Source organism: Salmo salar, chromosome 17, assembly GCF_965601325.2.
Source record: "Salmo salar chromosome 17, fSalSal1, whole genome shotgun sequence".
NCBI classification, from domain to species: domain Eukaryota; kingdom Metazoa; phylum Chordata; class Actinopteri; order Salmoniformes; family Salmonidae; genus Salmo; species Salmo salar.
In genome coordinates, this window is record NC_138307.1 from 29351100 (window position 1) to 29639457 (window position 288358).

Consider the following 288358-nt stretch of genomic DNA (forward strand, 5'->3'; position numbering starts at 1 on the left):
TATTGTGTTAGTAAACACCACAGCATTTTAGGAAGCCATTGTTCAAAATGTGTTCATACACACAGTCACAATGGGAGGGGGTGTGGCATCCACAGGGAAGGATCAATAAGTTGATCTCAGACTTCTATTTAGGACTGGGATTCTATTCAGAGTTTCCAGATTGACAGTGAGAACAAACCCAGCCTGCCTCTTTCCATCCACACTGAGTCCAAACCTACAGTCTAGTGATGGGCATTCCGGCTCTTTTGGCTCCCAAACAGCTCTTTTAAAAAAGTATGTTTTGTATTTTTTCAAGCCAAACAGTTTGCGATAGTTTTACTGTGATTGGTGTTAAAACAATTCTAATTAAATGATTTAATGAAATTATACTCTACCTTAACCACAATGTATTTAAAAATGCATTGGTTTGTTATCCTGTGTGGCTCAGTTGGTAGAGCATGGTGTTTGCAACACCAGGATTGTGGGTTCGATTCCCACGGGGGACCAGTACGGAGAAAAAATAAATAAATTATGCATTCACTACTGTAAGTCGCTCTGGATAAGAGCGTCTGCTAAATGACTAAAATGTAAATGTTATTAAAAAGAATGCTATTAAACATTTGCATTTAAAGTATAACATTTTAATGTATTTAAACAAAGTGCATATAAATCTAATCAAAACAGCATAATACAATATTGCACCATATCAAAGAAAAATAACAATTTGCAAAACTGCAGCATTCCACTTAAAACTGGTCCCTCTTTTCTGCCATGGTATAACTTGCAGCACACATTTTGCTTTTATGAGAGATTTGCATTCAGAAATGCAAGCTGCCTCACTTTCAAGGGGCTGATGCAGTTTCTTCTCTCAGTAATTATTTGTCCTGTTTTCAAGAAGACCCTCTCAGAGGTAACGGATGTGGCCACTATGCAGTCTCTCCCTGTCATGACTTTAGTAAGCCATGGGTAGACATTTACATTTTAGACATTTAGCATACACTCTTATCCAGAGTGACTTACAGTAGTGAATGCATACATTTCATACATTCTTTTTCCCGTACTGCTCCCCTGTGGGAATCGAACCCACAACCCTGGTGTTGCAAACACCATGCTCTACCAACTGAGCCACAAGGGACCTACAGAGGCCTTGTTCTTCCACCAGCTCAGAGGATCTGCAGATCTTTCAGAACGAATGTGTGTGTGCTTGAGCATTTAGGCCTATATTATTGTTTTTATTTTTTTCATTCTTTGAATTAGTTAATTCTATTCATTTAAATCTTTTGATTATTCATATCTTAATTTTTTAAATATTTTTATAAATAGATTTTGCTCTTCTGATATGTGAGCCGGCTCCCAGAGTTCACCTACAAGAGCCGGTTCTTAGAGCCGACTCGTTCACGAACAACCCATCACTACTACAGTCACTGGTTCCTGATTGTGACTGGAGCCCAGCATCTCTACTTCCTGTGGCTATGGTAATGATTATAACTTTTCCTCATGAGCATAGCAGGTATCCATGGTAGTGTTTGTTATGTTGTCAGCATAGCAGGTATCCATGGTAGTGTTTATGTTATGTCGTCAGCATAGCAGGTATCCATGGTAGTGTTTATGTTATGTCGTCAGCATAGCAGGTATCCATGGTAGTGTTTATGTTATGTTGTCAGCATAGCAGGTATCCATGGTAGTGTTTATGTTATGTCGTCAGCATAGCAGGTATCCATGGTAGTGTTTATGTTATGTCGTCAGCATAGCAGGTATCCATGGTAGTGTTTATGTTATGTCGTCAGCATAGCAGGTATCCATGGTAGTGTTTATGTTATGTCGTCAGCATAGCAGGTATCCATGGTAGTGTTTATGTTATGTCGTCAGCATAGCAGGTATCCATGGTAGTGTTTATGTTATGTCGTCAGCATAGCAGGTATCCATGGTAGTGTTTATGTTATGTAGTCAGCATAGCAGGTATCCATGGTAGTGTTTATGTTATGTCGTCAGCATAGCAGGTATCCATGGTAGTGTTTATGTTATGTCGTCAGCATAGCAGGTATCCATGGTAGTGTTTATGTTATGTCGTCAGCATAGCAGGTATCCATGGTAGTGTTTATGTTATGTCGTCAGCATAGCAGGTATCCATGGTAGTGTTTATGTTATGTCGTCAGCATAGCAGGTATCCATGGTAGTGTTTATGTTATGTCGTCAGCATAGCAGGTATCCATGGTAGTGTTTATGTTATGTCGTCAGCATAGCAGGTATCCATGGTAGTGTTTATGTTATGTTGTCAGCATAGCAGGTATCCATGGTAGTGTTTATGTTATGTCGTCAGCATAGCAGGTATCCATGGTAGTGTTTATGTTATGTCGTCAGCATAGCAGGTATCCATGGTAGTGTTTATGTTATGTCGTCAGCATAGCAGGTATCCATGGTAGTGTTTATGTTATGTTGTCAGCATAGCAGGTATCCATGGTAGTGTTTATGTTATGTTGTCAGCATAGCAGGTATCCATGGTAGTGTTTATGTTATGTCGTCAGCATAGCAGGTATCCATGGTAGTGTTTATGTTATGTTGTCAGCATAGCAGGTATCCATGGTAGTGTTTATGTTATGTCGTCAGCATAGCAGGTATCCATGGTAGTGTTTATGTTATGTCGTCAGCATAGCAGGTATCCATGGTAGTGTTTATGTTATGTCGTCAGCATAGCAGGTATCCATGGTAGTGTTTATGTTATGTCGTCAGCATAGCAGGTATCCATGGTAGTGTTTATGTTATGTCGTCAGCATAGCAGGTATTCATGGTAGTGTTTATGTTATGTTGTCAGCATAGCAGGTACCCATGGTAGTGTTTATGTTATGTTGTCAGCATAGCAGGTATCCATGGTAGTGTTTATGTTATGTTGTCAGCATAGCAGGTATCCATGGTAGTGTTTATGTTATGTTGTCAGCATAGCAGGTATCCATGGTAGTGTTTATGTTATGTTGTCAGCATAGCAGGTATCCATGGTAGTGTTTATGTTATGTTGTCAGCATAGCAGGTATCCATGGTAGTGTTTATGTTATGTTGTCAGCATAGCAGGTATACATGGTAGTGTTTATGTTATGTTGTCAGTATAGCAGGTATCCATGGTAGTGTTTATGTTATGTTGTCAGCATAGCAGGTATCCATGGTAGTGTTTATGTTATGTCGTCAGCATAGCAGGTATACATGGTAGTGTTTATGTTATGTTGTCAGCATAGCAGGTATCCATGGTAGTGTTGATGTTATGTTGTCAGCATAGCAGGTATCCATGGTAGTGTTTATGTTATGTTGTCAGCATAGCAGGTATCCATGGTAGTGTTTATGTTATGTCGTCAGCATAGCATCTATCCATGGTAGTGTTTATGTTATGTTGTCAGCATAGCAGGTATCCATGGTAGTGTTTATGTTATGTTGTCAGCATAGCAGGTATCCATGGTAGTGTTTATGTTATGTTGTCAGCATAGCAGGTATCCATGGTAGTGTTTATGTTATGTCGTCAGCATAGCAGGTATCCATGGTAGTGTTTATGTTATGTCGTCAGCATAGCAGGTATCCATGGTAGTGTTTATGTTATGTTGTCAGTATAGCAGGTATCCATGGTAGTGTTTATGTTATGTCGTCAGCATAGCAGGTATCCATGGTAGTGTTTATGTTATGTCGTCAGCATAGCAGGTATCCATGGTAGTGTTTATGTTATGTTGTCAGCATAGCAGGTATCCATGGTAGTGTTTATGTTATGTTGTCAGCATAGCAGGTATCCATGGTAGTGTTTATGTTATGTTGTCAGCATAGCAGGTATCCATGGTAGTGTTTATGTTATGTTGTCAGCATAGCAGGTATCCATGGTAGTGTTTATGTTATGTTGTCAGCATAGCAGGTATCCATGGTAGTGTTTATGTTATGTTGTCAGCATAGCAGGTATCCATGGTAGTGTTTATGTTATGTCGTCAGCATAGCAGGTATCCATGGTAGTGTTTATGTTATGTCGTCAGCATAGCAGGTATCCATGGTAGTGTTTATGTTATGTCGTCAGCATAGCAGGTATCCATGGTAGTGTTTATGTTATGTCGTCAGCATAGCAGGTATCCATGGTAGTGTTTATGTTATGTCGTCAGCATAGCAGGTATCCATGGTAGTGTTTATGTTATGTTGTCAGCATAGCAGGTATCCATGGTAGTGTTTATGTTATGTTGTCAGCATAGCAGGTATCCATGGTAGTGTTTATGTTATGTCGTCAGCATAGCAGGTATCCATGGTAGTGTTTATGTTATGTCGTCAGCATAGCAGGTATCCATGGTAGTGTTTATGTTATGTCGTCAGCATAGCAGGTATCCATGGTAGTGTTTATGTTATGTCGTCAGCAAAGCAGGTATACATGGTAGTGTTTATGTTATGTCGTCAGCATAGCAGGTATCCATGGTAGTGTTTATGTTATGTTGTCAGCATAGCAGGTATCCATGGTAGTGTTTATGTTATGTTGTCAGCATAGCAGGTATCCATGGTAGTGTTTATGTTATGTTGTCAGCATAGCAGGTATCCATGGTAGTGTTTATGTTATGTTGTCAGCATAGCAGGTATCCATGGTAGTGTTGATGTTATGTTGTCAGCATAGCAGGTATCCATGGTAGTGTTTATGTTATGTTGTCAGCATAGCAGGTATCCATGGTAGTGTTTATGTTATGTTGTCAGCATAGCAGGTATCCATGGTAGTGTTTATGTTATGTTGTCAGCATAGCAGGTATCCATGGTAGTGTTTATGTTATGTTGTCAGCATAGCAGGTATCCATGGTAGTGTTTATGTTATGTTGTCAGCATAGCAGGTATCCATGGTAGTGTTTATGTTATGTCGTCAGCATAGCAGGTATACATGGTAGTGTTTATGTTATGTCGTCAGCATAGCAGGTATCCATGGTAGTGTTGATGTTATGTTGTCAGCATAGCAGGTATCCATGGTAGTGTTTATGTTATGTTGTCAGCATAGCAGGTATCCATGGTAGTGTTTATGTTATGTCGTCAGCATAGCATCTATCCATGGTAGTGTTTATGTTATGTTGTCAGCATAGCAGGTATCCATGGTAGTGTTTATGTTATGTTGTCAGCATAGCAGGTATCCATGGTAGTGTTTATGTTATGTCGTCAGCATAGCAGGTATCCATGGTAGTGTTTATGTTATGTCGTCAGCATAGCAGGTATCCATGGTAGTGTTTATGTTATGTCGTCAGCAAAGCAGGTATACATGGTAGTGTTTATGTTATGTCGTCAGCATAGCAGGTATCCATGGTAGTGTTTATGTTATGTCGTCAGCATAGCAGGTATCCATGGTAGTGTTTATGTTATGTCGTCAGCATAGCAGGTATCCATGGTAGTGTTTATGTTATGTCGTCAGCATAGCAGGTATCCATGGTAGTGTTTATGTTATGTCGTCAGCAAAGCAGGTATACATGGTAGTGTTTATGTTATGTCGTCAGCATAGCAGGTATCCATGGTAGTGTTTATGTTATGTTGTCAGCATAGCAGGTATCCATGGTAGTGTTTATGTTATGTTGTCAGCATTGCAGGTATCCATGGTAGTGTTTATGTTATGTTGTCAGCATAGCAGGTATCCATGGTAGTGTTTATGTTATGTTGTCAGCATAGCAGGTATCCATGGTAGTGTTTGTGTTATGTCGTCAGCATGCAGGTATCCATGGTAGTGTTTATGTTATGTCGTCAGCATAGCAGGTATCCATGGTAGTGTTTATGTTATGTTGTCAGCATAGCAGGTATCCATGGTTGTGTTTATGTTATGTTGTCAGCATAGCAGGTATCCATGGTAGTGTTTATGTTATGTTGTCAGCATAGCAGGTATCCATGGTAGTGTTTATGTTATGTTGTCAGCATAGCAGGTATCCATGGTAGTGTTTATGTTATGTCGTCAGCATAGCAGGTATCCATGGTAGTGTTTATGTTATGTCGTCAGCATAGCAGGTATCCATGGTAGTGTTTATGTTATGTCGTCAGCATAGCAGGTATACATGGTAGTGTTTATGTTATGTCGTCAGCATAGCAGGTATCCATGGTAGTGTTTATGTTATGTCGTCAGCATAGCAGGTATCCATGGTAGTGTTTGTGTGTTTATGCCTCAATTCGTCGGGGCATGGACTCTACAAGGTGTCGAAAGCGTTCCACAGGGATGCTGACCCATGTTGACTCCTATGCTTCTTAGTTGTGTCAAGTTGGCTGGATGTCCCTGGTACCTACTACATTACCCCGTTCAAAGGCACTTCGCGAGATGGTTAGAGTTGTCAACAAAGCGGCTTGACAGAAACATGACTCCACGTTTTTGAACCACGGGTGTGGTGAGAAGTCGATCTGTTGGAATAAGGTGATAAGAGCGTTTATTTCAGAGAGCGTTCCGTAAGCCACGCCCCAGTGGGCAGAGCTAGGCACATTGGACTGGGACACGTTTTAATATAATAAAGCCTCTCATTTTACAATGGATCAGCCTTGGTTCTGTGTAGCCTAGTTATGCTAATACATTTGAGACCAGTGCATTGAAGTTAATTTCGTCTTTGACTTAATCAGTGAAATATCTTTGAGTAGTAAGCAGGGAAACAACGAGTCCCAGACAGTTCAATAGAACATACCAGAGGAGGGCATCGTTTACTAGGCTACATCACTTATTAGGATCATCTAATACCACCAGTGTTTGGAATACATTGAGTTCGTTGACCAAACAGACCGTGGAAAGCCTTTTCACACTGAGATTTATTTGTCAAAGGTCCACAGTGGGTCTATGTAAACTATGTGATTTAAATTGTAGACTGATTTTATAGCAGTGAATGTAATCTATTAATGTACTGTTCTAGTATTTCTAAGTAGCAACCATATCAGCCAGGGAAACGAAATGTTCTCACTTGATGATAGAACATTCACATTTTTCAGTGAAGTTGAAATCCTTCCTATTCAATGGGTAAGGTCCTTTGCACCATAAAGACATTGCTGTGGTGCCCACCAGGCCATCTGGTGAGGCACCCAGACCCTGTGACCTAAAACCCTGACTCCTGCACATCCATCCCTGTAGCCATTTCAATGCCTTGATGCCCTCCTCTTCGTTATCAGACAACACCCCATCCAACGACTGATCAGAGGACTGTTTTAGCAGTGACGGAGTAACGCCCTTGGTCCTAACCACTGCTCCATAATTGCTGTCCGTCAACCTCCCTCCTCATGGTGTGCCTGTTGGTGCGCTGTCCAACTGTTGCCTGCCGTTTAGCTTCCTACTGCTCCACCGACAGCGCCATGCCAGCCAGGATGCCTGCATGCCCCAGGTGCCCTTGTTTTAACAATGTCCGGTACAGACAGGGATGACGTGGAGGGTAGCGATTGTTCTGGCTCAGGTTCAAGAAGACATTTCCTTCCACTGAACCTGCCCCAGAGACTGTTCCTTACCCACTGATGATCCTCCTCTGTGGGCTCTCGGGACAGAGGGTTGTAGTCTTCGGCCGGGTACAGGTCCTCCACTGACTGCACCTGGTTGGGCACGGCTGACATCCGTACGGATGATATTGTGAACCACCAAAATAGGCTGCATGGCTCCACTGATGAGCTCCACGGAGGCATTCACATGTGGTAGAGAGAATCCCCTGGTCACCTATAGAGACCTGCCAAGAGGAAGGATGTTAAGTGACACATGCCTTTCAATGAATGACTTGGAACACCTTGAAATGTATTCGTTGTAAGAAATGTGCCATATAAATAGTTTGATTTGATTGATGACATTACCGCTGCAGAATATTTAATAAACTGTAATTTTCAGGACAAGTGGTTTTTCCATGACCTTTTAATTGATAACTTGGGATTTTATCACTTGGCATCAATCATACAGTGGGAAGGATCCTATAGGTTGTCATGACGTGGCCCTTTTTGGGTATAGCTAGTGCCCCCCCCCCCCCCCCCCCCCCTCTCTCTCCAACACCCAGGTTCTGTTATCTCAGGTCGTAAATACCTGGAGGAGACTCTCCCCCTGGCCATGCAGAAAGAGACACCTAGAGAGAACAAAGGATTTCACATGGCGAACTCCTAAATTCCCAAAATGAGGATTTGATACAAAATGTCCACTTGTGAGAAGGTGGGAAACGTCCGTGGACACTTAAGGGACGAGTATGACGAGTGTGTTTCATTTGATGACCTCAGAGAGGACAGGAAACACACATGACTATATCTCTGAATATGTACATTTCTCAATTATGGGGTTTGCATCTAATTCTTGTATTAAATGAATGAGTAAAGATGAAACGATTTGTGAAATGATGTAAGGTGATGTTAAACCTTTAATGAAAGAGAATTGTATACCCTTTAAAGTGTAACTAAGTCATTGGAACACAGACATGATCTGGCGTCATGGAACAGCCCTTTTCAACTGTTACGAATAAAACCCTCTCCTGAGGAAATCCTCTTCAGACCACAAAAACCTCAGTATAAGCTAAGGCTATAATGGTTGTTGAATTCCTAACCATACCACATGGAGCATTGGCTACACGGGTGGAAATGGTTCAACTCTGAGACTATCGATCCCAACAGAATAAGATCAAATCTTAGATACTAATTACTAGTCTGCAGCTAGAAATTATGACAAACTGGGATGCGAAGACCGACAACCGCCGAAACATCTATTTTATGAAAACATTTCTGAATAGTATTCTGAAGTATCCATTTTAACCACGAAAGACTTGATCTTCAGGGAGGCAGAAAAGAGAGACTGATGAACTGACTCTCCAACAGACAGACGGACGATGCCAGCAGAGATCACGACGACACACTGGGCGTAAATATATATTGATTGCAATTATTCCCGAATGAGTGAGTGTTCATGTGCAATATAAATATCAACTGTGTAGTGACTCCTTTTGTCTTTCCCGCCCTCTTCAGTCCACACCCACTTCCCTTTGTCCACCAAGTCGTCATATTGGCTTAGCCCACTAGGGAACCTCCCCTATCATTTCCTCCATATCTACTGTATTGTTTAGTTAGTTAGTAAATAAATTATTAAGACAATTGATGTATGGATGATTCATAGTAAAGGCCGGGTTCGTGCAGATAACCAACAATTTACGACATTTGGAATGAGACCTAATGTGAGGTAAAGAATAATTCATTAATTAGAAGACTAATTGATTAGATATTAAAATATCTGAAGAGGTATATTAGGAAAATTATAACTTTGTAATCTGAAGATTTTCCTTGGTGCCCCGACTTTGTACTTAATTACATTTACATGATTAGTTTAATCTCGTTTTAATAATTACAGAGAATTGATTTGATAAAATAACAGTCTTGACTTTAATGATGCCAAAGACACGACTAGATGTCACGTCCTGACCATAGAAAGCTTTTATTTTCTATGGTAGAGTAGGTCAGGGTGTGACTGGGGGGTTGTTCTAGTTTATATTTTCTATGTGGGGTTCTAGGTTCATTTTTCTATGTTGCTGATTTGTATGATTCCCAATTAGAGGCAGCTGGTTATCGTTGTTTCTAATTGGGGATCATACTTAAGTAAAAAAAAATCCACCTGTGGGTTATGGGATATTGTTTATGTTTTGAGTTAGTGCAGTAGCATCTCTGTAGTCACGGTTCGTTTATTCATTTATTGTTTGTTTTGTATTTTGGCTAAGTTTCACTTTCTAATAAAAGATGTGGAATGCTACTCCAGCTGCGCCTTGGTCCGACCATCATTACAACGACACTAGATAAAGACTGTGAATGCATGTACCACTCTGAATAAATAAATACAGTGCCTTTTGAAGATTTGTGTCTGGTCATTAAACTACAAAACAGGCTGGATGTCAAAACAAAATCAATTCTGAATGTCAATAGATTTAGATTCATTCTCATCAATGGCAACATTCTAGAACTGAGTTATCACTCATCGAAGTCCGGTATCCGGAGTAATCTGGTTAATGATTATATAGTTATGTGGCTCAGTCCTTGTAGAATGTTGACAGTTGTATAGAACATATTGTGTTGCAAAGATGCTCAAACTTCACTTAAAGCTACACTCACCAGACACAAGATAATCTTTATCCCTCATGCTGGGCCTGACCAAACCGGTAAATTGTTGCTTACTATAGCTGCACGTCTCTACATGGCCAGACTTCTAGTGATTTTCTCCTCTTCCAAAGCTCTTATGCTAATCCTGGAAAAATGCCATAAGGTCTGAAATAGACACCAACGTTGACATACTATACAAACAATTACCTAGCCTAAGTAAAACAATGATGTTTGATCTACTGCTCTGCTAACTAGATAGCTAACGTGTAGCCAGTGAGCAGCTAAAACAGAGAAAGGGGAAGTACATTCATGGATGGGCCCAGGATTGTGTATAGGTGCAGGATTAGATGGTGCAATTTAAGATTTTCCCATTCTCCTTTTCACAGTTTTTTTTTTGTGACCTAAATTTGAAACCGTCCTCCAACCTGCGATAGGCAGCAATACGCAATACGCAGTGTCTTGTCTGCAATACGCAATACGCAGTGTCTAGTCTGCCCAATATTTACACAGAGAAGATGTCTCCAAATATGTTTATGTAAACCAAGATAGACCACATGTTGTTTCCAATGGGAACAAATTAGTCATAGCAGAGCCAAGCACGCGCTAGTGATATCCTATTGGCGTGTTTAGGAAACCTCTACTCGGTGAAGCGCTTGTGTGCAATAACTCAATTTGCCTTTGGATTCCTAAGCAAACTTTGTCCACTCTGTTCATAACCGATTTTAGTTTGAGGAACAGAAAACTGTATTGAGATAAAATGTTTAATTGATGAGAAAATTTGCCGAATATCGGCCAAAATCCACCTCGTTCCATCTTCTCCCACTGTCTAGCCAGTGGGTTTTCCTCTCACTGCCATATTTATACATCCAATTAAATATCTGTCGCATTGTTCTGTCTGTGATGTCGCATTTGCTCTGTTGCAGTGGTGGAACAGGAAGTTCCGGCAAGGCGCTTGAGCTGGGTGGTGAAGACGATATATTTTATGTCCGTTTCACATTTATTAATACAGGTATGTAATAGTACGTTTAAACTTTGTTATATAGAAATAACATGTCATAACGTGCTGGGTAACACATCCTTTAAGGTATTATCACGTTTGGTAAAGGTTTTACGTGTTATTTCTGTGTCAAGCCGAGTGAGCGTAACTATTTTATGTCACATAGTTAGAGACTTTGGGTTTGGCAGAGTGAATGAACATCATTTAGTAAAGCTAATTTCATTTAAAAAATCTAATTATTTGCGATTATTGAGTTCGTTAATGGTTTTGTGTAAAATTCACGAGATGGTAAAATGGCGGTCCCCTTCTATCTACGTCAACTGCATTCAGTGCAGGCAGCGAGGGTCCACTTTTCTTTTCTTTATTTTTTTTTTACATGTGTAACAATATTCAGACATTCAGGTGTTTCCATCTTTATCTATGATTGTTACTATGTTGTGAAAATGGGAAATACAATTTTTTTTTTTTGTGAGGTGAAATAATACATTGAAGACATGGTTATTCAGGAACATAGTAAATAGTGCTGCGTAAACTGCATGCATGATCAGAAGGATAGCTAAATATTTACCAGGAAAGATTCTTAAGCAAACAACCCAAGCATTAATTGGGAGTCAGGTGAACTACTGTTCTGTGAAAATTATTAAAACATTTTTTTTTACTTAGGTCAAGTCTGAGGTGGCATCAATAGTGAGGACAAACCCAGCCTGCCTCTCTCCTTCCACACTGAGTAGAAACCTTCAGTCACTGGGTCCTGATTGTGACAGTGGAGCCCAGTTTGCACTGCAGGACCCAGAGATGGCATCAGTGAAGCTGGAAGACTGCAGTCAAACACTGGAGCTGAATGTCAACATTAAAGATGAAGAGGAGAAGATTGGGAAATCTGTTTATCATGGTAAGAGCAGATTCTATCTTCAGGTTGATTCTATAATTCTGACCCACACATCCCTGAAGATCTCCAGACTGTTGTTCGTTTCAACTTCATACTGTGCGTTGAAAGTTGCTATAGAAGTGTTTCAATGAGAATGTAGATGTTATTTCATGCTAATGAGATCTGCATGGTTTGACACCAGTATTGTCAGCATGTGTTTTATTCACTGGGCTATCTGGAATTATCAGAGTGTAGACTGAAGATGTGAAGTAGACAAACTGCCAGTGTTCTGAAGTTCTATGAAATTACTCCGTGTAGTTGCCAGGGTTGCTGTCAATTCCATTTGAATTCCAGTCAATTCAGGAAATACACTCATTCAAATTTCAATTCTCTACAATGCTTTTCGATCAGGAGAAGTTGGGGTAACACTTTACTGTAGGTGTCCTTAGTCATGTATTTATAAAGCCTTTTATAACCCCTATATAACAACAGTAATGAGTAACGGCATAAAATCTTATGAAACTAGTTTATAATGGGTGTTTATAGATGACTGTTTATCCTGTTGTCATATGCGCTAATGTCTGTTAATAACAACTGCTATTACACAGTCTGCATGACAACTTATGTCCTATTCTATTACATGCTACATAAGTGTCTTTATACCAGATGTTATAATGGGGTGTTTTATCATTTACCAATCTCTTTGTCACATTATAAAATGGGTTGTTTGGATCCCGGATGCTGATTGGTTGATAGCAAGGAGTTATCACCACAATCCATGCATAATGCCTGTTAACAGTTTCATTAGATTTATCACTGTAACGCCCTGGCCATAGAGAGGGGTTTTTTGTTCTTTATTTTGGTTAGGCCAGGGTGTTACATTGGGTGGGCGTTCTATGTTCCTTTTTCTATGTTTTGGTATTTCTTTGTTTTGGGCCATGTGTGTGGCTCCCAATCAGGCACAGTTGAAGCTCGTTGCTGCTGATTGGGAGTCACACATAAGGAGCATGTTTTTCCTTTGGGTTTTGTGGGTAATTGTTTCTGTTTGAGTATTTTCCTAACAGGACTGTTTGCTGTCGTTTTTGTTCATTTTGTAGTGTTCTCTTGTTTATTTGAATTAAAATTCTAATGATGAACACATCCTCTGCTGCACCTTGGTTCCCTCTTCCAGACAGCCATTACAATCACATCTGCTGTCCCACTGCCCGACCAGTCAATTTATAAACCTAATCTGCCCTGGAAAAAAGCGTCGCTGGACAATATTTCCCCATGCTACTAGCCTATCTGACCTGTGCAACATGTTGTATCTCCACTGTGCCATGCATATGAACGTGACAAGACTGACAGCTTCTCTGATCCAGGCCAGTTCATTTATCAGGATCATTCTAATGATATATCCAAAGAATTGGTAATAGAAACAAAGGTAGTAGCTAAAACAAATGATAATGCACATAGTTTGCTGTCATTTCAGCTGCTTGATGGGATTGTGTGTTAGCTTTAGTTTACTAGCTAGCAAGCAAAGGAGAATATTAGCCTAGCTATCCCATAACTACACTACATGACCAAAAGTATGTGGACACCTGTTCGGCGAACCTCTCATTCCAAAATCATAGGCAATAATATGGAGTTGGTCTCCCCCTTTGCTGCTATCACAGCCTCCACTGTATTGGGAAGGCGTGGTAGAAATTATATAGGAAGAGCGAGACTGTAGATTCTTCTAACAGCTTTATTATAACATTTGCAAAAATGAAGCAATCAACCATCACCAAGAATAGTTCAGAGTTGAAAGCTTAACAAACATAGTCGGGTCTCTGCTTTTTATGGAGAAGTACATCCTTTCTGTATATGTGGCAGTGAGCAGAGAGTGTGTAAAAGGTCATTAGTTGTCTGTGCAGATTGAAGATAGCACGAGGTTGATAGCCCGAGGGCTCAACCGTCTAACTGCATTCCCAACAGCAAACACTATTATGTGCTCATTTCTGAAGTTTCCTTACATGTGACTTCCTGTAGATAGTAAACCCACGGGATGTCACATGCTGCGGTCGCACCCAAACGGACCGTAGCTATACGCCCAGTCTTATGGCTGAGTCCCACAAAGACAAGTTTGTATCAGGTTAGAAATAACACTATCATATAACAAGAGACTATTCTTTAAGCAGTAAAACACGGGATAGAATGACTAATTATGTAATTTTCCACAACAGAGGCTTTCCACTAGATGTTGGAACATTGCTGAGGGGACTTGCTTCCATTCAGCCATGAGCATTAGGGAGGTTGGGCACTGATGTTGGGCGATTAGGCCTTGCTTGCAGTCTGTGTTCCAATCCATCCCTAAGGTGTTCGATGGGGTTGAGGTCAGGGCTCTGCAGGCCAGTCAAGTTCTTCCACATCGATCTCGACAAACCATTTCTTTATGGACCCCTGCACGGGGGCATTGTCATACTGAAACAGGAAAGGGCCTTCCCCAAACTGTTGCCAAAAAGTTGGAAGCACAGAATCGTCTAGAATGTCATTGTATGCTGTAGTGTTAAGATTTCCCTTCACTGGAGCTACGAGGCTTAGGCTGAACCATGAAAAACAGCCCCATACCATTATTCCTCCTCCACCAAGCTTTACAGTTGGCACTACGCATTGGGGCATTTAGCATTCTTCTGGCTCCCATTCTAAAATGGACACAGGAAAATCTCAAACCAATATAAATACAATTTTAAAACCTGTTCCAAAAAGACCTAAAGGACATCCAATCAGAGTGAGGGAAGCAGCACAAAAGCAAGGAAGAGAGAGTTGGAGGCACAGAGCGAGACGTTTGTGAGCGTAGGGGTTGGTAATGTTATCTAGTTGCACCGTGATTGGCTCAGTGTTCTGTCGCTCATGGGACACTACGTCACCGCAACATCTACAGGGAGAGCTGGAACATTTTAAGTCCCTTGGGTGCTGCCATAGTTACATTAGAAGTGCCCATCCAAGAAGGCTCATGGTCATTGGCCACAGATAAATTGGTGTCAAATCATGTTGTATGTAAAGTAGCATAGATTGGACTGATCATGTCAACATCATAATTTCAAAATCTTAGCTAGCAGTCATCATCATGAATCAAGTCAACAATCTACTGGCAAATCCTCTTCTATCCTTGTCATATGAAGAGAAATTATAGATAAAATGTCTCGGTGCTCATTGGACATAAACATTACATAACAAGCCGGAAATTTCAAATTCAACAAGGAGTGGTTTGGAAGCAAGTGTGTACAGGGACAATACTGTAAGAACGGCCCATGTTCGGAATTATGTCGCTGTCCATTTAAAAAATGCTGCACAAATAGGCGGTGTATAGGCTACATCTGTCTCAGCTCACTCATGTCTTAATGGAAATGACGGCTTGCCTCGTACCGCTTATCGTCATTTATGTCATAGTTTGTACATCAGTATTGTTATATTACTTATAAAGGTCTCTCATTAGTATCTTATTCATCATTTTAGGCAGTGTTAGAATGATGCATTTCATTGTTTTTCTTACTTTGTGCGTTTATAATTATCTCTGGTGCTTTTCTCTACGAGGAGGGTGGTAAGTTATAGACCCAATAACATTATATTATAGTATCCCCTCCTCGTAACCATGGTTGCCAGTGACAGTCTCTTGTTCAACAGACAGTTCAGTAATAGACTCATGTTATTCCAGTTCATATTGCGCGGGTTGTTTATAAGTGAATAAAGATTTAGTTTAAGTATAACTCTGACTTGTGTGATAAGTTTCTCTCCTCATTTGATAAATAAATGAACCACTACATATGCTCAATAAACATTCATAATGTGGTTTAACTGTGTGACAAGCATCCATTTATTTGTTCACATTTATTCATCCTTTATAGAGCATGAAAAACGGTTATAGATGATTTGTGACCTATTTATGTAGTGCAATGAAGCCTATATGAATGCTTTACGAAGCCTTCATAAGATGCACTTGAAATGAAGCGGGACCATAATATGTACTTTCTACTCCCATACATTTTCCCTGACAAAATGGTGCCATCTGGTTTGCTTAATATAAGGAATTTGATGTATAACATTAACTTTTACTTAATAACGTTCCCCACCACTGTACTTGAAGGTGCAATATGCTCTGCCATTTCCTGGTTGCTAAAATTCTAATAGTTTTCCTAATCTCAGTTTGTGACAAAACAAGCAGTCATTGTGTAGAGAATCATTGTACCATCTAAAGCGTTGTGAAATATATTTTGAAGCTGGTGTACAACCCGAAAGTAAAAGACTCAAAAACGAAACTTAAGAACTCGAAGCATAGAAGTCAAATCAAATTGTATTGGTCACATACACATGGTTAGTGGATGTTATTGCGAGTGTAGTGAAATGCTTGCGCTTCTAGTTTCGACAGTGCAGTAATATCTAACAATTCCACCACAACTACCTAATACACACACATCTAAGTAAAAGGGATGGAATAAGAATATAGGCATACAAATATATGGTTGAGCAATGACCGAGCGGCATAGGCGAGATGCAATAGATGGTATAAAATACAGGATATACATATGGGATGAGTAATGCAAGATATGTAAACATTACTAAAGTGACTAGTGATCCATTTATTAAAGTGGCCAATGATTTCAAGTCTGTAAGTAGTGATTGCTGTTTAACAGTGATGGCCTTGAGATATAAGCTGTTTTTCAGTCTCTCTGTCCCAGCTTTGATGCACCTGTACTGACCTCATCATCTGGATGGTAGCGGGTTGAACAGGCAGTGGCTTAGGTGGTTGTTGTCCTTGATGATCTTTTTGGACTTCCTGTGACATCGGGTGCTGTAGGTGTGCAGGAGGGCAGGTAGTTTGCTCCCGGTGATGCATTGTGCAGACCGCACCACCCTCTGGCGAGCCCTGCGGTTGCAGGTGGCGCAGTTGCCGTACCAGGCGGTGATACAACCTGACACGATGCTCTCGATTGTGCATCTGTAAAAGTTTGTGAGGGTTTTAGGTGACAAGCCACATTTCTTCAGCCTCCTGAGGTTGTAGAGGCGCTGTTGTGCCTTCTTCACCACACTGTCTGTGTGGAGGGACCATTTCAGTTTGTCCATGATGTGTACGCCGAGGAACTTACAACTTTCCACCTTCTCCACTGCTGTCCCGTTGATGTGTATAGGGGGGTGCTCCTTCTGCTGTTTCCTGAAGTCCACAATCATCTCCTTTGTTTTGTTGACATTGAGTGAGAGGTTGTTTTCCTGACACCACACTCCGAGTGCCCTCACCTCCTCCCTATAGGCTGTGTCTCGTCATTGTTGGTGATTAAGCCTACTATTGTTGTGTCGTCTGCAAACTTGATGATTGATTTGGAGGCGTGCATGGCCTCGCAGTCATGGGTGAACAGGGAGTAAAGGAGGGGGCTGAGCACGCATCCATGTCCCCAGTGTTGAGAATCAGCGAAGTGTAGAAGTTGTTTCCTACCTTCACCACATGGGGGTGGCCCTTCAGGAAGTCCAGGACCCAATTGCACAAGGCGAGGTTGAGACCCAGGGCTCAAGCTTAATGATGAGCTTGGAGGGTACTATGGTGTTGAATGCTGAGCTGTAGTCAATGAACAGCATTCTTACATAGGTATTCCTCTTGTCCAGATGGGATAGGGCAGTGTGCAGTGTGATGGCGATTGCATCATCTGTGGACCTGTTGGGGCGGTATGCAAATTGAGTGGGTCTAGGGTGACAGGTAAGATGGAGGTGATATGATCCTTGACTAGTCTCTCAAAGCACTTCATGATGACAGAAGTGAGTGCTATGGGGCGATAGTCATTTTGTTCAGTTACCTTTGCCTTCTTGGGAACAGGAACAATGGTGGCCATCTTGAAGCATGTGGGGACAGCAGACTGGGATAGGGAGAGATTGAATATGTCTGTAAACACACCAGCCAGCTGGTCTGCGCATGCTCTGAGGACGCTGCTAGGGATGTCGTCTGGGCCAGCAGCATTGCGAGGGTTAACGCGTTTAAACGTCTTACTCATGTCGGCCACGGAGAAGAAGAGCCTGCAGTCCTTGGTAGCGGCCGCGTCCGTGGCACTGTATTATACTCAAAGCGGACAAAGAAGATGTTTAGTTTGTCTGGAAGCGTGACGTCGGCACTTCCTTGTAAACTCACTCACCGAATCAGCGTATAAATTAATATTAATCTCTGAGGCTACCTGCAACATGTCCCAGTCTGCGTGATCAAACCAATTTTGAAGTGTGGATTCCGATTGTTCGGACCAGCAATGAATCCTGTTTGAGCGCACATAGAACAGATCTACCGCTTCTTAGACTTGCTTTCAATGAGAAGATCTATAAGATTTTGGTTAAGATTTTGTATGAAAGATACTTATAATTCACAGCAGACAGTACTGTGTCAACAGTTTTCATTGTGTAGAGACCAGTGTCTGGCCCTACTGGCGCCATCTCTCCCTGGTACCGTATAGAACAGAAACATTAACTCATGCTCTGGAATGCTCTTTAGGTTTTATCACCCAAAAGACATCGTAAATCTCCTGTCAGTGTTATCTCCCAGAGGTCTACTTTCAGTTTCGAGAGAGCGAGACTATAAGCCCAGTAGTATGTCTTTCAAAGTAATGCTGCTGACAGTCACCAGTGAAAGGTAGCTTTGGATCCAGGATACAGTTCCTCTGTAACCTACAATGGATCCAGTATACAGTTCCTGTGTAACCTACAATGGATCCAGTATACTGTTCCTCTGTAACCTACAATGGATCCAGTATACAGTTCCTCTGTAACCTACAATGGATCCAGTATACAGTTCCTCTGTAACCTACAATGGATCCAGTATACAGTTCCTCTATAACCTACAATGGATCCAGTATACTGTTCCTCTGTAACCTACAATGGATCCAGTATACAGTTCCTCTATAACCTACAATGGATCCGGTATACAGTGAGTTGTAGAGGAAGACATGGTGAGCCAACCAGATACATGACACCAGACAGACCTGTTAAATAAGTGACTAACCTAGAAAGATCCAGGTACAGTCACTGATACCCAGGGGGCCGAGCGGTACCTCCATGGCACACTTTGTTCCTTTTGGAGAGGTTCCTGTCATCATAATGCTTCATCCAATACTAACACAATTTCCTGTGTTCTCACCCAAGCTCTAAGCCAATCACATTCACTTCCCTCACCACACGTGCATTGACCGGGAACGTTACAGTTAAACACTAATCTAATTTGCCGATGGCTCAGAAATGGCCCTCTGCTATAAACTCTTTTCTAAACTCATGATGTTGGTAACATAACCTGTGTATTGTTGATTTGATGTCCCATCAATAGGAAGGCAAGGTAATGACATAACCATATTGTTACCTACTGTTCACTGCAGGTAGATTGTATGTTGTAATATTCAATGAAATAAAAAATGTAGAATGTATTGGTGAATTATATTAACTTGTTATGGATGGTGGCAGTATTGAGTCGCTTGGATGACTGACGTGCCCAGAGTAAATTGCCTGCTACTCAATCCCAGAAACGAATATATGCATATTATTAGTAGATGTGGATAGAAAACACTCTGAAGTTTCTAAAACTGTTTGAATGATGTCTGTGAGTATAACATAACTCATATGGCTGGCAAAAACCTGAGAAAAAATCCAACCAGGAAGTGACTTGTAGTTTTTCTATCTAATCCCTGTTTAAACTACAGTGTCTGTGGGGACATTTTGCACTTCCTAAGGCTTCCATTGGCTGTCAACAGCCTTTAGAAACTTGTTTCATCCGTCTACTGTTACTGGGCAGAGAATAGGAGCTCAGTCAATCAGTGGACTGCCTGGGAGCAGTGAGTTGTTTACTGCGCAGGCACGCTTGGCGTGCCGCTCCTTCTTTTTCTTCTGTAATGAATACGCTATTGTCCGGTTGGAATATTATCAACGTTTTATGTTAAAAAGACCCTAAGGATTGATTGTAAACATCGTTTGATATGTTTCTACGAACGGTAATGGAACTATTTGACTTTTTGTCTGTAGTTTTACGCTCACGCGTTATGCCTTTGGATAGTGATCTGAACGCGCGAACAAAACGGAGGTATTTGGACATAAATATGGAGTATTTCTAACAAAAAGAACATTTCTTGTGGGAGTCCTGGGAGTGAATTCCGACGAAGATCAGCAAAGGTAAGGGAAGATTTATAATACTAATTCTGAGTTTAGTTGACTCCAGAACTTGGCGGGTAACTGTATAGCTTGCTTTGATGGCTGAGCTCTTTACTCAGAATATAGAAAAATGTGCTTTCGCCGTAAAGCTATTTTAAAATCTGACACAGTGGTTGTATTAAGGAGTAGTATATCTATAATTCTTTCAATAACTGTTGTAAAGTTTATCAACGTTTATGATGAGTATTTTTGTAAATTGATGTGCTCATTCACCGGAAGTTTCGGTGGGAATACATTTTCTGAACATCACGCACCAATGTAAAATGGGGTTTTTGGATATAAATATGAACTTTATCGAGCAAAACATACATGTATTGGGTAACATGAAGTCCTATGAGTGCCATCTGATGAAGATCATCAAAGGTTAGTGATTCATTTTAGCTGTATTTCTGGTTTTTGTGACGCCTCTCCTTGCTTGGAAAATGGCTGTGTGGTTTTTCTTGTTTAGGTGCTGTCCTAACATAATCTAATGTTATGCTTTCACCGTAAAGCCCTTTTGAAATCGGACAATGAGGTTGGATTAACGAGAAGTGTATCTTTAAAATGGGATATAATAGTTGTATGTTTGAGAAATTTGAACTATGAGATTTTTGTTGTTTTGAATTTCCTGCCCTGCTATTTCACTGGCTGTTGAGTAGTGTGTCCCTCAGGTGGGACGCTAGCGTCCCACATATAGCGTCCCACCCTAGTCAACAGCCAGTGGAATCGTGTGGCGCGAAATACAAATACCTCAAAAATGCTATAACTTAAATTTCTCAAACATATGACTATTTTACACCATTTTAAAGACAAGACTCTCGTTAATCTAACCACATTGTCCGATTTCAAAAAGGCTTTACAGCGAAAGCAAAACATTAGATTATGTCAGGAGAGTACCCTGCCAAAAATAATCACACAGCCATTTTCAAAGCAAGCATATATGTCACAAAAACCAAAACCACAGCTAAATGCAGCACTAACCTTTGATGATCTTCATCAGATGACACTCCTAGGACATTATGTTATACAATACATGCATGTTTTGTTCAATCAAGTTCATATTTATATCAAAAACCAGCTTTTTACATTAGCATGTGATGTTCAGAACTAGCATACCCACCGCAAACTTCCGGTGAATTTACTAAATTACTCACGATTAATGTTCACAAAATACATAACAATTATTTTAAGAATTATAGATACAGAACTCCTTTATGCAATCAGGGTGTCGGATTTTAAAATAGCTTTTCGGCGAAAGCACATTTTGCAATATTCTGAGTACATAGCCCGGCCATCACGGCTAGCTATTTTGACACCCACCAAGTTTGGCCCTCACCAAACTTAGAATTACTATTAGAAAAATTGGATTACCTTTGCTGTTCTTCGTCAGAATGCACTCCCAGGACTTCTACTTCAACAACAAATGTTGTTTTGGTTCCAAATAATACATTGTTATATCCAAATACCTCCGTTTTGTTCGTGCGTTCAGGTCACTATCCGAAGGGTGCGCATTTCGTGACAAAGAATTTCAAAATATTCCATTACCGTACTTCGAAGCATGTCAAACGCTGTTTAAAATCCATTTTTATGCTATTTTTCTCGTAAAATAGCGATAATATTCCAACCGGGCGACGTTGTGTTCATTCAAAGGCTGAAAGAAAAAAATGGAGAATTCTCATGAACGCGCATCTCCAGTGTCACTGTTCCCAGGCTGACCACTCACAAATTCTCCTGCTGTTCTTCGCCCAGAGACAGCAGACACCCCATTACACTTTCTGGCGCCTTCTGAGAGCCAATGGAAGCCTTAGAAAATGTCATTTTACAGCAGAGATGCTGTATTTTCGATAGAGATGCAACTGAAGGACAACAAATTGTCAGACAGGGCACTTCCTGTATGGAATCTTCTCAGGTTCTGGCCTGCCATATGAGTTCTGTTATACTCACAGACACCATTCAAACAGTTTTAGAAACTTTAGAGTGTTTTCTATCCAAATCTACTAATTATATGCATATTCTCGTTTCTGGGAAAGCGTAGTAACCAGTTTAAATCGGGTACGTTTTTTATCCGGCCGTGCAAATACTGCCCCCTAGCCCCAACAGGTTAACCTTGCTCAGAACATGAAAACATATGAAAGCTGGTGGTTCAATATTCTCAGTTCTTTAATATTCCCCGTTAAGAAGTTTTAGGTTGTAGTTATAGGAATTATGACGCGTCGACTATTTCTCTCTATACCATTTGTATTTCATATACCTTTGACTATTGGATGTTCTAATAGGCACTTTAGTATTGCCAGCTTAATCTCAGGACTTGATAGGCTTGAAGTCATAAACAGCGTGTGAATCAAGCATTGCTGAGCTGCTGGCAAACGCAGTAAAGTTTGAATGAATGCTTACGAGCGTGTTGCCGCCTACCCCCGCTCAGTCAGATTGCTCTATCAAATATCAAATCATAGACTTAATTATAATATAATAAACACAGAAATTAGAGCCTTTGGTCATTAATATGGTCAAATCCGGAAACTATCATTTCGAAAACAAAACGTTTATTCTTTCAGTGAAATACAGAACCGTTCCGTATTTTATCAAACGGGTGGCAACCCTAAGTATAAATATTTCTGTTACATTGCACAACCTTCAATGTTATGTCATAATTATGTATAATTCTGGCTAATTAGTTCGCAACGAGCCAGGCGGCCCAAACTGTTGCATATACCCTGACTCTGCGTGCAATGAACCCAAGAGAAGCGACACAATTTCCATTGTTAATATTGCCTGCTAACATGAATTTATTTTAACTAAATATTCAGGTTTAAAAACATTGACTTCTGTGTATTGATTTTAAGAAAGGCATTGATGTTTATGGTTAGGTACATTCGTGCAACGATTGTGCTTTTTTTGCGAATGCGCTTTTGTTAAATCATCCCCCTTTTGGCGAAGTAGGCTGTGATTCGATAAGTTAACAGGCATCACATTGATTATATGCAACGCAGGACAAGCTAGCTAACCTGGTAATATCATCAACCATGTGTAGTTAACTAGATTGATTGTTTTTTATAAGATAAGTTTAATGCTAGCGAGCAACTTACCTTTGACCCTTGCTGCACTCGTGTAACAGGTGGTCTGCCTGCCACGCAGTTTCCTCATGGAATGCAATGTAATCGGCGCCCAAAAATGCCGATTACGATTGTTATGAAAACTTGAAATCGGCCCTAATTAATCGGCCATGCCGATTTAATCGTTCGGCCTCTAATTTAAAGTGTGCACTTGTCTAATGTGAATGAATGTTTTGTTATCAATGTTTAGCTACCTGATCTATTGTAATGAGATACTTGAACAAGAAAAAATATAATAGCTTTTTTGAGAAAAAAAGAAAGTGACAAAACTGTCAAGTCAATAACTTTTGTGTCCGTTTCTCTTTATTACTTCAGGCCGACTCAGGTCAAGTCTGAGGCCGGTAACATCAACAGTGAGGACAATCCCAGCCTGCCTCTCTCCTTCCACACTGAGTCCCAACCTACAGTCACTGGGTCCTGATTGTGACAGTGGAGCCCAGTTTGCACTGCAGGATCCAGAGATTGCATCAGTGAAGCTCGAAGACTGCAGTCAAACACTGGAGCTGAATGTCAACATTAAAGATGAAGAAGAGGAGGAGGAGATTGGGAAATCTCTTTCTCATGGTAAGAGCAGGTTCTATCTAACTAAGTTTGTTGTTCGTTCCAACTTCCCACTGTGTATGAAAAGTTGCAGTATAACTGTTTCATGGTGAACTTTTTAAAGAATTATAGATACAGAACTCCTCTATGCACTCGATATGTCCGATTTTAAAATAGCTTTTCGGTGAAAGCACATTTTGCAATATTCTCAGTAGATAGCCCGGCATCACAGGGCAGTCACTGGGTCCTGATTGTGACAGTGGAGCCCAGTTTGCACTGCAGGATCCAGAGATTGCATCAGTGAAGCTGGAAGACTGCAGTCAAACACTGGAGCTGAATGTCAACATTAAAGATGAAGAAGAGGAGGAGGAGATTGGGAAATCTCTTTCTCATATTCCATTACCGTACTTCGAAGCATGTCAACCGCTGTTTAAAATCAATTTTTATGCCATTTTTCTCGTAAAAAAGCGATAATATTCCGACCTGGGAATCGTTTTTTATTACAAAGAGAGTGAAAGTAAAAGCATGCTATCCCCTCATGCACGAGCCTCAGTCTAATGGCCCTCTGATAGAGCACTTGCCAAACGCGCTAATGTGTTTCAGCCTGGGGATGGAATTACATCGTTCAGCTTTTTCCCGCCTTCTGAGAGCCCATGGGAGCCGTAGGAAGTGTCACGTCATGCCAGAGATCCCCTGTATTTGTTAGAGATGATCAAGGAGGGCAAGAAATGGTCAGACAGGCCACTTCCTGTAAGGAATCTTCTCAGGTTTTGGCCTGCCAAATGAGTTCTGTTATACTCACAGACACCATTCAAACAGTTTTAGAAACTTTAGGGTGTTTTCTATCCAAAGCCAATTATATGCATATTCTAGTTACTGGGCAGGAGTAGTAACCAGATTAAATCGGGTACGTTTTTTGTCCGGCCGTGCAAATACTGCCCCCTAGCCCCAGCAGGTTAACTCTATTCCGTTTGATTTTATATCCCCCAAAAACCTCCAAGTCCTTGCCGATGACAAGCATACCCATAACATGATGCAGTTACCACCATGTGAAGAGTGGTACTCCGTGATGTGTTGTGTTGGATTGGCCTCTTCTCCGGGAACTGAGTTGGGAAGGACGCCTGTATCTTTGGAGTGACTGGCTGTATTGATACACCATCGAAAGTGAAATGAATACCTTCACCATGCTCAAAGGGATATTCAATGTCTTTTATTAAAACATTTACCCATCTACCAATAAGTACCCTTCTTTGTGAGGCATTAGAAAACCTCCCTGGTCTTTGTGGTTGAATCTATGTTTGAAATATACTGGTTGACTGATGAACCTTACAGATAATTGCATGTGTGGGTTACAGAGCTGAGGAAGTGTGGTGGAATATTCTATTCAATTGAGAGACTTGGTCATTTCTTCAAACAATTATCTTATTTAATATTGATTAATTATTGCAGTAATGAAACCAGTCAGCCAAACAGTCTTGACTGTTGATCTGAGCAGCCTAACTGATAATGATAAATCCGAGACCTTATATAGGACATAAAAACGCTAAGTCAGGCTGGTTCCAACTCCCATAAGCCACCTTGGTGATTTACACAGGATGGTGTTTTACCCCCAACCCAGCTTAGTTTCCCAGATGCCAGGAAGATGAGACAATGAGGCATTGTTCTAAACTCTTCCAGGCTATCTCTATCTTGGGTCATACACACCACATATTGTCTATGGAATGGCAGCTTTAGGTAATTATCACCAAGTCATTGTCAGCCCAAGCTATCTAGCAAAAACCCATTTCCTTGACCCTACGCCCAGACTAACTGCAGGAAGCTAGACTGGAAACCATCTCTTTAACAGTTGCCAGCCCAAGCTTCAAAAAGACTCCTCTCAGTTAAGGGAGAGAGAGAGTCCTAAGAACCTTACTCAGACCATTCCATTCTCACCACATCTCTCTCTGACATCATCACTCTGCGCCATTAGGATTTATTTCATAAAACAACCATTTGGTGCTTAAATGTAACATAATCTTGTAATCCTGCTACCACAGTAGTCATTCAAAATTCATTTTAAACACTATTATTGCAAACAGAGTGAGTCCATGCTACTTATGTGACTTGTTATGCAACATTTTATTGTTGCCGTAACAAAGGGGTTTAATACTTATTAACTCAAGATTGCCGCTTTTCATTTTAAATTAATTTGTAAACATTTAAAAAAACTTAATTCCACTGACATTATGGGGTATTCCACTGACGTTGTGGGGTATTACACTGACGTTATGGGGTATTCCGCTGACGTTGTGGGGTATTCCACTGACGTTGTGGGGTATTCCGCTGACGTTATGAGGTATTCCACTGACATTGTGGGGTATTCCACTGACGTTATGGGGTATTCCACTGACGTTATGGGGTATTCCATTGACGTTATGGGGTATTACACTGGCGTTATGGGGTATTACACTGGCGTTATGGGGTATTACACTGACGTTATGAGATATTCCACTGACGTTGTGGGGTATTACACTGGCGTTGTGGGGTATCCCACTGACGTTATGGGGTATTACACTGACGTTATGAGGTATTCCACTGACGTTGTGTGGTATTACACTGACGTTATGAGGTATTACACTGGCGTTGTGGGGTATTCCACTGACGTTATGAGGTATTCCACTGACGTTATGGGGTATTCCACTGACAATATGGGGTATTCCACTGGCGTTGTGGGGTATTCCACTGACGTTATGGAGTATTACACTGACGTTATGAGGTATTCCACTGACGTTGTGGGGTATTCCACTGACGTTATGAGGTATTACACTGGCGTTGTGGGGTATTACACTGACGTTATGAGGTATTACACTGACGTTATGAGGTATTACACTGACGTTATGAGGTATTACACTGACGTTATGAGGTATTCCACTGACGTTGTGGGGTATTACACTGACGTTATGAGGTATTACACTGACGTTATGAGGTATTACACTGACGTTATGGTGTATTCCACTGACGTTGTGGGGTATTACACTGACGTTATGAGGTATTACACTGACGTTATGAGGTATTACACTGACGTTATGAGGTATTACACTGACGTTATGGGGTATTCCACTGACGTTGTGGGGTATTCCACTGACGTTGTGGGGTATTCCGCTGACGTTATGAGGTATTCCACTGACGTTATGGGGTATTACACTGACGTTATGGGGTATTCCACTGACGTTATGGGGTATTACACTGACGTTATGGGGTATTACACTGGCGTTGTGGGGTATTACACTGACGTTATGAGGTATTACACTGACGTTATGAGGTATTACACTGACGTTATGAGGTATTACACTGACGTTATGAGGTATTCCACTGACGTTGTGGGGTATTACACTGACGTTATGAGGTATTACACTGACGTTATGAGGTATTACACTGACGTTATGGTGTATTCCACTGACGTTGTGGGGTATTACACTGACGTTATGAGGTATTACACTGACGTTATGAGGTATTCCACTGACGTTATGGGGTATTACACTGACGTTATGGGGTATTCCACTGACGTTGTGGGGTATTACACTGACGTTGTGGGGTATTCCGCTGACGTTGTGGGGTATTCCACTGACGTTATGAGGTATTACACTGGCGTTGTGGGGTATTCCACTGACGTTGTGGGGTATTCCACTGACGTTGTGGGGTATTCCACTGACGTTGTGGGGTATTCCACTGACGTTATGGGGTATTCCACTGACGTTGTGGGGTATTCCACTGACGTTGTGGGGTATTCCACTGACGTTATGGGGTATTACACTGACGTTATGAGGTATTACACTGACGTTATGAGGTATTACACTGACGTTATGAGGTATTACACTGACGTTATGGGGTATTCCACTGACGTTGTGGGGTATTCCACTGACATTATGGGGTATTCCACTGACGTTATGGGGTATTCCACTGACATTATGAGATATTACACTGACGTTGTGGGGTATTCCACTGACGTTGTGGGGTATTCCACTGACGTTATGGGGTATTACACTGACGTTGTGGGGTATTCCACTGACGTTGTGGGGTATTCCACTGACGTTGTGGGGTATTCCACTGACGTTATGAGGTATTACACTGACGTTATGAGGTATTACACTGACGTTATGAGGTATTACACTGACGTTATGAGGTATTACACTGACGTTATGGGGTATTCCACTGACGTTGTGGGGTATTCCACTGACATTATGGGGTATTCCACTGACGTTGTGGGGTATTCCACTGACATTATGAGATATTACACTGACATTATGAGATATTACACTGACGTTGTGGGGTATTCCACTGACGTTGTGGGGTATTCCACTGACGTTGTGGGGTATTTCACTGACGTTATGAGGTATTACACTGACGTTATGAGGTATTACACTGACGTTATGAGGTATTACACTGACGTTATGAGGTATTACACTGACGTTGTGGGGTATTACACTGGCGTTGTGGGGTATTACACTGACGTTATGAGGTATTCCACTGACGTTATGGGGTATTACACTGACGTTATGGGGTATTCCACTGACGTTATGGGGTATTACACTGACGTTGTGGGGTATTACACTGACGTTGTGGGGTATTCCGCTGACGTTGTGGGGTATTCCACTGACGTTATGAGGTATTACACTGGCGTTGTGGGGTATTCCACTGACGTTGTGGGGTATTCCACTGACGTTGTGGGGTATTCCACTGACGTTGTGGGGTATTCCACTGACGTTATGGGGTATTCCACTGACGTTGTGGGGTATTCCACTGACGTTGTGGGGTATTCCACTGACGTTGTGGGGTATTCCACTGACGTTATGGGGTATTCCACTGGCGTTGTGGGGTATTCCACTGACGTTATGGGGTATTACACTGACGTTGTGGGGTATTCCACTGACGTTGTGGGGTATTCCACTGACGTTGTGGGGTATTCCACTGACGTTATGAGGTATTACACTGACGTTATGAGGTATTACACTGACGTTATGAGGTATTACACTGACGTTATGAGGTATTACACTGACGTTATGGGGTATTCCACTGACGTTGTGGGGTATTCCACTGACATTATGGGGTATTCCACTGACGTTATGGGGTATTCCACTGACATTATGAGATATTACACTGACGTTGTGGGGTATTCCACTGACGTTGTGGGGTATTCCACTGACGTTGTGGGGTATTTCACTGACGTTATGAGGTATTACACTGACGTTATGAGGTATTACACTGACGTTATGAGGTATTACACTGACGTTATGAGGTATTACACTGGCGTTGTGGGGTATTACACTGACGTTGTGGGGTATTACACTGGCGTTGTGGGGTATTACACTGATGTTATGGGGTATTCCACTGACGTTATGGGGAATTCCACTGACGTTGTGGGGTATTACACTGGCGTTGTGGGGTATTACACTGGCGTTGTGGGGTATTACACTGATGTTATGGGGTATTCCACTGACGTTATGGGGAATTCCACTGACGTTGTGGGGTATTTCACTGACGTTGTGGGGTATTCCACTGACGTTGTGTGGTCAGTGGAATACCATATATAACACTTTCTGGCCAACTGGTGGTTTAGTTCCATCTGTCCTCCAGGTGATCTGTCCTCCAACTGGTGGTTTAGTTCCATCTGTCCTCCAGGTGATCTGTCCTCCAACTGGTGGTTTAGTTCCATCTGTCCTCCAGGTGATCTGTCCTCCAACTGGTGGTTTAGTTCCATCTGTCCTCCAGGTGATCTGTCCTCCAACTGGTGGTTTAGTTCCATCTGTCCTCCAGGTGATCTGTCCTCCAACTGGTGGTTTAGTTCCATCTGTCCTCCAGGTGATCTGTCCTCCAACTGGTGGTTTAGTTCCATCTGTCCTCCAGGTGATCTGTCCTCCAACTGGTGGTTTAGTTCCATCTGTCCTCCAGGTGATCTGTCCTCCAACTGGTGGTTTAGTACCATCTGTCCTCCAGGTTATCTGTCCTCCAACTGGTGGTTTAGTTCCATCTGTCCTCCAGGTGATCTGTCCTCCAACTGGTGGTTTAGTACCATCTGTCCTCCAGGTTATCTGTCCTCCAACTGGTGGTTTAGTTCCATCTGTCCTCCAGGTGATCTGTCCTCCAACTGGTGGTTTAGTTCCATCTGTCCTCCAGGTGATCTGTCCTCCAACTGGTGGTTTAGTTCCATCTGTCCTCCAGGTGATCTGTCCTCCAACTGGTGGTTTAGTACCATCTGTCCTCCAGGTGATCTGTCCTCCAACTGGTGGTTTAGTTCCATCTGTCCTCCAGGTGATCTGTCCTCCAACTGGTGGTTTAGTTCCATCTGTCCTCCAGGTGATCTGTCCTCCAACTGGTGGTTTAGTTCCATCTGTCCTCCAGGTGATCTGTCCTTCAACTGGTGGTTTAGTTCCATCTGTCCTCCAGGTGATCTGTCCTCCAACTGGTGGTTTAGTTCCATCTGTCCTCCAGGTGATCTGTCGTCCAACTGGTGGTTTAGTTCCATCTGTCCTCCAGGTGATCTGTCCTTCAACTGGTGGTTTAGTTCCATCTGTCCTCCAGGTGATCTGTCCTCCAACTGGTGGTTTAGTTCCATCTGTCCTCCAGGTGATCTGTCCTCCAACTGGTGGTTTAGTTCCATCTGTCCTCCAGGTGATCTGTCCTCCAACTGGTGGTTTAGTTCCATCTGTCCTCCAGGTGATCTGTCCTCCAACTGGTGGTTTAGTTCCATCTGTCCTCCAGGTGATCTGTCCTTCAACTGGTGGTTTAGTTCCATCTGACCTCCAGGTTATCTGTCGTCCAACTGGTGGTTTAGTTCCATCTGTCCTCCAGGTGATCTGTCCTCCAACTGGTGGTTTAGTTCCATCTGTCCTCCAGGTGATCTGTCCTCCAACTGGTGGTTTAGTTCCGTCTGTCCTCCAGGTGATCTGTCCTCCAACTGGTGGTTTAGTTCCATCTGTCCTCCAGGTGATCTGTCCTCCAACTGGTGGTTTAGTTCCATCTGTCCTCCAGGTGATCTGTCCTCCAACTGGTGGTTTAGTTCCATCTGTCCTCCAGGTGATCTGTCCTCTAACTGGTGGTTTAGTACCATCTGTCCTCCAGGTGATCTGTCCTCCAACTGGTGGTTTAGTTCCATCTGTCCTCCAGGTGATCTGTCCTCCAACTGGTGGTTTAGTTCCATCTGTCCTCCAGGTGATCTGTCCTCCAACTGGTGGTTTAGTCCCATCTGTCCTCCAGGTGATCTGTCCTCCAACTGGTGGTTTAGTTCCATCTGTCCTCCAGGTGATCTGTCCTCCAACTGTTGGTTTAGAATCTAAAGATGTGGTATTCATATTCAGATGCTACATAGTAGTAGTAGAATTCATGTTGATACAACAATGTCCAATATCTAGTCATGTATCATGGATGTGTGTGGTATTGTGTGTAGGCCAATGACATGAATCCTCAAATGTAATCATTTTCAAATTCAGGTTGAAACAACAAAATGTAGAAAAAATCAAGGGATGTGAATACTTTCTGAAGGCACTGTATATGAAGTCATATGTATATCTCACTGACTGGTTCTTCTGATGTTGTTCACACAGGAGACCATGTTGAGACATTCTCTACATCCAGAGAGCAACAGCAGGAAGATCACAGAGCTAAGAGGTCTCACCACTGCCCACATTGTGAAGAGATTTTCCCATTTCTATCAAAGCTAAAAATACATCTAAAAATACACACAGGAGAGAATCGGTATTCCTGTACTGACTGTGGGAAGAGATTCACAACATCACAATCTCTGACAGTTCATCAGAGAGTGCACACTGGAGAGAAGCCCTACTCCTGCTCTGAGTGTGGGAAGAGGTTCTCTCAACAGATCCACTTACAAATACACCAACATGTACATACAGGAGTGAAGCCTTACTCCTGCTCTGAGTGTGGGAAGAGGTTCTCTCAACAGTTCCACTTACAAATACACCAACATGTACATACAGGAGTGAAGCCTTACTCCTGCTCTGACTGTGGGAAGACTTTCTCCCGATTGGATTCCTTAAAAACACATGAACGTATACATACTGGAAATAATCCATATTCCTGTACTGACTGTGGGAAGACTTTCTCCCGATTGGATACCTTTAAAATACATGAACGTATACATACAGGAGAGAATCCATATTCTTGTACTGACTGCGGGAAGAGCTTCACAACGTCAGGGACTCTGACAATTCATCAGAGAGTACACACTGGAGAGAAGCCTTTTTCCTGCTCTGGCTGTGAGAAGAGGTTCTCTCAACATATCCACTTACAAAAACACAAACGCCTACATACAGGAGAGAAGCCTTACTGCTGCTCTGACTGTGGGAAGAGTTTCTCTCAACAGAACCACTTCAAATCTCACCAGCGAATACATACAGGAGAGAAGCCTTACTCCTGCTCTGAATGTGGGAAGAGTTTCATCAGATTGGAAATATTAAAATGCCACCAGCGAATACATACAGGAGAGAAGCCTTACTGCTGCTCTGACTGTGGGAAGAGTTTCTCACAACTGGGCAACTTAAAAACACACCAACTTATACATAAAGGAGAGAAGCCTTACTCCTGTTCTGACTGTGGGAAGTGCTTCACAACATCAACTGATGTAAAAGTTCATAAAAGAGCACACACGGGAGAGAAGCCTTACTACTGCTCTGACTGTGGGAAGAGTTTTGCCAGATTGTATACCTTAAAAACACATCAATGTATACATAAAGGAGAGAAGCCTCATCAGTTCTCTCAGACCAATTAAGATTAAAGTCATTACATCACTTAATTCTCAAGAAAGCGTAGCACACTATTGTAATCCTATTGTTTCTCATTGTGAGAGAACTGTGCAGAGGAAAGGGAGCGTTATAGAATGTTAGCCTCCTTTTTACTTTACTGATCAGTGTGCACCTGGTCAGTTTTGGTGTGTTTTGTTAGCTCCTACTTTAAATATTTTGAGAGGACTTTGGATTTGCCTTTAGGGTTGAATATCCTCTGTGAGGCTGGTTGACTGGGTGGTACTGCTTCCCTCTGCAGTTTTCTGTGGGAATGAGTTAGTAGACACAACATGTATCAGATAGAGATGATGTGATGATCAGTTTTCTGTGGGAATGAGTTAGTACACAACATGTATCAGATAAAGATGATGTGATGATCAGTTTTCTGTGGGAATGAGTTAGTAGACACAACATGTATCAGATAGAGATGATGTGATGATCAGTTCTCTGTGGGAATGAGTTAGTAGACACAACATGTATCAGATAGAGATGGTGTGATGATCAGTTTTCTGTGGGAATGAGTTAGTAGACACAACATGTATCAGATAGAGATGATGTGATGATCAGTTTTCTGTGGGAATGAGTTAGTAGACACAACATGTATCAGATAGAGATGATGTGATGATCAGTTTTCTGTGGGAATGAGTTAGTAGACACAACATGTATCAGATAGAGATGATGTGATGATCAGTTTTCTGTGGGAATGAGTTGGACTCAAGGAAAGAAATAATAAATATCCAAAAAACCCTAAGCTAGTCTTACTTGCTTCAATAACCGCTTGCTAACTAACTAATAAAATACAGTGGGTGGTCCGCCCAGTTCTAACTAGGGCTCTTAGACATTGTTATCCTACGGGTAGTGTATGCCCATGGGTGACTTGTCTTGGTATCCCCTTTTCCCACCAACAAACAAACAATCATACACCACAACAATACATACTCACATAATAACGGACAAATGTGGCATGTAGGTGCAAAAACAAAAGAGAGAGAACTCCAGAGACAACTGATTGGGTTTCTTTTAAACCAAGGGAAAGGGGATGTGATTGGGTAAGAGAAAAGGAGAATAAGAGCACCTCCTCCCAGCTGCCCACAGCTCTGAGGCTAGGAAACACTGTTACCACCGATAAATCCACTATAATTGCATTTAAATCCACTATAATAAGCATTTCTCTACGGCTGGACATGCTTTCCACCTGGCTACCCCTACCCCCGTCAACTGCCCGGCACCCTCCACAGCAACACACCAAAGCCCCCACTATTTCTCCTTCACCCAAATCCAGATAGCTGATGTTCTGAAAGAGCTGCAAAATCTGGACCCATACAAATCAGCCGGGCTAGACAATCTGGACCCTCTCTTTCTAAAATTATCTGCCGAAATTGTTGCAACCCCTATTACTGGCCTGTTCAACCTCTCGTATCGTCTGAGATTCCCAAAGATTGGAAAGCTGCCGCGCTCATCCCCCTCTTCAAAGGGGGAGACACTCTTGACCCAAACTGCTACAGACCTATATCTATCCTACCCTGTCTTTCTAAGGTCTTCGAAAGCCAAGTTAACAAACAGATTACCGACCATTTCGAATCCCACCGTACCTTCTCCGCTATGCAATCTGGTTTCAGAGCTGGTCATGGGTGCACCGCAGCCACGCTCAAGGTCCTAAACGATATCATAACCGTCATCGATAAGACACATTACTGTGCAGCTGTATTCATCGACCTGGCCAAGGCTTTCGACTCTGTCAATCACCACATTCTTATTGGCAGACTCAACAGCCTTGGTTTCTCAAATGATTGCCTCGCCTGGTTCACCAACTACTTCGCTGACAGAGTTCAGTGTGTGAAATCGGAGGGCCTGTTGTCCGGACCTCTGGCAGTCTCTATGGGTGTGCCACAGGGTTCAATTCTCGGGCCGACTCTCTTCTCTGTAAACATCAATGATGTTGCTCTTGCTGCTGGTGATTCTCTGATCCACCTCTACGCAGACGACACCATTCTGTATACTTCTGGCCCCTCTTTGGACACTGGGTTAACTAACTTCCAGACGAGCTTCAATGCCATACAACTCTCCTTCCGTGGCCTCCAACTGCTCTTAAACGCAGGTAAAACTAAATGCATGCTATTCAATCGATCACTGCCCGCACCTGCTCGCCCGTCCAGCATCACTACTCTGGACGGCTCTGACTTAGAATACATGGACAACTACAAATACCTGGGTGTCTGGTTAGACTGTAAACTCTCCTTCCAGACTCACATTAAGCATCTCCAATCCAAAATGAAATCTAGAATCAGCTTCCTATATCACAACAAAGCATCCTTCACTCATGCTGCCAAACACACCCTCGTAAAACTGACCATCCTACCGATCCTCGACTTCGGTGATGTCATGTATAAAATAGTCTCCAACACTCTACTCAACAAACTGGATGCAGTCTATCACAATGCCATCCGTTTTGTCACCAAAGCCCCATACACTACCCACCATTGCGACCTGTATGCTCTCGTTGCTTGGCCCTCGCTTCATACTCATCGCCAAACCCACTGGCTACAGGTTATCTACAAGTCTCTGCTAGGTAAAGCCCCGCCTTATCTCAGCTCACTGGTCACCATAGCAGCACCCATTCGTAGCATGCGCTCCAGCAGGTATATCTCACTGGTCACCCCCAAAGCCAATTCCTCCTTTGGCCGCCTTTCCTTCCAGTTCTCTGCTGCCAATGACTGGAACGAACTGCAAAAATCTCTGAAGCTGGAGACTCATATCTCCCTCACTAGCTTTAAGCACCAGCTGTCAGAGCAGCTCACAGATCACTGCACATAGCCCATCTGTAAACAGCCCTTCTATCTACCTACCTCATCCCCATAGTGTATTTATTTATTTATCTTGCTCCTTTGAACCCCAGTATCCCTACTTGCACATTCATCTTCTGCACATCTACCATTCCAGTGTTTAATTGCTATATTGTAATTACTTCACCACCATGGCCTATTTATTGCTTTAACTTACCTCATTTGCACTCACTGTATATAGACCTTTTCTTTTCTTTTGTCCAACTGTATTATTGACTGTATGTTTTTTTTCCCATGTGTAACTCTGTGTTGTTGTATGTGTCGAATTGCTCCGCTTTATCTTGGCCAGGTCGCAGTTGCAAATGAGAACTTGTTCTCAACTAGCCTACCTGGTTAAATAAAGGTGAAATAAATAAAGAAAAAAAAAAGAAGCAGGTGTGTCTTCTGATTGGCGACTGATGAGTGACACCTGTGACTAGGGCAGAAGGAAAGAAAACAAATACACACACAGGATACCTATATCCGTAACAAGCACCGATACGTTTTATCTATAATTTAACTTCGTTTGACAAGGATTGAAAAGGATTTGCCAGTAGATTGTTGACTTGATTCATGAGGATAACTGCTAGCTTGCTAGCTAAGATTTTGAAAATATGATGTTGACATGATCAGTCCAATCAAAGCTATGGTAGATCTAATGTGATTTGACGTTATTTTATCTGTGGCCAATGACCTTGAACCTTCTTGGATGGGCACATCTAATGTAAGTCTGGCAGCACCCAAGGGGCTAGAATTTTTTTGCTCTACCCGTGGATTTTGCGGTACTTATTGTCCACATGAATGACAGAACATTGAGCCAATCACGGCGCAACTAGAGAACATTACCAACCCCTACGCTCTGTATTTTCCGCTGGCTGCCCCACCACCACAGAAAGCACTGAACTAGGCTGAAACACCTACATTTTGAAGCAGCAAAAAAGAGACAATGTTTGTATGCGGATTTATTAACTCAATATTTTTTTTACATTGCTTGCAAACTGATATGTGACACGTATTAATGCCAAAATAACATGTATTTATTCTTTGTTAAACAGGTGGGGCTCAAAACAGGCTCTGCCCTGAATGACACGTGGCCACTGCCTAAATCTATTATCACTGCGCTTTCAACCATATAAAAGCAAAACAAAGTTCAAATGGGAAAACAATGTTAGATATTTTGTTTATTTATCCAACAACAACGTGTTATCACTGTGCTTCAGTTGAGTTTGCATTAACAGTACATGAAAAAGTGGTAAACGCTGTTCAATAAGGTTCTGACAGATTATTACAACAATTGTGAAGATCTCACAGACCTGAAACCTGCTGTCCTGAACATGCACACTTTCTCTGACTACATAAGAACATTATAGTTCCAGTAACCCCAAAATATGTCCATGGATGTTTTATTTGTTTAAAGGTTGAATAAATACTATTACATTAGTTTGTAAGATAACCTTCACTTCTGACTATATACTTTATCACAAAAGTAATATTGAATTGCGTTTAATAATAACATATGAGGGAGATGTATCTACTGCTTGGATAGTTCCATATGTGCCACTGGCTTAGTCCTATTCTTTAACTTGGATTATTGGTTGAGATGGAGACGTGAATCCAACATGTCAACTATTGAGATCAGTCAATCAATGTTCCCTATAATTGTTTTGGGCATTGAGCAAATTTCAGGTCTGCTGAGCAAAAACATTAATGTTGTCAAAATTCTGTGCAACTTCCTGTAACCGCTTTAAGTTACAGTTCTAACAGTGGCCAAGTAGGCTACTGTGGCTATTTAATCATAATGTAGGCCTACCAGAGTGGCATACCATAAAAAGCAATGGAGAAGAATGCATCCCATAATGTTTTAACATGGAAATAGCTGTTCTATCATTCAGCCTGCAGTAGCAGCAAATGTGTGGTGTTCAATGTAGGCCTACATTCCATGAGACTTAAAAAAAAACATGCAGGTCTTGACATTAACCTGTTTATCCACTTGTTCTTTAGACAAGGTGACTAAACATGTTGTTTTATGCAAGAAATCACTTTAGAAAACAAAATGCATTATTATTCCCATATCAGTATCATAGAGAATGTGACTAATTATGTTACTCTCTGCCTATTGGCTACTTGGCTTCTTCAAGACCTTCTCAAAATACAACAGTGCCCCTTTAAGAGATAAAAAAAAAAAGCTTTTTACCTTTCTGGCTTTTCAAAGATGGCTAGAAATGCAGACATTTTGTGCTCTTGTAGGAAGCAACCACTCCCCCATTGTTGACTAGAAATGAGCTATAACTGGGATAATAACTCACTAACTACCAAAGAATATGAACAAAGGTGCACAGGTGGCTACATGCAGCTCTCGCTTTGATCTCAAAACAAGCACATCTACTTGTGACCACTCGTACTGTAAACACAGTCCAGTTCAAAGTGAATGGCCGATCCATATATGACAATGGGCTATTTGCATTTAGGCCTACAGCAGCTCTGATTGGTTATGGCGCAATGGTCTGTGTAGAGTAATGACCTGAATCTTGTCTGTCAATGCTATAGAATCCTACTCCAATGCGCTCTGTCTACAAGAACATTTCTTGCATAGTTTAGCATACTAAAATTCTTTGCATAGTTTGTTTTGATTGGGTATGTTACATTGAAAGTGGCTAATATTGTGTTGATTCGCGCACAATTCCCACAGTAGAGTGAAACGTTGATTGTGTTTAACTTAAGGGGGAAAACTCTAGAAAGTTGAGGGAAATTCAATCTTGTGCTTCTCTGCGCTGGCTGATATTTCTTCTGCGGGGCAGCCTGAGGGGAGCAGAGTTCCCAAGCAGGCGCGCAGTTTAGAGGGAACATTGTGCCTCAATAATTAATCTCAAGATAGAACGTTGGTAATAGTCAGTGACAAATATAAATGCTAAGCAGGTCTAGGATAAAGGGAATGCACAGTGAAAACTGCATTTATATTGTATTTATTTTGAACTAAGGCAGATGTAGTCAATATTACTGTCTGTTGAGCTGTATCTAAACAGCCAATCATGTGTTTTGCTTCGCCTCAGGGGAGGTGACATCAGCTCACCTACTCATTTTAATATGTCCACCCAGAGACCAGAAGGATAGCTGTAGATACATCAACTCTCCACTAGGAGGTGCTGGCCAGCCTATTATCAAATCAAATGTTATTAGTCACATGCGCCGAATACAACAGTGAAATGCTTACTTACGAGCCCCTAACCAACTGCAGTATAAGAAAAAATACGGATAAGAATAAGAAATAAGAGTAATTAAAGTAATTAAAGTAATTAAAGAACAGCAGTAAAATAACAATAGCGAGACTATATACAGGGGGTACCGGTACAGAGTCAATGTGCGGGGGCACCAGTTAGTTGAGGTAATATGTACATATAGGTAGAGTTATTTCAGTGACTATGCATAGATGATAACGACAGAGAGTAGCAGTGGTGTAAAATGCAAATAGTGGGTAGCCATTTGATTAGCTGTTCAGGAGTCTTATGGCTTGGGGGTAGAAGCTGTTTAGAAGCCTCTTGGACCTAGACTTGGCGCTCCGGTACCACTTGCCGTGTGGTAGCAGTGAGAACAGTCTATGACTAGGGAGGCTGGAGATAGTGGATAGAAGGTTGAAGATCTAACGTTGTTTCAAAGATACAAATTCCACATATATTCAACCTATTTATATATGGTTTAACTATTTAGAAAATTGGTTAACATGATGACATAATCCTGTAGTTGTAACCTCAAAACAACCATTTTTGCAAATCCAATGTACAGTATTCTACACATACATTCCACGTCACAATACGTTGACAAATTATGTTGAAACAACGTTGATTCAACCAGTTTGTGCCCAGATGGCACCTTGTCAGTTGTGCTGTGTTTTGTTAGGTTCTACTGAAAGATATTAACTTGGATTTGCCCTTAGGGTTGAATACCCTCTGGCTTCTGACAATTAAACAATTTGTGGTGAGAACCAATATAGATAATGATATTGATTTAGTTTGATATAGATATGAGCAAGACATATTGTGATATTGGTTTATCCTTGCTGTTAACCTACACTTTTATGTATAGTAGAACAGCCTATGTGACTGTTGCTGCAGGCTCAAAACCTTCTCAATTTAGCATAGTTAACTGATGGACCATGGGCTATCAATTGATTCCTATTGTATTCAAACTGTTTAGGTATGTTAGACACCCAGAACAATCACACTTGTCCCAATGAGCATTCAGCATCAGTTTTCTGGACTTCACAAAGCCATGGAAGTGAAGTGTAGACAGTTGCATTGTAATTCATTGAAATAGATATGTTCTCAGTGGAGGCTGAGAGGAGGATGGCTCATAATAATGGCTAGGACGGAGCGAATGGAACGGCATCAAACACCTGGAAACCATGGAAACCATGTGTTTGTATTTGATACCATTCCAACCATTATCACCAGCTTGGCCTCCCCAATTTAGGTGCCACCAACCTCCTGAGTTTGAAAAAATCATATCAGTTTGAAAAAATCCTACTGTTATTGATATATATTTTCCATATTCTTGCCTGTCAGACTACATTAAAACAATGTAGTCTGACAGTGGACTGTGTGGTACTGCTTCCCTCTGCAGTTTTCTGTGGGAATGAGTTAGTAGACACAACATGTATCAGATAGAGATGGTGTGATGATCAGTTTTCTGTGGGAATGAGTTAGTAGACACAACATGTATCAGATAGAGATGGTGTGATGATCAGTTTTCTGTGGGAATGAGTTAGTAGATACAACATGTATCAGATCGAGATGGTGTGATGATCAGTTTTCATCAGTAGTTTGGGATCATTCTTTACTACTAAATGACTATTTATTTAATGATAAACAGCTATGAAACAAATTCATGTATTTATTAAATATTATTTTCAAAACTAGATCTGTTAGTCATTGATAGTCATTGACTAGTCATTGATGATAAATGTGTTTGGAAAACCACATTCAAGCCAACTAAATTGATCTGCCAATGAAAAATAAAGTTTGTATGTGAATTTATGCTGGTCAAACTCTTCTCTTTTGTATAATGAATTACAAAAAATAGTTTCAAGTGACATATTTAGGGTTTTTCTGAAGCTGAACAAGACAGGAAGTTGAAATGAACATCACAAAGCTAAATCTGACCTATTCTCTAACATGTTTTTTCAGCATAATCAGCTGTGAGACCTGCTAGAGTACTGGAACTTTATTGATCTACTGAATCATTGTAGTTTTGGGGGGGTATCTTTACAGTAAATATAATGCTTTTGTTTAATTAATGGAATTCAAAATAATATATATTTGTATTTATCTACTCAATACATGTCACGACACCAGTACACATTGGGGCAAGCCAATTTGCTAGTCACCAATATTCTCGAAATCAAATCAGTATGGCCTGGAGATAGAAGCGGTTTCATTCTCTCTGTCCCAGCTTTAATGCACCCGTACTGTCTCCACCTGATGGTAGCAGGGTGAACAGGCCGTGTTCTTAGCCTTCCACAGACACCATCTACAATGCATATGTAATATGTTGAAAACCTTACACTAAAACAGACACCGCTTTAGTTTTCTTGAACCAAAGTTTATTTGTCTAGCTAGCTAATCAATCAATCTCACTTTTATATTTGACATGCTTCAGCAGTAGTTAGTCCATCAGTCCAATAATGTCGCTGTTACACTGTGGTAGTGGGCGACAGGAAGTTCCGGGTAGCCTGCCACCATTCTTCGGAATAAAGAAAACGCCAGAACTGTGCTGACCGTTAATCGTTATTACTACAGGTATGTAATAGCACGTTTAAACGGACTAATATCGAAAGAACGTCATAACGTGTTAGATAACACATCCGTCAAGGTATGATCACGTTTGGGAAAGGTTTTGTCTTGTTTTTCTGTGAAGAACGTGATAAAACATATTTTTCAAGCACACACGTTTTCATTTGTGAGGCTTTCCATACTCGTATATAGCTCAGTGGGTTTCGCCTGGGGATTTCAGTACAAAACGTTTTGGAAAGTTGCAGATAGAAATGCCCTGAATATAACTGATTTGAATCCTTAGGATCAGAGGCATGTTTGTTCTATATAATACATTTATATCTGATCCTGGCCAACGTCTCCGTCCTCCTGCTGGACTCAGTCCTGGTACTCGCTTGTCCCTACCTATGTGAAGATGGCTACAATAACGATTAGCCACAATAGTGGAATTTGCGGTTCGACCTCAAAATAAAAGTCCCAAATCAAAGTGATACAAACGGATAGAAAATAGTGGAATCATTCTATATTTGGACTAGAAACGCTAAACATGGTTGGAATGTTACTTAATTTAAAATGAATTACAATAATTGATTAAATTGAAAATAAGGAGGAAAAAAACGTTTGAAATCCCACTGTGGATGTTATCGACCACATAATTGCATTGGGGACATTTTTCTATGAACTTATGAAACGGGTTGGATTGTTGCACCCATATAACGGTGACACCCACACAATACAATTACCAAGAGTTAACACAAATATTAGCGTCTTAGCTCTTATTGCAGGACTTTGACTGAAAAATCACCTTCCCAGTCAGTCTATTGCAGGGTTACTCCAGTACTATTTGAGAAGGTCCAGTCACACACATTTCCTAGGTGGCAAAGGTCCAAATGGATTTAGTCAGTTATTGGCATAGTAACAACCCCCTAACTTGAAATTATTCAAACTGTTCACTACCCTCTTGTTGGCGGAGAGAACATTTAGCAGTTTTAATGCTAATATCCCACAATTCTACACATTACGATGGGGCTGAGATTTGTTCTCTGTTTTAAAGCTCATTTCCTACAGTTCTACACGTTTCCATGTGTTATGTGTGTTTATATGATACCAGGGGTCAAAGCCCAACCAAAAAAGTATTATTATATATATATTTTGGACCCGTGGTCCGTATTGACCCGCTCTGGGTCCAGACCGCGGGCCGCCAGTTGAGTATGGAGGGTCTTTTGTTTGTGTTGGACATTCATATTGCACTCTACAGCCTTACCTATGGATTGTTCAGCCTACTCAGTGACACCCACAGAACACAACTATGTAGAGTTTACACAAATATTAGCATTTCCGCTCTATTGCAGGACTCTGAAACCACTGTTGTCCAGGAGTATGCTCTTTTTTTCTCATTGTATTTTTTTTATCAAAATAGTTTACTTCTTTCACATCCGGATGAAAAGTGTGCCCAAAGTTAACTGCCTGCTACTCAGGCCCAGAAGCTAGGATATGCATATTATTAGTAGATTTGAATAGAAAACACTCTGAAGTTTCTAAAACTGTTTGAATGATCTCTGTGAGTATAACAGAACTTATTTGTCAGGCGAAACCCCGAGGACAAACCATCCAGAATTTTTTTTGAGGTCACTCTTTTCAATGGGTTTTCAATGGGAATCTAGATTTCTAAGGCACTTGCTTGCATTTCCTATCGCTTCCACTGGATGTCAACAGTCTTGGTTGATGTTTTTCCTTTGAGAAATGAAGAAGTAAGGCATTTCAGAATGAGGGTCGAGTGAAGTGTACTGTTTGTTAGAGGTGCGTGACCTGAAAGCACGCTCCACTTTTCGTCCTGTATTGAACACAGTTTATCCCGTCTTAAATTTGATTGATTATTTACGTGAAAAAATACCTAAAGTTGTATTAGGAAAGTTGTTTGAAATGTCTGGATCAAGTTTACAGGTAACTTATTAGATACTTTGTAGTCATGTTGCACGATTTGGAACCGGTGTATTTTCAGAATCAAACGCGCCAAATAAATTGACATTTTGGGGATATAACGACAGAATGAATCGAACAAAAGGACCATTTGTGATGTTTAATGGACATATTGGAGTGCCAACAGAAGAAGATCTTCAAAGGTAAGGCATGAATTATATGTTATTTCTGACTTTTGTGTTGTGCCTGGCGGGTTGAATTATGATTTTCATGTGTATGTTTGATGGGGTGCTGTCCTCAGATAATAGCATGGTTTGCTTTCGCCATAAAGCCTTTTTGAAATCTGACACTGTGGCTCGATTAACAAGAAGTTAATCTTTAAACCGGTGTATAACACTTGTATGATTTATGAATTATTATTATGAGTATTTCTGTTTTTGAATTTGGCGCGCTGCTATTTCACTGGGTGTTGTCAAATCAATCCCGTTAATGGGATTGGCGCGTGAAGGGATCACTAAGTTAACCTGCTTTTTTGTTATTGCAATAAACACTGATCTGGTTTTCAAGTCCGTAAATGAAAATGCCGATTTTTGTTACAAATTGACTAACTTATTGTGGCAGGTATTAGGCTATAGAATGTTAACACAGGTCTCGTCAATCTCTCAAGCCCACGTGCTAGTGATTAACTAGCTAATCTTTATATTTCAAGTTTAGCCAACAAGGATCTATCTGCTAGCTAACAAGGTAGAACAGTTAAATTGTTATGAACACACCCTGTTTGAAAAACATGTTAGCCTGTCCACTTTGTTCTGATGTTAAAATCAAGTGGCCTACCTTATTTCTCAAAATGAGAACGAGTTGCCAATACTTTATATAATTGTGTTTTTTATGCTTATTACACATTTATAAAACACAGACTGGACATCTGGTATGATGGTCTTTGACTAAAATACTGCTAGCGTACCAATGCCGCATGAGACAAACTGAGCATTCATTTTCTAGAATCAATGTTCGATACTCTCGTTTTAGTAGTGTAGCTCTGCTCTCAATCTGAGTAGTTGAGACATAACAAGGGTATTGTTAGAAAAAGTAACTTCTCTATTACAGTAAAATAATGTCTCAATGTGTTTTGGTATCCATTTGAACGATTCTTTTGGACCAAACCACAAATGCAAATAGCTAGTTGAAACCGCTTGCCAGAGGGGCAGCGCACAATTGGCCCAGCGTCGTCCGGGTTTGGCCGTCATTGTAAATAATAATTTGTTCTTAACTGACTTGCCGAGTTACATTTTTTATTTTTTATTTTTTATTTATTTTATTTCACCTTTATTTAACCAGGTAGGCAAGTTGAGAACAAGTTCTCATTTACAATTGCGACCTGGCCAAGATAAAGCAAGCAGTTTGACACATACAACAACACAGAGTTACACATGGAGTAAAACAAACATACAGTCAATAATATAGTAGAAAAATAAGTCTATATACAAAGTGAGCAAATGAGGTGAGATAAGGGAGGTAAAGGCAAAAAAGGCCATGGTGGCAAAGTAAATACAATATAGCAAGTAAAACACTGGAATGGTAGATTTGCAGTGGAAGAAAGTGCAAAGTAGAAATAGAAATAATGGGGTGCAAAGGAGCAAAATAAAATAAATACTGTAGGGGAAGGGGTAGTTGTTTGGGCTAAATTATAGATGGGCTATGTACAGGTGCAGTAATCTGTGAGCTGCTCTGACAGCTGGTGCTTGAAGCTAGTGAGGGAGATAAGTGTTTCCAGTTTCAGAGATTTTTGTAGTTCGTTCCAGTCATTGGCAGCAGAGAACTGGAAGGAGAGGTGGCCGAATGAGGAATTGGCTTTGAGGGTGACCAGAGAGATATACCTGCTGGAGCGCGTCCTACAGGTGGGTGCTGCTATGGTGACCAGCGAGCTGAGATAAGGGGGAACTTTACCTAGCAGGGTCTTGTAGATGACCTGGAGCCAGTGGGTTTGGCGACGAGTATGAAGCGAGGGCCAGCCAACGAGAGCGTACAGGTCGCAGTGGTGGGTAGTATATGGGGCTTTGGTGACAAAACGGATGGCACTGTGATGGACTGCATCCAATTTATTGAGTAGGGTATCGGAGGCTATTTTGTAAATGACATCGCCGAAGTCGAGGATCAGTAGGATGGTCAGTTTTACGAGGGTGTGTTGCGAAATAGGAAGCCAATTCTAGATTTAACTTTGGATTGGAGATGTTTGATGTGAGTCTGGAAGGAAAGTTTACAGTCTAACCAGACACCTAGGTATTTGTAGTTGTCCACATAGTCAGAACCGTCCAGAGTAGTGATGCTGGACGGGCGGGCAGGTGCAGGCAGCGATCGGTTGAAGACCATGCATTTAGTTTTACTTGTATTTAAGAGCAGTTGGAGGCCACGGAAGGAGAGTTGTATGGCATCGAAGCTCGTCTGGAGGGTTGTTAACACAGTGTCCAAAGAAGGGCCAGAAGTATACAGAATGGTGTTGTCTGTGTAGAGGTGGATCAGAGATTCACCAACAGCAAGAGCGACATCATTGATGTATACAACGAAAAGAGTCGGCCCAAGAATTGAACCCTGTGGCACCCCCATAGAGACTGCCAGAGGCCCGGACAACAGGCCCTCCGATTTGACACACTGAACTCTATCAGAGAAGTAGTTGGTGTACCAGGCGAGGCAATCATTTGAGAAACCAAGGCTGTTGAGTCTGGGGGTGAGGATGTGGTGATTGACAGAGTCGAAAGCCTTGGCCAGGTCAATGAATACGGCTGCGCAGTATTGTTTCTTATCGATGGTGGTTATGATATCGTTTAGGACCTTGAGCGTGGCTGAGGTGCACCCATGACCAGCTCTGAAACCAGATTGCATAGCGGAGAAGGTACGGTGGGATTCGAAATGGTCGGTAATTTGTGTGTTGACTTCGCTTTTGAAGACTTTAGAGAGGCAGGGTAGGATAGATATAGGTCTGTAGCAGTTTGGGTCAAGAGTGTCCCCCCTTTGAAAAGGGGGATGACCGCAGCTGCTTTCCAATCTTTGGGAATCTCAGACGACACTATCGAGAGGTTGAACAGGCTAGTAATAGGGTTGCAACAATTTCGGCAGATAATTTTAGAAAGAAAGGGTCCAGATTGTCTAGCCCGGGTGATTTGTAGGGGTCTAGATTTTGCAGCTCTTTCAGAACATCAGCTGACTGGATTTGGGAGAAGGAGAAATGGGGAGGGCTTGGGCGAGTTGCTGTGGGGGGTGCAGTGCTGTTGACCGTGGTAGGGGTAGCCAGGTGGAAAGCATGGCCAGCCGTAGAAGCATGCTTAAAATAAAGGTTAAATTAAAAAAAATAGGAAGATGTGGTCTCGCAACTTTCCTGGCGTGAACGGTAGGGGCTTGGTGTGTTTGGATATCCTAGAGGAAGAGGTGAAGCGAGAGAATTCACTCTCACAAAAGATTTGTACAAAATAAGGCCAATGCTTTTCTATGGGCTTGTTTTGGACCTAAGCTTGTCCCCTGCCTTCCCGCCTTTGGGACACCGACTCCCATTGTTAGGGTGAAGACGTGCATCTCGTCATTATATACAGTTCTCTGGTGTAAATGGGAAGGTGCACACGGCACAGAGGAGCGACGGAGACAAGACCAAAAAAACACTCATAGAAATGAAAAATAACAAAACCTTGCGATACAGGCATATGGAATATAGTGCAAAAACATACATTCATATTCATTCGATATGTTTACTCCAGTACTGCAGGTGGCGGTAACTCAGTAGCGTCAACGGACTTCAGATCAGGCAGTGTGGGTGCATGAGAGACAAGGTTGCTCTACTGTTTTGAAGCTGAATGTAATGATTATCAGTTTTCTACATGTGTACTAATATTCAGAGACATTCAGTTATCTTTGTCTACAAATATTACTATGGTGTGAACGGAAATCCTTTTGGTTTTTGATTTAAATAATACAGAGAAGAAAAGGTTATTCAGGAAAATAGTACATAGTGCTGCCTAAAACATACTGCAACCTTGTACTAAATAGTTTTTGAGTCATTTATGTAAATGTAGGAAATCTACTAGAGGTTAAGTGCACTTACGTTGTGTAATTTAAAGTGTGCACTTTGTGTCTAATGTGAATGAATGTTTTGTTGTCAATGCTTAACTACCTGATCTATTGAAATGAGATAATTGAACAAGAAAAAATATAATATATTTTTAGAGAATAAGAAAGTGCCAGAACTGTCAAGACAGTAACTTGTGTCTGTTTGTCTTTATTACTACAGGACGACTAGAATTAAGTCTGAGGCCGGTAACATCAACAGTGAGGACAAACCCAGCCTGCCTCTCTCCTTCCACACTGGGTCCAAACCTACAGTCACTGGGTCCTGATTGTGACAGTGGAGCCCAGTTTGCACTGCAGGATCCAGAGATGGCATCAGTGAAGCTGGAAGACTGCAGTCAAACACTGGAGCTGAATGTCAACATTAAAGATGAAGAAGAAGAGGAGAAGATTGGGAAATCTGTTAATCATGGTGAAAGCAGGTTCTATCTTACTAAGTTATGACCCAGTCTGTTGCTATTGTAAATTCTGTAATTCTGACATCACATCCCTGAAGAACACCAGACTGTACAACAAAGCTTGTGTTGTTCATTCCAACACCAGTATTGCCAGCATTTGTTTTATTCACTAGGTTATCTGGAGTGATCAGAGAGTAGACTAAAGAAGTGAACTAGATAAACTGCCAGTGTTTTAAAGTTCTATGAAATTAGTCTGTAGTTACTAACCCTTGTGATAGTGAGTGGAGGATGATATGGCTCATCATTTTCACTCCTTTTTGCAATCAGCTGTCGTCCACTTTTAGAATGGTTGTATTCCCCTTTTGCTTTGTACAGTATACTTACAGTGCCTTCGGCAATTATTCATACCCCTTGACTTATTCAACATTTTGTTGTGTTACAGCCTAAATTCAAAATGGATGAAATTGATATTTAATATACCCAATACCCCATAATGACATACATAATGTATTTAGAAATGTTTGCAAATTTATACAAATTGAAGTGCAGAAATATCTAATTTACATAAGTATTCACACCCCCAAGTCAATACATTGTAGAAACACCTTTGGCAGCGATTACAGCTGTGAGTCTTTCTGGTTAAATCTCTAAGAACTTTGCACACCTGGATGGTACAATGTTGTACAAATTATTTAAGATCTGTCAAGTTGGTTGTTGATCATTGCTAGACAGCGGTTTTCATGTCTTGCCATAGATTTTCAAGCCGATTTAAGTCAAAATGGTAACTAGGCCACTCAGGAACATTCAATATTGTCTTGGTAAGCAACTTCAGTGTATATTTGGCCTTGTTTTTTAGGTTATTGCCCTTCTGAAATGTGAATTTGTTTCCCAGTGTCTGTTGGAAAGCAGACAACCAGGTTTTCCTCTAGGATTTTGCCGGTGCTTAGCTCTATTCCGTTTCTTTTTATCCCCCCCAAAAATGTTAAAGTCCTTGCCGATGACAAGCATACCCATAACATGATGCAGCTACCACCATGTATAGAGTGGGACTCTTGATGTGTAGGATTTGCCCCAAACATAACGCTTTGTATTCAGGATATGAATATGGTTGCATCACTGCCTGGTATAGCAACTGCTCGGCCTCCGACCGCAAGGCACTACAGAGGGTAGTGCGAACGGCCCAGTACATCACTGTGGCCAAGCTTCCTGCCATCCAGGACCTCTATACCAGGCGGTGTCAGAGGAGGCCTTAAAAATGGTCAGACTCCAGCAACCCTAGTCATAGACTGTTCTCTCTGCTACCTCACTGCAAGCAGTACCGGAGCGCCAAGTCTAGGTCCAAGAGGCTTCTTAACAGCTTCTACCCCCAAGCCATAAGACTCCTGAATACCTAATCAAATGGCGACCCAGACTTTTAGCATTGCCCCCCCTATTTTACACCACTGCTACTCTCTGTTGTTATCTATGCATAGTCATTTTAATAACTCTACCTTGTACATACTACCTCAACTAACCGGTTCCCCCGCACATGTTATTTTACTGCTGCTCTTTAATTACTTTTTACTTTTATTTCTTATTCTTATCTGTATTTTTTTAAAACTGCATTGTTGGTTAGGGGCTCGTAAGTAAGCATTTCACTGTAAGGTCTACACCTGTTGTATTCGGCACGCATGTGACTAATAAAATTTGATTTTAAGTTAATTATTTTTGACAAGTTTTTTGCAGTTTACTTTAGTGCCTTAATTCAAACAGGATGCATGTTTTGGAATATTTGGTTTCTGTACAGCTTTGCTTCTTTTCACTCTGTTATTGATGTTAGTATTGTGGAGTAACTACAATGTTGTTGATCCATCCTCAGTCTAACTGTTTTAAAGTCACCATTGGCCTCATGGTGAAATCCCTGAGCAGTTTCCCTCCTCTCTGGCAACTGAGTTAGGAAGGACGCCTGTATCTTTGTAGTGACTGTGTGTATTGATACACCATCCAAAGTGTAATTAATATCTTCACCATGCTCAAAAGGATAATCAATGTCTTTTATAAAATGTTTTACCCATATTCTAATAGGTGCCCTTCCTTGTCAGGCATTAGAAAATGTCCCTGGTCTTTATGGTTGAATCTGTGTTTGATATTCACAACTTGACTGAGGGACCTTTACAGATAATTGTATTTGTGGGTTACAGAGATTCATAAATCATGTTAACCACTATTATTGCACACAGAGTGAGACCATGTGACTTGTTAAGCTTGCCATAACAAAGGGGTTGAATAGTTATTGACTCAACATTATGAGGTATTCCGCTGACGTTATGGGGTATTCCACTGACGTTGTGGGGTATTCCACTGACGTTGTGGGGTATTACACTGACGTTATGGGGTATTCCACTGACGTTGTGGGGTATTCCACTGACGTTATGAGGTATTACACTGACGTTGTGGGGTATTCCACTGACGTTATGGGGTATTCCACTGACTTTATGGGGTATTCCAGTGACGTTATGGGGTACTCCACTGACGTTGTGGGGTATTCCACTGACGTTATGGGGTATTCCACTGACGTTGTGGGGTATTCCGCTGACGTTGTGGGGTATTCCACTGACGTTATGGGGTATTTCACTGACGTTGTGTGGTATTCCGCTGACGTTGTGGGGTATTCCACTGACGTTATGGGGTATTCCACTGACGTTGTGGGGTATTCCGCTGACGTTGTGGGGTATTCCACTGACGTTATGGGGTATTTCACTGACGTTGTGGGGTATTCCACTGACGTTATGGGGTATTCCGCTGATGTTGTGTGGTATTCCGCTGACGTTGTGGGGTATTCCGCTGACGTTGTGGGGTATTCCGCTGACGTTGTGGGGTATTCCGCTGACGTTGTGGGGTATTCCGCTGACGTTGTGGGGTATTCCGCTGACGTTGTGGGGTATTCCGCTGACGTTGTGGGGTATTCCGCTGACGTTGTGGGGTATTACACTGACGTTGTGGGGTATTCCACTGACGTTATGGGGTATTCCACTGACGTTATGGGGTATTCCACTGACGTTATGGGGTATTACACTGACGTTGTGGGGTATCCCACTGACGTTATGGGGTATTCCACTGACGTTGTGGGGTATCCCACTGACGTTATGGGGTATTCCACTGACGTTGTGGGGTATTCCACTGACGTTATGGGGTATTACACTGACGTTATGAGGTATTCCGCTGACGTTATGGGGTATTCCGCTGACGTTGTGGGGTATTCCAATGACGTTATGGGGTATTCCAATGACGTTGTGGGGTATTCCACTGACGTTATGGGGTATTCCACTGACGTTGTGGGGTATTCCACTGACGTTGTGGGGTATTCCACTGACGTTGTGGGGTAAAGACAAAATAGTTTTCAGGGCTCCCATATATAACACTTTCTGGCCAACTGGTGGTTTAGTTCCATCTGTCCTCCAGGTGATCTGTCCTCCAACTGGTGGTTTAGTTCCATCTGTCCTCCAGGTGATCTGTCCTCCAACTGGTGGTTTAGTTCCATCTGTCCTCCAGGTGATCTGTCCTCCAACTGGTGGTTTAGTTCCATCTGTCCTCCAGGTGATCTGTCCTCCAACTGGTGGTTTAGTTCCATCTGTCCTCCAGATGATCTGTCCTCCAACTGGTGGTTTAGTTCCATCTGTCCTCCAGGTGATCTGTCCTCCAACTGGTGGTTTAGTTCCATCTGTCCTCCAGGTGATCTGTCGTCCAACTGGTGGTTTAGTACCATCTGTCCTCCAGGTGATCTGTCCTCCAACTGGTGGTTTAGTTCCATCTGTCCTCCAGATGATCTGTCCTCCAACTGGTGGTTTAGTTCCATCTGTCCTCCAGGTGATCTGTCGTCCAACTGGTGGTTTAGTTCCGTCTGTCCTCCAGGTGATCTGTCCTCCAACTGGTGGTTTAGTTCCATCTGTCCTCCAGATGATCTGTCCTCCAACTGGTGGTTTAGTTCCATCTGTCCTCCAGGTGATCTGTCCTCCAACTGGTGGTTTAGTTCCATCTGTCCTCCAGGTGATCTGTCCTCCAACTGTTGGTTTAGAATCTAAAGATGTGGTATTCATATTCAGATGCTACATAGTAGTAGTAGAATTCATGTTGGTACAACAATGTCCAATATCTAGTCATGTATCCATGCCCTTGTATGTGTGTGGTATTGTGTGTAGGCCAATGATACAATCTCAATTTAATCCATTTTAAATTCAGGCTGAAACACAACAAAATGTCAAGGGATGTGAATACTTTCTGAAGGCACTTTATATGAAGTCATATGTATATCTCACTGACTGGTTCTTCTGATGTTGTTCACACAGGAGACCATGTTGAGACATTCTCTACATCCAGAGAGCAACAGCAGGAAGATTACAGAGCTAAGAGGTTTCACCACTGCCCACATTGTGAGGAGATTTTCCCAATTCTATCAAAGCTAAAAATACACCTAAAAATGCAAAGAAGAGAGAATCTGTATTCCTCCACCGACTGTGAGAAGAGCTTCACAACATCAAGAGCTCTGACAGTTCATCAGAGAGCGCACACTGGAGAAAAGCCTTACTCCTGGACTGGCTGTGGGAAATGCTTCAATAGATCATCTAAATTAACCATTCATCAGAGAGTGCACACAGGAGAGAAGCCTTACTCCTGCTCTGACTGTGGATCGAGTTTCTCCCAATATGGCCACTTAAAATCACACCAACGTATACACACCGGAGAGAAGCCATACTTCTGCGCTGACTGTGGGAATAGCTTCACAACATCGAGGGCTCTGACAATTCATCAGAGAGTGCACACAGGAGAGAAGCCTTATTTCTGCTCTGATTGTGGAAAGAGTTTCTCCCGATTGGATACCTTAAAAAATCACCAATTAATACATAAAGGACAGAAGCCTTACTCCTGCTCTGACTGTGGGAAATGCTTCATTAAATCAGCTAAATTAACCATTCATCAGAGAGTGCACACTGGAGAGAAGCCTTACACCTGCTCTGACTGTGGAGAGAGTTTCTCCCGATTGGATGCCTTAAATAGTCACCAACTAATACATAAAGGACAGAAACCTTACGTCTGCTCTGACTGTGGGAAAAGTTTCTCTCAACTGGGCAACTTAAAAACCCACCAACGTATACACTCAGGAGAGAAACCATTCTCCTGTTCTGACTGTGGGAAGGGATTCTCCGTACCAGGCAACCTAAAAACCCACCAACGTATACATAAAGGAGAGAAGCCATTCTCCTGCTCTGACTGTGGGAAGAGTTTCTCCATGTCAGGCAACTTAAAAACCCACCTACGTATCCATAAAGGAGAGAAGCCTTACTCCTGCTCTGACTGTGGGAAATGCTTCAAAACATCAGCAGAGGTAAATGTTCATTGGAGAACACACACAGGAGAGAAGCCTTACCACTGTGACTGTGGGAAAAGTTTCTCCAGATTGAATACCTTAAAAACCCACCAACGTATACACACAGGCGAGAAGCCATTCTCCTGTTCTGTCTGTGGGAAGAGTTTCTCTGTATCGTGCAACCTAAAAACCCACCAACGTATACACACAGGAGAGAAGCCATTCTCCTGCTCTGACTGTGAGAAGAGTTTCTCCATATTGGGCAACCTAAAAACCCACCAATGTATACATAAAGGAGAGAAGCCACACTCCTGCTCTGATCGTGGTAAATGCTGAGGTAAACGTTCATCGCAGAACACACAGGAGAGAAGCCTTACCACTGTGACTGTGGACAAGAGTTTCTCCAGATTGAATACCTTAAAAACACACCCACATATACATAAAGGAGAGAAGCATCATCCGTTCTCTCAGACCAGCTAAGATTAATGTCACTCCATCACTTAATTCTCATCTCATAAAGGAAGTAGTAACAGTTAATTTGATCAAAAGAAGAAAGCATAGCACACTGTTGTTTCTCACTGTGCAGTGGAAAGGGAACGTTTTCTACAACGTTAGCCTCTACTTTACTGATCAGTGTGTTTTGTTAGCTTCTACTGTAGAGATATTGAGATCACCATGGATTTGCCCTTAGGGTTGAATACCCTCTGAGGTGTCTCTCATTGAAACAATAAAGTCTGAGGGCTGACTGTGGTAGTACTGCTTTCATCTAAAGTTTTCTGTGGGAATGAGTTAGTAGACACGTATCAGATAGAGATGGTGTGATGATCAGTTCTCTGTGGGAATGCGTTAGTAGACACAACATGTATCAGATAGCGATGATGTGATGATCAGTTTTCTGTGGGAATGAGTTAGTAGACACAACATGTATCAGATAGAGATGGTGTGATGATCAGTTTTCTGTGGGAATGAGTTAGTAGACACAACATGTATCAGATAGCGATGATGTGATGATCAGTTTTCTGTGGGAATGAGTTAGTAGACACAACATGTATCAGATAGAGATGATGTGATGATCAGTTTTCTGTGGGAATGAGTTAGTAGACACAACATGTATCAGATAGCGATGATGTGATGATTAGTTTTCTGTGGGAATGAGTTAGTAGACACAACATGTATCAGATAGAGATGATGTGATGATCAGTTTTCTGTGGGAATGAGTTAGTAGACACAACATGTATCAGATAGAGATGGTGTGATGATCAGTTTTCTGTGGGAATGAGTTATTAGACACAACATGTATCAGATAGAGATGATGTGATGATCAGTTCTCTGTGGGAATGAGTTAGTAGACACAACATGTATCAGATAGAGATGATGTGATGATCAGTTTTCTGTGGGAATGAGTTAGTAGATACAACATGTATCAGATAGAGATGATGTGATGATCAGTTTTCTGTGGGAATGAGTTATTAGACACAACATGTATCAGATAGAGATGGTGTGATGATCAGTTCTCTGTGGGAATGAGTTAGTAGATACAACATGTATCAGATAGAGATGATGTGATGATCAGTTTTCTGTGGGAATGAGCTGGTAGACACAACATGTATCAGATAGAGATTATTACATCATCAGTTTTCACCATAACTTTGGCTGGATTATTTGTTGCTACTAATTACTATGTGTTTAATGATACATGTCATACACAGGCTATGAAACGACTACATCTTTATTAAGTTGTCTTTTTAAAACTGCATTTGTTATTTTAGTCATTGATGATGAACATGTTTGGATAACTGCATTGATCTGCCAATACATTTTCTATGTGTATTTGTGTTGGTCAATCTCTTCTCTTTTGTATTATTCTTGTGTACAGCTGGCTGGAGTGTTTATGGACATATTCCATCTCTCCCTATCCCAGTCTTTTGTACCCACTTGCTTCAAGATGTCCACTGTTGTTTCTGCACCCAAGAAAGCGAAGGTAACTAAACAAAATGACTATTGCCCTGTAGCACTCCCTTCTGTCATCATGAAGTGCTTTGAGAGACTAGTTAAGGACCATATCACCTCCACCTTACCTGACAACGTAGACCCACACAATTCACTTACCGCCCCAACAGATCCACGGACGGCACAATCGTCATTGCACTGCACACCGCCCTATCCCACCTGGACAAGAGGAATACCTATGTGAGAATGCTGTTTAGTGACTACAGCTCAGCTTTTAACACCATAGTGCCCTCCAAGCTCGTCACTAAGCTCAGGGCCTTCGTTCTGAAATCTTCCATGTGCAACTGGGTCCTAGATTTACTGACGGGCCGACCCCAGGTGGTGAGGGTAGGCAACACCTCCACCACACTGATCCTCAACACGGGGCCCCCCAGGGGTGTTTGCTCAGTCCCCTCCTGTACTCCCTGTTGATCCATTTCTGAGTAGCCATGCATGACTCCAACTCAATCATCAGGTTTGCTGACGACACGACAATAGTAGGCCTGATTACCAACAGCAGCGAGACAGCCTACAGGGAGGAGGTTAGAGCCCTGGCGGCGTGGTGCCAGGAAAATAACTTCTCCCTCAACATAAACAAAACCAAGGAGCTTATTGTGGACTACAGGAGACAGAAGAGGATGCATCTTCCTCGACGGGTGTCAAAAGTTTAAAGTTCCTTGTGTGCACATCACTGAGGACCTGAAATGATCTCGCCTCACCGACATCATGGTGAAGAAGGCGCAACGGTGCCTGGCTCCTAACACCCTGACAAACTTCTACAGATGCACCATTGAGAGCATTCTGTCGGGCTGCATCACCGCCTGGTACGGCAACTGCTCCTCAACTACATTGCTCTCCAGAGGGTGGTGCGTACAGCCCAACGCATCATCAGGGCCACGCTGCCTGCCCTCCAGGACATCCACAACACCTGATGTCAAAGGAAGGCCAAGAAAATAATTCAGGAGTCTGGTGCTTGCATGGACTACCTGTCCCATTGGACAACCTTACAGATTTATATTATTATGGATCCCCATTAGAAGCTTCTAAGGCAGCTGCTACTCTTACTGGGCTCCAGCAAAATTAAAGCAGTTATACATTTTTTTAACATTATAATACATTCACAACAGATTTCACAACATATCAAGTGTGTGCCCTCAGGCCCCTACTCTACGCCCACATATCTACTACACAAAATCCATGTGTGCGGTACGGGTCAAAAGGTCACAACACAACTGATTGCTCAAACGCATTTAGAAGGAAATAAATTCCAGAAATTAACTCTTAACAAGGCACATCTGTTAATTGAAATGCATTCCAGGTCACTAGCTAGTGAAGCTGGTTGAGAGAATGCCAAGAGTGTGCAAAGCTGTCATCAAGGCAAAGGGTGGCAACTTTGAAGAATCTAAAATACGTTTAGATTTGTTTAACACTTTTTTGGTTACTACATGATTCCATATGTGTTATTTCATAGTTTTGATGTATTCACTATTATTCTACAATGTAGAAAATAGTAAAAAAAATAAAGAAAAACCCTTGAATGAGTAGGTTTGTCCAAACCTTTGACTGTATATCATAAATGTTGACCTTTTTCTTTGCCCTGCATCAGTCCACCATCTTCAAAGGCTGATCGGGAAACTTGGTGGCATAGCAGTATTTAATATTTTATTACTAACAAACATCAACAAAGAAAAGACGAATAGTCAAATGCAAAAAAGCAAACAAACTGTTTCCATTGGAGTCCTACACAAACAGATCATAATCATTAATAATACTACAAACTGTTTCCATTACCAGGAGTCCTACACAAACAGATCATAATCATTAATAATACTACAAACTGTTTCCATTGGAGTCCTACACAAACAGATCATAATCATTAATAATACTACAAACTGTTTCCATTACCAGGAGTCCTACACAAACAGATCATAATCATTAATAATACTACAAACTGTTTCCATTGGAGTCCTACACAAACAGATCATAATCATTAATAATACTACAAACTGTTTCCATTGGAGTCCTACACAAACAGATCATAATCATTAATAATACTACAAACTGTTTTCATTACCAGGAGTCCTACACAAACAGATCATAATCATGAATAATACTACAAACTGTTTCCATTACCAGGAGTCCTACACAAACAGATCATATTCATTAATAATACTATTATAATACTTTTAGAAATTCATTTATAAAGTGAAAAAAAGTTCGGTTTTGAATCAGATCATTTCAAATCAGGTGTAGACCTTACTGTGAAATGCTTATTTGCAAGCCCTTAATGTAACCTTTATTTAACTAAGCAAGTCAGTTAAGAACAAATTCTTATTTACAATGACTGCTTAACCAACAATGCAGTTCAAGAAATAGAGTTAAGAAAATATTTACTAAATAAACTAAAGTAAAAACTATCTAAAAGTAACACAAGAAAATGACATAACAATAAGGAGGCTATATACAGGGGGTACAGGTTAGTCAAGGTCATTTGTAAAGTGACTGCATAGATAATAAACAGAGAGAAGCAGCAGTGTAAAAACAAAGTGGTGGGGAGAAGACTGAAATATACTAATTCCTCAATGTCTGAATTTCAGAACTAAATCATATAATTTAATTGTACAACATGTCCTGTTATCTTTGTAACAAAGTTATGTATGTTAATTAAAACAATTATACTATAAATACAGGCAAGAAAGACATCCACAGAAATCCCAATTATACTCATTATTCGGCTTGAATCTTTCCAAAACATGTTTCGCGGGATAAATACTTTATAAAAATCAATAAACATTAGAAAACTATCATCAAAGATGAGGTCATTAAAGTCAATCATATCTAAGATCAACCTGAGATTATTACTAATGTGTTGACCATGCATAAAACCAGATTGTTCTTCATCAGTTATAGGATGTAAACCTTGCTTTAAACTACCAACTACAAGGGCAAATGACTTTCCATCCCAGAATGGAACAAAAAGGGCTAAAATTGGTGTGGCAAATTATTCTGATGAATCGTTGCTTGTTGGAGTACGTTTTTTTGGATAAGGATGTTCATTTGGGAAACCAATTTGAAGTCACGAGGATGTTGAAGTAGGCGTTGGGAGAAGTGGATGCAGCCAAAGTAACCAGGAGTGGTATGGTGTTGATAACGTGTGTATCTAAAGAGCAAAATGAGCGTGCATGAAATAATGGATGTTTAAATCAAAAACCAGTCAATTCAAATATAAAAAATAAAAAAAATTGTCAGAGTTTTGCTCTCCCTTTAAAATGATTTGCTTACAAGTTTTGGGGTTTTGCTTTTGATGTCTTATTTTTGTTTACAATTCTATACATTTTGCTTTCAATTGTTTGGTTTTTGATTTCAACATCTATTATTTCACCCGCCCTCGAACATATGTTTACGTTCTCAACTTTATTTTTATGTTCACGATTTATTTTATTTTGAATTCAATACATATGCCGTGAAATTGACCCCATACATTATCATGGTTGCAAGCTATATTGGCGCTACATCTAGACGTTAAGGAGAAAGAGGTACAGAGAATATTTAGGAGAAAGAGGAACAGATCCTTCACCCTAAGAGGAAGCCATAGAGAAACTTGTGAAGTCTGCAGTGCTTGTTCTCTTATGGTCATAAGTCTGTCTTCCCACACACAAGTTCATTAATGCAGTAGTTTAAGCATTTAATCACAAACAAACCTTAATTCCTAATAATCTTAATTTCTGTCACCACACTATGTAAAGCTGGGATATATAAATTACGCAATAAAAGCGTTTGTGTAAAACCTGATGCAATGCAAGAAGTCTAAAAAGTGTAAAGTGTTTGCAGACAGAAGGAATATGTTGTTGAAGAGTCTGAATGTAAAATGTTGCAACTGGTGGGGGTCATATTCCAGAATTCCATGTGTGCCCTGTTAGGGTGAAAGAGGTTGAGGGGTCAAGGATCAGGGCTGTACAGCAAGTCTCCAATGTGGAGACAGTGAAGAGAGTTGAAGGGGAAAAAGGCCACAGTTCTGAAGAAAACCGCAACCAGCTGTAAATGTTGTACGTCAATCAAGTGATCTGGATACAAATATTGTGAAGGTGGATTTTTTTAGTATTTATAGCCACAGTTATTAATTGTACTGCACAAGAAGTCCAGTAAGATGGACATCATTATATCTGCATTTGAGAAGTTTTTGGGCCTCCAAGACTTCACTACAAGGACTACTGGCTGCAGAAAACCGACCTGATTAGAACAGAAAAGCAGGCTGATTCAGTCTAATTTAAATGTTTATAGTTTGTATGGATTCGTCTTTAAAGTATATATATATATATATATATATATATATATATATATATATATATATATATACTTTTTTTAAACCTGTATTATTTCATTTTAGGGATCTTTATTACCCACCTACACTACAGGTATTATTTCATTTTATATATATTAAAGACGAATCCATACAAACTATAAACATTTAAATTAGACTGAATCAGCCTGCTTTTCTGTTCTAATCAGGTCGGTTTTCTGCATTATACCAAAAAATAAGATGTCGCCAAAGGGTTTTATAACCAAGATAGACTACAGCCTTCCAACGGGACCAAATGAGTCATAGTGTGCAGAATAAGCAAGGAGCTGGGCAGAGCCAAGCACGAGCTAGCAAGATCCTATTGGCGTATTCTAGCATTCATCTGCATATTTCCGTTAGGTAACGCCTTCTCTTTGAAGGGCACTTGTGCAATAACTCAATTCGCCTTTGCACGCCTTCTAAACAACGCGATTGTTAAAAACTTGCAAAGGGTGAAGTCTACTAATCTTAGTCTACTCTGTTAATAGCATTTCAGTTTTGGGAACAAAAAATTGTATTGAGATCAGATGTTTCTTCGATGAGAAAATGCAAAATCTCGGCCAAAATCCATCTCTTTCCATCTTCTCCCATTGCCAGCCAGAATGGAAACGCCAAGCGGATGCTTCACATTTATACATCCGGTGAAATATCTGTCTCATTGTTCTATCTGTGATGTCGCTGTTGAAACTGTGGTAGTGGGGGAACAGGAAGTAAAAAAAAAATAACAAAGAAAGCTGCAGAACTGTGCTGTCGAAACGATAGCTTTTGTATTACTACAGGTTTGTAATAGCACGTTTGAACCTAATTTCGAAAGAATATGTCAGAACATATCAGGTAACAAATCCGTCTATTATCATGTTAGGTATAACGTTTGGTAAAGGTTTTATGTGCTATTTTTTTCCTGTTAAACCGAATGAGTGAAGGACGCGATAAAAAAGTTATTTTACAAGTCACATAGCTAGAGACGTTGGTTTGTCTAAGTGAATGTACATCATTTCATCAAGGTCATTTCATAAATGATCAATTTATTTCACATTTCTAAATTAGTGACGCGAGCTGGTAAAATGGCGGCGCCAACAACTGCGTCACCAGACTTCAGTACAGGCAGTGCATCAGAGACAGAGAGTAGATGAGCGGTGTTGAGCGTTCGGAAATCCCGCTCACTGCTCCGGCGTTCCACGTCCTTTCCAAATGCTCTGCTAAAAACTGCACTTAATTTACAGGAAAGAAAATTGCCGCTCCATTCATTAAAATCACAATGCAACCAACACTCATCTATTTTTGTGACTACATGGACCTACCATTTGGTTTTGAAGTATTGAAACCTAGCCATATGATTTGAATTAAAAGTTTTTAATAAACATGAAAAGGTGAATGTAAGAAGCGCTCGTCATTTCAAATAGGCTACATGTCATATTAAACAGCATATAAACACTCTAAATAGGCTACATGTCATATTAAACAGCATATAAACACTCTAAATAGGCTACATGTCATATTAAACAGCATATAAACACTCTAAATAGGCTACATGTCATATTAAACAGCATATAAACACTCTAAATAGACTACATGTCATATTAAACAGCATATAAACACTCTAAATAGGCTACATGTCATATTAAACAGCATATAAACACTCTAAATAGACTACATGTCATATTAAACAGCATATAAACACTCTAAATAGGCTACATGTCATATTAAACAGCATATAAACACTATAAATAGGCTACATGTCATATTAAACGGCATATAAACACTCTAAATAGGTCAGGAGCCAGACAAGGAGCCTAAGAAGGAAATTCATAATTTAGGCTATATTATTTCAATTATTTATTTCAAGGCTATAGCCAACAAAGAAATACATTGCGAAGCAATTGCGAGTGCGACACTAGACTGGTAGGGACATTAAGCGCTCAGCATTTTAATAGCATTTAGTTGTATTAAATCAGTCTATAATAATATAGAATATACAGTGCAGTCTGTGGCTTCTGGTTCACGTGATGGTGCCGCGCTTGCAGAGCCGCTGGGGATGGCAAACACCTTTTTGGCCACTCTTGCCAAGCTGGGCAGGGATGCAGAGTTGTTGTTTTTCTTCCTATAGGTAGGCCTTAAAGTGTTTAGGCAAAATAACCCAAACAAAATATAAAGCTCCTTGAAAGTGTGAATATGCCAGGCCTATTGGGTCGAAATCAATTATGACCTCTTGTATAGATAATAGAACCAAAATGAAGGAAACTTTTAAGATATCTGATTTTTAGTTTATAAATACTTTGCTAAAATGACACACTTCATTAGCTACCCACCTCGTTCCTTTCTTTTAGCATGTGCATGTAGTAAGTACACCATCATGCTTTCAGGATATGTCTTTTCAGATTCCACAATGGTTCTTTAGTTGTGGACATTACATCACAAGAAATGGCTCATGGTTCTCATCTTTGTAAGTCACCTTGACTTTACACCTGTGTTTTTTTTAATCAGTTTCTTTATGAAAATATTTAGCGAACTCAATGACTGTAGCTAAAGCAAGGGGTTATAGCAGCACACAAGTAGACTACCAATACATGCTGGAGCGGGCGAGAAGGCTGACACTCCAGCCGGTGGGAATCTTGGTCCGTGCTCCAGTAAAAATGAGCTTGCTCTTACTCTGATCAGAGAGAGAGACAATTTCACGGTTGCACTACTGTTTTGAAGCTGAATGTAATGATTATCAGTTTTCTACATGTGTAATAATATACAGACACATTCAGTTGTTTCTGTCTATCTATACATGTTAATATGGTGTGAACAGGAAATACAATTGTGTGTGACTGAAATAATAGTTAAGACAAGGTTATCCAGGAAAATAGCACATAGTGCTGCTTAAAACATACTAACTTTGTACTAAATGGTTTTTGAGTCATTTATTTGAATTCAGGAAATCTACTCTAGGTTAAGTGTACTTACGTTGTGTAATTTTAAAGTGTGTACTTTGTGTCTAATGTTAATTAATTAATGTTTTGTTCTCAATGCTTAGGTACCTGATCTATTGAAGTGAGAATTGAACAAGAAAAAATATAATATATTTTTAGAGAATAAAGAAAGTGATGGAAATGTCAAGACAATAACTTTTTGTGTCTGTTTCTCATTGTTACTACAAGACGACAATAACTAAGTCTGAAGCTGGTAACATCAACAGTGAGGACAAACCCAGCCTGCCTCTCTCCTTCCACACCGAGTCCAAACCTACAGTCACTGGGTCCTGATTGTGACAGTGGAGCCCAGTTTGCACTGCAGGATCCAGAGATGGCATCAGTGAAGCTGGAAGACTGCAGTCAAACACTGGAGCTGAATGTCAACATTAAAGATGAAGAAGAAGAGGAGAAGAAGATTGGGACATCTGTTAATCATGGTAAGAGCAGGTTCTATCTAACTATAAGTTTCCTCCATAAGTTATGACCCAGTCTATTGCTATTGTGAATTCTGTCGTTCTGACATCACATCCCTGAAGAACACCAGACTGTACAACAAAGCTTGTGTTGTTCTTTCCAACTTCCCACTGTGCATAAAAAGGTGATGTAGAACTGTTTCATGATGAAAGGTAGATGTTATTTCATGCGACTGAGACTTGCCTGGTTTGACACCAGTAAAGGGAGCGTTTTATTCACTGGGTTATCTGGAGTGATTAGAGAGTAGACTAAAGAAGTGGAGTAGACAAACTGCCAGTGTTTAGAAGTTCTATGAAATGAGTCTGTGTAGTTTCTAACCCTTGTGATAGTGAGTGGAAGATGACACGCCCCTTTTTAGCTTTAATCTCTTACCCACTTTTAGAATAGTTTAATTCCCCTTTTGTATTGTACAGCCTACTGATATGAATACATATGTCACCCGGTATAGCCAGAAGAGGACTGGCCCCCCTTTGAGCCTGGTTCCTCTCTGTTTCTTTCTAGGTTCCTGACTTCTAGGGAGTTTTTCCTAGCTGCTGTGCTTCTACATCTGCATTACTTGCTCTTTGGGTTTTTAGGCTGGGTTTTTGTAAAGCACTTTCTGACAACTGCAGATGTAAAAAGGGCTTCATAAAATACACTGCTCAAAAAAATAAAGGGAACACTTAAACAACACAATGTAACTCCAAGTCAATCACACTTCTGTGAAATCAAACTGTCCACTTAGGAAGCAACACTGATTGACAATTAATTTCACATGCTGTTGTGCAAATGGAATAGACAACAGGTGGAAATTATAGGCAATTAGCAAGACACCCCCAATAAAGGAGTGGTTCTGCAGGTGGGGACCACAGACCACTTCTCAGTTCCTATGCTTCCTGGCTGATGTTTTGGTCACTTTTGAATGCTGGCAGTGCTTTCACTCTAGTGGTAGCATGAGACGGAGTCTACAACCCACACAAGTGGCTCAGGTAGTGCAGCTCATCCAGGATGGCACATCAATGCGAGCTGTGGCATGAAGGTTTGCTGTGTCTGTCAGCGTAGTGTCCAGAACATGGAGGCGCTACCAGGAGACAGGCCAGTACATCAGGAGACGTGGAGGAGGCCGTAGGAGGGCAACAACCCAGCAGCAGGACCGCTACCTCCGCCTTTGTGCAAGGAGGAGCACTGCCAGAGCCCTGCAAAATGACCTCCAGCAGGCCACAAATGTGCATGTGTCTGCTCAAACGGTCAGAAACAGACTCCATGAGGGTGGTATGAGGGCACGACGTCCACAGGTGGGGGTTGTGCTTACAGCTCAACACCGTGCAGGACGTTTGGCATTTGCCAGAGAACACCAAGATTGGCAAATTCGCCACTGGCGTCCTGTGCTCTTCACAGATGAAAGCAGGTTCACACTGAGCACGTGACAGACGTGACAGAGTCTGGAGACGCCGTGGAGAACGTTCTGCTGCTTGACCTCCATGGGTTGATAAATTGGATTTCCATTGATTATTTTTGTGTGATTTTGTTGTCAGCACATTCAACTATGTAAAGAAAAAAGTATTTTATAAGATTATTTCTTTCATTCAGATCTAGGATGTGTTGTTTAAGTGTTCCCTTTATTTTTTTGAGCAGTATACATTTGATTGACATGTATATCACATCCAACTGACTGGTTCTTCTGATGTTGTTCACACAGGAGACCATGTTGAGACATTCTCTACATCCAGAGAGCAACAGCAGGAAGATCACAGAGCGAAGAGGTCTCACCACTGCCCACGTTGTGAAGAGATTTTCCCATTTCTATCAAAGCTAAAAATACACCTAAAAATACACACAGGGGAGAATCTGTATTCCTGTACTGACTGTGGGAAGACTTTCTCCCGATTGGATACCTTAAAAACACATGAACGTATACATACAGGAGAGAATCCATATTCCTGTACTGACTGTGGGAAGAGCTTCACAACATCAGGAACTCTGACAATTCATCAGAGAGTGCACACTGGAGAGAAGCCTTACTCCTGCTCTGACTGTGGGAAGAGGTTCTCTCAACAGATCCATTTACAAAAACACCAACATATTCATAATGGAGAGAAGCCTTACTGCTGCTCTGACTGTGGGAAGAGTTTCTCTCAACAGAACCACTTAAAATGTCACCAGCGAATACATACAGGCGAGAAGCCTTACTCCTGCTCTGACTGTGGGAAGAGTTTCATCCGATTGGATATATTAAAATGCCACCAGCGAATACATACAGGAGAGAAGCCTTATTGCTGCTCTGAGTGTGGGAAGAGTTTCTCCCAACTGGGCAACTTAAAAACACACCAACTTATACATAAAGGAGAAAAACCTTACTCCTGCTCTGACTGTGGGAAGTGCTTCACAACATCAACTGATGTAAAAGTTCATAAAAGAGCACACACAGGAGAGAAGCCTTACTACTGCTCTGACTGTGGGAAGAGTTTCTCCAGATTGTATACTTTAACAACACACCAACGTATACATAAAGGAGAGAAGCCTCATCAGTTCTCTCAGACCAGCTAAATTTAAAGTCATTACATCACTTAATTCTCAAGAAATCCTAGCACACACTATTGTAATCCTATTGTTTCTCACTGTGAGGAAAGGGAGCATTATAGAATTTTAGCCTCTCTTTACTTTACTGATCAGTGAGCATCTTGTCAGTTTTGGTGTGTTTTGTTAGCTTCTACTGTAAAGATATTGAGATGATCTTGGATTTGCCCTTGGGGTTGAATATCCTCTGTGACACGTCTCACAATGGAGTCTGATGGTTGACTGGGTGGTACTGCTCTCCTCTGCAGTTTTCTGTGGGAATGAGCTGGTAGACACAACATGTATCAGATAGAGATGGTGTGATGATCAGTTTTCTGTGGGAATGAGTTAGTAGATACAACATGTATCAGATAGAGATGGTGTGATGATCAGTTTTCACCACTAGTTTGGGGGGATTATTTGATTTATTAAACAACTATTTGTTTAATTATATACAGGTTATGAAACAACTACATTTGTTTATTCAGTTACATTTTAAAACTAGCTTAGTTATTTTTGTCATTGATGATGAATATGTTTAGATAACTGCATTGAAGCAAACTTAACTGATCTGCCGATTTAATAAATACATTAAATTGTACATGAATGTGTACTGGTCAAACTTTTTTCTTTTATAGTTAGTTCTTTCATATTAGATCTGACAGTATGAATGGTTCTTATGGTTGTATTCAGTTCTTCATATTAGATCTGACAGTATGAATGGTTCTTATGGTTGTATTCAGTTCTTCATATTAGATCTGACAGTATGAATGGTTCTTATGGTTGTATTCAGTTCTTCATATTAGATCTGACAGTATGAATGGTTCTTATGGTTGTATTCAGTTCTTCATATTAGATCTGACAGTATGAATGGTTCTTATGGTTGTATTCAGTTCTTCATATTAGATCTGACAGTATGAATGGTTCTTATGGTTGTATTCAGTTCTTCAAATTAGATCTGACAGTATGAATGGTTCTTATGGTTGTATTCAGTTCTTCATATTAGATCTGACAGTATGAATGGTTCTTATGGTTGTATTCAGTTCTTCATATTAGATCTGACAGTATGAATGGTTCTTATGGTTGTATTCAGTTCTTCATATTAGATCTGACAGTATGAATGGTTCTTATGGTTGTATTCAGTTCTTCATATTAGATCTGACAGTATGAATGGTTCTTATGGGCTGAGTGCCTGTAGTGTTTTGGTATGACTACAGTCAGGAGTTTTCTCTGACCCTGTAATGTCACCAGGACAGAAGCACATGTCTCTATCACACTCCAGCCCAGAAGGTGGCAGTGATGCACAGTTAATGTTGGTTTGCACACTACCAATAAACACCATAGAAGAAGAATGTATACTTAGTGACCACACCCCTTCCCCATGCTGCAAAACAATGAGTGTGCATTCAGTGACTACACACAATTAAACATTTTGTAAGTACCTTTATTTTTAACAACATCAGATTTTTTGTTTATTGTCTCTAGTGATGGGGAATCAAAGCTTCCTGAATCATTGAGGTGTTCCAGCCAATTGTGTCGAAAATAGGGTGAGGCACATGGGCTACTAACATCTTACTACACAACATACACTTAGTATTACTTTCTTAGCTACACTATATATATCTCCCTGGCATATTACATAATTTATGCAACAGCATACAATACATTTTTGTACTTACCTTGTTGTGCCGTGCTCACTTGAACAGGAAAGTGGCGCGGTGATCCTTCTTGTGGGCTCTAGAAAGAGGCCTGAGTTCCCAACGTGGAATTCCGAGTTGGATGACTGTTCAACATAATCTTTTCTGTATTTTCACCAGTCGGAGCTGGTTTTGTCCGAGTTCCCAGTTGTCTTGAACTCACTGAAGTCTGAGATTTCCCAGTTCTGACTTTCCAGTTGTTTTGAACGCAACAGAAGTCATGCTGGATTGACATTATGGCCAATGTATTCAAACTTTTCTGGCCCCTGGCGTTACCTCCTTTTTTGTGATATCCAATTGGTTGTTACGATTTTTTTCTCATTGCTGCAACACCCCTACGGACTTGGCAAAGGTCGAGAGCCAAACCACACTGCTCGCTTAACTCAAGAGCCAAGCCGCACCAATGTGTCAGAGGAAACACTGTCGAACTGACCACCAGAGTCAGCTTGCAGTCGCCCGGCCCGCCACAAGGAGTCGCTGGAGCATCATGAGGCAAGGGCATCCCGGCCGGCCAAACCCTCCCCTAACCTGGACGATGCTGGACCAATTGTGCACCGCCTCATGGGTCATGTGATACAGCCTGGGATTGAACCCGGGGCTGCAATGGCGCCTTGGCACTCATTGTTGAATTTACAATTTTCAACTTGTTGTGTAATGTTTATATCCAATGGCCGATGAGCACAGATACGTTTTATCTATAATTTCTCTTCTCTACAGATCCTGGTTCGATCCTGGGCTCGGTCACAACTGGCCGTGATCAGGGGTCCCATAGGGCAGCGCAAGTGATTTGACGTCATTTTATCTGACCTTGAGCTTTCTTGGGTGGCCATCTCTAATATGCGTCTATGGCAGCACCCAATATCCTAGAGTTTTTGAGCTCTACCCGTAGATTTTGCGGTGATGTTGTGTCCCCATGAGTGACAGAACATTGAGCCAATCACGGAGCAACTAGAGAACATTACCAACCCCTACGCTCTGTATTTTCCGCTGGCTGCCCCTCCACCACAGAAAGCACTGAGCTAGGCTAAACACCTGCATTTTGGAGCTGCCTTTAACAAGAAAGTAAAAAAGAGACCATGTTTGTATGCGGCTTTATTAACTCAAATATATGTTTTAGAACACCTACTCATTCAAGGGTCTTTCTTTATTTGTACTATTTTCTAAATTGTAGAATAATAGTGAAGACATCAAAACTATGAAATAACACACATGGAATCATGTAGTAACCTTCACTTTTGACTTTTTTGGTTATCTTACAAACTAATGTAATAGTATTTATTCAACCTTTAAACAAATAAAACATCCATGGACATATTTTGGGGTTACTGGAACTATAATGTTCTTATGTAGTCAGAGAAAGTGTGCATGTTCAGGACAGCAGGTTTCAGGTCTGTGAGATCTTCACAATTGTTGTAATAATCTGTCAGAACCTTATTGAACAGCGTTTACCACTTGCACCATGTACTGTTAATGCAAACTCAACTGAAGCACAGTGATAACACGTTGTTGTTGGATAAATAAACAAAATATCTAACATTGTTTTCCCATTTGAACTTTGTTGTGCTTTTATATGGTTGAAAGCGCAGTGATAATAGATTTAGGCAGTGGCCACGTGTCATTCAGGGCAGGTGGGACAGAGCCTGTTTAGCTAAAAATAAAATGTTATTTTGCCATTAATACGTGTCACATATCAGTTTGCAAACAATGTAAAAAAAAAAAATATATACACACACTACTGGTCAAACGTTTTATAACACCTACTCATTTAAGGGTTTTTCTTTATTTTTACTATTTTCTACATTGTAGAATAACAGTGAAGACATCAAAACTATGAAATAACACATATGGAATCATGTAGTAACCAAAAAAAGTGTTAAACAAATCAAAATATATTTTATATTTGAGATTCTTCAAATAGCCACCCTTTGCCTTGATGACAGCTTTGCACACTCTTGGCATTCTCTCAACCAGCTTCATGAGGTAGTCACCTGGAATGCATTTCAATTAACAGATGAGCCTTTTTAAAAGTGAATTTGTGGAATTTCTTTCCTTCTTAATGCGTTTGAGCCAATCAGTTGTTTTGTGACAAGATATTGATCCCTCACTCAATATACCTATACAGAAGATAGCCCTATTTGGTAAAAGACCTTATTAAGACGTGAAGGTCAGTCAATACTGAAAATGTGAAGAACATTGAAAGTTTCTTCAAGTACAGTCGCAAAAACCATCAAGCGCTTTGATGAAACTGGCTCTCATGAGGACCGCCACAGGAAAGGAAGACCCAGAGTTACCTCTGCTGCAGAGGATAAGTTCATTAGAGTTACCAGCCTCAGAAATTGCAGCCCAAATAAATGCTTCACAGAGTTCAAGTAACAGGTACATCTCAACATCAACTGTTCAGAGGAGACTGTGTGAATCAGGCCTTCATGGTTGAATTGCTGCAAAGAAACCACTGCTAAAGGACACCAATAAGAAGAAGAGACTTGCTTGGGTCAAGAAACATGACCAATGTTCATTAGACCGGTGGAAATTTGTACTTTGGTCTGGAGTCCAAATTGGAGATTTTTGGTTCCAACCGCTGTGTCTTTGTGACACACGGTGTGGGTGAACAGATGATCTCGGCATGGGTATTTCCCACCATAAAGCATGGAGGAGGAGGTGTGATGGTGTGGGGGTGCTTTGGTGCTGCTTCCCTCTGCAGTTTTCTGTGGGAATGAGTTAGTAGACACAACATGTATCAGATAGAGATGATGTGATGATCAGTTCTCTGTGGGAATGAGTTAGTAGACACAACATGTATCAGATAGAGATGATGTGATGATCAGTTCTCTGTGGGAATGAGTTAGTAGACACAACATGTATCAGATAGAGATTGTGTGATGATCAGTTTTCATCACTAGTTTGGGATAAAAAAAATGTACTACTAAATGACTATTTATTTAATGATAAACAGGATTTGAAACTTCATGTATTTATTAAATTGTCTTTTCAAAACTAGATTTGTTATGTTAGTCATTGATATTGAATGTGTTTGGGAAAACCATATTCAAACCAACTAAATTGATCTGCCAATGAAAAATAAAGTTTGTATATGAATTTATGCTGGTCAAACTCTTCTCTTTTGTATAAGAAATTATAAAAAACGATGTGACATATTTCGTTTTTCAAGTGAGTATTTAGTTTTTTTTCTGAGGCTAAGGAGGACAGGAAGTTGAAATGAGCATGTCACCACACCTCTACACATTGGGAGAAGCCAATTTGCTAGTCACCAATATTCTCTAAATCAAATCAGCGATGACTGTTTAACAGTCTTATGGCCTGGAGATAGAAGCCGTTTCATTCTCTCTGTCCCAGCTTTGACACACCTTACTGTCTCCACCTGATAGATGGTAGCAGGGTGAACAGGCCGTGTCTCTGGATTCTTGATGATCTTCTTGGCCTTCCACAGAGATCATCTACAATGCATATGTAATGGGTTGAAAACTTAGACACTAAAACAGACACGGCTTTAGTTTTTTAAACCAAGGCTTATTTGTGTAGCTAATCAATCTCAGTTTTATATTCTACATGGTTTAGTAGTAGTTAGCCCATCAATCCAATATTGTCGCTGTTGCGCTGTGGTAGTGGGGGACAGGAAGTTCCGGGTTGGCGCCCACCATTCTACAGAATAAAGAAAACGCCAGAACTGTGCTGACCGTTTCTCTTTATTACTACAGGTATGTAATAGCACGGTTAAACGGACTAATATCGAAAGAACGTCATAACATGTTAAAAAAAACTAATCCGTCAAGGTATTATCACGTTTGGGAAAGGTTATGTCTTATTTTTCTGTCAAGCCGAGTGAGTGAAGAACGTGAAAAGAAACATTTTACAAGCACACAGAGCGGGGTTACACACACGTTTTCATTTGTGAGGCTTTCCAGGTTCGTATATAAGTCAGTGGATTTCACCCGGGGATGTTCAGAACAGAAACGTTTTGGAAAGTTGCAGATATAAATCCCATGAATAGAACTGACATGATTCCTTTATATCTGATCGAGGCCAACGTCTCCGTCCTCCTGCTGGATGCATCCCTTGTCCCTACCTATGTGAAGCTAGCCACAATAACGATTAGCCACAATAGTAGAATTTGTGGTTCGCTCTCATTGAAAATTATACAAACTGATTCAAATTAATGGAATGTCGTCATATTTGGACCAGATAACACTAAACATGGTTGGAATGTTACTTAATTTAAAATGAATTACAATTATTGATTAAATTGAAAATAAACAGAAAAAAACGTTTGAAATTCCACTGTGGATGTTATCGACCACATAATTGCATTGGGGACATTTTTATATGAATTTATGAAACGGGTTGGATTGTGAACCAATGAAACGGTTAACACCCACAGAATACAATTACCAAGAGTTAACACAAATTAATATCTTAGCTCTTATTGCAGGACTTTGACTAAAAAAATCACCTTCCCAGTCAGTCTATTGCAGGGTTACTCCAGTACTATTTGAGAAGGTCCAGTCACACACATTTCCTAGGTGGCAAAGGTCCAGATGGATATTGTCATTTGTTGGCGTAGTAACAAACAACTTGCAACCCCAAAATCTTCACAACCCTCTTGTTGGCAGGTTTAAATGTAATATCACACAATTCTATACATTTTGTGATGGGAGCGATATTTTTTTGCAGATTTCTGGCAATTGTACACATTTCTATGTATTATGTGTGTTTATATGATACCAGGGGTCAAAGCCCAACCAAAAAAGTATTATTATATATATTTTTTGGACCCGTGGTCCGTATTGACCCGCTCTGGGTCCAGACCGCGGGCCGCCAGTTGAGCATGGAGGGTCTTTTGTTTGTGTTGGACATTCATATTGCACTCTACAGCCTTACCTATGGATTGTTCAGCCTACTCAGTGACAGCCACAGAACACAACTATGTAGAGTTTACACAAATATTAGCATTTCTGCTCTATTGCAGGACTCTGAAACCACTGTTGTCCGGGAGTTTAACCCTGTCAGCTAAATTGTCATGATAATCAGTGGTTTAAAGTTTCTCTGTACATTTTTGACGAGATGATCATAGCAAAAAAGTAATACTTCTGCATTGATTCTCATTGCCAATAGGCTCAGGATAACTCCTGATAAAGTTGGGTAGCTGATGGGCCTTTTCAGCGCTTAAATAGACTAAATGATTAGTCACAGGAACCAGGACTAATAAAGCCAATGCAACTGGCTGTTTTACAAACGCTAGGCCTACCACATGGATGGACATTCATAAAATAAAGTTATAGGCCGACACTGTAAGATACACCCCAGTAAGCACGGACTGACGTCGACATCTTTTGAATGTATTTTTTGGACTTGGCCCAAACATTAGACTGGACCAAATCTGAACCAATCACTCAGACCTCATTAGGCAGGTTTCCACTGACCCAGGTGCATTCGACCAAAGCAACATGGCTAAAAATCTTTGACATGTGTATTGGAGACCGCAGGAGAAATGTTCAAAAGCTCAAACATTTTTTAGCAAATGTTTGAGCTTTTGTGGGATCATTTTGACGGTACGGGGTGCGTCATTACGTCCAGCTGTTTTTATCAACACAAGATAGTTAAATGAAAACACTAGCGGGCAATTGGCTGATCTATTTTCTATTCCAACTTTTTCTAAATGTCAACAAAACAATCACTGGGTAACTTCTTGGAAACATAGCTACTGTTTCACAAGATTGGAAAGCACTACAGCAGAGTACAGGAAAGAAAAGTTTAGTTTAGTACAGCAGAGTACAACAGTACAGAGTATAGTACAGAATTACGTACTGTATTGTACTCTATTCTAATGTAGTCCGTTAGGGTTGGGCGATATGGACTAAAAATCATACAGCTGTATCTTGAGTTTTTCAAACTTATGGGTGATTCACGATATCTACATTTTGTTTTTCTCTAAATAAGTGTTGTATAATTAAAGGTTGAATACACTGCCTTTCTAACAGTCAGCAATAATGGAATGAATTCAGGGCTTGTGAAGTTATACCGACTCTAAATATAAGCCTTCCACATCCATAACACCCACTGATAATTTGTTATTTGATCAAAATAGTTGAACCTGCTTTTTTGTTGTTTTTGCAATCACTGATCTGGCTGTCAAGTCTATGAAAATGACCTTTTTTGTTACAAATGTAACTAGAACCATGCATAATGCACATTCACTAATAATGACTTACTTCTTGTAGCAGGCATTAGCCTATAGAAAATGAACACAGGTCTCAACAATCTCTCAAGCCCACGTGCTAGTGACTAGCCAGCTAATCTTTATATTTCAAGTTTAGCCAAATTGGATCTATTTGTTAGATTACAAGGTTGAACAGTTGAATTGTTATGAACACACCATTCTGTCTCCAACTGTTTGAAAAGCTTGTTAGCCTGTCCACTTTTAAGATGTTGAAATCAAGTGGCCTACCTTAATTCTCAGAATGAGAACGAGTTGCTAATTCCTTACAGTGCATTCGGAAAGTATTCAGGCCCCTTCCCTTTTTCCATATTTTGTTACGTTAGCCTTATTCAAAATTTTCCTCATCAATCTACACACAGTACCCCATAATGACAAAGCAAAAACAGTTTTTTTTTTTTTAAATTGCAAATTTGTAAAATAATAAAAAACATTGTACTCTATTTGCTATGAGACTCAGAATTGAGCTCAGGTGAATCCTGTTTCCATTGATCATCCTTGAGATGTTTCTTCAACTTGATTGTTGTCCACCTGTGGTAAATTCAATTGATTGGACATGATTTGGAAAGGCACACACCTGTCTATATAAGGTCCCACATTTAACAGTGCATGTCAGAGCAAAAACCAAGCCATGAGGTCGAAGGAATTGTCCGTAGAGCTCTGAGACAGGATTGACTCTTCCTAGAGCTGGCTCTTCCTAAACCTTTTAAGGACCTCAGACAGGGGTGAAAGTTCACCTTCCAACAGGACAACGACCTTAAGCACGCAGCCAAGACGATGCAGGAGTGGCTTTGGGACGAGTCTCTGAATGTCCTTGAGTGGCTCAGCCAGAGCCCGGAATAGAACCAGATCGAACATCTCTGGAGAGACCTGAAAATGGCTGTGCGGTGATGCTCACCTTCCAACCTGATAGATCTTGAGAGGCTCTGCAGAGAAGAATGTGAGAAACTCCCCAAATACAAGTGTGCCAAACTTGTAGTGTCATACACTAGAAGACTCAAGGCTGTAATCACTGCCAAAGGTGCTTCAACTAAGTGCTGAGTAAAGGGTCTGAATACTTATGTAAATGTGATATTTCATTTGCCAAAAACTCTACAAAGCTGTTTTTACTTTGTCATTATGGGGTCTTTAATCCTTTGTACAATAAGGCTGTAATGTAACAAAATGTGGAATAAATCAAGGGGTCTGAATACTTTCTGAATGCTCTGTGTGTGAATTTAAGTAATCTACTATAGGTTTAGTGCATTTACATTGTGTAGACTAATTTATAGTGTGAACCGCCTAATTTGAAATGAATTGAATGGTTTGTTAATGCTTAGGTACCTGATCTAATATAGTTTGAGAATAAAAGTGCCAGAACTTTCAATACTTTTTGTGTCCGTTCCCCTTTATAACTACAGGCCGACTCAGGTCAAGTCTGAGGCCATTAATATAAACAGTGAGGACAAACCCAGCCTGTCTCTCTCCTTCCACACTGAGTCCAAACCTACAGTCACTGGGTCCTGATTGTGACAGTGGAGCCCAGTTTGCACTGCAGGATCCAGAGATGGCATCAGTGAAGCTGGAAGACTGCAGTCAAACACTGGAGCTGAATGTCAACATTAAAGATGAAAAAGAGCAGGAGAAGATTGGGAAATCTGTTAGTCATGGTAAGAGCATGAGTAACAGACCGCCATACGTTTTGACCCAGTCTATTGATAGGTTGAATTCTGTAATTCTGACGTCACACATCCCTGAACAACTGAGTTATCTGGAGTGATTAGAGAGTAGACTAAAGAAGTGAAGTAGACAAACTGTCAGTGTTTTAAAGATCTATGAAATGAGTCTGTTTAGTTACTAACCCTTGTGATAGTGAGTGGAGGATGATCTGAAGTGAGTCTGTGTAGTTACTAACCCTTGTGATAGTGAGTGGAGGATGATATGAAGTGAGTCTGTGTAGTTACTAACCCTTGTGATAGTGAGAGGAGGATGATATGACTCATACTTTTCAGCCCTTTTTGGCTTAGGTTGTTGAATAGCTTTTAAGACTGACCCAATTTAGTCGATTGGTCGATAGGCTGTTGGTCGACCAATATGTTTTTAGTCGAGCAGTGGCGCATATATATATAAAAAGAAATAATGTATGGCACACAAGACACCTGTCTGATTCACGCCTGTCTGAGTGGACTCGTCCATTGCCTGTCTGAGTGGACTCGTCCATTGCCTGTCTGGGTGGACTCGTCCATTGCCTGTCTGAGTGGACTCGTCCATTGCCTGTCTGAGTGGACTCGTCCATTGCCTGTCTGAGTGGACTCGTCCATTGCCTGTCTGAGTGGACTCGTCCATTGCCTGTCTGAGTGGACTAATCCATTGTGGAGGCTGTGGGGATGGCAAACCAGTATCACCAGTAGTACTTTTACTGTTAATTCACATAATTTCTAATCAGCAATGTTTGTTTAATTATGGGAATGCATTCAATATCGTAGTAGTAATAATAATAATAATAATGTCTTACCATTGTCATTGTACAAAAACATTTTGTTTTATTTCATTGCATTTACGAGTTTACAATTTATTCATTGACAGGAGCGCTCCAAACAATAGACAATCTAGTAAGGACACGCACCAATGCTACCTGGCCTGATTACACATAGAAGTAGGCCTATAGGCTAGCTGGCCTGATTACACATAGAAGTAGGCCTATAGGCTAGCTGGCCTGATTACACATAGAAGTAGGCCTATAGGCTAGCTGGCCTAATTACACATAGAAGTAGGCCTATAGGCTAGCTGGCCTGATTACACATAGAAGTAGGCCTATAGGCTACCTTGCCCTGATTACACATAGAAGTAGGTCTATAGGCTAGCTGGCCTGATTACACATAGAAGTAGGCCTATAGACTACCTGGCCCTGATTACACATAGAATTAGGCATATAGTCTACCTGGCCTGATTACACATATACTTAGGCATATAGTCTACCTGGCCTGATTACACATAGAGGTAGGCCTATAGTCTACCTGGCCTGATTACACATAGAAGTAGGTCTATAGGCTAGCTGGCCTGATTACACATAGAAGTAGGCCTATAGGCTACCTGGCCCTGATTACACATAGAATTAGGCATATAGTCTACCTGGCCTGATTACACATATACTTAGGCATATAGTCTACCTGGCCTGATTACACATAGAGGTAGGCATATAGTCTACCTGGCCTGATTACACATAGAAGTAGGCCTATAGTCTGCCTGGCCTGATTACACATAGAAGTAGGCCTATATTCTACCTGGCCTGATTACACATAGAAGTAGGTCTATAGGCTAGCTGGCCTGATTACACATAGAAGTAGGCCTATAGGCTACCTGGCCCTGATTACACATAGAATTAGGCCTATAGTCTACCTGGCCTGATTACACATATACTTAGGCATATAGTCTACCTGGCCTGATTACACATAGATGTAGGCATATAGTCTACCTGGCCTGATTACACATAGAAGTAGGCCTATAGGCTAGCTGGCCTGATTACACATAGAAGTAGGCCTATAGGCTAGCTGGCCTGATTACACATAGAAGTAGGCCTATAGGCTAGCTGGCCTGATTACACATAGAAGTAGGCCTATAGGCTAGCTGGCCTGATTACACATAGAAGTAGGCCTATAGGCTAGCTGGCCTGATTACACATAGAAGTAGGTCTATAGGCTACCTGGCCTGATTACACATAGAAGTAGGCCTATAGGCTAGCTGGCCTGATTACACATAGAAGTAGGTCTATAGGCTACCTGGCCTAATTACACATAGAAGTAGGTCTATAGGCCACCTGGCCTGATTACACATAGAAGTAGGTCTATAGGCTACCTGGCCCGATTACACATAGAAGTAGGCCTATAGGCTAGCTGGCCTGATTACACATAGAAGTAGGTCTATAGGCTACCTGGCTCGATTACACATAGAAGTAGGCCTATAGGCTAGCTGGCCTGATTACACATAGAAGTAGGTCTATAGGCTAGCTGGCCTGATTACATATAGAAGTAGGCCTATAGGCTACCTGTCCCTGATTACACATAGAAGTAGGTCTATAGGCTAGCTGGCCTGATTACACATAGAAGTAGGCCTATAGTCTACCTGGCCTGATTACACATAGAAGTAGGCCTATAGTCTACCTGGTCTGATTACTCATAGAAGTAGGCCTTTAGTCTACCTGGCCTGATTACTCATAGAAGTAGGCCTATAGTCTACCTGGCCTGATTACTCATAGAAGTAGGCCTATAGTCTACCTGGCCTGATTACACAGAAGCAGGCCTATAGGCTACCTTGCCTGATTACACATAGAAGTAGGCCTATAGTCTACCTGGCCTGATTACACATAGAAGTAGGCCTATAGTCTACCTGGCCTGATTACACATAGAAGTAGGCCTATAGGCTACCTGGCCCTGATTACACATAGAAGTAGGCCTATAGTCTACCTGGCCTGATTACACATAGAAGTAGGTCTATAGGCTAGCTGGCCTGATTACACATAGAAGTAGGCCTATAGGCTACCTGGCCCTGATTACACATAGAATTAGGCATATAGTCTACCTGGCCTGATTACACATATACTTAGGCATATAGTCTACCTGGCCTGATTACACATAGAGGTAGGCATATAGTCTACCTGGCCTGATTACACATAGAAGTAGGCCTATAGTCTGCCTGGCCTGATTACACATAGAAGTAGGTCTATAGGCTAGCTGGCCTGATTACACATAGAAGTAGGCCTATAGGCTACCTGGCCCTGATTACACATAGAATTAGGCCTATAGTCTACCTGGCCTGATTACACATATACTTAGGCATATAGTCTACCTGGCCTGATTACACATAGATGTAGGCATATAGTCTACCTGGCCTGATTACACATAGAAGTAGGCCTATAGTCTGCCTGGCCTGATTACACATAGAAGTAGGCCTATAGTCTACCTGGCCTGATTACACAGAAGCAGGCCTGTAGTCTACCTGGCCTGATTACTCATAGAAGTAGACCTATAGTCTACCTGGCCTGATTACTCATATTAGTAGGCATATAGTCTACCTGGCCTGCTTGCAAATGTAGGCCTATAAATGTGCCCATTTGGGGATCTGATACTATTTCTGATTGTCTTAACTCATTGGACAGGAAAAGGCGCAACTCTCACTCATGACTTTGTTTTTGTTTTATTAAGCAAGTTTAAAATATTGACGTTTGAAGGGCATTGAAGACCGAAACGTCAATCTTTTAACCTGTTATGGCTAGGGGGCAGTATTTTCACGGCCGGATAAAAAACGTACCCAATTTAATCTAGCCAGAAACTAGAATATGCATATAATTATTAGCTTTGGATAGAAAACACTCCAACGTTTCTAAAACTGTTTGAATGGTGTCTGTGAGTATAACAGAACTCATTTGGCAGGCCAAAACCTGAGAAGATTCTGTACAGGAAGTACCCTGTCTGACCATTTCTTGGCCTTCTTGATTATCTCTATCCAATACAAGGGATCTCTGCTGTTACGTGACACTTCCTACGGCTCCCATGGGCTCTCAGAAGGCAGCAAAAAGCTGAATCGTGGCTTTGCAGGCTCTGGCTGAAAAACAGTAGCGCGTTTGGATAGTGACCGGTCAGAGTACTATGAGACTGAGGCTCGTGCACGAGTCGACTCCATATTTTTATTCTTTCGTCTTTGAACGAAAACCACCACTCCCGGTCGGAATATTATCGCTTTTTTACGAGAAAAATGGCATAAAAATAGATTTTAAACAGCGGTTGACATGCTTCGAAGTACGGTAATGGAATATTTAGAATTTTTTTGTCACGAAATGCGTTGTGCGCGTGACCCTTCGTCACCCTTGGATAGTGTCTTGAACGCACGAACAAAACGCCGCTATTTGGATATAACTATGGACTATTTTGAACCAAACCAACATTTGTTATTGAAGTAGAAGTCCTGGGAGTGCATTCTGACGAAGAACACCAAAGGTAATCAAACTTTTCTAATAGTAAATCGGAGTTTGGTCAGGGCTAAACTTGGTGGGTGTCAAAATAGCTAGCCGTGATGGCTGGGCTATCTACTCAGAATATTGCAAAATGTGCTTTCACCGAAAAGCTATTTTAAAATCGGACACCTCGATTGCACAAAGGAGTTCTGTATCTATAATTCTTAAAATAATTATGTTTTTTGTGAACGTTTATCGTGAGTAATTTAGTAAATTCACCGGAAGTGTTCGGTGGGAATGCTAGTTCTGAACGTCACATGCTAATGTAAAAAGCTGGTTTTTGATATAAATATGAACTTTATTGAACAAAACATGCATGTATTGTATAACATAATGTCCTAGGCGTGTCATCTGATGAAGATCATCAAAGGTTAGTGCTGCATTTAGCTGTGGTTTTGTTTTTTGTGACATTATATGCTAGCTTGAAAAATGGGTGTCTGATTATTTCTGGCTGGGTACTCTGCTGACATAATCTAATGTTTTGCTTTCGCTGTAAAGCCTTTTTGAAATCGGACAGTGTGGTTAGATAAAGGAGAGTCTTGTCTTTAAAATGCTGTAAAATAGTCATGTTTGAAAAATTGAAGTTTTTGTATTTTTGAGGAATTTGTAATTCGCGCCACGCCTATCATTGGATATTGGAGCAGGTGTTCCGCTAGCGGAACGTCTAGATGTAAGAGGTTTAAACTTGCTTAATAAAACTAAGATTTTTTAAATGGTGAGCGAGTGTTGCGCCTTTTCCTGTTCAATGATGTTTACACATTTTTAGGTTGCACCTCTACTCACGTTGGTTGAGCATCTTCAACTTCTTTCCAAATTTGATTGTCTTAACTCACCATCACTGTGGAGTTTCTCAAAGTAATTTTTCTTCGCCTCAAACAGCAAGTTAACAAAGTCTGTTTTTACAACCAGTGAGAATGACAATAGTTCCTCAACGTAGCCTATTTGAAAAACCTTTCCATCTCTCTCCCTTTTGATAACCACTCAGCATGAAAGGGGAAAAACTGTAATGCTCTGATCCAGTGGAAACGTCATAAAATAGGACTACCTGATTACTTCTTATCCCAAGCGCAAAATAGCCTACAGCTCTGTCTGTCTGTCTGAAGCTTGCTGGCATGGGTAACTCTAAGGGCCCAGAATATTTTATACAATGTTGCAAGTTTGCTAGCACAGGCCAGACCAAATTATTAGTTGATACAATGTTTCAAGTTTCTTGCAGACAGGCCATGTGCAGCCAATTTGATTCATAGGATATCTATTTTCATCAGGATATGTTCTACATGCAGGCTGCAGTGTTTTTGTTGGCTTTATGTAGGCTGTTTTTACATATTGGCAATAGAAGTGACTTTTAGAATTGAATAATTATAATTTAGATATAATTTTGGTTAACCACATGACATTGATTTGAGATATGAAGACTTTATTATAAATGAAATGAAACTCTTCCATGAAAATGTGCAGATGAAAATCATAACTGGCACGCAGATCAGTAGAAATGGTACGATAACCTGCCACTCCAAATGGAAAAATCTGTTGACCGCTGGTGTAGCCTATTACTGACCGCTGGTGTAGCCTATTACTGACCGCTGGTGTAGCCTATTACTGACCGCTGGTGTAGCCTATTACCGACCGCTGGTGTAGCCTATGATCAGCGACTTCAGGAGGGTAACGGCAGAATCTGAGAAGGCCAGCAGCAGTGGGGAGGAGGGTCGGGAACAGGTTTTTTACTTCTGGTTAGGCTGTATTGATCTCTGGCTCCCTCTTTAGTAATTTGTTTAGATTTTTTTATTGCAGTGCTTAAAGCATCAGACAAGCTCAGCAGCCTACATATAGTTGATTTTATTCAAACAAAGGGTGTGTCTATATTTGGAAAAATACAAGTTTTAGAATGTATACCAATCGATTGGTCGAAAGAACAGACGACTCTGTCGACCAGGATACATTTTTTTTGTCGGGACAACCCTAATAGCTTTATTCCATGTATTGTACAGCCTACTGTTATGAAGTCATATGTATATCTCACCAACTGACTGGTTCTTCTGATGTTGTTCACACAGGAGACCATGTTGAGACATTCTCTACATCCAGAGAGCAACAGCAGGAAGATCACAGAACTAAGAGGTCTCACCACTGCCCACATTGTGAGGAGATTTTCCCATTTCTATCAAAGCTAAAAATACATCTAAAAATACACACAGGAGAGAATCTGTATTCCTGCTCTGACTGTGGGAAGAGTTTAAAAACATCACAGGCTCTGACAGTTCATCAGAGAGTGCACACTGGAGAGAAACCTTACTCCTGCTCTGATTGTGGGGAGCGTTTCTCTCATCAGAGCAACTTAAAAACACACCAACGTATACACACTGGAGAGAAGCCTTACTACTGCTCTGACTGTGGAAAATGTTTCACAACATCAACTGGGCTAAGAGTTCATCAGAGAACACACACAGGAGAGAGGCCTTACTTCTGTTCTGACTGTGGGAGGAGTTTCATAACATCAAGGACTCTGACAGTTCATCAGAAAATGCACACTGGAGAGAAACCTTACTACTGCTCTGATTGTGGGGAAAGTTTCTCTCAACAGAGCAATTTTAAAACACACCAACGTACACACACAGGAGAGAGGCCTTACTTCTGTTCTGACTGTGGGAGGAGTTTCATAACATCAAGGACTCTGACAGTTCATCAGAAAATGCACACTGGAGAGAAACCTTACTACTGCTCTGATTGTGGGGAAAGTTTCTCTCAACAGAGCAATTTTAAAACACACCAACGTACACACACAGGAGATAAGCCTTACTACTGCTCTGACTGTGGGAAGGGTTTCTCTCAACAGATCCACTTAAAATGTCACCAGCGAATACACACAGGAGAGAAGTCTTACTCCTGCTCTGACTGTGGGAAGTGCTTCACAACATCAACTGAGCTAAAAGTTCATCAAAGAGGACACACAGGAGATAAGCCTTACTCCTGCTCTGACTGTGGGAAGAGTTTCTCCCAACAGGGCAGCTTAAAAATACACCAACGTATACATAAAGGAGAGAAGCCTTACTCCTGCTCTGACTGTGGGAAGTGCTTCACAACATCAACTGAGCTAAAAGTTCATCAAAGAAGACACACAGGAGAGAAGCCTTACTTCTGCTCTGACTGTCGGAAGAGTTTCTCCCAATTGGCTACCTTAAAAACACATCAACGTATACATAAAGGCAAGAAGCCTCATCAGTTGTCTCAGGCCAGTTAAGATTAGTCACTCCATCACTTCATTCTTATCTCATAAAGGAAGTGGTAACAGTGAATTTGATAACATTAAGATGAACACTCTATTGTAATCCTATTGTTTCTCACTGACAACTGTGCAGAGGAAAGGGAGCGTTATAGAATGTCATTGGAAATTTAAAAAAATTGGGGTGGTGCTGGAGATGTTGAATATGACGTTGAAACATTTAAACATTTTCTTTTAAGTCAAAAACAAAAGGAGGGTAGTTGATTGGTCGGGGTGGATGGGTCAGCATATAACATGAACGTCTAGCAACCCAAAGGTTTCCTGTTTGAATCTCATCACGGACAACTTTAGCATTTTAGCTAATAAGCAACTTTGCAACTACACTACATGACCAAAAGTAAAAAGAACATCTCATTCCAAAATCATGGGCATACATATGGACTTGGTCCCCCCTCTGCTGCTATAACAGCCTCCACTCTTCTGGGAAGGCTTTCCACTAGATTCGGCTCGAAGTCAGCGTTCCAATTCATCCCAAAGGTGTTCGATGGGGTTGCGGTCAGGGCTCTGTGCAGGGCAGTCAAGTTCTTCCACACCGATCTCGATAAACCATTTTTGTATGGACCTCGCTTTGTGCATAGGAGCATTGTCATGCTGAAACAGGAAAGGGCCTTCCCCAAACTGTTGCCACAAAGTTGGAAGCACAGAATCGTCAAGACTGTCATTGTATGCTGTAGCATTAAGATTTCCCTTCACTGGAACTAAGGGGCCTAGCCCGAACCATGAAAAACAGCCCTAGACCATTATACCTCCACCAAACTTTACATTTGGCACTATGCATTGGGGCAGGTATCGTTCGCCTAGCATCCAACAAACCCAGATTTGTCCATCAGACTTCCAGATGAGGCGTGATTCATCACTCCAGGAAGTCCAATAGCTTTACACCACTCCATCTGACGCTTGGCATTGCACATGGTGATCTTAGGCTTGTTTGCGGCTGCTCGGCCACTTTTTTGTGAAGCTCCCGACGAACAGTTCTTATGTTGACGTTGCTTCCAGAGGCAGTTTGGAACTCGGTAGTGAGTGTTGCAACTGAGGACAAATTATTTTTACGCGCTTCAGCACTTGGCGGTCCTGTTCTGTAAGCTTGTGTGGCCTACCACTTCACGGCTGAGCTGTTGTTGCTCCTAGATGTTTCCACTTCACAATAACAGCATTTATAGTTGACCGGGGTAGCTCTAGCGGTGCAGAAATTTGACGAACTGACTTGTTGGAAAGGTGGCATCCTATGACAATGCCACTTTGAAAGTTGCTGAGCTCTTCAGGCCATTCTACTGCCAACATTTGTCTATGGAGATTGCATGGCTGTGTGCTCGATTTTATACACCGGTCAGTAATGGGTGTGGCTGAAATGTTCGAATCCACTAATTTTAAGGGGTGTCCACATACTTTTGTGTGTGTATACAGATATATAGAGAGATATAAATAGATATCTCAGCAAAAAAAGAAACGTCCTCTCACTGTCAACTGCGTTTATTTTCAGCAAACTTAACATGTGTAAATATTTGTATGAACATAAGATTCAACAACTGAGACATAAACTGAACAAGTTCCACAGACATGTGACTAACAGAAACTGAATAATGTGTCCCTGAACAAAAGGGGGGGTCAAAATCAAAAGTAACAGTCAGTATCTGGTGTGGCCACCAGCTGCATTAAGTACTGCAGTGCATCTCCTCCTCATGGACTCCACCAGATTTACCAGTTCTTGCTGTGAGATGTTACCCTACTCTTCCACCAAGGCACCTGCAAGTTCCCGGACATTTCTGGGGGGAATGGCCCTAGCCCTCACCCTCCGATCCAACAGGTCCCAGACGTGCTCAATGGGATTGAGATCCGGGCTCTTCACTGGCCATTCCTGTCTTGCAGGAAATCACACACAGAACGAGCAGTATGGCTGGTGGCATTGTCAGGATGAGCCTGCAGGAAGGGTACCACATGAGGGAGGAGGATGTCTTAGCTGTAACGCACAGCGTTGAGATTGCCTGCAATGACAACAAGCTCAGTCCGATGATGCTGTGACACACCGCCCCAGACCAATGACAGACACTCAACCAAATCGATCCCGCTCCAGAGTACAGGCCTCGGTGTAACGCTCATTCCTTCGACGATAAACGCAAATCCGACCATCACCCCTGGTGAGACAAAACCGTGACTCGTCAGTGAAGAGCACTTTTTGCCAGTCCTGTCTGCGACGGTTGGTTTTGCCCATAGGCGATGTTGTTGCCGGTGATGTCTGGTGAGGACCTGCCTTACAACAGGCCTACAAGCCCTCAGTCCAGCCTCTCTCAGCCTATTGCGGACAGTCTGAGCACTGATGGAGGGATTGTGCATTCCTGGTGTAACTCAGGCAGTTGTTGTTGCCATCCTGTCCCGCAGGTGTGATGTTCGGATGTACCGATCCTGTGAAGGTGTTGTTACACGTGGTCTGCCACTGCCAGGACAATCAGCTGTCCGTCCTGTCTCCCTGTAGCGCTGTCTTAGGCGTCTCACAGTACGGACATTGCAATTTATTGCCCTGGTCACATCTGCAGTCCTCATGCCTCCTTGCAGCATGCCTAAGGCACGTTCACGCAAATGAGCAGGGACCCTGGGCATCTTTCTTTTGGTGTTTTTCAGAGTCAGTAGAAAGGCCTCTTTAGTCTCCTAAGTTTTCATAACTGTGACCTTAATTTCCTACCGTCTGTAAGCTGTTAGTGTCTTATCGACCGTTCCACAGGCACAGTGTTTAAACCCTTTACAATGAAGATCTGTGAAGTTATTTGGATTTTTACAAATTATCTTTGAAAGACAGGGTCCTGAAAAAGGGCCGTTTCTTTTTTTGCTAAGTTTATATGGTGTACTTAGCATGTAACTATTTAGCATGCTAATTAATGTTAACAACATCAAATTGGAATAAGTAAAATATCATACGTATTTCATATTCGTAACATATTGTATGAATTGTAATTCGTAATATACTTATACGTCCTACAAATCGTATTATATTGTACGACTCATATTACATTCGTAGGCCAATGTAATTTAACATAATATACTGGTATCATACTAAAGTGAGCGGTATGGATTTTTGTAAGATATAATACGTTTTGATCTGACACCAAGTTGTCCCTCAGGGCTTTGACCGTTGTTGCATCTGTGGGTCGCTCTGGATGGGAGTCTGTCAGATGACTAATGTGATGTAGATGTGGAGTGGCTTCACTGCAAATAGATTGTATGTTTTAAATATTCAACAATGATAATAAATAAAATAAAAAGTTATTCCCCTGCAGGTAGAGATGGTGTGATGATCAGTTATCTGTGGGAATGAGTTAGTAGACACAACATGTATCATATAGAGATGGTGTGATGATCAGTTATCTGTGGGAATGAGTTAGTAGACACAACATGTATCATATAGAGATGGTGTGATGATCAGTTTTCTGTGGGAATGAGTTAGTAGACACAACATGTATCAGATAGAGATGGTGTGATGATCAGTTTTCTGTGGGAATGAGTTAGTAGACACAACATGTATCAGATAGAGATGGTGTGATGATCAGTTTTCTGTGGGAATGAGTTAGTAGATACAACATGTATCAGATAGAGATGGTGTGATGATCAGTTTTCTGTGGGAATGAGTTAGTAGATACAACATGTATCAGATAGAGATGATGTGATGATCAGTTTTCTGTGGGAATGAGTTAGTAGACACAACATGTATCAGATAGAGATGGTGTGATGATCAGTTTTCTGTGGGAATGAGTTAGTAGATACAACATGTATCAGATAGAGATGATGTGATGATCAGTTTTCTGTGGGAATGAGTTAGTAGATACAACATGTATCAGATAGAGATGGTGTGATGATCAGTTTTCAACATTAGTTTAGGTGGATTCTTTTTTTACTACATAATGACTTTTGTTTAATGATACACAGGCTATGAAATGACTACGTGTTTATTACATTGTCTTATAAAACTAGATTGATTACTTTAGTCATGGATACATTTATTTGGATAACTGCAATGAATGTAATTGATCTGCCTATGAAAAATAAACATTCTACATGAATTTGTTCTGGTTTAACCTTTTGTATTTTCTGTATAGTTAACCCAAAAAACAATGTTTTTGTTTAATTCATGACATTCAAAATATCTATTGAGTCAAAACATGTCACTACACCTTTACACACCACCATTGGGACAATCCAATTTGCTACAATGCATACAAATGAATGTTTCGTAGTGTAAAGGACTTGAATATGTTTCTTATTAAATTACAGTTAAATAAAACTAAAACAAATTGTCATTTTTAAAGTGTTTTATATGGTGCCAAAGTCCAGGGACAGCATTACCACCACAATACAATAATGACCCAGTTACTATTGGGGAATGGATCCAGAAAGGAAGCTTGTGTTACCTTTCTCACACCACTACAGTATTCATTTCAACAGACCTTTTCCACGCCCCTTTGTTAGAGCTCAATATATTCCCAAGACTATATTGAGGGTCAGACTGTTGAAATGCCCAATTGATTATGTAAATCTACCACAACCTTTCCTATTGTGTTAGTCAGCACCACAGCATTTTAGGAAGCCATTGTTCAAAATGTGTTCATATATACGTTACAATGGGAGGGGGTGTGGCATCCACAGGGGAGGAGGTTGATCTCAGACTTCTATTTAGGACTGGGATACTGTTCAGAGTTGACAAATTCCACACTCCAAACCTACAGTCACTGCGTCCTGATTGTGACAGTGGAGCCAAGTTTGCACTGCAGGATCCAGAGATGGCATCAGTGAAGCTGGAAGACTGCAGTCAAACACTGGAGCTGAATGTCAACATTAAAGATGAAGAAGAGGAGAAGATTGGGAAATCTGTTAATCATGGTAAGAGCTGGTTCTATCTAACTATAAATTATCTTGATAAATTAAACCTCCATAAATTATCGCCCAGTCTATTGTTAGGTTGAATTCTGTAATTCTGACATCCAATTATCTTCAACGCTTTTGAATTAGGAAAATGTTGAATTGGAAATTGGGTTACTTTGAGAATTGACTACGGTAATTGAAATGGAATTTACCCTGACAGTTGATAACCCTTGCGATAATGAGTGTGGGAAGATATAGCTAACACTTTTCAAAGGGAAGTTGGTTTTGAAGTTTCTGAACCAATATCTGAGAGATTAAGATCAGTAAAACATATATTTACCTGTATTTGGCACCCTTTTTTTGCACTAAAATACTTCAATATATACTTTAGAAAATACGTTTTTTACGCGTACCTGCTACATTCAGACACTTGTGGGCGTCCTAGAGAAAAATGTACTTGTTCGTGAGTCTCAGCTTGAAGGCCGAACTTTTCGGACGATACAGACAGAATTTGGTGTCTCCTGGTCTGACAAACAACACCGCAGCTCTGCCACGGAAGGACGACATCAGCGGATGCGGTGGATTGAGACGCAGCCCATTCAAAAATAAATCTAATGCTTAAAAAGAAGGATTTTGATGGGGATTTCTTTATTATTATGCTCACCAAGTGTTGGTTAGCTAACTGCAGAGGCATAACTGTAGCTAGCTAACGTTAGCAAACGTACTTAACTAAATTTAGCTAGGTAGCAAACGTTAGCTGGCGTTATTATTAGGCCTACCAACTACGCCAGCTAGCTAACAAGTTACCATAGCACATTGTACATAATATACTTTCCATGTAGTATATTGAGTTTGTATTAGCTAGCTAGTTTTCTAACATTGACTAGCTACTGTAGCTAGCTAAATTACCTAACCTACATCTGGCAAATCTCTATGTTCGCTACTCGCTAGCTAGCGGGGCTCACCCCTGTGTGAAGTTAGCCACAATAACGATTATGAATAACAGTGGAATGTCGCCTTCATAATAAAAGTACCACATTGGAAACAACAGGGTGAGGTCAATATTGGGTTAGTTATACAAATATTAAGTGTTAGAATGCACTTTTGTAGCTAGCTGGATAACACAATAACTAGGTATCAAGGCCTAGCTAGGTATAGGCCTAAACTATGGAAAGCATGATGACGATAACTACTATAGGGTAATGTAGTGTCTAAATTGTCATACATTATTCTCTACCACAGATTTCCACAAGGTCTCAGATTCCAGGATGGGAAAATACTTGCTAGAAAGAAACATATGACAACAGAGACAGAGTTGTTGATTTCCATTGCTATTTGTAACATTGAAAAGGGGAGAAAAAGACAATCCCGTTTATCAAAATTAGCTACAGTGAATTCGGAAAGTATTCAGACCCCTTGACTTTTTCCACATTTTGTTACATTACAGCCTTATTCTAAAATTGATAAAATAAAAAATGTATTCTGCAATCTACACACAATACCCCATAATGCCAAAGCGAAAACAGGTTTTTATATATTTTTTTCAAAATATATCTATTAAAAAATAAATACCTTATTGACATAAGTATTCAGACCCTTTGCTGTGAGAATCGAAATTGAGCTCTGGTGCATCCTGTTTCCATTGATCATCCTTGAGATGTTTCTACAACTTGATTGGAGTCCACCTGTGGTAAATTCAATTGATTGGACATGCTTTGGAAAGGCACACACCTGTCTACATAAGGTCCCACAGTTGACAGTGCATGTTGGAGCAAAAACCAAGCCATGAGGTCAAAGGAATTGTTCGTAGAGCTCTGAAACAGGATTGTATCGAGGCACAGATCTAGGGAAGGGTACCAAAAAAATATCTGCAGCATTGAAGGTCCCCAAGAACACAGTGGCCTTCATCATTCTTAAATGGAAGAAGTTTGGAACCACCAAGACGCTTGCGAGAGCTGGCCGCCCGGCCAAACTGAGCAAGCAGGAGAGAAGGGCCTTGGTCAGGGAAGTGACCAAGAACCTGATGGTCACTCTGCCACAGCCAAGACAACGCAGGAGTGGTTTCGGGACATGTTTTGTAATGTCCTTGAGTGGCCCAGCCAGAGCTCTAGAGTTCCTCTGTGGAGATGGGAGAACCTTCCAGAATGACAACCATCTCTGCAGCACTCCACCAATCAGGCTTTTATGGTAGATTGGCAAAAATTAAAAATATATTAGCAAAAATGTCTAAACCTGTTTTTGCTTTGTCATTATGGGGTATTGTGTGTAGATTGATGAGGAATAAAAAAACATTTGAATACATTTTTGAATAAGGATATAACGTAACAATGTGGAAAAAGTCAAGGGGTCTGAATACTTTCCCGAATTCATTTGTCACATAGTACAGCCAGAAGAGGACTGGGCACTGCTCAGATCCTGGTTCCTCTCTAGGTTTCTTCCTAGGTTCCTTCCTTCTAGGGAATTTTTCCTCGCCACTGGGCGTCTGCATTGCTTGCTTTGTGGGGGTTTAGTCTTGGCAAAAGAAGCCTTACTCCTGCTCTGACTGTTGGAAGAGTTTCTCTCAACATGGCCACTTAAAAAGACACCAACCTATACATAAATGTGAGAATCCTCATCTGTTCTCTGACTAGTGAAGATTAAAATCATTCCATCACTTAATTCTCAAGAAATTCTAACACACCCTATTGTAATCCTATTGTTTCTCATTGTGAGAGAACTGTGCAGAGGAAAGGGAGCATTATAGAATGTTAGCCTCTCTTTACTTTACTGATCAGTGTGCACCTTGTCAGTTTTGGTGTGTTTTATTAGCTTCTACTGTAAAGATATTGAGATGACCTTGGATTTGCCTTTAGGGTTGAATATCCTCTGTGAGGCGTCTCACAATGGAGTCTGATGGTTGACTGGGTGGTACTGCTTCCCTCTGCAGTTTTCTGTGGGAATGAGCTGGTAGACACAACATGTATCTGATAGTGATGTGATGATCAATTTTCTGTGGGAATGAGCTGGTAGACACAACATGTATCTGATAGTGATGTGATGATCAATTTTCTGTGGGAATGAGTTAGTAGACACAACATGTATCAGATAGAGAGGGTGTGATGATCAGTTTTCTGTGGGAATGAGTTAGTAGATACAACATGTATCAGATAGAGATGGTGTGATGATCAGTTTTCTGTGGGAATGAGTTAGTAGATACAACATGTATCATATAGAGATGGTGTGATGATCAGTTTTCTGTGGGAATGAGTTAGTAGACACAACATGTATCAGATAGAGATGATGTGATGATCAGTTCTCACCATTCGTTTGGGTGGATTATTTTTGTTTATTAAATTGTATTTTAAAACGAGACTAGTTATTCATTATGAATATGTTTGGATAACTTAATTGAAGCCTGCTTACTGTATCTGCCAATGAAAAATAAAGATTGTACATTAATTTCTACTGGTCAAACCCTTCTCTTTTGTGTAACGAATTACAAAAAAAACATATTTTAAGTGACATATTTTGTGCTTTTCTGAAGCTGAACAAGACAGGAAGTTGAAATGAACATCACAAAGCTAAATCTGACCTATTCTCTAACATGTTTTTTCAGCATAATCAGCTGTGAGACCTGCTAGAGTACTGGAACTTTATTGATCTACTGAATCATTGTAGTTTTGGGGTTCTTTACAGTAAATATAATGCTTTTGTTTAATTCATGAAATTCCAATAAATATATCTGTATTTATCTACACAATACATGTCATGACACCTCTACACATTGGGACAAGCCAATTTGCTAGTCACCAATATTATCTAAATCAAATCAGTGATGACTGTTTAACAGTCTTGTGGCCTAGAGATAGAAGTGGTTTCATTCTCGGTCCCAGCTTTGATACACCTGTACCGTCTCCACCTGCTAGGGGTGGCAGGTAGCCTAGTGGTTAGAGCGAGCTGACAAGTTTAATATCTGTTGTTAACCCACTGTTCCCCGGGCGCCGAAGACGTGGATGTCGATTATGGCAGCCCCCCGCACCTCTCTGATTCAGAGGGGTTGGGTTAAATGCTGATGACACATTTCAGTTGAAGCCGTTCAGTTGTACAACTGACTAGGTATCCCCCTTTCCTAGATGGTAGCAGGGTGAACAGGCTGTGTCTCTGGTGGCTGAGGTTCTTGATGATCTTCTTGGCCTTCCACAGAGATCATCTACAATACATATGTAATGGGTTGAAAAACTTAGACACTAAGTTTTTTTAAACCAAGGATTATTTGTGTAGCTAATCAAGTTCACTTTATTATTCCACATGCTTTAGCAGGAGTTAGTCCATCAGTCCAATAATGTCGCTGTTGCACTGTGGTATTGTGGGGAACAGGAAGTTCCGGGTTGGCGCCCACCATTCTACAGAATAAAGAAAACGCCAGAACTGTGCTGACCGTTTCTCTTTATTATTACAGGTATGTAATAGCACGTTTAAACGGACTAATATCTAAATAACGTTTGGGAAAGGTTTTGTGTAATTTTTGTGTCAAACCGAGTGAGTGAAGAACGTGATAAAAAATATTTTACAAGCACACGGCGTGGTGTCCACCACACATTGTCAATTGTGACGCTTTCATTGTTCGTATATAGCTCAGTGGGTTTCGCCTGGGGTTGTTCAGAACAAAAACGTTATGGAAAGTTGCAGATAGAAATCCCCTGAATAGAACTGACATGATTCCTTTGAATCAGAGGCATGTTTGTTCTATATAATACATTTATATCTGATCGTCGCCAACGTCTCCGTCCTCCTGCTGGACTCAGCCCTGGTACTCGCTTGTCCCTACCTATGTGAAGATAGCTACAATAACGATTAGCCACAATAGTGGAATTTGCGGTTCGACCTCAAAATAAAAGTACCTAATTGAAAGTGAGGCAAACGGATAAAAAATAGTGGAATCATTCCATATTTGGACTAGATAATGCTAACATGATTGGAATGTTACTTAATTTAAACTGAATGACAATAATTGATTAAATTGAAAATAAGGAGAAAAAAACGTTTGAAATCCCACTGTGGATGTTATCGACCACATAATTGCATTGGGGACATTTTTATATGTACTTATGAAGCGGGTTGGATTGTGCACCCATATAACGGTGACACCCACAGAATACAATTACCAAGAGTTAACACAAATTAATATCTTAGCTCTTATTGCAGGACTTTGACTGAAAAATCACCTTCCCAGTCAGTCTATTGCAGGGTTACTCCAGTACTATTTGAGATGGTCCAGTCACACACATTTCCTAGGTGGCAAAGGTCCAGATGGATATTGTTATTTGTTGGCGTAGTAACAAACCCCTAACTTGCAACCCCAAAATCTTCACAACCTTCTTGTTGGCAGGTTTAAATGTAATATCACACAATTCTACACATTTTGCGATGGAGCAAGATTTTTGTGGTTGCAGTTTTAACGCTAATTTCCTGCAATTTTACACATTTCCATGTATTATGTGTGTTTATATGATACCAGGGGTCGAAGCCCAACCAAAAAAGTATTATTATATATATATTTTGGACCCGTGGTCCGTATTGACCCGCTCTGGGTCCAGACCGCGGGCCGCCAGTTGAGTATGGAGGGTCTTTTGTTTGTGTTGGACATTCATATTGCACTCTACAGCCTTACCTATGGATTGTTCAGCCTACTCAGTGACACCCACAGAACACAACTATGTAGAGTTTACACAAATATTAGCATCTCCGCTCTATTGCAGGACTCTGAAACCACCGTTGTCCGGGAGTTTAACCCTGTCAGCTAAATTGTCATGATAATCAGTGGTTTAAAGTTTTTCTGTACATTTTTGAAGAGTTGATCATAGCAAAATATTAATACTTCTGCATTTCCCGCTGTGTAAACGCATTGATTCTCATTGCCAATAGGCTCAGGATAACTCCTGATAAAGTTGGGTAGCTGATGGGCCTTTTCAGCGCTTAAATAGACAAAATGATTAGTCACAGGAACCAGGACTAATAAAGCCAATGCAACTGCCTGTTTTACAAACGCTAGGCCTACCACATGGATGGACATTCATAAAATAAAGTTATAGGCCGACACTATAGGATACCACACCTCAGTAAGCACAGACCGACGTGGACGTCTTTTGAATTATTATTTTTTTGACTTGGCTCAAACATTAGACCTGACCAAATCTGAACCAATCACATCATTAGGCAGGGTTTCATTGACCCAGGAGCATTCGACAAAAGTATTGTGTCCAAAAAATCTTTGCGACGGCAGATATAAGAGAAATGTTATAAAGCTCAACAACATTTTTAATCGTTTGATGGTGGATTTTTCTTTTGTCAAATTTTCTTTATTATGACAAGTGACGATAGAAACTCTGTTTAAAGAAAATAATAATAATGATTGCGGAATCATTTTGACAATACGAGGTGCGTCATTACTAACACCTGTTTTTATCAACACAAGATAATTAAATGAAAACACTAGCGGGCAATTGGCTGATCTATTTTCTATTCAAACTTTTTCTAAATGTCAACAAAACAATCACTGGGTAACTTCTTGGAAACATAGCTACTGTTTCACAAGATTGGAACGCAGAGTACAGGAATGAAAATAAAGTTTAGTAGAGTACAACAATAGAGTATAGTACAGTGTAACGTACTGTATTGTACTCTACTCTAATGTACTGCGTTAGGGCTGGGCGATATTTAATAAATATCATACAGCTAGCTGTATCTTGATTTTTTTTTAAGGTATGGGCAATTCACGAGATATATATATATATATATATAATATATAGAGAAAATATTTTGCTTTTCTCTAAATAAGCATTGTATAATTAAAGGTTGAATACACTGCATTTCAAACAGTCAGCAATAATGGAATGAATTCAGGGCTTGTGAAGTTATACCGAGGCTAAATATAAGCCTTCCACAACCATAACACCCACTAATAATTTATTATTTGATCAAAATAGTTTAACCTGCTATTTTTTGTTGTTGCAATAATCACTTCTCTCAAGCCCACGTGCTAGTGACTAGCCAGCTAATCTTTATATTTCAAGTTTAGCCAAATTGGATCTATTTGTTAGATTACAAGGTTGAACAGTTGAATTGTTATGAACACACCATTCTGTCTACAGTCTCCAACTGTTTGAAAAGCTTGTTAGCCTGTCCAACATGTTCAGATGTTGAAATCAAGTGGCCTACCTTATTTCTCAGCATGAGAACAAGTTGCTTATTCCTTACAGTGCATTCTGAAGGTATTCCGACCCCTTCCCTTTTCCACATTTTGTTACTTTACCCTTATACTAAAATTGATTAAATTAAAAGTTTTTCCTCATCAATCTACAAACAATACTCCATAATGACAATGCAAAAACAGGTTTTTAGAATTATTTGCAAATTTACAAAAAATCATCAAAACCGAAATGATTTATTTCCATAAGTATTCGAACCCTTTGCTATGAGACTCAGAATTGAGCTCAGGTGCATCCTGTTTCCATTGATCATCTTTGATGTTTCTACAACTTGATTGTTGTCCACCTGTAGTAAATTCAATTGATAGGACATGATTTGGTAAGGCACACACTTGTCCTATAAGGTGTGTGTGTGTATATATATATATATAAGGTCCCACATTTGACAGTGCATGTCAGAGCAAAAACCAAGCCATGAGGTCGAAGGAATTGTCCGTAGAGCTCTGAGACAGGATTGACTCTTCCAAGAGCTGGCTGCCCGGCCAAACTTGGCAATAGGGGGAGTAGGGCCTTGGTCGGGGAGGTGACCAAGAACCCAAGGGTCACTCTGACAGAACTCCAGACTTCCTCTGTGGAAATGGGAGAACTTTCCAGAAGGACAACCATCTCTGCAGCACGCCACCAGTCAGTCCTTTATTGTAGAGTAGCCCGGTTGGAGTTGCCAAAAGGCACCTAAAGGACACTGACCATGACAAACAAGATTCTCTGGTCTGATGAAACCAAGATTAATCTCTTTGGCCTGAATGCCAAGTGTCACATCTGGAGAAAACCTGGCACCATCCCTACAGTGAATCATGGTGGTGGCAGCGTCATGATGTGTGGATGTTTTTCAGTGGCAGGGACTGAGGACAAGTCAGGATCGAGGGAAAGATGAATGGAGCAGGGAGATCCTTGATGAAAACCTGCTAAGGACCTCAGACTGGGGTGAAGGTTCACCTTCCAACAGGACAACGACCCTAAGCACACAGCCAAGACAATGCAGGAGTGGCTTTGGGACAAGTCTCTGAATGTCCTTGAGTGGCCCAGCCAGAGCCCGGACTTGATCCAGATTGAACATCTCTGGAGAGACCTGAAAATGGCTGTGCAGCGACGGTCCCCATCCAGAGCTTGAGAGGATCAGCAAAGAAGAATGAGAGAAACTCCCCAAATACAGGTGTACCAAGCTTATAATGTCATACCCAAAAAGACTTGAGGCTGTAATCGCTGCCAAAGGTTCTTCAACAAAGTACTGAGTAAATGTGTCTGAATACCTATGTAAATGTGATATTTCTGTTTGAAATTTTTTATACATTTGCAAACAATTCTAAAAACCTGTTTTTGCTTTGTCATTATGGGGTATTGTCTGTAGATTGATGAGGGGGAAAAACGATTTAATACATTTTAGAATAAGGCTGTAACGTAACAAAATGTGTAAAATGTCAAGAGGTCTGAATATTATCTGAACGCTTAGGAAATATAGTTTAGGAAATCTAGTTTAGAATACGCTTAATTCATTTACGTAGTGTACCCTAATTTATAGTGTGAACTTTGTGTCTAATGTAAAGATACATTTAATGGTTTGTTGTCAATGCTTAGCTATCTGATCTAATATAGTTTGAGAATAAAGAAAGTGTCAGAACTTTCAAGACTAACTTTTGTGTCCGTTTGTCTTTATTACTACTGGCCGACTCAGATTAAGTCTGAGGCCGTTAATATAAACAGTGAGGGCAAACCCAGCCTGCCTCTCTCCTTCCACACTGAGTCCAAACCTACAGTCACTGGGTCCTGATTGTGACAGTGGAGCCCAGTTTGCACTGCAGGATCCAGAGATGGCATCAGTGAAGCTGGAAGACTGCAGTCAAACACTGGAGCTGAATGTCAACATTAAAGATGAAGAAGAGGAGGAGAAGATTGGGAAATCTGTTCCTCATGGTAAGCACAGGTTCTAACTATATCTTCAGAAGTTTGACCTCCATAAGTTATGACCCAGTCTATTGATAGGTTGAATTCTGTAATTCTGACGTCACACATCCCTGAACAACTGGGCTATCTGGAGTGTTCAGAGAGTAGACTAAAGAAGTGAAGTAGACAAACTGCCAGTGTTTTAAAGATCTATGAAATGAGTCTGTGTAGTTACTAACCCTTGTGATAGTGAGTGGAGGATGATATGAAATGAGTCTGTGTAGTTACTAACCCTTGTGATAGTGAGAGGAGGATGCTATGAAATGAGTCTGTGTAGTTACTAACCCTTGTGATAGTGAGTGGAGGATGCTATGAAATGAGTCTGTGTAGTTACTAACTCTTGTGATAGTGAGTGGAGGATGCTATGAAATGAGTCTGTGTAGTTACTAACCCTTGTGATAGTGAGAGGAGGATGCTATGAAATGAGTCTGTGTAGTTACTAACCCTTGTGATAGTGAGTGGAGGATGCTATGAAATGAGTCTGTGTAGTTACTAACTCTTGTGATAGTGAGTGGAGGATGCTATGAAATGAGTCTGTGTAGTTACTAACCCTTGTGATAGTGAGTGGAAGATGATATGAAATGAGTCTGTGTAGTTACTAACCCTTGTGATAGTGAGTGGAGGATGATATGAAATGAGTCTGTGTAGTTACTAACCCTTGTGATAGTGAGAGGAGGATGATATGAAATGAGTCTATGTAGTTACTAACCCTTGTGATAGTGAGAGGAGGATGATATGAAATGAGTCTGTGTAGTTACTAACCGTTGTGATAGTGAGTGGAGGATGATATGAAATGAGTCTGTGTAGTTACTAACTCTTGTGATAGTGAGTGGAGGATGATATGAAGTGAGTCTGTGTAGTTACTAACCCTTGTGATAGTGAGTGGAGGATGATATGAAATGAGTCTGTGTAGTTACTAACTCTTGTGATAGTGAGTGGAGGATGATATTACTCATAATATTCACCCCTTTTTGCCGTCAACTGTTGAACAGCTTTTAGGGCCAACCCCATTTAGTGGACTGGTTGATTGTTTGGTCAATAGGCTGTTAGTCGACCAATATTTGTTTTTTGTCAAGCAGTGGCAAATGTACAGTACCAGTCAAAAGTTTGGACACACCCATTCATTCTTTATTTTTTACTATTTTCTACATTGTAGAATAATACTAAAGACATCAAAACTATGAAATAACACATATGGAATCATGTAGTAACCAAAAAAAGTGTTAAACAAATCTAAATATATTTTAGATTCTTAAAAGTAGCCACCCTTTGCCTTAATGACAGCTTTGCACAACCTCTTGGCATTCTCTCGAACAACTTCATGAGGAATGCTTTTCCAACAGTCTTGAAGGAGTTCCCACATATGCTGAGCACTTGTTGCCTGCTTTTCCTTCACTCTGCGGTCCAACTCATCCCAAACCATCTCAATTGGGTTGAGGTCGGGTGATTGTGGAGGCCAGGTCATCTGATGCAGCACTCCATCTCTCTCCTTCTTGGTCAAATAGCCCTTACACAGTCTGGAGGTGTGTTGAGTCATTGAAAAACAAATGATAGTCCCACTAAGATCAAACCAGATTGAATGGCGTATCGCTGCAGAATGTTGTGGTAGCCATGCTGGTTAAGTGTGCCTTGAATTCAAAATAAATCACTGACAGTGTCACCAGCAGAGCAACCCCACACCATCACTCCTGCTCCTCCATGCTTCACGGTGGGAAGGAGGACCTACTCTGCGCCTCACAAAGACACGGTGGTTGAAACCAAAAATCTCAGTTGATGTTGGGATGTCTGTTACTTGAACTTTGTGAAGCATTTATTTGGGCTGCAATTTTTGAGGCTGGTAACTCTAATTAACTTATCCTCTGCAGCAGAGTCTGGGTCTTCCATTCCTGTGGCGGTCCTCATGAGAGCCAGTTTCGTCATAGCACTTGATGGTTTTTGCGATGCACTTGAAGAAACTTTCAAAGTTCTTGACATCTTCCGGTATTAAGGTAATGATGGACTGTCGTTTCTCTTTGCTTATTTGAGCAGTTATTGTCATAATATGGACTTGGTCTTTTACCAAATCTTCTGTATACTACCCCTACCATGTCACAACACAACTGATTGGCTCCAACACATTAAGAAGATAAGAAATTCCCCAAATTAAAATTGAAATGCATTCCAGGTGACTACCTCATGAAGCTGGTTGAGAGAATGCCAAGAGTGTGCAGCGCTGTCATCAAGGCAAAGGGTGTCTACTTTGAAGAATCTCAAATATAAAATTATCTTTGATTTGTTTAAAACTTTTTTGGTTACTACATGATTCCACGTGTTATTTCATAGTTTTGATGTCTTCACTATTATTCTACAACGTAGAAAATAGTAAAAATAAAGAAAACCCTTGAATGAGTAGGTGTGTCCAAACTTTTGACTGGTACTGTACATATAAATAATGTATGGCACAAGTGACATCTGTCTGATTCACACCCTGTCTGATTCACGCCTGTCTGGGTGGACTAGTCCGTTGCCTGCCTGGGTGGACTAGTCCATTGCCTGTCTGGGGTGGACTAGTCCGTTGCCTGTCTGGGTGGACTAGTCCGTTGCCTGTCTGGGTGGACTAGTCCATTGCCTGTCTGGGTGGACTAGTCCATTGTCTGTCTGGGTGGACTAGTCCATTGTCTGTCTGAGTGGACTAGTCCATTGCGGAGGGGATGGCACACCAGTATCACCAGCAGTACATTTAGCCTACCGTTAATTCCCATCATTTCTAATCTACAATGTTTGTTTGATTACAGTAATGCATTCAATATATTATTATTACAGTCTTACCATTGTCATTGTAGGAGTGGACACATTGTTTGCAGAGCGTACAACCTAGGCTACACTTGTGAGAAAAGTTTTGGTGTATTTCCTTCCATTTACGAGTTTACAATTTATTATTTGTCTTTTGTTTAGAGTGCTCCTGTCAATGTTGAGTAAGAACACACACCTGATTACGCCTATAGGCTAGCTGGCCTGATTACACATAGAAGTAGACCTATAGGCTAGCTGGCCTGATTACACATAGAAGTAGGCCTATAGGTTAGCTGGCCTGATTACACATAGAAGTAGACCTATAGGTTAGCTGGCCTGATTACACATAGAAGTAGGTCTATAGGCTAGCTGGCCTGATTACACATAGAAGTAGGCCTATAGGCTAGCTGGCCTGATTACACATAGAAGTAGGCCTATAGGCTAGCTGGCCTGATTACACATAGAAGTAGACCTATAGGTTAGCTGGCCTGATTACACATAGAAGTAGGTCTATAGGCTAGCTGGCCTGATTACACATAGAAGTAGACCTATAGGCTAGCTGGCCTGATTACACATAGAAGTAGGCCTATAGGCTAGCTGGCCTGATTACACATAGAAGTAGACCTATAGGCTAGCTGGCCTGATTACACATAGAAGTAGGCCTATAGGCTAGCTGGCCTGATTACACATAGAAGTAGACCTATAGGCTAGCTGGCCTGATTACACATAGAAGTAGACCTATAGGCTAGCTGGCCTGATTACACATAGAAGTAGACCTATAGGCTAGCTGGCCTGATTACACATAGAAGTAGACCTATAGGCTAGCTGGCCTGATTACACATAGAAGTAGACCTATAGGCTAGCTGGCCTGATTACACATAGAAGTAGGCCTATAGGCTAGCTGGCCTGATTACACATAGAAGTAGGCCTATAGGCTAGCTGGCCTGATTACACATAGAAGTAGACCTATAGGCTAGCTGGCCTGATTACACATAGAAGTAGGCCTATAGGCTAGCTGGCCTGATTACACATAGAAGTAGGCCTATAGTCTACCTGGCCTGATTACACATAGAAGTAGGCCTATAGGCTAGCTGGCCTGATTACACATAGAAGTAGGCCTATAGTCTACCTGGCCTGATTACACATAGAAGTAGGCCTATAGGCTAGCTGGCCTGATTACACATAGAAGTAGGCCTATAGGCTAGCTGGCCTGATTACACATAGAAGTAGGCCTATAGGCTAGCTGGCCTGATTACACATAGAAGTAGACCTATAGGCTAGCTGGCCTGATTACACATAGAAGTTGGCCTATAGGCTAGCTGGCCTGATTACACATAGAAGTAGGCCTATAGGCTAGCTGGCCTGATTACACATAGAAGTAGGCCTATAGGCTAGCTGGCCTGATTACACATAGAAGTAGACCTATAGGCTAGCTGGCCTGATTACACATAGAAGTAGGCCTATAGGCTAGCTGGCCTGATTACACATAGAAGTTGGCCTATAGGCTAGCTGGCCTGATTACACATAGAAGTAGGGCTATAGGTTAGCTGGCCTGATTACACATAGAAGTAGGCCTATAGGCTAGCTGGCCTGATTACACATAGAAGTAGACCTATAGGCTAGCTGGCCTGATTACACATAGAAGTAGGCCTATAGGCTAGCTGGCCTGATTACACATAGAAGTAGGTCTATAGGCTAGCTGGCCTGATTACACATAGAAGTAGGCCTATAGGCTAGCTGGCCTGATTACACATAGAAGTAGGCCTATAGGCTAGCTGGCCTGATTACACATAGAAGTAGGCCTATAGGCTAGCTGGCCTGATTACACATAGAAGTAGGCCTATAGGCTAGCTGGCCTGATTACACATAGAAGTAGGCCTATAGGCTACCTGGCCTGATTACACATAGAAGTAGGCCTATAGGCTAGCTGGCCTGATTACACATAGAAGTAGGCCTATAGGCTAGCTGGCCTGATTACACATAGAAGTAGACCTATAGGCTAGCTGGCCTGATTACACATAGAAGTAGGCCTATAGGCTAGCTGGCCTGATTACACATAGAAGTAGGCCTATAGGCTAGCTGGCCTGATTACACATAGAAGTAGACCTATAGGCTAGCTGGCCTGATTACACATAGAAGTAGGCCTATAGGCTAGCTGGCCTGATTACACATAGAAGTTGGCCTATAGGCTAGCTGGCCTGATTACACATAGAAGTAGGGCTATAGGTTAGCTGGCCTGATTACACATAGAAGTAGGCCTATAGGCTAGCTGGCCTGATTACACATAGAAGTAGACCTATAGGCTAGCTGGCCTGATTACACATAGAAGTAGGCCTATAGGCTAGCTGGCCTGATTACACATAGAAGTAGGTCTATAGGCTAGCTGGCCTGATTACACATAGAAGTAGGCCTATAGGCTAGCTGGCCTGATTACACATAGAAGTAGGCCTATAGGCTAGCTGGCCTGATTACACATAGAAGTAGACCTATAGGCTAGCTGGCCTGATTACACATAGAAGTAGGCCTATAGGCTAGCTGGCCTGATTACACATAGAAGTAGGTCTATAGGCTAGCTGGCCTGATTACACATAGAAGTAGGCCTATAGGCTAGCTGGCCTGATTACACATAGAAGTAGGCCTATAGGCTAGCTGGCCTGATTACACATAGAAGTAGGCCTATAGGCTAGCTGGCCTGATTACACATAGAAGTAGGCCTTTAGGCTAGCTGGCCTGATTACACATAGAAGTAGGCCTATAGGCTAGCTGGCCTGATTACACATAGAAGTAGGCCTATAGGCTAGCTGGCCTGATTACACATAGAAGTAGGCCTATAGGCTAGCTGGCCTGATTACACATAGAAGTAGACCTATAGGCTAGCTGGCCTGATTACACATAGAAGTTGGCCTATAGGCTAGCTGGCCTGATTACACATAGAAGTAGGCCTATAGGCTAGCTGGCCTGATTACACATAGAAGTAGGCCTATAGGCTAGCTGGCCTGATTACACATAGAAGTAGACCTATAGGCTAGCTGGCCTGATTACACATAGAAGTAGGCCTATAGGCTAGCTGGCCTGATTACACATAGAAGTTGGCCTATAGGCTAGCTGGCCTGATTACACATAGAAGTAGGGCTATAGGTTAGCTGGCCTGATTACACATAGAAGTAGGCCTATAGGCTAGCTGGCCTGATTACACATAGAAGTAGACCTATAGGCTAGCTGGCCTGATTACACATAGAAGTAGGCCTATAGGCTAGCTGGCCTGATTACACATAGAAGTAGGTCTATAGGCTAGCTGGCCTGATTACACATAGAAGTAGGCCTATAGGCTAGCTGGCCTGATTACACATAGAAGTAGGCCTATAGGCTAGCTGGCCTGATTACACATAGAAGTAGGCCTATAGGCTAGCTGGCCTGATTACACATAGAAGTAGGCCTATAGGCTAGCTGGCCTGATTACACATAGAAGTAGGCCTATAGGCTACCTGGCCTGATTACACATAGAAGTAGGCCTATAGGCTAGCTGGCCTGATTACACATAGAAGTAGGCCTATAGGCTAGCTGGCCTGATTACACATAGAAGTAGACCTATAGGCTAGCTGGCCTGATTACACATAGAAGTAGGCCTATAGGCTAGCTGGCCTGATTACACATAGAAGTAGGCCTATAGGCTAGCTGGCCTGATTACACATAGAAGTAGACCTATAGGCTAGCTGGCCTGATTACACATAGAAGTAGGCCTATAGGCTAGCTGGCCTGATTACACATAGAAGTTGGCCTATAGGCTAGCTGGCCTGATTACACATAGAAGTAGGGCTATAGGTTAGCTGGCCTGATTACACATAGAAGTAGGCCTATAGGCTAGCTGGCCTGATTACACATAGAAGTAGACCTATAGGCTAGCTGGCCTGATTACACATAGAAGTAGGCCTATAGGCTAGCTGGCCTGATTACACATAGAAGTAGGTCTATAGGCTAGCTGGCCTGATTACACATAGAAGTAGGCCTATAGGCTAGCTGGCCTGATTACACATAGAAGTAGGCCTATAGGCTAGCTGGCCTGATTACACATAGAAGTAGACCTATAGGCTAGCTGGCCTGATTACACATAGAAGTAGGCCTATAGGCTAGCTGGCCTGATTACACATAGAAGTAGGTCTATAGGCTAGCTGGCCTGATTACACATAGAAGTAGGCCTATAGGCTAGCTGGCCTGATTACACATAGAAGTAGGCCTATAGGCTAGCTGGCCTGATTACACATAGAAGTAGGCCTATAGGCTAGCTGGCCTGATTACACATAGAAGTAGGCCTTTAGGCTAGCTGGCCTGATTACACATAGAAGTAGGCCTATAGGCTAGCTGGCCTGATTACACATAGAAGTAGGCCTATAGGCTACCTGGCCTGATTACACATAGAAGTAGGCCTATAGGCTAGCTGGCCTGATTACACATAGAAGTAGGCCTATAGGCTAGCTGGCCTGATTACACATAGAAGTAGACCTATAGGCTAGCTGGCCTGATTACACATAGAAGTAGGCCTATAGGCTAGCTGGCCTGATTACACATAGAAGTAGGCCTATAGGCTAGCTGGCCTGATTACACATAGAAGTAGGCCTATAGGCTAGCTGGCCTGATTACACATAGAAGTAGGTCTATAGGCTAGCTGGCCTGATTACACATAGAAGTAGGCCTATAGGCTAGCTGGCCTGATTACACATAGAAGTAGGCCTATAGGCTAGCTGGCCTCTGTGCAAATGTAGGCCTATAAATGTGCCCATTTGGGGATCTGAAACTATTTCTGATTGTCTTAACTCACCGTCACTGTGGAGTTTCTCAAATAAAAAAATGTTCAGCTCAAACAGCAAGTATACAAAGTCTGTTTCTACATCCATTAAGAATGACAATAGTTCCTCAACGTAGCCTATTTGAAAACTCTTTCCATCTCTCTCCCTTATGATAACCACTCAGCATGAAAGGGGAAAAACTGTAATGCTCTGATCCAGTGGAAACGTCATAAAACAGGCCTACCTAATTACTTCTTATCCTTTGTGCAAAATAGCCTACAGCTGTGTCTGTCTGTCTGGAGCTCGCTGGCACGAGAAACTCTGAGGGCCCAAAATATTTTATACATTGTTGCAAGTTTGCTAGCACAGGCCAGACCAAATTATTAGTTGATACAATGTTTCAAGTTTCTTGCAGACAGGCCATGTGCAACCAATTTGATTTATAGGATATCTATTTTCATCAGGGTATGTATGTTCTACCTGCAGGCTGCAATGTTTTTATTTGTTGGCTTTATGTAAGCTAGTTTTGGCAATGGAAGTTACTTTTAGATTTGTATAATTTTAATTTAGATAGAATTTTGATTAACTACATGACATTGATTTGAGATATGAAGACTTTATTATGAATGAAATGAAACTCTTCCACGAAAATCATAACGCAGCAGCGGGAGGAGGAGACTCGGGAACATATTTTTTTCTTCCGGTTAGGCTTTATTGATCTCTGGATCCCTCTTGAGTAATTTGTGTCTTCATTTTTAATCGCAGCGCTTAAAGCATCAGACAAGCTCAGCCTCCATATAGTTGATTTTATTTCAACACATATATATGGAAAAATACACGTTTTTAAAATTAAAACATTTGGTTGAAAGAAAACAAGACTCTCGGTCGAATAGGAATATTATTTTTGCTGGGACAGCCCTAATAGCTTTATTCCCTGTATTGAACAGCCTACTGATATGAAGTCATATGTATATCACACCAACTGACTGGTTCTTCTGATGTTGTTCACACAGGAGACTATGTTGAGATATTCTCTACATCCGGAGAGCAACAGGAGGAAGATCACAGAGCTAAGAGGTCTCACCACTGCCCACATTGTGAGGAGATTTTTCCATTTCTATCAAATCTAGAAATACACCTAAAAATACACACAGGCGATAATCTGTATTCCTGCATTGACTGTGGGAAGAGTTTCACAACATCACAGGCTCTGACAGTTCATCTGCGAGTCCACACTGGAGAAAAACCTTACTCCTGCTCTGACTGTGGGGAGAGTTTCTCTCAACAGAGTAGCTTAAAAACACACCAACGTATACACACAGGAGAGAAGCCTTACTCATGCTCTGACTGTGGGAAGAGTTTCTCCGTATCAAGTAACTTAAAAACACACCTAAAAATACACACCGGGGAGAAGCCTTACTTCTGCTCTGACTGTGGGGCGAGTTTCTCTCAACAGAGCCACTTACAAACCCACCAACATATACATACAGGAGAGAAGCATTACTTCTGCTCTGACTGCGGAAAATGCTTCACAACATCAGCTGAGTTAAGAGTTCATCAGAGAACACACACAGGAGAGAAGCCTTACTGCTGCTCTGACTGTGGGAAGAGTTTCTCTCAACAGGTCCACTTAAAATGTCACCAGCGAATACACACAGGAGAGAAGCCTTACTCCTGCTCTGACTGCGGGAAGAGTTTCACCCGATTGGATATATTAAAATGTCACCAGCGAATACATACAGGAGATAAGCCTTACTCCTGCTCTGTCTGTGGGAAAAGTTTCTCCCAACAGGGCAACTTAAAAATACACCAGCGTATACATAAAGGAGAGAAGCCTTATTCCTGTTCTGACTGTGGAAAATGCTTCACAACATCAACTGAGCTAAAATCTCATCAGAGAACACACACAGGAGAGAAGCCTTACTACTGCTCTGACTGTGGGAAGAGTTTCTCCCGATTGGCTACCTTAAAAACACATCAATGTATACATAAAGAAGAAAAGCCTCATCACTTCTCTCAGACCAGCTAAGATTAAAGTCACTCCATCAATTAATCCTCATCTCATAAAAGTGGTAACAGTGAATTGGATCAAATGAAGAAATTTTAAAACACTTTTGTAATCCTAGTTTTTCTCACTGTGAGAGAACTGTGCAGAGGAAAGGGAGCGTTATAGAATGATGACATTGGAAATCATCTTTCTCCATCTTTTTTTGCTACAAAACATAGAAACGCGCCATTCTCACATGTGTTGATGTTGGGGTGGTGCTGGAGATGATGAATGTGAAGTAGAAACATTTTAAAATGTCCCTCTAAGGCAAAAACAATAGGATGGGGGTTGGTGGGGTGGATGGATGAGTCAGCATATGACATGAAAGTCTAGCAATCCAACGGTTGCGTGTCAATCTCATCACGGACAACTTTAGCATTTTAGCTAATAAGTTTGGGGTCACTTAGAAATGTCCTTGTTTTTGAAAGAAAATCTTTTTTTTCTTTTTCGTATAAAATAACATCAAATTGATCAGAAATGCAGTGTAGACATTGTTAATGTTATAAATTACTATTACTATTGTATTGATTTTTTTTTAAATGGAAAATCTACATAGGTGTACAGAGGCCCATTATCAGCAACCATCACTCCTGTGTTCCAATGGCACGTTGTGTTAGCGAATCCAAGTTTATCATTTAAAAAGGCTAATTGATCAATAGAAAACCCTTTTGCAATTATGTTAGCACAGCTGAAAACGTTTGTTCTGATTAAAGAAGCAATAAAACTGGCCTTTAGACTAGTTGAGTATCAGGAGCATCAGCATTTGTGGGTTCGATTACAGGCTTAAAATGGCCAGAAACAAATAACTTTCTTCTGAAACTCGTCAGTCTATTCTTGTTCTGAGAAATGAAGGCTATTCCATGCGAGAAATTGCCAAGAAATGAAAAATCTTGTACAATGTTGTGTACTACTCCCTTCACAGAACAGAGCAAACTGGCCTAACCAGAATAGAAAGAGGAGTGGGAGGCCCCGGTGCACAACTGAGCAAGATGACAAGTACATTAGTGTCTAGTTTGAGACAAGTCCTCAACTGGTAGCTTCATTAAATAGTACCTGCAAAACACCAGTCTCAACGTCAACAGTGAAGAGGCGACTCCGGGATGCTGGCCTTCTAGGCAGAGTTACAAAGAAAAAGCCAAATCTCAGACTGGCCAATAAAAATAAAAGATTAAGATGGGCACTGTTGACGTTGAGACCGCACTGTATTTCTGATCAATTTGATGTTATTTTAATGGACAAAAAAATTGCTTTTCTTTCAAAAACAAGGACATTTCTTATTGACCCCGAACTTTTGAACGGTAGTGTATGTGGGCACCTGCTCGTCAAACATCTAATTCCAAAATCATGGGCATTAATATGGACTTGGTTCCCCTTTTGCTGCAATAAAGGACTCCTCATCTGGGAAGGCTTTCCGCTAGATGTTGGAACATTGCTGTGGGGAATTCAGCCACGAGCATTAGTGCGGTCGGGCACTGATGTTGGGCAATTACGTCTGGCTCACAGTCAACGTTTCAATTCATCCCAAAGGTGTTCGATGGGGTTAAGGTCAGGGCTCTGTGCAGGCCAGTCAAGTTCTTCCGCACTGATCTCGACAAACCATTTGTGTATGGACGTCCAATTGTGCTCGGGGGCATTGTCACGCTGAAACCGGAAAGGGCCTTCCCCAAACTGTTGCCACAAAGTTGGCAGCACAGAATCATCTATAATGTCATTGTATGCTGTAGCGTTAAGATTTCCCTTCACTGGAACTAAGGGGACTAGTCCGTACCATGAATAACAGCCCCAGACCATTAGTCGTCCTCCACCAAACTTTACAGTTGGCACTATGCATTGGGGCAGGTAGCGTTCTCCTGGCATCCACCAAACCCAGATGAGTCGTCCGTCGGACTGCTAGATGATGAAGCACGATTCATCACTCCAGAGAACATGTTTCCACTGCGTCAGTCCAATGGCAGTGAGCTTTACACCACTCCAGCCAACGCTTGGCATTGTGCATGGTGATCTTATGCATGTGTGCTGCTGCTTGGCCATGGAAACCCATTTTATGAAGCTCCCAATGAACAGTTCTTGTTGACGTTGCTTCCAGCAGCAGTTTGGAACTTGATAGTGAGTGTTGCAAATGAGGACAGACAATTTTTACATGCTTCTTCAGCACTCTGCGGTCCTGTGTTTTGAGCTTGTGTGGCTTACCACTTCACGGCTGAGCCGTTGCTCTTAGACATTTCCACTTCACAATATCAGCACTTACAGTTGAACAGGGCAGCCCAAGCAGGGCAGAAATTTTATGAACTGACGGTGCCACATTGAAAGTCACTAAGCTCTTCAGTAAGGCCATTCTACTGCCAATGTTTGTCTATGGAGAATGCATGGCTGTGTGCTCGATTTGATACTCCTGTCAGCAAAGGGTGTGGTTGAAATAGACAAATCCACTATTTTGAAGGGGTGTCCTCATACTTTTGTATATATATATATATATATATATATATATATATATATATATATATATATATATATGTCTGCTTAGCATGTTAGCTTAGCATGCAACTACTTAGCATGTTAATGTTAGCAACAAGAAATTGGAATACGTAAAATATCATACGTATAGCAAATTCATAACATATTGTACGAAATGTAATTCGTAACATACTATACATCCTACAAATCGTATTACAGTTATAGGCCAATGTAACATAACATACCGTAAAATACTAAATTGTCCGCTGTTTTTTTATTTTTTACATACAATACATTTTGCTCTGACACCAAGTTGTCCCTCTGCAGTTATCTGTGGGAATGAGCTAGTCGACACAACATGTATCAGATAGAGATGATGTGATGATCAGTTTTCTGTGGGAATGAGTTAGTAGACACAACATGTATCAGATAGAGATGATGTGATGATCAGTTTTCTGTGGGAATGAGTTAGTAGATACAACATGTATCAGATGGAGATGATGTGATGATCAGTTTTCTGTGGAAATGAGTTAGTAGATACAATATGTATCAGATAGAGATGATGTGATGATCAGTTCTCTGTGGGAATGAGTTAGTAGACACAACATGTATCAGATAGAGATGGTGTGATGATCAGTTCTCTGTGGGAATGAGTTAGTAGACACAACATGTATCAGATAGAGATGGTGTGATGATCAGTTTTCTGTGGGAATGAGTTAGTAGATACAACATGTATCAGATAGAGATTGTGTGATGATCCGTTTTCTGTGGGAATGAGTTAGTAGATACAACATGTATCAGATAGAGATTGTGTGATGATCCGTTTTCTGTGGGAATGAGCTAGTAGACACAACATGTATCAGATAGAGATGGTGTCAGTTCTTTTTTTACTACATAATGACTTTTGTTTAATGATACACAGGCTATGAAACTACTACGTGTTTATTAAATTGTCTTTTAAAACTAGATAGATTCATTATTTTAGTAATTGATCATTAATGCATTTGGATAACTGTAATGAACTTAATTGATCTGCTAATGAAAAATAAACATTGTACATGAATTTGTGCTGGTCAACCTTTGTTTTTTGGGTTATCTATACAGAAAAAACAATGTTTTTGTTTAATTAATGGCATTCAAAATAATTTACATGTCTATCTAATCAAAACATGTCACTACACCTTTACACATCACCATGGGGACAATCCAATTTGCTAGCCACCAGTAATTGCTACAATGCACACAAATAGATGTTTTGTATTATAAAGGACTTACATATGTTTCTTATTAAATAACAGTTAAATAAAATGAAGGAGAAAAAAGTATTGTCATTTTAAAGTGTTTTATATGGTACCAATGTCCAAGGACAGCATTACCACCAACAATCAACAATGACCCACTTACTATTAGGGAATGGAACCAGAGAGGAAGATTGTGCTACCTTGCTCTTACTTATCGTAAGAGTAGGGGTGTTAACCCCGGGGTCCTGGCTAAATTCCCAATCTGACCCTCATACCATCATGGCCATCTAATCATCCCCAGCTTCCAGGCTCATTCATCCCCCCTCCTCTCCTGTAACTATTCCCCAGGTTGTTGCTGTAAATGAGGATGTGTTCTCAGTCAACTTCCCTGGTAAAATAAAACATTTAATAACTTAAACATTAATGTGCACTGTTCAAAATATATCTACAGTCAACGCTGTTGCTAGCACTAGCCCCCAAAATAAAGCATATGATCTGGGTTAACTTGGTTGAGTTTACGAAAACAAATATAATACAAGTCTCATCCCAGATGAGGAATAAGAAATGTTCAAAGCACATGTAATGTTTTGCTAAATTCTACTTCTTACACGGATTTAGCTAGTTAAAGTGAAGTGTATCTTTAGGAGTAATTAATGTGTACCTGTACATTACCCACCCTGACAACCTGGCCCTCAATTTAAAGCTTGTGGAAGTGACATAACAAATACACTAGTACACCACAGAGTATATTTAATATCTGCACAAGTACAATATAATTACTAGGTGTTACACTGGATTTGACCAGTTATAATGAAGCCTATCTTGAGGGGTACTTACTTGTAATTACAGTGAACCAATAGCCAGTGGTGGTAAAAGTACCCAGTTGTCATACTTGAGTAAAAGTAAAGACACCTTAATAGAAAGTCACCCAGTAAAATGCTCCTTGAGTAAAAGTCTAAAAGGATTTGGTTTTAAATATACTTAAGTTGCAAAAGTCAATGCATTAATCATTTCAGATTCCTTATATTAAGCAAACCAGATGGCACAATTTAAAAAATAGGAGGTAGGGATGACCAGGGTTGTTCTCTTGGTAACTGTGAATTGGACCATTTTCCTGTCCTGCTAAGCATTCGAACTGTAATGAGTACTTTTGGGTGTCATGGAAAATGTATTGAGTAAAAAGTACATGATTTTCTTTAGAACAGGGGTCGAGAAGGTAGATTGCCGCGAAAGAAAAAAAGTGTTATAGACAATATAAAAAACTTCAAGACAGGAGAGAGAAAGGTTGTTTCTTTTCCTTTTGGGAATACATGAATAGTGCTGGACGATTTAGCATAGGACGTTAACAAGCTAGCTAGCATTTGGCAACTGTTGGCTAGCTAGCTAACGGAAGGCTAGCTAGCTAACGGAAGGCTAGCTAGCTAACGGAAGGCTAGCTAGCTAACGGAAGGCTAGCTAACTAACGGAAGAGCCATAACTGTAGCAAGCTAACGTTAGCTGGCGTTAATGCTAGGCCTACCAACTAGGCTAGCTAGCTAACAAGTTACCATAGCACATTGTACAGAATAGATTTACCATGTAGTATGTTGAGTTTTGTTTGGATTAGCTAGCACGCTAGATAGTTTTCTAACCTTTACTAGCCACTGTAGCTAAATTACCTAACATAAAGCTGGCAAATAGCTATGTTGTGGTCGCTACTCGCTAGCTAGCTGGGCTCACTTTTGTGTGAAGCTAGCCACAATAACGATTATCCACAACAGTCTATTTACGGTTTGACTTCATAATAAAAGTCCCCCATTGGAAACAACAGGGTGGGGTCTATCTTGGGTTAGTTATACAACTCTTTCGTGTTAGCATGCAATTTTATAGCTAGCTGGATAACACAATAACTAGTTAGCAAGGCCTAGCTAGCTACAGTCTTAAACTATGGAAAGCATGATGATGATAACTACTATAGGGTAACGTAGTGTCTCAATTGTCATACATTCTTTACCACAGATTTCAACAAGGTCTCAGTGTCCAGGATGGGGAAAATACTTACTAGAAAGAAACATATGACAACAGACACAGAGTTGTTGATTTCCATTGTTATTTGTAATGTTAAAAAGCGGAGAAAAAGACATTCCCGTTTTTCTAAATTAGCTACAGTGCATTTGGAAAGTATTCAGACCCCTTGGTTTTTCCCCACATTTTGTTACATTACCGCCTTATTCTAAAATTGATTAACTAAAACGTTTTCCTCAACAATCTACACACAATATAATGTATAACATAATGCCAAAGTGAAAACAGGTTTTTAGAATTCTTTAAAAAAATGTAGCATCAATACCATATTTACATAAATATTCAGACCCTTTTGCTATGAGACTCGAAATTGAGCTCTGGTGCATCCTATTTCCATTGATCATCTTTGAGATGTTTCTACAACTTGATTGGAGTACACCTGTGGTAAATTCATTTGATTGGATATGATTTGGAAAGGCACACACCTGTCTATATAAGGTCCCACAGCTGACAGTGCATGTCAGAGCAAAAACCAAGCCATGAGGTCGAAGGAATTGTCCGTAGAGCTCAGAGACAGGATTGTGTGGAGGCACAGATCTGGGGAAGGGTACCAAAAATGTTTGCAGCATTGAAGGTCCCCAAGAACACAGTGGCCTTCATCATTCTTAAATGGAAGAAGTTTGGAACCACCAAGACGCTTGCTCGAGCTGGCAGCCCGGGCAAACTGAGCAAGCAGGAGAGAAGGGCCTTGGTCAGGGAGGTGAGCAAGAACCTGATGGTCACTCTGCCACAGCCAAGACAACGCAGGAGTGGTTTCGGGACATGTTTTGTAATGTCCTTGAGTGGCCCAGCCAGAGCCTGGACTTGAACCCGATCAAACATCTCTGAAGAGACCTGAAAATAGCTTTGTAGCAACGTTCCCCTTTCAACCTGGCAGAGCTTGAGAGGATCTGCAGAGAAGAATGGGAGAAAAACTCCCCAAATACATGTGTACATAGTGTCATACCCAAGAGAACTCGATGCTGTAATCGCTGGCAAAGGTGCTTCAACAAAGTACTGAGTAAAGGGTCTGAAAATGTGATATTTCCAGGTAAAAAATAAATAAATAATTGCAATTTCTAAAAACCTGGGTATTGTGTGTAGATTGATGGGGGGGGACTATTTAATCTATTTTAGAATAAGGCTGTAACGTAACAAAATGTGGAAAAAGTCAAGGTGTATGAATACTTTCCGATGGCACTATAAGAATGGGCTGCCATCAGTCAGGATGTGGCCCAGAAGTTAATTGACAGCATGCCAGGGCGGATTGCAGAGGTCTTGAAAAAGAAGGGTCAACACTGCAAATATTGACTCTTTGCATCAACTTCATGTAATTGCCAATAAAAGCCTTTGACACTTGTGAAATGCTTGTAATTATACTTCAATATTCCATAGTAACATCTGACAAAAATATCTAGACACTGTGACAGCAGATTTAGTGAAAATTAATATTTGTCTCATTCTCAAAACTGGGGGACGATTTAATCTATTTTAGAATAAGGCTGTAACATAACAAAATGTGGAAAAAGTCAAGGGGTCTGAATACTTCCAGAAGGCACTATATATCAAGTCATTTGTCACCTAGTACAGCCAGAAGAGGAGTGGCCACTGCTCGGAGCCTCGTTCCCCTCTAGGTTTTTCCTAGGTTCCTTCTAAGGAGTTTTTACTAGCCACTCTGCTTCTGCATTGCTTGCCCTTTGGGGTTTTAGTCTCGGTACCTGCACCCTCAGCGGAGTCAACAAACACTGGGAGCATCCGTTTTTTAGGAAGAAGGCAGAGAGGAAGCCAAAGCCTGAAACCTGGAAGCTTCTGGTTTCTGTCAACCTCATTTAGGTGTTTCTTTTACACCTTATATGTTAGGTTAGGGTATCTGTAAAGAATTTTGTGAGAACTGCAGATGTAAAAAGGGCTTCATAAAATACATTTGATTGACATGTATATCACACCAACTGACTGGTTCTTCTGATGTTGTTCACACAGGAGACCATGTTGAGACATTCTCTACATCCAGAGATCAACAGCAGGAAGATCATAGAGCTAAGAGGTCTCACCACTGCCCACATTGTGAGAAGATTTTCCCATTTCTATCAAAGCTAAAAATACACCTACAAATACAGACAATGTAGAATCTTTATCCCTGCTTTGACTGTGGGAAGAGCTGCAAAATATCAAGGGATCTGACAGTTCATCATTCAACACTGGAGAGAAGCCTGTTCTGACTGTGGGAATATTTTCTCTCATCAGAGCAATTTAAGAACACTCCAACGTATACACACAGGAGAAAAGCCTTACTCCTGCTCTGACCGTTGGAAAAGTTTCTCTCAACATGGCCACTTAAAAAGACACCAACATATACATAAATGTGAGATTCCTCATCTGTTCTTTGACTAGCTAAGATTAAAATCATTCCATCACTTAATTATCAAGAAATCGTAGAGCACTCTATTGTAATCCTATTGTTTCTCATTGTGAGAACTGTGCAGAGGAAAGGGAGCATTATAGAATGTTAGCCTCTTTACTTTACTGATCAGTGTGCACCTGGTCAGTTTTGGTGTGTTTTGTTAGCTTATACTGTAAAGATATTGAGATTACCTTGGATTTGCCCTTATGATTGAATATCCTCCATGAGGTTGGTTGATTGGGTGGGACTGCTTCCCTCTGCAGTTTTCTGTGGGAATGAGTTAGCAGATACAACATGTATCAGATAGAGATGGTGGATCAGTATCCTGTGGGAATGAGTTAGTAGATACAACATGTATCAGATAGAAATAGTGTGAAGATCAGTTTTCACCATTAATTTGGGTGGATACTTTTTGTTTATTAAATTGTATTTTAAAATGGATGAGTTATTTTAGTCATTAATTATGAATATGTTTGGATAACTTAATTAAAACCTGCTTAATTTATCTGCCAATGAAAAATAAAGTTTGTACATTTGTACTGGTCAAACTCTTCTCTTTTGTATTATAAATGACCAAAGAATGATGTTTCATGTGACATATTTGCTGTTTTTCTGAAGCTAAACAAGACAGGAAGTTGAAATGAGCATCACAAAGCTAAATCTGACCTGTTTTCTAACATGTTTTATCAGCATAAGCAGCTGTGAGACCTGCTAGAGACTGTAACTTTATTGATCTACTGAATCATTGTAGTTTTGGGGTTCTTTACAGTAAATATAATGCTTTTGTTTAATTCATGACATTCAAATAAATATATCTGTATTTATCTACTCAATACATGTCACCACACCTCTACACATTGGGACAAGCCAATTTGCTAGTCACCAAAATTCTCAAAATCAAAACAGTGATGACTGTTTAACAGTCTTATGGCTTGGAGATAGAAGTGGTTTCATTCTCTCTGTCCAAGCTTTGATGCACCTGTACTGTCTCCGCTTGCTAGATGGTAGCAGGGTGAACAGGCCGTGGCTCGGGTGGATGAGGTTCTTGATCTTCCAAATAAAATGTTATTGATCACGTACACATGGTTAACAGATGTTATTGCGATTGTAATGAAATGCTTGTGCTTCTAGTTCCGACTGTGCAGCAATATCTAGCAAGTAATATCTAACAATTCCCCAACAAATACCTAATACACACAAATCTAAGTAAAGGAATGGAATAAGAATATATATGAATATATGGTTGAGCAATGTCAGAGCGGCATAGGCTAAGATGCAATAGATAGTATAGAATACAGTATATACATATGAGATGAGTAATGCAAGATATGTAAACATTATTAAACTGGCATTATCTCTGTGGCCTTCCACAGAGACCATCTACAATGCATATGTAATGTTTGAAAAACTTACACATTAAAACAGACACCCTTTAGTTTTTTTAAACCAAGGTTTATTTGTCTTGCTAATAGAGTTCACTTTTATATTTGACATGCTTCAGCAGTAGTTAGTCCATCAGTCCAATACATGTCGCTATTGCACTACGGTAGTGGGAAACAGGAAGTTCCGGGTAGCCTGCCACCATTCTTCGGAATAAAGAAAACGACAGAACAGTGTGGTGCGTTTCGCTTTATTACTACAGGTATGTAATTGCACGTTTTAACTGTCTAATATCGAAAGAACGTCATAACCTATTAGATAACACATCCTTCAAGATATTATCACGTTTGGGAAAGGTTTTGTGTAATGTTTCTGTCAAACCGAGTGAGTGAAGAACGTGATAAAAAATATTTTACAAGCACACGGAGCGGGGTCCACCACACGTTCATTTGTGAGGCTTTCCAGGTTCATACATAACTCAGTGGGGTTCGCCTGGGGATGTACAGTACAAAAACGTTGTGGAAAGCTGCAGATAGAAATTCCCTGAATAGAACTGACATGATTCCTTAGAATCAGAGGCATGTTTGTTCTACATAATTCATTTCTATCTGAATGTGGCCAACGTCTCCGTCCTCCTGGAAGCAGCCCTGGTACCCGCTTGTCCCTAGCTATGTGAAGCGAGACAGATTAGCCACAATAGTAGAATTTGCGGTTCGTCCTCAACATAAAAGTCCCTCATTGAAAGTGATGCAAACTGATACAAATTAGTGGAATCATTTCAAATTTGGACTAGGCAACGCTAAACATGGTTAGAATGTTGTTACTTAATTTAAAATTGAGAAGAATGGCGCCGGAGTAGATGGCTGCAGTTTTATGGTTTTCTAACCAATTGTGCTATTGTGTGTTTTTTGGCATAATTTGTGGGTAATCTGCCTCTACCCTCAGTCCTTTTAGCCAACGTACAATCATTGGATGACAAAATAGACGACCTACGATCACAAATAAACTGTAATGTCTGTTTCACCGAGTCACAGCTGAACGATGACACAGATAGCATACAGCTGGCAGGGTTTGCGCTGCATCGGCGAGATGGAACAGCTGCCTTTTGTAAGACAAGGGGTGGCATCTGAGGTAGAGTATCTCATGATAAGCTGTAGACCACACTATTTACCAAGAGAGTTTTCGTCTATTTTTCCGTTGTCTTTTTACCACCACAAATCAATGCTGGCAGTAAGGCTGCACTCAATGAGCTGTATAAGGCCATAAGCAAAAAAGCAAGCAACACTTGCATGAGAGCATCAGCTGTTCCAGACGAATGTGACCACGCTCTCCGTAGCCGATGTGAGTAAGACCTTTTAACAGGTCAACATTCACAAGGCCACAGGGCCAGACAGATTACAAGGACGTGTACTCCGAGCATGCACTGACCAACGGGAAAGTGTCTTCACTGACATTTTCAACCTGTCCCTGACTGAGGCTGTAATACCTACATGTTTCAAGCAGACCACCATAGTCCCTGTGCCCAAGAACACTAAGGTAACCTGCCTAAATGACTACCAACCCGTAGCACTCACGTCTGTAGCCATGAAGTGCTTTGAAAGGCTGGTCATGGTTCACATCAACACCATTACCCCAGAAACCCTAGACACACAACAATTTGTATACCGCCCCAACAGATCCACAGATGATGCAATCTCTTTTGTACTTCACACTGCCCTTTCCCACCTGGACATAAGGAACACCTACGTGAGATTGCTATTAATTGACTACAGATCAGCGTTCAACACCATTGTGCCATCAAAGCTCATCACTAAGGTAAGGACACTGAGACAACACCTCCCTCTGCAACTGGATCCTGGACTTCCTGAAGGGCTGCCCCAAGGTGGTAAGGGTAGGTAACAACACATCTGCCACGCTGATCCTAAACACGGGGGCCCGTCAGGGGTGCGTGCTCAGTCCCCTCCTGTACTCCCCGTTCACTCATGACTGCATGGCCAGGCATGACTCCAACACCATCATTAAGTTTGCGGAAGAGTGTGCAATGCTGTCATCAAGGCAAATGGTGTCTTTGAAAAATTTCAAATATAATATATATTTTGATTTGTTTAACACTTATTTTTGGTTACTACATGATTCCATGTGTTATTTCATAGTTTTGATTGTCTTCACTATTATTGTACAATGTAGAAAATAGTAAAATAAAGAAAAACCCTTGAATGAGTAGATGTGCCCAAACTTTTGACTGGTACTGTGTATATTTATATATTTTTATGGGTTATTGGAAATGATGCAGACAATTACATTGATGGAAGCCACAATCTATCTGCAATATTAAAGCTGATCTTCCACCCCCCAAAAGGTATAATAGTAATAAACACACTAGACAGCTAGTATAATGGCCTTTGGCTAAAACGTTGCTTGCGGTACACAGACTGGACATCTGGTATGATGGTCTTTGACTAAAATACTGCTAGCGGTACCAATACCGTGTGAGACAAACTGATCATTCATTTTCTAGAATCAATGTTCATTGATACTCCCGTTTTAGTAGTGTAGCTCTGCTCTCAATCTGAGTAGTTGAGACATAAAAAGGGTATTGATAGAAAAGGTAACTTCTCTATTACAGTAAAATAATGTCTCAATGTGTTTTGGTGTCCATATGAACCATTCTTTTGGACCAAACCACAAATGTAAATAGCTATTTTAAACCGCTTGCCAGAGAGGAAGATGTGATCTCGCAACTTTGCTGACATGAAAGTCAGGGGGAGGTGCTTGGTGTGTGTAAGTCATAGAGAAGCAAGAGGTTTCACTCTTGCTAAATTCTGTCCAAAATAAGCCCAATATGTTTCTATGGGCTTGTTTTGGACCTAAGCTTGTTGCCTGCCTTCCGCCTTTGGGACAACGACTCCCATTGTTAGGGTGGAGACATGCATCTTGTCATTATATACAGATCTCTGGTGTAAATGGGAAGGTGCACACGGCACAGAGGAGCGAAGGAGACGAGACCAAAAATACAATTTGACAACAAGCGGACATAAACACTCATAAAAATGAAAGTAAATACAGGGATTTGGAATGTCGCGCAAAATAATTCTATATATCGCCCAGCCCTGAGTATAGTAGAGTATAATGTACTGTATTGTACCTTACTTTACTCTAATGTTGTGTACTCAAGACGTCTTTTCAACTTTCAATTAACTGATTTCAACGTCCAGAAAATACTTATTTTAAATGTCCAGATATGACTTTTCAACTTTCATTCATAACCTAAAATGAATCTAACTTCAACGTTTGGAAAAATAAGTATTTTAGACATTTTTTTGCTTACTAGGACTATTGTAGTTCATAGGAGGAGGGTGGTATTTCAGCCAGGACCGGCCTGTATCTGCGGCAAGCATAGAGATGGATAGAAGACTCAACCTCTATGTAACCCATTTTACCATTGTCATTGAGGGTTTCCACCATTTTAAAGTAGTCAAATGGGTGGGGATTCTTAACGTTTAGGAGTAATCAGCCAATTATTAGTGCCTTGTCTTCTTCAAATTGGGTGCTATGGTTTGTAAATATTTAACACCGCCATCTAGTGGCCAATAACTGAATGACACTAATTGGTTCAGGACTCCAGCACTGCAGGTGGCGCTAACTCTGTGGTGTCAACGGACTTCCGCTCAGGCAGTGCATGAGAGAGACAATTTCAAGGTTGCACTACTGTTTTGAAGCAGAACGTAATGATTATCAGTTTTCTACATGTGTACTAATATTCAGACACATTCAGTTGTTTCCATCTTTATCTATAAATGTTTCTATGGTGTGAACAGGAAATACAATTGGAGTTAAATAGTTCAGTGAAGACAAGGTTATTCAGGAAAATAGTACATAATGCTGCCTAAAACATACTGCAACCTTGTACTAAATGGTTTTTGAGTAATTTATGCATTTATGTGAATTTAGGAAATATACTATAGGTTATGTGCACTGTAATTTAAAGTGTGCACTTTGTCTAATGTGAAATTAATAAATTGTTTGTTTTCAATGTTTAGCTACCTGATCTAATATAATTTTTTGAGAATAAAGAAAGTACCAGAACTGTCAAGACAATAACTTTTTGGGGGCCATTTTCTCTTCATTACTACAGGCCAACTCCGATTATGTCTGAGGCCGGTAACATCAAAAGTGAGGACAAACCCAATCTACAGTCACTGGGTCCTGATTGTGACAGTGGAGCCCAGTTTGTACTGCAGGATCCAGAGATGGCATCAGTGAAGCTGGAAGACTGCAGTCAAACACTGGAGCTGAATGTCAACATTAAAGATGAAGAAGAGGAGGAGAAGATTGAGGAATCTGTTTATGATGGTAAGAGCAGGTTCTATCTATAAGTTATCTTCATAAGTTAGACCTCCATAAGTTATTGATAGGTTTAATTCTGTAAATCTGACATAACACATCCTTGAACAAGTTCTATGAAATGAGTCTGTAGTTTCTAACCCTTGTGATAGTGAGTGGAGGATGATATGAAATGAGTCTGTGTAGTTACTAACCCTTGTGATAGTGAGTGGAGGATGATATGAAATGAGTCTGTGTAGTTACTAACCCTTGTGATAGTGAGTGGAGGATGATATTACTCATAATATTCACCCCTTTTTGCCGTCAACTGTTGAACAGCTTTTAGGGCCAACCCCATTTAGTGGACTGGTTGATTGTTTGGTCGATAGATAGTAGACCAACAGGCTAAGCTTTTTTTAATCGAGCAGCGGCAAATATATAAATTGCTTACATACAGTACCAGTCAAAAGTTTGGACACAAATGAAAATATATTTTAGATTTTATATTCTTCAATGTAGCCACCCTTTGCTTTGCACATTCATGGCATTCTCTCAACCAGCTTCACATGGAATGCTTTTGCAACAGTCTTGAAGGAGTTTCCACATATGCTGAGCACTTCTTGGATGCTTTTCCTTCACTCTGCGGTCCAACTCATCCCGAACCATTGGGTTGGGTAGAAGTCAGGTGATTGTGGAGGTCAGGTCATCTGATGCAGCACTCCATCACTCCTGGAAATGTGTTTTGGGTCATTTGCCTGTTGAAAAACAAATGAGAATCCCACTTAGCGCAAACCAGATGGGATGGCGTATCGCTGCAGAGTGCTGTGGTAGCTATGCTGGTTAATTGTGACTTGAATTCTAAATAAATCAATGACTGTCACCAGCAAAGCACCATCACAGCTCCTCCTCCATGCTTCATGGTGGGAACCACACATGCGGAGATCATCCGTTCACCTAGTCTGCGTCTCACAAAGACAGAGGTTAGAACCAAAGATCTCACATTTGGACTCATCAGACCAAAGGACAAATTTCCACTGGTCTAATTTCCATTGCTCGTGTTTCTTGGGCCAAGCAAGTCTCTTCTTATTATTGATGTCCTTTAATAGTGGTTTCTTTGCAGCAATTCAACCATGAAGGCCTGATTCACGCAGTCTCCTCAGAAAAGTTGATGTTGAGATGTGTCTGTTGAACTCTGTGAAGCATTTATTTGGTCTGCCATCTGAGGTGAAGCTGGAAGACAGGTACACCTGTTAATTGAAATGCATTCCAGGTGACTACCTCATGAAGCTGGTTGAGAGTATGCCAAGACTGTGCAAAGCTGTCATCAAGGCAAAGGGTGGCTACTTTGAAGAATCTCAAATATAAAATATATTTTGATTTCACTTTATTTGGTTAATACATGATTCTGTATGTGTTATTTCATACTTTTGATGTCTTCGCTATTATTATACAATGTAGAAAATAGTAAAAATAAAGAAACTCTTGAATGAGTAGGTGTGTCCAAACTTTTGATTGATACTGTGTATATAAAAAAATGTATGACACACGAGACATCTGTCTGATTCACGCCTGTCTGAATGGACTCGTCCATTGCGGAGGGCATGGCTCACCAGTAGTACATTTAGCCTACCTTTTAATTCCCATCATTTCTAATCTACAATGTTTGTTTGATTACAGTAATGCATTCAATATATTATTACAGTCTTGTCATTGTAGGAGTGGACACGTTGTTTGCAGAGCGTACAACCTTGGCTATGCTTGTGAGAATTTTTTTTTGGTTTATTTCCTTCCATTTACGAGTTTACAATGTATTATTTGTCTTTTGTTGAGAGTGCTCCTGTCAATGTTGAGTAAGGACACACACTTGATTATGCATAGAAGTAGGCCTATAGTTTACCTGGCCTGATTACACATAGAAGCAGGCCTATAGGCTACCTGGCCCTGATTACACATAGAAGTAGGCCTATAGGCTAGCTGGCCTGATTACACAAAGAAGTAGACCTATAGGCTAGCTGGCCTGATTACTCATAGAAGTAGGCCTATAGGCTAGCTGGCCTGATTACACATAGAAGTAGGCCTATAGGCTAGCTGGCCTGATTACTCATAGAAGTAGACCTATAGGCTAGCTGGCCTGATTACACATAGAAGTAGGCCTATAGGCTAGCTGGCCTGATTACACATAGAAGTAGGCCTATAGGCTAGCTGGCCTGATTACACATAGAAGTAGGCCTATAGGCTAGCTGGCCTGATTACACATAGAAGTAGGTCTATAGTCTACCTGGCCTGATTACACATAGAAGTAGGCCTATAGGCTAGCCGGCCTGATTACTCATAGAAGTAGGCCTATAGGCTAGCTGGCCTGATTACACATAGAAGTAGACCTATAGGCTACCTGGCCCTGATTACACATAGAAGTAGGTCTATAGGCTAGCTGGCCTGATTACACATAGAAGTAGGCCTATAGGCTACCTGGCCTGATTACACATAGAAGTAGGCCTATAGGCTACCTGGCCTGATTACACATAGAAGTAGGCCTATAGGCTACCTGGCCTGATTACACATAGAAGTAGGCCTATAGGCTACCTGGCCTGATTACACATAGAAGTAGGCCTATAGGCTACCTGGCCTGATTACACATAGAAGTAGGCCTATAGTCTACCTGGCCTGATTACACATAGAAGTAGGCCTATAGGCTACCTGGCCTGATTACACATAGAAGTAGGCCTATAGGCTACCTGCCCTGCTTGCAAATGTAGGCCTATAGGCTACCTGGCCTGATTACACATAGAAGTAGGCCTATAGTCTACCTGGCCTGATTACACATAGAAGTAGGCCTATAGGCTAGCTGGCCCTGATTACACATAGAAGTAGGCCTATAGGCTACCTGCCCTGCTTGCAAATGTAGGCCTATAAATTTGCCCATTTGGGGATCTGATACTATTTCTGATTGTCTTAACTCACCGTCACTGTGGAGTTTCTGAGATAAAAAATGTTCAGCTCAAACAGCAAGTGAGCGAAGTCTGTTTCTACAAAAAGTCCAGTTCTCTACCTTTTGATAACCACTCAGCATGAAAGGGGAAAAAATGTAATGCATTGATCTGGTGGAAACGTCTTATCCCTTGTGCAAATTTGCAAGTTTGCTAGCACAGGCCAGACCAAATGATTAGTTGATAGAATGTTTCAAGTTTCTTGCAGACAGGCCATGTGTAGCCAATTTGATTAATAGAATATTTATTTTCATCAGGATATTTTCTACCTGCAGACTGCAATGTTTTTATTTGTTGGCTTTATGTAAGCTAGTTTTGGCAATATTAGTTACTTTTAGATTTGTATCATTTTTATAGAATTTTGATTAACTACATGACATTGATTTGAGATATGAAGACTTTATTATAAATGAAATGAAACTGTTCCATGAAAATGTGCATATGAAAATCATAACTGGCACCCAGATAAATAGAAATGGTACGAAATACCTGCCACTCCAAATGGAAAAGGTTGCCAACCGGCAACGTCAGGAGCATAACGGAAGGCCAGCAGCAGCGGGAGGAGGAGAGTCGGAACAGATTCTTTTACTTCTGGTTAGGCGATATTGATCTCTGGCTGCCTCTTGAGTAATTTGTGTCTTCATTTTTAATCACAGTGCATAAAGCATCAGACAAGCTCAGTAGCCTCCATATAGTTGATTTTATTTCAACACATATATATGGAAAAATACATGTTTTAAAATTAAAACATTTGGTCGAAAGAAAACAAGACTCTCGGTCGACCAGGATAATTTTTTTTGTCGGGACAGCCCTAATAGCTTTATTCCCTGTATTGAACAGCCTACTGATATGAAGTCATATGTATATCACACCAACTGACTGGTTCTTCTGATGTTGTTCACACAGGAGACCATGTTGAGACATTCTCTACATCCAGAGAGCAACAGCAGGAAGATCACAGAGCTAAGAGGTCTCACCACTGCCCGCATTGTGAGGAGATTTTCCCAATTCTATCAAAACTAGAAATACACCTAAAAATACACACAGGAGATAATCTGTATTCCTGCACTGACTGTGGGAAGAGTTTCACAACATCACAGGCTCTGACAGTTCATCTGCGAGTCCACACTGGAGAAAAACCTTACTCCTGCTCTGACTGTGGGGAGAGTTTCTCTCAACAGAGCAGCTTAAAAACACACCAACGTATACACACAGGAGAGAAGCCTTACTCGTGCTCTGACTGTGGGAAGAGTTTCTCCGTATCAAGCAACTTAAAAACACACCTAAAAATACACGCCGGGGAGAAGCCTTACTTCTGCTCTGACTGTGGGGCGAGTTTCTCTCAACAGAGCCACTTACAAACCCACCAACATATACATACAGGAGAGAAGCATTACTTGTGCTCTGACTGCGGAAAATGCTTCATAACATCAGCTGAGTTAAGAGTTCATCAGAGAACACACACAGGAGAGAAGCCTTACTGCTGCTCTGACTGTGGGAAGAGTTTCTCTCAACAGAGCAACTTAAAATGTCACCAGCGAATACACACAGGAGAGAAGCCTTACTCCTGCTCTGACTGTGGGAAGAGTTTCACCCATTTGGATATATTAAAATGTCACCAGCGAATACACACAGGAGAGAAGCCTTACTTCTGTTCTGTCTGTGGGAAGAGTTTTTCCCAACAGGGCAACTTAAAAACACACCAACGTATGCATAAAGGAGAGAAGCCTTACTCCTGTTCTGACTGTGGAAAATGCTTCACAACATCAACTGAGCTAAAATCTCATCAGAGAACACACACAGGAGAGAAGCCTTACTGCTGCTCTGACTGTGGGAAGAGTTTCTCCCGATTGGCTACCTTAAAAACACATCAATGTATACATAAAGGAGAAAAGCCTCATCACCTCTCTCAGACCAGCTAAGATTAAAGTCACTCCATCAATTAATCCTCATCTCATAAAAGTGGTAACAGTGAATTGGATCAAATGAAGAAAGCTTAGAACACTTTTGTAATCCTATTGTTTCTCACTGTGAGAGAACTGTGCAGAGGAAAGGGAGCGTTATAAAATTATGACATTGGAAATCATCTTTTTTTACTACAAAACATTAGAAACGCGCCATTTCACATATGTTGATGTTGGGGTGGTGCTGGGATGATGAATATGAAGTTGAAACATTTTAAAATGTCCCTTTTTAAGGCAAAAACAATAGGATGGTGGTTGGTCGGGTGGATGGATGAGTCAGCATATAACATGAAAGTCTAGCAACCCAACGATTGCTTGTTCAAATCTCATCACGGACAACTTTAGCATTTTAGCTAATAAGCAACTTTGCAACTACACTACATGACCAAAAGTACACTACTGTTCAAAAGTTTGGGGTCACTTAGAAATGTCCTTGTTTTTGAAAGAAAAGCTATTTTTTTGTCCGTTTTATATAACATCAAATTCATCAGAAATACAGTGTAGACATTGTTAATGTTGTAAACTACTATTTTAGTTGGAAACGGCAGATTTTTTAATGGATAATCTACATAGGCGTACAGAGGCCCATTATCAGCAGCCATCACTCCTGTGTTCCAATGGCACGTTGTGTTAGCAAATTCAAGTTTATCATTTTAAAAGCCTAAATGATCAATAGAAAACCCTTTTGCAATTATGTTAGCACAGCTAAAAACGGTTGTTCTGATTAAAAAAGGAATAAAACTGGCCTTTTTTAGACTAGTTGAGTATCTGGAGCATCAGCATTTGTGGGTTTGATTACAGGCTTAAAATGGTCAGAAACAAATAACTTTCTTCTGAAACTCGTCAGTCTATTCTTGTTCTGAGAAATGAAGGCTATGCCATGCAAGAAATTGCCAAGAAACTGAAAATCTCATACAACGCTGTGTACTACTCCCTTCACAGAACAGCACAAACTGGACCTAACCAGAATAGAAAGAGGAGTGGGAGGCCCCGGTGCACAACTGAGCAAGATGACAAGTACATTAGTGTCTAGTTTGAGAAACGGATGCCTCTCAAGTCCTCAACTGGCAGCTTCATTAAATAGTACCCGCAAAACACCAGTCTCAACGTCAACAGTGAAGAGGCGACTCCGGGATGATGGCCTTCTAGGCAGAGTTGCAAAGAAAAAGCCAAATCTCAGACTGGCCAATAAAAATAAAAGATTAAGATGGGCAAAAGAACACAGACACTGGACAGAGAAACTCTGCCTAGATGGCCAGCATCCCGGAGTCGCTTCTTCACTGTTGACGTTGAGACTGCACTGTATTTCTGATCAATTTGATGTTATTTTAATGGACAAAAACCCCCCAGATCTTTCAAAAACAAGGACATTTCTAAGTGACCCCAAACTTTTGAACGGTAATGTATGTGGGCACCTGCTCGTCGAACATCTCATTCCAAATTCATGGGCATTAATATGGATTTGGTCCCCCTTTTGCTGCAATAACGGCCTCCACTCTTCTGGGAAGGCTTTCCACTAGATGTTGGAACATTGCTGTGGGGACTTTTTCCATTCAGCCACGAGCATTAGTGAGGTCGGGCACTGATGTTGGGCGATTAGGTCTGGCTCGCAGTCAACGTTTCAATTCATCCCAAAGGTGTTTGATGGAGTTAAGGTCAGGGCTCTGTGCAGGCCAGTCAAGTTCTTCCACACTGATTTCCACACTGATCTCAACAAACCATTTGTGTATGGACGTCTATTTGTGCTCGGGGGCATTGTCACGCTGAAACCGGAAAGGGCCTTCCCCAAACTGTTGCCACAACGTTGGCAGCACAGAATCATCTATAATGTCATTGTATGCTGTAGCGTTAAGATTTCCCTTCACTGGAACTAAGGGGACTAGTCCGAACCATAAAACAATCCCAGGCCATTATTCGTCCTCCACCAAACTTTACAGTTGGTACTATGCATTGGGGCAGGTAGTGTTCTCCTGTCATCCACCAAACCCAGATTCGTCCGTCGGACTGCTAGATGATGAAGCGCGATTCATCACTCCAGAGAACATGTTTCCACTGCGTCAGTCCAATGGCGGTGAGCTTTACACCACTCCAGCCAACGCTTGGCATTGCACATGGTGATCTTAGGCATGTGTGCTGCTGCTCGACCATGGAAAAGCATTTTATGACGCTCCCAATTAACAGTTCTTGTGGACATTGCTTCCAGAAGCAGTTTGGAACGTGATAGTGAGTGTTGCAACCGAGGACGGACAATTTTTACATGCTTCAACACTTGGTGGTCCTCAAGCAGGGCAGACATTTGATGAACTGGCGGTGCCACATTGAACGTCACTAAGCTCTTCAGTAAGGCCATTCTAATGCCAATGTTTGTCTATGGAGAATGCATGGCTGTGTGCTCGATTTTTATACTCCTGTCAGCAACGGGTGTGGCTGAAATAGCCAAATCCACAATTTGAAGAGGTGTCCTCATACTTTTGTGTATATAGTGTGCTTAGCATGTTAATGTTAGCAACAACAAATTGGAATTCGTAAAATATCATACGTATAGCAAATTCGTAACATATTGTACGAAATGTAATTCGTAACATACTATACAAATCGTATTACAGTTATAGGCCAATGTAACATAACATACTAAATTGTGTGGTATTTTTTTAAATGTATTTTTACATATAGTACGTTTTGCTCTGACACCAAGTTGTCCCTCTGCAGTTCTCTGTGGGAATGAGTTAGTAGATACAACATGTATCAGATAGAGATGATGTGATGATCAGTTTTCTGTGGGAATGAGCTGGTAGACACAACATGTATCAGATAGAGATGATGTGATGATCAGTTTTCTGTGGGAATGAGTTAGTAGACACAACATGTATCAGATAGAGATGATGTGATGATCAGTTTTCTGTGGGAATGAGCTGGTAGACACAACATGTATCAGATAGAGATGATGTGATGATCAGTTTTCTGTGGGAATGAGTTGGTAGACACAACATGTATCAGATAGAGATGATGTGATGATCAGTTCTCTGTGGGAATGAGTTAGTAGACACAACATGTATCAGATAGAGATGGTGTGATGATCAGTTTTCTGTGGGAATGAGTTAGTAGATACAGTTGAAGTCAGAAGTTTACATACACTTAGGTTGGAGTCATTAAAACTCGTTTTTCAACCACTCCACAAATTTCTTGTTAACAAACTATAGATTTGGCAAGTCGGTTAGGACATCTTCTTTGTGCATGACAAGTCATTTTTCCAACAATTGTTTACAGACAGATTATTTCACTTATAATTCACTGTATCACAATTCCAGTGGGTCAGAAGTTTACATACATAAAGTTGACTGTGCCTTTAAACAGCTTGGAAAATTCCAGAAAATGATGTCATGGCTTTAGAAGCTTCTGATAGGCTAATTGACATCATTTCAGTCTATTGGAGAGGTACCTGTGGATGTATTTTAAGGTCTACCTTCAAACTCAGTGCCTCTTTGCTTGACATCATGGGAAAATCAAAAGAAATAAGCCAAGACCTCAGAAAATAAATTGTAGACCTCCACAAGTCTGGTTCATCCGTGGGAGCAATTTCCAAACGCCTGAAGGTACCACGTTCATCTGTACAAACAATAGTACGCAAGTACAAACACCATGGGACCACGCAGCCGTCATACCGCTCAGGAAGGAGATGCGTTCTGTCTCCTAGAGATGAACGTACTTGGGTGCGAAAAGTGCAAATCAATCCCAGAACTACAGAAAAGGACCTTGTGAAGATGCTGGAGGAAACAGGTAAAAAAGTATCTATATCTACAGTAAAACAAGTCCTATATCGACATAACCTGAAAGGTCGCTCAGCAAGGAAGAAGCCACTGCTCCAAAACCGCCATAGAAAAGCCAGACTACGTTTTGCAACTGCGCTTGGGGACAAAGATCGTACTTTTTGGAGAAATGTCCTCTGGTCTGATGAAACAAAAATAGAGCTGTTTGGCCATAATGACCATCGTTATGTTTGGAGGAAAAAGGGGGAGGCTTGCAAGCCAAAGAACACCATCCCAACCATGAAGCACGGGGGTGGCAGCATCATGTTGTGGGGGTGCTTTGCTACAGAAGGGACTGGTTCACTTCACAAAATAGATGGCATAATGAGGCAGGAAAATTATGTGGATATATTGAAGCAACATCTCAAGACATCAGTCAGGAAGTTAAAGCTTGGTCGCAAATGGGTCTTCCAAATGGACAATGACCCCAAGCATACTTCCAAAGTTGTGTCAAAATGGCTTAAGGACAACAAAATCAAGGTATTGGAGTGGCCATCACAAGGCCCTGACCTCAATCCAATAGAGAATTTGTGGGAAGAACTGAAAAAGCGTGTGCAAGCAAGGAGGCCTACAAACCTGACTCAGTTACACCAGCTCTGTCAGGAGGAATGGGCCAAAATTCACCCAACTTATTGTGGGAAGCTTGCGGAAGGCTACCCAAAACGTTTGACCCAAATTAAACAATTTAAAGGCAACGCTACCAAATACTAATTGAGTGTATGTAAACTTCTGACCCACTGGGAATGTTATGAAAGAAATAAAAGCTGAAATAAATCATTCTCAACTATTATTCTGACATTTCACATTCTTAAAATAAAATGGTGATCCTAACTGACCTAAAACAGGGAATTTTTACTGGGATTAAATGTCAGGAATTGTGAAAAACTGAGTTTAAATGTATTTGGCTAAGGCGTATGTAAACTTTCGACTTCAACTGTACATGTACAGTGGGGGAAAAAGTATTTGATCCCCTGCTGATTTTGTACGTTTGCCCACTTACAAAGAAATTATCAGTCTATAATTTTAATGGTAGGTTTATATGAACAGTGAGAGACAGAATAACAACAAAAAAATCTAAATGTTATAAATTGATTTGCATTTTAATGAGGGAAATAAGTATTTGACCCCTCTGCAAAACATGACTTAGTACTTGGTGGCAAAACCCTTGTTGGCAATCACAGAGGTCAGACGTTTCTTGGAGTTGGCCACCAAGTTTGCACACATCTCAGGAGGGATTTTGTCCCACTCCTCTTTGCAGATCTTCTCCAAGTCATTAAGGTTTCGAGGCTGACGTTTGGCAACTCGAACCTTCAGCTCCCTCTACAGATTTTCTATGGGATTAAGGTCTGGAGACTGGCTAGGCCACTCCAGGACCTTAATGTGTTTCTTCTTGAGCCACTGCTTTGTTGCCTTGGCTGTGTGTTTTGGGTCATTGTCATGCTGGAATACCCATCCACGACACATTTTCAATGCCCTGGCTGAGGGAAGGAGGTTCTCACCCAAGATTTGACAGTACATGGCCCCGTCAAATGATGCGGTGAAGTTGTACTGTCCCCTTAGCAGAAAAACACCCCCAAAGCATAATGTTTCCACCTCCATGTTTGACGGTGGAGATGGTGTTCTTGGGGTCATAGGCAGCATTCCTCCTCCTCCAAACACGGCGAGTTGAGTTGATGCCAAAGAGCTCCATTTTGGTCTCATCTGACCTCAACACTTTCACCAGTTGTTCTCTGAATCATTCAGATCTTCATTGGCAAACTTCAGACGGGCATGTATATGTATTCTTGAGCAGGGGGACCTTGCGGGCACTGCAGGATTTCAGTCCTTCACGGCGTAGTGTGTTACCAATTGTTTTCTTGGTGACTATGGTCCCAGCTGCCTTGAGATCATTGACAAGATCCTCCTGTGTAGTTCTGGGCTGATTCCTCACCGTTCTCATGCTCATTGCAACTCCACGAGGTGAGATCTTGCATGGAGCCCCAGGCCGAGGGATATTGACAGTTCTTTTGTGTTTCTTCCATTTGCGAATAATCGCACCAAATGTTGTCACCTTCTCACCAAGCTACTTTGCGATGGTCTTGTAGCCCATTCCAGCCTTGTGTAGGTCTACAATCTTGTCCCTGACATCCTTGGAGAGCTCTTTGGTCTTGGCCATGGTGGAGAGTTTGGAATCTGATTGATTGATTGCTTCTGGCTCCCAGGTGTCTTTTATACAGGTAACAAGCTGAGATTAGGAGCACTCCCTTTTAAGAGTGTGCTCCTAATCTCAGCTTGTTACCTGTATAAAAGACACCTGGGAGCCAGAAATCTTTCTGATTGAGAGGGGGTCAAATAGTTATTTCCCTCATTAAAATGCAAATCAATTTATAACTTTTTTGACATGCGTTTTTCTCTATATTTTTGTTGTTATTCTGTCTCTCACTGTTCAAATAAACCTACCATTAGAATTATAGACTGATCATTTCTTTGCCAGTGGGCAAACATACAAAATCAGCAGGGGATCAAATACTTTTCCCCCCCACTGTATCAGATAGAGATGGTGTGATGATCAGTTTTCACCATTACATTGGGTGGATTCTTTTTTACTACATAATGACTTTTATTTAATGATACACAGGCTATGAAATGACTGCATGTGTTTATTAAATTGTCTTTTAAAACTAGATTCATTATTTTAGTCATTGATTCATGTATTTGGGTAACAGTAATTAACTTAATTGATATACTAATGAAAAATAAACATTCTACATGAATTTGTGCTGTCAACCTTTGTTTTCTGGGTTATCTATACAGAAAATAATGTTTTTGTTTAATTCATGGAATTCAAAATAATTTACATGTCTATTTTCTACTCAAAACATGTCACTACACCTTTACACATCACCATGGGGACAAGCCAATTTGCTAGCCACCAGTAATTGCTACAATGCACAGATAGATGTTTTGTATTATAAAGGACTTACATATGTTTCTTATTAAATAACAGTTAAATAAAATGGGGAAAAGTTGTCATTTTAAAGTGTTTTATATGGTACCAATGTCCAAGGACAGCTTTACCGCCACCAATCAACAATGACCCACTTACTATTAGGGAATGGAACCAGAGAGGAAGATTGTCTTACCTTTCTCTTACTTATCGTAAGAGTAGGGGTGTTAACCCCGGGGTCCTGGCTAAATTCCCAATCTGACCCTCATACCATCATGGCCATCTAATCATCCCCAGCTTCCAGGCTCATTCATCCCCCCTCCTCTCCTGTAACTATTCCCCAGGTTGTTGCTGTAAATGAGGATGTATTTACATTTACGTCATTTAGCAGACGCTCTTATCCAGAGTGACTTACAAATTGGTGCATTCACCTTATGATATCCAGTGGAACAACCACTTTACAATAGTACATCTATATCTTTTTTTGTGGGGGGGTTAGAAGGATTACTTGATCCTATCCCAGGTATTCCTTAAAGAGGTGGGGTTTCAGGCGTCTCCGGAAGGTGGTGATTGACTCCGCTGTCCTGGCGTCGTGAGGGAACGATGTGTTCTCAGTCAACTTCCCTGGTAAAATAAAAAATGTAATTACTTAAACATTAATGTGCACTGTTCAAAATATATCTACAGTCAACGCTGTTGCTAGCACTAGCCCCCAAAATAAAGCATATGATCTGGGTTAACTTGGTTGAGTTTACGAAAACAAATATAATACAAGTCTCATCCCAGATGAGGAATAAGAAATGTTCAAAGCACATGTAATGTTTTGCTAAATTCTACTTCTTACACGGATTTAGCTAGTTAAAGTGAAGTGTATCTTTAGGAGTAATTAATGTGTACCTGTACATTACCCACCCTGACAACCTGGCCCTCAATTTAAAGCTTGTGGAAATGACATCCAAGTGGGAGAACAAATACACTAGTACACCACAGAGTATATTTAATATCTGCACAAGTACAATGTTATTACTAGGTGTTACACAGGATTTGGCCAGTTATAATGAAGTCTGTATTGAGGGCTACTTACTTGTAATTACAGTGAACCAATAGCCAGTGGTGGAAAAAGTACCCAGTTGTCATACTTGAGTAAAAGTAAAGACACCTTAATAGAAAGTCACCCAGTAAAATGCTCCTTGAGTAAAAGTCTAAAAGTATTTGGTTTTAAATATACTTAAGTTGCAAAAGTCAATGCATGAATCATTTCAGATTCCTTATATTAAGCAAACCAGATGGCACAATTTAAAAAAATATATTATGGATGGCCAATGGGCACACTCCAACATTCAGACATAATTTACAAACAAAGCATTTATGTTTAGTTAGTCCACCAGGTCAGAGGAGGTAGGGATGACCAGGGTTGTTCTCTTGGTAACTGTGTGAATTTGACCATTTTCCTGTCCTGCTAAGCATTCGAAATGTAATGAGTACTTTTGGGTGTCATGGAAAATGTATTGAGTAAAAAGTACATGATTTTCTTTAGAACAGGGGTCGAGAAGGTCAGCGTGCAAAATCTGGACATGATAGATTGCCGCGAAAGAAAAAAAAGTGTTATGACAAGACAAAAACGTCAAGACAGAAAGGTGCGTTTTCCATGCAATTTGTTTCGTTTCCTTTTGGGAATACATGAATCCAGCTTAACAATTTAGCATTGGACGTTTGATAACTAGCTAGCTAGGATTTGGCAGCTACCTAGCAAATTGTTGGCTAGCTAGCTAACTGAAGAGCCATAACTGTAGCATACTTACCTAACAAGGTAGCAAACGTTAGCTGGCGTTAATGTTAGGCCTAGCAACTAGTCTAGCTAGCTAGCTAACAGGTTACCATAGCACATTGTACAGAATATATTTACCATGTAGTATGTTGAGTTTTGTGTGGATTAGCTAGCACGCTAGATCGTTTTCTGACCTTGACTAGCCACTGTAGCTAAATTACCTAAGACAAACTGGCAAATAGCTATGTTGTGGTCGCTGCTAGCTAGCTAGCGTGGCTCACTGTTGTGTGAAGCTAGCCACAATAACGATTATCCACAACGGTATAATTTACGGTTTGCCTTCATAATAAAAGTCCCCCATTTGAAGCAACAGGGTGTGGTCTATCTTGGGCTAGTTATACAAATCTTTCGTGTTATCATGCAATATTTTAGCTGGCTGGATAACACAATAACTAGTTAGCAAGGCCTAGCTAGCTATAGGCTTAAACTATGGAAAGCATGATGACGATAACTACTATAGGGTAACGTAGTGTCTAAATTGTCATACATTCTTCATCTCTACCACAGATTTCCACAAGGTCTGACTCCAGGATGGGAAATGCTTACTAGAAAGAAACATATGACAACAGACACAGAGTTGTTGATTTCCATTGTTATTTGTAATGTTAAAAAGGGGAGAAAAAGACTCCCGTTTTTCTATATTAGCTACAGTGCATTCGGAAAGTATTCAGACCCCTTGATTTTTTTCCCACATTTTGTTACGTTACAGCTTTTTTCTAAAATTGATTAAATAAAAGTTTTCCTTCTGCAATCTTCACACAATACCCCATAATGCCAAAGCGAAAACAGGTTTTTAAAATAAAAAAATAAAAATTCTACATAAATAACTTATTTACATAAGTATTCAGACCCTTTGCTATGAGACTCGAAATTGAGCTCAGGTACATCCTGTTTCCATTGATCATCCTTGAGATGTTTCTACCTGTGGTAAATTCAATTGATAGGACATGATTTGGAAAGGCACACACCTGTCTATATAAGGTCCCACAGTTGGCAGTGCATGTCAGAGCAAAAACCAAGCCATGAGGTTGAAGGAAATAACCGTAGAGCTCAGACAGGATTGTGTGGAGGCACAGATCTGGGGAAGGGTACCAACATTTTTTGCAGCCCAAGAACACAGTGACCTCCATCATTTTTAAATGGAAGAAGTTTGGAACCACCAAAACGCTTGCTAGAGCTGGCCGATAATAGCTGTGCAGCAACGCTCCCCTTTCAACCTGACAGAGCTTGAGAGGATCTGCAGAGAAGAATGGGAGAAACTCCCCAAATACATGTGTGCCAAGCTTGTAGTGTCATACCCAAGAGAACTCGATGCTGTAATTGCTGCCAAAGGTGCTTCAACAAAGTACTAAGTAAAGGGTAGGAAAATGTGATATTTCCATAAAAAATCAAAATGGCCATTTCTAAAACCCTGTTTTTGTTTTATCATTCTGGGGTATTGTGTGTACAGTCGTGGCCAAAAGTTTTGAGAATTACACAAATATTAATTTTCACAAAGTCTGCTGCCTCAGTTTGTATGATGACAATTTGCATATACTCCAGAATGTTATGAAGAGTGATCAGATGAATTGCAATTAATTGCAAAGTCCCTCTTTGCCATGCAAATGAAGTGAATTCCCCAAAAACATTTACACTGCATTTCAGCCCTGCCACAAAAGGACAAGCTGACATCATGTCAGTGATTCTCTCGTTAACACAGGTGTGAGTGTTGACGAGGACAAGGCTGGAGAACACTCTGTCACGCTGATTGAGTTTGAATAACAGACTGGAAGCTTCAAAAGGAGGGTGGTGCTTGGAATCATTGTTCTTCCTCTGTCAACCATGGTTACCTGCAAGGAAACACGTGCCGTCATCATTGCTTTGCACAAAAAGGGCTTCACAGGCAAGGATATTGCTGCCAGTAAGATTGCACCTAAATCAACCATTTATCGGATCATCAAGAACTTCAAGGAGAGCGGTTAAATTGTTGTGAAGAAGGTTTCAGGGTGCCCAAGAAAGTCCAGCAAGCGCCAGGACCGTCGTCTAAAGTTGATTCAGCTGCGGGATCGGGGCACCACCAGTACAGAGCTTGCTCAGGAACGGCAGCAGGCAGGTGTGCGTGCACCTGCACGCACAGTGAGGCGAAGACTTTTGGAGGATGGCCTGGTGCGCAGGAAGGGCAGCAAAGAAGCCACTTTTCTCCAGGAAAAACATCAGGGACAGACTGATATTCTGCAAAAGGTACAGGGATTGGACTGCTGAGGACTGGGGCAAAGTCATTTTCTCTGATGAATCCCCTTTCCGATTGTTTGGGGCATCCGGAAAAAAGCTTGTCCGGAGAAGACAAGGTGAGCGCTACCATCAGTCCTGTGTCATGCCAACAGTAAAGCATCCTGAGACCATTCATGTGTGGGGTTGCTTCTCAGCCAAGGGATTGGGCTCACTCACAATTTTGCCCAAAAACACAGCCATGAATAAAGAATGGTACCAACACATCCCCCGAGAGCAACTTCTCCCAACCATCCAGGAACAGTTTTGTGATGAACAATACCTTTTCCAGAATGATGGAGCACCTTGCCATAAGGCATAAGTGATAACTAAGTGGCTAGGGGAACAAAACATCGATATTTTGGGTCCATGGCCAGGAAAGTCCCCAGACCTTAATCCCATTGAGAACTTGTGGTCAATCCTCAAGAGGAGGGTGGACAAACAAAAACCCACAGATTCTGGGGGGGGGGATGTTTTAATCTATTTTAGAGTAAGGCTGTAACATAACAAATAGTTGGAAAATTGGAAAAAGTCAAGGGGTCTGAATACTTCCAGAAGGCACTATATATCAAGTCATTTGTCACCTAGTACAGCCAGAAGAGGAGTGGCCACTGCTCGGAGCCTGGTTCTTCTCTAGGTTTTTCCTAGGTTCCTTCTAAGGAGTTTTTACTAGCCACTCTGCTTCTGCATTGCTTGCTCTTTGGGGTTTTAGTCTCGGTACCTGCACCCTCAGAGGAGTCAACAAACACCGGGAGCATCCATTTTTCAGAAAGAAGGCAGAGAGGAAGCCAAAGCCTGAAACCTGGAAGTGCGTTTCTGTCAACCTCATTTAGGTGTTTCTTTTACACCTTATATGTTAGGTTAGGGTATCTGTAAAGCATTTTGTGACAACTGCAGATGTAAAAAGGGCTTTATAAAATCAAATTGATTGACATGTATATCACACCAACTGACTGGTTCTTCTGATGTTGTTCACACAGGAGACCATGTTGAGACATTCTCTACATCCAGAGATCAACAGCAGGAAGATCACAGAGCTAAGAGGTCTCACCACCTACGTTGCGAGGAGATTTTCCAATTCTATCAAGCTAAAAATAAACAGACAATGTAGAATCTTTATCCCTGCTTTGACTGTGGGAAGAGCTGCAAAATGTCAAGGGATCTGACAGTTCATCATTCAACACTGGAGAGAAGCCCTACTCATTTAACATTTACATTTTAGTGATTTAGCAGACGCTCTTATCCAGAGCGACTTACAGTAGTGAATGCATACATTTCATACATCATTTTTTTTTGTACTACTCCTGTTCTGACTGTGGGAATATTTTCTCTCATCAGAGCAATTTAAGAACACTCCAACATATACACACAGGATAGAAGCTTCACTCCTGCTCTGACCGTTGGAAAAGTTTCTCTCAACATGGCCACTTAAAAAGACACCAACCTATACATAAATGTGAGAATCCTCATCTGTTCTCTTACTAGTGAAGATTAAAATCATTCCATCACTTAATTCTCAAGAAATTCTAACACACTCTATTGTAATCCTATAGTTTCTCATTGTGAGAGAACTGTGCAGAGGAAAGGGAGCATTATAGAATGTTAGCCGCTTTACTTTACTGATCAGTGTGCACCTTGTCAGTTTTGGTGTGTTTTGTTAGCTTCTACTGTAAAGATATTGAGATGACCTTGGATTTGTCTTTAGGATTGAATATCATCTATGAAGGTGGTACTGCTTCCCTCTTCAGATTTTGTGGGAATGAGCTGGTAGACACAACATATCAGATAGAGATGTTGTGAAGATCAGTTTTCACCATTCATTTGGGTGGATACCTTTTGTTTATTAAATTGAATTTAAACTAGATTAGTTATTTTAGTCATTAATGATGAATATGTTTGGATAACTTACATGAATTTGTACTGGTCAAACTATTCTTCTCTTTTGTATAACGAATTACCAAAAAACAATGTTTCAAGTGACATATTTGCTGTTTTTCTGAAGCTGAACAAGACAGGAAGTTGAAATGAGCATCACAACATATTCTCTAACATGTTTTGTCAGCATAAGCAGCTGTGAGACCTGCTAGAGTACTGGAACTTTATTGATCTACTGAATCATTGTAGTTTTGGGGTTCTTTACAGTAAATATAATGCTTTTGTTTAATTCATGACTTTCAAATACATATCTGTATTTATCTACTCAATACATGTCACCACACCTCTACACATTGGGACAAGCCAATTTGCTATTCACCAATATTCTCTAAATCAAATCAGTGATGACTGTTTAACAGTCTTATGGCTGTATATGGATAAGCAATGTCAGACCGGGACAGGCTAAGATGCAATAGATAGTATAGAATACAGTATATATATATATATTTATATGAGATGAGTAATGTAAGATATGTAAACATTATTAAACTGGCATTATCTATGTGGCCTTCCACAGAGACCATCTACAATGCATATGTAATGTTTGAAAAACTTAGACATTAAAACAGACACCCTTTAGTTTTTTAAAACCAGGTTTATTTGTCTTGCTAATCAAGTTCACTTTTATATTTGACATGCTTCAGCAGTAGTTAGTCCATCAGTCCAATACATGTCGCTATTGCACTACGGTAGTGGGAAACAGGAAGTTCCGGGTAGCCTGCCACCATTCTTCGGAATAAAGAAAACGACAGAACAGTGTGGTGCGTTTCGCTTTATTACTACAGGTATGTAATAGCACGTTTAAACTGTCTAATATCGAAAGAACGTCATAACCTATTAGATAACACATCCTTCAAGATATTATCACGTTTGGGAAAGGTTTTGTGTAATGTTTCTGTCAAACCGAGTGAGTGAAGAACGTGATAAAAAATATTTTACAAGCACACGGAGCGGGGTCCACCACACGTTCATTTGTGAGGCTTTCCAGGTTCATACAGTACAAAAACGTTGTGGAAAGTTGCAGATAGAAATTCCCTGAATAGAACTGACATGATTCCTTAGAATCAGAGGCATGTTTGTTCTACATAATTCATTTATATCTGAATGTGGCCAACGTCTCCGTCCCCCTCCTGGAAGCAGCCCTGGTACCCGCTTGTCCAAAGCTATGTGAAGCGAGACAGATTAGCCACAATAGTAGAATTTGCGGTTCATCCTCAACATAAAAGTCCATCATTGAAAGTGATGCAAACTGATACAAATTAGTGGAATCATTTCAAATTTGGACTAGGCAACGCTAAACATGGTTAGAATGTTGTTACTTAATTTAAAATTGAGAAGAATGGCGCCGGAGTAGATGGCTGCAGTTTTATGGTTTTCTAACCAATTGTGCTATTGTGTGTTTTTTGGCATAATTTGTGTGTAATCTGCCTCTACCCTCAGTCCTTTAAGCCAACGTACAATCATTGGATGACAAAATAGACGAGCTACGATCACAAATAAACTAATGTCTAATGTTTCACCGAGTCGTGGCTGAACGATGACACAGATAGCATACAGCTGGCAGGGTTTACGCTGCATCGGCAAGATTGAACAGCTGCCTTTTGTAAGACAAGGGGTGGTGTCTGTGTATATTTGTAGCCAACAGCTGGTGCACGAAATCTAATTTTAAGGAAGTCTCAAGGTTTTGCTCGCCTGAGGTAGAGATCTCATGATAAGCTGTAGACCACACTATTTACCAAGAGAGTTTGTCTATATTTTCTGTTGCTGTCTATTTACCACCACAAATCAATGCTGGCAGTAAGGCTGTATAAGGCCATAACATGCTCATCCAAAGGCAGCACTCCTAGTGGCCGGAAACTTTAATGCAGGAATGCTGAAATCCGTTCTGCCCCATTTCTAACAGCATGTCACGGATGCAAATAAACCTAATCTAGATCACCTTCACTCAACACACAGAGACGTATACAAAGCTCTCCCTCGCCCTCTATTTGGCAAATCTGACCATAATTCTATCCTCATGATTCCTGTTTATAAGGATGTGGCAGGGCTCACAAAATATTACAGACTACAAAAGGAAGCACAGCCGCGAGCTGCCCGGTGACATGAGCCTACCAGACGAGCTGAATTACTTCTATCCTCACTTCGAGGCAAGCAACACTGAAGCATGCATGAGAACATCAGCTGTTCCAGACGAATGTGACCACGCTCTCCGTAGCCGATGTGAGTAAGACCTTTTAACAGGTCAACATTCACAAGGCCACAGGGCCAGACAGATTACAAGGACGTGTACTCCGAGCATGCACTGACCAACGGGAAAGTGTCTTCACTGACATTTTCAACCTGTCCCTGACTGAGGCTGTAATACCTACATGTTTCAAGCAGACCACCATAGTCCCTGTGCCCAAGAACACTAAGGTAACCTGCCTAAATGACTACCAACCCGTAGCACTCACGTCTGTAGCCATGAAGTGCTTTGAAAGGCTGGTCATGGTTCACATCAACACCATTACCCCAGAAACCCTAGACACACAACAATTTGTATACCGCCCCAACAGATCCACAGATGATGCAATCTCTTTTGTACTTCACACTGCCCTTTCCCACCTGGACATAAGGAACACCTACGTGAGATTGCTATTAATTGACTACAGATCAGCGTTCAACACCATTGTGCCATCAAAGCTCATCACTAAGGTAAGGACACTGAGACAACACCTCCCTCTGCAACTGGATCCTGGACTTCCTGAAGGGCTGCCCCAAGGTGGTAAGGGTAGGTAACAACACATCTGCCACGCTGATCCTAAACACGGGGGCCCGTCAGGGGTGCGTGCTCAGTCCCCTCCTGTACTCCCCGTTCACTCATGACTGCATGGCCAGGCATGACTCCAACACCATCATTAAGTTTGCGGAAGAGTGTGCAATGCTGTCATCAAGGCAAATGGTGTCTTTGAAAAATTTCAAATATAATATATATTTTGATTTGTTTAACACTTATTTTTGGTTACTACATGATTCCATGTGTTATTTCATAGTTTTGATTGTCTTCACTATTATTGTACAATGTAGAAAATAGTAAAATAAAGAAAAACCCTTGAATGAGTAGATGTGCCCAAACTTTTGACTGGTACTGTGTATATTTATATATTTTTATGGGTTATTGGAAATGATGCAGACAATTACATTGATGGAAGCCACAATCTATCTGCAATATTAAAGCTGATCTTCCACCCCCCAAAAGGTATAATAGTAATAAACACACTAGACAGCTAGTATAATGGCCTTTGGCTAAAACGTTGCTTGCGGTACACAGACTGGACATCTGGTATGATGGTCTTTGACTAAAATACTGCTAGCGGTACCAATACCGTGTGAGACAAACTGATCATTCATTTTCTAGAATCAATGTTCATTGATACTCCCGTTTTAGTAGTGTAGCTCTGCTCTCAATCTGAGTAGTTGAGACATAAAAAGGGTATTGATAGAAAAGGTAACTTCTCTATTACAGTAAAATAATGTCTCAATGTGTTTTGGTGTCCATATGAACCATTCTTTTGGACCAAACCACAAATGTAAATAGCTATTTTAAACCGCTTGCCAGAGAGGAAGATGTGATCTCGCAACTTTGCTGACATGAAAGTCAGGGGGAGGTGCTTGGTGTGTGTAAGTCATAGAGAAAGAGGCGAAGCAAGAGGTTTCACTCTCGCTAAATTCTGTCTAAAATAAGCCCAATGCGTTTCTATGGGTTTGTTTTGGACCTAAGTTTGTTGCCTGCCTTCCGCCTTTGGGACAACGACTCCCATTGTTAGGGTGGAGACATGCATCTTGTCATTATATACAGATCTCTGGTGTAAATGGGAAGGTGCACACGGCACAGAGGAGCGAAGGAGACGAGACCAAAAATACAATTTGACAACAAGCGGACATAAACACTCATAAAAATGAAAGTAAATACAGGGATTTGGAATGTCGCGCAAAATAATTCTATATATCGCCCAGCCCTGAGTATAGTAGAGTATAATGTACTGTATTGTACCTTACTTTACTCTGTTGTGTACTCAAGACGTCTTTTCAACTTTCAATTAACTGATTTCAACGTCCAGAAAATACTTTTTTAAACGTCCAGATATGACTTTTCAATTTTCATTCATAACCTAAAATGAATCTAACTTCAACGTTTGGAGAAATAAGTATTTTAGACGTTTTTTTGCTTACTGGGACTATTGTAGTTCATAGGAGGAGGAGGAGGGCGGCAGAACAGCCCGGACCGGCCTGTATCTGCGTCAACCATAGAGATGGATAGAAAACTCAACCTCTATGTAACCCGTTTTACCATGGACATTGTCATTGAGGGTTTCCACCATTTTAAAGTAGTCAAATGGATGGGGATTCCAATGAGTTAGGAGCAATCAGCCAATTATTAGTGCCTTGTCTTCTTCAAATTGGGTGCTATGGTTTGTAAATATTTAACACCGCCATCTAATGGCCAATAACTGAATGACACTAATTGGTTCAGGACTCCAGCACTGCAGGTGGCGCTAACTCTGTGGTGTCAACGGACTTCCGCTCAGGCAGTGCATGAGAGAGACAATTTCAAGGTTGCACTACTGTTTTGAAGCAGAACCAAATGATTATCACTTTTCTACATGTGTAATAATATTCAGACACATTCAGTTGTTTCCATCTTATCTATAAATGTTACTATGGTGTGAACGAGAAATACAATTGGAGTTAAATGGTTCAGTGAAGACAAGGTTATTCAGGAAAATAGTACATAATGCTGCCTAAAACATACTGCAACCTTGTAGTAAATAGTTTGAGTAATTTATGCATTTATGTGAATTTAGGAAATATACTATAGGTTAAGTGCACTGTAATTTAAAGTGTGCACTTTGTCTTATGTGAAATGAATAAATTGTTTGTTTTCAAAGTTTAGCTAACTGATCTAATATAATTTTTTGAGAATAAAGTACCAGAACTGTCAAGACAATAACTTTTTTGGGGGCCATTTTCTCTTCATTACTACAGGCCAACTCCGATTATGTCTGAGGCCGGTAACATCAAAAGTGAGGACAAACCCAACCTACAGTCACTGGGTCCTGATTGTGACAGTGGAGCCCAGTTTGCACTGCAGGATCCAGAGATGGCATCAGTGAAGCTGGAAGACTGCAGTCAAACACTGGAGCTGAATGTCAACATTAAAGATGAAGAAGAGGAGGAGAAGATTGAGGAATCTGTTTATGATGGTAAGAGCAGGTTCTATCTATCTATAAGTTATCTTCATAAGTTAGACCTCCATAAGTTATTGATAGGTTTAATTCTGTAAATCTGACATAACACATCCTTGAACAAGTTCTATGAAATGAGTCTGTGTAGTTACTAACCCTTGTGATAGTGAGAGGAGGATGATATGAAATGAGTCTGTGTAGTTACTAACTCTTGTGATAGTGAGTGGAGGATGATATGAAATGAGTCTGTGTAGTTACTAACCCTTGTGATAGTGAGTGGAGGATGATATGAAATGAGTCTGTGTAGTTACTAACCCTTGTGATAGTGAGTGGAGGATGATATCAAATGGGTCTGTATAGTTACTAACCCTTGTGATAGTGAGTGGAGGATGATATGACTCATAATATTCACCCTTTTTGCCCTCAACTGTTGAACAGCTTTTAGGGCCAACCCCATTTAGTCGACTGGTCAATTGTTTGGTGGATAGATGTTGGTCGACCAAGCTTTTTGTTGTCGAGCAGTGGCAAATATATCAATTGTTTATATACAGTACCAGTCAAAAGTTTGGACTCACAAATGAAAATATATTTTAGATTTTAGATTCTTCAAAGTAGACACCCTATGACTTGATGATATCTTTGCACACTCTTGGCATTCTCTCTACCAGCTTCACCTGGAATGCTTTTCCAACAGTTTTGATGGAGTTCCCACAAATGCTGAGTAGTTCTTGGATGCTTTTCCTTTACTCTGCGCTCCAACTCATCCCAAACCATTGGGTTGGGTTGAAGTCGGGTGATTGTGGAGGCCAGGTCATCTGATGCAGCACTCCATCACTCATAGAGGTGTGTTTTGGGTAATTTGCCTGTTGAAAAACAAATAGTAATCCCACTTAGCGCAATCCAGATTGAATGGCGTATCGCTGCAGAGTGCTGTGGTAGCCATGCGGGTTAAATGTGACTTGAATTCTAAATAAATCAATGACAGTGTCACCAGCAAAGCACCATCACAGCTCCTCCTCCATGCTTCACGGTGGGAACCACACATGCGGAGATCATCCGTTCACCTACTTTGCGTCTCACAAAGACAGAGGTTAGAACCAAAAATCTCATATTTGGACTCATCAGACCAAAGGACAGATTTTCAGCGGTCTAATTTCCATTGCTCGTGTTTCTTGGTCCAAGCAAGTCTCTTCTTCTTATTGGTGTCCTTTAGTAGTGGTTTCTTTGCAGCAATTCAACCATGAAGGCCTGATTGACGCAGTCTCCTCAGAAAAGTTGATATTGAGATGTGTCTGTTGAACTCAGTGAAGCATTTATTTGGTCTGCCATCTGAGGTGAAGCTGGAAGACAGGTACACCTGTTAATTGAAATTGCATTCCAGGTGACTACCTCATGAAGCTGGTTGAGGGTATGCCAATAGTGTGCAAAGCTGTCGTCAAGGCAAAGGGTGGCTACTTTGAAGAATCTCATATAAAATATATTTTGATTTCACTTTTTTTGGTTACTACATGATTCCATATGTGTTGAGTAGTTTTGTTGTCTTATTATACAATGTAGAAAATAGTAAAAATAAATAAAAACCCTTGAATGAGTAGGTGTGTCCAAACGTTTGACTGTTACTGTGTATATAAAACACGTACAGGAGACATCTGTCTGATTCACACCTGTCTGAATGGACATCTCTCTGATTGGATCTGATACTATTTCTAATTTCCTTAACTCATCGTCACTTTGGAGTTTCTCAAATAAAAAAATGTTCAGCTCAAACAGCAAGTGAGCGAAGTCTGTTTCTACAAAAATTCCAGTTCTCTACCTTTTGATAACCACTCAGCATGAAAGGGGAAAAAATGTAATGCATTGATCTGGTGGAAACGTCTTATCCCTTGTGCAAATAGCCTACAGCTGTGTCTGTCTGTCTGGAGCTCGCTGGCACGGGAAACTCTGAGGGCCCTAAATATTTTATACAATGTTGCAAGTTTGCTAGCACAGGCCAGACCAAATGAATAGTTGATAGAATGTTTCAAGTTTCTTGCAGACAGGCCATGTGTAGCCAATTTGATATCTATTTTCATCAGGATATTATCTACCTGCAGACTGAGATTGTTTTTATTTGTTGGCTTTATGTAAGCTAGTTTTGGCAATATTAGTTACTTTTAGATTTGTATCATTTTTATAGAATTTTGATTAACTACATGACATTGATTTGAGATATGAAGACTTTATTATAAATGAAATGAAACTGTTCCATGAAAATGTGCATATGAAAATCATAACTGGCACCCAGATAAATAGAAATGGTACGATAACCTGCCACTCCAAATGGAAAAGGTTGCCAACCGGCAACGTCAGGAGCATAACGGAAGGCCAGCAGCAGCGGGAGGAGGAGAGTCGGAACAGATTATTTTACTTCTGGTTAGGCGATATTGATCTCTGGCTGCCTCTTGAGTAATTTGTGTCTTAATTTTTAATCGCAGTGCTTAAAGCGTCAGACAAGCTCAGTAGCCTCCATATAGTTGATTTTATTTCAACACACATATATATATATATATAATATATGGAAAAATCAACATTTTAAAATTAAAACATTTTGACTAGGGAACGATTGGTCGAAATAAAAAAAGTCGACTCGGTCGACCAGGATAATTTTTTTTGTCGGGACAGCCCTAATAGCTTTATTCCCTGTATTGTACAGCCTACTGTATATGAAGTCATATGTATATCTCACCAACTGACTGGTTCTTCTGATGTTGTTCACACAGGAGACCATGTTGAGACATTCTCTACATCCAGAGAGCAACAGCAGGAAGATTACAGAGCTAAGAGGTCTCACCACTGCCCACATTGTGAGGAGATTTTCCCAATTCTATCAAAGCTAAAAATACACCTACAAATACAGACAGGGGAGAAACCGTATTCCTGCACTGACTGTGGGAAGAGTTTCACAACATCACAGGCTCTGACAGTTCATCGGCGAGTGCACACTGGAGAAAAACCTTACTCCTGCTCTGACTGTGGGGAGAGTTTCTCTCATCAGAGCAACTTAAAAGCACACCAACGTATACATACAGGAGAGAAGCCTTACTCCTGCTCTGACTGTGGGGAGAGTTTTTCTCAACAGAGCAGCTTAAAAACACACCAACGTATGCACACAGGAGAGAAGCCTTACTCCTGCTCTGACTGTGGGAAGAGTTTCACCTCATCAAGCAGCTTAAAAAAACACCAACATGTGCACACAGGAGAGAAGCCTTACTCCTGCTCTGACTGTGGGGCGATTTTCTCTCAACAGAGCAGCTTAAAGTCACACCAACTTATACATACAGGAGAGAAGCATTACTACTGCTCTGACTGTGGAAAATGTTTCACAAGATCAGTTGAGCTGAGAGTTCATCGGAGAACACACACAGGAGAGAAGCCTTACTGCTGCTCTGACTGTGGGAAGAGTTTCTCTCAACAGGGCCACTTAAAATGTCACCAGCGAATACACACAGGAGAGAAGCCTTACTACTGCTCTGACTGTGGGATGAATTTCTTTCAACAGAGCGGCTTAACGTCACACCAACGTATACACACAGGAGACAAGCCTTATGCGTGCTCTGACTGTGGGAAGAGTTTTTCAAATCAGAGCAACTTAAAAACACACCAACGTATACATAAAGGAGAGAAGCCTTACTCCTGCTCTGACTGTGGGAAGTGCTTCACAACATCAACTGAGCTAAAAGTTCATCAAAGAAGACACACAGGAGAAAAGCCTTACTTCTGCTCTGACTGTGTGAAGAGTTTCACCCGATTGGCTACCTTAAAAACACATCGATGTATACATAAAGGAGAGAATTCACATCACTTCTCTCAGACCAGCTAAGATTAAAGTCACTCCATCAATTAATCATCATCTCATAAAAGAAGTGGCAACAGTGAATTTGATAACATTAAGAAAGAGTAACACACTATTGTAATCCTATTGTTTCTCTTTGTGAGGGAACTGTGAAGAGGAAAGAGTGCGTTATAGGATGATGTCTTTGGAAATTCTATCCTTTTTTTAATGCGCCATTTGAACATGTGTTGATGGTGGGGTGGTGCTGGAGATGATGAATATGAAGTTGAAACATTTTAGAAATGTCCCTTTAACCTGTTGGGGCTAGGGGGCAGTATTCTCACGGCTGGATAAAAAACGTAGCCGATTTAAACTGGTTACTACTCTTGCCCAGAAACGACAATATGCATATAATTAGTAGATTTGGATAGAAAACACTCTAAAGTTTCTAAAACTGTTTGAATGATGTCTGTGAGTATAACAGAACTCATATGGCAGGCCAAAACCTGAGAAGATTCCATACAGGAAGTCCCCTGTCTGACAATTTGTTGTCCTTCTGTTGCATCTCTATCGAAAATACAGCATCTGTGCTTTAACGTGACATTTTCTAAGGCTTCCATTGTCTCTCTAAAGCCGCCAGAAAGTGGAATGGGGTGTCTGCTGTCTCTGGGCAAAGTACAACAGCTCTGTTTGTGAGTGGTCAGCCTGGGGACAGTGAGACTGAGATGCGCGTTCACGAGACTTCTCCATTTTTTTTCTTTCATCCTTTGAATGAATACAACGTTGCCCGGTTGGAATATTATCGCTATTTTACGAGAAAAATAGCATAAAAATTGATTTTAAACAGCGTTTGACATGCTTCTAAGTACGGTATTGGAATATTTTGAATCTTTTTGTCACGAAATGCGCTCGCGCGTTACCCTTCAGATAGTGACCTGAACGCACAAACAAAACGGAGGTATTTGGATATAATAACTATGGATTATTTGGAACCAAAACCTACATTTGTTGTTTAAGTAGAAGTCCTGGGAGTGCATTCTGACAAAGAACAGCAAAGGTAATCCAATTTTTCTAATAGTAGTTCTGAGTTTAGTGAGCCCCAAACTTGGTGGGTGTCAAAATAGCTAGCCGTGATGGCCGAGCTATGTACTCAGAATATTGCAAAATGTGCTTTCGCCGAAAAGCTATTTTAAAATCGGACATAGCGATTGCATAAAGGAGTTCTGTATCTATAATTCTTAAAATAATGATGTATTTTGTCAACGTTTATCATGAGTAATTTAGTAAATTCACCGGAAGTATTGGGTATGCTAGTTCTGAACATCACATGCTAATGTAAAAAGCTGGTTTTTGATATAAATATGAACTTGATTGAACAAAACATGCATGTATTGTATAACATAATGTCCTAGGAGTGTCATCTGATGAAGATCATCAAAGGTTAGTGCTGCATTTAGCTGTGGTTTGGGTTTTTGTGACATATGCTTGCTTTGAAAAGGGCTGTGTGATTATTTTTGGCTGGGTACTCTCCTGACATAATCTAATGTTTTGTTTTCGCTGTAAAGCCTTTTTGAAATCGGACAATGTGGTTAGATTAACGAGAGTCTTGTCTTTAAAATGGTGTAAAATAGTCATGTGTTTGAGAAATTGAAGTAATAGCATTTCTAAGGTATTTGAATATCGCGCCACCGGATTACACTGGCTTTTGACTAGGGTGGGACGCAAACGTCCCACCCATAGAAGGTAAGGCAAAAACAAAAGGAGGGTGGTTGGTCGGGTGGATACATAGGTCAGCATATAATATGAACGTCTAGCAACCCAACCATTTCACGTTCGAATCTTATCACGGACAACTTTTGCATTTTAGCTAATAAGCACCTTTTCAACTACACTACATGACCAAAAGTATGTGGGCACCTGCTCGTCGAACATCTCATTCCAAAATCATGGGCATTAATATGGACTTGGTCCCCCTTTTGCTGCTACAACGGCCCCCACTCTTCTGGGAAGGCTTTCCACTAGATGTTGTAACATTACTACGGGGACGTGTTTCCATTCAGCCACAAGAGCATTAGTGAGGTTGAGCACTGATGTTGGGCGATTAGGCCTGGCTCGCATTCGATATTCCAATTCATCCCAAAGATGTTCGATGGGGTTGAGGTCAGGGCTTTGTGCAGGCCAGTCAAGTTCTTTCAAACCGTTTTCGACAATCCATTTCTGTATGGATGTCTATTTGTGCTCAGGGGCATTGTCATACTGAAACAGTAAAGGGCCTTCCCCAAACTGGTGCCACAAAGTTGGCAGCACAGAAGAAGAACTAAGTTGCCCGAACCATGAAAAACAGCCCCAGACCATTATTCCTCCTCCACCAAACTTTACAGTTGGCACTATGCATTGGGGCAGGTAGCGTTCGCCTGGCATCCACCAAACCCAGATTTTTCCGTCTGACTGCCAGATGATGAAGCGTGATTCATCACTCCAGAGAACACGTTTCCACTGCTTCAGAGTCCAATAGCGGTGAGCTTTACACCACTCCAGCCAATGCTTGGCATTGCGCATGGTGATCTTAGTCTTGTGTGCGGCTACTCGGCCATGGAAACCCATTTCATGAAGCTCCCGACGAACAGTTCTTCTGCTGCTGTTGCTTCCAGAAGCAGTTTGGAACTCGATAGGACAGGCGATTTTTACGTGCTTCAGCACTCGGCGGTCCCGTTCTTTGAGCTTGTGTGGCTTACCACTTCACGGCTGAGCCATTCTTGCTCCTAGACCTTTCCACTTCACAATAACAGCACCTACAGTTGAACAGGGCAGCTCTAGCAAGGAAGAAATTTGACGAACTGACTTGTTGGAAAAGTGGCATCCTATGACGGTGCCACATTGAAAGTCACTGAGCTCTTCAGTAAGGCCATTCTACTTCCAATATTTGTCTATGGAGATTGCATGACCATGTGTTTGATTTTATACACCTGTCAGCAACGGGTGTGGCTGAAGTAGCCAAATCCACTATTTTGTGTGTATATATAGTGTACTTTAGCATGTTAATTAACATTTGCAACAACAAATTGGAATTTGTAAAATATCATACGTATCGCAAATTCGTAACATATTGTACGAAATGTAATTCATACTATACATCTTAGGCCAATGTATCATACTAAATTGAGTGGTATGGTTTTTGTAACATATAGTACGTTTTGCTCTGACACCAATTTCTCCCTCTGCAGTTCTCTGTGGGAAAGAGCTAGTAGACACATGTATCAGATAGAGATGATCAGTTTTCTGTGGGAATGAGTTAGTAGACACAACATGTATCAGATAGAGATGATGGATCAGTATCCTGTGGGAATGAGCTAGTAGACACATGTATCAGATAGAGATGGTGTGATGATCAGTTTTCTGTGGGAATGAGTTAGTAGACACAACATGTATCAGATAGAGATGATGTGATGATCAGTTTTCTGTGGGAATGAGTTAGTAGACACAACATGTATCAGATAGAGATGATGGATCAGTATCCTGTAGGAATGAGCTAGTAGACACATGTATCAGATAGAGATGGTGTGATGATCAGTTTTCTGTGGGAATGAGTTAGTAGACAACATGTATCAGATAGAGATGGTGTGATTATCAGTTCTCTGTGGGAATGAGTTAGTAGGCACAACATGTATCAGATAGAGATGATGGATCAGTATCCTGTGGGAATGAGTTAGTAGACACATGTATCAGATAGAGATGATCAGTTTTCTGTGGGAATGAGTTAGTAGACACAACATGTATCAGATAGAGATGATGTGATGATCAGTTTTCTGTGGGAATGAGTTAGTAGACACAACATGTATCAGATAGAGATGGTGTGATGATCAGTTTTCACCATTAGTTTGGGTGGATTCTTTTTTACTACATAATGACTTTTGTTTAATGATACGACTACCGGTTTATTAAATTGTCTTTTAAAACTAGATTCATTATTTTAGTCATTGATAATTAATGCATTTGGATAACTGTAATGAACTTAATTGATCTGCTAATGAAAAATAAACATTGTACATGAATTTGTGCTGGTCAACCTTTGTTTTTTGGGTTATCTATACAGAAAATAATGTTTTTGTTTAATTCATGGCATTCAAAATAATTTACATGTTTATTTTCTCAAAACATGTCACTACACCTTTACACATCACCATGGGGACAAGCAATTTGCTAGCCACCAGTATTTGCTACAATGCACACAAATAGATGTTTTGCAGTATAAAGGACTTACATATGTTTCTTATTAAATAACAGTTCAATAAAATGATATTGTGTGCAATGAAACCGAGTGTATTCATAATTTTGTTGAATTAAAAGTACTTACAAATGTTTGATTGTGTGCACTCGCTGTGTGATCTTTCATAGAACTCACCAGCATGTGGTCCTAAAGACTGGAAAGGAGTTGAGCCATCCCTATGGAGAAAGAATATGGTTTGGGATGAATCCAGAAAATAAAGTCTGAGGTTAACACAGGCTTAGGAGATCTTACACTTTTTGTTCTACGAGATATCAGTCATTTAACATGACCTTTAGGAATTATGAAGCTTTTATGTGATACATAAATGTATCAAAATGCAAAAAAAAGTGATGTTAGCTGATGAAGATTAACTCATAGAACAAAACGTATAAGATCTCCTAAGCCTGTGTTTACCACAGACCTTCTTTTAGTGCCTACAAAAAGACCATTACCATTGCTCTCGATTGCTTTGCGGCATGATCACTGAGCGTGCATTCTTCTTGTTTGGTGTTTATTGGTGGTGTTCAGACCAATGTGAAAGGTACATCACTGCCACCTTCTGGGCTGGAGTGTGATAGAGACATGTGGTTCTGTCCTGGTGACATCACAGGGTCAGAGAAAACTCCTGTCTGTAGTCATACCAAAACACTCCAAGTACTCAGCCCATAAGAACCATTCATACTGTCAGATCTAATATGAAGAACTGAATACAACCATAAGAACCATTCATACTGTCAGATCTAATATGAAGAACTGAATACAACCATAAGAACCATTCATGCTGTCAGATCTAATATGAAGAACTGAATACAACCATAAGAACCATTCATACTGTCAGATCTAATATGAAGAACTGAATACAACCACAAGAACCATTCATACAATCAGATCTAATATGAAGAACTGAATACAACCATAAGAACCATTCATACTGTCAGATCTAATATGAAGAACTGAATACAACCATAAGAACCATTCATACTGTCAGATCTAATATGAAGAACTAACTATAAAAGAGAAGAGTTTGACCAGTTCAAATTCATGTAACTTTATTTTTAATTGGCAGATCAATTAACTTAACTTATGCAGTTATCCAAACACATTCATTATCAATGACTAAAACAAATCTGCTTTTAAAAGATAACTTAATAAACACATGTAGTTGTTTCATAACCTGTGTATCATTAAACAGTTGTTTAATAGCAAAAATTATCCCCCCAACTAGTGGTGAAAACTGATCATCTCTATCTGATACATGTTGTGTGTACTAACTCATTCCCCAGAAAACTGATCATCACATCATCTCTATCTGATACATGTTGTGTCTACCAGCTCATTCCCACAGAAACTGATCATCACATCATCTCTATCTGATACATGTTGTGTCTACTAACTCATTTCCACAGAAAACTGATCATCACACCATCGCTATCTGATACATGTGTCTACTAGCTCATTCCCACAGGATACTGATCATCACATCATCTCTATCTGATACATGTTGTGTCTACTAACTCATTCCCACAGAAAACTGATCATCACATCATCTCTATCTGATACATGTTGTGTCTACTAACTCATTCCCACAGAAAACTGATCATCACATCATCTCTATCTGATACATGTTGTGTCTACTAACTCATTCCCACAGAAAACTGATCATCACACCATCTCTATATGATACATGTTGTGTCTACTAACTCATTCCCACAGAGAACTGATCATCACATCATCTCTATCTGATACATGTTGTGTCTACTAACTCATTCCCACAGAGAACTGCAGAGGGACAACCTGAATGAAAGCAAGTGCCCACAGCAATGTTCCAACATCTGGTGGAAAGCCTTCCCGGAAGAGGCTGTTATAGCAGCAAAGGGGGGACAAACTCCATATTAATACCCATGAATGAGATGCTCGATGAACAGGTGTCCACATACTTTTGGTCATGTAATGTAGAATACAAATTGTAGGACGTATAAATTACAATTTGTATGATATGTTATGAATTGGAATTTGTACAATATGTTACAAATGTTCAATATGTTACGAATTACAATTTATTGTTGCTAATGCTAGCTAGGTGCCTATGCTTTGGGTTAAGTTTAGGGTTAGGGGTAAAACTTTTTTGGGGGGGAGGGTTAGCTAACATGCTAAGTAGTAGCTAAAAAGTAGTAAGTCGTTGCAAAGTTGCTTATTAGCTAAAATGCTAAAGTCATCTGTGATTAGATTCAAACATTGCAACCTTTAGGTTGCTAGATGTTCGTGTTATACGCCCACCCATCCACAGAGCAGGAGTAAGGCTTCTCTCCTGTGTATATTCAGTTGGTGTGTTTTTAAAGTTGCCCAGTTGAAACTCTCCCCACAGACAGACCAGGCTGAGAGGGAAGCAGTACCACCCCATCAACTGTTAAACTATAAACTGTTTGTTTTTAAAATGAAAAGCCTCACACTTAACACGAAGTGAAAATCCAAGGTCATCTCAATATCTTTACACTAGAAGCTAACAAAACACACCAAAACAGACAAGGTGCACAGTGATATGTAAAGTAAAGAGGTTAACATTTTATAACGCTCTCTTTCCTCTGCACAGTTCGCTCACAGTGAAAAACAATAGGATTACAATAGAGTGTTCTACGCTTTCTTCATTTGATCCAATTTACTGTTACAACTTATTTTATGACTCTAATCTTAACTGTTCTGAGAGAACTGACAGTGGTGAGACCTCTGCTCTGTGATCTTCATGCTGCTCTCAACACGGTCTCCTGTATGGGCACAGACAGACTTTACAATTGGAGGATGCATTTAATGCATATTCTATAATGCTATTCAATAGGCTACATCTGTTGGTACATATATGTGACAAATAAATATATAATATCTTATAACTCTATTAAAGGGAAATGAAGCACCAACCAAACATCAACATGTGAAAATGACATCATCAACCAATTGGTAGGCAATGCCTCCTCATAAATTGGTCAAAAATCACACGATGCCCACCGATGATGTCATTAGAAACACTTATCTTCCTCAATCTTTTTTTACTACAGATACACGCAATATTCACATGTTGATGTTGGGGTGGTGCTGGAGATGAGGAATATCCCTTTAAGTTAACAGTCTAAAATGTGCTAAATGCTCTGCAGTTGTGCATTTGGTTTGCTAATATAGTAGTTAGTTAGCTAACTACTCCTGGATGCTGTCTAATATACATATATTTTTTTGCGTGCAGTGAACTGTGAGTACCATTTATTTGTTGCTTGTATAACTTTGAGCTGGGATGTCTGTTCTGAAAAAAAAGTTTCGGTCAGAGACCTCGTTAGCATTCTCTATGGGATTTGTTAGCATCGCTAACCTTCAGAGGCATTGTGGGGTTTGAAAATAGCACCCCTTGTGTTCAGTGCCAGTATTACCTAATATTCTGGTATGGCACAAGGTCGGTATGAAGGTATGACAATCTGGATAAAGCCCAAGCCTAGCTAAGGTGTCCAATAGAGATAAAATATTCCCACAGGCAGTGCAGTACACACAGGCTTTTCCCCAGTGTGTGTTCGCTGATTAACTTTTAGATCACCCAGTGCTGTGAAGCATTTTCCAGTCAGACAAGGAGTAAGGCTTCTCTCGGTCTAAGAAGCAGTAGATCTATTCTATGTGCACTATTTCTATGCTTTTTTTACTTCCGTTTTTGTACAACAGCTCAAAATACAATATTTTGGTTATGGAAAATATATTTCTCAGCGGTTTAGATGGTACAATGACTGCTTGTTTTAGGCTATTAGAACTATTGCAATTTTAACATCCAGGAAATGGTGGAGTGATTTCTACAGTGCATATTTAAGTGATGGAGTGACTTTAATTCTTAGCTGGTCTGAGAGAACTGATGGGGCTTCTGTCCTTTATGTATACATTTGTGGCGTTTTAAGGTATCCAATCGGGAGAAACTCTTCCCGCAGTCAGAGCAGGAGTAAGGCTTCTCTCCTGTGTGTATACGTTGGTGTGCTTCTAAGTTGCCCAGTTGAGAGAAACTTTTTCCACAGTCAGAGCAGGAGTAAGGCTTCTCTCCTGTATGTATTAGTTGGTGACATTTTAGCATATCCAATTGGGAGAAACTCTTTCCACATTCAGAGCAGTAGTAAGGCTTCTCTCCAGTGTGCACTCTCTGATGAACTGTCAGAGCTTGTGATGTTGTGAAGCTCTTCCTACAGTCAGTGCAGGAGAAAGGCTTCTCTCCTGTGTGTATACGTTCGTGTGTTTTTAAGTTGCCCAGTTGAGAGAAACACTCCCCACAGTAAGAGCAGGAGTAAGGCTTCTCTCCTGTGTGTATACGTTGGTGTGTTTTTAAGCTGCCCAGTTGAGAGAAACTCTTTCCACAGTCAGAGCAGGAGTAAGGCTTCTCTCCTGTGTGTATTCGTTGGTGGGTTTTTAGGTGGCCCTGTTGAGAGAAACTCTCCCCACAGTCAAAGCAGGAGTATGGCTTCTCTCCTGTGTGTATTCGATGGTGTGTTTTTAAGTGGCCCTGTTGAGAGAAACTCTCCCCACAGACAAAGCAGAAGTATGGCTTCTCTCCAGTGTGCACTTTCTGATGAGCTGTCAGAGCCCTTGATGTTGTGAATCTTTTTCCACAGTCAGTGCAGGAATACAGATTCTGGTCTGTGTGTATTTTTAGGTGTATTTTTAGATTTGATAGAATTGGGAAACTCTCCTCACAATTTGGGCAGTGGTGAGACCTCTTAGCTCTGTGATCTTCCTGATGTTGCTCTCTGGATGTAGAGAATGTCTCAACATGGTCTCCTGTGTGAAGAACATCAGAAGAACCAGTCAGTTGGTGTGATATACATTATGTATTTTATGAAGCCCTTTTTACATCAGCAGTTTTCACAAAGTGCTTTAAAATATATCCAGCTTAAAACCCCAAAGAGCAAGCAATGCAGATGTTGAAGCACATTGGCTTGGAAAAACTCCCTAGAAAGGAGGAACCAGGCTCTGAGGGGTGGCCAGTCCTCTTCTGGCTGTACCGGTAACATATGAACTCTTCAGTAGGCTGTACAATACAAACGGGGAATACATCTATTCTAAAAGTGGGTAACAGTCAGGCTTGTGGTCTATATAAATGCAACATGTAAAGGGTTGGTCGAAAGGTTTCATGAGCTGAAATAAAAGATCTCGGTAATGTTTCATACTCACAAAAAGCTAATTTCTCAAAAATGTTTACATCCCTGTTAGTGAGCATTTCTCCATTGACAAAATAATCCATCCACCTGACAGGTGTGACATATCAAGAAGCTGATTAAACAACATGATCATTACACAGGTGCACCTTCTGCTGGGGACAAAATGCCACTAAAATGTGCAGTTTTGTCACAACATCACCACAGACGTTTCAAGTTTTGAGGGAGAATTTAATGTTGATTTCTCTACCATAAGTCACGTCGAACATCATTTTAGAGAATTGCATATTATAGTTCCTGGGCCCGAGTAGTAGGCCGTTTAATCTGGGTACGTTTTTCATCCGGCCGTGAAAATACTGCCCCCTACCCAAGAGAGGTTAAGGAGCGTATTGGTCCCAGACTTGGTGCTCCGGTACCGCTTGCCATGCGGTAGCAGAGAGAACAGTCTATGACTTTGGTGGCTGGAGTCTTTTACAATTTTTAGGGCCTTCCTCTGACACCGCCTGGTATAGAGGTCCTGGATGGCAGGGAGCACGGCCCCAGTGCGGTACTGGGCCGTACGCACTACCCTCTGTAGCGCCTTGAAGTCGGATGCCAAGCAGTTGCCATACCAAGCAGTGATGCAATCAGTCAGGATGCTCGATGGTGCAGCTGTAGAACATTTTGAGGATCTGAGGACTCATGCCAAATCTTTTAACCCTCCTGAAGGGGAATAGGCGTTGTTGTGCCCTCCTCACGACTGTATTGGTGTGCCTAGACCATGAAAGGTGATGTTGATACTGAGGAACTTGAAGCTCTCGACCTTCTCTACTTGGCCCTCTTTTTCCTGTAGTCCACGATCAGCTCCTTTGTCTTGCACCACACTCCCAGGTCTCTAACATCTTCCCTACAAGCTGTCTTATCATCGTCGGTTATCAGGCCTTCCACTGTCGTGTTGTTGGCAAACTTAATGGCCACGCATTCTTGGTTGAACAGGGAGTACAGGAGGGGACTAAGCATGGATTCCAGAGGGGTCAGCGTGGCGGAGTTGTTATTGCCTACCCTCACAACCTGGGGGCGGGCCGTCAGGAAGTCCAGGATCCAGTTGCAGAGGGAGGTGTTCAGTTCCAGGGTCCTTAGCTTAGTGATACGCTTAGAGGCCACTATGGTGTTGAACGCTGAGCTGTAGTCAATGATCAGCATTCTCACGTATGTGTTCCTTTTGTCCAGGTGGGAAAGGGTAGTGTGGAGTGCAATACAGATTGTGTTGTCTGTGGATCTGTTGGGGCGGTATGCTATTTAGAGTGGGTCCTGGGATGATAGTGTTGATGTAAGCCATAACCAGCCTTGCAAAGCATTTCATGGCTACAGATGTGAGTGCTACGGGTCAGTAGTCATTTAGGCAGGTTACCTTGGTGGTCTGCTTGAAACATGTAAGTATTACAGATTGGGTTAGGGAGAGGTTGAAAAAGTCAGTGAAGACACTTCCCAGCTGGTCAGCACATGATCTGAATACGCGTCCTGGTAATCCGTCTGGCCCTGCAGCCCTGTGAATGTTAAGGTCTTACTCACATCGGCTGGAACAGCTGGTGCTCTCATGCATGATTCGGTGTTGCTTGCCTCGAAGCGTGCATAAAAGGCATTTAGCTCAACTGGTAGGCTCGCGTCACTGGGCAGCTCGCGGCTAGGTTTCCGTTTGTAATCTGTGATAGTTTGTAAGCCCTGCCACAACCTGACGACTGTCAGAGCTGGTGTAGTAGGATTTGATCTCAGTCCTGTATTGACGCTTTGCCTGCTTGATGGTTCATCATAGGGTGTAGCGGGATTTCTTATAAGCGTCCGGATTAGTGTCCTGCTCCTTGAAGCAGCAGCTCCAGCCTTTAGCTCAGTGCAGATGTTGCCTGTAATCCACGGCTTCTGGTTGGGATATGTACGTACGGTCAGTGTGGGGACGACGTCGTTGATGCACTTATTAGTGAAGCCGGTGACTGATGTGGTATACTACTCAATGCCGGAACATATTCCTGTCTGTGCTAGCAGAACAGTCTTGTAGCTTAGCATCCGCTACGTCGGACCTCTTCCGTATTGAGTGCGTCACTGGTACGTCCTGTTTGAGTTTTTGCTTTAAGCAGGAATCAGGAGGATAGAATTATGGTCAGATTTGCCAAATGGAGGGTGAGGGAGAGCATTGTACGTGTCTCTGTGTGTGGAGTAAAGGTGATCTAGATTATTTTTTTTTTGCATCTGTGACATGCTGGTAGAAAAATGGGACAAAATGGATTTCAGCTTTCCTGCATTAAAGTTTCCGGCCACTAGGAGTGCCGCCTCCGGATGAGCATTTTCTTGTTTGCTTATGGCCTTATACTGCTCACCGCTTTGTGGTGTTAAATAGACAGCTACGAAAAATATTATCCATGTCCTTGTTAAGCCACAACCCAGTGAAACATAGGATATACATTTTTTTTACAGTACAGTCAAAAGTTGGGGAACACATATTTTCCAAATCTCTGCAAAATGCTGTGGTAGCCATGCTGGTTAGGTGTGCCTTGAATTCTAAATAAAATCACTGACAGTGTCACCAGCAAAGCACCGTCACACCTCCTCCTCCATGCTTCATGCGGAGATCATCTATTCATCTACTCTGCGTCTCACAAAGACACGGCGGTTGGAACCTAAAACTCTCAAATTTGGACTCATCAGACCAAAGGACAGATTTCCACCGGTCTAATGTCCATTGCTTGTGTTTCTTGACCCAAGCAAGTCTCTTATTCTTATTGGTGTCCTTTAGTAGTGGTTTCTTTGCAGCAATTCGACCATGAAGTCCTGATTCATGCAGTCTCCTCTGAACAGTTGATGTTGAGATGTGTTTGTTGCTTGAACTTTGTGGAGCATTTATTTGGGCAGCAATTTCTAAGGCTGGTAACTCTGATGAACTTATCCTCTGCAGCAGAGGTAACTCTAGGTCTTCCTTTCCTGTGGCGGTCCTCATGAGAGACAGTTTGAAGAAACTTTAAGTTCTTGAAATATTCCAGAATGACTGACCATGTCTTAAAGTAATGATGGACTGTCGTTTCTCTTTGCTTATTTGAGCTGTTCTTGCCATAATATGGACTTGGTCTTTTACCAAATAGGGCTATCTTCTGTATACCACCCCTACCTTGTCACAACACAACTGATTGGCTCAAACGCATTAAGAAGGAAAGAAATTCCACAAATTCACTTTTAAGAAGGCACACCTGTTAATTGAAATGCATTCCAGGTGACTACCTCATTGTCACGGATCCCTCCGGTACTGTTGCTCATTCCGTGCACCAGTTTCGGAGGTCTACGTCACTGGCCTCTAGGAACTGAACTGTGTCATTACGCTCACCTGGTCCCCATATTCTTCCCGATGAGTAATTGTATAAGTGTGCCCTTTGTTCACCATTGTCTTGTCGATTATTGTTCCAATGTCCGTTGTGCCTTGTTGTTTTGGCTTTCGTGCCGCTTGTATTGTGCAGATGATTACGGGTCTCGTCCCATGTGGTATCATTGTGCGTGTATGTTATGGGTATCGCACCGTCTATTCATTCAAGGTACTCCTCACTCTTTTGTTTGGGTCTTAACCCTGTGTTTTGTATATGTGTTTGTTTGGTCTTCGTCTCCGTGCCTTTACATGGCACGCTGTAATTTGGATAAATAAAAAACTCTATTACACATTCCTGCGCCTGTCTCCTGATCCCTTTATACCAACGTGACACTCATGAAGCTGGTTGAGAGAAAGCTTTGCACACTCTTGGCAGTCATCAAGGCAAAGGTTGGCTACTTTGAAGAATCTCAAATATATTTTGATTTGTTTTACACTTTGGTTGTAGTAACTTTTGGTTACTACATGATTCCATATGTGTTATTTCATAGTTTGTTTTCACTATTATTCTACAATGTAGAAAATAGTAAAAATAAAGAAAAAACTTGAATGAGTAGGTGTTCTAAAACGTTGAAACCTCTCCTTTTTTACGCTGTTTTCTCCCCAATTTCCTGGTATCCAATTGCTAGTTACAGTCTTGTCTCAACTCTGCCACTCCCGTACGGACTCGGTAGAGGCGAATGTCTAGAGCCGGACTCGGTAGAGGCGAATGTCTAGAGCCGTCTATCCCGAAACACAACCCAACCAAGCCGCACTGCTTCTTGACACAATGCCCACTTAAAACCTGTTAGGGCTAGGGGGCAGTATTTGTACGGCCGGATAAAAAAACGTACCCGATTTAATCTGGTTATTACTACTGCCCAGAAACTAGAATATGCATATAATTATTGGCTTTGGATAGAAAACACCCTAAAGTTTCTAAAACTGTTTGAATGGTGTCTGTGAGTATAACAGAACTCATATGGCAGTCAAAACCCTGAGACAAATCCTGACAGGAAACTGAAATCTGATGTGTGGATATCACTTCAAACATTTGCCATTGAAACACACAGTGGCTTGCGATTCATTTAGCACTTCCTAAAGCTTCCACTAGATGTCCCCAGTCTTTACAAAGTGTTTTGAGCCTGCTACCATCAAAATTGACTGAAAGAGAGGATGTTTACCTTGGTCACAGGAAATGGGCCATTACCATTGTGACGTCGGCGCCCATGGGTACTCTCCCTTTTCGAAACGTTTTGAAAGACAATGCAACCATCCCAATGGAATATTATTGAAGCCCTGGTTGAAAAAGCCCCTAAAGATTTATGTTATACAACGTTTGACATGTTTGAACGAACTTAAATATATTTTTTTTGCTCATTCCTGACGACAAGTCAGACGCACACGGTACATTTTCACTAGCCTTCGGAGCGCGCTAACGCTATTGGGACATAAATTATTAACTTTTTGGAACAAAACTACATTTGTTATGGACCTGGGATTCCTAGAAGTGCCTTCTGATAAAGATAATCAAAGGTAAGGGATTATTTACAATAGTATTTTTGATGGTTGATCGTTCCAAGATGGCTCAAAACATGTATAGCCTAGACTATTTTTCTGGGCATACCACGTCGTTTATTGCAAAGTGTGATTTCCCAGTAAAGTTATTTTTAAATCTGGCAAAGAGATGGCATTCAAGACATGTTAATCTATAAGTCTTTGAATGACAATATTACATTTTAACAATGTTTTCGAATAGTAATTTTGTAAATTGTAGCGCTAATAAACCGGAAGCATCTGAGGCAAAAGATTTTCTGAACGTCATGCGCCGATGTAAAATGCTGTTTTTATATATAAATATGAACTTTATCGAACAAAAAATGCATGTGTTGTGTAACATGATGTCCTAGGAGTGTCATCTGATGAAGGTTGTCAAAGGTTAGTGCTGCATTTAGCTGTGTTTTGGGTATTTGTGATGCATGCTAGTTGCTTTGAAAATGGCTGTGTGATTATTTCTGGCTGGGTACTCTGCTGACATAATCTAATGTTTTGCTTTTGCTGTAAAGCCTTTTTGAAATCGGACAACGTGGTTCGATTCAGGAGAGGTGTATCTATAAAACGGTGTAAAATAGTCATATGTTTGAGAAATTGAAGTTATAGCATTTATGAGGTTTTGCATTTAGCATGACGCGATTCCACTGGCTGTTGATTAGGGTGGGACGCAAGCGTCCCACTGGCCCAGAGAGGTTAACCCTGGAAGCCAGCTGCACCAATGTGTCGGAGGAAACACTGTGTCAGCGTGCACTGTGCCCGGCCCGCCACAGGAGTCGCTAGTGCGTGATGGGACAAGGACATCCCTGCCAACCAAACCCTCCCCTAACCCGGACGATGCTGGGCCTATTGTGCACCGCCAATTGTGCACCGTCCTGCGACAGAGCCTGGACTTGAACCCAGAATATCTAGTGGCACAGCTAGCACTGCGGTGTAGTGCCTTAGACCACTGCACCACTCAGGAGGCCCCAAACTTTTGACTGGTACTGTATATCCCGTTGATAGAATGGTGTCGAACGGAGCTCATCCAGTTTATTCTCCAGTGATTGCATGTTTGCCAGAAGAACGGAGGGTAGAGGCCAATTATCCACTCGTGGACGCAGTTTCCCCAGGCATCCAGCTCGCCGACCTCTGTAGCAGAGTCTTCTCTTCTTACGAATGACGGTGATTTGGGCCTGGTCCAGGAAGAGCAGTATATCCTTCGCTTCAGTTAAATACAAAATTGCCACAGTCAGTGCCATGGTGAAACTTGCAGTCCTGTAGATCTGAAATAATTGGAGTGTGAAACTTGCCAGAAAAGTAAGGTGAAGCAATTCAGGCATTCTTGAAAGTCAGGACAATCCTTGTCCTGCAAAGAAACATTATTGTTATAGCTGAAAAAAAAAATAGTAAGCAGTAGGCATTTAAAATTAAATATGTGGTGGAGATTTATAGTTACACAGCGACATTCGTCAATCATTTATTTGAAAACACTTTCCATCATAATTTGTCACAATAAAGAAAGTTTCGCTAAATAAAAATCCACCCGTCGAATGGATAAAATGTTTAGAGAATCTTTAGACAAATGTCATCTACATATGCCGTTTCCAGTAGCAACGTCTGAAACCCTACCTCTTCAAAGAGCTTCTTAAATAAGACAGTCTTATCCTCCCCCAAACAATTACACGTCTTTTCCCACTAGCACTGACTTTGCTGATAACTTCTTTGAGGAACAATGTAAACCCAGCAAAAATAGAAATGTCCTCTCACTGTCAACTGCGTTTATTTTCAGCAAACTTAACATGTGTAAATATTTGTATGAACATAACAAGATTCAACAACTGAGACCAGGGGCGGAAATCCCGGGGGGGACACGACCCCCCCATCCTTGGAAAAATATGATTTGTCCCCCCCAATATATCACTGAAACATAACTATGTAATTTAAATAATATTAATAATATGCAATGAAAGCAATTGTGCTGATTATAGACACTTAATAGCGCGTTTTTAAGTTTCAAAAGATTGCGACCCCCCCACCCTTTGCCTCACAATGGTTTGATCCACTGCCAGTTCCTTAGTTGGCAAGGTAACAGAGGGGTCGTATCTACTGTCTGAAAGGCACTCAATTAACGTAACTGAAGTGAGGTTAATCCAGTCAATCGCGCACACACACTAGCTGAATATGCAGAGCTAGCGCGCAAATATTAACTATTAAGCTAGCTAGTACCTATTCCATTTATGTGGCCTCGTCAAAGATGGAATCTTTGCTATCGTCAATTTATTCCAAGAGCAGCATGCAGATGTTGTAAGTTAGTGCTTCAGAGTCCCTGCGATAAGGTTAGCGATAAACTGAAGTCCAAACTGAACAGAACTACACTTTCTTCTACCATTGTCTTAAATATATTTAATGGTCTCGTTGCAAAAGCTAAATTGTCGCAAGGGAAATTTTATTTATTTATTTTATTTCACCTTTATTTAACCCGGGTAGCAAAGATTATAGCAAACACCACTGAAACGGAATTGGTGCTCGCTAGCTTTGCAAATTCAGCTATTGTTGGAAGCCAGCCAATATGAAACAAACTATTAAAATTACAAAAGATTGCAGCATATGTTGTGTAAATGGTGAACTCATACAGCTGTCAACTCTTGTCATTTTAATCCGTTTCACATTTGCTAGCTACCTTTTTAGATCGAAGCCCAAATAGAATTATAAAAGATAAGATGATAGAAGCCCATATCCTACTGTAAATAACCTACACACTGTGTATGTGTGTAGCCAGCCAGCCAGCCAGGTAGAAAAATGGCAGAAAAATAAAAGACGGACATCAGAGTATTTTTCAGTACACCAAAACGCAAAGTAAGAACCCTAGTAGCCTAATATCTCAAAGACTAGTTGATAAAATGTTCATAAGAAAGAAATGAAATTCTAATGGAAATGTTTCACAATGATGTCATTAGGCAGAGCAGGCAACAGATGGCACACAGACAGCAGAGTTGGGGACAGATATGCAGGGACAGACTGGCAGAGACAGGGAGTCTCAGGTAAGTTTGTTGAGTCTTTGTTTGGCAACAATATGAAAGGTTCTCCATTTTTTTGACTTGTAAAATAGGAACATAATTGGAAAATGCCATGGATACCCCCACTCTCAACTTAAACTGGTGACTGAACTAAGATTTGTTAAAGGCAATGGTATTGCTGTTGTGATTAGTTGTGTAGTTTTGGGTACCGGTAGTTAGGAGTACGGCAAACACCTTATTTCTTTGGTTCCTCAATATACATTTACAATGTAGGCTATGTGTTACAGCACTACTTTTGGTGTCCCCCTCAGGAATTGCTCTTGAGAAAATGTAATGTAATTGTCCCCTCCAAAGTTGATATCAGATTTTCGCCCCTGACTGAGACATAAACGGAACAAGTTCCACAGACATGTGACTAACAGAAATGGAATAATGTGTCCCTGAACAAAGGGGGGGGTCAAAATCAAAAGCAACAGTCAGTGTCTGGTGTGGCCACCAGCTGCATTAAGTACGGCAGTGCATCTCCTCCTCATGGACTGCACCAGATTTGCCCGTTCTTGCTGTGAGATGTTACTCCACACTTCCACCAAGGCACCTGCAAGTTCCCAGACATTTCTGGGGGGAATGGCCCTAGCCCTCACTCTCCGATCAAACAGGTCCCAGATGTGCTCAGTGGGATTGAGATCCGGGCTCTTCGCTGGCCATGGAAGAACACTGACATTCCTGTTTTGTAGAAATCACGCACAGAACGAGCAGTATGGCTGGTGGCATTGTCATGCAGGAGGGTCATGTCAGGATGAGCCTGCATGAGGGGTACCACATGGAGGAGGATGTCTTCCCTGTAACACACAGCATTGAGATTGCCTGCAATGACAACAAGCTCAGTCCGATGATACTGTGACATACTGCCCAAGACCATGACGGACCCTCCACCTCCAAATTGATCCCGCTCCAGAGTACAGGCCTCTGTGTAATGCTCATTCCTTCGATAAACGCGAATCCGACCATCACCCCTGGTGAGACAAAACCGCGACTCGTCAGTGAAGAGCACTTTTTGCCAGTCCTGTCTGGTCCAGCGACGGTGGGTTTGTGCCCATAGGCGACGTTGTTGCCGGTGATGTCTGGTGAGGACCTGCCTTACAACAGGCCTACAAGCCCTCAGTCCAGCCTCTCTCAGCCTATTGCGGACAGTCTGAGCACTGATGGAGGGATTGTGCGTTCCTGGTGTAACTCAGGCAGTTGTTGTTGCCATCCTGTACCTGTCCCACAGGTGTGATGTTTGGATGTACCGATCCTGTGCAGGTGTTGTTACACGTGGTCCGCCACTGCGAGGACGATCAGCTGTCCATCCTGTCTCCCTGTAGTGCTGTCTTAGGCGTCTCACAGTAAGGACATTGAAATGTATTTCCCTGGCCACATCTGCAGTCCTCATGCCTCCTTGCAGCATGACTAAGGCACATTTACGCAGATGAGCAGGGACCCTGGGCATGTTTTGGTGTTTTTCAGAGTCAATGGAAAAGCCTCTTTAGTGTCCTAAGTTTTCATAACTGTGACCTTAATTGCCTACCGTCTGTAAGCTGTTAGTGTCTTAACGAACGTTCCACAGGTGCATGTTCATTAATTGTTTATGGTTCATTGAACAAGCCTGGGAAACAGTGTGGGGGCTGTGCTTTGGCAAAGTGGGTGGGGTTATATCCTGCCTGTTTGGCCCTGTCCGGGGGTATCATCGGGTAGGGCCACAGTGTCTTCTGATCCCTCCTGTCTCAGCCTCCAGTATTTATGCTGCAGTAGTTTATGTGTCGGGGGGCTAGGGTCAGTCTGTTACATCTGGAGTATTTCTCTTGTCTTATCCGGTGTCCTGTGTGAATTTAAATATGCTCTCTCTAATTCTCTCTTTCTTTCTCTCTCTCGGAGGACCTGAGCCCTAGGACCATGCCTCAGGACTACCTGGCATGATGACTCCTTGCTGTTCCCAGTCCACCTGGCCGTGCTGCTGCTCCAGTTTCAACTGTTCTGCCTGCGGCTATGGAACCCTGACCTGTTCACCGGACGTGCTTGTTGCACCCGCGACAACTACTATGATTATTATTATTTGACCATGCTGGTCATTTATGAACATTTTAACATCTTGACCATGTTCTGTTATAATATCCACCCGGCACAGCCAGAAGAGGACTGGCCACCCCTCATAGCCTGGTTCCTCTCTAGGTTTCTTCCTAGGTTTTTGGCCTTTCTAGGGAGTTTTTCCTAGGGAGTTTTTCCTAGCCACCGTGCTTCTTTCACATGCATTGCTTGCTGTTTGGGGTTTTAGGCTGGTTTTCTGTACAGCACTTTGAGATATCAGCTGATGTACGAAGGGCTATATAAATACATTTGATTTGATTTGTTTAAACCCTTTAAAATGAAGATCTGTGAAGTTATTTGTATTTTTATGAATGATCTTTGAAAGACAGGGTCCTAAAAAAGGGACGTTTCTTTTTTTGCTGAGTTTATTTACTATGACTATGATATGTGGTTGTCTCAACAAGCTAACATGAATGCACTGATGAAGATAAGTCGCACTGGATAACAGCGTCTGCTAAATGACTAAAATGTAAGTATAAAAATGTACAAAACAACCACTGCTGTGCAGTCTGGAATTTGGCAGGGATGTGTGATGTCAGAATTACAGAAAAGAAAGCGCATGCTCTTACCATGATTAAGAGATTTACCAATCTCCTCCTCTTCATCTTTAATGTTGACATTCAGCTCCAGTGTTTGACTGCAGTCTTCCAGCTTCACTGATGCCATCTCTGGATCTTGCAGTGCAAACTGGGCTCCACTGTCACAATCAGGACCCAGTGACTGTAGGTTTGGACTCAGTGTGGAAGGAGAGAGGCAGGCTGGGTTTGTCCTCACTGTTGATGTTACCGGCCTCAGACTTAATCTGAGTCGGCCAGAAGTAATAAAGAGAAACGGACACAAAAGTTATTGTCTTGACAGTTCTGGCGCTTTCTTTATTCTCTAAAAATATATTCTATTTTTTCAAATTCAATTATCTAATTTCAATAGATCAGGTAGCTAAGCACTGACAACTCAACGTTCATTCCCATTAGACACAAAGTGCACACTTTAAATGACACAACGTAAGTACTCTTAACCTATAGTAGATTTCCTCAATTCACATAAATCCATAAATGACTCAAAACCATTTAGGTTGCAGTTTGTTTTAGGCAGTATTATGAACTATTTTCCTGAACAACCATGTCTCTGACGTATTAACACTTACAAAAATGTATTGTATTTCCCGTTCACACGATAGTAACATTTATAAAGACGGAAACAACTGAATGTGTCTGAATATTAGTGTACATGTAGAAAACTGATAATCATTACATTCAGCTTCAAAACTGTAGTGTGACAGTGAAATTGTCAGTCTCTACTGCTGCCCCCTTACTGCCTGCACTGAGCGAAACGCAGACAAACTGACAATCCTCTGAATTTACCAACGCCCAGAGCGCACTCTAGAGTGAATTTACAAACAAACCCTAAAGCCAGTAGGGTCCAGCTGTGACATCATCTCTCAGAGTCTCTATGCTGCCTGCCACCTACTGATATGTCATCTCAGTGCAGTGCATCTCTCAGGATAAGTGGGCGTTTCCAAAGGAACTATATATGGAGAAGGGGGCGTTTCCAAATGAACTATATAAGGAGAAGTGGGGGTTTCCAAAGGAACTATATATGGAGAAGTGGGGGTTTCCAAAGGAACTATATATGGAGAAGTGGGGGTTTCCAAAGGAATGATACAAAGGAGAAGTGGGGGTTTCCAAAGGAACAATATCAGGAGAAGTGGGGGTTAAAATATTCAATAACAAATAATACATAGTAAAATAAATGCTTGTTATAAAGGTAGCTAACGTTAGCTAGCATTTACATTTACGAACAACTTAATAACTATGGTTAGTTAGGTAAAGTTCAAAGATACAGTTCAGTTAGTTTTTTTTTTTGCATATCTGAAATTCCTTACTGTCATTTCTGAAGATCATGACTAAAGTCTGATAACCCAAACGAAGTATTGAGTGGCACCTTTCGAAACCCCCACTTTTCCTGAGAGATGCACTGCACCGATAGACGACCTATCCGCAGGCAGCACAGAGACCTGCACAGTGCCGACTGCTCTGAGAGATGACGTTGCAGCTGGACCCCTCTCCTTAAAGCTGCATGAATTCGGTCCGGTCAAATGTTTGGGCCAAGCCAAGGGTTGGCTGAAATTGTAAAACATAAACGTCTGTAATTGGATAAGATTGGGCCGGTCCGTGGATGTTGAAATCCAGCCCGCCGGACCGCACCAAAAAAGACCCCCAAAATAGACATCCAAAAGAAGTCGAGGGGCTCCTCCGCAGACAGAGTGGACGCCGCCATTTTACCAGCTCAGGAGCTTCATATTACACAAAACCAATAACATGTAAAATGAACAAAAAAAATCGCTAATAGATTCTTTATGAAATGACCTTGTCGAAATGATGTACATTCACTCAGAAGACCCCCAAGTCTATGTGACTTGTAAAATAGTTTTTAATCACGTTTTTCACTCACTGGGTTTGACACAAACAATAACTCATAATACCGGACGGATTTGTTATCTTGCATGTTATGACGTTCTTTCGATATTAGACTGTTTAAACTTGCTATCACATACCTTTAGTAATGAAGAGAAACGGACACAAAAGTTATCCTCTTGACATCAGTTATGGCGTTTCTTTATTCTGAAGAATGCGATCAGGGTTGCCAGGTGTATCAAAAAATGTCTAGCCCGATGATGTAAGGTCGCGTCAATTCGAATCTGGTATCAGAACAAAATAGTCAGCACATAGTAACTTCTGATTTCTTTGTACTTTAATTAATGCAAACACTTGAATGGTAAATATGTGGTTCGTATATACGGCTCCCTGTAACACCACGCAGGGCAGACAGAGAACTGGTATGACATCACAAGTTCTTCCTTAAATACTGGACAGACTTAGTTCCCTCTCCCTGATGGCCTGTCATAGTAGAGGCTAGAATATGGTTTAGACTTATTCCAACCTATTGTTGGCGTGCAGGTTGGTCCCAACCTCTAGACGCACTCCTGTTTCCTGGCGTAGCTATTGTCTCTGGCGGATGTCTCATCTTGTGACTGCACAATGCACAGTTCTCTAAAACCCTTACACCCCCCTGCATATACATTTCACCCATATCCTGTTATTGCTGTTGTTCAGCAAAAAGCTCTTGCAAAACCCTGTTTTAAAGCATCAGCATTCTGTCCACATGACCCACCATCATATGAGCCACTTCCTCTAACATATAGCAGTACTCAATTATCTATAGTTTATATAGTTATTATTATAGCATCTGTGTTATATTATATAGTTTATGCACACAAATAGTTGGTCAAACCCTAACAATGATCAAAACCCGTCCACAAGGCGATTTGTTTTTCAGCCGCAAGAGAGGAGTTGACACATTTTGCCATAGTTATAGCCTTTTCCATAACGTTATGGAGCGAATTAAGAAGGAATATCGACGTAAGAAGTTACATTTGGTTTTCCATCAAAATAATCATTATTGCAAGCTAACATGAATAATAAAGGAATTTTAATATGTCCCAAGACAAAAAACAATTCGTTCTTATTAAACTCGCCAGATCATTTTCAGTCATTGGATATAGATTTAACTGCTATGATTGTAAATAAATCCCTTATGTGCATGTGCATAACTATTGATCAATCCAACAGAAGAGTTTGAGGGATGAAAGTTGGACAGAGGATCTCGAAATCTCTGTGCAAGAAACACTTGGACGAACTTCAAAAAACGAATGTTAGGCTATTGACTTGTCATTTCAAATAGGCATAGGCTAGGCCTAGTGACTAAAATCTGCGTTTATGATTGTAATTCAACTTTGCCATGGTTTGGTTAGCTAGATGCAAGTAGTATATAGCCAGATAGCCGACAGTAGCCTAGGCAAGATAAAAGATGAATGATTTAGCAGCTTGCTTAGTTGAAATTGACAGAGCATTTAGTTAACATGAATAGCGAGGCGATTGTAACGTAAGAAATGGTTATGTTGCCCAATAGCCTCCTGGAATAAGCTAGATGGGTTTTGAATTTCAATCACTGATTAATATATTAATAATTTATATATTTACCTGTAGCCTAATCTGACTGACTGTTACCTTCAATCTAATGCATTCTAGCAACAGCTGATAGAACTGTGACCATGATCACAACTGATAACTTCCCATTTCATTAACTAAACATGGACATTAATAATTGCATAGTAACACAAGACTACAAGAACAATAAACTGAAGTGTTTATTGTATTTAATGGTAGGCTACATAGGCATACAAATGAATAGGCTACTTAATGGCCAACATATGTATCATTCTCCACATTTAATGTCAGTTTCATTGTGGACTTTTCCCTAAGAGAAGCACGCGAAGGAGTTCCATAACCTCTATTTAAAATGTCCTGCTCGAGATCCATGAACTGAGCATGCTTATAACCCTTTGCTTTATATGGGTTTTGCGCGTGTCGTTCTGTCTCCTCTCACGCCTCCATCACACCGACAGTGATATTGCATTTTGGTACACCAGAAGTACAATTCGTTTCCAATGGAACGCTTTGTTTGCCTTGCAGCATTGCGTTGCAGAGGCAGTTGTAGTGCGTTATGTGTGGTGCATACATTGAACGTATCGAACGTGTGAGTGAAACTGTATGCGTAAACGGATTGACAGAAATGGTAGCAGAAGGTGAATGTTTAACTTTTGTTGCACACATATCCAGATGATGCTATCAAGGCGTCACTCACGTTACTCAGCTGCCTGCTGCAGCGCTCAGTCTCAAACCACACACACCTCGGCCTCCGGCCCTCCGGCCCTCCCACTCCCCACCACTCACTCGCTCAGCAACAGACTGCCTCACTGCCTAATAGTCAGCAGCAGGTCACAGTGAAATAAATATTTTAAAGAAAAATTCTATGGCGGCTGCGGTACAATTAAGAAGTAGCCCAAAAACCCGCAACCAATACATTTTCACCCGACATCGTTTTCCAAGTAGACCACAAGAAAACCGCGGACATGGCAGCCCCGGATAGGAGGTATAACGTTTCCCGGTTGCAGGGACATCACTCGATAAAAAATCCAATATGGCTGCCAACGCAATACCATATATGGACAAGTGTTTGTGAAACCGAACTCAGTAGCTCTACTCTCATTGGCCCTAACGATTTTTCTTAAGTTTTTGCATTTATCTTGCGACACGGCCGTCAAATCAAATCAAATTGTATTTGTCACACGCGCCTTAAACAACAACCGTATACTTTACCATGAAATGCTTACTTACCAACCCTTCCCAACAATGCAGTTAAAAAATAAGAAAATTAACAAATAGATATAAAATAAAATAGTAACACATTGTATTAGTAAGACATCATGGATGACATCAATGGATCATCAGAAATGGGGATAGATAGATGTATAGATATATATAGATATATAGAGAGATATTAAATATGCACTGTGTTAACAAGGCAAATAGTTATATGTATTATATTTACCTGCATGTATACCTAGCTAATTGTCTGTATCTATATTGCAGAGATAAGTAGTGTCTTGCAGAGTAAAGATCAGAGCTCCAGCAAGCTCGTTATGAAACCTAGCTACTGTAGCTAGTAACCCAACAACAGTGTGTACCAATACCAATTTCAAATACAAAAAAACAACACAACAGGACATTTCCTTAATCCCACCTGGCCTATCAGAGTTCCAGATGGAGCTACCAGCATATTGCTTACACCTATACAATACTTCCAGATCTACACAATAAGATCTACTAGGTTTTTATTGGGGTTTTCAGGGATTTGTGCCAATGAACCAAGACCCTGGCCTCTGAGTTCAGGCCCAGATCAACACCACAATAACAAGAGACTATTTGTGCTTTTAAATATAGTAGGTCTGCCCATACTAGGGATCAGGCTTTCCTGACCTGTCATGGTATGTAGGGCATTGGCCACCAACCCTGTTCCTGGAGAGCCACCGGGTGTGCCTGCTTCTGTTCCAGGTTGTGCTAAAACATAAAGCGAGAGAGTAGTATTTAGGGAATAACATCAAATCCCACTTTTGTATGTGCAATAGGTTGGGACCAGCAGAAGCACCAGCCTTGACAGTAGGTCCACTTAGTACAGGACCAACCATGGAAGCTCCATCAGTCTGACAGTAGGTCCTCTTACTACAGGACCAACCATGGTAGCTCCATCAGTCTGACAGTAGGTCCTCTTACTACAGGACCAACCATGGAAGCTCCATTAGTCTGCAATGTAGTTCCATCAATCTGTCTTACAGCCCTTGTGTAACAGTGTAGGTTCCGTCCCTTTCTTCGCCCCAACCCGGGCTCGAACCAGGGACCCTTGCACACATCAACAACTGACACCCCACGAAGCATCGTTACCCATCGCGCCACAAAAGCCGCGGCCCTTGCAACGCAAGGGGAAACCCTACTTCAAGTCTCAGAGCGAGTGACGTCACTGATTGAAATGCTATTAGCGCGCACCACCGCTAACTAACTAGCCATTTCACATCGGTTACACTTGCATATTTTACATCATGACTGATTCTATATCTCTGAGCCTCTCTCTGCACCTGGCATCCACCAAATGCTGCACAATGCCCCTCCCCCCACACACAATTACAACACCTAACATTCACATTGCTCCCACATTCACCATAATCATGTTCCCCTCCACACTTGGAAAATCTTTTCTTTCCATTCTTTGGCATTTAAAACACTGCAATGGGGATGGGACAAATACTCTGAAATTGAAACTAAGGAATCCTCTTTGTACCTTTCCAGACAAAACCTTCTCAAACCTCAGCAGCACTGATAAGCTTCCACTTCTTTGACCCTCTTTTCTACTGATCAACCTTTTGGCCTCAATTACTCTGACTCCCGTCACATTTTATTTAATAATATCATCCATGGGCCTCTGGAGTGGCGCAGTGGTCTAAGGTGCTAGAGACCGTGGTTCGAGTCCAGGCTCTGTCACAGCCGGCCGCGACTGGGAGGCCCATGGGGCAGAGCACAATTGGCCCAGTATCGTCCGGGTTAGGGGAGGGTTTGGCCGGCAGGCACCTGGGACATGGCTCTCTCACACTCAAACATGGGCCGGCCCTGTCATGTTTTTGATGAGACAAAGAACATTTAGAAAACTGTTTGCTGCGTCACAAGTCTACTCCTCTTGGGAAAGCCCCAGCCTACCAGTGTTGAGGTTGGACAAGCGTGTTCTTCTTTTTTGGTGGGGTTTAAGAGCGGTTGGTATCCAATATGTTGCATTACCTCCAACTATGGTATAAATCCATTATACTCTATAAAAAATATTTTGAAGGCCTCCCGAGTGGCGCAGTGGTCTAAGGCACTGCATCGCAGTGCTAGCTGTGCCACTAGAGATTCTGGGTTCGAGTCCAGGCTCTGTCACAGCCGACCGGGAGGCCCATGGGGCGGCGCACAATTGGCCCAGCATCGTCCGGGTTAGGGGAGGGTTTGGCCGGCAGGGATATCCTTGTCTCATCGCGCACTAGCGACTCCTGTGGCGGGCTGGGCACAGTGCAAGCTGACACGGTCGCCAGGTGTACGGTGTTTCCTCCGACACATTGGTGCGGCTGGCTTCCGGGTTGGATGGGCATTGTGTCAAGAAGCAGTGCGGCTTGGTTGGGTTGTGTTTCGGAGGACGCATGGCTCTCGACCTTCGCCTCTCCCGAGTCCGTACGGGAGTTGCAGCGATGAGACAAGACTGTAATTACTACCAATTGGATACCACGAAATTGGGGAGAAAAAAGGGGTGAAAAAAATATACACTGCTCAAAAAAATAAAGGGAACACTTAAACAACACAATGTAACTCCAAGTCAATCACACTTCAGTGAAATCAAACTGTCCACTTAGGAAGCAACACTGATTGTGCAAATGGAATAGACAACAGGTGGAAATTATAGGCAATTAGCAAGACACCCCCAATAAAGGAGTGGTTCTGCAGGTGGTAACCACAGACCACTTCTCAGTTCCTATGCTTCCTGGCTGATGTTTTAGTCACTTTTGAATGCTGGCGGTGCTTTCACTCTAGTGGTAACATGAGACGGAGTCTACAACCCACACAAGTGGCTCAGGTAGTGCAGCTCATCCAGGATGGCACATCAATGCGAGCTGTGGAAAGAAGGTTTGCTGTGTCTGTCAGCGTAGTGTCCAGAGCATGGAGGCGCTACCAGGAGACAGGCCAATACATCAGGAGATGTGGAGGAGGCCGTAGGAGGGCAACAACCCAGCAGCAGGACCGCTACCTCCGCCTTTGTGCAAGGAGGCGCACTGCCAGAGCCCTGCAAAATGACCTCCAGCAGGCCACAAATGTGCATGTGTCTGCTCAAACGATCAGAAACAGACTCCATGAGGGTGGTATGAGGGCCCGACGTCCACAGGTGGGGGTTGTGCTTACAGCCCAACACCGTGCAGAACGTTTGGCATTTGCCAGAGAACACCAAGATTGGCAAATTCGCCACTGGCGCCCTGTGCTCTTCACAGATGAAAGCAGGTTCACACTGAGCACATGTGACAGACGTGACAGTCTGGAGACGCCGTGGAGAACGTTCTGCTGTCTGCAACATCCTCCAGCATGACCGGTTTGGCGGTGGGTCAGTCATGGTGTGGGGTGGCATTTCTTTGGGGGGGCCGCACAGCCCTCCATGTGCTCGCCAGAGGTAGCCTGACTGCCATTAGGTACCGAGATGAGATCCTCAGACCCCTTGTGAGACCATATGCTGGTGCGGTTGGCCCTGGGTTCCTTCTAATGCAAGACAATGCTAGACCTCATGTGGCTGGAGTGTGTCAGCAGTTCCTACAAGAGGAAGGCATTGATGCTATGGACTGGCCCGCCCATTCCCCAGACCTGAATCGAATTGAGCACATCTGGGACATCATGTCTCGCTCCATCCACCAACGCCACGTTGCACCACAGACTGTCCAGGAGTTGGCGGATGCTTTAGTCCAGGTCTGGGAGGAGATCCCTCAGGAGACCATCCGTCACCTCATCAGGAGCATGCCCAGGCGTTGTAGGGAGGTCATACAGGCACGTGGAGGCCACACACACTACTGAGCCTCATTTTGACTTGTTTTAAGGACATTACATCAAAGTTGGATCAGCCTGTAGTGTGGTTTTCCACTTTAATTTTGAGTGTGACTCCAAATCCAGACCTCCATGGGTTGATAAATTGGATTTCCATTGATTATTTTTGTGTGATTTTGTTGTCAGCACATTCAACTATGTAAAGATAAAAGTATTTAATAAGATTATTTCATTCATTCAGATCTAGGATGTGTTATTTTAGTGTTCCCTTTATTTTTTTGAGCAGTGTATATATTTTTTAAATAACACCCTTCCAACTTACCCTACACTCATTAAAAACCCACTACCCCATTCCACTACTTTGACCCTATCTGCTCCTGCACCATGCCAACGGCCTGGGAGGACGGGACACCACCACTCAACACACACTGTAACTCTTCTGAAGTCAAATCTCATTCAGGATCCCTCACCTTTGACCCAATCTCCTCTACTTTCTTCACTGCTTCAGCATATGACACCTTCTGTACTACTGTGACTCTGAACATCTCAACCTGCCTCTCTCGCACCGGACATTTCCAGTCCCCAGCAACATGGGCAACCCTACAGTTGACACCAATGTTCCCTCTAAACTGCACGTGGGCACGCAGTAGCTCCGAGACTGATGCGCAGCTCCCCCAGGACTGCAGCACAGAAGTATCAGCCCACGGAGAGAGGCAGAGATTGAACTTCACTCAACTTTCTAGAGTTTTCCTTATTATTTAACACTATCAACTTTTCCCTTTACTGTGGCAACTTTGATCGAATCAACACAATAACCACTTTCAATATAACATACCGAAATAAAAGGAACTATGCAAGACTTAGTATGCAAAACTTACTATGCAAGATACTTTTTTGTAGGCAGAACGCATCAGAGTAAGATTCTATTGCGTTGACATGCACAACTCAGCCCGTACTCGATACAGACCGGTGCGGCATAACCAATCAGAGCTGCAGTAGGCCTATATGCAAATAGATATATGCCATATATTGATCTGTGCCATTTAGTTTGAACTGGACTGTGTTTACAGCATGAAGGGTTGTGAGTTGATGCGGTTGTTTTGAAATCAAAGCAGGAGCTGCATGTAGCCACGTATGCACATTTTGTACATGTCCTTTGCTGGTTAGTGAGTTATTAGCCAAGTTAGATTTACATTTTACATTTTAGTCATTTAGCAGACGCTCTTATCCAGAGCGACTTACAGTAGTGAATGCATACATTTCATGTATTTTTTTGTTATATATTATTTGTAGTCAACAATGGGGGAGTGATTGCTTCCTACAAGAGCACAAAATGTATACATTTCTAGACATCTTTGAAAAGCAAATCAGGTAAAGAGCTTTTTTATGTCTTGAATAAGCTAGAGGGTAGCATAATTTGTCTGATATTCTGTAATAATGGTATGGGAATAATAATGAATTTTATTTTCGAAATGGTTTCTTGCATCAAACAAGACATTTTTTTGTCACCTTGTCTGAAGGACAAGTGGATGAACGGATTCATGTCAAGCCCTACATGTTTTTTTTTTCAAAAGTCTCATGAAATGTAGGCCTACATTGAACACCACTCATTGGCTGCTACTGTAGGCTGAATGATAGAACAGTTATATCCATGTTAAAATGTTATGGGATGCATATTCTCCATTGTTTTTGATGGTATGCCACTCTGGTAGGCCTATATTATGATCAAATAGTCAGAGTAGCCTACTTGGACATGGTTAAAACTAACCTAAAGTGAGTACAGCCTCTGTGCTCACAGTAAACAGGCGCTGGAATTTGAACAGAATTTTCACAAGACCTGAAATTTGCTCAGTGGAATTGGTTGACACACACAACTTTATCCACCGAAACTACACGATCCCCTGTCTGATGCCCTCCTGCACACTTCCCACATCTTGGAATCTCCCTCCTGCACTCTGCTGTGACATGACCATTACAAAAGCTCCAACAGGATAACTGATATATCCTAACATGATTGTCGGGTAAAGACTGATTCAAAACTCAAAAGGACAGACTGTGACACTCCTCTCCCTCCTCCTCTGGAATCCACCTTTCTGTGGCCCTGTCCCAATAATCAATCAATGTATTGATAAAGCCCTTCTTACATCAGCTGATGTCACAAAGTGCTGTACAGAAACCCAGCCTAAAACCCCAAACAGCAAGCAATGCAGGTGTACTGTAGAAGCATGGTGGCTAGGAAAAACTCCCTAGAAAGGCCGAAACCTAGGAAGAAATCTAGATAGGAACCAGGCTATGAGGGGTGGCCAGTCCTCTTCTGGCTGTTCTGGGTGGAGATTATTACAGAACATGGCCAAGATGTTAAAATGTTCATAGACGACCAGCAGGGTCAAATAATAATAAATCACTGTTTTAGTAGAGGCTGCAACAGGTCAGCACCTCAGGAGTAAATGTCAGTTGGCTTTTCATAGCTGATCATTCAGAGTATAGAGAGTTGAAAACAGCAGGTCAGGGACAAGGTAGCACGTCCGGTGAACAGGTCAGGGTTCCATAGCCGTATCCAGAACAGTTGAAACTGGAGCAGCAGCACGACCAGGTGGATGGGGGACAGCAAGGAGTCATCAGGACAGGTAGTCAAGAAGCATGGTCCTTGGACTCAGGTCCTCCGAGAGAATTAGAGATAGCATAGTTAAATTCACACAAGACAGGAGAAATACTCCAGATATAACAGACTGATCCTAGCCCCCCGACACAAACTATTGCAGCATAAATACTGGAGGCTGAGACAGGTGCGGTCGGGAGACACTGTGGCCCCGTCCAATACTCCTCTTCTCCCTCCTCCTCCTCCCTCCTTTCTGTCCCCTGTCCCAATACTCCTCCTCTCCCTCCTCCTCCCCGTGCATCCCAACGTAACTCCATATCATAATCCACCTGATCACCTCGGAAACAAGTCTTCTAACAGGATAATTGATATATCCTAACATGATTGTCGGGTAAAGACTCTGATTCAAAACTCAAAAGGACATAAACTCTGGACCACCTTTACTCCACACACAGAGATGCAAGCAAAGCTCTCCCTCGCCCTCTATTTGGCAAATCTGACCATAATTTTATCCTCTTGATTATTAAAGCAGGAAGCACCAGTGACTACATCAATAAAAAACTGGTCAGATGAATCAGATGATAAGCTACAGGACTGTTTTGCTAGCACAGACTGGAATATGTGATAGCTCACGTCTACCACAACCTCTCCTATTGTGTTAGTAAGGTTCATCCTGCTGCACAGACTCTAACCAGGTGCTCTAAAGCCTCCATAAACTGTGTTTGAGAGCATTTTAAACTCTCAATAGTTAAATGAGTGAGAAATAGATGTCATTGTTGCAATAGTTTGAGTGGGCAACATATGCTATCATTTTAAATTGGCATGTTGAATTATTTTGTAATTGAACTATTCTATTTTGCTTTAATTTCCACAATGTGTACATTTTGTGCTACTAATACTACCTTACACAAGCTAGCATTTTCACCCTATAACATTTAATGGAAATACACATCCTTTTTACCTCAGATTTGTGATGTTTAGATGCTAAGCTACAGGACTGTTTTGCTAGCACAGACTGGAATATGTTTCGGGATTCTTCCGATGGCATTGAGGAGTACACCACATCAGTCATTGGCTTCATCAATAAGTGCATCGACGACGTCGTCCTCACAGTGACCGTACTTACATACCCCAAACAGAAGCCATGGATTACAGGCAACATCTGCACTGAGCTAAATGAAGGCTAGAGCAGCTGCTTTCACACTAACCCGGAAGCTTTTAAGAAATCCTGATGTGCCCTCCGATGAACCATCAAACAGGCAATGCGTCAATACAGGACTAAGATCGAATCGTACTACACCGGATCCGACGCTCGTCAGATGTGGCAGGGCTTGCAAACCATTACAGACTACAGAGGGAAGCACAGCCGAGAGCTGCCCAGTGACTTGAGCCTACCAGACAAGCTAAACTACTTCTATGCTCGCTTTGAGGCAAATAACACTGAAACACGCATGAGAGCACCAGCTGTTCCGGACGACTGTGTGATCACACTCTCCACAGCCGATGTGAGTAAGACCTTTAAACAGGTCAATATTCACAAGGCCGCAGGGCCAGACGGATTACCAGGACGTGTACTGCGAGCATGCGCTAACCAACTGGCAAGAGTCTTCACTGACATTTTCAACATTACCCTGTTCGAGTCTGTAATACCAACATGTTTTAAGCAGACCACCATGGTGCCTGTGCCCAAGAACACTAAGGTAACCTGCCTAAATAACTACCTGACCCGTAGCACTCATGTCTGTAGCAATGAAGTGCTTTGAAAGGCTGGTCATGGCTCACATCAACACCATCATCCCAGAAACCCTAGACCCACTCCAATTTGCATACCACCCCAACAGATCTACAGATGATGCAATCTCTATTGCACTCCACACCTGGACAAAAGGAACACCTACGTGAGAATGCTATTAATTGACCACATCTCACCATTCAACACCAAAGTGCCCTCAAAGCTCATCAATAAGCTAAGGACCCTGGGACTAAACACCTCCCTTTGCAACTTGATCCTGGACTTCCTGACGGGCCGCCCCCAGGTGATAAGGGTAGGTAACAACACATCCATCACGCTGATCCTCAACACAGGGGCCCCTCAGGGGTGCCTGCTTAGTCCCCTCCTGTACTCCCTGTTCACTCATGACTGCACGGCCAGGCACGACTCCAACACCATCATTAAGTTTGCCAATGACACAACTGTGGTAGGTCACCGACAACGACGAGACAACCTTTAGGGAGGAGGTCAGAGACCTGGCCATGTGGTGCCAGGACAACAACCTCTCCCTTAACGTGATCAATACAAAGGAGATGATTGTGGACTACAGGCAAAAGAGGACCGAGCACACCCCAATTCTCATCGACAGGGCTGCAGTGGAGTAGGTTGAGAGGTTCAAGTTCCTTGGTGTCCACATCACCAACAAACTAACATGGTCCAAGCACACCAAGACAGTCGTGAAGATGGCACGACAAAACCTATTCCCCCTCAGGAGACTGAAAAGATTTGGCATGGGTCCTCAGATACTCAAAAGGTTCTCCAGCTGCACCATCAAGAGCATCCTGACTGGTTGCATCACTGCCTGGTCGGCAACTGCTCAGTCTCCGACCGCAAGGCACTCTCGAAGGTAGTGCGAACAATGACCCAGTACATCACTGGGGCCAAGCTTCCTGCCATCCTGGACCTCTATACCAGGCGGTGTCAGAGGCAGGCTCTAAAAATGGTCAAAGACTCCAGCCACCCTAGTCATAGACCTTTCTCTCTGCTACCCCTCGGCAAGTGGTACCAGAGCACCAAGTCTAGGCCCAAGAGGCTGTCATGTAAAAACATAAGAGATGAAAATTGACAAACTAAAGGATGTGCAATGTGTAGGCCCACTGAGTGTACATTCTGAACCTTGTTTGAAGTCAGTAGGTCACATGACCAAGGAGCTATTGAAATTCTATAGTAGAAAAAAAAAGTTTGTACTTTGTTTACGCTCCTTAACTAATTCAACTAGGAATACAAAATGCTGTTCACATTTAGACATGTTTATTAGCTTTGTAAAGTGAATTAATGTCCAAATCGTGAAAAGTAGACCTGTGCAATGTTGTGCGCAATTTTTCCAACATCATGACACTTGTTTGGAGTCTGTGGCTCAAGTGGTTTGAAAGCGTAAATATCTGTCGAATATCCAACTTGAAACTGTCTTTACCTAGGTCACTGCGGTCACTGCCTGCACTTTAGTCCGTTGACGCAGACTTGAGTGGGCGCCACCATTTTACACAAAACCAATAACATGCAAAACGAACTCAAATAAATTGATTATTTATGAAATTACCTTGAGGAAATTATGTACATTCACGACAGACCCAAAGTCTCTAGCTATGTAACTTGTAAAATAGTTATCACGTTCACTTGGATTTAAAAACACAAATAACACAACATATTTACCAAACGTGATAATTCCTTTTCAGATTTGTTTAGCTAGCATGTTTTCACATGTTCTTTCGATATTAGAAAGTGCTATTAGTTATATACCGTGCTATTAATTATATACCTGTAGTAATACATTTGAAACGGACACTCTGAAGAACTGTGCGTGCATTCCCGGAACTTCCCGTTCCCCTTTACTTGCAATCCGGGATCCTTGGGATGGCCCTAACCCATTACATTTACAAGTAAAATAGTTAAGGTTAAAAGATCAACTTAAAAACTATAACAAACCATGATATCATGTTCTCATCTGTATCTAATAATATACAATGAAAGGACACTTTAAAAAAAAGAAAATATAAATATTTTACTAAAGTCTAACGCTTCTTCGGTATTGGGTTGGCGGATGGCATCCATTTTTATTTTATTTATTTCACCAAGTAGGCCAGTTGATAACAAGTTCTCATTTACAACTGCGACCTGGTTAAGATAAAGCAAAGCAGTGCGACACAAACAACACAGAGTTACACATGGGATAAACAAACGTACAGTCAATAACACACTAGAAAAATCTATATACAGTGTGTGCAAATGTAGTAAGTATAGGGAGGTAATGCAATAAATAGGCCATAGTAGTGAAATAATTACAAATTAGCATTAACACTGGAGTGATAGATGTGCAGATGATGATGTGCAAGTAGAGATACTGGGGTGCAAAAGAGCAAAAATAAATAACAATATGGGAATGAGGTAGTTGGGTGGGCTATTTACAGATGGGCTGTGTACAGGTGCAGTGATCGGTAAGCTGCTCTGACAGCTGATGCTTAATGTTAGTGAGGGAGATATACAGTTGAAGTCGGAAGTTTACATACACTTAGGTTGGAGTCATTAAAACTCGTTTTTTAACCACTCCACAAATTTGTTGTTAACAAAATATAGTTTTGGCAAGTCGGTTAGGCCACCTACTTTGTGCATGACAAGTCATTTTTCCAATAATTGTTTACAGACAGATTATTTCACTCTATCACAATTTCAGTGGGTCATAAGTTTACATACACTAAGTTGATTGTGCCTTTAAAAGGCTTGGAAAATTCCAGAAAATGATGTCATAGCCTATCAGAATCTTCTAAAGCCAATTGACATCATTTGAATCAATACCTGTGGATGTATTTCAAGGCCTACCTTCAAACTCAGTGCCTCTTTGCTTGACATCATGGGAAAATCAAAAGAACTCAGCCACGTTTATCTGTACAAACAATAGTACGCAAGTATAAACACCATGGGACCGCGCAGCCGCCATTCCGCTCAGGAAGCAGACGCGTTCTGTCTCCTAGAGATGAACGTACTTTAGTGCGAAAAGTGTAAATCAATCCCACAACAATAGCAAAATACCTTGTGAAGATGCTGGAGGAAACAGGTACAAAAGTATCTATATCGAGTCCCATATCGACATAACCTGAAAGGCTGCTCGGCAAGGAAGAAGCCACTGCTCCAAAACAAACCGCCATAAAAAAAGCCAGACTACGTTTTTTTACTTGGATTAAATATCAGGAATTGTGAAAAACTTAGTTTAAATGTATTTGGCTAAGGTGTATGTAATCTTCTGACTTCAACTGTATAAAGAGTATTTCACTTCAAACGGTTTATTTCGTTTAATTATACACAAGAGAAAAGAGGTTGCCCAGCATAAATTCATGTACAAACATTTATAATTATATTCTTGTCATTTAGCATATGTTCATATCCAGAGCGATTTACAAGACAAGTAAGGGTTAATTGCCTTGCTCAAGGGCACAATGACAGATTTTTCACCTAGTCAGCTCGGGATTCAAACCAGCAACCTTTCAGTTACTGGCCCAACACTCTTAACCGCCAGGCTACCTGCCAGTTGATCAATTAACTTCAACAAAGTTATTCAAATACATTCATCATCAATGACTACAATAATGAATCAAGTATTAAAATACAATTTAATAAACACAAGTAGTTGATTTATAGCTTGTTTATCATTCAACAAAAGTTGTTTAGTAATAAAATAATCCACCCAAACTAATGCTAAAAACTGATTATTACACCATCGTTATATGATATACGGATAGGGATGCACAATATATCGTTGAACATATCGGAATCTGACGATATTAGCTAAAAATGCCAACTTCGGCCCGATGTCTGATTTAACACTGATGTGCAAAACGGATGTTAATAAAGCAGACATGCTATATAACGTAGGTAGATGACGCCACGAAAAATACAGCGCTACACAGAACAAAAGCAGAAAAATACTAAGACCACACTTCCAACAACTAAACAAGTTCAAGTCAAGCAGTCATTTGAAAAGAGTAAGAAAATTTCAGCGAGACAACTCAAAGGCTTTCGCCGACTGGTCGAGCGCCGGTACACACAATTTTTCAGATGGTGCCCTACCGGAGCTATGGGCGTCACTGCTATTAGCTTCACAACTGATATTTGGACCAGCGATGTCAGCACCATGAGCATACTGAGTCTGACAGTACAGAGGGTCGACGAGGATTTCGTACTGAGGAAAGCCGTATTGCATGTTCAAGAATGTGCTGGTTCTCATACCGCTGCAGACATTTCAACAGTGTTTAAAACTTGGATACATGAACACACTCCTAGCGCCATTCGAACATCTGACTCGAGAAATAAGCTAATCAACTGCGCCTGCAGCAGACGTGAGACCCTATTTCATGGCATTGCAACCCCTGCTCAACAGAACTACCGACACAGACCGTGGGGTTAACTTACAAAAGTACTCGATGCTGTGAACAAGCGACTTGGTCGGTGTGGTGTGTGTATAACCTTTACTTAACTAGGCAAATTAGTTAAGAACAAATTCTTATTTACAATAACGACCTACCCCGGACGACGCTGGGCCAATTGTGCGCCGCCCTATGGGACTCTCAATCACGTCCGGATGTGATACAGCCTGGATTCAAACCAGGGCTTGTAGTGACACGCTGAGTCCGTGTGTGTGTTAACTATTTAACTGTAGTATAATGCTTAAAAGGCCGTTAACATTTTAAATATCGGTATCGTTCTTTTGGCAAGGAAAATATTGGATAGCGTATTGGCCAAAAATGTAATATCGGTGCATCCCTAGTACAAAATATTTGAAACACCTTCCTAATGTTGAGTTGCACCCCCCTTTGTCCTCAGAACAGCCTCAATTCGTCAGGACATGGACTGTCCAAGGTGTTGTGTGTGTTACACAGAGATGCTGGTCCATGTTGACTCCAATGCTTCCAACAATTGTGTCAAGTTGGCTGCGAATGGATCTACTCCAAATAGCTCATTCCATCTCCTCCCACAGATGGACAATGAAGTAATGTTCTTGGAACCATTCCTGGACAAACCTTGTGGCATTAGGCATAATCCTGCTAAAAGCATCCATTTGCAGATGGATACACTGCTGCCATGAAGGGATGCTTTCAAACCTTACTCAACTTTTATCAATAGTCCAAATGTGTGCCCTGAAAACATCCCACACCACCACCCTGCCACATGGCATGGATGCATACAGTGGTGTAAAGTACTTAAGTAAGTTTTTTGGAGGTATTTATATTTTTGACAACTTTTACTTCACTAAATTCCTAGAGTAAATAATACTTTTAACTCCATACATTTTCCCTGACACCCAAAAGTACTCAACTTCCTTTTTTATGATTAGCAGGTTTGAAAATGGTCCAATTCACACACTTATCAAGATAACATCCCTGGTCATCCCCACTGCCTCTGATCTGGCGGACTGACTAAACACAAATGCTTTGTTGGTAAATGGTGTTGGAGTGTGTCCCTGGTTATCCCGTAATATAAAAAAAACAACACACAATTGTGCCATCTGGTTTGCTTAAAAACTTAAGGATCATACACTTTTTTTTAAAGTTTCACCTAAAATGACATACCCAAATCTAACTGATTGTAGCTCAGCATCTGAAGCAAGGATATGCATATTCTTTATACCATTTGAAGTTTGTGGAAATGTGAAATATAGGAGAATAATACATTAGATCTGGTAAAAGATAATAAACAAAATACCTGTGTTTTTCTTTTTCATCTTTGAAATGCAAGAGAAAGGCCATACTTTCAGATAGGAGTCTAGGTGTAATTTAGATTTTGTCCACCAGATGGCAGCAGCGTGCAAAGGTTCTGACTGATCCGGTGAAGAATTACATTACTGCACTGTATCAAGTCTGCCAGGAGGTTCCCCAAATGTTCTGAATTGGTCAATTGATACATTTAAGTACAAAATGATAGAGAACATACAAAAATGCTATGGAAACAAAACATTTAAGTTTACACACTGCCAGGAATGTCATTCATGATGGATCATTAGCGTATACACGAACTTTCACACATCTAGATGGCTGGGCAGGGTGGGTGTGTTGCCAGAGACAGCAGGGGTTAAAAATGTAGAACCCAGTTCCTACATTTGAACATAAAAATAGATTTTAGCAAATGAAACTATGCTACATTTTATCTCTGGGACCCTCAGGATGACAAATCAGAGCAAGATTACAGAATATAAGTACATTATTGACCTTCAGAGGTGAATGTATTAAACCAGTTGCCATGACAGTTGTTGTGCACTCTACTCAAACAACAGCATGGTATTTTTTCAATGAAATAGCTACTGTTAAATTGGACACTGCAGTTACATTAAAAATAATGTAAGCTTTCTGCCCACATAAAGACATGTCTACGTCCCGGAAAGTTGGCTGTTGTATACAACATCATTCTAGTCACATTGGCGCACGTTAGCAACAACCGTCCAGGTTAAGGGACACCCATCACGTAGAGGTTCATTTAAGGAATTTAAAATTATTCACTTTTACTTTTTATACTAAGGTATATTTACAACCAAATACTATTCGACTTACTTGAGTAACTCTTGCCAAATTAAGAGCAGAAGTAAGGCTTCTCTCCTGTGTCTGTTCTCTGATGACCTTTTAGCTCAGCTGTTGTTTTAAAACATTTTCTACAGTCAGATCAGTGGTAAGGCTTCTCTCCTTTATGTTTACCTTGGTGTCTTTTTAAGTGGCACATTTGAGAGAAACTCTTTCCACAGTCAGAGCAGGAGTAAGGCTTCTCACCTGTGTGTGTTCTCTGGTGAACTTTTAGCTCTGCTGATGTTGTGAAGCATTTTACACAGTCAGAGCAGGAGTAAGGCTTCATTCCTGTATGTATACGTTCATGTGTTTTTAAGTTGCAGAGTAGAGAGATACTCTTTCCACAGTCAGAGCAGGAGTAAGGCTTCTCTCCTGTGTGTGTTCTCTGATGGACTTTTAGCTCAGTTGATGTTGTGAAGCATTTTACACAGTCAGAGCAGGAGTAAGGCTTCACTCCTGTATGTATACGTTCATGTGTTTTTAAGTTGCCCAGTTGAGAGAAAATCTTCCCACAGTCAGAGCAGGAATGAGGCTTCACTCCTGTATGTATAAGTTCATGTGCTTTTAAAAAACCCTGTCGAGAGAAACTCTTCCCACAGTCAGAGCAGGAGTAAGGCTTCTCTCCAGTGTGCACTCTCTGATGAAGTTTTAGCTCAGTTGATGTTGTGTAGCATTTTACGCAGTCAGAGCAGGAGTAAGGCTTCACTCCGGTATGTATACGTTCATGTCTTTTTAAGTGGCCCAGTCGAGAGAAAATCTTTCCACAGTCAGGGCAGGAGTAAGGCTTCTCTCCAGTGTGCACTCTCTGATGAACTGTCAGATTCCCTGATGTTGTGAATCTCTTCCCACAGTCAGTACAGGAATACGGATTCTCTCCTGTGTGTATTTTTAGGTGTATTTTTAGCTTTGATAAAATTGGGAAAATCTCCTCACAATGTGGGCAGCGGTGAGACCTCTTAGCTCCATGATCTTCCTGCTGTTTCTCTCTGGATGTAGAGAATGTCTCAACATGGTCTCCTGTGTGAACAACATCAGAAAACCAGTCAGTTGGTGTGATATACATGTTAATCAAATCGATATTATGAAGCCCTTTTTTACATCAGCAGATGTCAAAGTGCTTTACAGAAACCCAGCCTAAAATCCCCAAAGAGCAAGTAATGTTGATATAGAAGAAAAACTCCCTAGAAAGCAGAAACGGAAGAAAGAAAGGTAGAGGAACCAGGCCCAGAGGGGTGGCCAGTCCTCTTCTGGCTGTACCGGGTAACATATGTATTCATATCAGTAGGCTGCACAATACAAAAGGGGAATTAAACTATTCTAAAAGTGGGTAAGAGTCCTCCACTCACTATCACAAGGGTTAGTAACTACACAAACTCATTTCATAGAAAACACTAGCAGTTTGTCTACTTCACTTCTTTAGTCTACTCTCTGATCACTCCAGATAACCCAGTGAATAAAACAAATGCTGGCAATACTGGTGTCAAACCATGCAAGTCTCAGAATGAAATAACATCTACCTTCTCATTGTAACAGTTCATCAGAAAAACAGTTCTACTGCAACTTTTCCTGCACAGTGGGAAGTTGGAATCAACAACAAACTTAGACAGAACCTGCTCTTACCATGAGAAACAGATTTCCTAATCTTCTCCTCCACTTCTTCATCTTTAATATTGACATTCAGCTCCAGTGTTTGACTGCAGTCTTCCAGCTTCACTGATGCCATCTCAGGATTCTGCAGTGCAAACTGGGCTCCACTGTCACAATCAGGACCCAGTGACTGTAGGTTTGGACTCAGTGTGGAAGGAGAGAGGCAGGCTGGGTTTGTCCTCACTGTTGATGTTACCGGCTTCAGACTTAATTCTAGTCGTCCTGTAGTAACAATGAGTAACAGACAAAAAGTAATTGTCTTGACAGTTCAGGCACTTTCTTTACTCTCAAAAATATATGATATTATTTCTTCTTCTTCGATTATTTAATTCAGTGCTTGACTTGGACTGAAATAGGTGCCGGTACTGTTTATATTTAGGTGCAGGAGCCCCACAATACTGTTGAACTAATATTCTATAAGAGGAACATGAGCTCAAACACTAGAAATTTGAGGTGGCAGTAATCAGCTCCCGTCCATCTCATTTCAAAAGATGAGGTAGGTAACAAAACATTAATTCATTCAAATTGGACAAAGTACACGCTTTAAAATTAGTCTACACAAAGTCTATAGTAGATTTCCAAAATTCCCAAATGCATAAATGACTCAAAAACCATTTAGTACAAGGTTGCAGTATGTTTTAAGGCAGCACTATGTACTATTTTCCTGAATAACCGTCTTCACTGTATTTCACATGAAAAACCAATCACATTTCCCATTCACACCATAATTTACAGATAAATATAGAACTGAATGTGTCTGAATATTACTACATATGATAATCATTGCGTTCTGCTTCAAAACTGTAGTGCGACCGTGAAATTGTCTCTGCACCACCACTGAAGCCTGTTGACGCAGATAGAATGGACGCCACCATTTTACCAGCTTGTGAATTTCACACAAAACCAATAACATGCTAAACAAACTCAAAACTCAAATAGATTTTTTATTAAATGACCTTGAAGAAATTATGTACATCCATTCAGACAAACATAGTTTCTAGCTGTGTGACTTAAAATAGTTTCACGTTCACTTGGCTTGACACAAAAATAACAAACCATTACCAAACGTGATAAGACATTAACGGATTTGTTACCTAGCATGGTATGACATGTTGTTTTGATATTAGAAAGTTTATACCTGCTATTACATAACTGTAGTAGTAAATAGAAACTGCACTGATCTGGCGCTTTCTTTATTCTGAAGAATGGTGCGTGCCTGCCTGGAACTTCCTGTTCCCCCACTACCACAGTACAGCCACAGATAGAACAATGAGACAGATATTTCACCAGAAGTATAAATGTGAAGCATCCGCTGAACGTTTCCACTCACTGCCAAATATGGTAGTGAGAGGAAGCCCACTGGCCAGCAGTGGGAGAAGATGGAGCGAGATGGATTTTGGCCGACATTCTGCAAATGTTCTAATCGATGAAACATCTGATCTTAATACAGTTTTCTGTTACCAAAACTAAAATCTGTTGTGAACAGAGTGGACTAAGATTTGTAGACTTTACCCTGTGCAAAAGTTTGAAATAATCACGTTATTTAGAAGGAACGCTGATGCGAATTGAGTTATTGCACACGAGTTCTTCACAGAGGCGTTCCCTAACAGAAATATGCAGGTCATGTGCTAGAATGCGCCAATAGGAGCTCGTGCTTGGCACTGCCCGCTATGACTCATCTGTTCCCATTGGAAACGACCGGCTGTGGTCTATCTTGGTTTAGTTCTAAACAATCTTTGGTGCAACCGTCCATGCATTCAGGGATCCTTGGGATGGCCCTACCCCATAATATGAAAAGGTCGGTGTTTAATTTGAGCCGGATCCAACCGCACCTCTCAGTTTTGTAGTCTTTCGTTCCAGGAACCCGTTTGCCAGGATCAGGTAGCCTACCTCGTGGCATGAAAAATTATTTCCACTGTTTGCAATATAAAAATTCTAATAAAACCAGAGTAATTACATTTGGATTCCTCTGTAATTGTCATGCCTCCTAAAAAACATAATGTGAAAATGTGCCTGATATTCTAAGAATGTATTAATGTTGGGCCATCCCAGGTTAATGGTTTATGCAACATTGTAGCCTATTTAGACCAAGGGTGGCCATTGCTGTGGTGAGAGAAGCACGCCTGTATCTCTCACAGAACTACAATGAGATTCACTTTCTATGATCTCTCTCCCTCTCTGTGCTGTTATAGACATGAGCTGGCAACTCATCTCTCCAGCATTGCACCTCATCATTTATTTCCTAATAGAATAATAGCTGTGGGAAGTGTGTTGAGGTTCTGCAGCACTCTACAGTCTGTTCAGAAAGAAATGAAATAATTCCCAAAACTACACCAGGAGTATTTAGCTACAGCGGATCAATAGCTAATTTAAATAAAATAGCCTAGCTGTGGATTGTGTGTAGCCAAATCACAAGGCATGTCTACAGTCAGGAACGTGTGGCAAATCTGTCAGTGAACAGCATGCAGCCAAAACAGGCCTTTAGCAATATTTCTAATACAGTCACTGGAAAACACAGGTTGTAAAGCAAATGCATCCTGCTGAAAATAAAATACTAATCTGTCTGTATGTTAAGAAGTTATCAACTTCCATCTAGGCCAATTGAGCAAACAGCATTGTTTTACAAAGTAAAGCAAGAGAGAGATGAGCTTTTGTCCGGTGAGTGAGCTGCACATCATTGGGTGAGTCAGTGAAACTGGAAAGCTTGTTTAGGACTATAACTTCCTCCTCATATTGTACAATGTGTTTCTCCACACACCTGGCCTAGGCTATTGATGGATTAGAGACAAGGTCGTTTTTATTGATCTAAGTGTCAAAGTAGTCTGTCATTTTGGTCATCTGTGAGGTATTAAAAAGAATTCTGCAAAAGTCTCCAGTGAACTAAAATGATGTAGAACTGCATGAAATCCATTTATAAACGCCCACATTTTTCCCAGACTCTAGGCTACAATAAATGTACTCCATGTGTGCAACTTCTGCAAGCGGAGCCACACCACTGCTCTATGCCAGTACGCTAAAGCCATGATAATGCAACAAATGCTTTATTATAAAGGTATTTTATTTAATATGTGCTCTGGTACCTCAGACCCCCCCTCTCAGGCTCACTTTTGGTTCCAGCACCTCCCAATGTACACATTAGCACTGGAGAAGTGGGTAGCTGCTGCTGCCTCCACTGGGACACGCTCACTTGATGCAGAGAAGGCATTCCATAGAGTTGAGTGGTCTAATTTGAAGTGCTTAAGAGATTTGGGAACTACTTCTGTAAAACGGATTAAGATATGATATACCGACCCCACTACAGATGTTGCCACTAACAACTTCATTTCACAACCTTTTAAGATTTATCAGGGCACGAGACAAGGATGTCCAGACAGTCCAGGACTTTTTCTGTTAGCTATAGAACCCTTTGCCATTGCAGTAAGGGCCCAACCGTCAATTAGTGGAATTAAAACAGATTTTGAACATTGAGTGGCCCTGTATGCTGATGATACCCTCTTATTCCTAACAGATCTAAAGAACTCTTCCCTCTCCAATTTAATTAATAAAAATTGTATACATTCTTTAGGCTTAAAATTAATAAAACCAAATCTTCCATCAACAAGCAAGAGAGACTGAATCCAGTTGTACAGCATCTATTTGTGAATACAGAACAAGGTTTCACATATCTTGGTATTAAAATCACACCAGAAATTAGCTCCTTGAGCTCAACAAATTATGAACCAATGGTAACGAGTGTAACATAATCCATCAACAGATGAACATTACTGCTTGTATCTGTTACTGGTAGAATAAATATCATTAAGATTAATATTCTGCCCAAATTCCTTCATCTATTTCAATCAATTCCTCTGGCTGCATCAAAATAAAACAGTGTTTCTGTAATTGTTGATTGTCCTAATTGGAACTAATAAATATGTGTAAAAAAAATAATGAATGATGGAGGCCACTGTGTTCTTGGGGACCTTCAACGCTTCAAGGGGCTCCCGTGTGGCGCAGCAGTCTAAGGCATCTCAGTGCTAGAGGCGTCACTACAGACACTGGTTCGATTCCAGGCTGCATCACAACCGGCCGTGATTGGGAGTCCCATAGGGCGGCGCACAATGGAACCAGCGTCATCCGGGTTAGGCAGTCATTGTAAATAAGAATTTGTTCTTAACTGACTTGCCTAGTTAAATAAACATTTTAATAAAAACACTGCAGAAATGTTTTGGTACCCTCCCCCAGATCTGTGCCTCGACATAATCCTTTCATGAAGCTCTACGGACAAATGTGTCTGAATAATTGTACACATGTAGAAAACCAATAATCATTACATTTAACGTCAAAACAGTAGTGCAACCGTAAAATTGTCTCTCTGCGGCACCCACACTGCCTGCACTTAAGTCGGTTGACGCAGACCGAGTGGGCGCTGCCATTTTATCAGCTTGTGAATGTTTCCTTTCATGGAGCTCTACGGACAACTCCTTCGACCTCATGGTTTGGTTTTTGCTCTGACATGCACTGTCAACTGTGGGACCTTATATAGACAGGTGTGTGCCTTTCCAAGTCATGTCCAATCAATTGAATTTACCACAGGTTGACAACAATCAAGTTGTAGAAACATATCTAATGGAAAAAGGATGCACCTGAGCTTAATGTCGAGTCTCATAGCAAAGGGTCTGAATACTTATGTAAATAAGGCATTTCTGTTTTTTTAAGTTTAAATGTGAAAACATTTCTAAAAACAGATTTGCTTTGTCATTATGGGGTATTGTGTGTAGATTGATGAGGAACATTTTTTATTTAATACATTTTGGAATAAGGCTGTAAGGTAACAAAATGTGGAAAAAGTCAAGCGGTCTAAATACTTTCCGAATGGGAAAGGGGGATACCTAGTCAGTTGTACAAATGAATGCATTCAACTGAAATGTGTCTTCCGCATTTAACCCAACCTCTGAATCAGAGAGGTGCAGGGGGGCTGCCATAATCGACATCCACATCTCTGGCGCCCAGGGAACAGTGGGTTACCTGCCTTGCTCAGGGGCAGAACGACCCATTTTTACCTTGTCAGCTCGGGGATTCAATCCAGCAGCCTTTCGTTTACTGGCAAAACGATCTAAACACTAGGCTACGTGTACGTATTCATGTAAGTAGGCTGTGCAATACAAAAGGGGAATAAGAAACTATTAAAGTATCTCATAAGTCATGAAAATGATGAGGTATATATATATATATATATCTCAACTCAACATCACAAGGGATAGTAACCACACACTCATTCTACTGCAACTTGTCATGCACAGTGGGAAGTTGGAACGAACAACAAACTAAGTTAAATAGAACCTGCTCTTACCATGACTAACAGATTTCCCAATCTTCTCCTCCTCTTCTTCATCTTTAATGTTGACATTCAGCTCCAGTGTTTGACTGCAGTCTTCCAGCTTCACTGATGCAATCTCTGGATCCTGCTGTAAAAACTGGCCTCCACTGTCATTATCAGGACCCAGTGACTGTAGGTTTGGACTCAGTGTGGAAGGAGAGAGGCAGGCTGGGTTTGTCCTCACTGTTGATGTTACCGGCCTCATACCTGAGTCGGCAAGTAGTATAAGAGCAACAGACACAAACATTATTGTCTTAAGTTCTGGCACTTTCTTTATTCTCTAAAAATATATTATATTTTTTCTTGTTCAATTATCTAATTCAGTGCTTGACTTGGACTGAAATAGTTGGCGATACTCATTTTGGGTGCCGGTACTGTTTACATTTAGATGTAGGAGCTTCACAATACTTTTGAGACAATACTTAACCTATAGTAGATAAATGCATAAATGACTCAAAAACAATTTAGTACAAGGTTACAGTTTGTTTCCGGCAGCACTACGTGCTATTTTCCTTAACCTTGTATTTCACTGTATTACTTCAAAAACCAATTGTATTTCCTGTTCACACCATAGTAACATTTCCAAATAAAGACAGAAACAACGTGTCTGAATATTATTACACATGTAGAAAACCGATAATCATTACATTTAGCTTCAAAACAGTAGTGCAACCGTAAAATTGTCTCTCTCTGCTGCATCCACACTGCCTGCACTGAAGTCTGTTGATGCAGATCGAGTGGCGCCGCCATTTTACTAGCTTGTGAATTTTTCCTTTCATGGAGCTCTACGGACAATTCCTTCGACTTCATGGCTTGGTTTTTGCTCTGACATACACTGTCAAACATGGGACCTTATATAGACAGGTGTGTGCCTTTCCAAATCATGTCCAATCAACTGAATTTACCACAAGTTGACAACAATCAAGTTATAGAAATATCTCAAGGATGATCAACGGAAACAGAATGCATATGATCTCAATGTCGAGTCTCCTAGCAAAGAGTCGGAATACTTGTGTAAATAAGCTATTTCTGTTTTAAATATTTTATAAATGTGAAAAGATTTCTAAAAACCTGTTTTTGCATTGTCATTATGGGGTATTGTGTGTAGGTCCCGTGTGGCTCAGTTGGTAGAGCATGGTGTTTGCAACGCCAGGGTTGTGGGTTCGATTCCCACGGGGGACCAGTACGGAGAAAAAAAATGTATGAAATATATGCATTCACTACTGTAAGTCGCTCTGGATAAGAGCGTCTGCTAAAAATGACTAAAATGTAAAAAAATGTAAAATGTAGATTGACGAGGAACATTTATTTAATCCATTTTAGAATAAGGCTGTAACAAAATGTGGAAAAAGTCAAGGGGTCTAAATACTTTGCGAATGCACTGTATGTATTCATATGAGTAGGCTGGTGCTGTATGTATTCATATCAGTAGGCTGGTGCTGTATGTATTCATATCAGTAGGCTGGTGCTGTATGTATTCATATCAGTAGGCTGGTGCTGTATGTATTCATATCAGTAGGCTGGTGCTGTATGTATTCATATCAGTAGGCGGGTGCAATGCAATGGGGAATAAAACGACTATAAAAGTATCTCATAAGTCATGAAAATTATGAGCAATATCATCCTCCACTCACTATCACAAGGGTTAGTAACTACACGGACTCATTTCATATCATCCTCCACTCACCATCACAAGGGTTAGTAACTACACAGACTAATTTCATATCATCCTCCTCTCACTATCACAAGGGTTAGTAACTACACAGACTCATTTCATATCACCTCTCACTATCACAAGGGTTAGTAACTACACAGACTCATTTCATAGATCTTTAAAACACTGGCAGTTTGTCTACTTCACTTCTTTAGCCTACTCTAAGCACTCCAGATAACCCAGTGAATAAAACAAAATGCTGACAATACTGGTGTCAAACCATGCAAGTGTCAGTAGCATGAAATAACATCTACCTTCTCATTGAAACAGTTCATCATGAAACAGTTCTACTGCAACTTTTCATACACAGTGGGAAGTTGGAATGAATAACACAAACTTAGTTAGAACCTGCTCTTACCATGAGAAACAGATGTCCCAATCTTCTCCTCCTCTTCTTCATCTTTAATGTTGACATTCAGCTCCAGTGTTTGACTGCAGTCTTCCAGCTTCACTGATGCCATCTCTGGATCCTGCAGTGCAAACTGGGCTCCACTGTCACAATCAGGACCCAGTGACTGTAGGTTTGGACTCAGTGTGGAAGGAGAGAGGCAGGCTGGGTTTGTCCTCACTGTTGATGTTACCGGACTGACTTAATTCTAGTCGGCCTGTAGTAATAAAGAGAAACAGACACAAAACTTAGTCTTCTCAGTTCACTTTCTTTACTCTCAAAAAAATATTGTTTATATTTAGGGGCAGGAGCGCCACAATACTTTGAGCTAATATTCTATAACAGGTACTTTAATTGAGGTGCAGGTACTCAGTCAGCTCCGGTGAGCTCCTGTCCAAGTCAAACACTGATCTCATTTCCATAGATCTGGTAGCTCAACATTGACAACAAAACATGAATTAATTCACATTAGACAAAGTTGACGCTTTAAATCAGCTCTTAATCTATGGTAGACTTCCTGAATTCACATAAATGCATAAATGACTCAAAAACTATTTAGTACAAGGTTGCAGTGTATTTTAGGCAGCACTATGTACTATTTTCCTGAATAACCGTTTCTTCACTGTATTATTTAAATCATAAACCAAAAGGATTTCCGTACAGACCATAGTAATATTTAAAGACAACGATAACTTAAAGGGTCTGAATGTTAGTACACATGTAGAATAACTGATAATCACTACGTTCAGCTTCAAAACAGTAGTGTGACCGTGAAATGGTGTCTCTCTGCTGCACCCTCACTGCCTGCACTGAAGTCTGTTGACGCAAACCGAGGGGCGCCGCCATCTTACCAGCTCGTGGATTTTACACAAAACTAATAACTTGTAAAACGAATTCAGAAATCTCAAGTAAATATATTCTTTATGAAATTACCTTGAGAAAACGATGTACATCCACTCGGACAAACCCCCAAAGCTCTAACTATGTAACTTGTAAAATACGTTCTTCACTTAGTTTGACACAAAAATAACACGTCAAACCTTTACCAAACGTGATAATACCTTAACGGATGTGTTACCTAAAATGGAATGACATGTTATTTCGATATTAGAAGGTTAAAACGTGCTATTATATACCTGTAGTAATAAATAGAAAAGGACACAAATGTTATCTTCTTGACTGCACCGTTTTGGCGCTTTCCTTACACTGAAGAATGGTGCGCTTCTGTCCGGAACTTCCTGTTCCCCCACCAACACCGTCCGTGCATTCCGGGATCCTTGGGATGGCCCAACCCCATTACATGAGAAGGGGTCGCTGTCTCCTCCGGGACACATCTCTTTTGCATAGAGTTGATCAAGCTGTTGATTGTGGCCTGTGGAATGTTGTCCCATCCCAGCTAGCACAGAGGATCTGGGCCGATTCAAGCTGAGAGTCAGACTCGGCCGACGTCATGTGGCCCGAATCTGGTCCGCCTTAGGCAGTATTACTTATGTCTGGGATGCGGGGATTGAGCTCAGGCCGATTCCGGTGTGAGTTATCTGGTCCAAATGTATTACTTGGGGCTCGGGCCGATTGGGGCTACTCTCTGGCAGATAATTATATAAAGCACCCCGTGTAATGAACATTTCATTATTAATTTATTATTCCATATTTTCTCATTGTTTCTGTGATCAAAAAATACTATTTAACATTTAAATTAAATTATCTAAGAGTCCTGTTTAAGTAGTATTTAAGTATTTTTGATACTTTGTGCAACGCAATTGATAAGCATTAAAAACTTTTCGGATGGAGTGTCCCGAGTGGCGCAGCGGTCTAAGACACTGGGTTACAACAGATGGCAGTTTGATGACGGTGTTGTGCCGAAAATCTGCCCCATGCCAAAATATATACAGTTTTTAACTTCAAACAGTTTATTTCATTTAATTACACACGAGGAAATGGGTGATTGCTCATCATAAATTCATGTACAAACATTTTTCATTACATTCTTGTCATTTAGCAGATGCTCTTATCCAGAGAGACTTACAGGACAAATATGGGTTAATTGCCTTGCTCAAGGGCACAATGCCACATTTTCACCTAGTCGGCTCGGGATTCAAACCAGCGACCTTTCAGTTACTGGCCAAACACTCTTAACCGCTAGGCTACCTGCCACCAGATCAATTAACTTCAACACAGTTATTCAAATACATTCATCAATGACTAAAATAACGAATCAAGTATTAAAAGAGAATTTAAGAAACAATTAGTTGATTCATAGCTTGTTTATCATTAAACAAAAGTTGTTTAGTAATAAAATAATCCACCCAAACTAATGCTAAAAACTGATCATTACACCATCTTTATATGATATACACGGATAGGGATGCACAATATATCGTTGAACATATCGGAATCGGACGATATTAGCTAAAAATGCCAACATCGACATCGGTCCAATGTCCAAATTAATGCGGATGTGCAAAACGGATGTCAAAGCTGACATGCATACCTATATAACGTAGGTAGATGAAGTAATGACGCCACGAAAAATACAGCGCTACACAGAACAAAAGCAGAAAAATACTAAGAGCACACTTCCAATAACTAAACAAGTTCAAGTCAAGCAGTCATTTGAAAAGAGTAAGAAAATTTCAGCGAGACAACTCAAAGGCGAAATCCGTTAACTCCAAGATAATGGAATTCATTGCCCTTGACAATCAACCGTCCTCCGCCGTGGATAATGTTGGCTTTCGCCGACTGGTCGAGCCCCGGTACACACAATTTTTCAGATGGTGCCCTACCGGAGTTACACAGTATTGTTAAAACGCACATCTATGGGCGTCACTGCTATTAGCTTCACAACTGATATTTGGACCAGCGATGTCAGCACCATGAGCATACTGAGTCTGACAGTACAGAGGGTCGACGAGGATTTCGTACTGAGGAAAGCCGTATTGCATGTTCAAGAATGTGCTGGTTCTCATACCGCTGCAGACATTTCAACAGTGTTTAAAACTTGGATACATGAACACACTCCTAGCGCCATTCGAACATCTGACTCGAGAAATAAGCTAATCAACTGCGCCTGCAGCAGACGTGAGACCCTATTTCATGGCATTGCAACCCCTGCTCAACAAAACTACCGACACAGACCGTGGGGTTAACTTACAAAAGTACTCGATGCTGTGAACAAGCGATTCGGTGGCATTCTCTCTGAGCCTCTTGACTGTGTCGCCATCATGCTCGATGCTAGGTACAAGGACTGCTACTTCAATGCAGACAAGAAACAGGGTTTACGTGACATGTTACATAAACAGCTGGACAAGATGAAAACGGACACAGTGAAAGTGCGCATGAGGAACAGAGGCCACGGACAGACAGAGCTGAAACTTCACTGCTTGACATGTATGATGAAATCCTGGTTGAGAATAAAACGACCGAACAAGGAAACAGCACAGCAAGTAAGTGAAATAAATAGGTTTTGATTGTTTTACTGGTAATGGGGACATACGTAAATGCCAACAAAATTACTTTTTGGTCGGTGTGTGTTCTTGTTTTTGAGACTGTATTATATAAAGACCTTCCATATTAGGACCTTTGGACAAGTTAGGTCCAAAAACATGGTCCTCACTAGGAAAACCACTGGAATTGCCTGCTAATATGCCTGGTTTGAAAATCACATAAAACTGTCAGGGTACTAAGAAGGAGGTATTTTTGTAGCCACCTAGTGGTAACATACAGTACAATACTGCAGCATTGTATCAAATCAAATCAAATGTTCTTGTCACACACACACACACACATACATACACAGTCTTGTATTTGTAACCAATTTAGGACCCAGTGCAGTAATATCTAACAAGTAATCTAACAATTCCACAACAACTATTCCACAACAACTACCTAATACACACAAATCAAGTAAAGGGATAGAATAGAATATATACATATAAATATATGGATGAGTAATGACCGAGCGGCATAGGCAAGATGCCATATATGGTATAACATACCGTATATAAATACACATGGTTAGCAGATGTAATAGCGATTGTGGCGAACACTTGTGCATCTAGATCCGACAGTGCAGCAGTATCTAACAGGTAAATCTAACAATTTCACAACAATAGCTAATACACACAATGTAGTAAAGGAATGGGATAAGAATATATACATATACAAATAGTGTAGAATTGATCATATAGGATACAGTATGCAGTATATACATATGAGATGAGTAGTGTGAGATATGTAAACATTCTTAAAGTGGCATTATTAAAGTGACTAGTGTTCCATTTATTAAATTGTTCAATAATTTCAAGACTGTATTTCGGCTGCTGCGCATTCTTCACCACACTGTCTGTGTGGGTAGACCATTTTAGTTTATCGGTGACATGTACATTGAGGAACTTGAAACTTTCCACCTTCTCCACTGCTGTCCCGTCGATGATGATAGGTGGGTGCACCCTTTGCTGTTTCCTGAAGTCCACGATCATCTCTTTTGTTTTGCTGACGTTGAGTGAGAGGTTATTTTCTTGACACGACACTCCAAGAGCCCTCACCTCCTCCTTGTAGGCTGTCTCGTCGTTGTTGGTGATCAAGCCCACCAATGTTGTGTCGTCTCCAAACTTGATGATTGAGTTGGAGACGTGCTTGGCCACGCAGTCGTGGGTGAACAGGGAGTACAGGAGGGGGCTGAGAACGGGGGCGACCCATCAGGAAGTCCAGAACCCAATTGCACAGGGCGGGGTCAAGACCCAGGGCCTCAAATTTAGTGATGAGCTTGGAGGGTACTATGGTGTTGAATGCTGTGCTGTAGTCAATGAACATCTAGATTTTTCTGATTTGACTGTAGAAGCTGGCTCAGGGATTTTTTTGTGATTGTCAACATCCATATGTGCATAGAAAGGAGAGGGTATTTTATGCTGTGTGTCACCAACTGCTACTGACAAAGCAAGCAAGGAGAAGCAAGAAGGGACCCTAAACGTGGTTTTGATTTCACTCCCTGCAGTTTGTGAAAAACACTGAATTCAACCCTCTGTAAATCAGTCAGTTCTTAACGTAAAGACTTGAAACTCATGATTCTGTAAAAGCCTACCCCAATGAGGATATGTGTTTACTTTCAGCTTCCTGTGACAACCGTAAGTGTCTTACATTGGGGTCATAGGGGCTGTTTCAAAGGGTTAAAAAGGTCACATCTTTCCAAAATGTCATGTGATTAGGCAACCCTCATGAACTGTAATCCAGTAATTTCTCCCATCAGATGTCCAATAAAAAAAACTCACACAGTCAATGTGGAGTGACACAGTGTGGGGCTTACAGACACACAGAGCCTGCAATAGTTACCTGCGTTCAAACCATCAAAGAACTGTCAGACCTAGAGCTCTGAAACTTTATATACCTGTTGTAGAGCTTAAGTCGATGGTGCACGGTGAGTTATGTAGTTCTAGAAGGTTCTCAGGCCGAGAAACAGCCTCCTTACATTTGCAATGACTTAAATTCATTTTTAACGTTGCCAAAATGACAACATTTAGAAAAGTCCCAGAATCACAACACTAGGTGCATTGAAACCGCCTCAGCCCATAGAGACGGACCCTATAGTTTCTGTTCGATAGCTCTTTCAGGGACCCCGTAGCAATGCCCGGAAAAAGTGAATTTTCAGCACTAATTAACCTGTTGGGTCTAGGGGGCAGCATTTGCACGTCTGGATAAAAAAAATGTACCCGATTTAATCTGGTTACTAATCCTACCCAGTAACTAGAATATGCATATACTTATTATATATGGATAGAAAACACTCTAAAGTTTCCAAAACTGTTTGAATGGTGTCTGTGAGTATAACAGAACTCATTTGGCAGGCAAAACCCTGAGACATTTTCTGACAGGAAGTGGATACCTGATGTGTTGTATTGACTTTAAACCTATCCCATTGAAAAACACAGGGGTTTAGGAATATTTTGGCACTTCCTATTGCTTCCACTAGATGTCACCAGCCTTTACAAAGTGTTTTGAGTCTTCTGGAGGGAGATCTGACCGAACAAGAGCCATGGAACGATGATGTCCCATTAGACACCTGGCGCGCGAGTTCATGTTGGGTACCCTCGTTCCAATACGTTATAAAAGAGTATGCATTCGTCCACCTTGAATATTATTCATGTTCTGGTTAAAAAAGGCCCTAATGATTTATGCTATACAACGTTTGACATGTTTGAACGAACGGAAATATATTTTTTCCCCTCGTTCATGACGAGAAGTCCGGCTGGCTTACATCATGTGCTAACGAGACGGAGATTTTTGGACATAAATGATGAGCTTTTTTGAACAAAACTACATTCGTTATGGACCTGTGATACCTGGAAGTGACATCTGATGAAGAGAATCAAAGGTAATGGATTATTTACATAGTATTTTCGATTTTAGATCTCCCCAACATGACGTCTAGTCTGTATCGCAACGCGTATTTTTCTGGGCGCAGTGCTCAGATTATTGCAAAGTGTGATTTCCCAGTAAGGTTATATTTCAATTAACAGGTGTGCCTTGTTAAAAGTAAATTTGTGCAATTTCTTTCTTCTTAATACGTTTGAGCCAATCAGTTGTGTTGTGACAAGATAGGGGGGCTATACAGAAGATAGCCCTATTTGGTAAAATACCAAGTCCATATTATGGCAAGAACAGCGCAAGTAAGCAAACAGAGACAACAGTCCATCATTACTTTAAGACATGAAGGTCAGTCAATGCGGAAAATGTCAATGACTTTAAAAGTTTCTTCAAGTGCAGTCAAAACCATCAAGTGCTATGATTAAACTGGCCCCCATGAGGACCGCCACAGGAATGGAAGAACTAGAGATACCTCTGCTGCAGAGGATCAGTTCATTCGAGTTAACTGCTCCTCAGATTGCAGCCCAAATAAATGCTTCACAGAGTTCAAGTAACAGACACATCTCAACATCAACTGTTCAGAGGAACCTGCGTGAATCAGACCTTCAAGGTCAAACTGCTGCAAAGAAACCACTACTAAAGGACACCAAAAATAAGAAGAGACTTGTTTGGCCCAAAAAACACGAGCAATGGACATTAGACCGGTAGAAATCTGTCCTTTGGTCTGATGAGTCCAAATTTGAAATGTTTGGTTCCAACTGTGTCTTTGTGAGACGCAGAGTAGGTGAACAGATTATCTACGCATGTGTGGTTCCCACCGTGAAGCATGGAGGAGTAGGTGTGGTGGTGCTTTGCTGGTGACACTGTCAGAGATTTATTTAGAATTCAAGGCACACTTAACCAGCATGGCTACCACAGCATTCTGCAGCGATACACCATCCCATCTTGTCTGCGCTTAGTGGGGCTATCATTTCTTTTTCAACAGGACAATGACCAAAAACACACCTCCAGGCTGTGTAAGGGCTATTTGACCAAGGAGAGTGATGGAGTGCTGCATCAGATGACCTGGCCTCCACAATCACCAAACCTCAACCCAATTGAGATGGTTTGGGATGAGTTGGACCGCAGGGTGAAGGAAAAGCAACCAACAAGCGCTCAGCATATGTGGGAACTCCTTCAAGACTGTTGGAAAAGCATTCCAGGTGAAGCTGGGTGAGATAATGCCAAGAGTGTGCAAAGCTGTCATCAAGGCAAAGGGTTTGAAGAATCTCAAATATAAAATATATTTTGAGTTGTTTAACACTTTTTTGGTTACAGCATGATTCCATATGTATTATTCTCAGTTTTGATGTTCTCACAATTATTCTACAATGTAGAAAATAGTGAAAATAAAGAAAAGCCTTTGAATGAGTAGGTGTGTCCAAACTTTTGACTGGTACTGTATATAAGAGTTGGCTATAGGAACTTATAAAGTTACAGATCTAGGATCAGTTGATCTCCACATAATGTTAACATCAGCCACTAATATCTTACTTCAGTACTGTCTATAGCAGTTTCTTCATTAAGACTTGTATTTGGCCTTCATATATATGACTTGGTGGTGGGGGGGCACAAAAAAAAAGAACTAGGAACCACACCACGCTCCTCCCCCCACCCCAAAACAAATGTCCAGGGTTTTCTATAAAAAGATCTGGTCACTTATTTCTTAATTAGTTTAACATATTTCTTATTTCAATGTAAAAATGGTATTTGGGTAAGAAAGGGCTATAAAAAACTGCCGCAACTTAATGTTGGGTCTAGGGGGCAGCATTTGCACGTCTGGATAAAAAAAATGTACCCGATTTAATCTGGTTACTAATCCTACCCAGTAACTACAATATGCATATACTTATTATATATGGATAGAAAACACTCTAAAGTTTCCAAAACTGTTTGAATGGTGTCTGTGAGTATAACAGAACTCATTTGGCAGGCAAAACCCTGAGACATTTTCTGACAGGAAGTGGATACCTGATGTGTTGTATTGACTTTAAACCTATCCCATTGAAAAACACAGGGGTTTAGGAATATTTTGGCACTTCCTATTGCTTCCACTAGATGTCACCAGCCTTTACAAAGTGTTTTGAGTCTTCTGGAGGGAGATCTGACCGAACAAGAGCCATGGAACGATGATGGCCCATTAGACACCTTGCGCGCGAGTTGATGTTGGGTACCCTCGTTCCAATACGTTATAAAAGAGTATGCATTCGTCCACCTTGAATATTATTCATGTTCTGGTTAAAAAAGGCCCTAATGATTTATGCTATACAACGTTTGACATGTTTGAACGAACGGAAATATATTTTTTCCCCTCGTTCATGACGAGAAGTCCGGCTGGCTTACATCATGTGCTAACGAGACGGAGATTTTTGGACATAAATGATGAGCTTTTTTGAACAAAACTACATTCGTTATGGATCTGTGATACCTGGAAGTGACATCTGATGAAGAGAATCAAAGGTAATGGATTATTTACATAGTATTTTCGATTTTAGATCTCCCCAACATGACGTCTAGTCTGTATCGCAACGCGTATTTTTCTGGGCGCAGTGCTCAGATTATTGCAAAGTGTGATTTCCCAGTAAGGTTATTTTTAAATCTGGCAAGTTGATTGCGTTCAAAAGATGTAAATCTATAATTCTTTAAATGACAATATAATATTTTACCAATGTTTTCTAATTTTAATTATTTAATTTGTGACGCTGACTTGACTGCCGGTTATTGGAGGGAAACGATTTCCTCAACATCAATGCCATAGTAAAACGCTGTTTTTGGATATAAATATCAACTTGATAGAACTAAAAATGCATGCATTGTCTAACATAATGTCCTAGGAGTGTCATCTGATGGAGATTGTAAAAGGTTAGTGTATCATTTTAGCTGGTTTTATGGTTTTGGTGACCCTGTCTTTGACTTGACAAAAAATTACACACAACTCTTGTAAATGTACTGTCCTAACATACTCTAAATTTATGCTTTCGCCGTAAAACCTTTTTGAAATCGTAAAACGTGGTTAGATTAAGGAGATGTTTATCTTTCAAATGGTGTAACATAGTTGTATTTTTGAAAAATTTGAATTTTGACATTTATTTGGATTCAAATTTGCCGCTCTTGAAATGCACCTGCTGTTGATGGAGTGCACCACGGGTGGCACGCTAGCGTCCCACCTAGCCCCAAGAGGTTATTAAATACATTAATTTAATGAGGGGATTTAAATATTTTAACACACATGCAGGCTTATGACTTGACAAAACAGATGAAAAGTGAAACACCCCAACATGAATAAGGGTTGTGGAAAGTGTCAAATTTGGTAGGACTGTGACAATACATGGTCTTGAAAAAATATCTACATATATTGCCAGATTCTTTAACCAAATCCCTATTTCTTACACACATTTTTTAAGATCAAAAACAAAATGGAAGATATGAGTCCAGGAACCTACAAAATAACCAATGCGGTATGTTTTAAGGCATAGCCTAGTATTTTCTGCTTCGCCTAGTATTTAGAGTATGCTTGCCTTGCTTTAGCCAAACCACTCATACTGATTCTCTTTTAGTCCATCCATAAAAGCAAATTCAGCTTTAGTTGCATCCAGGAACTTGCATAATGTGCTTATGTTATGTTTATCCTTGCTTTTTTACCTTGAAAGTAGTTTTAAAAAACAGAAATTGTAATAGATGTTTATTGGACCTCTATTAGTCAATGATAACAGTCATTAGTGTCCCCCAGCCCATCCCCTGTTGTGTGCCGAGCAATCTTGTCATTTTATTAAGTCTCAACTATTATTTTTGTCTTCCTTTACAAAGGCACTGCAGAAGCTAAGAAGGCGCATGGAAACTCTAAAGAATCATCATTCAACTTGTGAGGCCAGATTTGAAAAGGAAATGATAAATCCCGAAGCTCAGGTTTGTCAGTTGTTTAGAATGAGGATACTGGGGATTGGTTGAATCGTTATCATATCTTATTGCCTAATTTGCACATGACTAATATCATTTTATTGTATCCTTAGATGTCAGACACCGAGGCTGCCAGTACCTCTGAGGCTGCCAGTACTTCTGGGTCGATAGTCCATGTGTTGGATGATGCACCGCCGTTGATCAGAACAGACAGCATATACGTAAGTTAAAGTGTCATTCAACACCAGCACATACTGTAAGTTCTTGTGAATCAGCTTTGTAAATCAAAGATGGGCAAGTCTGCACTTTCATCCCATATTCATTGTATTATAACAAAATCTAAAGTAGAGGAGCACAGAGTCAAAACTAATCAAAATGTGCCGGTGTCCAAATACTTTGTGTCATCTGTCTAGTTATCCAATATAATTGTTTTGTTCAATACAGTTGACCAAATACAGTTGATACAAGACTGCTGACTCAATAACCAGCATTGACAACAGTGAAGATGATTATGTCCCAGGGCCATCAGAATCATCAGAGGAAGAGAATTCCGATGATTTTTCAGAACCAAAGACAAGGGTGGACAGAAGTAAACACATTGATTTAGTCTGAGGGAGACAGTTCAGATAAAATAGCAGGAGTCAAGAGAAAGAATCACTACAAGAAGACTAACAAGAGATGCAGCTCAAATGGAGAATCAGAACTCAAGAGAAAGAAGCAATATGCAAATACTTATAAGAGATGTACTAGTTCCCCAATGTCAAACACTAGCAGTGAATCATTGCTTGTAATGAATGTCTCAGAAGTAGATGGATCCAAAAAGTACCACAAAAAAAGCAATTCTGTCTGTTTTGCGAGCAACCGCAATCCAAAATTGCCCGTCATTTACAACAAACATGGGGATGAAATAGAAGTAGCTACTGCACTTCGGTTTGCAAAGAGATCAAAAGCTAGGAGACTTCAGCTAAATCTCCTTCACAAGAAGGGGAATCGGGCACACAACATTCAGGCACTTAAAGAAGGAAAGGGGGTTTTGGTACCATGTAAACAAACAAGTGATGACAAGACCAATCACCAGGACTATCAGCATTGTTTTGCCTGCCATGGGCTCTTTAAATGCAAATCTATGTGGAAGCATGTGGCACAGTGCACACTAGCACAAAACGTTCGAAAGGAGATGCCAGGCAAAACCAGAATACAAGCACTCTGTGCTAATGCTCAACCGGTTGCTAAAGGAGTGAGCGAAAAGGTATGGAAACTTGTGAGTAACATGGCTCAAGATGATGTAGCCCATGCAGTAAAAGAAGACAGATACATCTTGGCATTGGGTGAAAAAATGTACAACAAAAAAGGGGAGAACCCTCGTTGGTTGGCCCTCGCTTCATACTCGTCGCCAAACCCACTGGCTACAGGTTATTTACAAGTCTCTGCTAGGTAAAGCCCCGCCTTATCTCAGCTCACTGGTCACCATAGCAGCACCCACTCGTAGCATGCGCTCCAGCAGGTATATCTCACTGGTCACCACCAAAGCCAATTCCTCCTTTGGTCGTCTTTCCTTCCAGTTCTCTGCTGCCAATGACTGGAACGAACTACAAAAATCTCTGAAGCTGGAAACTCATATCTCGCTCACTAGCTCTAAGCACCAGCTGTCAGAGCAGCTCACAGATCACTGCACCTGTACATAGCCCATCTGTAAACAGCCCATCCATCTACCTACCTCATCCCCATACTGTATTTATTTATTTATCTTGCTCCTTTGCACCCCAGTATCTCTACTTGCACATTCATCTTCTGCACATCTACCATTCCAGTGTTTTAATTGCTATATTGTAATTACTTCGCCACTATGGCCTATTTATTGTCTTAACTTACCTAATTTGCACTCACTGTATATAGACTTTTTTTGTTTTATTTTGTTCTACTGTATTATTGACTGTATGTTTGTTTATTCCATGTGTAACTCTGTGTTGTTGTATGTGTCAAATTGCTACGCTTTATCTTGGCCAGGTCGCACTTGCAAATGTGAACTTGTTCTCAACTAGCCTACCTGGTTAAATAAAAGTGAAATTCAAAAAATAAAAATAAAACCCCTCACAACACCAGCACATTTGTCAAACTTTGCAAGAACTAGGGAGACTCGTGATTAAAGGTAGAAAGGTGACACCACTGAAAAAGATGAAGGATTATATCAACCCAAAACACTTCCAACACATCATAAAAGCTGTCAAAGAAGTGACTGGCTATGATGAAAAGACAAAAATCCAAAAAAGCAACCCTGGCGACAAAGCTTGGGCAAAGCATCCAGAAAATTGCACACGTCATGGAGTGTGAAGATATTATTACCCAGAATGAAGAAAAGTTTAAGCTTGTCCGAGACTTCCAAGGCATCTACCGTCTTCGCTGGAATGAAATTCTCTCTTCTGCTGCATATCGGACACTTGAACAGAAGAAATGGAACGCACCGCAGCTTATTCCATTAGCAGATGACGTTAAAAAAAATACACAAAAAGCAGAAACAATACTACAACCAACTGTGCGATGAGAACGTCAAGAAAATGGAGCAATCTAGCAAAAGTGATACTGGCTCAGATGATTATCTTCAACAGGAAAAGAGGGAGAGGTGTCAAAGATGTCTGTGGCAACATTTCACTCCAGGGACAAATCCCCACTTAACAAAGATGTTGCAGTGGCGCTAACAGAGGTTGAGAGACTCCTCTGTGCGCATTTTGAACACATTGAAACCTGTGGGAAGCGTGGCAGGAAGGTGCTTGTAATCCTCACTCCAGTGATGGTGGAATCTTTAGAGAAATATCTACTTATTTGCCAGGCCAGGATGATACACATTTTCGGGGGAATGACTGCATCCGCGTCTATGCCAAACAATGTGGTGCCAAGTTACCTGAAGCATTGTCATCAACTAAACTACGAAAACAGGTTGCCACCCTCTCCAGAGTGTTAAATCTCAATGATACAGAACAGGACCAGTTTGCTGACTTCTTGGGTCACGACATTCGGATTCATCGAAAGTTCTACCGTCTTCCAGAGGGAACGCTTCAGTTGGCAAAAATAAGTAAAATACTGATGGCGTGGGAACAGGGCAGATTGGCAGAGTTCAAGGAGAAAACTCTGGATCAAATAACCATCAGTCCCAGTGGTAAGTTTTCCCAGTCCCAGTGTTTAGTTTAATGGCAAAAAGTTTACACTTTGACAATAAAAACCAAAGTTTTGTTTTGCGCAGATTTAGCTTGCCTCAATTTAGCATTCTTCTTTTGGCTATCTTTAATAAATAAACATGGCTGAAAATAATGAGGCTGCAGACTCTTGTTCATCAGAGAATGACTGAGAGAAAGGTGTCGTCTGAAAAATCCTATGAAGAAAATCTGACCGGTATGCCTATACCTTACATAGACATGGACGTATTCTTAATTACAATGTCCTTTTCGAAAAATACATGTTTTCCAGGAGAGATGTCAGCGACTCGGGCCAAACAGCCAATGACCAAGGGAAAGCTGGGACAAGAGAGGCTCACATGGTTAGCATGTTTCCTGCTGCCTTCAGTCAGTGCATTTTCACTCTGTAGTGTCAACGTATGGTACTGTGCTGGTCCAGATCAATCCTGTCTTCATCAGTTAGTGTATTTCCAACCATGCCAGCACAGAACGGTTCAGGTTGGATTGGACACAAGTCAAGACGTTAGATCTGGAACTAGTGTGTCAGGATAGATGATAACACAGAAGGATTACCACGCTTTACATTGTTTTACCTGGAGGAGGGAACTAGTGTGTCAGGATAGATGATAACACAGAAGGATTACCACGCTTTACATTGTTTTACCTGGAGGAGGGAACTAGTGTGTCAGGATAGATGATAACACAGAAGGATTACCACGCTTTACATTGTTTTACCTGGAGGAGGGAACTAGTGTGTCAGGATAGATGATAACACAGAAGGATTACCACGCTTTACATTGTTTTACCTGGAGGAGGGAACTAGTGTGTCAGGATAGATGATAACACAGAAGGATTACCACGCTTTACATTGTTTTACCTGGAGGAGGGAACTAGTGTGTCAGGATAGATGATAACACAGAAGGATTACCATGCTTTACATTGTTTTACCTGGAGGAGGGAACTAGTGTGTCAGGATAGATGATAACACAGAAGGATTACCACGCTTTACATTGTTTTACCTGGAGGAGGGAACTAGTGTGTCAGGATAGATGATAACACAGAAGGATTACCACGCTTTACATTGTTTTACCTGGAGGAGGGAACTAGTGTGTCAGGATAGATGATAACACAGAAGGATTACCACGCTTTACATTGTTTTTCTTGGGGGAGGGAACTTCATTTAATAAGTATTGCTTTTATTATAAGGCTTACATTGCAAACAATTTGTTGGGCTTAGATTCCATACAGATTGAGTCTGCCTTAATGTCAGCATTGCACATTCTTCTCTCACATCCTCTATGTAGTTATTTAGATGGGATTGTTAGTTTAACCTCAACACACTCTCTGCAGATACAGCTGCAACCTTGTAGAGTAAATACAGAGAAATGTTCAAGTACTGTATTGTTCTCAACCTTTATATAATGTAGTCATTCATGATGTCATCTCTTTCCAAAGAAACAAAAAGGTATTGGTCGACAATAGAGGTGGATGCAGTTGAAGATTTTATCCGAATGGGAAAAACGCCTGGAAAACAAGACAGAAATGCATTGCTGCTTCTCCCCACACGCTAGTAAACAGGGACTGGAGAGCAGTAAAGTTCTATGTACACAACAGAATAGTTGCAGATCAGAGAAAATAAGTGTATGAGATGCTTCTGGGTATCTTGGTGTACCTCTGAGGATTTAATGGGACTTATTTGACTTAAGCTCATAGGCAATTGATGAATGTCCTCCATCTCACTCTGTTCGGGGGAAGTCTTCCCAGGTGGGTTGTTCACTTTTGGAGTGACTAAGGTCTCAAGAATACAAAGCCTGCTGACTTTGAATGTTACAGAAAAAAAAAATACATTCTAAACTATTAAACTGTTACTTGGATATATTGAATCCATTAGTGAAATGGTTGTTCCAGTTGAAATACTTTACAGAAGAACTACACTTCAGCCGTTGAGTTGCATCATTGTGGCTTCAACATGAATATTTTCAGTCATAAAATAGAATGAATGCGTCAAATATCAAGAATTTAAACTTGTTAATTATTTTACGCTTCCATTAGGTAAAACGTAGGCAGTTGGATAGCTTTTATAGATTTCATAAGAGGTATTCTCTCGATGGCCGAGTGGCTGCTGCCAACATACAGATTCAATCTCTAGCCACTTTAATAATTTGATGTAATAAACGTATCACTAGTCACTTAAACAATGCCACTTTATATCATGTTTACATACCCTGCATTACTCATCTCATATGTATATACTGTACTCTATACCATCTACTGCATCTTGCCTATGCCGTTTGGCCATCGCTCATCCTTATATTTATATGTACATATTCTTATTCATTCCTTTACACTTGTGAGTGTATAAGGTAGTTGTCGTGAAATTGTTAGATTACTTGTTAGATATTACTGCACGGTCGGAACTAGAAGCACAAGCATTTCGCTACACTTGCATTAACATCTGCTAACCATGTGTATGTGACCAATACAATTTGATTTGCAATGTACGGTCTCAAGTAGTTGGTAAAATTACAAGTTAACTTTTTTCAAGGTGTCAGCAACTTTAGGTGATTTCCTCATAATAGATTTGTTTTCTAACTCATGAGTGTAATTTCTGTGATTCTAAGATATCTGGAAAGCATGGTCCTCAAAATGTATGTATTTGTGAGGAGTCCTAAATTGGTTACAAATACAAGACTGTGTGTGTGTAAACTTTACTTAACTAGGCAAATCAGTTAATTAAGAACAAAATTCTTATTTACAAGGACGGCCTACCCCGGACGACACTGGGCCAATTGTGCGCCGCCCTATGGGACTCTCAATCATGTCTGGATGTGATACAGCCTGGATTCAAACCAGGGACTGTAGTGACGCCTCTTGCAGACCACTGCGTCCGTGTTAACTATTTAACTGTACTAGAATGCTTAAAAGGCCGCTAAAATGTTAAATATCGGTTATTGGTATCGTTCTTTTGGCAAGGAAAATATTGGATAGCGTATTGGCCAAAAATGTCATATCGGTGCATCCCTAGTACAACATATTTGAAACACCTTCCTAATAGTGAGTTGCACCCCCCTTTGTCCTAGGAACAGCCTCAATTCGTCAGGACATGGACTGTCCAAGGTGTTGAGTGCGTTCTAAAGAGATGCTGGCCCATGTTGACTCCAATGCTTCCTACAATTGTGTCAAGTTGGCTGCGAATGGATCTACTCCAAATAGCTCATTCCATCTCCTCCCACAGATGGACAAAGAAGTAATGTTCTTGGAACCATTCCTGGACAAACCTTGTGGCATTAGGCATAATCCTGCTAAAAGAATCCATTTGCAGATGGATACACTGCTGCCATGAAGGGAGGCACCTGATTGGCAATGATGTTTAGATATTCTGTGGCATTCAAACGTTACTCAACTTTTAAAAAGGGGCCCAATATGTGCCATGAAAACACACCCCACACCTTCACCTTGACACACGGCATGGATGCATACAGTGGTGTAAAGTACTGAAGTAAAAATTATTTAAGTAGTTTTTTGGGGGTATCTGTACTTTACTATTTATATTTTTGACAACTTTTACATTTATTTCACAAAATTCCTAGAGTAAATAATACTTTTAACTCCATACATTTTCCCTGACACTCAAAAGAACTCAAATGTTTTTATGATTAGCAGGACAGAAAATGGTCCAATTCACACACTTATCAAGATAACATCCCTGGTCATCCCTACTGCCTCTGGTCTGGTGGACTGACTAAACACAAATGCTTTGCTTGTAAATGGTGTTGGAGTGTGCCCCTGGTTACCGTAATGTAAAAAATAAAACACACAATTGTGCCATCTGGTTTGCTTAAAAACGTCTTAAGGATCGTACACTTTTACATTTTCACCTAAAACAACATACCCAAATCTAACTGCTTGTAGCTCAGCACCTGAAGCAAGGATATGCATACTCTTGATACCATTTGAAGTGTGTGGAAATGTGAAATTAATGTTGGAAAATAACACATTAGATCTGGTAAAAGATAATATAAACAATAAAACCTGTGTTTTTCTTTTTCATCTTTGAAATGCAAGAGAAAGCCCATACTTTCAGATAGGAGTCTAGGTGTGGTTTAGATTTTGGCCACCAGATGGCAGCAGTGTGCAAAGGTTCTGACTGATCCAGTGAAGAATTACATTACTGCACTGTATCAAGTCTGCCAGGAGTTTCCCCAAATGTGCTGAATTGGTCAATTGATACATTTAAGTACAAAACTATAGAGAACATACAAAAATGCTCTAGAAATAAAACATTTAAGTTTACACACTGCCAGGAATGTCATACATGATGGACCATTAGTTTATACACAAACTTTCACACATCTAGATGGCTGGGCAGGGTGGGTGTGGTGCCAGAGACAGCAGGGGTTAAAAATGTAGAACCCAGTTCCTACATTTGAACATAAAAATAGATTTTAGCAAATGAAACTACGCTACATTTTATCTCTGGGACCCTCAGGATGACAAATCAGAGCAAGATTACTGAATGTAAGTACATTATTGACCTTCAGAGGTGAATGTATTAAACCAGTTGCCATGATAAATGTTGTTGTGCACTCTCCTCAAACAATAGCATGGTATTCTTTCAATGTAACAGCTAATGTTAAATTGGACACTGTAGAAGATTAACAAGAATTTAAGCTTTCTGCCCATATAAAAACATGTCTATGTCCTGGAAAGTTGGCTGTTGTATACAACATAATTTTAGTCACATTGGCGCACGTTAGCAACAACCGTCCAGGTTAAGGGACATCCATCACGTAGAGGTTAATTTAAGGAATTTTTAATTATTCACTTTTACTTTTGATACTAAGGTATATTTACAACCAAATACTTTTAGACTTTTACTCGAGTTACTCTTGCCAAATTAAGAGCAGAAGTAAGGCTTCTCTCTTGTGTCTGTTCTCTGATGACCTTTAAGCTCAGCTGTTGTTTTAAAAACATTTTCCACAGTCAGATCAGTGGTAAGGCTTCTCTCCTTTAAATTTACCTTGGTGTCTTTTTAAGTGGCACGATTGAGAGAAACTCTTTCCACAGTCAGAGCAGGAGTAAGGCTTCTCGCCTGTGTGTGTTCTCTGATGGACTTTTAGCTCAGTTGATGTTGTGAAACATTTTACACAGTCAGAGCAGGAGTAAGGCTTCTCTCCTGTGTGTGTTCTCTGATGGACTTTTAGCTCAGTTGATGTTGTGAAGCATTTCACACAGTCAGAGCAGGAGTAAGGCTTCACTCCTGTATGTATACGTTCATGTCTTTTTAAGTGGCCCAGTTGAGAGAAAATCTTCCCACAGTCAGAGCAGGAGTAAGGCTTCACTCCTGTATGTATAAGTTCATGTACTTTTAAAAAACCCTGTCGAGAGAAACTCTTCCCACAGTCAGAGCAGGAGTAAGGCTTCTCTCCAGTGTGCACTCTCTGATGAAGTTTTAGCTCAGATGATGATGTGTAGCATTTTACACAGTCAGAGCAGGAGTAAGGCTTCACTCCTGTATGTATATATTCGTGTCTTTTTAAGGTGCCCAGTCGAGAGAAAATCTTCCCACAGTCAGAGCAGGAGTAAGGCTTCACTCCTGTATGTATAAGTTCATGTACTTTTAAAAAACCCTGTCGAGAGAAACTCTTCCCACAGTCAGAGCAGGAGTAAGGCTTCTCTCCAGTGTGCACTCTCTGATGAAGTTTTAGCTCAGATGATGATGTGTAGCATTTTACACAGTCAGAGCAGGAGTAAGGCTTCACTCCTGTATGTATATATTCGTGTCTTTTTAAGGTGCCCAGTCGAGAGAAAATCTTTCCACAGTCAGGGCAGGAGTAAGGCTTTTCTCCAGGGTGCAGTCTCTGGTGAACTGTCAGAGCCCTTGATGTTGTGAATCTCTTCCCACAGTCAGTACAGGAATACGGATTCTCTCCTGAGTGTATTTTTAGGTGTATTTTTAGCTTTGATAGAATTGGGAAAATCTCCTCACAATGTGGGCAGCGGTGAGACCTCTTAGCTCCATGACCTTCCTGCTGTTTGCTCTCTGGATGTAGAGAATGTCTCAACATGGTCTCCTGTGTGAACAACATCAGAAGAACCAGTCAGTTGGTGTGATATACATGTTACAGGTCGACCGATTAATCAGAATGGCCTATTTAATTAGGGCCGATTTCAAGTTCACAACAAATCGGAAATCGGTATTTTTGGACGCCGACTTGGCCGATTTTTTTTTACAAATCATTTTTTTTTTACCTTTATTTAACTAGGCAAGTCAGTTAAGAACACATTCTTATTTTCTATGATGGCCTAGGAACGGTGGGTTAACTGCCTTGTTCAGTGGCAGAACGACAGATTTTTACCTTGTCAGCTCAGGGATTCAATCTTGCAACCTTACGGTTAACTAGTCCAACGCTCTAACCACCTGCTTTACATTGCACTCCACGAGGAGCCTGCCTGTTACGCGAATGCAGTAAGAAGCCAAGGTAAGTTGCTAGCTAGCATTAACCTGTTGGGGCTAGGGGGCAGTATTTGCACGGCTGGATAAAAAAATGTACCCGATTTAATCTGGTTACTAATCCTACCCAGTAACTAGAATATGCATATACTTATTATATATGGATAGAAAACACCCTAAAGTTTCTAAAACTGTTTGAATGGTGTCTGTGAGTATAACAGAACTCATTTGGCAGGCAAAACCCTGAGACATTTTCTGACAGGAAGTGGATACCTGATGTGTTGTATTACCTTTAAACCTATGCCATTGAAAAACACAGGGGCTGAGGAATATTTTGGCACTTCCTATTGCTTCCACTAGATGTCACCAGCCTTTACAAAGTGTTTTGAGTCTTCTGGAGGGAGATCTGACCGAACAAGAGCCATGGAACGATGATGGCCCATTAGACACCTGGCGCACGAGTTCATGTTGGGTACCCTCGTTCCAATACGTTATAAAAGAGAATGCATTCGTCCACCTTGAATATTATTCATGTTCTGGTTAAAAAAGGCCCTAATGATTTATGCTATACAACGTTTGACATGTTTGAACGAACGTAAATATATTTTTTCCCCTCGTTCATGAAGTGAAGTCCGGCGGGCTTAGATCATGTGCTAACAAGACGGAGATTTTTGGACATAAATGATGAGCTTTTTTGAACAAAACTACATTCGTTATGGACCTGTGATACCTGGAAGTGACATCTGATGAAGAGAATCAAAGGTAATGGATTATTTACATAGTATTTTCGATTTTAGATCTCCCCAACATGACGGCTAGTCTGTATCGCAACGCGTATTTTTCTGGGCGCAGTGCTCAGATTATTGCAAAGTGTGATTTCCCAGTAAGGTTATTTTTAAATCTGGCAAGTTGATTGCGTTCAAGAGATGTAAATCTATAATTCTTTAAATGACAATATAATATTTTACCAATGTTTTCTAATTTTAATTATTTAATTTGTGGTGCTGACTTGAATGCCGGTTATTGGAGGGAAACGATTTCCTGAACATCAACGCCACAGTAAAACGCTGTTTTTGGATATAAATATGAACTTGATAGAACTAAAAATGCATGCATTGTCTAACACAATGTCCTAGGAGTGTCATCTGTTGGAGATTGTAAAAGGTTAGTGCATCATTTTAGCTGATTTATGGTTTTGGTGACGCCTGTCTTTGAATTGGCACAACATTACACACAACTCTTGTAAATGTACTGTCCTAACATACTCTAAATTTATGCTTTCGCCGTAAAACCTTTTTGAAATCGTAAAACGTGGTTAGATTAAGGAGATGTTTATCTTTCAAAGGGTGTAAAATAGTTGTATGTTTGAAAAATTTGAATTTTGGCATTTATTTGGATTCAAATTTGCCGCTCTTGAAATGCACCTGCTGTTGATGGAGTGCACCACGGGTGGGACGCTTGCGTACCACCTAGCCCATAGAGGTTAAACTTATCTTATAAAAAACAAATCAATCAATCATAATCACTAGTTAACTACACATGGTTGATGATATTACTAGTTTATCTAGCCTGTCCTGCGTTGCATATAATCGCTTAGGTACACGTTGCTCTAACCATAAAAATCAATGCCTTTCTTAAAATCAATACACAAGTATATATTTTTTAAACCTGCATATTTAGTTAATATTGCCTGCTAACATGAATTTATTTTAACTAGGGAAAATGTGTCACTTCTCTTGCAAACAGAGTCAGGGTATATGCAGCAGTTTGGGCCGCCTGGCTCGTTGCGAACTGTGAAGACTATTTCTTCCTAACAAAGACAGCCGACTTCGCCAAACGGGGGATGATTGAACAAAAGCGCATATGCGGAAAAAAGCACAATCGTTGCATGACTGTACCTAACCATAAACATCAATGCCTTTCTTAAAATCAATACACAGAAGTATATATTTTTAAACCTGCATATTTAGCTAAAAGAAATCCAGGTTAGCAGGCAATATTAACCAGGTGAAATTGTGTCATTTTGCGTTCATTGCACGCAGTCAGGGTATATGCAACAGTTTGGGCCGCCTGGCTCGTTGCGAACTAATTTTCCAGAATTTTACGTAATTATGACATAACATTGAAGGTTGTGCAATGTAACAGGAATAACGTTTTGTTTTCGAGATGATAGTTTCCGGATTTGACCATATTAATGACCTAAGGCTCGTATTTCTGTGTGTTATTATGTTATAATTAAGTCTATGATTTGATAGAGCAGTCTGAGCGATGGTAGGCAGCAGCAGGCTCGTAAGCATTCATTCAAAATAGCACTTTCGTGCTTTTTGCCAGCAGCCCTTCGCAATGCATTGCGCTGTTTATGACTTCAAGCCTGTCAACTCCCAAGATTAGGCTGGTGTAACCAATTTGAAATGGCTAGCTAGTTAGCCGGGTGCGCGCTAATAGCGTTTCAAACGTCACTCGCTCTGAGACTTGGAGTAGTTGTTTCCCCTTGCTCTACATGGGTAACGCTGCTTCGAGGGTGGCTTTTGTCGATGTGTTCCTGGTTCAAGCCCAGGTAGGAGCGAGGAGAGGGATGGAAGCTATACTGTTACACTGGCAATACTAAAGTGCCTATAAGAACAATCAATAGTCAAAGGTATATGAAATACAAATCGCATAGAGAGAAATAGTCCTATAATTCCTATAATAACTACAACCTAAAACTTCTTACCTAAGGAATATTGAAGACTCATGTTCAAAGGAGCCACCAGCTTTCATATGTTCTCGTGTTCTGAGCAAGGAACTTAAACGTTAGCTTTTTTACATGGCACATATTGTACTTTTACTTTCTTCTCCAACACTTTGTTTTTGCATTATTTAAACCAAATTGAACATATTTCATTATTTATTTGAGGCTAAATTGATTTTATTGATGTATTATATTAAGTTAAAATAAGTGTTCATTCAGTATTGTTGTAATTGTCATTATCAAAATAACTAAATAAAAAAAGTTGTAAAAAAATTGGCCGATTAATTGGTATAGGCTTTTTTTGGGGTCCTCCAATAATCGGTATCGGCGTTAAAAAAATCATAATCGGTCGACCTCTAATACATGTCAATCAAATGTATATTATGAAGCCCTTTTTACATCAGCAAATGTCAAAGTGCATTACAGAAACCCAGCCTAAAATCCCCAAAGAGCAAGCAATGCTGATGTAGAAGCACAGTGGCTAGTAAAAACTCCCTAGAAAGCAGGATCCTTGGAAGAAATGCAGAGAGGAACCAGGCTCAAAGAGGTGACCAGTCCTCTTCTGGCTGTACCGGGTGACATATGTATTCATATCAGTAGGCTGGACAATACAAAAGGGGAATTAAACTACATAACAACATAAAAGTGGGTAAGAGTCCTCCACTCACTATCACAAGGGTTAGTAACTACACAAGCTTATTTCATAGAACTTTAAAACACTGGCAGTTTGTCTACTTCACTTCTTTAGTCTACTCTCTGAGCACTCCAGATAGCCCAGTGAATAAAACAAATACTGGCAATACTGGTGTCAAACCATTCAAGTCTCAGTAGAATGAAATAACATCTACCTTCTCATTGTAACAGTTCATCATGAAACAGTTCTACTGCAACTTTTCATGCACAGTGGGAAGTTGGAATGAACAACAAACTTAGTTAGATAGAACCTGCTCTTACCATGAGTAAGATATTTCCCAATCTTCTCCTCCACTTCTTCATCTTTAATGTAGACATTCAGCTCCAGTGTTTGACTGCAGTCTTCCAGCTTCACTGATGCCATCTCTGGATCCTGCAGTGCAAACTGGACTCCAATGTCACAATCAAGACCCAGTGACTGTAGGTTTGGACTCAGTGTGGAAGGAGAGAGGCAGGCTGGGTTTGTCCTCAATGTTGATGTTACCGGCTTCAGACTTAATTCTAGTCGTCCTATAGTAACAACGAGTAACAGAAAAAAAGTTTGTCTTGACAGATCAGGCACTTTCTTTACTCTCAAAAATATATATTATTATTTCTTCTTGTTCAATTATCTAATTCAGTACTAGACTTGGACTGAAATAGGTGCCGGTACTGTTTATATTTAGGTGCAGGAGCTCCACAATACTGTTGAACTAATATTCTATAAGAGGAACATGAGCTCAAACACTAGAAATTTGAGGTGGCAGTAATCAGCTCCTGTCCATCTCATTTCAAAAGATGAGGTAGGTAACAAAACATTAATTCATTCAAATTGGACAAAGTACACGCTTTAAAATTTGTCTACACAACAAAAATTAACTTAACCTATAGTAGATTTCCCAAATGCATAAATGACTCAAAAACCATTTAGTACAAGGTTGCAGTATGTTTTAAGGCAGCACTATGTACTATTTTCCTGAATAACCTCGACTTCACTGTATTTCACATCAAAAAACAATCACATTTCCCATTCACACCATAATTTACAGATAAATATAGAACTGAATGTGTCTGAATATTACTACATATGATAATCATTGCGTTCTGCTTCAAAACTGTAGTGCGACCGTGAAATTGGCTCTGCACCTGCACTGAAGCCTGTTGACGCAGATAGAATGGACGCCACCATTTTACCAGCTTGTGAATTTCACACAAAACCAATAACATGCAAAACAAACTCAGAAATCTCAAATCGATTTTTTATTAAATGACCTTGAAGAAATTATGTACATCCATTCAGACAAACATAGTTTCTAGCTGCGTGACTTAAAATAGTTTCACATTCACTTGATCTGACAAAAAAATAACAAACCATTACCAAACGTGATAAGACATTAACGGATTTGTTACCTAGCATGGTATGACATGTTGTTTTGATATTAGAAAGTTTATACCTGCTATTACATAACTGTAGTAGTAAATAGAAACTGCACTGATCTGGCGCTTTCTTTATTCTGAAGAATGGTGCGTGCCTGCCTGGAACTTCCTGTTCCCCCACTACCACAGTACAGCCACAGATAGAACAATGAGACAGATATTTCACCAGAAGTATAAATGTGAAGCATCCGCTGAACGTTTCCACTCACTGCCAAATATGGTAGTGAGAGGAAGCCCACTGGCCAGCAGTGGGAGAAGATGGAGCGAGATGGATTTTGGCCGACATTCTGCAAATGTTCTAATCGATGAAACATCTGATCTTAATACAGTTTTCTGTTACCAAAACTAAAATCTGTTGTGAACAGAGTGGACTAAGATTTGTAGACTTTACCCTGTGCAAAAGTTTGAAATAATCACGTTATTTAGAAGGAACGCTGATGCGAATTGAGTTATTGCACACGAGTTCTTCACAGAGGCGTTCCCTAAAAGAAATATGCAGGTCGTGTGCTAAAATGCGCCAATAGGAGCTCGTGCTTGGCATTGCCCGCTATGACTCATCTGTTCCCAATGGAAACGACCGGCTGTGGTCCATCTTGGTTTAGTTATAAACAATCTATGGTGCAACTGTCCATGCATTCAGGGATCCTTGGGATGGCCCTACCCTATAATATGAAAAGGTCGGTGCTTAATTTGAGCCGGATCCAACCGCACCTCTCAGTTTTGTAGTCTTTCGTTCCAGGAACCCGTTTGCCAGGATCAGGTAGCCTACCTCGTGGCATGAAAAATTATTTCCACTGTTTGCAATGTAAAAATCCTAATAAAAGCAATCAGAGTAATTACATTTGGATTCCTCTGTAATTGTCATGCCTCCTAACAAACGTAATGTGAAAACGTGCCTGATATTCTAAGAATGTATTAATGTTGGGCCGTCCCAGGTTTATGGTTTGTGCAACATTGTAGCCTATTTAGACCAAGGCGTGGCCATTGCTGTGGTGAGAGAAGCACGCCTGTATCTCTCACAGAACTAGAATGAGATTCACTTTCTATGATCTCTCTCTCTCTGTGCTGTTATAGACATGAGCCAGCAACTCATCTCTCCAGCATTGCACTTCATCATTTATTTCCTAATAGAATAATAGCTGCGGGAAGTGTGTTGAGGTTCTGCAGCACTCTGCAGTCTGTTCAGAAAGAAATGAAATAATTCCCAAAACTACACCAGGAGTATTTAGCTACAGAGGATCAATAGCTAATTTAAATAAAATAGCCTAGCTGTGGATTGTGTGTAGTCAAATCACAAGGCATGTCTACAGTCAGGAACGTGTGGCAAATCTGTCAGTGAACAGCATGCAGCCAAAACAGGCCTTTAGCAATATTTCTAATACAGTCACTGGAAAACACAGGTTGTAAAGCAAATGCATCCTGCTGAAAATAAAATACTAATCTGTCTGTATGTTAAGAAGTTATCAACTTCCATCTAGGCCTATTGAGCAAATCTAGGCCTATTGCTTTACTTTGTAAAACAAGAGAGAGATGAGCTTTTGGCCGGTGAGTGAGCTGCACATCATTGGGTGAGTCAGTGAAACTGGAAATCTTGTTTAGGACTATAACTTCCTCCTCATATTGTACAATGTGTTTCTCCTCACACCTGGACTAGGCTATTGATGGATTAGAGACAAGGTTGTTTTTATTGAACTAAGTGTCAAAGTAGTCTGTCATTTTGGTTATCTGTGAGGTATTAAAAAGAATTCTGCAAAAGTCTCCAGTGAACTAAAATGATGTAGAACTGCATGAAATCCATTTACAAACGCCCACATTTTTCCCAGACTCTAGGCTACAATAAAATGTACTCCATGTGTGCAACTTCTGCAAGCGGCTCCACACCACTGCTCTATGCCAGTACGCTAAAGCCATGATAATGCAACCAATGCTTTATTATAAAGGTATTTTATTTATTTAATATGTGCTCTGGTACCTCAGACCCCCCTTCTCAGGCTCACTTTTGGTTCCAGCACCTCCCAATGTACAAATTAAGCACTGGAGAAGTGGGTAGCTGCTGCTGCCTCCACTGGAACACATCTCCATTGCCTGGAGTTCATCAGGTTGTTGATTGTGGCCTGTGGAATGTTGTCCCACTCCTCTTCAATGGCTGTGCGAAATCCCCAGATATTGGTGGGAACTGGAACAAGCTGTTGTACACGTCGATCCAGACCATCCAAAACATGCTCAAAGAGTGACATGTCTGGTGAGTATGCAGGCCATTGAAGAATTGGGACATGTTCAGCATTTTCAATTGTGTACAGATCCTTGCGACGTGGGGCTGTGCATTGTCATGCTGAAACATGAGGTGATGGCGGCGGATGAATGGCAGGACAATGGGCCTCAGAATCTGGTCATGGGATCTCTGTGCATTCAAATTGCCATCGATAAATGCAATTGTTGTCTGTAGCTTATGCCTGCCCATACCACAACCCTAATGCCACCATGGGGCACTCTGTTCACAACATTGACATCAGCAAACCGCACGCCCACATAATGCCATATATGGTGGTCTGCAGTTGAGACTGGTTGTGCATACTGCCAAATTCTCTAAAACAACATTGGAGGTGGCACAAGGTAGATAAATTCACATAAAATTATCTGGCAACAGCTCTGGTGGAAATTCCTGCAGTCAGCTTGCCAATTGCATGCTCCCCTCAAAATTGGAGACATCTGTGGCATTGTGTTGTGTGACAAGACAGCACATTTTAGAATAGCATTTTTATATTTGTATTAATTAGGGATCTCCATTAGCTGCTGCCAAGCACCTACTCAGCTACTCTTGTCCCCAGCACAAGGTTCACCTGTGTAATGATGATCCTGATATTTAATCAGCATCTTGATATGCCACACCTGTCAGGTGGATGGATTATCTTGGCAAAGAAGAAATGCTCACTAACAGGGATGTAAACAAATGTGCACAAAACTAGAAATGAATTTGTGTCTGGAACTTTTATTTCACCTCATGAAACATTGGACCAACACTTTACATGTTTGTTCAGTGTATACAGTATTATTATTTTTTAATCATACAAACTATCAATAACATTTAAATTAAACTAAATCAGCCTGCTTTTCTGTTCTAATCAGCTCCCTACACAGGCTGAGAATGATCCTGTAAGAGCGGAACATTATCTGGTGACAGTAGTCCTTGTAGTCTTGGAGGCCCAAAAACTTCTCAGCTGCAGATATGATGTCCAGCTTCTTGGACTTCTTGTGCAGTACAATTAATAACTGTGGTTATAAATACTAAAATATCCACCTTCTTCACAATAAGTGAATCCAGATCACTTGATTGATGTACAACATTTGCAACTGGTTGTGGTGCATCCACCACCATTTCTTCTTCAGAACTGTGGCCTCTTGCTCCTAAAACTCTCTTCACCAACTCCACATAGGAGATTTGCTGTACAGTCCTGATCCTTGACACTTCAACCTCTTTCACCCTAAACAGGGCAGTCTGGGAATTCAGGAACATGACCCCCACCACAGTTGCAACATTTTACATTCACATACTCTACAATAACATATGCCTTCCGTCTGCAAACACTTGACATGTGGCCAAACCTTTTACATTTCTTGCAATGCATCGGGGCTTTACACCAACTCTCTTATGGGGTATCTTATATATCCCAGCTTTACATAGGGTGGTAGATACTCTTCATCCAACATCAATAATAGAGATCAACTTTGCTCCTTTTTCACATTCTCTATATGAGTCAAGCGACGTGCATTTGTGTCCTTCTTTTGGGATTTGCTTGGCGGATCGCATCCAACTTTTAGGTGCATACACCACCTGCTGTACTGGTGTGAGGCCATTCACATTCAATTCATTGATATGCTAATTAATACAACATTTCCCTGCCAACTATAAGCACTCTAAAAAATGTGGGGGAAAATGTTCTTGGTTCGTGCAGGTGATTGTGACCTCCTCAGACCAATTGGCAGTACGCCCAGAACATTGTTCTGGGAACCAAAAGGGATATCTCAGTTTCAAGGTCTCAGCTTGGAGAGAAGCAGCCTCGTGATGTATTGGTCAGTCACATGCAGGAACCAAACGTTAATGATGAATTAGCTAAATCATGTAAATATAACTTGTCTGTGTAAGCAGTATATAGGAGAACTTAAAGGATTGCACCGGCAGAGCTCCTGATCGACATGTACTCTGGTGCTTTAGGTTTGTTGGAACCTCTCCAGCTTGCTGATAATAAAGAATGATTCATTTAAGTTTGACTGAGTCCCTTTGTGGTGATTTTCCATGACAAAAACCCACCAGCCCATTCCACCCTATCTTGTCCTACGCTAGACCACTACAACTCAACACCGCCTGCAGCTGTTCTGCAATTAATCCTCGTAATCCCATGTACTTCTCTGTCCCTGCCACCACAACCTCTATTTTCTGTGACTTTCTATCCATTTCTGCAGTAACCATGGCTATAAATGATAAAAAGCCCACCTTAATTAATTAAGCACATATTCTTCCCATCACTCTCTCTTGGTCTCTGCCTACTCACAGGAATCCTCTCAGGATCCCTCACCCATCTTCCTCTACCACTCTCTTCACTGCTTTGCCATACTACACTTTCTGTACTACTGTAACCCTGGCAACCTATCTGCCTTTCTCTCACCTACACCTCAGATCTCCAGCCCCATTGGCACCCCCACAACTTACACACAAAATGTTCTCCACGATACCACACATTCCTTCATCTCATGCCCTCCTGCACACTTCTCACATCTAGGGCATATCATGCCTACACACACCTGCAAAGGGCCCATAAATGTTACATTTAAAACACTGCAGTATTTATGGAACAAAAGCACTCACGGGATAACTGACACTTCCTACCTTGACCTCATCTGGCAGAGACGCTGCATTAAAACTCAGCATGACAGAATGCCTTCTCTGTTTCCCAACACTCTACGTCTCACCAAATGGAAAGAAATTACAAGTCACAATTCTTGTCCCTAATCGCGTAATCCGGAGCGTCCGCTCCTTCTGGACAGAGGAGAAACAACAGACCACCAGAAGTCCACTCCGAGCTACCTTCACCAACCTCTTCTCTACCTAACACCACATATTGATCAGCCAAAATGCAAGAATCCATTCTCTCTACAAAATCTCACTCCCACTGGGCCAGAATCATCCTTGGGATAAGGCCCGAAATCGGAGTTCCTCACCGAAGGTACTTCATCCTCACTCTCACCAGGTTCCATCTCTGAGCTACTGGAGGACGTATCCCTCTTTTTACCTCCCTGACCACACTGCTTCCCTCTACACTCAGCTCCTTCCTCACCACACTGCTTCCCTCTACACTCAGCTCCTTCTCGAGGGTCATCATTGCACCGGCCATCACAGTAAATTCATCTTCAATCTTGTCACGTTCACTTTCCTACTGTAGCTCTTCTAAAAGTTGTGTGTGATCCTCCATTTCATATTCACTCAAAACTGCACTTCTCCTTCATCAGATCTTCCAGAAGACTTGTGCAATCCCTCACTGCAATCCCCCATTCCACTTTTTCCCCCCCACCATCTTACCACGTGTCTCAGCTCATCTACACCACACTAGTTTCGGGTAGCTGCATACCAAGAGTACCACAGTATAAAGCATAATACACATAAAACCTAGCAGTCAAACAGGGAAATGGTTCCAATAATTTTTTCACCATTCATTTTTCCCCATTGGGGATTTTAGAAACAGTTAAATAAGGGCTGTGTTTCGTGTAGGCTTACCCTGGAGTGACGTTTTGACAACCATGTAAATCTCTCTACGACAAGATGACTTATTAATATATTCGCCTGTATTTACCAACAACAAAAATGAAATGTTAATTAGCTGCTAATGTGGCTATCATAAAGAACTACAACTACAAGACTGCCGAATCGAGGCAAAGGTAAGGATCTCTGGGTTAACTAATGTTAGCTAAATTTAGTAATGAATAAATAGGCTACATTTATTTAAAAGGACAATTCTGTGAACTGTGTTGTGCAAGTTTTAAATTGACACAATAACGGTTAGCAAAGGTGTCCCCAAGAGATGATGTGCAGGAGCTTGCAGTGATGTTGTTTTGCATGATGTCTACTTCGATGCTAATTAGCGTTTTATAATCAGAGGAAATAGAGCCGAATATATTGATAAGTCACATAGTTCTAGATACATATTCATGGTTATCAAAAAAACACGCCGGGGTAAGCCTACACGAAACACAGCCCTTATTTTAATTGTTTCTAAAATTAATGAAAAATGATTGGAACCATTTCCCTGTTTGGCCGCTAGGTTTTATAAATTTCAAAAAGGGAAATATAACATTTACATAAGTATTCAGACCCTTTACTCTGTACTTTGTTGAAGCAGTCATCTTGGGTATGACGCTACAAGCTTGGCATACCTGTATTTGGGGAGTTTCTCGCATTCTTCTCTGCAGAAGAGTGTCGCCGCATAGCTATTTTCAAGTCCCTCCAGAGATATTCAAATCGGGTTCAAGCGGGCTGTCACATGCCTTTTACTGAGTGGCTTCCGTCTGGCCACTGTACCAGAAAGGCCTGATTGGTGGAGTGCTGCAGAGACGGTTGTCCTTCTGGAAGGTTTTCCCCATCTCCAGAGCTCTGCTCTGTGGAGCTCTGTCAGTGACCATCGGCTTCGTGGTCACCTCCCTGACCAAGGCTTTTCGATCATATCCTTGGACTAAAATGATTGCACATGATGTTCACCTTGCACGTGAGTGTCAAAGTAATGTAGCACATATTCAACGATATCTCTTTTTCTCACGTAGGCTGTTCATTTCTGATCTTTGATCATATTTTTGGTTTATAAACGTATCATGGTATACTACGTTAATGCTATATGTGAGGGCCATTTTGTTACTTGGTAGCTACTAGCTAAAGACCCTGTGTTGTGGATCATCTACAACTATTTTGGACTGTCCATACTGTAACGTTAGTCTCAGGCTTCACTAACTAGTGTTACTGTTTTAGGTGGAGCTATTCTTTACTCTTTTCAAATGAATACTATGTGATATTTTACATAACATCTTGCTAGATATGCCTTTTGTTTTGTTCGTGAGGAGTAATGGCCGAGAGAAGGTAGGAGGCACCGTTTTGTTTAGAGTCGCTTAGGTTAGACTGCTCGCTTTAATGGATCAGTCGTCCACCAGGCTACACTCTATGATTAGGGAGAGGAAGCGTTGGATTTCTCGGTTAGGGAGACAGTGGAATGAGGTTCAGTGTTTTACTGTTAGGATAGATTTGTTTGTTCCAACAGATGTTTACATATTTTTCCTCACTACAAAATATTCCTGCGGTCCTTGTGGTTACTAAACATATTTTAGGTATGTCTTTATGCTATAGCTTAATCCATGTTTACATCTTTGGTTAAATTACTTTAAATTGTTTTTTAAATGTAACCTTTAACTAGGCAAGTCAGTTAAGAACACGTTTATTTACAATGATGGTCTACCGGGGAACAGTGGGTTAACTGCCTTGTTCAATGGCAGAACGAGATTTTTACTTTGACTTTAATGCAAAACTGAAATATACTTTGGAATGTCTGTGGAGTTTAACCTATCCAAGCTTAAAACAGGTTATTATTAGGCTTAAACAACTTCTTTCATCTATTGTGTTCCTACAAGAAACTCACTTGAAGGATGAGCTACTTAAATTATGCAGGAGATGGCAAGGGAAAGAAATAGCATCCTCATTCTCATGGTGTTATGGTTTTAATTCACAAATCTGTTCCGTTTCAAGTGGATACTATTTTAACTGATACATGTGGTAGATACATTCTGATACAGGAAACTCTTTGAATGAGCATATTCATCTGGTTAATGTTTATGGTCCTAATGATGATAATCCCATTTCTATTGATAACCTCCCTTCCAAATGGCAGGAGGATCAATTAAAATCCCCTCTAGATCGCTCCTCTGGTTAGACACTTCCCACTCGCAGAGTAGAAAGAAATTACAGCATTTCCTTAAGGACTTTAATCTATGTGAACCTTGGAGGACTCAGAACCCAAGTAAAAGGGAGTATTCATGTTACTCGTCATATTTAAATCATATTCTCATATAGACTACTTTTTAGATTCTTGCTCATTGCTTCCCAATGTAGCAGGAAGTGGATATGATAGTATTGTTCAGAGTGACCGTTCCCTTGTGTCGTCATTCTATAAGGATACAAAACTAGTAAAAGGATCCTCTAGATGGTGTTTGCATCCCAGATAGTTACAGGACCAGGACTTTGTACATTACTTTGGAGTGCATATAGAGGTTTATTTTACATTGAACACTGACCAACCGTCAGCGAGTACCAGATGGGAGGCTTTCAAAGCATATATTAGGGGGGAAATTATACGTTTTACCAGTTTCATATCAATTAAAGCTGAAAATGAAAATCAGAGAAATGGAGAGGGAAAATTATTTGGATAACTCAGTAGAAGTAAACAAGGAATTATTTGCTCTTAAAGCTCGGTATGAAGAACTTTCCAACTCAAAGGCTGCAAACAGCTTAACTAGGCTGAAACAGTCCAATGATCAAGGTGGAAAACCTGGTAAATTGCTGGCCTGGTGCATTAAGAGGTTAAATTCAGACTGAGCCATTAATGCAATTCATAATTAACAGGACCATTATCAATGGATCCTGTAGAAATAAACCAAACATTTGCTTCCTACTACAACACACTTTACAACTCTGAATCTCCTGAGAACTAATCAGGTCTTGATGTTCCCTCTAGTTCAGAAGACACTAAATTGCATCTGGAAAAGAAAGTGGATGGTGTTGAAATATCTGATGCCATTTTCAATATGAAGGGAGGTAAAGAGGCAGGTCCAGACGGGCTCCCAATAGATATTTAGAAGATATTTAAGGACAAACTTCTAGGTCCACTTCTGGATATGTACAGTGTATTCATATTTACATAACAATTCAGACCCTTTGCTATGAGACTCGAAATCGAGCTCCAGTGCAACCTGCTTCTATTTATCATCCTTTTTTCTACAACTTGGAGTCCACCTGTGGTAAATTCAATAGATTGGAAATTATTTGGAAAGGCACACACCGGTCTATATAACATCCCACAGTTGACAGTGCATTTCAGAGCAAAAACCAAGCCGTGAGGTTGAAGGAATTGTCCATAGAGCTCTGAGACAGGATTGTGTCGAGACACAGTACCAAACAATGTCTGCAGCGTTGAAGGTCCAAGAACACAGTGGCCTCCATTATTCTTGAATGGAAGAAGTTTGGAACCACCAAGACTCATCCTAGAGCTGGTCGCCCAGCCAAACTGAGTAATTGGGGGAGAAGGGCCTTGGTCAGGGAGGTGACCAAGAACCCGATTGTCACTCTGACAGAGCTCCAGAGTTCCTCTGTGGAGATGGGAGAAAACTCCAAAAGGACAAGCATCTCCACAGCACTCCACCAATCAAGAAGGAAGCCACTCAGTAAAAAAGGCACGTGACAGCCCGCTTGGAGTTTGACCAAAAGGCACCTAAAGGACTCAGACCATGAAAAACAAGATTCTCTGGTCTGATAAAACCAAGATTGAACTCCTTGGCCTGAAGGCCATGCATCACGCCTGGAGGAAACCTTGCACCATCCCTACGGTGAAGCATGGTGGTGGCAGCATCATGCTGTGAGGATGTTTTTTAGCAGCAGTAACTGGGAGACTAGTCAGGATCGAGGGAAAGATGAACAGAGCAAAGTACAGGGAGATCCTTGATGAAAACCTGCTCCAGAGCACTCAGGACCTCATACTGGGGCTTTGGTTCACCTTCCAACAGGACAACTACCCTAAGCACACAGCCAAGAAAACGCAGGAGTGGCTTCGGGACGAGTCTCAATGTCCTTGAGTGGCCCAGCCAGAGCCTGGACATGAACCCGATCGAACATCTCTGGTGAAACCAGAAAATAGATGTGCAGCGACGCTCCCCATCCAACGTGAAAGAACTTGAGAGGATCTGCAGAGAAGAATGGTATAAACTCGCCAAATACAGGAGTGCCAAGCTTGTAGCGTCATACTCAAGATTCAAGCCTGTAATCGCTGTCAAAAGTGCTTCAACAAAGTACTGAGTAAAGGGTATGAAAACTTATGTAAATGTAATTTAACATTTAAAAAAAAAAAGTTGTTTTATAATTTTGGTAAAATTTCTAAAAACCTGTGTTTGCTTTGTCATTATGGGGTAGTGTGTAGATTGATGAGGGAAAAAAACAATTTAATATATTTTATAATAAGGCTGTAACGTAACAAAATGGTCTGAATAATTTCCCAATGCACTGTATGCTGAATCCTTTCAGCAAGGTTGCTTCCCTTCCTCTCTAAAGAGTGTTTTACTCTCATTCTGAAGCCTGATAAATCCCCAACAAAACGTGAAAGACCGATTTCTCTTCTGAACTCCGCATCAAGAATTAGTGCTAAAGCCTTGGCCAGGAGATTGGATAGAGTGCTCCCATATCTAATACACCAAGACCAAAATGGCTACGTGAAAAACCATCAAGGTTTTCACAATGTGAGGAGAGTACTAAACATAGTGCACATGTCAAGGGTCCCCTGATACTGCCATACTCTAACTTGATGCAGAGAAGGCATTCGATAGAGTTGAGTGGTCTTATTTAAAGTGCTTAAGAGATTTGGGAACTACTTCTGTAAAATGGATTAAGATATAATATACAGACCCCACCACAGATGTTGCCACTAACAACTTCATTTCACAACCGTTTAAGATTTTTTGGTGCACGAGACAAGGATGTCCAGACAGTCCAGGACTCTTTCTGTTAGCTATAGAATCCTTTGCCATTGCAGTAAGGGCCCAACCGTCAATTAGTGGAATTAAAACATCAGAATTTGAACATTGAGTGGCCCTGAATGCTGATAATACCCTCTTATTCCTAACAGATCTAAAGAACTCTTCCCTCACCAATTTAATGAATAACTTGTCTGTTTTTTGGGCTTAAAGTTAATAAAACCAAATCTTCCATCCTTTTCCTCAACAAGCAAGATACTGAATCCAGTTGTACAGCATCTATTTGTGAATACAGAACAAAGTTTCACATATCTTGGTATTAAAATCACAACAAGTCAACAAATTATGAACCAATGGTAACGAGTAACAAGTAACATAATCCATCAACAGATGAACATTACTGCTTGTATCTATTATTGGTATAATAAATATCATTAAGATTATTATTCTGCCCAAATTCCTTCGTCTATTTCAATCAATTCCTCTGGCTGCACCAAAATAAAATAGTATTTCTGTAATTGTCCTAATTGTAACTAATAAATATGTGTAAAAAAATAAATAAGTAATGAATGATGGAGGCCACTGTGTTCTTGGGGACCTTCAACGCTTCAAGGGGCTCCCGAGAGGCGCAGCGGTCTAAGGCACTGCATCTCAGTGCTAGAGGCGTTACTACAGAAACTGGTTCGAATCCACACTGTATCACAACCGGCCATGATTGGGAGTCCCATAGGGCGGCGCACAACGGAACCAGCGTCGTCCGGGTCAGGCAGTCATTGTAAATAAGAATTTGTTCTTAACCGACTTGCCTAGTAAAATAAAAGGTTAAATAAAAAAATGTAATAAAACGCTACAGAAATGTTTTGGTACCCTCCCCCAGATCTGTGCCCCGACATAATCCTTTCATGAAGCTCTACGGACAAATGTGTCTGAATAATTGTACACATGTAGAAAACCAATAATCATCACATTTAACGTCAAAACAGTAGTGCAACCGTAAAATTGTCTCTCTGCGGCACCCACACTGCCTGCACTTAAGTCGGTTGACGCAGACCGAGTGGGCGCTGCCATTTTATCAGCTTGTGAATGTTTCCTTTCATGGAGCTCTACGGACAATTCCTTTGACCTCATGGCTTGGTTTTTGCTCTGACATGCACTGTCAACTGTGGGACCTTATATAGACAGGTGTGTGCCTTTCCAAATCATGTCCAATCAATTGAATTTACCACAGGTTGACAACAATCAAGTTGTAGAAACATATCTAATGGAAACAGGATGCACCTGAGCTTAATGTCGAGTCTCATAGCAAAGGGTCTGAATACTTACGTAAATAAGGCATTTCTGTTTTTTTAAGTATAAAATGTGAAAACATTTCTAAAAACAGATTTGCTTTGTCGTTATGGGGTATTGTGTGTAGATTGATGAGGAACATTTTATATTTAATACATTTTGGAATAAGGCTGTAAGGTAACAAAATGTGGAAAAAGTCAAGGGGTCTAAATACTTTCCGAATGGGAAAGGGGGGTACCTAGGCAGTTGTACAAATGAATGCATTCAACTGAAATATGTCTTCCGCATTTAACCCAACCTCTGAATCAGAGAGGTGCGGGGGGCTGCCATAATCGACATTCACATCTCCAGCGCCCAGGGAACAGTGGGTTACCTGCCTTGCTCAGGGGCAGAACGACCTATTTTTACCTTGTCAGCTCTGGGATTCGATCCAGCAGCCTTTCAGTTACTGGCAAAACGATCTAACCACTAGGCTACGTGTACGTATTCATGTAAGTAGGCTGTGCAATACAAAAGGGGAATAAAAAACTATTAAAGTATCTCATAAGTCATGAAAATTATGAGGTATATCATCAACTCAACATCACAAGGGTTAGTAACCACACACTCATTATACTGCAACTTGTCATGCACAGTGGGAAGTTGGAACAAACAACAAACTAAGTTAGATAGAACCTGCTCTTACCATGACTAACAGATTTCCCAATCTTCTCCTCCTCTTCTTCATCTTTCATGTTGACATTCAACTCCAGTGTTTGACTGCAGTCTTCCAGCTTCACTGATGCCATCTCTGGATCCTGCAGTGCAAACTGGCCTCCACTGTCATTATCAGGACCCAGTGACTGTAGGTTTGGACTCAGTGTGGAAGGAGAGAGGCAGGCTGGGTTTGTCCTCATTATTGATGTTACCGGCCTCATACCTGAGTCGGAAAGTGGTATAAGAGAAACGGACACAAAAATTATTGTCTTAAGTTCTGGCACTTTCTTTATTCTCTAAAAGTATATTTAATTTTTTCTTGTTCAATTATCTAATTTAGTGCTTGACTTGGACTGAAATAGTTGGCGATACTCATTTTGGGTGCCGGTACTGTTTACATTTAGGTGTAGGAGCTTCACAATACTTTTGAGACAATACTTAACCTATAGTAGATAAATGCATAAATGACTCAAAAACAATTTAGTACAAGGTTACAGTTTGTTTCCGGCAGCACTACGTGCTATTTTCCTTAACCTTGTATTTCACTGTATTACTTCAAAAACCAATTGTATTTCCTGTTCACACCATAGTAACATTTATAAATAAAGACAGAACCAACGTGTCTGAGGATTAGTACACATGTAGAAAACCGATAATCATTACATTTAGCTTCAAAACAGTAGAGCAACCGTAAAAATTGTCTCGCTCTGCTGCACCCACACTGCCTGCACTGAAGTCTGTTGATGCAGATCGAGTGGCGCCGCCATTTTACCAGCTTGTGAATTTTTCCTTTCATGGAGCTCTATGAACAATTCCTTCGACTTCATGGCTTGGTTTTTGCTATGACATACACTGTCAAACATGGGACCTTATATAGACAGGTGTGTGCCTTTCCAAATCATGTCCAATCAACTGAATTTACCACAAGTTGACAACAATCAAGTTATAGAAATATCTCAAGGATGATCAATGGAAACAGGATGCACCTGAGCTCAATGTCGAGTCTCCTAGCAAAGAGTCTGAATACTTATGTAAATAAGGTATTTGTTTTTAATATTATATAAATGTGAAAACATTTCTAAAAACCTGTTTTTGCTTTGTCATTATGGGGTATTGTGTGTAGATTGATGAGGAACATTTATTTAATCCATTTTAGAATAAGGCTGTAACGTAACAAAATGTGGAAAAAGTCAAGGGGTACAATATTTTGCGAATGCACTGTATGTATCCATATCAGTAGGCTGTTACCGTATGTATCCATATCAGTAGGCTGTTACTGTATGTATCCATATCAGTAGGCTGTTACCGTATGTATGCATATCAGTAGGCTGTTACCGTATGTATGCATATCAGTAGGCCGTTACCGTATGTATGCATATCAGTAGGCCGTTACCGTATGTATGCATATCAGTAGGCCGTTACCGTATGTATGCATATCAGTAGGCCGTTACCGTATGTATGCATATCAGTAGGCCGTTACCGTATGTATCCATATCAGTAGGCCGTTACCGTATGTATGCATATCAGTAGGCTGTTACCGTATGTATCCATATCAGTAGGCTGTTACCGTATGTATGCATATCAGTAGGCTGTTACCGTATGTATGCATATCAGTAGGCTGTGCAATACAAAAAGAGAATAAAACTCATGAAAGTCATGAAAATTATGACCTATATCATCCTCCACTCACTATCACAAGGGTTAGAAACTACACAGACTCATATCATAGAACTTTAAAACACTGACAAATTGTCTACTTCACTTCTTTAGTCTACTCTCTGATCACTCCAGATAACCCAGTGAATAAAACAAATGCTGGCAATACTGGTGTCAAACCATGCAAGTCTCAGAATGAAATAACATCTACCTTCTCATTGTAACAGTTCATCATGAAACAGTTCTACTGCAACTTTTCCTGTACAGTGGGAAGTTGGAATGAATAACACAAACTTAGTTAGATAGAACCTGCTCTTACCATGAGAAAGAGATTTCCCAATCTTCTCCTCCTCTTCTTCATCTTTAATGTTGACATTCAGCTCCAGTGTTTGACTGCAGTCTTCCAGCTTCACTGATGCCATCTCTGGGTCCTGCAGTGCAAACTGGGCTCCACTGTCACAATCAGGACCGAGTGACTGTAGGTTTGGACTCAGTGTGGAAGGAGAGAGGCAGGCTGGGTTTGTCCTCACTGTTGATGTTACCGGCCTCAATGTAATTCTAGCCGGCCTGTAGTAATAAAGAGAAACGGACACAAAAGTTAGTGTTCTCAGTTCTAGCACTTTCTTTACTCTCAAAAAAATATTGTTTATATTTAGGGGCAGGAGCACCACAATACTTTGAGCTAATATTCTATAACAGGTGCAGGTACTCAGCTCCAGTGAGCTCCTGTCCAAGTCAAACACTGATCTCATTTCAATAGATCTGGTAGCTCAACATTGACAACAAAACATGAATTCATTCACATTAGACAAAGTTTACACTTTAAATCAGCTCTTAATCTATAGTAGATTTCCTTAATTCACATAAATGCATAAATGACTGAAAAACCATTTAGAACAAGGTTGCAGTATGTTTTAGGCAGCACTATGTACTATTTTCCTGAATAACCTTTTCTTCACTGTATTATTTAAATCAAAAACCAAAAGGATTTCCGTTCACACCATAGTAATATTTATAGACAAAGATAGCTTAAAGTGTCTGAATATTAGTACGCATGTAGAATAACTGATAATCACTACGTTCAGCTTCAAAACAGTAGTGTGACCGTGAAATGGTGTCTCTCTGCTGCACCCTCACTGCCTGCACTGAAGTACGTTGACGCAAACCGAGGGGCGCCGCCATTTTAGCAGCTCGTGAATTTCACACAAAACTAATAACTTGTAAACGAATTCAGAAATCTCAAGTCAATACATTCCTTATGAAATTACCTTGAGAAAACGATGTACATCCACTCAGACAAACCCCCAAAGCTCTAACTATGTAACTTGTAAAATACGTTCTTCACTCAGTTTGACACAAAAATAACACATCAAACCTTTACCAAACGTGATAATACATAAACGGATGTGTTACCTAAAATGGTATGACATTATTTCGATATTAGAACGTTTAAACCTATTACATACCTGTAGTAATAAATATAAACGGACACAAAGGTTATCTTCTTGACTGCACCGTTTTGGCGCTTTCCTTACACTGAAGAATGGTGCGCTTCTGTCCGGAACTTCCTGTTCCCCCACTAACACCGTCCGTGCTTTCCGGGATCCTTGGGATGGCCCAACCCCATTACATGAGAAGGGGTCGCTGTCTCCTCCGGGACACATCTCTTTTGCATAGAGTTGATCAAGCTGTTGATTGTGGCCTGTGGAATGTTGTCCCATCCCAGCTAGCACAGAGGATCTGGGCCGATTCAAGCTGAGAGTCAGACTCGGCCGACGTCTTGTGGCCCGAGTCTGGTCCAGCCTTAGGCAGTATTACTTATGGCTGGGATGCGGGGATTGAGCTAGGGCCGATTCCGGTGTGAGTTATCTGGCCCAAATGTATTACTTGGATCTTGGGCCGATTCCGGTGAAAGTTATCTGGCCCAAATGTATTGCTTGGGGCTCGGGCCGATTGGGCTACTCTCTGGCAGATGATTACACGGGCTGCTTTATATAATTAACATTTAATTATTAATTTATTTGTCCATATTTTCTCATTGTTTCTGTGATAAAAAAATACTATTTAACATTTAAATGAAATTATTTAAGAGTCTTATATAGTTTTATATACACCATCCCAGCAGTGCAAAACCTAGGGAAGCAAGTCCAATTTCTTAGAAATATAACTTTGCACTGTGCTTCTCCGAGCATGGTCTTGGTATAGCCCAGGCCAATAGTTAAGTCTATGGATCATGTTGGATTCTAACTTGAAATAGACTTATTCCTGTCACTAGATGGCTACTTTATTGAACTTTGGGAAAGTTACTGTGAGGCAAGTACAGAACGTGTCCAGACATGTTCTGGCTGTGTATTAATAAGGATGGAGGTAAAGGGCAACAGGCTCAGTTCCTGATAAGTCAAGTTAGTTTCTGTGGAAGGAGGGCAAGCAAAGATGTGGAACTTCAACATGGAGATGAGGATAACAGTTGAAGAGAGAAGAAACCTCTGAGAGGAGTGCCAGAGGGGCCCACCCCAACGACACTAACCATAGTCCTATCTCACACACCTCTTCGCTCACGCTGCTCTGGACTCAGGCAGGGCCATGACAATGCCAGTAAAAAGAACAGACTTAGGTCCTCTGAGAAATAGACTGATTGTTTATCTTGGTGAGTGGTGAGTGGTGACTCCGCCTAGTTGGAAGGTATAAATATGTAATTGTGTGACTTGTATGTTGTATTTGCAGCTGACGTATCCAGTAGGTTGTATAAATCTGGTGTGTGCTTTTACGAGTTGTCAGTCTGAGTTTCTCCTCTGTTCGATCAGAACTTAACAATCCTTTTATTGAGACCACACTTGGCACACTTGATATTGCACACCCAGCAGAGAATCAGGGAGGAGGGCCGTCATGAGATATAATAAGCAACTCATTCTCAAACCCTGAGCAGTATGACAATGATTGATTACAAATTACATGACACTTCCTGAACTAAATGAAAAAAAAAATACTAAACCCTCCCCTTGACTGAAATATAAAAAGCATGACCCTCCCTCATTTTCCTCCGGGTAACAATTGTGTAAATTTCACCTCTCCCTAAGCAACTTTTGTTTAATGATATACATACATTGAAACTACTACATATGTTTATTAAATTGTCTTTTAAAACTAGATGTATTATTTTCATCCTTGATGATGAAGAATGTGTTTGGATAACTGCATTGAACTTGATTTGATCTGCTAATGAAAAATACATATTCTACATTCTACTGCTCAGCCTATGGGTTATCTATACAGAAAATGTTTTTGTTTAATTGATAGCATGATAAATATTTTATATGTCTATGTATCTACTCAATACATGTCACTACACCTCTACATGCCAATTAGCTAGCCCCCAGTATGTTCTACAATACATACAAATAATGTTTTGTAGTATAAAGGACATGTTTTCATAAATAATTTTAAAGTGTTTTCTATGGTGCCAAAGTCCAGGGACAATATTACTACCACAATTCAAGTATGACCCACTTACTATTGGGGAATGGAACCAGAAAGGAAGCTTGTGTTACCCTTTCCATGCCCCATTGTTCAGAGTGGAAGAGCTGTGAACTCACCTGTGATGGCCCACATCTACCACAACATTTCCTATTGTGTTAGTAAGCACCACAGCATTTTAGGAAGCCATTGTTCAAAATGTGTTCATGCATACAGTACAATGAGAGGGGGTGGAATGCACAGAGGAGGACCAGGAGGTTGAGCTCAGACCTCTATTTTGGACTAGGATCCTATTTAGAGTTTCCAGATTACTAGTGAGTACAAACCCAGACTGCCACTCTCCTTCCACACTGAGTCCAAACCTACAGTCACTGGGTCCTGATTGTGGCAGTGGAGCCCAGTTTGCACTGCAGGATCCAAAGATGGCATCAGTGAAGCTGGAAGACTACAGTCAAACACTGGAGCTGAATGTCAACATTAAATATGAAGAAGAGGAGGAGAACATTGGGAAATATTTTATTCATGGTAAAACCAGCTTCTAGATGCTATTCATAAATTAAACCTCCATAAATTATGACCCAGTCTATTGCTGTGTTGAATTCTGACAATACACATCACTGAAGAACTTCCAACTGCACAAATGTAGTTATGAAAGTTCAATCAGTAAGGCTGGTCTGAATGGATCGTCACTTCATTCATCTAGTAAACTCTATGGTGCAGTTCTGTGGACATAGATTAAGCCTAATCCTAGAATAAATTGCACTTTTAAACTGTACTAACTGAAATGTATTTTCTCAGACATGGTTTAAAATAGTCTCAGACTTGTACTAGTCTAGATTTTAAATCAGGATGATTTAATCTAGATCTAAGCAGTGGGGAACCATGAGGGCCTTCAGAGAAGGCTAAGGCTTGATAAAAATGTATATACATTTTTTATAACATTTTGTTTTAATTTGTATTTCATCTTTACAATCGTTTTAATTTGTATTTCGTCTTTACAATAATTGTAATAATTTTCTGATTTAATCACGTCAATTTGTGTTGGAAAGAGAAGGGTTATTAATTAATTAAGAGAAAAAAATATCCAATCAGGATTTTCTTTGGTGGACTGTGTGTAGAAAAATCTAGCTAGATCAGCCAGCCATTGGCTAGAGTCATGGGTAACGGCACATATGGAGTGTGTCTGAAAGTGGGCGTGTTGACTGAAGTGGGAGGATCAACAGAAGTGGCATATGGAACGTGAATCAGCTAACTGAGAAGATTTGTTGCCACTCAAGACCATTTTGTGTGGCTGATTTGATTGTTGCACGAACAGTTGATTGTTTGACAACTGTAGCATTTTAGCTAAGCAAAACCCTGACCCCTTTCCTAACCTTAACCTCATCATCCTAACCTGCCATGTTAATTATCCTAACCATTTTCCTAACCTCAACTTCATTATCCTAACCGGCCACGTGAATTATCTTAACCTGCTAGGTTAATTATCCCAACCTGCTAGGTTAGTTGTCTTAACCTGCTATGTAAACATTAAGCTGACCAGCATGCACCTGGCTATGCTGGTCTAACCAATAATGGAGTGCAGATGTTACACTCATCACTGTTGATCCACCCACTGATGTTCCACTCATCACTGTTGATCCACCCACTGATGTTACACTCATCACTGTTGATCCACCCACTGATGTTACACTCATCACTGTTGATCCACCCACTGATGTTATGCTGTGTTAACCATACTTGATTGGCTAGGCCTTCAGAAACTGAACAGAAGGCCTCTGCTATTCAACTGTATTAGAGCAGAATTTTAGAGTGACAAGAGAAAAGAATCAGTGGGGCAAGCAGCAGTTTTCCCACGTTAACTCTAGTAACGTTAGCTTGTGTTGTGGTAGTAGTGTGACAATGGCGGCTGCAGCAGCTGTTATCAACTTCAAGGTGGATGTTGTTGCTAACATCACCCTTTTCAAGATAAACTTTATTTACAAATGATCATCTGGTGAGTGGCATCGTTTTTGTTGTTGTAGCTCCTTGCTGTTCGCTATCCCTTTGAAAAGAATGACTGTAGAAAAGGCTAGGAAGTATTTGAAGTTAATCATATTGTTACGCACGCCTCTAGAAAGAGGGAACGCAACACCCTGCTACAACTCAACTCTCCTTGTTGTGAATAAGGTAGGGAAGTGTAGGTGTGAACAAGTATGACGAATAGGCAGAGAATACCGTTAACAGGGAATTTATTCCTTCACGTGGTAAGGTTTGGGAAAAAGGGGCTGGACGGAACCAAAGCAAAGAAAGTAAATATCAAAGCCCCCTCTCCTACCTTACCTGACTACCCACTACTTACCTATCTAGCACCACCTGGTGCACTAACCAAAATACAGGGGATGGTCCGCCCAGGTCTTTCCTAGTGTGCATAGACAGCAAACTACTACGGGTATATGTATGCCCGCGGGCCTCTTGCCTAAACACTCCCTAGGTGCCTTCCCCTTCCCCCCTGGGAACAAATGAAACAGAATTACACAAATGTAAGTCAATAATCAAAACACTGCATCCTATTGACACACACAACCAATCAGCTCCCTCAGCAACAACGGACACAGTACATACCAAAATTCTTGGAAACAACCAACATGCTATAACCCTCAGCCATTAGCCTTGTCTCTCAGCAATCATCTCCCTTCTGAGCAACAGAACTGGGGCTTATATAGCTTCAGAAGAAGTTAGTAATTGGAGACAGCTGCGTCCTGATGAGGGGGCGGGGTCAGCTCTCCAAACAATCAATGTTGATTGCCCAATCAGCTGCTCGTTGAGAACTTCAGGAATCCATCTCCTGAAATACATACATGATAATACACAAACCACAACAGAAACTGGGGAACGTAACACGCCCAATACAAAAAAATGCAAACATACAGTTTGCAATAACAAAAATCAACGCTTCCCCAGTTACTAAACCCGTGATAGAGCGTCGGCAACCACATTTGCCGAGCCCTTCACATAGGCTATCTGTACATTATATCCTTGTACAATCAGAGCCCACCGCATAAGGCGGCGGTTCTGATTGTACATTTGCTTTAAGAACACCAAAGGATTATGGTCCGTGAAGACCATTACAGGCAAGGCACTGGAACCCACATATACCTCAAAGAACTGTAATGCTAGCAATAAAGCCAGCGTTTCCTGTTCAATTGTGGAGTACCTTGACTGACACGAGTTGAACTTACGGGAGAAGAAACTGACGGGTCGATCCACTCCATCTTCATCTTCCTGCAAGAGAACCGCACCCACCCCCACTATACTAGCGTCTACCTCCAACTTAAAAGGTTTGTCAAAGTTGGGGGCGGCAAGCACTGGGGCACTACAAAGTAGCGCTTTAGCGGACTCAAAAGCATAGTTACAGTCCTGGGACCACTTAAATGGTACCTTCGGACTAAGCAGAGATGAAAGGGGAGCTACTACCGTCGAGAAATTCTTACAGAAAGTACGATAGTAACCTACCATCCCCAGGAATCTGCGCAACTGGCGGCGAGTCGTGGGAGCAGGAAAAGCAACAATTGCTTCCACTTTGCCAGTTACTGGGCGCACTTGACCTCGTCCCACTTGTTTCCCTAAGTAAGTCACTGTAGCCTTCCCAAACTCACACTTGGCCAAATTGAGGGTTAAAGAAGCATTCGCCAACCGCTGAAACACACTTTTCAAGGTGGCGAAATGATCAGACCAAGTAGACGAATGTATTACCACATCGTCAAGATAAGCAGTACAATTTGGTATATCGGCAAAAACAATGTTAACTAACCGCTGAAAAGTAGCAGGTGCATTACACATTCCAAAGGGCATCACAGAATATTGTACGAAGTTATCTGGCGTAACGAAAGCCGAGATGTCAGAAGCTCGAGAGGTCAAAGGCACCTGCCAATAACCTTTTAGCAAATCTAATTTACTAACGTAAGCAGCAGAGCCAATTCTATCAATGCAGTCATCTAAGCGAGGTAGAGGAAAAGAATCAGACTTTGTAACGGCATTTACTCGACGATAGTCCGTACATAAGCGAGACGTACCGTCAGGCTTAGGAACAAGAATACACGGGGAACTCCAGGAGCTGTTACTGGGTTTTGCCATGTCATTCTGTAATAAATAAGCTACCTCACTTTTCATTACCTCCCTTTTCTTTGCATTAACCCGGTACGGATGCTGACTTATAGGAACAGCGTCCCCCACATCCACGTCATGTTCCAAGATGGACGTGCGACTTGGAACATCCTGAAACACAGTGAGAAAACTGTTTATCAATAAGACAAGATCCTTAGTTTGGTCTTTATCCAAATGTTCCATTTGAGACGGTAACTTTTTCAGCATCTCTGAATTACATAAGCGTTCACACTGCTGTAACGTATGGCGTAACTCCAACCCATCCTCCTTATCCTCCTCTAGATACCAGCCAGGCTTCAGCACCACCGCAGCCACACTGGAAACGGCGGGCTGGACAGGCTTTCTTGAGGAGCTGTTGGGAGAATCACGCATATAATATGCTTTCAGCATGTTAACATGACACATTCGGGAAGAACGCCTCCGATCTGGGGTCTTTATCACATAATTGGTGTCACTGAGTTTCTTTTCCACAAGATATGGTCCAGAAAAACGTGCTGACAGAGATGAGCCAGGGATTGGCAACAAAACTAAAACTTGATCACCTGGTGCAAAAGAACGGCCAACAGCCTTTTTGTCATAATGCAACTTCATGCGTTTTTGAGTAGAGGAGAGAGACTTTTGGGCTAATGCACCTGCAGCGTGCAGTCTCTCCCGCATCTTACTGACATAATCCAACACATTTTTAGGGGCGCTACTGGGTGTAGGAGATAAGATATGCTCCTTCAAAACCTTTAGCGGACCCCGTGGGGTGTGTCCAAACACAAGGTCAGCAGGGCTGAACCCTAAGGACTCTTGTATTGTTTCCCTAATAGCAAATAAGACAAAGGGCACCCCCTCATCCCAATCAGTACTGGTATCCATGCAATACTTGCGTAGCATTGCCTTCAGCGTCTGATGCCAGCGTTCGAGAGCCCCTTGACTCTCTGGATGATACGGACTGGAGACCTGATGGGAAATACACAGCGTCTTTAACACACTAGAGAACAGCTTTGACATAAAGTTGGATCCCTGGTCAGTTTGGATTACTTTAGGGAGTCCAAACGTAGAGAAGAACTTCACTAATGCCTTCACCACAGTCTTAGCCGTTATTGTCCGTAGAGGAATAGCCTCTGGGTATCGAGTAGCACTGCACATTATTGTTAGTAAGAACTGGTTACCTGACCTGGTTTTCGGCAATGGACCTACACAATCAATTATCACTTTTTCAAACGGTTCCCCCACCACAGGAATCGGGCAGAGCGGCGCACGTGGAACTGTTTGATTCGCTTTCCCAGTGAGTTGACATACGTGGCATGTCTTACAGAATTGGACAACGTCAGACTTCAAACCTGGCCCAAAAAAATGTCGAAGGACTCGGTTATAAGTCTTCGTGATCCCTAAGTGTCCGGACCACGCCTGGTCATGGGCGAGTGACAGCACCTGCTGTCGGAATGGTGTAGGAACAACCACTTGACACACTTCACTCCAGTCACTAACGGTGTCATGAGCTGCCCATTTACGCATCAAAACTCCTGCTTCCATAAAGTAGGCAGTCTCTTTAGTTTTAGCTTCCTCAATGGAAGTTACCGAAGCAAAACACTTGCGAAGACTGATGTCTCCCTTTTGACATTCAATCACCTTCTCGGGGGTGACAGTCAAAAGAATGTCATGTAATTGGGGCGCGATTTCACTTCCCCTGGGCTGTTTGTCAGAGGTGATCAGCTTCTTAGAGGTAGTACACAACCCATCCTCTTGATCAACTTCTTTAAACAAAACAGTTTTTGACAAATCTATCACGTCACCCATTTGTCTTGCCTGAGCACGAGTGACAGCACAAGCGGGGAACACATGGGGATAACTCTGTGCCAACTCATTGGAGAGAGAGTGGTCACTTTTATCCAACACTTCCAATACGGGTACTACCTTTCCTCCAGCAATATCGTTACCCATTATAAAGGTCACACCTTTTACTGGCAACTTAGGACGTACCCCTACTCTGAATATTCCACTGATTAACTCAGAGTGTACATTCACAAAGTGCAACGGCACTGGGACAAAACCCATTTCAATACCCTGAACTAACACACTGGAACCACAGTATGTATTGTCGGATAAGGGCAACACATCAACCAATATAAATGACTGCGCCGCCCCTGTATCTCTAAGGATTTTAACAGGACGCTGAGATGCTTCGTCATTCGCTATGGACACAAACCCCACAAAAATGAACGGTTCGTAACTGCGGTCGGGTACTGAGACTTTCAAACTACATTTACTCTGAGGCACCTGTTTTGTTTCAGACCTCACAACAGTACGAATTAGCCCAACACCTGTTGGCGGCTTGGCACGAAAAGGCATCCCTTGTTTGCGTTTTAGTAGGAAGCAATCATTAATCACATGTCCCACTTTATGACAATAGAAACAGGGACGCTCATTTTTCTGGCGTGCTTGATATACTGTGGGCCGACTGGGACTAAAAGTAGGCAACTCAGTAGCTCTACTCTCAGTATGAGCCGAAAACACACTCTTGTGCGTCAACACAAACTCATCTGCCAACACAGACGCTTCTGACAGGGAGGATACTTTCTGTTCATTTAGGTATACTACAATGCGTTCGGGTAAGCAATTTTTAAACTCTTCCAACAAAATTAACTCCCGGAGAGAGTTGAAATCAGTTACCTTACTAGCAGCATGCCATTTATCAAACAGATTTCCCTTGTCTCTAGCAAATTCCACATAAGTCTTACTAGGAGACTTTCTATGAGACCTAAATCTCTGTCGGTATGCCTCAGGCACAAGCTCATAAGCACGAAGAACGGTAGCTTTGACCACTTCATAGTTCAAACTATCTTCCAAAGGTAGCGCTGATAAAACCTCTTGGGCTTTTCCAGTTAATTTACACTGAAGTAATAAGCACCATACTTCTTCAGGCCATTTCAAGGCTACGGCTATACGTTCAAACACACAAAAATAGGAGTCAACCTCTGATTCTCTAAACAAAGGTACTAAGGCAATCTGCCTACTAATGTCAAACGTGTTGGAAGCTCCAGCTGGTGAGGACGACTCACTAACAGGCACAGTAGGAACAAAGGCTAGCCTCGCTGTCTCTGCCTCCAATTCCATTTGGCGCATTTTGAAATCCATCTGCCGCTGTTCTCTTTCTTTTTCAGCCTCTATTTTACAGATTTCTAACTGGAGATTTTCTCGCCTAATTTGGGCTCTCTCTTCCGCTTCCAGTTGAAACTGTATAGAACGGACATCCCTTCTGGCATCACCAGTTGACAGTGGGGAGAGCGGATCAAAACGGGGCAATGTGGCTGGAGCTTTAGCCTCGCCTTCGGTCTCAGAAACCGACGGGCTTACAGGAGCAGCAACATCCCCTACAGGGGTAGTAGGTTCAGGCAGCGGTAACACAAGCACCTCCTCTTCTAACAATACATTTAACACTAGTTTCTTAACCTCCGCCTTAACTAAATTGTGCGAAATAGACAATGAATAATGGTCAGCCAAGGTCATTAAATCACTTTTACGACACTTATTAAACACCTCCCACGACGGGTTATGCAAAAAGGATTGTACATCAAAAGTAGCCAGTGTAAACTACTACACCAAACACAAGAGCCAACAAATAGCTAATGCTATGACGCTCAACACTGAACTAACCACAAACTAAACTAGTCACCCTTTACTCACAAATCACAGAAAGCTCAGTGCAGCAGGGTCCGGGGGGGTTTAATGGGATCCCGGATGAGCCCCCATTATGTTACGCACGCCTCTAGAAAGAGGGAACGCAACACCCTGCTACAACTCAACTCTCCTTGTTGTGAATAAGGTAGGGAAGTGTAGGTGTGAACAAGTATGACGAATAGGCAGAGAATACCGTTAACAGGGAATTTATTCCTTCACGTGGTAAGGTTTGGGAAAAAGGGGCTGGACGGAACCAAAGCAAAGAAAGTAAATATCAAAGCCCCCTCTCCTACCTTACCTGACTACCCACTACTTACCTATCTAGCACCACCTGGTGCACTAACCAAAATACAGGGGATGGTCCGCCCAGGTCTTTCCTAGTGTGCATAGACAGCAAACTACTACGGGTATATGTATGCCCGCGGGCCTCTTGCCTAAACCGTCTCAAATAAAACTGTGAAGGACCTCGGCGTTACTCTGGACCCTGATCTCTCTTTTGAAGAACATATCAAGACTGTTTCAAGGACAGCTTTTTTCCATCTACGTAACATTGCAAAAATCAGAAATTTTCTGTCCAAAAATGACGCAGAAAAATTAATCCATGCTTTTGTTACTTCTAGGCTGGACTACTGCAATGCTCTACTTTCCGGCTACCCGGATAAAGCACTAAATAAACTTCAGTTAGTGCTAAATACGGCTGCTAGAATCCTGACTAGAACCAAAAAATTTGATCATATTACTCCAGTGTTAGCCTCCCTACACTGGCTTCCTGTTAAGGCAAGGGCTGATTTCAAGGTTTTACTGCTAACCTACAAAGCATTACATGGGCTTGCTCCTACCTATCTTTCCGATTTGGTCCTGCCGTACATACCTACACGTACGCTACGGTCACAAGACGCAGGCCTCCTAATTGTCCCTAGAATTTCTAAGCAAACGGCTGGAGGTAGGGCTTTCTCCTATAGAGCTCCATTTTTATGGAATGGTCTGCCTACCAATGTGAGAGACGCAGACTCAGTCTCAACCTTTAAGTCTTTACTGAAGACTTATCTCTTCAGTAGGTCCTATGATTAAGTATAGTCTGGCCCAGGAGTGTGAAGGTGAACGGAAAGGCTGGAGCAACGAACCGCCCTTGCTGTCTCTGCCTTGCCGGTTCCCCTCTTTCCACTGGGATTCTCTGCCTCTAACCCTTTTACAGAGGCTGAGTCACTGGCCTACTGGTGTTCTTCCATGCCGTCCATGGGAGGGGTGCGTCACTTGAGTGGGTTGAGTCACTGACGTGGTCTTCCTGTCTGGGTTGGCGCCCCCCCCCCCTTGGGTTGTGCCATGGCGGAGATCGTTGTGGGCTATACTCGGCCTTGTCTTAGGACGGTAAGTTGGTGGTTGGAGACATCCCTCTAGTGGTGTGGGGGCTGTGCTTTGGCAAAGTGGGTGGGGTTATATCCTGCCTGTTTGGCCCTGTCCGGGGGTATCATCGGATGGGGCCACAGTGTCTTCTGATCCCTCCTGTCTCAGCCTCCAGTATTTATGCTGCAGTAGTTTATGTGTCGGGGGGCTAGGGTCAGTCTGTTACATCTGGAGTATTTCTCTTGTCTTATCCGGTGTCCTGTGTGTATTTAAATATGCTCTCTCTAATTCTCTCTTTCTCTCTTTCTGTCTTTCTCTCGGAGGACCTGAGCCCTAGGACCATGCCTCAGGACTACCTGGTATGATGACTCCTTGCTGTCCCCAGTCCACCTGGCCGTGCTGCTGCTCCAGTTTCAACTGTTCTGCCTGCGGCTATGGAACCCTGACCTGTTCACCGGACGTGCTTGTTGCACCCTCGACAACTACTATGATTATTATTATTTGACCATGCTGGTCATTTATGAACATTTTAACATTTTGACCATGTTCTGTTATAATATCCACCCTGCACAGCCAGAAGAGGACTGGCCACCCCTCATAGCCTGGTTCCTCTCTAGGTTTCTTCCTAGGTTTTTGGCCTTTCTAGGGAGTTTTTCCTAGGGAGTTTTTCCTAGCCACCGTGCTTCTTTCACATGCTTTGCTTGCTGTTTGGGGTTTTAGGCTGGGTTTCTGTACAGCACTTTGAGAATATCAGCTGATGTACGAAGGGCTATATAAAAATAAATTTGATTTGATTTGATAAACACTCCCTAGGTGCCTTCCCCTTCCCCCCTGGGAACAAATGAAACAGAATTACACAAATGTAAGTCAATAATCAAAACACTGCATCCTATTGACACACACAACCAATCAGCTCCCTCAGCAACAACGGACACAGTACATACCAAAATTCTTGGAAACAACCAACATGCTATAACCCTCAGCCATTAGCCTTGTCTCTCAGCAATCATCTCCCTTCTGAGCAACAGAACTGGGGCTTATATAGCTTCAGAAGAAGTTAGTAATTGGAGACAGCTGCGTCCTGATGAGGGGGCGGGGTCAGCTCTCCAAACAATCAATGTTGATTGCCCAATCAGCTGCTCGTTGAGAACTTCAGGAATCCATCTCCTGAAATACATACATGATAATACACAAACCACAACAGAAACTGGGGAACGTAACACATATCAGTAATGTTAGTAAATCTTATCAGAGCTGTAGCTCCGCCCACCGGTGAAGTGGTGCAGAGCATGCTGGGTGATCTCCAGCTCAGAGAAGATCAGCTGGAGAGAAGTGAAGTGAGAGAAAGTTCCAGCCATCCTTGTGTTTTCCCACCAGTTAGCTTTCATTGTGTTAGCCAAGGCCAGTGTGCCAGTGTGCGTCCTTGTTGACATGGAAGTACATATTTCCCATCTTTTATTTTATCTTATATTGCGCTGTATGGTCCTGTATAGCATTACGTCATCATAGTCATGTTCTAGTCATGCATATTGTTTATAAGAGATGTGAATTGGAGATTGTATTCAGTTATTCACTAGTGTATCTTGATGTATTTCTTTATTTGCAGACACACACACACTTTGTTTGAGGTAAGTTGCCAGACCACTAAGTTCCTTAGCCCATCCATACTACGTACACTGTGCCTGTACATCTTCAGTGTTATTAAACCACCTCAACTGGAATCCTACCTGTCTGTCATCTGTGCCCTTACCAGCACACGGGAGAGAAATACATCATGTAGAATCTAACCTAAAGAATATACAGTCCACCAAGTCCTTACTTACACCATGAATGAATCATGTACAATGTGCTTATTTCAGTATTTCATTTTTTGTGTATGAAATTGTTTGGTGAAATATGCATAAAAGGAGAGTAATTGCCCATAATTCTGCACCTTTTGATAGTTGTTCTTCCAGCTTTTCTCAGGCAGTCATTTTCTTTTGATGAATGTATTTGCAATTTTGACGGTATAATATCTTTTTTTATTAATGTTTTTATGTTTTAAAAAGACAACTACATTTTCAAAAAGCATTTACTGTTTTGCAAAAGTTGTGTGTTTTGTTGACTCTGTTTAGCTTGTAGGCGATGGAGAGAAAATGCTTGTAGGTGATTGAGAGAAACTGTAACACATAAAGACAGTTGCTCCCTGATTAAATAGTAGAAGAGTACACCCTGCTGGACAGAAAGGTTTACAGTGTACCATCAAAGTACTAAACAGACCCGACCCTGCTTAGCTTCTGAGACTGGACGTATTAGAGCTGGTATGGCCGTAAGCCAATGACTGTATTGTATATATGATAGGCGATATGATAGGCGACTCCGAGATGCTGGCCTTCTAGGCAGAGTTGCAAAGAAAAAGCCATATCTCAGACTGGCCAATAAAAATAAAAGATTAAGATGGGCAAAAGAACACAGACACTGGGCAAAAAAACACAGACAGTGGACAGAGGAACTCTGCCTAGATGGCCAGCATCCCGGAGTCGCCTCTTCACTGTTGACGTTGAGACCCTCTAATGTACTTGTCCTCTTGCTCAGTTGTACACCGGGGCCTCCCACTCCTCTTTCTATTCTGGTTAGAGCCAGTTTGCGCTGTTCTGTGACGGGAGTAGTACACAGCGTTGTACGAGATCTTCCGTTTCTTGGCAATTTCTCGCATGGAATAGCCTTCATTTCTCAGAACAAGAATAGATTGATGAGTTTCAGAAGAAAGTTATTTGTTTCTGACCATTTTGAGCCTGTAATTGAATCCACAAATGCTGATGCTCCAGATACTCAACTAGTCTAAAAAAGTCCAGTTTTATTGCTTCTTTAATCAGACCAACAGTTTTCAGCTGTGCTAACATAATTGAAAAAGGGTTTTGTAATGATCATAATTATAATTATAAACTTGGATTAGCTAACACAACGTCACAGGAGTGATGGTTGCTGATAATGGGCCTCTGTATGCATATGTAGATATTCCATTAAAAATCAGCCATTTCCAGCTACAATAGTCATTTACATCATTAACAATGTCTACAATGTATTTCTATACATTTTTTGTTATTTTAATCTTACAAGGAGGGTTTGAATTTGGACTTTTCAGTAGTCATTAGAAGTTATGTAATCTTATTGTGTTACTTTTTTTCTTTTTTTTTTACTTTAGTTTATTTCACAAATATTTTCTTAACTCTATTTCTTGAACTGCATTGTTGGTTGTTAAGTATGCCGTTCACGGTAACCTGTTGTATTCGGCGAATGTGAGTACAATTTGATTTGATTTGAGTGATATACTGTATGCTTCATTAAGGTTGGTTTCTTAGTAATGGTAATCATCTTTACCTCAGCGATGGAACTAAGTCACAGAAAATAATTGAGGCAGCTGCAGAGAAGTATCTGGGTATTTAACTTCAGAAGAGTTACAGGGTGTGTTGAGGGGTGGTGTCCCGTCCTCCCAGGCCGTTGGCATGGTGCAGGAGCAGATAGGGTCAAAGTAGTGGAATGGGGTAGTGGGTTTTTAATGATTGTAGAGTTTTTGCATTCCCCGTTTTCCCATTTTGTATCATAAAGTGTAATGGGTTTATATTATAGTCCAGTTGGGGGCGGGAATGCTACATATTTGATTCCAACCGCCGTTAAACTCCAAAGAAGAGGAAGAAGTTGTTCCGGGGAAGCGCGCTCCATTCTTCAGCTAAAGAAAGCGCTAGAACTGTGCTGTGAAGACGGTAACCGTTGTATTTATTACTACAGGTATGTAATAGCACGTTTACACTTTCTGTTGTCGAAAGAACACGTCATAACATGCTAGGTAACACATCCGTCAAGGTATTATCACGTTTGGTAAAGGTTGTGTGTGTTATTTATGTGTCACACAGAGTGAGTGAAAAACGTGATAAACGATTTTGCAAGTCACGTAGCTAGATATTTCTTTTTAAACGTGTATCATTCAAATGTAATTTAATAAAGAGTCAATGTATTTGAGATGTTATTGGCTTTGTGTAAAAATAAAAAAAGTCTCACGTGCTGGTATAATGGCGGTGCGCACTCTGTCTGCGTTTAATGATGTGACGTACAATATAACCAGATCAATCAAATTGTAATAGTCAAGAAAAAACACGTGCAAATGTGTATCTTATACGATAATCAATGCTTTTCTCCAAAACAACTACCATTTACACAGCTTTCTAATGGTGATATAGAAAAACTATTTTGTAAGGATTGATAATCTGAAATCAGAATAGAAATACATTTTACCAGTATCCGTGCATGGGAAGTCACTGCAGAAGCCAAGCCAAAATAATAAATACAAAAACATATAACAACCTATGTGTTTGCGCGTTAATCTGTTAGTTCATATGCCTTGCCACCGTGATATATAGGCCTCAGGCCCGAGACAATACGGGGGACCAGTACGGAAAAAATGTATGAAATGTATGCATTCACTACTGTAAGTCGCTCTGGATAAGAGCGTCTGCTAAATGACTAAAATGTAAAAATTTAAAACAATAAGAAGACACAGTGGCAGAATAAATTAAACCACACATTTGTTTTCATTACAAAACCGGAGAGCAACATCTGTCCGGTGAAGTCTACAAAACATATTGTGTGTAACAAACAGTTACATTACCTACAGCATGGTCAAGCAAGGTAATGTTTCTGACATTTTCAGTGTTACTGCAAGTCGCAAAGAAAACAGGAGCTGCCTCCACTATTCCAGCACTATTTCACCTTCAACATCATCTAATCACCTATGCTTAGTCTAATACAGTGACCACAAAAAGATACCAAAAACAATTTAGTCCAATCAACATAAGCTAAATATGATATGGCTGTCCAAGGTACTGATTTCTGTGTGTGCATGCATGCAAGTAGAAAAACATGTCTCATCCTACTTGTAGAGAAACACCAATGCCATCCTTCTCGTTCATGTTGCCTAAAAGGTCTATGACTCTGTCATACAGTAAACGCTTTTAGTTTCTGTTGTCCTAGGCTACCTGGCAAAAATTCTTGCTCGCTAGTCTAACTTACTTTCATGGGAAACAATGCGCCAGGTCAGCTAGGAAACATTAGCATACTACATCTAGCTACATGTTCAACTTCCATCCTCTCAGGCCAGGGGCGCAATGTATGGTTGGACCAGAATCACTGTTATAATCATTGGCCAGTACGGAGAATTAAGTAAAGCCACAAGTCCAAATCCCTATCTCCATCCATGGCTAATTTAGAAAAGGGACAATATTATCTAACTATCCACCAGAGGACAACAACACAATGAGATGCAACAATTCAATATTTTTTCTGTCAGTTCTGTTTGGCAACAGGTGTTGCTCTCGGTTTGCGCAAGATAACAATAGTTCAATTTATCGAATCAGTTAAGTGCTGTGCATTATGGATGGGCTACATGCAGCCTATCAACTTTCAGTGAATGCTTTTGTTTATATGTTTTGTGTTTATGAATTGAATATTACCAAATGCATCAGTAAAAAATATTGAGCCAATTTAATGCAACCCTTGCTGTTAATAGATGGCAAAGCAGCAGCATACAACTGACCTAAAGGTTTGTAAATGATAAGTTAACTTTCTTATCCATGGGCTTAAAATGCTTCTGGAGTGCAATTGAACTGTTTAGCTCACATCTGAAGGCTGAGGGGCATTTAGGACGTACTGCGTATCGCTAAAATATGCTAATGATTATGATCTCACTTTCTCAATTCAAATATTATGGTGACACTATAGGATAGATGGTTGAGAAACCAAGCTGGAGTTATCAGTGTGGCCCTATCACCTGGAAATGTTGAAATACTGTATCTTCACTCCTAGAATAAAATCCTCCAGGCTTGCATCATAACTGCCAATTTATTGGGGAATAATAAAGAATTACAGGGGGCAGTTTGGGGGGAAAAATAATCCCGTCAGACTCATCCTCTGGAATAACAGGCATTCTGGAGTAAAAATTACATAAGGTTCTCTAGACATGTGTCACTCTCTTTATGTAAGGGTTGAGGGATAGGGAATGTTTTTCCTAAACAAATTAGGGATTTTGTGTACAAAACTTTAGCTGGAAATTAGCTTTAAAACTGCAAAATGTTCTCTCCGCCAACAAGAGGGGTGTGTGATTATATATACTGCTCAAAAAAATAAAGGGAACACTTAAACAACACATCCTAGATCTGAATGAAAGAAATAATCTTATTAAATACTTTTTTCTTTACATAGTTGAATGTGCTGACAATAAAATCACACAAAAATAATCAATGGAAATCCAATTTATCAACCCATGGAGGTCTGGATTTGGAGTCACACTCAAAATTAAAGTGGAAAACCACACTACAGGCTGATCCAACTTTGATGTAATGTCCTTAAAACAAGTCAAAATGAGGCTCAGTAGTGTGTGTGGCCTCCATGTGCCTGTATGACCTCCCTACAACGCCTGGGCATGCTCCTGATGAGGTGGCGGATGGTCTCCTGAGGGATCTCCTCCCAGACCTGGACTAAAGCATCCGCCAACTCCTGGACAGTCTGTGGTGCAACGTGGCGTTGGTGGATGGAGCGAGACATGATGTCCCAGATGTGCTCAATTGGATTCAGGTCTGGGGAACGGGCGGGCCAGTCCATAGCATCAATGCCTTCCTCTTGTAGGAACTGCTGACACACTCCAGCCACATGAGGTCTAGCATTGTCTTGCATTAGGAGGAACCCAGGGCCAACTGCACCAGCATATGGTCTCACAAGGGGTCTGAGGATCTCATCTCGGTACCTAATGGCAGTCAGGCTACCTCTGGCGAGCACATGGAGGGCTGTGCGGCCCCCCAAAGAAATGCCACCCCACAACATGACTGACCCACCGCCAAACCGGTCATGCTGGAGGATGTTGCAGGCAGCAGAACGTTCTCCACGGCGTCTCCAGACTCTGTCACGTCTGTCACTTGCTCAGTGTGAACCTGCTTTCATCTGTGAAGAGCACAGGGCGTCAGTGGCGAATTTGCCAATCTTGGTGTTCTCTGGCAAATGCCAAACGTCCTGCACGGTGTTGGGCTGTAAGCACAACCCCCACCTGTGGACGTCGGGCCCTCATACCACCCTCATGGAGTCTGTTTCTGACCGTTTGAGCAGACACATGCGCATTTGTGGCCTGCTGGAGGTCATTTTGCAGGGCTCTGGCAGTGCTTCTCCTGCTCCTCCTTGCACAAAGGCGGAGGTAGCGGTCCTGCTGCTGGGTTGTTGCCCTCCTACGGCCTCCTCCACATCTCCTGATGTACTGGCCTGTCTCCTGGTAGCGCCTCCATGCTCTGGACACTACGCTGACAGACACAGCCAACCTTCTTGCCACAGCTCGCATTGATGTGCCATCCTGGATGAGCTGCACTACCTGAGCCACTTGTGTGGGTTGTAGACTCCGTCTCATGCTACCACTAGAGTGAAAGCACCTCCAGCATTCAAAAGTGACCAAAACATCAGCCAGGAAGCATAGGAACTGAGAAGTGGTCTGTGGTCCCCACCTGCAGAACCACTCCTTTATTGGGGGTGTCTTGCTAATTGCCTATAATTTCCACCTGTTGTCTATTCCATTTGCACAACAGCATGTGAAATTTGTTGTCAATCAGTGTTGCTTCCTAAGTGGACAGTTTGATTTCACAGAAGTGTGATTGACTTGGAGTTACATTGTGTTGTTTAAGTGTTCCCTTTATTTTTTTGAGCAGTGTATATTTTTTTATTTGTAATAAATCTGCCGAACATTTCTCAACCTCTTTTTTGTGATTATGGGTTATTGTGTGTAGATTGATAAGGGGGAAAAAACGATTTAATCCATTTAAGAATAAGGCTGTAATGTAACAAAATGTGGAAAAAGACTAGAGTCATGATCTTAGGAAAACTCCCTGGTCAGAAGATACTATCGTCGATACGTACTAAAGCAGTTAGCATCTCTGAATGGGGTAGCAGTGCAGGTACATGAGAGAGAGACAATTTCACGGTCGCACTACTATTTTGAAGCTAACTGTAATCATCAGTTTCTACATGTGTACTAATATTAAGACACATTCAGTTGTTTAAATTTTTATCTATAATTGTTACTATGGTGTAAACGGGAAATACAATTGGCAGTGGTGTAAAGTAACTAAGTAAAAATACTTTGAAGTACTGCTTAAAGGAGACATTTTCTTTTTTTATAAATGGCATGTTATGGTTACGTGCACTTGTGTTGTGTAATTTAAATATGTACTTTGTTTAATGTGAAGGTTTTGTTGTTTGTCAATGCTTAGCTACCTGATCTATTGTAATTACATAATTGACTTTAACAAATATTTTTAGATAATAAAGAAAGTGACAGAACTGTCAAGACAATAACTTGTGTTTGTTTCTCTTTATTACTACAGGCCAACTCCGATTAAGTCTGAGGCCGGTAACATCAACAGTGAGGACAAACCCAGCCTGCCTCTCTCCTTCCACACTGAGTCCAAACCTACAGTCACTGGTTCCTGATTGTGACAGTGGAGCCCAGTTTGTACTGCAGGGTCCAGAGATGGCATCAGTGAAGCTGGAAGACTGCAGTCAAACACTGGAGCTGAATGTCAACATTAAAGATGAAGAGGAGGAGGAATCGGTTTCTCTTAGTAAGCACAGGTTTTTTCAAATTAAGTTTGTGTTCATTCCAACTTCCCACTGTGCAAGACAAGTTGCAGTAGAACTGTTTCAATGAGAAGGTAGATGTTATTTCATTCTACTGAGACTTGCATGGTTTGACACCAGTATTGCCAGCATTTGTTTTATTCACTGGGCTATCTGGAGTGATCAGAGAGTAGACTAAAGAAGTGAAGTAGACAAACTGACAGTGTTTTAGGGTTCTATGAAAGGAGTCTGTGTAGTTACTAACCCTTGTGATAGTGAGTGGAGGATGATATGGCTCATAATTTTCATGACTTTTGCCCCCCTTTTTAGCTTTCAACTCTTACCCACTTTTAGAGTAGTTTTATTCCCCCTTTGTATTGCACAGCCTACTTATGTGAATACATACAGTGCATTCGGAAAGTATTCAGACCCCTTGACTTTTTCCACATTTTGTTACGTTACAGCCTTATTCTAAAATTGATTAAATAAAACAAGTTTCTCATCAATCTGCACAGACTACCCCATAATGACAAAGCAAACACAGGTTTTTAGAAATGTTTGCACATTTATTAAAAATGTAATACATGAATACCTTATTTACATAAGTATTCAGGCCCTTTGCTATGAGACTCAACATTGAGCTCAGGTGCATCCTGTTTCCATTGATCATCATTGAGATGTTTCTACAACTTGATTGAGACTCCACCTGTGGTGAATTACATTTATTGGACATGATTTAGAAAGGCACACACCAGTCTATATAAGGTCCCACATTTGACTGTGCATGTCAGAGCAAAAACCAAGCCATGTGGTCGAAGGAATTGTCCGTAGAGCTCCATGAAAGGATTATGTTGAGGCACAGATCTGGGGAAGGGTACCAAAACATTTCCAATAATAAAAATAAATAAAAAGTATAATGTGCAGTCGCAGATAATGCAGATTACACTTCGACTATAGCCAAAATTCACAAAAAATTTAGAATATACAGATTTACAGTTCCAATGCTTCTCCAATATCACTGGTTTGTAAAGCTCACAAAACAGATCCCAAATATTATGAAACTCTGGGGCTTTCTTTTTCACTATATAAGTTAATTTTTCAAGAGCCAGGCTTGACGTTAATTATTTTAACCAACGACCAAGTGAGGGAACTGACATACTTCCAGTGGAGAGCTATTGAACGTCTAGCTTGTAATAGACAGAGGTCAACCATTTTATTTTCTCTCCTATGTAAAGAGAGATTCTCTGGGTAAAGATTTAGGAGGCATAGTTGTCACGAGAATTTGCAATCCCAATGATGATAACTAACAATCAATAAGCTTTGACCAATCCCCAAGGTTTGTAAGACACTGGGTTAATAATAATTAGGCAAAGACTCAGCTTCTGCAAAAGGTTCGTACAGTTTATTCAGAGAACGTTCTGAAGTCCATTATACAAAGACATTCATTTTATAGTTAATTCCCTACTTACGCACATACATACACATGAACAGTAGGTGAGTTGTAACCCTCCCCAGAGTTCTCACCACTGTTTATCACTACCCAATGCTGTCAGTTCCATTCCCCTGAGATTAGAGGAACCTTGAAAATGACTCCCTGTCCTATCATAAGTTTCTCAGAGTTCTAGCCAGGTCGGGTCAAACACAGTTGAATTGTTCTCTGTATTTTCTTAGACACACACACACACACACATTTCTCTCCCTCACAGGTCTCTACTGAACCTTATTGGACTTACGTTTAGTACTTTAATTATTCATTATACATGCTACATAAATTAATCATTACTAATAGTTAGGTTTCAGGGTGGAATTATTTAATCATTGCCTTTAAACATATAAATTCCCTTATCAATAGTTTAGGGATTAGTGGTATTGGGGTAGAGGTCATCTCAGAGATATAGCGCAGTACTGAGTTCCAAAATGTTTATCTCAACAAATTCCTCCAGGCAATGATACAAGGTGCCTAAATGTGTGTTACATTTAACACACAGGTCTGGGGTATTGGGGTCACATTTGTGGAGCTTAACAAGGGTGATGTATGTTCTCATTATGCAATTGTATTGCAACAATCTCAGACGGGTGTTTATTGTCTGTATCTGTGCTCTACAGCATATCATACCCCAGTCCTGAAATATCTTCCTGCATATCTTGTATCCACTGAAGTCTCTTACTATAAGAGTTGTCTTTATGAGTAGCTACCATTTTCCCATATAATGACGTCATGTGACCTCTCCTGTAACACACATTAACAGGGAGCGTTTCCAAAGTGGTCAATGGAGGTTGTAGGGCTGATTGTTTTAGACTGGAAAAGCTTCTCAATTGTAAGTATTTGAAAAAATGCTTTGTGGTAAGTTAAATCTTCCCTTTAGTTCCTCAAACGACATGAGACCCTTTTTTATATTGTATAAGTCAATTACTTTAACAATACCTGTCGTTGTCCATTCTTTAAACCAGTCCATTACTTTAGCAATACCTTTTCTTGACCATTATTTAAACCCCTAGTCAATTTTACCAGGTGTGAAATTGTCATTACACCAAATTGTTGTAAAACTGGATAATACAGGGGATTTGCCCAGATATTGCTGTACTTTGTGGCATATAGTTGGTGTTTTTAACAAAGGGATTAGTAGTATTCTTCTTTAGTTAAAGGGGAAGAGTTTTTCATTTTATTTAACCTTTATTTAACTAGGCAAGTCAGAACAAATTCTTATTTTCAATGATGGCCTAGGAACAGTTAACTGCCTTGTTCAGGGGCAGAACGACAATTTTTACCTTGTCAGCTTGGGGATACGATCTAGCAATCTTTCGGTTACTGGCCCAACGCTCTAACCATCCAAAGTTAAGCCTTTAGTGGATAGCATTTCAGTCTGCAGCCAGGGTAGGTATGGTTTCTTGGAGAACCAAAACATTGCAGCCCTAAATTGTGCAGCCAAGTAATACATACCACTGTAGGTTTGGATGTTGCAACCCCCCTCTGTCACAGGCCAAATAAAGAAGAGAAAGTCTAAGCCTTGGTTTGCTGTTGCTCCAGGTATCTTTCAGATCTTTGGGAAAAATAAATAAAGTTGGTGGAGCCAGAGGAATTGATTGAAATCGCTAAAGAAATTTGGGCAGAATATTAATCTTAATGATATTTATTCTACCAGTAACAGATACAAGCAGTAATGTTCATCTGTTGATGGATTATGTTACTTGTTACTCGTTACCATTGGTTCATCATTTGTTGAGCTCAAGGAGCTAATTTCTGGTGTGATTTTAATACCAAGATATGTGAAACCTTGTTCTGTATTCACAAATAGATGCTGTACAACTGGATTCAGTCTCTCTTGCTTGTTGAGGAAAAGGATGGAAGATTTGGTTTTATTATTAACTTTATTAATTACATTTACAAAACCAAGATGGTAGCCAATCAGTCTGTCCGTTTTTCTGTGATCCTTGAGATCAGAGTTTTAATCTCTCTAGGGTACGTGGGACGGTAGCGTCCCACCTGGCCAACATCCGGTGAAATTGCAGAGTGTGAAATTCAAAAATACTCAATTCAAATATTTAACATTCTTGAAAATATATGTGTTCTACATCAAAATAAAGCTTAACTTCTTGTTAATCCAGCCACTGTGTCAGATTTCTAAAAGGCTTTACGGCGAAAGCAAACCATGCGATTATCTGAGGAGCGCGCCCCGCATACAAAACCATGAAAAATATATTTCAACCAGGCAGGTGTGCCACAAAATTCAGAAATAGCGATATAATTAATGCCTTACCTTTGAAGATCTTCTTCTGTTGGCACGCCAAAATGTCCCAGAAACATCACAAATGGTCCTTTTGTTTGATAATGGCCTTCTTTATGTCCCAAAAATGTCAAATGATTTGGCGCGTTTGATTCAGAAATACACCGGTTTGAACTTGCCTACAAAGTATCTAATAAGTTACCTGTAAACTTGGTACAAACATTTCAAACAATGTTCCTAATCCAACCTCAGGTACCCTAAAACGTAAATAATCGATAAAATTTAAGATGGAATAAACTCTTTCTAATACCGGATAAAAACAACATGGAGCGAGCTCCTGTTCACGCGCACCAAAACAGTAGAGTCCACCTGGAGTGACACTTACAATGAATAGCACTACTTCTTCATTTCTCAAAAGGAAAACATCGAACAATTTCTAAAGACTTTTGACATCTAGTGGAAGCCATAGGAACTGCAACCAGGTTCCTAAAAATAAGGGCATCCCATAGAAAACCATTGGAAAATCCTATGACCTCAATATTTTTCTTCCCTGGATGGTTTGTCCTCGGGCTTTCGCTTGCCAAAAGAGTTTTGATGTTTTAATGACCCTGATCCTGTTTAAAGAAGCAAACACTTTTGATATGAAGGTGGATGCTGTATATAACAAATATTATTTTTTAGATCTGTCTATTTTACGAGATTTACTTGTACAAAGATTTTGGATTGAGAAGCCTTTTTTCCCCTCCACCTTTCTGGAGTTGGAACTTGCCGAGTCAGGAGCGTGTGTCTGCACGCAAGGCCTGCTACGCGAGCGCTGGTGCGCACTGAAGGCTAGGAGCGGAGAAACGGTTATCTGATTGGAAAACCAGATGCACTGTGGGCCATGGGAAAATCTACTTTCTACACAACGTTTACTGGTTGTTGCACACCTGTGCTGAAATACCTCTAAAAACTGTATAATGTATCTGTTACTGTGCCTGCTCTTTACTCAATGCCATCCTGGATTAAATAGGCTGGATGATCAATGGGTGAGTGAATTATCTTCGCCTTATGCCCTACAATTTCCAAACACTCTGACGAGACCTTCATGTCAATACCACCAGGAACTTGGTCTCTCTCTGCATTTGTACCACTCTCAAACACAACTGGACCTACACTTGATGGCATACTTCCAAAATCTCTAACTATTGAATTACTTTTTTTTTCTGTGTCGAAGGACTCAGTTGGATTTATTGACAATGGTGCTGGCTCCGCCATGTCCTCACGCATTGACCAACTGAGATATATTGTTATGCTTTTATTGTTGATCTCTGGTAATGTGCGACCAAACCCTGGGCCGGTAGATACCATGCAATCTCTACCAACTCCCTATGATTTTAAAATCAGAGCAGGTTTTGGCCTCTTGCATGTTAATGTCAGAAGTCTATTTCCAAAAACTAGACATGATTAGAATATGGGCCAAAATGAAAATGCAGACGTAATGGTTTTTATCAGAAACTTGGCTAAAGAAATCTGTGTCAAATAACTGGATTTCTTTTGATGGGTACATGGTTTGTAGAGCTGATCGGATGAGTAAAGGAGGAGGGGTTGCAATTTATGTTAAATCCGAGTTGAACACCTCTGAAATGCTCTCGATTACCAAAGCCAAACATTTTGAATTGCTTGCGGTTAAAGTGAACGTATATAAGGACTCCCACATCACTGTAGTCGGCTGCTACAAACCGCCCTCTCTTTCTGATGTCCTGCACAAGTTAAATGACTCTGAATTCGTTATTTTAGGAGATTTGAACTGGGACATGCTTAAATCTGTATCAGACTCTTTTAACCTCCCTGGTCAAGGTGGGACGTTTGCGTCCCACCTAGTCAACAGCCAGTGGAATCGTGTGGCGCGAAATAAAAATACCTCATAAATGCTATAACTTCTATTTCTCAAACATATGACTATTTTACACCATTTTAAAGACAAGACTCTCGTTAATATAACCTCACTGTGCGATTTCAAAAAGGCTTTACAGCGAAAGCAAAACATTAGATGATGTCAGGAGAGTACCCTGGCAAAAATAATCACACAGCCATTTTCAAAGCATGCATATATGTCACAAAAACCAAAACCACAGCTAAATGCAGCACTAACCTTTGATGATCTTCATCAGGTGACACTCCTAGGACATTATATTATACAATACATGCATGTTCTGTTCAATCAAGTTCATATTTATATCAAAAACCAGCTTTTTACATTAGCATGTGATGTTCAGAACTAGCATACCCACCGCAAACTTCCGATGAATTTACTTAATTACTCACGATTAACGTTCACAAAATACATAACAATTATTTTAAGAATTATAGATACAGAACTCCTTTATGCAATTGCGGTGTCAGATTTTAAAATAGCTTTTCGGCGAAAGCACATTTTGCAATATTCTGAGTAGATAGCCCGGCCATCACGGCTAGCTAATTTGACACCCACCAAGTTTGGCCCTCACCAAACTCAGATTTACTATAAGAAAAATTGGATTACCTTTGCTGTTCTTCGTCAGAATGCACTCCCAGGACTTCTACTTCAACAACAAATGTTGTTTTGGTTCCAAATAATCCATAGTTATATTGAAATAGCTCCGTTTTGTTCGTGCGTTGAGGTCAGTATCCGAAGGGTGACGCGCGGGCGCATTTCGTGACAAAAGAATTCAAAATATTCCATTACCGTACTTCGAAGCATGTCAAACGCTGTTTAAAATACATTTTTATGTGATTTTTCTCGTAAAATAGCGATAATATTCCAACCGCGCGACGTTGTATTCGTTCAAACACTGAAAGAAAAAAATTGAGTCGTCTCGTGCACGCACGCACCAGTGTCATTGTTCCCAGAAGGACCACTCCCAAAAACCCCTGCTGTTTTTCGCCCAGAGACTGGAGAGCTCTCATTCAACTTTCTGGCGCCTTCTGAGAGCCAATGAAAGCCTTAGAAAATGTCACGTTACGGCAGAGATGCTGTATTTTTGATAGAGATGCCCTAGAAGTAGAACAAATTGTCAGACAGGGCACTTCCTGTATAGAATCTTCTCAGGTTTTGGCCTGCCATATGAGTGGTGTTATACTCACAGACACCATTCAAACAGTTTTAGAAACTTTAGAGTGTTTTCTATCCAAATCTACTAATTATATGCATATTCTAGTTTCTGGGAAGGAGTAGTAACCAGATTAAATCGGGTACGTTTTTTATCCGGCCGTGAAAATACTGCCCCCTATCCCAAACAGGTTAACGAAGCCATTTTGGTCTTTGTGTATTAGATATGGGAGCACTCTATCCAATCTCCTGGCTAAGGCTTTAGCACTAATTCTTGAGTCGGAGTTCAGAAGAGAAATCGGTCTAACTTTCACATTTTGTTGGGTTTTATCAGGCTTCAGAATGAGAGTAAAACACTCCTTAGAGAGGAGGGGAAGCAACCTTGCTGAAAGGATTCAGCATACAGTGCATTGCAAATTTGTTCAGACCCCTTGACTTTTTCCACATTTTGTTACGTTACAGCCTTATTATAAAATAGATTAAATCGTTTTTTTTCCCTCATCAATTTACACACTACCCCATAATGACAAAGCAAACACAGGTTTTTAGAAATTTTTCCAGATGTTATATTACATTTACATAAGTATTCAGACCCTTTACTCAGTACTTTGTTGAAGCACCTTTTGGCAGTGATTACAGACTCGAGTCTTCTTGGGTATGACGCTACAAGCTTGGCACACCTGTACTTGGAGAGTTTCTCCCATTCTTCTCTGCAGATCCTCTCAAGCTCTGTCAGGTTAGATGGAGAGTGTCGCCGCACAGCTATTTTCTGGTCTCCAGAGATGCTTAATCAGGTTCAACTCTGGGCTCTGGCTGAGCCACTCAAGGACATTCAGAGACTTGTCCCGAAGCCACTGCTGCGTTGTTTTGGCTGTGTATTTAGGGTTGTTGTCCTGTTGGAAGGTGAACCTTGGCCCCAGTCTGAGTTCCTGAGCACTCTGGAGCAGGTTTTCATCAAGGATCTCTCTGTATTTTGCTCCTTTCATCTTTCCACTCGATCCTGATTAGTCCCCCAGTCACCTCCCTGACCAAGGCCCTGCTCCCCCGATATCTCAGTTTGGCCGGGCGGCCAGCTCTAGAAAAATTATTGGTGGTTCCAAACCTCTTCCATTTCGATCATATCCTTGGACTAAAATGATTGACACTCACATGCAAGCCTAACATCATGTGCAAAGGGCCTTTGGGTAACGTAGCACATATTCAATGGTATCGCTTTTTCTACACAGGCTGTTAATTTCTGATCTTTTTTTATTAATAAAAAAAAATATATATATATTTTACCCCCTTTTCTCCCCAATTTCGTAGTATCCAATTGGTAGTAGTTACAGTCTTGTCTCATGGCTGCAACTCCCGTACGGACTCGGGAGAGGCGAAGGTCGAGAGCCATGCGTCCTCCGAAACACAACACAAGCCAACCAAGCCGCATTGCTTCTTGACACAATGCACATCCAACCCGGAAGCCAGCCGCACCAATGTGTCGGAGGAAACACTGTACACCTGGCGACCTGGTCAGCGTGCACTGCACGCGGCCCGCCACAGGAGTCGCTAGTGCGCGATGAGACAAGGATATCCCTGCCGGCCAAACCCTCCCTAACCCGGACGACGCTGGGCCAATTGTGCGCCACCCCATGGGCCTCCCTGTCGCGGCCGGCTGCGACAGAGCCTGGGCGCGAACCCAGAATCTCTGGTGGCACAGCTAGCGCAGCTAGCACTAGGGGAGGCCCTAATTTCTGATCTTTGATACTTTCTTGGTTTATTAAGGTATCATGGTATGTATATACTGCGTTAACGCTAAATGTATGGACCATTTTGTTACTTAGTAGTGTTAGGTTCTAATTCTCAGAGTAAAAACTTTACGGACACAATGAAAGCTCAAGAGGATCAATACAGCTGCATTAGACAAAGACATTGTTCACACAAGCACTGATATTTAACCCTTTCTCCTAGGCTGAGTCTCCTCCTACACATCTGAACAAACATTGTATCTTAACTGCTAGGCAGGAAACTAAGTGATACAGCCATAAACGTGTCTTTCTCCCTTAACGTGACCTGACCAGACCTCGACCCCCTTCATCACTAATCCATGGCTCTCTCCCCTTAACAATGCCTGCCACATGATCGCTTTCCCTGCACTCAGCACATTCCAAGCTAAATTGCACACACTATATACCTTCCTCCTACAGATAACCATTTACTTCTGGTGTAGACCCTCTAAACCTAAGCACTCAATATTTCAATAGGATACCTGATAATTAACCCTAACCCAAGTTTAGGAGTTAGTACCCAGAATCCATCAGTAGCTACAAGCTAAAGACCCTGTGTTGTGGTATCAGGCTAGGAATATGTTATTGAAAGTATGTGAATGTAACATTTTGCAACTGTGATGGGGGTCATATTCTCGAATTCCCAGAGTGCCCTGTTAGGGTGAAAGAGATTGAGGTGTCAAGGATAAGCGGCTGTACAGCAAATCTCCTATGTGGAGGTGGAAGAGAGTTATAGGGGCAAAAGGCCACAGTTCTGAAGCAGATATGGGGGTGGATGCACCGCAACTAGTTGCAAATGTTGTACGTCAATCAAGTGATCTGGGTACACTTACTGTGAAGGTGGATTTGTTTTGTATTTATAGTCACAGTTATTAATTGTACTGCACAAGAAGTCCAAGAAGCTGGACATCATTATATCTGCAGCTGACATTTTTGGCCCTCCAAGACGGCAAGGACTACTATTGCCAGAGAATGTAATATTAATTTCTCTACCATAAGCCGCCTTCAATGTTGTTTTAGAGAATTTGGCAGTATGCCCAACCAGCCTCACAACTGCAGACCACTAGTATGGAGTTGTGCGGTTTGCTGATGTCAATGTTGTGAACAGAGTGCCCCGTGGTGGTATAAGGATTATGGTATGGGCAGGCATAAGCTACAGACAACCAACACAATTGCATTTATCGATGGCAATTTGAATGCACGGAGAAACCATGATAAGATCCTGAGGCCCATTGTCCTGCCATTCATCTGCTGCCATCACCTCATGTTTCAGCATGACAATATACTGCCCCATGTCACAAGGATCTGTACACAATTGAAAATGCAGAAAATGTCCCAATTCTTCAATGGCCTGCATACTCACCAGACATGTCACCCTTTGAACATGTTTGGGATGGTCTAGATCGACATGTACGACAGCTTGTCCAAATGTAATTACTCTGATTCCTTTAATTAGGATGTTTACTTTGCTAACAGTATAAATTATTTTTCATGCCACAAGAGGTAAGCTACCTGATTCTGGTAAATGGGTTCCGGAACGAAAGACAAAAAAAGTGAGAGGTGCTGGAGGATCCAACTGAAATTAAGCACCGCCCTTCTCATATAACGGGGTAGGGCCATCCCAAGTATCCACTAAACCAAGATAGACCACCGTCGGTCGTTTCCATTGGGAAGAGATGAGTCATAGTGGGCAGAGCCAAGCATGAGCTAGCGAGATCCTATTGGCGCGTTCTAGCGCATTATCTGCATATTTCTGGTAGGAAACGCCTCCTCTGTGAAGCGCTCGTGTGCAATAACTCAATTCGACTTTGTGTTCCTTCTCAACAACATCTTTTTTTAAAATACTTTTTACAAAGGGTAAAGTCCACAAAACGTTGTCCACTCTGTTCATAACATATTTTAGTTTTGGGAACAGAAAACTGTATTAGGGGGCAGTATTTAGAAGTTTGGATGACAAAGTAAACTGCCTGTTATTCAGGCCCAGAAGCTAGGATATGCAATTGGTAGCATTGGATAGACAACACTCTGAAGTTTCTAAAACTGTTAAAATGTTGTCTGTGGGTATAACAGAACTGATTTGGCAGGCGAAACCCCGAGGACAATCCATCGAGGTCATTGGACTTTTCAATGCTTTTCTATGGGAAAGTCTAATAATTAGGACCCAGATTGCAGTTCCTATGGCTTCCACTAGATGTCAACAGTCTTTAGAAAATGTTTCATGCTTGTTTTTTGATAAATGAAGAAGTATACCTCAGAAGGACTCTAGTCTTTTGGCGTGCGTGAATGAGTGCGCGCTCCTCGTTCTTTTTCTCCAGTATTGAACACAGTATATTCCGTCTTAACCTGTTGGGGATAGGGGGCAGTATTTGCACGGCCGGATAAAAAAACGTACCCGATTTAATCTGGTTATTACTACTGCCCAGAAACTAGAATATGCATATAATTATTGGCTTTGGATAGAAAACACCCTAAAGTTTCTAAAACTGTTTGAATGGTGTCTGTGAGCATAACAGAACTCATATGGCAGGCAAAAACCTGAGAAGATTCCTTACAGGAAGTGCCGTCTCTGACCATTTCTTGGGCTTCTACACTCTCTTTATTGAAAACTGAGGATCTCTGCTGTAACGTGACACTTCCTACGGCTCCCATAGGCTCTCAGAAGGCGGCAAACCGGTGAATGATGCCTTTGGAGCCCCTGGCTGAAAAACAGTAGCGCATTTGGATAGTGATCGATCAGAGGACAATGAGACTGAGGCGCGTGCACGAGGCGACACCGTGTTTTTATTTTTTCGTCTTTGAACTGAAACAGGGTTTCCCGGTCGGAATATTATCGCTTTTTTTATGAGAAAAATCGCATAAAAATTGATTTTAAACAGCGGTTGACATGCTTCGAAGTACGGTAATGGAATATTTAGAATTTTTTGTCACGAAACGCGTCGGGCACGTCACCCTTCGTCACCCTTCGGATAGTGTCTTGAACGCACGAACAAAACAGAGGATATTTGAACATAACTATGGATTATTTTGAACCAAACCAACATTTGTTATTGAAGTAGAAGTCCTGAGAGTGCATTCTGACGAAGAACAGCAAAGGTAATCAAATTTTTCTAATAGTAAATCGGAGTTTGGTGAGGGCCAAACTTGGTGGGGTTCAAAATAGCTAGCCATGATGGCTGGGCTATCTACTCAGAATATTGCAAAATGTGCTTTTGCCGAAAAGCTATTTTAAAATCGGACATAGAGATTGCATAAAGGAGTTCTGTATCTATAATTCTTAAAATAATTGTTATGTTTTTTGTGAACGTTTATCCTGAGTAATTTAGTAAATTCACCGGAAGTGTTCGGTGGGAATGCTAGTTCTGAACGTCACATGCTAATGTAAAAAGCTGTTTTTTGATATAAATATGAACTTGATTGAACAAAACATGCATGTATTGTATAACATAATGTCCTAGGGTTGTCATCTGATGAAGATCATCAAAGGTTAGTGCTGCATTTAGCTGTGGTTTGGGTTTATGTGACATTATATGCTAGCTTGAAAAATGGGTGTCTGATTATTTCTGGCTGGGTACTCTGCTGACATAATCTAATGTTTTGCTTTCGTTGTAAAGCCTTTTTGAAATCGGACAGTGTGGTTAGATTAACGAGAGTCTTGTCTTTAAAATGGTGTAAAATAGTCATATGTTTGAGAAATTGAAGTAATAGCATTTCTAAGGTATTTGAATAACACGCCACGGGATTACACTGGCTGTTACGTAGGTGGGACGATTTGGTGCCACCTACCCTAGAGAGGTTAATATTACTACTTTTGTATTTTGAATTTCGCGCTCTGCAATTTCACCTGATGTTGTCGAGGTGGGACGCTAGCGTCCCAATGATCCGTAAGAAGTTAAGATCAGATGTTTCATCAATTAGAACATTTGTAGAATGTCGGCCAAAATCCATCTTCTCCCACTGCCGGCCAGTGGGCTTCCTCTCACTACCATATTTGGTAGTGAGTGGAAACGCTAAGCAGATGCTTCACATTCCTACAGCCGGTGAAATATCTGTCTCATTGTTCTATCTGTGGCTGCACTGTGGTAGTGGGGGAACAGGAAGTTCCAGGCAGGCATGCACCATTCTTCAGAATAAAGAAAGAGACAGAACTGTGATGTCAAGAACCTTTGTGTTGGTTTCTATTTATTACTACAGGTATGTAATAGCAGGTTTAAACTTCCTATTATCGAATGAACATGTCATACAATGCTAGGTAACATCTGTTAAGGTATTGTCACATTTGGTAAAGGTTTGATGTGTTATGTTGTGTCAAATTGAGTGAAGAATGTGATAAACAATTTTACAAGTCACATAGGTAACGTTAGATACTTTGGGGTTGTCTGAATGGATGTACATAATTTCCTCAAGCCATTTATTTGAGATTTCTGAGTTTGTTTAGCATGTTATTGTTTTTTTGTAAAATTCACAAGCTGGTAAAATGGTGGCAGCCACTCTGTCTGCGTCAACTGACTTCAGTGCTAGTGCAGAGAGTCAATTTTACGGCCACACTACAGTTTTGAAGCTGAATGTAATGATTATCAGTTTTCTACATGTGTACTAATATTCAGACACATTAAGTTGTTTCTATATTTATCTATACATGTTACTATGGTGTGAATGGGAAATACAATTGTTTTTTCATTGAAATAATACAATAAAGACAAGGTTATTCAGGAAAATAGAACATGAGTGCTGCCTAAAACATACTGCAACTTTGTACTAAATGGTTTTTAGTCATTTATGCGAATTTGGGAAAATCTACTAGAGGTTAACTGCACTTACGTTGTGTAGACTAATTTAAAGCAGGTACTTTGTCTAATTGTAATGAATTCATGTTTTGTTCCAAATGCTTATCTACCTGATCTATTGAAATGAGATCAGTGCTTAACTTGGACAGAATATTAACAGTATTTTGGAGCTCCTGCATGTAAAAATGAGTACAGGCACCTATTTCAGTCCAAGTCAAGCACTGAAGTAGATAATTTAACAAGAAGAAATATATTTTTTGAGAATAAAGTGCCAGAACTGTCAAGACAATAACTTTCTGTGTCTGTTTCTCAATGTTACTACAGGACAACTAGAATTAAGTCTGAGGCCGGTAACATCAACAGTGAGGACAAACCCAGCCTGCCTCTCTCCTTCCACACTGAGTCCAAACCTACAGTCACTCGGTCCTGATTGTGACAGTGGAGCCCAGTTTGCACTGCAGGATCCAGAGATGGCATCAGTGAAGCTGGAAGACTGTAGTCAAACAATGGAGCTGAATGTCAACATTGAAGATGAGGAAGATAAGATTGGGAAATCTATTTCTCAAGGTAAGAGAATACCAAGATTGTGCAATGCTGTCATCAAGGCAAAGGGTGGCTATTTGAAGAATATCAAATATAATGTATTTTGATTTGTTTAACACTTTTGGTTACTACATGATTCCATGTGTGTTATTTCATAGTTGTGATGTCTTCACTATTATACAATGTAGAAAATAGTAAAAATAAAGAAAAACCCTTGAATGAGTAGGTGTTCTAAAACGTTTGACCTGTAGTGTATATCACACAACTGACTGGTTCTTCTGATGCTGTTCACACAGGATACCGTGTTGAGACATTCTCTACATCCAGAGAGAAACAGCAGGAAGATCATGGAGCTAAGAGTTCTCACCACTGCCCACATTGTGAGGAGAATTTTTCAATTCTATCAAAGCTAAAATTACATGTAAAAATACACACAGGAGAGAATCTCTATTCCTGTACTGACTGTGGGAAGAATTTCACAACATCAAAGGCTCTGACAGTTCATCAGAGAGTGCACAGAGGAGAGAAGCCCTACTCCTGCTCTGACTGTGGGGCGAGTTTCTCTCAACTGGGCACCTTAAAAAGACATGAACGTATACACACAGGAGAGAAGCCTTACTCCTGCTCTGACTGTGGAAAGAGTTTCTCTCAACTGGGCGACTTAAAAACACACGAACGTATACATAGAGGAGAGAAGCCTTACTCCTGCTCTGACTGTGAAAAATGCTTCAAAAGATCAACTGCTCTAAAAGTTCATCAGAGAAATCACACAGGAGAAAAGCCTTACTCCTGCTCTGACTGTGGAAAGAGTTTCTCTCAACTGGGCGACTTAAAAACACATGAACGTGTACATACAGGAGTGAAGCCTTACGCCTGCTCTGACTGTGAAAAATGCTTCAAAACATCAACTGAGCAAAAAGTTCATCAGAGAACACACACAGGAGAGAAGCCTTACTCCTGCTCTGACTGTGGAAAGAGGTTCTCTCAACTGGGGGACTTAAAAACACATGAACGTATACACACAGGAGTGAAGCCTTACGCCTGCTCTGACTGCGGAAAGAGTTTCTCTCAACTGGGCCACTTAAAAACACATGAACGTATACATACAGGAGTGAAGCCTTACTCCTGCTCTGACTGTGGAAAGAGTTTCTCTCAACTGGACAACTTAAAAAGACATGAACGTGTACATACAGGAGTGAAGCCTTACTCCTGCTCTGACTGTGGAAAGAGCTTCTCTAAACTGGACAACTTAAAAAGACATGAACGTATACATACAGGAGTGAAGTCTTAATCCTGCACTGATTGTGTAAAATGCTTCACAACATCAATTGACCTAAAAGTTTGTCAAAGAACACACACAGGAGAGAAGCCTTACTCCTGCTCTTAATATGGCAAGAGTTTCTACCGATTGGGCAATGTAAAGACATACCAACGGATACACACTTGACCGAAGCCTTATCACTGCACTGACTGAGAAGAGATTCTACAGATTGGGCCATTTTAAGAAACCAATGTATACGTAAAGGAGAGAAGCCTCATCAGTTCTCTCAGACCAGCTAAGATTAGTCACTCCACTTAATTCTCATGTCATTAAATAATTGGCAACATTGAATTGGATCAAATGAAGCATAGAACACTATAGTAAAAAAAAACATTAAAGACACCTGCTCTTTCCATGACAGACAGACCAGGTGAACCCAGGTGGGCTAAGGAATGAAAACACTGGACACTGAAACATTTGAAAACTGTTGCCTGGTCTGATGAATCCTGGTTCCTGCTATTTCACGCTGATAGGAGGACTAGGGTATGGAGGAAACCACGAGTACATGCATCCAGTGGTGGAAAAAGTATCTAACTGTCATACTTGAGTGAAATTAATGATACCTTAATAGAAAATGACTCAGTAAAATACTACTTCAGCAAAAGTCTAAAAGCTTTTGGTTGTAAATATACTTATGTATCAATAGTAAAAGTAATTGCTAAAATATACTTCATCAAAAGTAAAAGTATGAATAATTTCTAATTCCTTAAATTAAGCAAACCAGACTGCACAACTTTTTAAATTTTTTATATTACAGATAGCCAGGGGCACACTCCAACACTCAGACATCATTTACAAATGAAACATTTGTATTTAGTGAGTCCACCAGATCAGAGGCAGTAAGGATGACCAGGGATGTTATCTTCATAAGTGCGTGAATTGGATCATTTTCTGTCCTGCTAATCATAAAAAAATGTAACAAGTACTTATGGGTGTCAGGGAAAATGTATGGAGTAAAAAGTACATTTTCTTTAGAAATGTAGTGAAATAAAAGTAAAAGTTGTCAAATATAAATAGTAAAGTACAGATACCCCCAAAAACTACTGAAATAGTTTAAATCATTTTTACTTCAGTACATTACACCACTATATGCATCCATGCCGCGTGTCAGCATTGCAGGCTGGTGGTGTGATGGCGTGGGGTGTGTTTTCAGGACACACATTGGGCCCCTTGATAAAAGATGAACAATGTTTGAATGCTACAGGATATCTAAATAATCATTGCCAATCAGGTGCATCCCTTCATGGCAGCAGTGTATCCATCTGCAAATAGATTTTTTCAGCAGGATTATGCCCCATGCCACAAGGCTTGTCCAGGAATGGTTCCAGTAATTGAGCATCTGTGGGAGGAGAAGGAACAAGCTATTCGGAGTAGAGATCCACTCCCAGCCAACTTGACACAATTGTAGGAAGAATTGGAGTCAACATGGACCAGCATCCCTGTGGAACACTCTCAACACCTTGGACAGTCCATGCCTGATGAATTGAGGCTGTTCTGAGGTTAAGTCTGATCCCGTTAGCGGGATCAAAATCCAGCGAAAAATCATATCGCCAATTAGCATTAAAAAAAAATCATCCTTTTAAAAAAAAAAAAATTATACTTTTTTTTATTTTTTTATAGATACACCTCTCCTGAATCGACCCACGTCGTCCGATTTCAAAAAGGTTTTACAGGAAAAGCAAATCATTAGATTATGTTAGATGAGTCCATCGTAAAAAGCAGCAACATAGCCATTTTCCGACCAACCACTTGCATCACAAATAACCCAAAAACAGCTAAATGCAGCACTAACCTTTTACAAACGTCATCAGATGACACACCTAGGACATCATGTTATACAATGCATGCATTCTTTTGTTCAATAAAGGTCATATTTATATATAAAAACAGCATTTTACATCGGCGCGTAACGTTGACTGACTATTTTCCCCTCAAATGCGTCCCGGGAAACAATGCTACAATTCCCTAAATTACTATCCGATAACGATTTTTTAAATTTATATTGTCAATCTAACATTTATAGATGAATATCTCTTGAGAACACCTGTCATACCAGATTTTAAATTAACTTTACTGGGTAATCACACTTTGCGATAAAAGGAGATGCGATACTCAGAAAATGAGCTAATATACAGAGCTCGGCGCCATCTTGGAACAATCGCATGTCACATCTCATCTTGTATAATATTGTCAATAATCGCCTACCTTTAGTTGTCTTCATCAGAAAGCACTTCCAGGAATCCCAGGTCCACAACAGATGTATTTTCGGTCGAAAAAGTCCTTCCTTCACGTTCCATTAGCCTGCTGTTGGTAGCGCGTCCTAGGGCTCTCTCCAAATTCTCCGACGTGCGCAGCCTGAAGTTTCGGATACAATGAGATTTTCCCGCCTGTAGGTTCGTTCAAACATGTCAAACGTTGTAAAACATGAATCTTCAGGGCCTGTAACACCAAGGGAGCCAATAAGATTTGAGGGGGATGATTTCATTGTGTTTCAAACCGTTTACAAAGGTGGGGGTAGACATGGCCGCCGGCGTCATAATGGTGATGGCCCATCCCCTGTGACCAATTTCCAATGCGTGTCATTCACTGAGTTTCGACTGTATAAGGCTCAAACCACTGTGAAAAGACTGGCGACATCTAGTGGAAGCAATAGGAAGTGCTCACTGAACCATTGTTAACGGTGTGATTAATAGGGAATGATGAGAAGTCGAGTCCACAATTCAGAATTCCACTTCCTGTTTCAATCGGTCTCGGGGTTTTGACTGCCATTTGAGTTCTGTTATACTCACAGACACCATTCAAACAGTTTTAGAAACTTTAGGGTGTTTTCTATCCATATATAATAAGTATATGCATGCCCTAGCTTCTGAGTTTGATTAGTAGGCCGTTGAAAATGGGAACGATTTTTTTTCAAAATGCGCTGTGGCGCCCCCTATCCTAGGGTATCCTCAAGAGGATAAAGGGGGTGCAACTCAATATTAGGATGGTGTTTCTGAAGTTTTGTACACGCCGTGTATATCAGATAAAGATGGTGTAATGATCAGTTTTTAGCATTAGTTTGGGTGGATTATTTGATATTACTAAACAACTTTTGTTTAATGATAAACAGACTATGAATTGTATTTTAATACTGGATTCATTATTTTAGTCATTGATGATGAATGTATTTGAATAACTGTATTGAAGTTAATTGATCTGGTGGCAGGTAGCCTAGCGGTTAAGAGTGTTGGGCCAGTAACTGAAAGGTTGCTGGTTTGAATCCCGAGCTGACTAGGTGAAAAATCTGTCAGTGTGCCCTTGAGCAAGGCAATTAACCCTTACTTGTCTTGTAAATCGCTCTGGATAAGAACATCTGCTAAATGACAAGAATGTAATGAAAAATAATGTTTGTACATGAATTTATGCTGAGCAACCTCTTCTTCTCGTGCATAATTAAATAAACTGAAGTGAAATACTGTATATACAATACACAACATTACCACTTTGTTTACCCTGGTCAGAGGGACAGGGCCATAGTAAGCTAGACTATGTAGCTGCTGTTGTTAGTAGCCTACAGTTTCCATGCAATACAGCATGTCAGATAACTAATGATTTGGTGTATAGGCTGCTACATTTCTGCTTGTGTCTGTCAGGAGTGATGTATTATCAGGCTTGTTAAATAACTACTGGAGGGAAGTGGAGAGCCGCCTTGACCTTTGTGCCCGGCCCACCCGACATGGTCAAGAGACGCAGAGAGCCTGCAGCAGCACTCCGATGTGAAGAACAGGCCTTACAAAAATGTACGATTGTAGTACAACAGTATTTTTGTGGAATGGTAGTGACCAAAAAACTATATGTTTTTTTATTATACTAGGCCTAGGAACATAGAAGAAACTGACAGATGTGTCATAATAGCCTGGAAGTAAAGCTGCACTGGGAATAGAATACATTGAATACGTGCAGCAGGGTGGAGAAAAATCACAGTAAAACAAGATTTAAATGTATTTTCGTACAGGCTGTGTTCACCATTCATGTAATACATTGAATATATACATCAGATGGTATTGGGGAGCTATTTCATAGGATTTTCACTGGTACATTATTTACCCATTTCAATCTTATACCAACCAACCCTATGCTTGGTGTGACTTATGGTCAGAGCAGACCATCTGATATGCCCTTAAATATTGTAATATGATATATTGCCAATATACCACGACTAAGGGCTGTGTCCAGGCACTCTGCTTTGCAACCTGGGATTCAAATGTAAAAGGAGCAGTGCTTCTACAGTGAAACACATCTTTGCCGTTTGTTTCCTCTTCTGAGTGCACTGGTGGGCAACAACATCATTTCAATAAACAGAGCCAATGAGTCCTTCAAATGTAGCACTATATCCACACGTTTGAATTATCTGAATGATGGTGAATGGGGAGACTGAATTAAGCAATAAGGCCCGAGGAGGTGTGATATATGGCCAATATACCACGGCTAAGAGCTGTTATTATGCACGAAGCAAAGCAGAGTGCCTGGACACAGCCCTTAGTCGTGGTATATTGGCAATACATCACAAACCCCCGAGGTGCCTTATTGCTATTATAAACAGGTTACCAACGTAATTAGAGCAGTAAAAATAAATGTTTTGTCATACCCAGCTAATCAGCACTCAGGGCTCGAACCACCCAGTTTATAATTTGCATTATACATTGTGGGTCGGTAACTAGGTTTGGCCTCCAGTCAGTTTGTTGCTGGGCTTGTAGCTAGTCTGCGGGCCAGAACATAATTGGCTTATTAACAAATAGCCTATAGCTGCCCAATTCATAGTCCTACACAGTGTAGGCTACATATTTAACATGCGCATTCACTCGCTGGTGATTGAAAGACCGCTCGTGGGCTACTCGAGCCAATAGAATTCTACTCGGTTCGGACTGGCTCTGCCTACAACAAAATCACAGACTCAATCTTGAAAAGTTATTTGTTTTGGTTTGTTGCATTGAAAAGGGACTGATAATATCGATTCGATCACAGAAAAAACGTTGATCTATATAGTGCGAACTCATTGAAGTTCAATCTCTTGGGTCTCTGCGCGGCATGGCATTTCTTCTGACTGCAGTCCTGGAGGAAGTGAGCAGGCGCGCAGTTTAGAGAGAACATTGCCTGCAGGAACACCTTTCAAGTGGCTGGCGGTTTTCGCTCCTCGATTTTACAGTCGTGGCCAAAAGTTTTGAGAATGACACAAATATTAATTTTCATAAAGTCTGCTGCCTCAGTTTGTATGATGGCAATGTGCATATACTCCAGAATGTTATGAAGAGTGATCAGATGAATTGCAATTCATTGCAAAGTCCCTCTTTGCCATGCAAATGAACTGAGTCCCCAAAAATATTTCCACTGCATTTCAGCCCTGCCACAAAAGGACCAGCTGACATCATGTCAGTGATTCTTTCGTTAACACAGGTGTGTGTTGACGAGGACAAGGCAGGAGAACACTGTCATGCTGATTGAGTTTGAATAACAGTCTGGAAGCTTCAAAAGGAGGGTGGTGCTTGGAATCATTGTTCTTCCTCTGTCAACCATGGTTACCTGCAAGGAAACACGTGCCGTCATCATTGCTTTGCACAAAAAGGGCTTCACAGGCCAGTAAGATTGCACCTAAATCAACCATTTATCGGATCATCAAGAACTTCAAGGAGAGCGGTTCAATTGTTGTGAAGAAGGCTTCAGGGCGCCCAAGAAAGTCCAGCAAGCACCAGGACCGTCTCCTAAAGTTGATTCAGCTGCGGGATCGATGCACCACCAGTACAGAGCTTGCTCAGGAATGGCAGCAGGCAGGTGTGACTGCATCTGCACGTACAGTGAGGTGAAGACTTTTGGAGCATGGCCTGGTGTCAAGAAGGGCAGCAAAGAAGCCACTTCTCTCCAGGAAAAACATCAGGGACAGACTGATATTCTGCAAAAGGTTCAGGGATTGGATTGCTGAGGACTGGGGTAAAGTAATTTTCTCTGATGAATCCCCTTTCCGATTGTTTGGGGCATCCGGAAAAAAGCTTGTCCGGAGAAGACAAGGTGAGCACTACCATCAGTCCTGTGTCATGCCAACAGTAAAGCATCCTGAGACCATTCGTGTGTGGGGTTGCTTCTCAGCCAAGGAAGTGGGCTCACTCACAATTTTGCCTAAGAACACAGCCATGAATAAAGAATGGTACCAACACATCCTCCGAGAGCAACTTCTCCCAACCATCCAGGAACAGTTTGGTGACGAACAATGCCTTTTCCAGCATGATGGAGCACCTTGCCATAAGGCAAAAGTGATAACTAAGTGGCTTGGGGAACAAAACATAAATATTTTGGGTCCATGGCCAGGAAACTCCCCAGAGTCCCCTTAATCCCATTGAGAACTTGTGGTCAATCCTGAAGAGGCGGGTGGACAAACAAAAACCCACAAATTCTGACAAACTCCAAGCATTGATTATGCAAGAATGGGCTGCCATCAGTCAGGATGTGGCCCAGAAGTTAATTGACAGCATGCCAGGGCGGATTACAGAGGTCTTGAAAAAGAAGTGCAAATATTGACTCTTTGCATCAACTTCATGTAATTGTCAGTAAAAGCCTTTGACACTTATGAAATGCTTGTAATTATACTTCAGTATTCCATAGTAAAATCTGACAAAAATATCTAAAGACACTAAAGCAGCAAACTTTGTGAAAATTAATATTTGTGTCACTCTCAAAACTTTTGGCCACGACTGTACTTGATTGATCAATTGAGGTCACTAATTCGTGAGGAACTCCCAAACCTGGTTGTCTCGGTTAGAATTGTAAGGAAAAAACCTGCAGACACAAGGCCCTCAATTTAATAAATGTGACACCCCTGGTCTAAACAATATAGCACCTCATCTAGTGTAGCCGCTGAAACATATGTTCAGGTCTAAAACCAGATTGGAAGAAATGAAAAACCCATTCACTGAAATATTCTTTAAGTTTGAATATATTCTTTTTTAGCAGCAGAGGTCAACTCAAATGGAGGAGGCCTTCATCATTGTTTGTAGAACAACAGACACCCACCATATTGATAGATGATGTCACATTGTTGTACTGATTCTTTATTTCTTTACAATCAATCATTATTTACAATCATTATTCACAATCGGTATTCACAATCATTATTTACAAATATTATTTACAATCATTTTCTACTGTTTTACACAAGAGCTTTAAAAGAAAGATAATAAACAAAGAAAGTGCACCTGTTGATCACAGGAAGCAACCTAACAGGAGTTCACCATTAAGGCCTCTAGGAATCTCTGTTGATCACAGGAAGCAACCTAACAGGAGTTCACCATTAAGGCCTCTAGGACTCTCTGTTGATCACAGGAAGCAACCTAACAGGAGTTCACCATTAAGGCCTCTAGGACTCTCTGTTGATCACAGGAAGCAACCTAACAGGAGTTCACCATTAAGGCCTCTAGGACTCTCTGTTGATCACAGGAAGCAACCTAACAGGAGTTCATCATTAAGGCCTCTAGGAATCTCTGTTGATCACAGGAAGCAACCTAACAGGAGTTCACCATTAAGGCCTCTAGGGCTCTCTGTTGATCACAGGAAGCAACCTAACAGGAGTTCATCATTAAGGCCTCTAGGGCTCTCTGTTGATCACAGGAAGCAACCTAACAGGAGTTCATCATTAAGGCCTCTAGGGCTCTCTGTTGATCACAGGAAGCAACCTAACAGGAGTTCATCATTAAGGTCTCTAGGACTCTCTGTTTGTAGCCTCGTAGGAACCATCCTGATCTCAAGGATACATGTAGCTTATCAGAATGTAAGCTCAAGAGATCAGTACGGCTCGTACGAGGCTACTCTGTTTGTAAGTCATGGATATAATATATCTCTCTTTGTTTATAAGTCATAGATATAATATGTCTCTCTTTGTTTGTAAGTCATGGATATAATATGTCTCTCTCTGTTTATAAGTCATAGATATAATATATCTATTTCTGTTTGTAAGTCATGGATATAATATGTCTCTCTCTGTTTGTAAGTCATGGATATAATATGTTTCTCTCTGTTTGTAAGTCATGGATATAATATGTTTCTGTCTGTTTGTGAGTCATAGATATAATATATCTCTTTATGTTTGTAAGTCATGGATATAATATGTCTCTCTTTGTTTATAAGTCATGGATATAATATGTCTCTGTCTGTTTATAAGTCATGGATATAATATGTCTCTCTCTGTTTGTAAGTCATGGATATAATATGTCTCTGTCTGTTTATAAGTCATGGATATAATATGTCTCTCTCTGTTTATAAGTCATGGATATAATATGTCTCTCTCTGTTTATAAGTCATGGATATAATATGTCTCTCTCTGTTTATAAGTCATGGATATAATATGTCTCTCTCTGTTTGTAAGTCATGGATATAATATGTCTCTCTGTTTATAAGTCATGGATATAAAATGTCTCTGTTTGTAAGTCATGGATATAATATGTCTCTGTCTGTTTATAAGTCATGGATATAATATATCTCTCTCTGTTTATAAGTCATGGATATAATATGTCTCTCTCTGTTTATAAGTCATGGATATAATATGTCTCTCTCTGTTTGTAAGTCATGGATATAATATGTCTCTCTGTTTATAAGTCATGGATATAAAATGTCTCTGTTTGTAAGTCATGGATATAATATGTCTCTGTCTGTTTATAAGTCATGGATATAATATATCTCTCTCTGTTTATAAGTCATGGATATAATATGTCTCTCTCTGTTTGTAAGTCATGGATATAATATGTCTCTGTTTATAAGTCATGGATATAATATGTCTCTGTTTATAAGTCATGGATATAATATGTCTCTCTCTGTTTGTAAGTCATGGATATAATATGTCTCTGTTTATAAGTCATGGATATAATATGTCTCTCTCTGTTTGTAAGTCATGGATATAATATGTCTCTGTTTATAAGTCATGGATATAATATGTCTCTGTTTATAAGTCATGGATATAATATGTCTCTGTCTGTTTATAAGTCATGGATATAATATATCTCTCTCTGTTTATAAGTCATGGATATAATATGTCTCTCTCTGTTTATAAGTCATGGATATAATATGTCTCTCTCTGTTTATAAGTCATGGATATAATATGTCTCTCTCTGTTTATAAGTCATGGATATAATATGTCTCTCTCTGTTTGTAAGTCATGGATATAATATGTCTCTCTGTTTATAAGTCATGGATATAAAATGTCTCTGTTTGTAAGTCATGGATATAATATGTCTCTGTCTGTTTATAAGTCATGGATATAATATATCTCTCTCTGTTTATAAGTCATGGATATAATATGTCTCTCTCTGTTTATAAGTCATGGATATAATATGTCTCTCTCTGTTTGTAAGTCATGGATATAATATGTCTCTCTGTTTATAAGTCATGGATATAAAATGTCTCTGTTTGTAAGTCATGGATATAATATGTCTCTGTCTGTTTATAAGTCATGGATATAATATATCTCTCTCTGTTTATAAGTCATGGATATAATATGTCTCTCTCTGTTTGTAAGTCATGGATATAATATGTCTCTGTTTATAAGTCATGGATATAATATGTCTCTGTTTATAAGTCATGGATATAATATGTCTCTCTCTGTTTGTAAGTCATGGATATAATATGTCTCTGTTTATAAGTCATGGATATAATATGTCTCTCTCTGTTTGTAAGTCATGGATATAATATGTCTCTGTTTATAAGTCATGGATATAATATGTCTCTGTTTATAAGTCATGGATATAATATGTCTCTGTCTGTTTATAAGTCATGGATATAATATATCTCTCTCTGTTTATAAGTCATGGATATAATATGTCTCTCTCTGTTTGTAAGTCATGGATATAATATGTCTCTGTTTGTAAGTCATGGATATAATATGTCTCTGTCTGTTTATAAGTCATGGATATAATATGTCTCTGTCTGTTTGTATGTAACAAACCTCTTCCAGACAGACAGGGACTTGTGTAATCAATGCAAGAATTTCAAAGAGTGCCTGAATGACCTTCAGAAGTCCATGAGCAAGCAGGTGTCTAAGGAAATTACTGGGGAAAGGTATATATTTTAAAATTCCTCCTCACAGAAATGTATTTTAAATGATGTATGTTATTGACGTTCTTCAAAATCATTCATGTATTATTGTTTTTTCTGCAGGTACACACAGATGATGTTGAACTACAAATCTACTGATGTCTTGACAGTCGGATGCACTCTCCTGCCCAGATAAAGATGATAGCTACATCATGGGTACAGTGAGGCTGCAGTAGCCTAACGGGAGTGCTGTTTAGCAAATGTTGAGTTAAAACAAAATGTGTTTTAAAAGTCACGACATGCAAGCACAGTACACACACACACACACACACACACACACACACACACACACACACACTATATTTTTTTTGTATTTGATAAGAGAGATTGTACATAAGTGTTAAATAACATGGCCTATCTCCACATTCTTTATCATTATCCTTTTTTTTATATATATATAAAGTTGTTACATTACAGTAAACTTTTATGACCGCTATCTCAAAGCATTTAACAAAATTGTCTGTAAAAATGTCTGGTAGACTTTTTTCCCAGATGTATGCCACTAGTAGAGCTCTAATCCATTAACATGGCAAAGCATAACATGCCCATATTATGCCAGCTACGACGTTGGAAAAACACTAGTTTACTGTATATTACAGTGAATTTAGAGTTATTTTAATTCGGGGCTGTGTTATGCACTATATACACTTTTTATTTAGTTGTATGTGGGGTTTACATCAGTATGACAATTATAATAAAATTAGAATTATACATAATTAAAGCATCTTTTTTATCAGTATAATCATGATTGTGAAATTGTATTTATGAATCAATTTATTTTTCTTCAAACTATTGCACACACAAAGCTCTTGTGTTATATTCTTGAATAAAAGAATGAAGCTCAAAATGGGTTCATAACCTCTACGGGATTGCTGTCCCTAAACTGGGATGGTTGTTGCTAATGTGACTGGAATGACTTAAACAACAGACATAACAGACACAACAGACAACTTTCTGGGGCATAGACATGTCTTTATATGGGCAAATAGCTTAAATTCTTGTTAATCTAACTACAGTGTCCAATTTACAGTAGCTATTACAGTGAAAAAATACCATGCTATTTGAGGAGTGCACAACAAACTTATCACGGCAACTGGTTTTATACATTCCCCTCTGAAGGTAAATAATGTACTTACTTTCAGTAATGTTACTCTGATTCTTCTTCCTGATGGCCTCAGATAAAATGTAGCATAGTTTTGTTTGATAAAATAATTTTTTATATTAAAAATGTAGGAACTGGGTTCTACAGTTTGAACCCCTGACGTCTCTGTACCCCCTTCCCACGGTATCAATAATATGCATATCCTTGATTCAGGTCCTGAGCTAAAGGCAGTTAGATTTGGGTATGTCATTTTAGGGACATCCTTGAGAGGTGTGGGAGAAATTGCAAGATTGTTATAATACTTTCATTGCATCAAATGGTTGTTTTATTCGACAGAATAGAGTGTTCTTATAGCTTTTGTGTGTGTTCTATTGATGATGGGCCTCTGGGAGATAACACTGACAGGAGATTTACGACATATTTGGGTGATAAAACCTAAAGAGCATTCCAGAGCATGAGTTAATGTTTCTGTTCTATACGGTACCAGAGAGAGATGGTTCCAGTTTGGAGTTGGAGGGCCAGACACTGGTCTATACAATGAAAACGGTTGACACAGCAGATATTGTCTGCTATGTATTATAGGTATCTTTCATACAAATCTTAACCTTGTGACCCATTCTATATATCTGTTGTTCATCATGTAGGTTGAAAGGGGTGTATCTTGACTATAACAGACCTTTGTACTTTTGTCTTGCCGCTTTCAATATATCATCAGAAGTGGTGATTCGTCGACAAGCCATCGCTATTGCAAAGCTCTCACTATTAAAGATTTAGTTTAAGTATAACTCTGACTTGTTTTTGTGAAGTTTGTCTCTCCTCATTTGATAGTAAAGAAATGAACCACAGAGGTTTCAAGGGAAGTGTGAGCTGAGACAAAAACAACATCTTTAATCATGTGGTTCAATCGCAACAGCCATTGTCTACATTGTGGGAGGCAACCTGTTAGTTCAAACCTAAATATACATTCCTGTTTCTAACTTCTAACGACTACTGAAAAGTCCAAATTCAAGTGAAGGAGGAGCAATGCTTTTTGATGACATTATGAATGAATCAAACAGGCCTGGCTGCGCTTCGGGCTGCACACACTGACAGAACCGGCATGGACACAACATGACACACATTTACACAGCTGATGGTAGCCAGCACCACTATCACAAATAGAGACAATGACAGTGTCACATCAATGGTGAAAGGCTCGGGGTGCTGAAAGGACAGCGACCGTAATACCTGTGCATTCCATGGCGCTGAAGGAGAGACAGTTTTGGTCAAACACATAACCAGGAGACAGCAGTCACATACAGCATCAAGTAATGTTACAGAATAAGCATCCCATTCATTCCAGTAGGCCCCATGAAGTCAGAACAATACAAAAAGCACAATCATTTCCAAAATGGCATTTTATGACCATGATATGACATTTCTTGTAGTGACTGAGTAAGCCTAATTGTAAAAGTAAGCCTCTAAAGTGCCATCTTTATTATGAGGAGGAAACATTTAGGCAGCCAGGACCATAGCCGCTCTGGCCTAGCTCTCACTGCAGTCCAGTGCCATGGATGGACATCGTTGAAGTTTGTCCTCGAGTAATTTAGGAGGGCAACTTTATGAAGGCTTCCTCACAATGGCCTTATCATACAACGCTCTACAGAAGAAAAAGACATAGGCTATTTTTATTGTTCACATTATTTGCATTGATGGTGTATTGAAGTCAAGTGGTTCAACATTCAAATGCAGTTTGATGAAAAAGCGACGGTCGGTGGAACTCTGGCGCCACCAAGTGGACAATTGCTTCTGTTCCGTTGTGGCAGCAACGCTACCAGAGATATTTGATACAAGATCACATTTTATGTCAATATTATCTCCAAATTGTTTCCCCCCCACCCGTGATATATTATTATTCCAATTTAGCAGTTAAAATGGTTTTAATTTAACAACGCTTTCTCTCATTTCTGATTGGAGGGGGATGACCACGTGACTTTAGAACCTACAACTGTGTCACTTTGTAACAGTCAAACGTGGCTATTCCTGACGTTGACCAACTCCCAATCTATGCCAACATTTAATTAAAGCATTATGTTTTTTTATGAAAAAAAAAACCATAGAGATAATTTTGGTGTAACCATCGTCGAATTTGACGTGTCGGAGAAGGGCGACTTCCTCCCGAAAGCGTTGCAGGTATCGCTTCTCGGCCTTTTGGCTAAGATCAAGTGTAGTATCTGTTCTTATCAGTTTAATATCTGATACGTCCCCTATCTGGGGACCATATATTAAATTGATTTTTGGAACAGGGAGATGGAATAGGGGCTTGCTCCGTCCACTCCACGCATCAACCTGGTATTGCAGTACCTCCAGGAACGGTGCACCCTCTGTCGTTGTAAATATAAATCCGGAGTTGCTTCGTTTTAGTTGGTTAGGATCATGATCTACACTGCTCAAAAACATCATCAGGAGACGTGGAGGAGGGCAACAACCCAGCAGCAGGACCGCTACCTCCGCCTTTGTGCAAGGAGGAGCAGGAGAAGCACTGCCAGAGCCCTGCAAAATGACCTCCAGCAGGCCACAAATGTGCATGTGTCTGCTCAAACGGTCAGAAACAGACTCCATGAGGGTGGTATGAGGGCCCGACGTCCACAGGTGGGGGTTGTGCTTACAGCCCAACACCGTGCAGGACGTTTGGCATTTGCCAGAGCACACCAAGATTGGCAAATTCGCCACTGGCGCCCTGTGCTCTTCACAGATGAAAGCAGGTTCACACTGAGCACGTGACAGACGTGACAGAGTCTGGAGACTCCGTGGAGAACGTTCTGCTGCCTGCAACATCCTCCAGCATGACCGGTTTGGCGGTGGGTCAGTCATGGTGTGGGGTGGCATTCCTTTGGGGGACCGCACAGCCCTCCATGTGCTCGCCAGAGGTAGCCTGACTGCCATTAGGTACCGAGATGAGATCCTCAGACCCCTTGTGAGACCATATGCTGGTGCGGTTGGCCCTGGGTTCCTCCTAATGCAAGACAATGCTAGACCTCATGTGGCTGGAGTGTGTCAGCAGTTCCTGCAAGAGGAAGGCATTGATGCTATGGACTGGCCCGCCCGTTCCCCAGACCTGAATCCGATTGAGCACATCTGGGACATCATGTCTTGCTCCATCCACCAACGCCACGTTGCACCACAGACTGTCCAGGAGTTGGCGGATGCTTTAGTCCAGGTCTAGGAGGAGATCCCTCAGGAGACCATCCGCCACCTCATCAGGAGCATGCCCAGGCGTTGTAGGGAGGTCATACAGGCACGTGGAGGCCACACACACTACTGAGCCTCATTTTGACTTGTTTTAGGGACATTACATCAAAGTTGGATCAGCCTGTAGTGTGGTTTTCCACTTTAATTTTGAGTGTGACTCCAAATCCAGACCTCCATGGCTGGATAAATTGGATTTCCATTGATTATTTTTGTGTGATTTTGTTGTCAGCACATTCAACTATGTAAAGAAAAAAGTATTTAATAAGATTATTTCTTTCATTCAGATCTAGGATGTGTTGTTTAAGTGTTCCCTTAATTTTTTTGAGCAGTATATATTGTATTTTCACATCTAGTAAGTTCATCTTAGTGTCAGTGATGGCTAGATAGTGCTGGTCAAGTCTGTTACCGTAAAATTGACTATGATAGCTGATGTGAATGGTGCGAAAGTGTATTCGTCACGTGCACGTGTGGTCCCATGTGGCTCAGTTGACATACCCTGGTGTTTGCAACGCCAGGGTTGTGGGTTCGATTCCCACGGGGGACCAGTACGGAAAAAATGAAATGTATGCATTCACTACTGTAAGTTGCTCTGGATAAGAGCGTCTGCTAAATGACTAGAATGTATATAGTGTGTAAACATTACAGTGAAATGCTCTCTCCTCAAGAGTGACAATACACATGATCAAAAAGATACACAAATAGCTAAGTAATAAAGTAGTTTTAAAAAAAATATGATTGGATACACAATATAAACTATGAAATGTGCTAAAGTCATGTACTGGTAACGTTATCTGATGTATTTGTCTGAAGTCATTATTTCAAACGCCTGCTATTTTCACAAGACTCAAATATATGTCGTCAAATGTTTAAAAGGTGTAACTCATCTATCTGCCTGTGTTAAAGTAACTGTCTGTTTATCCCATTGATTCTATTTCTATGATTTCACACCGCACTTTTTCAAGTGACATAAACTTGATAAAGTGTAGCAAGAGTTATTCCTTCGTTTACGGCATTATTACATATCATATAAACACAATACAGTCTCGGAAGCTAAGTAGGGTCGGGCCTGGTTAGTACTTGCTGCCTGGGAATACCAGCTGCAGTAAGCTTTTTTGTCCAGCAGGGTGTACTCTTGTACTATTTAATCAGAGAGCAACTGTATGTATTAGTTTCTCTCAATCGACTACAAGCATTTTTTAGAACAATGTTGTAGATTTTCAAAACAGACTCCACAAAACACACAACTTTTGCAAAACAGTAAATGCTTTTTGAAAATGTAGTTGTCTTTTAAAAAAACATAACATTCATAAAAAATATAATACCATCAAAATTGCAAATACATTCATCAACAGAACAAGACTGCGTACAAAAAGATTGACACAACTATACTTATTTCTTGAGTGCAAGCAGACAGAACAGAAAGTTAGTCTGTCTTTTAAAAATCCCAGTAGATCCATAAATGTTCTTTGCAGTCACTAAATCATGATGATCAAAACTGGAAGTACAACTTATACAAAGGTGCAGAATTAAAATAAAATAAAAACAGAATGAGAAAATGTCTCGTTGGGCAGACTGTTATACATTTTTAGAACTTGCGCATCAATAGGTTAAAATGCCAGATGGCGTAGTAGCAAGACGCATTTGTTTTTGTCCCGTGTAAATATTCAGCCTTTTCCGTTTTTCTGTATACATTTCAATCTCTTTTTCCATTTTCAAATTAAATATAACTTCCTGCAACCCGCCTCACCCAATGTGGTACGGATCTATTTTTTTTAGACCTTATAACTGGAAACTCCATTAGCAGCTAGCCAGCTAATTAACTACTAGCTATTTTGTCATTGTTAGCCACTGCTAGCGGTCTTTACCTTTAGCACAGACACCAGCCGCTTTAGCCCGGATTATATCTGCCAGTCTGCACAGCGTGATATCAGCCCTGAGCATGTCAGACTGCTATTCTTTTTTTCCCACTGCATCACTGCCGCAAGCTCTGGACCATTACACCGGATCGTCGCAGCTAGCTAGCTGCTACAGAGTGGCTAATGCCTTTGTCCAGAAGCAAGCACCAGTTAGCCTCGAGCTAGGCCTATTCCCACGGCTAGCAAACGAAGTACACCAACTACAATACCTCTCTTGCCAATTGATCTGGACCCTTTGTCGAAACGGTGCCCGCCGATCCATCACGACTGGTCTGCTGACGTATTTCGGCTGATGTGCTCTCAACCGGCCTCTGCGTCGTTGAAGACCCAGCTGCTAGCCCCGGCCTGCTAGCTCTCTGAACGCCCTGTCTCCCGCTCGCCTAGCGTAGTAACGACTACCGAATGGCTCCGTTTCATCCATTAACCTCTGTCTCAGTAGGACTAATTTAAAAATCAATTCTACAGGCATTGCTTGTAAGAGTTGAATTAACTAATTGTATCACTTTAGGTAGTGTGAAAAATCCTTACTGAATCTACAGTGTAAATGAAATGTCAAAATAAATGTAAATTTCACCATCAGATTCTGTGCATCCACACTTTGAAGGCGGCTTCTATAGTTGCTCAACGTCTTGCCCCGTCTCCATCCTCTTGACATGGAACTCAAAGAGTCTTGGGCCTCAGATCTCCCAACACGTTTCACCTCCTCCAATATCTCCACCAATTTAGTTTGGACACACTTCTGAAATGAGAACATTTTGTTGACACTGTGGAAATATGGGGTTGTCACACGCGAAGGATTTTTACTTGCAATAATACATATAGTTCAACATTTCAATAATGTTCTGTAACCTAATGGATCAGCGTTTAACTTTAATACAAGTTTCAATTTTGTAGTACATTTTGAGTCGTTCCACAAAATAGGTGCCTTTTGAATTTGTGCATCACTTATACATAAAGTATCAGAGAATCAAAAGGCACATTTCATGGAACAATCCACTTACTGGCATTATTCATGGGGAAACAGCTCTGGTCTTGATCAGTTGTGGATGTATAATTATAATCTTCACTCTTTTTAATTTAAATTTTTTTTTTCAAAAAGGTAAATTGTAAACAAACTGTAGTAATGAATACACTGAGAGCAAGTTTGAACTACAGTTTGACAGGCTTCTTAGCTAGTTAATTTTGGTCAATATATTTTGCACTCCTCATTCTCCTGTCTTATTTGTAACATATTAACGCCCTCTCTCCTGTGAGCTAACATTCTTAGCTAGCTAGCTAGATAGCTAACCCATACTACAGTTAGTTAGCAAGCCAACCAGCTTCACGGTAGGTATC

General features: G+C 40.9%; 8 protein-coding genes, 2 long non-coding RNA genes and 1 other non-coding gene across 24 annotated transcripts; 5 read left to right on the top strand and 6 right to left on the bottom strand.

Moving 5' to 3' along the window:
* Positions 1-10709: 10709 nt before the first annotated feature.
* Positions 10710-33226, top strand: LOC106575882 (uncharacterized). The gene is made up of 4 exons (XM_045698519.2): positions 10710-11026; positions 11678-11906; positions 23474-23722; positions 31279-33226. Exons 1-4 carry the CDS (start codon positions 11000-11002, stop codon positions 32460-32462), a joined length of 1689 nt encoding a protein of 562 aa, XP_045554475.2. The 5' UTR covers positions 10710-10999; the 3' UTR covers positions 32463-33226.
* Positions 33227-41006: 7780 nt separating this feature from the next.
* LOC106575905 (uncharacterized) lies at positions 41007-109485 on the top strand. Of its 8 annotated transcripts, XM_082964401.1 has the most exons (4): positions 41036-41089; positions 43065-43185; positions 47259-47507; positions 51819-54667. In XM_082964401.1, exons 2-4 carry the CDS (start codon positions 43146-43148, stop codon positions 53171-53173), a joined length of 1644 nt encoding a protein of 547 aa, XP_082820527.1. In that variant the 5' UTR covers positions 41036-41089; positions 43065-43145; the 3' UTR covers positions 53174-54667. The 8 variants fall into 8 exon arrangements, with proteins under 8 accessions (XP_082820528.1, XP_082820527.1, XP_082820529.1 ...); XM_082964402.1 differs by lacking the exon at positions 43065-43185 and having other exon boundaries at positions 41007-41089; XM_014152623.3 differs by lacking the exons at positions 41036-41089; positions 43065-43185; positions 47259-47507; positions 51819-54667 and adding exons at positions 59800-59944; positions 62309-62559; positions 64275-65732.
* Positions 86610-88154, bottom strand: LOC106591810 (uncharacterized). Its single transcript, XR_001325492.3, has 2 exons — positions 87591-88154; positions 86610-87137 (listed from the first exon to the last, which is right to left on the bottom strand). It is a non-coding gene; the product is annotated as an uncharacterized LOC106591810 (long non-coding RNA).
* Positions 109486-115766: 6281 nt separating the features above from the next.
* On the top strand, positions 115767-150591 carry LOC106575793 (uncharacterized). Of its 4 annotated transcripts, XM_082964416.1 has the most exons (4): positions 138221-138288; positions 139539-139723; positions 142529-142746; positions 145488-150591. In XM_082964416.1, coding segments are annotated over exons 2-4 (1320 nt in total). In that variant the 5' UTR covers positions 138221-138288; positions 139539-139721; the 3' UTR covers positions 146588-150591. The 4 variants fall into 4 exon arrangements, with proteins under 4 accessions (XP_082820544.1, XP_014007955.1, XP_082820542.1 ...); XM_082964418.1 differs by lacking the exons at positions 138221-138288; positions 139539-139723; positions 142529-142746; positions 145488-150591 and adding exons at positions 115767-117302; positions 119623-119840; positions 123704-131320; XM_014152480.3 differs by lacking the exon at positions 139539-139723 and having other exon boundaries at positions 138185-138288.
* On the bottom strand, positions 131194-133556 carry LOC145861473 (uncharacterized). Its single transcript, XR_014381288.1, has 2 exons — positions 133400-133556; positions 131194-132117 (listed from the first exon to the last, which is right to left on the bottom strand). It is a non-coding gene; the product is annotated as an uncharacterized LOC145861473 (long non-coding RNA).
* Positions 150592-151838: 1247 nt separating the features above from the next.
* On the bottom strand, positions 151839-161410 carry LOC145861469 (uncharacterized). Its single transcript, XM_082964444.1, has 2 exons — positions 155514-161410; positions 151839-153568 (listed from the first exon to the last, which is right to left on the bottom strand). Exon 1 carries the CDS (start codon positions 157154-157156, stop codon positions 156782-156784), a length of 375 nt encoding a protein of 124 aa, XP_082820570.1. The 5' UTR covers positions 157157-161410; the 3' UTR covers positions 151839-153568; positions 155514-156781.
* LOC106575794 (uncharacterized) lies at positions 151839-170015 on the bottom strand. The gene is made up of 3 exons (XM_045698581.2): positions 168567-170015; positions 166582-166814; positions 151839-155597 (listed from the first exon to the last, which is right to left on the bottom strand). Exons 2-3 carry the CDS (start codon positions 166676-166678, stop codon positions 154666-154668), a joined length of 1029 nt encoding a protein of 342 aa, XP_045554537.2. The 5' UTR covers positions 166679-166814; positions 168567-170015; the 3' UTR covers positions 151839-154665.
* A 12641-nt stretch (positions 170016-182656) lies between these two features.
* Positions 182657-196288, bottom strand: LOC106593768 (uncharacterized). Of its 3 annotated transcripts, none has more exons than XM_045698541.2 (5): positions 196174-196288; positions 195008-195254; positions 192909-193142; positions 187550-187798; positions 182657-186946 (listed from the first exon to the last, which is right to left on the bottom strand). In XM_045698541.2, the coding sequence occupies exons 2-5, from the start codon at positions 195108-195110 to the stop codon at positions 186030-186032; spliced, it is 1503 nt and encodes a 500-aa protein (XP_045554497.1). In that variant the 5' UTR covers positions 195111-195254; positions 196174-196288; the 3' UTR covers positions 182657-186029. The 3 variants fall into 3 exon arrangements, with proteins under 3 accessions (XP_045554497.1, XP_045554498.1, XP_045554500.1); XM_045698542.2 differs by having other exon boundaries at positions 195971-196280; XM_045698544.2 differs by lacking the exon at positions 192909-193142.
* Positions 196289-209678: 13390 nt separating this feature from the next.
* On the bottom strand, positions 209679-235817 carry LOC106575979 (uncharacterized). 2 transcript variants are annotated; one of them, XM_045698526.2, is made up of 5 exons: positions 235673-235813; positions 234526-234773; positions 232540-232773; positions 218643-218891; positions 209679-214577 (listed from the first exon to the last, which is right to left on the bottom strand). In XM_045698526.2, exons 2-5 carry the CDS (start codon positions 234626-234628, stop codon positions 214516-214518), a joined length of 648 nt encoding a protein of 215 aa, XP_045554482.2. In that variant the 5' UTR covers positions 234629-234773; positions 235673-235813; the 3' UTR covers positions 209679-214515. The 2 variants fall into 2 exon arrangements, with proteins under 2 accessions (XP_045554482.2, XP_082820562.1); XM_082964436.1 differs by lacking the exon at positions 209679-214577 and adding an exon at positions 216134-218254 and having other exon boundaries at positions 235673-235817.
* A 14693-nt stretch (positions 235818-250510) lies between these two features.
* Positions 250511-275024, top strand: LOC106591628 (uncharacterized). The gene is made up of 4 exons (XM_045698563.2): positions 250511-250601; positions 255227-255463; positions 269125-269367; positions 269640-275024. Exons 2-4 carry the CDS (start codon positions 255373-255375, stop codon positions 270632-270634), a joined length of 1329 nt encoding a protein of 442 aa, XP_045554519.2. The 5' UTR covers positions 250511-250601; positions 255227-255372; the 3' UTR covers positions 270635-275024.
* A 9026-nt stretch (positions 275025-284050) lies between these two features.
* LOC123728331 (U2 spliceosomal RNA) lies at positions 284051-284241 on the top strand. Its single transcript, XR_006760218.1, has one exon. It is a non-coding gene; the product is annotated as a U2 spliceosomal RNA (small nuclear RNA).
* Positions 284242-288358: the final 4117 nt, after the last annotated feature.

Bases quoted from the DNA above. Each gene is read 5' to 3' on its own strand.
- LOC106591628 (XM_045698563.2), top strand. From the start codon at position 255,373: ATGGCATCAGTGAAGCTGGAAGACTGCAGTCAAACACTGGAGCTGAAT. The intron at 255,464-269,124 runs GTAAGCACAGGT...ATGTTACTACAG, and splicing joins GGAGGAATCGGTTTCTCTTA to GACAACTAGAATTAAGTCTG. The intron at 269,368-269,639 runs GTAAGAGAATAC...CTGTTCACACAG, and splicing joins TGGGAAATCTATTTCTCAAG to GATACCGTGTTGAGACATTC.
- LOC106575979 (XM_082964436.1), bottom strand. From the start codon at position 234,628: ATGGCATCAGTGAAGCTGGAAGACTGCAGTCAAACACTGGAGCTGAAT. The intron at 232,774-234,525 runs GTAAGAGCAGGT...TTTCCGACTCAG, and splicing joins TGGGAAATCTCTTTCTCATG to GTATGAGGCCGGTAACATCA. The intron at 218,892-232,539 runs GTAAGAGCAGGT...TTGTTACTATAG, and splicing joins TGGGAAATCTGTTAGTCATG to GACGACTAGAATTAAGTCTG.
- LOC106575793 (XM_082964416.1), top strand. The intron at 142,747-145,487 runs GTAAGAGCAGGT...TTGTTCACACAG, and splicing joins TGAGGAATCTGTTTATGATG to GAGACCATGTTGAGACATTC.
- LOC106575905 (XM_082964406.1), top strand. From the start codon at position 81,025: ATGTATTGTACAGCCTACTGTTATGAAGTCATATGTATATCTCACCAA. The intron at 82,247-105,069 runs ATAAAGGCAAGA...ACCTAAAAATAC, and splicing joins AAAAACACATCAACGTATAC to ACACAGGCGATAATCTGTAT.
- LOC106575794 (XM_045698581.2), bottom strand. From the start codon at position 166,678: ATGGCATCAGTGAAGCTGGAAGACTGCAGTCAAACACTGGAGCTGAAT. The intron at 155,598-166,581 runs GTAAGAGCATGC...TTCTTCACACAG, and splicing joins TGGTAAATCTCTTAATCATG to GAGACCATGTTGAGACATTC.
- LOC106575882 (XM_045698519.2), top strand. From the start codon at position 11,000: ATGTCCGTTTCACATTTATTAATACAG. The intron at 11,027-11,677 runs GTATGTAATAGT...TTTTTTACTTAG, and splicing joins TTTCACATTTATTAATACAG to GTCAAGTCTGAGGTGGCATC. The intron at 11,907-23,473 runs GTAAGAGCAGAT...TTATTACTTCAG, and splicing joins TGGGAAATCTGTTTATCATG to GCCGACTCAGGTCAAGTCTG.
- LOC106593768 (XM_045698541.2), bottom strand. From the start codon at position 195,110: ATGGCATCAGTGAAGCTGGAAGACTGCAGTCAAACACTGGAGCTGAAT. The intron at 193,143-195,007 runs GTAAGAGCAGGT...TTGCCGACTCAG, and splicing joins TGGGACATCTGTTTCTCATG to GTATGAGGCCGGTAACATCA. The intron at 187,799-192,908 runs GTAAGAGCAGGT...TTGTTACTACAG, and splicing joins TGGGAAATCTGTTAGTCATG to GACGACTAGAATTAAGTCTG.
- LOC145861469 (XM_082964444.1), bottom strand. From the start codon at position 157,156: ATGCTGATCATTGACTACAGCTCAGCGTTCAACACCATAGTGGCCTCT.